At 38.6% G+C, this 250984-nt stretch overlaps 4 protein-coding genes across 23 annotated transcripts; 2 read left to right on the forward strand and 2 right to left on the reverse strand.

Annotated features, from left to right (window-relative positions):
* The first annotated feature begins 8188 nt into the window (after positions 1-8188).
* Positions 8189-62107, forward strand: SLC7A2 (solute carrier family 7 member 2). Of its 11 annotated transcripts, none has more exons than XM_038135505.1 (14): positions 8192-8585; positions 36118-36179; positions 40856-40923; positions 42137-42527; positions 43767-43922; positions 46871-47036; positions 47390-47526; positions 48179-48401; positions 50875-51014; positions 54752-54854; positions 56050-56249; positions 56538-56704; positions 57272-57380; positions 57947-62107. In XM_038135505.1, exons 4-14 carry the CDS (start codon positions 42152-42154, stop codon positions 58123-58125), a joined length of 1956 nt encoding a protein of 651 aa, XP_037991433.1. In that variant the 5' UTR covers positions 8192-8585; positions 36118-36179; positions 40856-40923; positions 42137-42151; the 3' UTR covers positions 58126-62107. The 11 variants fall into 11 exon arrangements, with proteins under 11 accessions (XP_037991443.1, XP_037991442.1, XP_037991440.1 ...); XM_038135507.1 differs by having other exon boundaries at positions 36121-36179; XM_038135506.1 differs by lacking the exon at positions 8192-8585 and adding an exon at positions 8603-9041.
* A 3172-nt stretch (positions 62108-65279) lies between these two features.
* Positions 65280-86409, forward strand: PDGFRL (platelet derived growth factor receptor like). 2 transcript variants are annotated; one of them, XM_038136108.1, is made up of 6 exons: positions 65280-65355; positions 73028-73322; positions 80550-80701; positions 81970-82263; positions 82554-82693; positions 85747-86409. In XM_038136108.1, exons 1-6 carry the CDS (start codon positions 65301-65303, stop codon positions 85933-85935), a joined length of 1125 nt encoding a protein of 374 aa, XP_037992036.1. In that variant the 5' UTR covers positions 65280-65300; the 3' UTR covers positions 85936-86409. The 2 variants fall into 2 exon arrangements, with proteins under 2 accessions (XP_037992036.1, XP_037992037.1); XM_038136109.1 differs by lacking the exon at positions 65280-65355 and adding an exon at positions 70253-70270.
* Positions 86410-86663: 254 nt separating this feature from the next.
* On the reverse strand, positions 86664-212580 carry MTUS1 (microtubule associated scaffold protein 1). Of its 9 annotated transcripts, none has more exons than XM_038136098.1 (16): positions 207776-212580; positions 172692-174864; positions 170281-170476; positions 158404-158586; positions 154540-154671; positions 152544-152633; positions 151243-151290; positions 119139-119356; positions 106529-106595; positions 98606-98820; positions 97982-98087; positions 96924-96997; positions 96724-96819; positions 94110-94226; positions 92815-92912; positions 91607-92013 (listed from the first exon to the last, which is right to left on the reverse strand). In XM_038136098.1, the coding sequence occupies exons 2-16, from the start codon at positions 174675-174677 to the stop codon at positions 91797-91799; spliced, it is 3843 nt and encodes a 1280-aa protein (XP_037992026.1). In that variant the 5' UTR covers positions 174678-174864; positions 207776-212580; the 3' UTR covers positions 91607-91796. The 9 variants fall into 9 exon arrangements, with proteins under 9 accessions (XP_037992027.1, XP_037992035.1, XP_037992026.1 ...); XM_038136097.1 differs by lacking the exon at positions 207776-212580 and adding an exon at positions 207471-207765; XM_038136096.1 differs by lacking the exon at positions 207776-212580 and adding an exon at positions 207439-207765.
* Positions 212581-222722: 10142 nt separating this feature from the next.
* On the reverse strand, positions 222723-243837 carry FGL1 (fibrinogen like 1). Its single transcript, XM_038136110.1, has 8 exons — positions 243689-243837; positions 239479-239552; positions 234123-234303; positions 231500-231659; positions 230677-230774; positions 229640-229728; positions 228888-229075; positions 222723-224708 (listed from the first exon to the last, which is right to left on the reverse strand). Exons 2-8 carry the CDS (start codon positions 239542-239544, stop codon positions 224549-224551), a joined length of 942 nt encoding a protein of 313 aa, XP_037992038.1. The 5' UTR covers positions 239545-239552; positions 243689-243837; the 3' UTR covers positions 222723-224548.
* Between the last annotated feature and the right edge of the window lie 7147 nt (positions 243838-250984).

A 250984-nucleotide genomic window follows, 5' to 3' on the forward strand; every position in this document is an offset into this window, starting at 1 on the left:
CAGTTTTCCTTACTAACATCTCAAGGCAGTGAATATGGCAATGGGGTTAATGGTAGGGGAGGGAGTGAGAAGAGAGAGAGAGAGAGAGAGAGAGAGAGAAGTTTCTGGAGGTTTTTGGCTGCTGCAAAGAGCAAGTGAGAGTGTCACCTAAACAACATGCTGCAATGTCAGCACAACATCTACTACACACCAGAGAATCTTGCAAAAGAGGGTGTGGGAGAAATCCAAGATCCCTCTTCTTGAATTTAGTAAATCAAGCAATATGCATTTTCTTTCTTTCTACTGCGGCTAGTTTCCCTTTCACTTGTGTGGTGCGAGAGTTAAAACTTAATGGCTTCGCTATGAAATCCTGTTTATTTTCACTTTCCTCTACTTGGGCTTTCTTACTAAATGCCTGAAGTTCTGTCATATTGAAGTTTCAGTACTAGCATTTGACTCTTCTTTGATTGTTTTAGCATGGCCTCACAATTTCTCCTTTTAAGCAATCTTGTCTGAATTATCCCCTTGTCTTAAGGTTCTCCTACTTAAATAAAAGACTTAATCACCTTCCATTTTTCATACTTCCATGAGCCAGATGTTTAAAATATATGAAAAATTTTTTACAAATCTGAAATTGCATGTAAAAAGAATAAATCAACTTCTTGAAGCTGTAGTTCAGACACAATAAAAGACAACACAATCCTGGTTTGAATGCTGTATAGAAATACAGGAAGTATTAGTATCCTGTAGCCAGTATAGAGGACCTGGTAAGCTCCTATATGAAAGAGTCTATGATTTTTTTCATCTATATTCAAGAAATAGGAGCTAACTTTGGGTGTAAGAAAAGGCAATTAGCTTGATCAGGGATATGAAGAATCTACTGCACAAAAGAAGACGAATCTACTGCACAAAAGAAGACAGAAATATTTTTGCTTATTGAGCCTGGCAAAATAAAATCAGAGAGAGAATAGGGGAACTTCCTCAAAACGTATCTGAGAAGAAGAGGGTGAGGGAAGGTTATTCCAACTAGAGGATAGTACTGACACTCAAAAAAAGAATAAAAATATAAATTGTTTATGGATTCATCTGAGGATGAAACAGGAATACCTCCTAACGTCAGAGCAGTGAGGCTCTGAAATTTCCTTCTAGAGAGATAACTTGGAGCTTTTGTACTTCAGTGACCAAAAAACTGCTTATATGATTCTGGTTATGATGAGTCATTCTGTTTCAGCATGTAGCCTGAAGCATCTATCTTGAACACAGATTCTCGGTTTTGTCAAATTTGCATAATTCAGGATTTCTTAGGAAAAGACCAAGTCATAAGTTACAGAGAGAGAGCTGCACCTTTTCTGACCTTTATATTCATAGACATTTACTATGTGAATCATAATAGCTGCAAGAGTACAGACTGCACCATAGCTGTTGCCATTAGCTTTAGCACTAGAAATCTGCTATTTTTAAGCAAAATGGATACCACAAAACTTGGGGCTGGAAGGTCTTCAATACCAGGATTAATAGGTCATGCTCTGTATTACTTCAGGCAGTGAGCAGTGATGAAAAAAATACCCTGCAGAGAACTGCTTTTAAACCAGTATAGTCTGTGTCCAACAGGCACTTGCAAGGTGTTAATTTCGATGTCTTATAAAGTATTTAGAGCCAGCCTGTTAATCCTCATAGTTACAGTGTTGTTGTAACAAGTTGAGTTCAGCTCTGTGCTGGATATCTTGCTTCTTTGGGTCATACTAGCGCAACTAACACACTATTATCCTGGACTCTATTTAATTGGGAAATAAATCAAAACTATGAGTGCTCATTCTTATAAAAACCATACATCAAAAATAAAAAAACAAGTTGTCTCTAAATCATTAGACCTAATCTTTCCTGGGCAATGTAACAAACACAGACAGTATTCTCCAAAACTACTTTATTAATTAAAATACATCCACCCTTTCAGAAAAACAAAGGACTGAAGGGGATCTTCTGGATATCATGAAGCTGTTCTGAACTATTCCCCTGTATGATCTTCTTCATAAATCAGACAGCTCCATTTTGAGACCAGTTACTTTATTTCTCTTCTCCACATATTTCACTACTACAAAAATTTAGATATTGACTCATATATCTCAGCCAAATATATTCATGGGCTTCTTGTGCCAACATCTTTTTTTGCCAACATCTTCTTTTGCCAACATCTTTTGCCAACCTAAACAATTCCTCTCTCTTCCCAAAACTTAGCCTTTTAAATATATGCTGCAACCCTATCTCCTACCAGTCTTATACTTGCCCCTTCTTTTTTGAAGGTTTGCACTGCAGATTTCAGTATAATATATATGCATCTTGAAGCAGGACTTGATGAAGGCAATTGTCTTCTGACAGCTGACAGTTCTTTGACAAAATTTTTCTCTGCAGTTTCCATGTATTTAGTAAGCTTACTCTATGGTGTCTTGTGCATCAGCATTTTGACAAATGTAAAGATTAGCCAAAGACTAAGAAATTATAATGCAAACTTAGATATATACAAATGTATTATGCAAGTACTCATTCACATTTAAAGTCATGATTCAGTGCTTTCTGCGTGGTAGATTGTTTACTCTTCCTGCATGAGTGGCTACAGGCAGGACTCAGGTACATATGTGGGTGGCTAGAGGGGATAAAATATAATTATTGACAACATGAGAAAAATAAAGTCATCTTTCACTGGTTGCTCAGTTAAGCTCAGCACATTTCAGGTATCAAAAGAAGAAAATAATAATATTGCATGACTCACACTTTTATTCAAGAAAACTAATAGCAGTGTACAGAAAGGGGGTGGGTACAAATCCGTCATATGAATAATATCCTAGATTTAATAGCCTAGAATCCTCTGGTGGGTTCAAAGAATTTGGCAGGATACATTTTCGATGATGATATCATCTCTTTCTGAGGAATAGTTACTGCAGGAGTGGAACAATACAACCATTTTGTGGGTGCCAGTGGCAGTTGTAGGAAGCTATCTATGTGATATTTTTCTTTGAAGAAAAAACTTGAAGAGCAAATGTTCTAAATCATGAAGAAAAATACTGTGCAATATCCAAAATTTTGCATTCTTCCTTACCACTTAAAAATTTAGCTTCATCTCATCAAAAAGCTGCAAACATGTCATTTTAATCAGCTTCAGAGTACATATATGCATAATGTATACTTAGTTATAAAGTATACACATCAGAACACTGATGAGCAAAGACATATGCAATGTACCTAGTCATAGAATCTGTGACATCTCTGTAGTCAATTACAAGCCCAAGTTATAAACATTATTTTCCTTGGGGAATATTTCAGTAATTAATGAATGCTGTTGTTATAAAGTGATGGAGCAGAGTGTACTGACATTATGGTTTCCCCAGTGGTATAACTAGGACTGAATGATTCAGGGAACTTCATTCCCACCATGCTAGGCAGAGCTGAACTTAAAAATGTGTCAGTATATATTTATACTCCTTCTTTTGCAAGGGCAGAAGGGCTGTTTGAGTCTTTCACATCTGGCTGCTCTCTCCCACCCTTTTCCTGTGGGAAGTTCTTCTCTTACATCTTCGGCCACAGAGAAGGGGAAGAATAGCTGTTTGAGGGACTGCACAGCAACCCAAAGGTCAGTGAAATCTTCCTGGGAAAGATGATTAAAAGTATACTTTATTCTCAAAAGTGATTTTTAAAAAAATTTGGTCAGTTTTCGGAGTGGCAGAGACATGCTGAACCACAGAAACTGATTTAGGAAAGCTGGAGGCTGTGATAAGAAGGAGCTCAAGGATACAGTGTAAAACTGCTGAACTGAAACTAAAATATATGGGGAACATCAAAGTAATAGACTGTTAATTCATTAAAGACCAGTTCCATTGATGTAAAATTGCCTTTGGCATTAAAATTAGCTGTCTGACTGAAATGTGTAGAGCAGCTCATGTTTCTCATCATGTGTCTACAGTACACCATTGGCATGGAGTGTTAAAGCGTCTCCAGACTCATGGAGAACCAAGTTCACATGTCAGGAAAAATATAATAGCAGAGACACAAAGCTCTATATAAATAGTTACCAGAATCCAGAATCAAAAACTTGTTAAAAGATAACCTTAGCATCCTTTGCACAGAAACATACAAACCTTTAGACAGAACAGTTTGTTCTCAAGTGTGAACTTTTTTTCAGGAATCCCAGAAGCCCAATGAGACAGCATTCATATCTGGTTATTCAAGCTTTCTTTATAACTCAGGCAAGGTACTTTCTTCCCTCTAAACTGAAAATTTGGACTCTTCAATACAGCTGAGTGTCTGAGGACATTAAGTCACACAGTCTATGGGTTCCTTTGATGCTGGGAAAGAAGAAAAGATTCTGGTTCAGAAGCTATTCTGAGCTAGCAGAACTGATGACAGTAACAGTACCCAACAGCACCACTTTTACAGGACCATGTTTAAGCTTTAGCATTTAAATTCTGCTGCAACACATTGTAGCTCTCTTTCTGCTGCTCCCCTTACCAGACAAGCCTGCATTGGCAGATTCTCATTTTGTGCAGAACTCCACTGAGTAATGCATATGATGCCTAAGTAGAGCATACAATTTCTGAATTTAACTAGCAGCTCCACACAGATCAGATTGAAAAACTTGCAGCTATTTCATGTCTTAGAAAAAAAGTAGAAAACCAAAATCAGTACCCCAACTTAATTTGATTACCTCCTTAACTTCTCTCTGACAAATTAAGGTGTCAATTCAATGCACAGGTCATGTGGAAAAGTAGAAGAGATGAAAAGAAGCCAACCCTCACAATCCCATAAGGTACATTTCTTTCCCTAAATGGGCCAAAACTCATGCTACTGGTTCAGCCTCAGCAGGTCACCTAATACTATCTTACTGAGGCCACTCATGTGATTCATTATGACTAACCAAACCCTAAGTACTTCAGTAAATTCTGATCCCAGAAGAGACTGTGTTGAGCCTGCGAACACAGACTGCTAGGCAGTGGTTAATACATCAGCAACCTGCTGAAAACTGAAACAAAAAGTATTTTTTCTTTGCTGACTAGTCCGGGCAAGTTTCTTGGCATGCTCCTTCTCCTTTTAAAAGTTTCATTGACATGGCCTCAGTTGCTCAATGCCTGAGACTTGCCATAGGTTGCTAGAGGTAGTTATTAGTTATCTCAGTGCTGTTCTCTGGAAAACAGGAGGTGATTGCAGCTCTCCTGCCACTCCCCCTTACACTCCCCTTGGTACACCCCCTTGAAGTCTCAAATGGCAAGCCTGCTTTAGGCAGCTGAAGATCAAGTCCTGCTAGAAATTTTTTTTTCCTACTGGGGAAAAGCAATAATTCATTTTTGACTCTACACAGACAAGTTCTCTAAAGAAAATCAATCCCCAACTGTTAAAAATTGTCATTCAGTATTCATGTAAATATTCTTTTAAATCTTCATGCTTCTTTTTTCCCTACAAATGGGTAATTAATTACTTACAGAGATACACTATTTTAACATTATTTATTTAAATGACCTTTTATTATTGTTCAGACTAATAAAATACAGTGCTTTTTATTTATTAACACATATTAAAAATACTTTTTACTTTATAAAGGCTTTTTTTTCTTTACAAACTTTTTTCCCTTCTGTGTTTATATTTTAAAAGTTTAAAGGACAGTCTATCCTGTATAATAAAAGTTCTTAGTTATCTAATGAGTAAATGTAGTCTAGGCAGCTAAAACATGAACCTTCTGCTGTGCTACATAATTATTTCACGGCCATATCAGCATTAAGCTGTTTGCAAGGAAGAATGCCTTCATTTTTACAGCATTTACATTCCTCAAAGGACCACTGTCTATGAGTAACTTTGCCATGAGCTAGGTGGTGAAGAGGGAGGAGACTAGAGCTTAGCCTACTCCCCCCAGCCAGCACAGCTCAAAAGTACATGTTTAAACTTCAAGAGATTAAGTTGACTATATGTTCATTAAGTATATTAGTGCTATCTCTTCAATAGTTCCTCCTGTCAATAGGACACACAGGAAAATAAATACTCACAACAGAAACAATTACCTACAAAACCACAGTGAAAACAGGAAAGTGAAACACATTAACAGAGGATAATACTAGAATTTTCAAAAGAACAAGTCTTAGGTTTCAATTGCTTCACTCAGGTAGATGCAGAGTGAGTGAAAGAAAGAGGATGAGTAGTTTTTTAATTTTGTTTTTCATTTCGTTTTTTGTTTTGTACACATGATAAAAATTTCCTTGCATTTATCAGCTAAAGAATGTGGTGGAGAATGATCATTTCATATTCATGCAATAAAAGCACATACAGTACAGCAAGAATATGCTGAGAAACTGGAAATTTCACAAAAATAATTTTGTGTCACAGATTTGGTGAGACTAATTTATTCTGTTGTGCTTAATTATTTTCACATCTGACTTCTCACATGCAGTGTAATATATAGAGCATTTAGTGAAACATTTGTGTTTACAAATCCAATTACTTGAAAATTACCCTTCAGTAGTATTCAGAAGAATTTACATATCACATACATAATTTCCTGACTATGATTGGAATATTTAGTCAGAACTGTCGTTCTGCACACATGGGAAGAGCAATGACAAATAACTTTCTGATTGCTAACATTTTGGTTAAATAGGCTGCCCCTTAGTCACATGATTTCTCCCAATAACTGATTTTATTCTTAAAAAAAATCTTCACTGTATTGGTTACCTTACTGATGTAGCTATTTCTCTGTAGGCTGATGACATTGTACCTGAAATGTTCAGAAATGAAAAATGAAAAATTCTAATGAGAATTTAAATGCAAAAGGAGTCCAACCACAAGGGAACACAACATGACTGTTTAACAGAATGGTCCATGATTATGTTTCTGCAAACAGGGAATAACTTATTTTATGGCCATAAATTCACTTATGAAGTGCTAAGTCACTAAACAATCACCCCCCTCAAATATGTTTTTGCTTTTCTTATCTTGTCAAACTGGCCCTCTATATGATCTCCTGAAAGAAGAAAGAGACTCATGGAATGAGAACTCAATCAGATGTATAGATGTCTGGCTTCTTTCAGATTTACAGTTCTGAAAGAGCTTCCCCTGTAGAAGGAGAAAGGCAAAACCTCGCCAGGTTAAAGATGGAATTTAAGCTACTTTTGAAAGACAGTTACTGAAAGTAGGGATGCATTTGTGGGGGTATATGCTTATATAATTTACATATTTACATATATACGTACACACACCCACCCCATATCTAGTGATAGAATATCATAAAAAAGAGACAAGCACATCCATAGACAAAAATTTATTGCCTCCAAGGATTTGATGTATGCATAGAATCACACAGAGTACTTCGAGTTGGAAGGGACCCACTAGGATCATTCTGCACAAGACAGCCCCAAGAGTCACACCATGTGCCTGAGAGCATTGTCCAAATGCATCTTGAGCTCAGACAGCTTGGTGCTGTGACCACTTCCCTGGGCAGCCTGTTCCAGTGCCCAACCACCGTCTGGGTGAAATTTTTTTCCAAATATCTAACCTAAACCTCTCTTGACACAACTTCAGGCCATTCCATCAGGTCCTGTTGGGTCACCAGAAAGAACAGGTCAGTACCTGCTCCTCTGCTATCCCTCATAAGGATGCTGAAGATTGCTATGACATCTCCTCTCAGTCTCCTCCAGGCTGAACAGACCAACTGACCTGAGCCTTTCCTCATACGCCTTCCCCTCTTGACCCTTCACCATCTTCGTAAGCCTCCTTTGAACACTCTCTAATAGCTTTATATTCTAATATTCTGGTGTCCAAGATTGCACACAATATTCTATGTGAGGCTGCAGCAGCACAGAGCAGAGTGGGCTACTCACCACCCTGAACCAGCTGGGCCATCCAGATCACAGTGTTAAAAGGAAAGAACTTTTGTAAGTAGAATATGTGCAAAGAGAAAAAGATGACGACTGTAAGATTCATTCTGGCTATTCTCAGCATTAATCTTAGCAGTAGCTATTCTTAGCCTAAGGCTATTCTTAGCCTTAAAATGAGTTTTTAAAGAGAGTGGCTGAGAGAAATTATTTTAATTATTTAGGCTGAAGAAGAGGGAGACACTAACACTCTCCGATCTGTGGATAGATAGAGCTGCCAAGTTCCAGGTATCTCAAACAAATATGACAAGGCTTGTAGGAAAAGGCAGTGCTTGACAACACTAGAATGAAAAGAAGCTGCATTGTACTTGTACCCATCCTGTGGCACTTTTTGCTGCTCTCAGACGAATGTTGCCTACGATGTCTCCCAAAACAAGCACAGAAAGTGTTATCTGCTAGGACAGGCAGGGCGGCGCTTCTACCTTCGTTCTCACCACTGCCTGGAGCTTCTCACCACACGCTTCTGCAAGGTGCCTCGGAAAACAGATCCAGCAAGCGGCAAAGGGCGTTCGGGAGGCGGCCGGCCCTGGAGCAGCCTCTCCTCCTGCCTCCAGCACAAAGCCAGGGCAGGCACACACCCACCCGCAGGCTCAGCCCTATGGTGCTGCGGGGAAAATTGTTTCTGAGGGCGTATCTTTCACGAACCCCCCGCCAGGGCTATTCGCGTGCGGAACATCAAACCACTCGGGGCGAAGCAAGGTTAGAGAAACCCGTGGTTGCTGGGATTGAGAAGTGGGAGAGCGTCGCGGGTGGGACTCCGATGGTCGCTCCCGCGGAGGTGCAGTGGGTCTCTGAGGGCGGGGGCAGCGGGGGTATCTGCACAGGCTCCCAGACCGCGGTGCCGCGGCTGGCCGGCCTCCCTTCCCGGGGGTGCACGGCGGGGAACGCGGTCCGACCCTTGAGGGAATTCTCCCTTCCCCGCTGCGGCCCCGCGCCGCGCAGCAGAGCGGACTGCCCGGGCCACCGAAGGGAGGAGAAGCAGGAAGGGCGGGCAGGGGGTCGGCAGGGTGGGGTTTGCCCGCACGTGTGGGAAGGCCGGGCACGGGGGCTCCCTGAGGGGAGGAGCGCCCTGGCTTTGGCCGCCGAGCGAGCCCCGGCGCTGCCCGCGCAGCTCCGCGCAGCCCGCCGCCGCCGCAGGGACCGTGCCCGCGCCGCGTAAGTGCCCCCCTCTCCGCCTCCCCTTCCTCGGCACCGGGTGGGCGAGGGGCTGGAGGAAACGCCGCTGTCCGGGCCTCTCGGCGGCTTGGACGCCGTGGGGAGGGATCCTAAGTCCCAGGTCCAGCCAGGCTTGTGCGGCCGGAGGGGCGCTGATCCCCGCCTCGCTGCCAGGAGTTATTCCTGGCTGGAATAACTTGATAACTTGAGCCGGGCGGCTTGCGCGGGGAGAGAGGCACAGGAGTTCCCTGCTGCCTTTTAAAGTCCGCGGTGGGAAGGAAGAACGGCGCTGGCGCTCCCTGCCAGCCCTGGTGGCCGTCGCTCCGGCGCTGGGCTGCTGCGGCCGGGCAGCGCGGGGCTGGATGCGGCGCAACGGGAAAGGCTCCTGAGGGCTCCTGGGCGGCACCAAGGTGTGGGACCTTGTTCGCTGGTCCTGGGGTGGTATTTGTTGGTACTGTAAAGGTTTGGAGGCGTCGGTGGGTGAAACGCCCCTCGTTGGGTTTCTGACAAGCTCGCTCGAGGCTTTACCTGGAGGTGTGGTCCGTGCAGGTGTTACTGACCCAAAGCACACAGTCGCAGTGCAACCCCAGCTCTTCAGTGCGTTTTGGGAAGTTGGGGATGTCACGCTTCAGTGGAGAGCCTGAAGTAGGTGCAGATCCCTAACTGCCGGAAAATAAGTTTAGGAAATGTTCCTTTCTGCCAACTTTGCATGTTTAAATCTAGAGATGTGTTTGAAGTATATATGACCCTACGTATAATGCTACTGACAGCTGGAGAAAACTAGTCCAGTAAAATAAGTTTAAAATTTAAGGTATCAGAAGCTGCAGAACATAATCCTTCCACTTGAAAATATTTGGTATCAGTTGAGATTTGTGATACCGTTTGGATGGTAGAGCATTATCAATCTGATGCAGGGTCTGGGTGAACTCCATTAATTTGGCTGAATTACATTAGTTTTGAGGAAGGGGAGGGGGGTCTCACACCGCTTCAGTTCTGACAGCACATGTTCTGCTGATTTTTCTGCTAGTGTTTAACACATCATTCCAGCAACTTACCTGTGAAAGGACCAGAAGTTTCCTGAAGTTTGGCCTAAGGTGTGAAAGGACTTTCTTCAAGCCTACCCTCTGCTTCAAGTATATTAATACCCAACATTATTTTGCAAGCTTTCAAACTTTTTTCTTTATATTCTTCCTATTAAAATCAAAACAAATCTATTGTGAGGCATCTGAATGTTTCAGAGATGGAGGAGGTAAGACAAGGGATCATGGCATATAGAACATGTATATATTGAAACAAGCTGATGGTAGTTTGTTTATGCTAGAAAGACAAAACACATTCTATAAAAGTTCCTGTAGACACTGAGCAGACTCAGTACACAGTGCGTCTTGGAACACTGTGAAAAATGTTTTGAGTTCTGGTTTGTGTTACCTGATGGCATTAAAACATCAACAGTAAAAATAGGCATCATGCCTAAACAAAAGCTAAGTTTGTTTTCATTGACATCTATGATGTACTACATGCCCAGACAGAAATGGTGCCTGCCTGCCCTGTTCCTGTAAGTAGATCTCCATGGCTGAAATTTATTTCATTTGACTCTGCCCCTGACCACACAATTCTTCTAAACCCCAATCTATTGGGTTCTGATACAAATTGTCGCAGAAATAAAACAGCCCCACAAAGACATAAGTAGCCATATTGGTATTTTATGAAAAGTGCAGTGATGTTTTGAATGAATGACATGCATTTTTACTCTTTTGCCAAATGTTGTGATAGAGATTATTCGTGCATGGAGTAATCTTCTAAGTGATGTTACTAAAATGCAATTTGATTCTTCAGATGTGGATGACACCTGGCACTTTGTCAAGTTTAAATGCAATGAAGTTTTGATCCTGAAGCTCAGTATGTTGGCTACTGTGTACATGCATAAATGGTCTGACCAAGGTTCCTGATCTCAGTAAAAGTGTACTTGCTAAGATAAATGACAAGGTAGCTGTTTCTAGTTTTGTACATACAGATTGAATCAAAATGAGTTTCAATTTTCTTAATAATCATAGAATCACAGAATATCCTGGGTTGGGAGGAACCCACAAGGATCGTTGAAGTCCAATACCTGGCCTGCACAGGACAGCCTAAAAAATCACACCATGTGCCTGAGAGCATTGTGTTAATAAATTAATGTATTTTACATATTTTAGTTAGGGATCTATTAATGCCATACAGCCAAAGGTGTAGAAAGCTAGCAATGCCATTTAAATGCATATTTGTGGCTTTAAAGCACAACTTCATGCATTCACATTAGCTTTTTCTACACTAAGATTTAAAAATAATTTTATATGTTGCTGAAGTTATTAAAAAGTGTACAGTGTAGTAAAAAGTACTTGGAGACATGTTTCTGTGTCTGTAAGTTTTCATGTGTCTGAAAGTGTCCATCTTCACAATACCTTTGCCATTTAGCACATGGCCCTTGATCCTTCAGTATCATGATACAATTCTGATCCTCAGGCTTCTCAATTCGTCATCCTTTTGTTCATTCTGCAGTTGGGGAGAACTTCATCCCACTGGTTTAGTAGCTGAGAAACTTAGTATTGGTAACTCAACTGACATGGTTCTTGGAAGCAAACACTTGAGCTTTCAGAAAAAGACAAATGTGTCCTCCTTTCTGCTGGGAAAAGCATTTGTATAAGTGATCTGCCACTACAACTCCAGTGAGAATTATAAAGGTTACTAGTAAAAGTGGCTTCTGGGACTCCTAAGCTTAGTCATTGCTGAAAATCATCCAAGATCACAGTATTATCTTGCCTGATCTCAAAATTCTTATTTATCCAAGAAGACATACTCCAAGGAAAAGATCATTTAGAAATGCACTGAATGTTGTCCTTGTCTTCACGAGTTCCTGCATCAGATTGCATGTGTGTGGAATAAGAGATTTCTGAATGGATGTACAACACTGATGGGAAATGTGACTGACCACAGGATGATTTCAGGACATCTTGTTCTGCACACAACTGGAGAAGAAATTACCTCAAATAAAGCATTCTGGTTGCAAGATGATTGTTGCAGGTCTCTCAATGACAATATATGATCCACAGCAGTTACATACATGAATATCCCTCTTTCTCACTTGACTATGAACTGAACCCCTGTAGAAATTAGTGTGGGCAGGTTGTGACGGTCTGAAAATTTGATTGTTTAATGGCTGGTGTTGAGCCTATGTTTATTGAGGGTGGAGAGGTGCTAGTGGCATGGCACACATAGACAATTGTCATATCTATCCTTTCTTTACTGTGCCTGCAAAGATTCTGTGCTAGACCACATGGACTCCAAGTACATGTGTAATGGTTGTGGATACATGTAAGCAGCCCCCCAACATCTGTTATGAAGAATTAAGTAACAAACTGGAGTAGAACATTTTATGTTTTGACTTAATAACAGAGGTCCTCACAAATAAAATATATCTCCATTCACATATTGTAAAGTTTATAGAATCTCTAAGACAGATGGAGCCTCTCAAAATTTTGCCTAGACAGCAATGAACTTTACAGTGGTATGGAATAGTAACACCAGAGCTCCAATGACAACGATCTGCTCTAGTTTGAGTTATGGCTTCCAGAAACACTATCTAAAGCTTATTTACATAAAAATTCAGGCTGTAGGTGACTTCCACAACACTTACTTTGGAAGAGTATAGTCTTTCATTGGTGTCTGAATGGTTGCATGTGTCTGACAAGTAGTAGTAAACCAGCCACACAGGAGGAAGCAGTCATACATAAACCATCACGTTACCATCATGATTGCTCACTGGATCTGGTCCTTCCCTTTCACTTTTGCAGTTACCTTTTCCTACCACATGCACCAGTTAATGAAGGCAACCCAAAAGAGCCCTGCAGTTGCTGGAGAGAGGTGGTTTTTGGTGCTCTCTGTTCCCTGTGCAGTGGAGTGTGCACAGCATCTGCTATTTCTGATAAGTAATCAAAACAGGCAGTCAGTGTTGGTGATTCAGTGTTATGCTGCAATTCCCTCTATTGCTAATAGCAGGGTAGTTTTGCCTCTTTGTGATGGTAACATCAGTTTTCTTGCATCGCTATTCTCACTAAATGACCTCATTTCTTCTTATGTTATGAAAGTTATGTTGTCAGATGTACTACTAGAAAGGGATGATTGCATTAATCCAGTTAACTGGTTACTAGAATTGTTGTGAATTTGTCTGTTGTAGCAAGGTAACAAAATATAGAAAGGTGTCAACTGGCAAAAAGCAAAATAATCTGCAGGGAGCTAGTTTAACTAGGGAACATTTGCCAGTTGGGACTGGACTGAAGGAAAAGACTAACTGTACCAAGTGAGTTTGCCAGATTTTTCTTCCATCATCTGTATTTAATATACAAATTTACTCCACCTGGGCTTTTTCTTCCCAGAATATTTTTCTTTGAGAAATGGATGCAATAAATTTATTATTGCTTTAAAGAACATTATGCTTTAGGTGACTTTTTTAGGGGGAGGGAGTTGGATTCAGTGCAATGTAATCTTCATTTCCTTTATTGTAGTAAGAGTGAATGATGTGGATAAGCTGTTCTATACCTGTGGGAATTCATGTAGCTGATCTCTGCTCCTTGCCCACTTTGTTGGAGGTTAGTTATTCTTTGCCTGGAGTTGTATTGCAAGCTGCTTGACAACATGGGAAAATAATTGTGCTTATTTTATTTTGTTTGCGCAGTACCATGCACATTGTGGTTATGGAATAAACAATGATTGAAACAGAATTTGAAAGGGATTTTAAAGTTATTTTTTCAGTTTCCTTAGACTGAGAAATATCTCCATATTATTTAAGGAAACTGAAACATTTGGATATTGTGCAGGTATCTGATTACTCCTGTGAGGGCCTAAATTAATTCCTCTGAATATTCAGTTTATGAATGATTTGGTCTGATATTGATTTTATTTTGTCCTCAAATTTTTTTGGACTATCATGCAGTTGAGAGAAAATGATGGGATGTGACTTGCCAGGAAATAACTTTCAGCACTGTGAATTAGATGAAAGTCTTGTGGATATATAGAATTAGCATGCATGTGTGATTCTTTTCAAAGGTACAGTGCTTCAGTGTGCTTTTCAGAGCCATTAGTTTAGATGAGTAGGCAGTATTTTTGATCCTTGTAATGACAGTCTAACTTTAAAGTAGTGGTAAGTCTTTGAGTACCATCCGTTTCAGAATTTAGTTGCCCTGTTCTTGCTGCAAGGATTTGAAGACAGGGAGAACTTTTTAGGGTAGTACTGAAGAAGTATCATGAAACAATAGGTTTGTTGTGTGCAATAATATGTACATAGTAATTTACATATTCTGTGGTTGTTGTTTTTCCTCGGCAATATATTTTTAGAATATCTTGATGCCCTATCTCTTATACACTGTTTACCAACCTGTGCCCACCCTCTTTCTTTATGAAGACTCGAGGAGGGACCCTGGGTACTTTTTGATAAAGAGGGGCTGTTCTACAGGCATAACAAGGTCTCGTCCTGAGTGAAGAGGGAAGTCCTGAGCTGGAGGCATCCTTCAGGCCTGTTTGTAGCAGGCGCCTTCTACATCTATGAATTTGGCTTTTTAGAAAAATATATTTTTCAAGAAGGCATGAGTATGTACTAGGTAAATTGCTATGCCAGCAAACTAGTAAGAGGAAAAAATGCACTTATCTCAAACTAGATCAGTAAAAAGATTCAATATTAAAAATTCAAATGTATGAATTACATGGTGAGAAGAAGTACATGGTGCTTGGTTAGAAACACTATGAAATTTGCAATTATAGTATTCACTGTCAGATAGAGAAGTCCAGAGCAATAGAAATCAGTGTTTCTTAAAACACCATCTATGGGGAGACTTCCTACTGTATTTAATAGACCTGCTTTGAGGTTTTCATTGTTTTAAGGTAGCCTGTGTACCTGTCCTTGCCATCCTTTGACAAGTATCTTATAATTTCTCTTACTTTTATTCAGTGCCTCAAACCCAAGTTGGCCAGAATAGTTACTATTAATATTAAAATATCTCCAAAGGAAGCCTCAAACGTGAGTTGCTGTTCCTCATATTCTCAGAGTGCTCTTTTTACTGTTTCCCAGCTCCTTTTTTTCAGTGCAGTAAAGATTCCTATACTTCATGTTTTCATCAGTAACTTCATCGTTACTCCTAAGTAACATGTAGTACTCCAAGTGCAGTAAAGACTCCTAACTTCATGGTTTTCTGCTGAGGGGAATACATGGTTGGTGCAACACAACATCTAGGAAAATAATGAGAGACCATTGTGTTTGAAAGACCTCTTGGAGTGTGTGGAGGTGGAGCAGTGGCAAACCTGTGTTATGCCAGTAACATGAGAAAAAAGAATACTGTGAAGTTCCCTGTGGTAGTTTGTAGCTGAAGATGAGATGCTGCATAGAGAATCAATGGTGATTCACGTGGTGTGTGCTCCTGAGAGTTTGAACAGGTTTGTTCAAGACCTATGGTAGATCCAGATCACCTGAGAGCTCAGGTTTTCAGTCACATTCTGCATAAATTCTTGTTCTGCATGGAATGTTATGAGCCATATCAGATCTCTGGAAAATGGCAGGAAAATTGAATGTATTGTAAGTAGAACATTCAGTGCTGGCTTGCTTACAGAGCACTAGGAGGAAGATCTTACTTTGTGGTGTTTGGTTTTACTCTTGCTGACCTGACAATAAAATAAATAGGTTAGAACAATCCCACAATGGACACCAAAATTATTTAACTGCGTACTTTGGACACCAAAAGTATTTAAATACATGCTTCTGCAGGAATGACATGTTCATAAGTACGTTTTGTATGGAAAGTGTTGAACTTCACAATTGACGCAGTCTCTGTTTCTTTCTTTATTAAGTGTATTTTATTATCTAAAAACAATACGGAGTTAAAAATTGCTCGCCTAATTAGCAACAATAACTATTTAATTTTGCTGAAGTGCGTGACAGTCACACCAGAACTTGAGTTCATGGATGCTTTAGGCCAAGATCATCATGCAGACAGTGATCTTCCGCTGCCCTCCCCAAACACACATACTCCCAAAAATCATACATTCGGATCTTACAGCTTATTTTTGTTGTAGGTTTGCCAATTACAATATGATATTAATATAAGACTTTCCTACCAGTCTTGCTTTTTGTTCGTTTCTCCACATTTCCTTAGTTTTTCCTGCTCTCTTTTGAATGCCCAACCTCTGAAACTGTATAATCTTTTTCTGGGGATTATGTCTACCATCTATTGCTGAGACACCTTTAGATTTTTGAGTCAATTACTATGGGTTTTCAGGAGTCAAAAAGTAGATGTTTATGTATCATTTGGAGAAATCCCATTTGTCCCATGAAAATGCAACTTTCACCATCATGGTAGAGCCTAATACTGAAAAATATCACGTGGTAGCAATTTATCATTTGCTATGAGGTGTTCTAGTAGAATGAATGTCTTAGAGCAATGAGGGATTCATTGTGTGGATTTTACATGGTAGAGAGAGAAGAAACTGAGAGGGAAAAATCATCCCTGTAATGTACTTTCTCTAAGTGAAGGAAGTCTGTTCTAATTGTCTCAACATTCATTCCTTAGTGGAAGAGTGCTTCTGAGTATCTGGTCCAGAATGTTTTGCAGTCTCCCATGCAATGTTCAGCTCTTAGAAATAATTTATTAGAGTGTTTTAATTTATTTTTTAATTTATGCGTGTGTCTTATTTTGAAGTAATTAGTTTCAACATCAGACTTAATAACCCCATTTTGTATTTCTAATTGTCTCAGTTACCAACATTTATAAACCTTTATTCAATTTTACAGTACTCTGCTGTAAAGTCTTCTGTGGAGTTTAATTGCCTATATACTCCACTTCATTAGCTGTCTAAGCAAATAATTTTAGAGTTGTATTAAACAAGAGGGGTTTTTTCCTATTTGACAGCATTTCTGTCCTATATGGTAACAGATGGGTTGCACTTAGTTCAATGAACCAGATGCAAAATGAGCAGAATTTGCAGATAAATACTGTTTATGTTGCATTTTTAGTCACACACAATAAATTAAGTCAGCTTCCTGATTATGTAAAGTGAATGTTTACACTCTTTCATCGAAATTAATTAAAATGTATCCACTATGCTCTGTGAAACAAGTAGTTTTGAGGCCCGGATGAGCTCATAGGTACAGTTTGTACATTTCTTACTGAAGCAGTGTCAGCATAAGGAACTCTTTTGTTGTGCTCCAGGCTGCTATCTCTTGTTCTTGCTCCTGTAACCATCCCTCTGTGCCTACACAGCTGCTTGTGGTTCTGTGCAATGAACTGGATTAGGAAACATTAATCTTTTTTCTTGGGATACTTTTGATTGAGGATCAGCTCTCTATTCCAGTTGGAATGGCCACACACATGGCTCTGCAGCCACACCTAAGGAAGAGACGCAGAGGAGAGAGTAGACTGCTTAGTGTGAGCTGCTTCAATTGTACAGCCATTGGAAGAAATGATTTAGCATGCTCCACATAACTGTAAAACATAACATAATTTCACTTACACCCTCTGATTTTTGTCTTCACTTCCTTTTAGACCAAAATTTTCATTAGTTGAAAAATTTTGACCATGACAGTGGTATCCCTCAAACTTTAGAAGTAAGTTTTGGTATTTAGAATCATTCTTTTCCTGCAGCAAAAGAAGTCCTGTAGAGTTCAGTTCCATAGTATTGTTCCTCTGGACTGCAACTAAAGAAACTAATAACTTTTCAAACAAGATGTCACTAACCAAGTGCATTTTTAGTGATACTCTTCTAGACTGGCTTGGTGAATGACTTGTATGAAATGGTTCTGTATGAAGAATATTGGATAGTTCTTACTTTTAATCTGTCACATCTAACTGTGGCTCCTGTATTGCATATTTGACGTGTTTCTGATCTCTGTTTGTCTGAAAATATAGAGAATATTTTCATAGGAACCAGTGAAATTACCAAAGTGGCAAATATCTTTCCTCTTCCCTCCCCATTCCAAACACTATCTCAACTCTCATTTTCATTTATTAGTAGACTATTGTAAGCTATCAGAATTTATTTTTAAAAAAATTTTCTTCAAAATTATTTTCTTGTGCTTTTTCATGAAAACAGGCATATTTGTCCAAACAGCTATGTGATGACTGGTATAAAGTACTCCTGTAGAGGATGGTGAGTTTGATAAGTATCTTCCTTTGATCTTCATAAAAGAGCAGTGAAATACACAGTATTTTAGCTTGGCTGAAACCTAGCTAATAGAAGTGTGGGTTTCAGTGTTCCATATACTTTCTAAGGATTTGATAACGGGCATTGCTGACAGCACACAGACAGTGAGTTGGCTTAATCACAGCTGTTTGCAAATAGCAGAAAGGCAGCAGAAGAATAGAATGATGTGAATGTTGCTCATAGTGTTCCCTGGAGGGGTGGCTGGAAAGAAACCTGGAACTGTAAGAGAAGAAGCTCTCCTGGTACTTTGATTCCTTCGATGTTGAGGGAAACAGGACTCTGGAAATGCACAGCAAGGCATGTGACATATGTGACTTTGGATTTCATCACCTCACTAGAGGAGACTACAAACTCTGGAAAACATCATCTGAGTTGAAAGGGAAAGTCAGAGCAGTTGGATACACACTTCCAAGTGCTATATGTAGAATCTTCTTTGATAGTAAACACCCCCCTTGAAAACACATCCAAAGGCTGAAGGAAGACCTGAAATGGTGGTATAAAGCAACTTTATTCACAATGCTACTTCTGTCATGTTCTCCTGAACAGCTAGCATGGCTGCTGGCTTGAGTGTGGAATACTTCTGCATTTCTCTTAGCCAGCTTAGAAAGCAGTGTTTCAGGAGCCACAACAAATAAGACTCCCCAAAACTAAACTGGGAAGTAAATCTGTGAATTGGATAGCCTATAGAAATTGTTTCCCTCAATATGAAACTTAGTCAGACAGGGAACTTGCATAAGGCTGAATATTTTACCATGGATTTCTACTCTGGAGGCCCAGGAAGGGAAAGTTTGGATTGCCCCATCAGAAATACTGCAGTCCTTGACATTAGTATTTTTCGTGACTGATACAGTTCTGCTGAAATGTTTTTGGCTTGGTTCAGTATTGCTGATAAATTGGGTAAATCACTGGGCAGAAGAGAAAGATAAGGTTCTGAGAACAGACTCTGAGGTAGGAGACATTACAAGAAATACAGATTTTGCCTGAAGAGGTGAAACTTGGTATTGTAATGGCCTTCAAGTAATGGAGAAGTGGGATATGCTTCAGACCAAGAAGAGAGAAACAATAGAGTTAAAATCCCACTCCCAAGGTTGCAAAATGTAAAACAGTACTGTTCAAACTGATGTTTCAGAATATGGTCCCACAGCAGGCTGCACTGGGAGAAGTGGTTGTTTGTGTGTGTCTTCAGGCTTGTACAGCGTACCAGCTTGCCTTTGGCTGGTGGGAAGAAGGTACTGCCCATATGCCTGCCACAGGCCTTTTGTTATACTGAGGCATACACTGTGTACTAAAAAAAGTATATACTAAGCCCTGTGAAGCAGGTGGACAGTTACCAGTAAGAAATTTATAACTGGAAGGAAGGGGAAGAAATCTGCCTTGTATGGATTTAGATATATGAGCAGTACTTCCTACTTTAATTCCAAGTTCATGTATTAAGACCATCTCAGAATGTGGTGGGGATGAGCTTTCATAATGGTCTTCTCCAGAACCTGTGGAAATAGAAGACTGAAATAAGAAAGTAAATAAACCCCTCATATACAAATGCAGTCTCTGTAGGTTGCTGTCCTTGCCTTTCTAAGCTGCTTTTTCCTACAGTTTGGACGGAAATAAGAGTACACACACTGAAAATAAGGCATGCTGAAATAGAACTTAGGCCGTGTTTTCTTTTAAATAAAGCAGAACTAATAATGTCTGTATTATTTCTGTAGTTAATATGCTTTTTGTATTTCAGATCAAGTAACTTGTAGTCAGAGTTTCATTTGGCCTTCCCATGAGTGAATGCCACATCAGGGTGCAGGGTGTGGTGTCAGCATTCAATTAATTTCACAGAACTTGGAATGGAATAAGACTTAAAGTAACTTTTGTAACTGTTACATTCTAAATATCTCTATTTCCTTAAGATATACCAGTAATGCTTTGTACTGACCAACTGAGTTTTCAAAGTTTGCTTAAAATGGATTTGTCTTTTGCACATGTTCCTACCAGCGATGGAGTCAGACTTTACACATTGTTCTGAGTCATTCATCATCAACACTGCTGCAGTGTTACATTCCATACTTTAATCTTGCCATTCAGATTGTTGTGGCCTTTCTTGAGAATAATCTTGTTTTTACTTGGAGTTAAGGTTGCACCAAAAAGAGTTGAAATATTTAAGTCTTGCCTACAGTAGTTAATCCTTCTCCTTGTGTACCCTGCAGTAGTGCCGCTACAAGAACTTGTGCAGCTCTGTAGTAAATTGTATCAGGAAACCAGTCTGGTTCAAAATTGACTTGGTACCTACCCAGTGTGTCTCTATTCCCCAGTTCAATTCACTTTTTGCACCACAGAAATGTTTATGGTGGTCCAAGGGAAGAATGCAGGAGCAAGCATTCAGTTAGGGTACACCACTTATTTTGGCTTGAGGTTTTAGTTCCAACTGTGCAATAGCTGCTGATGAAGCAATGGCAGCACAGAGCTTAACAGTCTGATAAGCACCTTTGTATTCAGGTGGGTTGCAGACCACCCTGCCAAGTTTTGCACCTGAGCATTCAATATTATCTGTGTGCAGTGGCAGCGTGTACTTCAGGAACTGGTGCAGCTCTACAGGAATGAAGCTGTAGAAGAAAACTTCTGATGCTGTGGATTCACTGACCACACCGCTTAGGTTTTGCTATGTGTGGGACAGTTGGGAGCATATCAGGTTAGTTTTTGTCTGGTGCCACAGGCTGAATTTCCATTACCGCTTGGAGTGTACTTGGTTGCTGTTCTGGAATACATATCCAAATTCCCTTTCATATGAAAGGATGCCTCAGGATTGTTCCATGGAGTGAACCAAGGCATAGTGAATTGTCTGGATGACAGGGAAAATATCTTTGAAAATATGCATCTGAGCAAAAAATGCCAGTGTAAACATACCAAGGGTAACTTGGCTCTGCCTGTAGATGCTGCAGTCAGACAGTTGCTCAGTGGTATCAGTGGGGTTTCTGTTGTAGTACATGACTCTCCCGGTTCTTTCTGATTCCAGTTCAAAACTTATTTTGCTGACAGTTCAGCAGTTGGTCCCACTTTGATCTCCAAGATCTGAGACTGATGCATTCATTCACTCTTTCTGGGTGGTAATGGCACTCTTTGTTGGTGGTAATGGTCAGAAAAAGAGATATTTTCCAGCATGTTTTATCACCCATCTCTATTTACCTTGGCAGTATTCTATGCAAATTGAGCTACGTGTGACAACATGAAATTTAAATAAAATAAAAGGTTTTTGGTTGGATTGTCCTTGGTGTGCACATGTGTTCTCATAAAATTTAGTGCCCAAAGAAGGGAATTTCTTATTCCAGACTGACTATGGATCTTCCACTGATGGAAACATAGAATCATAGAAAACCAGTTTGGAAGGGACATCAAGGATCATCTGGTCCAATCTTTCTCGACAAAAGCACGGTCTAGACAAGACGGCCCAGCACCCCATGCAGCTGAATCTTAAAAGTACCCAATACTTGGGAATCCACCGTTTCCCTGGGGAAGTTATTCAATGCCTGAATGTTCCTGTCAAAAATTTTCCTCCTGTGTCTAACAGAAATCACCCCAGGAACAAATTTTACTGCTTACCCTTGTCTTTGCCATGTGACTCCACGTAGAAAGGCAGTATGCACCTCCAGGAAGCTTTGCCAAAAAGAGGGAAGTGTAAAGACAGTGCTTGAACGTGTTGCATTTGCTGTGTAAAGGAAAATGTTGCATCTGAATAATCTAAAAAGCACCAACGAAAGAAACCTGCATGTGTGTTTGGCAGATGAACTGTACTGACTGTTTCCATTCTTATTCTTGTTTGGTCTTGTTTGACCAGCAGAAGCTACACTGGAACTTCTTGGTATAGAAGCTTATATATATGCTTTTGATATAAATATATGCCTATATAAGCATATATATATATATGCTTTTGATAGTCAAGCATATTAATTGTGCATCTGTAGGAAGACGGATGAACCTGCCAACACATGCACATTTCACCGTTTAACTCTACTTTTCTCATGTTACCCGTTTTTTTTACATTAAAGTTCTATGGCCTTGCCTCTGAGCTGAGTCTTACTGCAGTATGAATAAATGCAGAGATAATTTTTATCTTAGCACAGTTGAAAAGTTTTTTGTTTCACTAACTGGGGTTCAAAGTATATTTATAGAGAGAATTGTGCCATGTGGCTACAATCTGTAGTAAATTCAAGTGCTTTTATGACAAAGCCCTAATTTTGAAGGGATTTCAGTCTTTTTGGTTATGCATAAATTTGAATTTCTGGATCGAGCATAAAGGATTAACTATTTTCCTTTACTTTTTAAAAGAAATGAGCCCTGACTCTTCCTTTTTCCTCCTGTTCTGGAGCTTAAATATCTTGGCAGCAGTGTTTGAAAAAGTTCTAGTTAAACCACTTTTGGAAAATAGTTTGGCTGGCTACAGTGGAGTAAAGCCAAAGTATGTTAGAGGTAAGTTTTAAAACCTAATTGTAAGCTAAAATTACATCTATAGTGGGAGAGAGTGATGTGCAATTAAAAAAAAAAAAGTATTTGGTTCTTCCCTCACCTCCTTTTTTCTTCTTTCTTCAATTAGTCAAGCTGTGCTAGACTGCTAGAAACAGGACTCAAACATCTCATGGATCCTACATTTCTTCTGCCTGAGCCTCAATCAGTGTAGATGGGAAATAACATAGTCAAGTAGGTCTTTGAAAAGTAGCTTATTTTTCATATCATATAATATCATATCATATATCTTATCACATCACATCATATTATATTATCATTAGGTAAAATTTCACATGCCTTAAAAATTAGGTTGTATGGAGTCTATAGTACTGCAGATAACAGACCTTTGCTACATTGTTTCTTGCAAAATAGTTGAAGAAAAGGCCATTTCCATTTCCCTTGATAGTTTCCAGTGTTGCAAAAAGTTTCAAATGCTTTAGTTTATCTGCTGTTGACTTTAGAAGTACAATTTGTAATATGACAGGATGACTGCAGGATATTGCTTGTAAAGTTTGCATAAAATGGACTGTGCATCTTTTTTTCCCACAGTGAAAATGTCTAGACTCTTCAGAACCTTTGTAAAGCTGTTATCCAGACAAATTAGTTCCATGAATTTGAGTCACATCAACCTCAAGAATTATACAAATAAATGGGGTCACCAAGTCATTTTACTGTTAGTAATAATACAAAACCCTCAAAACTCTGCTTAAAATCTGTAAAGCTGACAGAAAATTGCTTATCAGATACAACCCAATCTTTCTTCTTCTTCCTGCTTCTTCCTTTCTTTTTTTTTCTTTTCTTTTTTCTTTTTCTTTTTTTTTTTTCATTTTTTAGAAGATTTTCTGTTAATCTAAGTGTTAAAAATATTTCCTATCAGGGTGGGCGTTCTGTTGCGTGTACTTTTGGCTGTCTCTGGGCATTGCTAAATTGTATTAAGCATAGATGTCATAGGGAATAATTTATGGCTAACATCTGATGGCCAGCCTAAGAGTAGAAGTCCATGTAATACCCAGTTATATTCTTAGAGACATGTTCAATTCATTTTGAGGAAGTAGCGATGTCATAATCTTTTTGGTCAGTATCTTCTTTTTGATCTTTTATACTGTTCCAAAATTCATACCAATGCCAAAAATTACCTCCCCCTAATCCATGACTTCTCACTTGGTTTTGATTGCACTTTTCAAATAGCCTCTGATCCAGCATGTGCTTCTTGCTTGTGCTTTCTTTGTGTGCCATATACTTAGTTTGATAACTTTTGAACAAAGAAATACTCTGAACACAACTTACATTCACTTAGAATCCATCTCCTTGCTTTTACACAAGCTCTAATGCATGTGCTTTGTTTTACTTCCAAGCAGATAAAACTGTTGATGTTATTTTGTTTGGTCTTTTGTCTTTTGTGGAAGGAAGGGGAGAAGAAAAGAAGCAATGTGAATAAATTGAGTTAAGCTAAGTTTAGGAAGAGCCAGACTCATAGTTCTAACAATTTCCCCAGCTGAATGGTGTTTTCATGATTTATGTGTTGTCTTTGAAGAGAACCTGTTAGCAGAACATAACTTTAATCATATGAAGTAGCTTTCTGAGAGGTTTGGTTTTTTCAGGGTTGGCATTATAGAATTAGGAACAAGTAGAATGAAAGGAAACATGAAATTACTTTAATTCTGAAGAAGTCATGGCATGCAATCTCATTGTTTATTCCAGTGTATTTTTATGCTGATAGGCATGAAATGGTGAAGTATCTGCTTTCTCAGATGCATTTTCTGCTCTTTTGGATGATTTATGTCTAGGTCATGACAAAATTTCTAATGTCACACGCTCATACAACTATCATCAGAGAGCAAAGTTATAAATAAAATCTTAAAAGAGTTTTTTTTTCTGAAGGAGTAGCTGTCTTTGTTCTGTTTGATCTCTGGGCTCAGTAGCTCTACTGCCTTTTTCTAGTTTTGTCGTGTTTTGGCCTAATAGCTATCACCAGTTTCATATGAATCATTGCAGTCCAGTGCAGAGTCCACCAATATCTTTCAAGACTAAACCTCTTTTTTTCTGCTCTGGACAGTTCATCCCTTTGCTGTTGGCCTGCCCTGAACACCCTTTCAGAAGTACTCCTGGCCATCACACAGTTGTCTACTATTTGTGGTGGGTTTTTTAATTACCATCAGGAAAAAAACCCAGTCTTTTAAGGCCTCTTTTGAAGATAATTGATCAGTTCTGATGATTTGGAGTTTGTTTTGGTGGGGTTTTTTTGGGGTTTTTTTTGTTGTTTTCTTTTTTTTTTTTTTTTCATTTCTCTTTGCTACTGTTGAGAATTGCAGAGTGAGAGAAATGTGCCCATCTGTACTCTTGTGAAGTCTTAGCTTCCTGCTCAGGACATTACCTAGCTAATAGGTAATTTTACATTTCACATGTAAAATGAGTTGCCTTGAAAATTTCAGAAGAAATATCTGTTTGTGATGCATGGCTAGAAGAACAGCATTTTTCTTTTTCAGACTTGTACTCTCAATTTTCAAAAATTTCTCTCTACGTCAACAAGAGACTGTAGAGTGTCATATCCAGTTAATCTTTAGGGATAACCAGAGTGAGGTCGGACGACTGCTTGTGCTACTGGAGAGTTACACACGAGGAGACAAAACATCTACCATTATTTAGAGGCAAAGTAATTGCAGATGTTTAGTACACAACAGACAGGCTGCTATGCCAGTTTCCTTAAGTATCTGCAGTGCTGAAGCAGAGCATCAGATTTCATTGATTTTTGTCTTCTTTTTTAAAATTTTGTGCATGCAGAGTTTGGAAATAGAGAGGAACTTAGACTACAGAAAATAAATTCCTGCCTAAATCAGAAGAAGATGACAGTTAATCCCAGGTGAGTCACCTGGATTATCTTCAACGTTGATTTTTTACCTTTTGTTCTAGCCAGAAATTCTGCTATGTACATAGTGATAGATTTCTAAAATCGTGTTTGGCTAGCATGAAAAAACATGTCCAATTTGTGCACCACTGAAACTTTGCCAGGAAGCACATAGTTGCTCTTAATCCACAAAATCGCAAGGAGCTTTTTGTCCTTCATATCCTTTTATCTAGACCCAGACTTCCTGCCTCGAATTTCCAAACTTCCATCCTATTTTGTTACTTCAATTAGAGCTTTTTATTTGTCTTTTAAGTATACCAGATTGATAGCATTTAACAAGGACATTTTTTTCAAAATGGTTTATTATCACAGACCAAATAACCTGAAAGAATCATGTTGTTACTAATGGATGATGCCCAGACTAGTAATTCCTGCATTTTTCTTCTTTTTTCCTCCTCTTTACCAAAAAATTGATAGATAATGTTTTAGGTAGTTCAATAACAGATGTTGAACTCTGGATGGTTTGTTTGAGAAAGCTACATAACGTTTGCCAAACTGGGGGTATTTTGGTCTTTTGACTTATTATTTTTAGATTTCAGTGGAAAAATGCTGAAGAGCAGCAGTAGTTTTCCTTCTGTTATCATCAAAGTATTTCTAAATTGTTTTTTTTTCTAAGCATTAGAATTATGTTAGGGGTTCTTTTTGAGCCAAAACAAACAATCCTTACTGTATAACTAGAAGCAATTTAAAACATTTTCAAGAATATTTTCATAGTGGAGCAATTACTGTATCTTAGTATTTTTCTGTCTGATGAATCATGATTGAAGTAGGCAGAAAATAATGAAAATTTGAACCTAGTATGTATGTGAAATGTGGAAAAAAGTCAAAAATACAGGGAAATGAAAGAAAGTAGCTGGAAGTTATGGGAGTCTGATCACAGGGAACATTTCTTAAGCCTCTTCAGCTGCTGGAAATTGAGATGCATGAGATATGCATGTGCATTGCTGGCTAAGTTTCTGGGGACAGAAATAAAGAGTAATAGTTGGACAAATGCATGCCAAAGTGGCATTTTCTGAAGGCCAATAAAGGAATGCATAGGTGAGAAAGGGTCTTAGCCAAGGTATTCTTTCTGATGCATTGATTATTATTGAAACTAGCTAAGAATTTTTTTTAGATAAGGCATGAAGGATTTGACATTGATTATAATAATTTTATGTAACAAAATTCATTTATGAGTATCTGTTGCTGGTGTAGAAAAATTAAAGATCCATGTTTTTATAGTGTTTCCATAAGGAATATGTATTTACTCTTCATGCCAATTTTTTTTTGCACTATGAAAACATGTATAATTTACAGGTGATACTAACCAGTGATCAGGTTCAATAAAAATCAGTAGGTTGCTGAAATATCCTATCTAGTACTAGTAAGGGAACTGGTGGCATTTTAAAATCAGAAGTAAATTCTATGACATCTTCCATTCAGTATTTTACCCCAAAGGGATTGTATTCTAACTTCTCTATGAAGCAAGATACCTGATGTCCAAAGCTTTTTGCAAGCAGCTGCTGAAATGAGGTGTCTGATCTTTCCTGCCTGTAATTTCCTAGACCATTGCATTTCAACTGCTTGTTCTCTGGGTTTGGCCCTTGAGACAGTGACTCTGTCCTGGCCTCCTTTTTCTCCTGGGGCAGGTAAGGAATGGGCTGTGGCCAGACCCCAGACCCCACCTCTGCTTGCACGGGTAGCTGGAAGTCAATTTGCTGTCGTTGCTTCCAGAGCTCATGAGAAGAAAGTGAGCGAGCAGAGCACATTTACTCCAAAATTGCGATCCAGCCAGAATAAAAGTATCCTTTTGTATAGTAGGAACTGGGAAATAATGTCATTTGCACTCATGGATACACACAAAGCCACATATATATATATATATATATATGGCATATATGGAAGGATATCTCCTTGGTGACAGCTACTTTACTTACTGCAGTGTCTGGATTTTTGAGGGCTTGACTTGTGCTTTGGAGTGGGTTTTTTTCAGCAAATATATTTGGCTGTATTAGGATCTAGCATTCTATGGGATTTTCCCATTTTATTCATAGGGTGGCTGAGGATGAGGTTAATTTTTGTATCAATTTAGAAAAAGTGATTGATTCAGGAATAAATAAGGGGAGAAATATCTTGTTTCACTTAAATAAGTGAAAGATAAGAAAAGAAGAGATATATGAACATAGAATTGAAGAGCAAATAGGAGACAAGTTGGTAAATAAATGGGCTTGATGTTCTGTATTGCTTATGTTCAGTACATCTTAGAAGAGGATGTTTGAGGGAATGATCTGTGTGATTTCCCCTGACCTTTTCAGTCTGATGTTGGTCATGCCATTCAGGATCATTGGATGTGGCGAGGGAAGAAAGTTACTGAGAGGAGGAGGTGGTACAGAATGTTAACTGGGATGCTTTGTGTTGGCTGAAGATAGAATAAAAAGTTATGCATTTATGGGACCATCTGTTGCCACAACCAAATAAAATTGGAAAATTGTATTTCACCCAGTCTTCATGTGGGAGAAGTAATGGCTGTCTCAACAACTTCCTGTTTGCTACGTGACACAAATTACCTTGAAAACATAATTGCTAGTATTTAACTGGTGCATCATCAGTTAGTACTGCAAGTATATTACTGCAGGCAACATTCATGTGGTTTGTTCCTCTGAGCTATTGGGTAGCCAACGAAGTAACTTCATAGGTAGAGTAAATGCAATTTAATGTTCAAACGACTTTTGATTTTTATAAGTAGAACTGCCTCATGATAAAACTGTGAAACTGCTAAACTGTTTGCTTTTTCAATACCTCCAGATGATTTATATTGAAGATAAAGTTGCAAGTCAAGAACTATTGTGCTGGCTGGCTGGGAGTACAGAAACACACATGAACACCTGAGTTGGATTTTCTCACAAATGTTTGTGTTACTCTGTATGTTATTTATTCTTTACAGAACACTCATTGATTTATGACCCAGCATTTGTGCATCTTCAATGCTCTGCTGAAATGATTCTCTTGTTATTGCTGAACCTGGATTTATTCCAAGAGGTCTGGTTTCCTCAGGCAGACTTGCCAATGTTTCGGTCTTCAAAGGTTACATAAAATCTGCATAGACCTGAAAGCACGTCTTCAAAACGATTATGCAAGTGTCATGCATAGCTGTGATTTATCAAAATACAATAGATACTTCTTTCTTAATGGAAGTTCACAGAGGGTTTTTGATGTACCCTCAGAAGATGTTGAGGGTATGCTCTGTTATGTTGCATCATGGAGCTCTGCAGCCTGTTCAGGCTTTCTGGAAAGCCTGGTTAGGGTCACTTGCTGTACTTATTGCTAGCCACCCTGGAAATCTGTCAGCAAGATCTCAGTGGGCAACTATGGAGGTCAGTACTGGCTTTTGCTGTGTTTTGAAGTCTTAGTCATGTTCTACTTGTGAGATATTACATGCAGTCAAGCTGTTTATTGAGTTGCTTAAAAAATACTGAGAAATTTGAAAGTCTTTCCAAAAAATTACCCAGTTGAAGGTTGTAATGTTCTTCAAACTCTGTTCCTGAAGCATTAAATGCAGTGGTGCTATTTAAAGCCAAGAATGAAAAGAGAATGCTCTGGCATTAGTTATCTCAGTTGTAAATCATGTTAGATGTTTGGATTTATATGATCTTGATGTGTACAGTACATATTGAGAATGTCTGTCTAGAGCAGCCACATTTAATGTCAAAGGGTGGTGCTCTGTAACAGGGTTGCTCTAGTGACTTTGCAGGGACTTATTGTTCTGGAGATTTCATATTTGAAATTTTGATTTTGCAGGGTGCAGAAAGTACCTGCAAGGAATCCAGGGGTGGTTTTAACTGCAGTAACTTCAGACCACAGAATGCTGTTTAATGCTTTTGGGATTAAGCATTGCATATGCAGCTTATTTATATCGTGTGAACTAACCCTTTCTGTTTATGTTGTTTTGTATTGTTCTGATGTATAAACCTAAAATAAATCACAGCAGTGCACTTAGCAGACATGCTATGTCTGGTGTGTGCAATGTGTGGCAGTGGTTCTGGGCAAATCACAGTTCCATTTTCACACAGAATGGAAGTAAACTCTGATTTAATATTTAAAGTCCAGTACAGATCCAGTGAAGAATCCTAATTTAAATACTTAAAATTTCATTCTTTCATAGTAGTATTTGGTTTCAAAGGAGATTTTTCAAAACTTTTATGCAAGGATCTCTTAAATTCTTACTGCCTTTGGATTAAGAGAAAAGAAATATGGAGTATAAACAATGTGCATCTAATTCTTGGATTTCTATAAGCAAAAGAAAGCAAACTTAAGTTTCAAAAACTCTTGTAATTGGCCGATAATTAAAACATGCTTCATTTTAGATGTTGCATTATGAGAAAGTTGTGATACCTTGATTAGACCTAGATTTTTATTGGGTTTTTGTAAACTGTTTGAGATGGCATCTTTTCCATATGCCTTAAAAACTCATATAGAAACAAATAAGATGCATAATAGGAATTCCCTTCCTTCCCCTGCTTCATGATATTTTTGTAAGTGAGGCTATTTCTGGGATCATCGGTGATTTCTTTTATTCTTAAATTATATATATTCAGCTTTTCTTTCTTCTCCACTAACTCTTGTTCCTTTCTTGGCCCCCACAGAAAATAGGGGGAAAGGCCACTTTTTAATACATATGAAATTGAGTTATTTTAAATGGTTTTCAGTGACTCAGCACAGAATATTAATTGCCCTGCTTTTTAAAACAAAAAGACCCACTGGAGCCCATTAGTGTATGAGGCACTGGTCAGATGGGCTGAGAGGGATGGGACTGGACAACCCCAGCAGAGTAGGAGCCCCTGGAGCTGGTGCTACCTAAGCCATCAAACCAGCCAGCCAAGGTTAGGAAGGGAGGAGAGAGAAATGAGGTGAATCATTAGTTCTTTGCTTGATTTCCACTCTTGTACCATGAAATTAGGCTATTTTTTGGGCTCTTCAACTCCCCTCTGGAAGTGCCCAGGAGCACACAGGAAAGCCACTTAAAAAATACAGACTTTATAGACAGTCTAGAAGTGACCTCAGGATTTTATGCAAGTGAAAGGAATCTCGCTATTTCTACTTTAAAACCAGTGTCTAAGTCTCTTTTAGAGAATCAACAGCTTTTGTGCAAATCAGTAAAATTTTCATCAGGGAAATGTTTGGGACTTAAATTTGATCCTGCAGTCATTTTGTATCTTTCCTAACATCACTGAAAAAAATATTCCAGGAATGTATTTGTAAATACATCTCTATTAATTTTTCAGAGCTTTATTTTTTGATTCTGTCAGGTTTTAAACAGAACAGAATAGAGGGAATTGATCTTATTTAACTTTCTGAGAGGCTTTTGCTTGTGTCTTACACAAGAGGCTGTTACTGAAAACTTAGTAACCGTGGGGTGAAAGGTAAAGCTCTGTTACTGATTAAAAAGGGTAAGTGAAAAAAGCAACCTTCATATCATTTTCCAGAAGGGAAAATGATTGTTAAGTAGGAATAGAGTTAATAGAAATCTTCTGGACAAAATTGTTTGTTATAGGAAAAAAATGTTCATTAAAGATAGTAACTGGAAAGATTTTCTTTTTTGATACAGGGAAAAAGATAATTTTTAACCTTCGCCGTTGAAAGTTTTTAAAGAAAAATAAAAACAATACCAGAAAAAAACACCAAACAAACAAAACAAATTTAAAAAACACTCACGAATATTCCAGCAATAAAAAATCCAAACTGAGAAAAGAGATTGATTGGCTGGGGTGAGCAACAGTAAGCCAGTGGAAGTCCTATATTACAGAAGGATTGGGAAATAAACTTTCAGTTGGTTAATTTGGGTAGTGAAGAAAGCAATAACTAGAACAGGGTGACTTAAAAAGCTATAAATGAAGCACATTCAGAATAACTAAAAAACTGTTATCTCTATACATAATATAAATTTTAATAATTAATAAGCCAGAGCCTTATTATTTGGGTAAAAAAGCTTGGTTTTTTGTCTTTTTTGACATTAAGTACTACTTTTAAATGTCAGTTGAATTTCCATGGGCTGGGATGATTTCTATGGAATGTGCCTAATTACCTACCTAAGTGGCCTTTAGATGTACAATCTCACATTTGGCTCAAACGTGGACTGTTGTCAGGAATTGAATCTTTTTTTTTTAACGTTTGCTTCAGTCCAATATGTTGTAATTTCAAACAAGCTTATAAAAAGAGCAGAGTAAGATGTTACCCAATAGCTTATACCGCAAAAAATCAACCATGCCTCAACAGTTTGTCTTCTGTTAGATCTTTGTCCTTGCTCTTATTGAAAGCCCGTTTGTAACTTCCTGTCTCTGATGTGTAAGTGTACTCATGCTTCAGCTGGCTGGTGGTGCCTTCTCCTGCTCCTTCCCAAGCTGCAGTGTGGAGCTGCATCTGACACACCTTTGCCAGGTGTCCAGGGAGATGCAAACAGAATCATTTCAGTTTTGACAAGACATAGCATCATAGTTTATTTTCAACTACAGTTCAAGTCTTAGTATTAAATTTGATTTTCTTGGTTTTTCTTTGTATGTGTTATAAACTTTTTAATCTAAATTTCCTATCTATATTTATCCTGTATTCAAGGCCAAAAAAGTATGTGTGGATTTTTTTTTTTTTTTAATAGAAAGTATGGCTTTAAATAGTTACTTTCCTTCTCAAAAATCTGATTTTAGACTTAGGGACAGCACTGTGAGTCAACACTACAAAAATTTCCTTTAGGCCCCTGGGAATATTTGGAATTCAGCAAATGGCAGCTAGTAGCTGTTTGGGACATGCTTAATATTAGGTTAAATTACTCATTCCTGGATTAAAAAACTAACTGGAATTTGTGCTAATGTAGCCCTTCTTCCTGCTACATATGAAATGATGCAGGATTTCAGGTTTATTCTTCCTGCCTGGATTAGTCTAGTAGTATGTGGGGTTTTTTATAAATTTCTTTTACAGAATTTCAGGGTTTGAGGTATTTTTCTAAGTACAAACTGAAAAAAATAATCATCAAAGAAAAGTTGAGGGACTAGGTAAGTGATAATTGTATTTTAATCTGTATAATATTTTGTAGGAACTAGTTTCAGTAATCTGCTTAAACCATGAGAAGCAATCTAAAATAAACATATTTTATTTTAATAAATAGGAAGTCCTTTAAAAAGTGTTGAATTGTAATTTATTCTCTTCAGAAATGATCCTGTCATAAGTTTATAGAGACGGCCTAAAGTACTGTTGAGCTTTATGAAGATTCTTTCTCTCTTGAATGTTTATGATCATCTTATGTAGATTAGCACACAGATTATACTGGATTTTTCTCATCAGAACCACGAGTAAAAACCACTAAAATGTAATTACTTTATCTTGAAAAGACTCTTGCTGGCTACTTGATGAATCCTCTTATGAATACCAGTACATCTTCTCATAACCCATCAGAGCTGCACAAAGTGTACAGAACACGTTGTGTTTCTTTTTCCTTGTGCATGACAAAAGTTGAGTTTGTTACAGTTGGTTGCAAAGTGGAGAGATTGCCATGGTTCACTAAGGCCTGGGCCTGCAAGCACTTTTGTTCATGTTTAACTTTGGTGAGTTACATGGGCAAGCACATGGGTATGCGTGTGCACAGTTAGCACTTCTAGTTATGTAAAACTCCACAGTCTGTAGCTGTGAGGCTGTGCCTGTGAGACAAGTCAGAGTCAACAACAGAGCAGCTTTTAATCACTTTGTCACTTGGGCTTCTGAGATCTCTGTTTCAGTTTGTGCAAGACTTTCAAAATTATTTGTTTGGGTTTTTTGTTTGTTTTTTTTTTTTTTGTTTGTTTGTTTTTTTTGTAAAATTAAAACCCTCTGAGCATGAATTTCTGAGTAACTATATAAAAATATGTTCATACTCTCGGGGAAAATCTTAAAAGGAGCCTTCCATAGGAAAATAAAATAAAATAATTTTGTCCTTCAGTTCACTCACTCTAATCTGGCCAACCACTTCCTGGCAAGAAGAGAATTCCTGATCAACTATTTAATGCAAAGAATGTGCTACAAAAGTCCTTGGGGTATGTATATGAAATGATGCAGGATTTCAGGTTTAGAAATGAGCTTGGATGAGGCTGTTTAGATCATCAAAGTGATGTAGTTTCTAAGGAGCCTCTAAAGTCAGAACTTAATGCTGTTGGTCCAAACACAGCTGGATTTATAACTGGAAGGATAACCGGGACCCACAAAGTGGATCTACCACAGCTCTTTCGTGGAGAGAAACAGCAATCTCCTCTGATAGAGAAGCTGGGTATACTATACCAGGAAGCTGCCTCCAGACAGCACTCTATCTGCTCAGTCTTGTCCAAAGAGCAGCATGTCTGATGAGCATCCTTCACTGATCCCCCACTAGACCCGGTGCTTTATCATCATCTCTCTCATGCTGCTTTGTCACACACCCTCAGCTACACAGATACACCTCTCAGCTGAATCTACAAAAATGACCTTTGCTGGGTGGCAACATGGTAGCTGCAATCATGTATTACTGAAAACACACCCAAAACTATGTCTGAGTGTCTGTCCATGGCAGACAAATACTTTGATCCAAACACTGTGTAATGGGGATGTACTGATCTACCCCACAGTGCACTAGGTCGAGGGGAGACAGATGTAAGCCACTTTATTTCACCAGCCAGCGTAGTCCCTGCCTCTTGACTGGGAGCCAGGAGGAATCTAGGTTTGACTTAGCAGTGTAGCTTCTGTGTGCTGCTGTTCTTAGGATTAAGTTTTAGAAAGTCAGATAAACCAAAGCAGCCCAGTCTGTCATTGTAATGATCCATAAGCGTACTGGTGCTACCTGGGATGAATTGTTATCACAGATGGGAGATAAGCAACGAGACAAGAGGCAAAGGGCAGAAAACGATGCGCAGGAAGTTCTAGCTAAATATGGGGAAGAAGTTCTTTACTGTGCAGGTGACCAGAGCACTGTCGGAGATTGCTCAGAGAGATTCAGAGTCTTCTTCACTGGAGACATTCAAGAACCATCTGAGTAATTCTTGAGTCACTCATGGACTTGTTAGAGAGTGCTAGTTTGATTAAAAAAATGCCTAGATATTTTCACAGGTCAGAGTGATGTTACTTGAAAGTGATTGTCATGCATTTCTGCACAAGGAACCTAACCTGTAGCATAACTTCTTGCTTCTATCTTCTGACTGTGTATTAACTGTGAAAGAGATAAAGTTCGTCTTCAACAAGGATGAGGTCAACATGAGGAGAAGCATTAGCATTGTCATCAGCAGACCTTCAGCAAAAAAGACCTTTTCTCTTAATATGTTTTTGCCTGTCAGAAGATAATTGGCTTGGGTAATGTAAGCTGGACTCCTGATCTTGAAACACAGCCCATCCTTATGAAGCATACTTTCTTGGATGCATTTCTTCTTGGATCTTGGAGAGCTGAGGAAAGCTTGTATTTTTCCCTTGTGTGTGGCTGCAGGAAGTAGGGCTATTCATGAAGCAAAAAGTGCTCTGCTCTGGAGCACTGGCAGACTTTACACGAAGGGAAAAGTAAAAGCTGAGAGAAAGTTGCAGTGGGCTGCTACACAATGTGTTTTTCTACATATTTTCCTAGGAAAGACCTTTTAATGATGAGAAGCATAGCACTTTTCTCTGCAAGGTTTATGTTATGTTAGCTGAGCAAAAATAAAGTGATTGAAACACGAGTGTTTAGAAGGAAACAATATGCTGTGAACAATACTGGCTGGAAATACTATTACATGTTTGGAGTGGGGTTGTCTGTCATTGGAAGTAATAAAAATAGAGCTGTAAATTATACATTGGGGTTTGGTTTATTCTGGAAGCTGATTTTTAAGAAATTCAGGTTTATTTATTGGTTGTGTCACAGGAATGTTTGGCTTGTTCTAAGTCCAGTCTTCAGCATTTTTCATTTCAAGCCATATAAAGGAGAAGATCATCTGTGGTACATCTACCCCAGTTCAGAATGGGCTCTAACCCATCTCTGTAAATAATCTGCCTTCTGTGTTGCTTCTAGCTACAGCAATACTTCCAAAATTATGTATATTCTTCTAAAATTTACTCAGGTCTCAAAACATCACAAAGCATCCTTCAATATGCTTGAAAACCAGTTTGCTTTTCACAAGGGCAATGGAAGGGTATCACAGTGGGATTTCCCCATGCATTTCCTTCAGGATGTGTGACTAGTTTCCCTGACATAGGCATTTTAAATCCGGGAAATGGCATTCTAGTTGGGGTTTGTGTCATGAAGACATGAAGAGTGGATAGGATTTATCTGAACACCAGTGAGATTGCCTCCTTCCCTCCCTGCCTCTTGGCTGGGCAAATAGCTAGCCAGCTAGCAGCCCTCCAATCACCTGGGCTGCCAAGCCTCCACCCCTCAACACTGAGGGCTCCCACACCATCTGCAGCTGGCTTTTAAAGCAAGTCTTTTAATAAAATCACTTTAAGTCATTACTCTTCTATTTATGACAGCAGGAGTTCGGGACTGCCTAAGAGAAGCAGAAATTTGCCCAGCAGAAGTTGCTCTGAATCAGGTTAGTAATGAAGTTTACTGCTGAAAGAAGTAACCTGAAAGCAGCCTAGGTTATCTTAGGGAACCTTGCCTTTAACATATGTGCTGTTTGAGTAGCAAGAGCTGTGGTATGCAGTTTATTTACATTACAGCATTATTCTGTCTTTGGTAAAGATTCTGTGTTAATATATAGAAGATGCAGTTATATTTTCCTTCCCAGTCTGCCTAGAAAGTGTTTCTGCCTTTTGAATGACAAAACTTGCTTTGCTTTTCCCATTTATGCATCTTATACTTCTGTTACAGGTGCTGCTTTCCAATTTTATGGTTTATTATTGAAGTATGATGCTTTAAATATTTCAAGTCTATAGGAGTTTTGTGAACGTTTTGGGCACCACATGAATTTTTAGGACACTTGCAGTAAAATAATGTATTGCCTGTGCATGTGTGTGCAAACACGCAATCCATGGATCCTAGTTTTGCTTCATCTCTGTATTCTTTTACTTGCATTATTTCACAAGACCTTACTTTCCCATATTATTGCACAAGATCTAATAAATGTAATACTGCAATTTTGAATAATGCTACATGTACTTAATGGGGAAAAATGCATAAACTTTTACAGGTTTTTCAGGAAAAATGAGGCTGAAAAAAATATGCTAAATTATTCTGTATTAACCAGTATTTATTTATATTTTCCCGTTTTCTATATGTTACAAACTTATTGGAGTATTTTATCCTTAATTGGTATGCTGTTTGACATGTTTAACTACTGCATCTAAAATTAATAGTATATTATATAATACTAGCTCAACGGAATAGTTTTGAGGAAAATATCTTTATTTTATTTTGGCTTCAAAAATCATTAAACATAAATCTCAACAGTACTAAAACCTTCAGAGGTTTCATATTGCTTTATAACATTTGCTTTCCATATGAGATTTTTATGGTTTTTTATTACAATTTTTAATTGAAAATTTTGTGGGAAAAGTTGAATGGCAACAGCAGAAAAACTTTGGATTTTCCCATGTGTAGCTTGGGTTTAATGTGTACTAACTTAAACCATGTATGAGACAATCAAATTAAAATTTTATTTTAATGGAAATAAAATTATTGGCACATAACATGTAAGTTACTTTTCTTTGCTCCAATATCCACATATTTTTTTTAATTTTGTGGGGGATAGGAGGTTAGATTAGATTATTTTTACATGAAAAATACTTTGCAGAAACGGTAGATTTTGTAGGACTTTGAAGGTAAATTTTTTGACACCAAACATTTCCTGACAGCAGAAGGCTAACAACAGATGATGATTAAATGTTCCTGATCATCCACCTGAACAAAGAGGTGGTATGAATTGTAAGGCTGAGCTCATCTTCTTGGACTGGCATTCAGATGTGTAGTGGACACGCTGTAAATGATCTGGTTTACAATTGGCCAGGAGTGGCTGAAATTAAGATGATTTTATCAGCAGATGCTATAGAGAAAAAAATTACCCAAGACTATAAAGAACAAAAAGGATTGGAGAAATAACTGCTTACTGCTTATTCAGGTACTCTGAAAAATACTATGAAAGTCCACCAGGCATAAGAAAGTTTTGTTTTGTTTTTTCCTCCCTCTGTTAGATAAATCTGTCAAGTTCCTTTCCTGTCTAAATTATGTCCTACTTTCCTCCTTGCCGTATCTTTGTTGAAGGTGGTTGAAAGGGTTAAACTAAACTGAAGTGTGGATAGCTTAGCAGTTCTCTCTAGGAATTCGCTCAAGGAAGGAGGAGGTTTCCATAAGGGCTGGTCATTGGTCCTCAAGTCTAAGACAGTTGAACTGAGCCTTGCCTTTTTTGAAGGACTGTTGGAGGTGCATGCGGTGTTTATAGCATAACCTGTAGCTAAATTAAAACTTCGTCCAAAGAACCTTCAGAAGTGCAGTGACCCAGCAGATGCGGAGCCAAAGAGCTGCCACCTTGGCTGTGTGCAGCAGAAGGAGCCTGCCAACGTTGGTAACAAACAGACTTCACAGCTGTTTGCTTGTGGCAAAGTGAAACTTGCTTTGCCTGTGATGCAGCGCTCTCTGTAAGGCAGACTTCAAAGAGGAGCGTAGCACAGCTTGGATTGCATGAGACACTAATCAGGTTGTCTCCACACAGTAATTAGAAATAACTGCATGCTATTGGTGAGTTCAAGGGCTTTTTCCTTTGTGGTTTCTTATTGCTCACTGCCTAATTTTAAGCTCTGTATAAGGTGAGGATTCGATATTTTTTCTGTTTAAACTGCATAACAATACAGCCCACCCTGACTGGTGGTCCTTGCAGGCTACATGCCTAACACTGCTGTTCAAAGGCAGGCAGGTATCCAACTCTGCTCCAAGAAATGTAGGACAGGTGCACCAGAGATGCCTCAAAAGTACTCACTTCCTTCTTGATTGATTACCCAGTGTAATTATCGAAAACGCCCCTTCCCAAGCTGTAAAATGTGCCTTCCCAGGAAGGTTCAGAGCAGAGCCAGTGCTCCTCAGCTGTGCAGCACATTCAGCAGGGGCCCAGGCCAGCGCTGGCAGAGCTCACAACAGTAGAGGCCAAGAGCAGAGCCCACACTCATGTGCTAGGATGAGGCACAGTGAGGCTGCAGCAGGGAAAGGAAGAAAAATAAAGGAGCGGTTAGGAAAATACTGAAACCTCCTAGTCAAAAAGTAGGAGAGATCATTTTTAATATGCTCATTTAGACTACTTCATTTTCCTCTCTGCCATAAAGATCAGCAGAAAAGAAAACTAATATTTGCCCAAACTTAGGAATAAGATCTGTAGGTCTGCAGGAATAAGATCCCTTATAAGAGTGTGTGGTGGCAGTCAGTATAAGCTTGTCTAGGACAATGCTGCCACCAAAAGGCACACCCAGCTGTTACCTTATTTGCTCCTGTAGGTTTGTATTCTAGCATGAGATGTGTTCTGATAAACTGCTTGTGAGTCAGCACAGGCCAGCAGTGAGCCATTGCTCAGGCTGTTCTCTCGCAGGGGTAATGCATTAAAGGATCTGCTTCACAAGGGACACCTCAGAAAAACATTACACTTGTCAGTTATTTCTGAGGACACTTGTCACCTCATACCTATGTCATTTGGTCCTGTTCGAAGCCAAATAACTTCGTAAGCTCATCAGTTCTTCCTGCTGCACTGTCTTATCAAGTATGACATCTTGGAATGTCTCAGCCAAATCTGAAAGGAGGCCATGCCTGAGGTACAGTACTTGGCATGCAGCAACAGAAGTTGTGAAGCAGGGTTCAGGCATTTTTTGCTATGAGTTTAGGCATACTTAGTGTAGGAAACTGTGAAAGATGTGCTGGATTCCAGTGGTTGTTGTAAAAGGGCATGTGTTTGTCAAGTCCATGTTAGGATGGATATAATTATGAAGAGAAGTTTGCCATGCATGTGAGATGTGGTTTTTTTCCTCTACTGACACAAAGTTTGTATACTGAACTTTGTCTTTGGTTGTGCTCCAGTTTCTAAAGGCTAAAGAAGAATGGCTGGGTTTCTGTTAGAAGAGGTGTCTTTTACTGGCTTGTGGCTAGCAAGTACTAAGCCTCCTTCCTCTCCCCAAGAAGCAGAAATCAGAAGCAGAGAAACTCCTCCTTTTTTGCCTTAGAGATTCCTTCTCAGCAGAGAAAACCATAATATGCAGAGATATTAGCATATAATAGCAGAGATAACCATAATATAATATCTTACCAGCCACTGCAGTAAATGACTGTACAATTTTCAGGGCTTCTGTCCCAAATGGCAGATCTGAAATGCCATTTGAATAACAAGAGTCTTGGAAATTCCTTAGTGGTCTGAGAACAAGATCTGCCAGAGTATTTTTTCATGTTAATGAATTATGAAATGAAATATTATCTGGGGGAGGGAGAAATAATTCCTTAAAAAATGCTATGTTTCTGCAACATTGAAGTTGCTAAGGTGAAGGGCATGGAGTCACAAGAGTGTTGCTGCCTGTCACATGGGCTGCAGACTAATAAGCATATTAATATAACATCCTAAGTAGTTGCTACATCTTCAGAACTGTCATTAGGGGAAGAAAAAAAAGTAGCTTCAGAATATTTGTCTAAGTACATCTCAGGAAAAATAAACCTGGCTGTGTGGGAGTGGAGTGCCTCAGCCTCAGGCCCAAAGAAAGGCTGCTCTTCCTGAAGAGCTCAGGAGGCACAGCAGGAAGTTTTGTCTGAACAGTTCAGTACTAATTCCCTTAGAAGATATGGATGTCTGCCGACACGAATGTCATCAGATTTCTGTAACTGGTGAAATCTTCATAGTGGGTGAGTCTGCATACCATGGGCAAATTCTTGTCTCTGGGAGCCTGGTGTGCTGGAAGGACTGCCTAATTGCAGCAGAGCTTCGGAAACTTTCCTGTCTGCCTCCTCCCACTGTACTGGGCCACCTATATTTTTTCTAAGGGGATGAAGCATCACTGTCCACAGCTATTCAATTCCTTTCACTACCCTTTGTCAAATTCCCTTTACTTAAAAGGGAATGGAGACCTTTTTTCTTAAGGGTGCTCTTTGAAGGCAGAATTGGCATGTTTGAGTGTACTTGGGGAGCTATGACAGGAATAGGGTGAAAATGGGTTTTCTGTTCTCTGGTGATTTTTTTCCCCCAAGCAATCTTGTATAGGGATGGCAGAGTTCCTGATACGCTCTGCTTCTGACTCTCTGTTTTAGGATCAAGCACTGTTAATTGAACTATCCATCTTCATACGAAGCCATCGCTGTTAGTGGATTGAAGTAATGTAAGTAGAAATGTCCTTTACTGTTCTAGGAAACTGATACAGACCAGGAAGAAATAAACCAGCAGAGTAACTTTGTCTAAATTAAATAGATTTTCAGTTCCCAGGAGGGTTCCACTTAACAAATCATGAGCAGAGTATAGATATTTATGGTATGAGTTGCGAAGACAAACATCGGTGTGGGAAGATGACAAATGGTATTGCTTGACTCTTACCAAACTCTTAGCCATCAACCATACAATTCAAACAAATACATGAAGACAGATTACAACAGAACTTGTTGCAATTAATATTGCTTCTTTAAATTATTAGTTTCTGTGGGATGCCTGTGTCATCCCTCCCAAGCAAATTCTTTGGACCCTCAGTGACCATTTGTTTTGGTTGGGAAGCTGTATCACTGCTGCTCCTAGCAGGCACCTATATCACTGGCCAGAGAAGCACTGCCCACCTGCTGGCCCCCAGGACCAGGTTAGTCACAGAATCTGAGCTTGTGTGCTAGAGCTGATTACATCCCACACTGCGACAGGCACTAAGAATACTGAAAAACTGCAGCTGGCATGGGATGAGTGGTTAGCCCATCAGGTTTTGTTAGATGATTGTTAGGCAGAGGTGTGAAAGATTTCTTGTAAGGATAATTAGATCTGGGAAACTTCACTGGTGTGTGAGAGAGTAGAAACACTATTTTAATCTGCTTTGAAGCAGTTCTCACTGAAGCAAATTCTGAAGGCAAAATCTATGTATTTAAAGACAAAAGGATATTGAATTGGTGCTCTCGGAGTAATGTATTTTAAACTTTTGCTGTTTATAGTCTTAGTTTTAGATCCCACATCCCCTTATTTATGCTGGTGTTGATCCTTATCTTAAAAGGCTCTATGATATATGAGATAAGAGGCTGTTTCTGTTTTAGAAGTGGCTAAGTGGCCATTAGCAGATAATTATAAACAATTTCTTCTTTTTTACAGCAATGTAATAAACTTAAGTATAATGGATCTCTTTCCCTGGGGACATAAGTGTTACATATAAAATCAGAAATAGTGTATCCCTAATTTGTTTCCTGGGGAAAAAGCACCGGCCATCTTATTGAATGTCACAGAACAGTGTGAATATATTGGTTAGTAGATATGATTAAAGTTCTTAATGCAAATACTTTTTCCCATTGTTTTTCACCAGATTCAACACTAACTTTTGCATTCTGGAATAATTTCCTTTATTTCAGAGCTCTACATCCACCATGTTGCCCTGTGGAACGGCTCTGTCCTTTGTTCGGTGTCTGGTGCGGAAGAAGAACATCGGCGGCGAAAGCCTCGAGGACACCAAGTTGTGCCGATGCTTATCAACACTGGACCTGATAGCCCTGGGAGTAGGGAGTACCCTTGGTGCTGGTGTTTATGTCCTTGCTGGAGAAGTAGCCAAATCTGATTCTGGACCTAGCATCATTGTTTCTTTCCTCATCGCTGCCATTGCATCTGTGATGGCAGGTCTCTGCTACGCCGAGTTTGGCGCTCGTGTCCCCAAGACTGGTTCTGCGTATTTGTACACTTATGTTACAGTAGGTGAACTGTGGGCTTTTATCACTGGCTGGAATCTCGTTTTATCCTATATTATAGGTAAGCTTAAGAACAAACACCGCTCCCAGAGGTTTCTGAGACAGCAGATAAAAGATACAAATTTAGGGCTCTTTGTCTTTTCTGTTTCTACATTGAGCTACTCTTTCTTTTTAGTCCTGCCGAGATGAAATAACCAAAATAATTTGATTAGGTTATTTTCTTCTGTACATCACCATTGCAAATAGTTTTTTTGCAAGATATTTTTGTAACAGTGTGACATATGAACCACATACCTTGTATGAAGATTGTGTCAGACAATTCTGTGATGATGCACAAGAATAAACAAGATTTATTTGCCATCTTTGGTCAGCAAAAATAATTTCAGTAAAACAAAAAAAACTTTTTTTATTTTTTTTTTAATATATACAACAAGGACATTTACAGGGACTCCACTATTGTATCTTAGAGGAAAGTCATGGTGTTTAAGTACTGACTTGCTACTATATCCTTGTGCCAATTAAGTGTTGTCCTATCAGGTAATCCCATAAAACACAAAGTTGACCAGATTTGAGTAAAATCAATACTTATGTGGCAGATAGTCAAACAGCTATTTCGGTGCTTCAGCAGAGATAATATTTTTGGATTTGAAAATTATTTCTCCTGGAGGAAAGTGTTCCAGACTGCCATTATATTATGTATGAACATGCCTAACTTTAGATGTGTACCTACAGGATGGTTACTCAAATCATTACAAAACTGATGTTCCCCAGTATTGTGTTAAAAGGTATTTCCTGAGAGGAGAGTCATGCAACTAAGATTGGCCAAAATTGTATTCGGTTGTGCACTCTTTGCTACAGAGAGTATTAAATATTAAATACAGACTACAGTAACGTATGTCTTGCTAGTAATTTTTTTTGCCCTACTTACAGGTGGGCAAACTTGCCTTTATGTTCTTTCTTAAAGTGCTTTCTTACATTACTTTTTATTGCTTAACATATGTCATAGAAATTAGAAATAGCTAGAAATAAGTTTCTTCCAGGATCAGGCATAAATGACACAGAAATAATTTCTGCCATCTTTTGGGAATAAACGAGGCAAAAAATTATATATGTTGGTTTTAGAAAAACTTGTTACCATTTAACAAGCAAAATTCTTAAACATTAAAATTCTTCTGCAAAACAAACATCACAGGCTCTGCTTTTTAAAATACAAGTAGCAACAGGCTTAGTTTTGTTTCCTTTTCAGTAGAAGTAGCTGTATCCCACTGTAAAACCCTAAATATGCATGTGTTTTATGAAGGTACATCAAGTGTAGCAAGAGCCTGGAGTGGCACCTTTGATGAACTTCTTGGAAAACGGATTGGTCATTTCTTCAGTGCCTACTTCAAAATGAATTACTCTGGGCTGGCAGAGTATCCTGACTTCTTTGCTGTACTCCTTATATTACTTTTATCAGGTAAGAACATGTATATTGCTTAATTTATGGTGTTTGTGGTGTTTTACAGTTAAAAGTGCTAAATTGTAAGGTTTTGCACCAGAAATACCCTAAGGAAGTTCAGAGCCGCATTTTGTACTGGCCCAGTGGCTCTGTGAATTAAATATATATGACTAAATTTTCACATACACCCTCTTCTCTTGAAACTGAGGCATGAACTAATCACTTGCCAGTACTTTTTTCTATAAAACCCATTATACAGATTGATGGTAACAGGAAAATTACACAGATCTCTGTGTTTTCATGACTCTGTCACCAGTAAATGCTTCTGGAGTGGCCTCGAGGTTAAGCTGTGTAGTTTGGTGATGTGGTCTCCTTAAATTATATATTGTGCATGTAGTGGGCATTTGTAAGGGGGTTTTTTCCACCTAAATTGTTCACTCATTTGGTATATAATAAAGTTCCCCTTTTAAAGTCTTCTGTTGTTTATCCTAGACTTTGTTTGACCTAACGGGCACCCCAAGGTACTTATATGGACCAACAGACCAGTTTGAAACCTGAGTAAACCTTTCCTGTCTACTCTTCCAAGTCCTATTTTTGTCTTTACTCATGTATCATGCTTTTAAATCACAAACACTGACACTAGCTACCTCCTATTTGAGGGATCAGAAAGCTCAAAAATACTGCAACTTATTTCCATGTTTGTGTTTAACAATTATTTACCATATAGAAATGTTCCTACTGGCACTGGGAGTGAAGGAAGCAGGAAGTGTATTCTAAAGTGTGCAGTTTGTTTTCAGGCAATACTAGAAGCATTTCAATATTCAGTAGAGGTCTTACCCACATCTCATATACTTGTCGTGTTCATTCTCTCTTTGGATTAAACCAAAGCAGAAGCTTTTCTTCTGTGGAAAGCGAAACTAAGTTGTATGCATATAACCTGTTATCTGGTTCTGAGTGTTTTGGGTTTTTTTTGACACAGGAAAACATTTCTGTTGTACCTATTGCTAGAATGAATGACCATGAATGACCATCTTCAGTGCATCTGAAGATTTATTAGGTCTCTGTACATGAAAGAATGGCTTCCTATACTTAGAAAGATCTGGGAGTTGACTAGGTTTAGTCCAGCATCCTGCCAAATTTGTGGCTCACTACTGCCTATAGGACCAGTTCAGACCCTTATGTCCTTAGGAGGGTTGGGAGTGAATGTGGAATATAACTGGAACAGACCTTTCAGTTTCACCTCTTGCAAATAAAGGAGACAAAAAATGACACTCTGAAAAGCAGAGCACTGAAACACCACAAACCAAACTATACAGTCCGAGTTTAGATGCTGATATCTTTTATGTTTTCTCCATTGCCATTGCTGCTTCAGAGCATAAGAATTAGAGGTTCTTGAAAAAAGGGGAAATGTTTCCCCTGTTGTTCATCACTGCTACTGAGTTTTCATTTGGGTCCTGTCATTTCATCCCTACCACCATTCTTTCTTCACTCCTTTCCCATTTGTGCTGCAAGTTGCCTCTCCAGGTGTCTGTGATCAGAAGCCAAACCCCCAGTGACTGAACTGGGTGGAATTCCCCACTGCTGAAAGGAGGGGCAGAGGGGATGGCTCAGGACTGTGTAGGCTGAGCATGATACAGTAATTGGATTGTGAGCTCTGTAAAGCTGAATCATAGGAGTAGCAGGTGATGGTTTACAGAAAATGTTATGTGCTAAGCACAAGGGAAAGTACACAGAAATCTGTGGGGTTTGGGTTTTTTGTTTTTTGGTTTTTTGTTTGTTTGTTTTGTTTGTGTTTTTGTGTGGTTTTTCAGGTTTTGTTTGTTTAATTTTGGGGGTTTTTGGGGTTTATTTTTGTGTGGGGTTTGGGTTTTTTTTGTTCTGTTTTGGTTTGGTTTTTTTGATAATGAAAGGACCTTAAAAATGGACAAACTATGATTCACACTACATTAGGCTGATTGAGACACTACCTTTTTGGGAAAAACTGAGCTGAAGAAAGCATACATCTATTTCAATAAAAATGTCATTGGTGAAGAAAACCTGAGCAGCTCATAAGATAATTTCTGTGTTCTGGTAAGATAGCAGATATCTCATTAGAGGAGTCAGAAACCTTTTAGACATTATTTTGAGAGGCTTAAAATTTTCAGACTTAATCTCTAAATAATGAGGGAAAGGTATGTATGTGACATTAGTGGAAATGCTTAGAGTGCAAAGGACCTGTGAAAACTTTCCAATTGTATTTAATTTTTCCTGATCTGCTCACTGTCTGTTCCATTAAACTGCTAACACTCTATCACTTAAAACTGTTTGAAATCTAATGATAAAGTAGAATCCTGATGGAATAACTTTCAGATTGTTTAAATGTTCTACTCAGATGTAATCTAAAGCCATGTGTGTTTTGTATCTGACTGTTTTCTAGGGTCTCTATGCATCAGTGTTACAAACATGAGGCCTGCATTTCTTTTAAAGCTGTTACTAATGAACTAGGGAGTGGGACTTACTCTGATGTGTGTGCCTTGAACAATGTGGGGGCAATCAGTCATATTGTTAATTTAGTAATTGTGCTTGTTTTCTTAATCTAACAGATAAATCTTCTGTAGGGAATATATTCTTCCAATCTGTTTTTGCAAAGCATAGAATTCTTGTAGCTCCATGGCATGAAACAGAGATATGGATTGGCATGTCAGAGAAGTAAAATAGCCATTGCTAAAAATACTTTTAAATATTTAAAGAAGAAGCTTTCTCTTTTGTGATTTCCAATATATTTGCCTATTTTCATGCTGTTAAAGAGTCTAGCAAGTTTGTGATAATGCTTTTTTTAAAAAATCTGGTGATGCTTTTTAAGTATTCTTCACAGTACTTGTGTCTATACGCACACACCCCCCTTCTTTTACATGTATCCCTTCTTTAAATGCCATTTTATTAGTATAATGGGCCATTCACATCTATAAAATATTTTTATTTTTCAGGTCTTTTGTCTTTTGGAGTAAAAGAGTCTGCATGGGTGAATAGAATTTTCACTGCTATTAACATCCTGGTCCTACTCTTCGTTATTATTTCTGGTTTTGTGAAAGGTGAAGTTGACAACTGGAAGAAAAGTGAAGAATATCTCAGAAACTTTACTGCAGTAACAGAGTAATTTTTAAAAATCTATTTACTTTCTCATATTCCAAGTAGTTTTCTCTTACACATGCTTTATTATAATAAACACCATTAGTATTTTAATATATTTTGTCAAAAAGTTCAAAGCAAGTAAGATGATAGTTACTTGACTCAGACATTCTTCCTTTTGTTGTTATTCTTCTCTTTCTTAGAAATTTGGACATAAAAATGTCATCTTGTGAAGTTTTGTAAAGCAGACCTCTGTCATGATGAAAACATTTAAACATTTTTTTCAGAGTTCTAGGGTAGGAGGGTGCATGTATTTATCCTACCAATAATGGGGGTGAAAAATTATCTCTCTGCTGTATTATTTTTGTTCTTTATAGGAACTGTTCATCCTATGAAAATGTGACAAGTATGTATGGGAGTGGTGGCTTTATGCCATATGGTTTCACAGGAACGTTGGCTGGTGCTGCAACCTGTTTTTATGCTTTTGTTGGATTTGACTGCATTGCAACAACTGGTATAGTATTTATATATGTGTGTATATGTTTACCATGGGGATTTTTTTGCAAAAAAACCCCAAAGAACCACAAACAATGTAATACTCTGTCTACTCTTCTTACTTTGCTTTCTTCCAAAGCTCTTTCAGTCAATGTAGAATGAGTCTAAGTTCACTCCTGAACATGGCTGTTTTTCTGGGAAGAAGGAGGAGGTTCTGTTTATTTAATTCCTGTTCTAAAGAAATGATTGCTGCTTTCTAAGTCTGGAAAGTGCTTAGCATACAATTTTTCTGCTCAAATAATGTTAATCATCTGCTCACTTTAACAGTTCTCTGAGATAAGGTGTCTTTCCCAATGGCTGATAGGCAATGATTATATTGAGTACATTGAACGTGTAGGTAAATAACTGAAAATTACAGGCTTGGAATACTCTGCATATAAAATGTATTTTATGACCTTTAATTTACCACTATTTTAACACTATTTGTGACAACAAAATACTGAGTTCTGTGTGTCTCAGTCTATTTTACTCAGGTTTTTAAAACTTCTATTACAGATGTGATTCCCCATGACTTAGATTAACAAGTGATTTGTGTTTGATGTTGTCTCTTAAAGCTGAAGGGGAAAAATAGTACAAATTTTTGGTGGGGCATTTTCTTTTCCTTTTTTCAGGAGAAGAGGTCAAGAATCCTCAGAAAGCCATACCCATAGGAATTGTGGTGTCCCTACTTGTCTGCTTCATGGCCTATTGCTTGGTTTCAGCTGCACTGACACTTATGATGCCATACTATCTGCTAGATGAGAAAAGTCCTCTGCCAGTAGCATTTGAATATGTTGGATGGGGTCCTGCTAAATACGTTGTAGCAGTGGGATCCCTCTGTGCTTTGTCTACAAGGTAAAGACACTGAAATACTAATTCTATTGGGAAAAGCTGATGAATAATATATTACAGTTGTATGTATGTTCGTGCGTTCATTTTGAAGGCTCAGTCCATGTAAAGGATTAACAATAAGTATTGTAAGTAAGTATTAAACTTAAGCAGGTCTAGTTGACAGTAGCTGTGTTAATTTAGGCTCCTCTTTTTTTTTTTTTAACTGTACTGTTATTGAACTCTACCTCTTTGGTAGAAGCTTATTACACCCATTTTCTTTACATATAAGTAAGTATTTTCAAACATATGACCTGCAAGTTATCTTTATTAACTGACAAAGTATACCTCCCCCATTTTTCTTTTTTTTTGCTGTCCATTCCCAGTGACTCAGTAGCTTTATGGGGTCTGTGTATTTGCAGGCAAAATTGAAGACATGATTAACTAGCTCCACTCCTCGTCTTCATTGCCTGTCTCTGTTTTCCTCCAGCAGCCAGTCTGTCTTCTGGCATCATCCCCTCCTGTGGTTTCTGTGTGGGTATTTGAGATGCAGACTATAGCTGTGAAAATACCATAATCGTAATTTATTCCCCTTTGTGAAACTGTGAATGTACCTTAACAGATTATTTTGATTAAAAAGATCACGAAGGGCACAATATATATTAGTACGTGTTCAAATATTTTACACCTCAATTGTAATATGATACAAACACTTTAACAAAATAGAAAATTGCTTGATACTTGAATTTAGGGATGGAAAAATGCTGATGCCGATCTTTTACCTGAGCTTATTTAGGTAAGGAGTCATTTCCTTGAGCTTCAGTGGTAAGAGCACTGGCTGCCTTTCCACAAAGGAAAACAAGTTGCCTGTGGAAGCACCAACACTATCAGCTCTCCGACAGAACCCTGCAGGCATTAGCCTGAATATGAGGCTTTGTTGACTGTGGGCAATGGTTTAAGGGAGAGGAACATTTAGATGCAGGAGGGGATAGAAACATGAACTAAAAGGAATGTAGGACTGACTGAAGAATGTCACAGTTACACAGTTCATCCTGGGATTATTTTTGTTATTTTCTGTATATTTGTCATGGTCCCCTAAGGTTTGAGGGTTTCATTGTTTGTTTTTTTTCTTTACATTGATAAATAGTAGAAGTTATATATAAGAAAATACATTAAAGAAATTAATACTAGAAAACAAAGTGAACTGAGATGGTAAGAAATTTAAGAAATTTTTAGAAATTTGAACTGTCGGTCTCTTTTTCCACTGTATTTTGAAGAATTATATGTACTCTGGTGGAGAGATTAATCTTTCAATCTGTTGACTGATGTTAGTTTAGAACAAAAAAAGAAGAAACTGTATTTCATGCTCCTCAGTTTAGAGGTACAATGAAGAAAAAACATTGGGATGAATTGCTTTTAGTTTCCTGTTACTGTGCTATGTCTTGAACTCGTTTTGCCAGGTAAAGATGTTTGTTAATACTGCCATTATATATGCAGTACATAAAGAAGGATAGGATAAGTGAACCTTACAAAGCTAAAATAATAAAAAACTTCTGGAATTTTTTGGAATGCACCTTCTTTGTGGAAGGTACACTTATACATCAAAATCAGTTAATTTGCAATAAAACTCTCCTGTCTACCCTTAATACTTGTGCCCCGCAGCATTACTGGATGTACCTAGCACCTGAGGCATGTAAGAGCTGTGCCTTCTTTAAGTGATATCATTGCTTCTCTAAAGTAGGAAAGGAAACCCTTCACCTGGTTAAAAACTTGTGTGCTTTCTGCAGAGGTTATACTGGCTATGATTTTGCCTTTTGTTTTCTTAATAAAAGTATTTCTCTTTGAGGGAAAGAAACCACCTAATTTAAGAAGTATGTTTAAGAGCTTCAAGTTATCAATAGTTTAAAAGCTTTATGTGTTCTAATAACATCTAAATTAATTAGCTGTACTTCTTCCAAAAAAAAAAAAGTCTTAATGCAGCTTGCCTAGAGGTGCTTTAATCGAAATAATTAATTTGCCCAAGTACACTTTTATGGTGCTTACTTTGAATTACTGTTAATCAGCAGGCTTACATGGAAATATAGAGTGTAAGGGATGCTGCTTATGCTTATTTATTTGCTGCTGCTGACTGACAGACTTTCACTAGGAATACTAAAGCTTAATTGCATAGTTAGTGGGATCTGGAACATATTCCTGGTCCATTAATGCCCAAGAACTATGGTGATGGGAAGAGAGTTGTCTTGCTAATCTGGATTCTGTATAATGAAGCAATTTTATTACCTAAATTAATATAATAATAATGATAAATCAACTTTGCAGTTAAAAAAACCTATTTGTGTCTGATCTGCAGTGCCTTGGGCTATGGGGCTTTCTGGTTTTGTCTTACAACCATACATTTTGTTTCTATACATGCCATTAATTAACATTTTTTATCTTGTCCATGAATACAACTCTGCATGAATTGTGTTTGCCATGTTGCATGTGTTTGCTTTTTACTCAGTCTTCTTGGATCCATTTTCCCAATACCACGTGTAATCTATGCTATGGCGAAGGATGGGTTGCTTTTCAAATGTCTAGCTCAAATCAATTCCAAAACGAAGACCCCACTAGTTGCTACTCTATCGTCTGGTGCAGTAGCAGGTGAGACTAAGAGTTGATCCTTGTAAAGAAAGGTGCACTGCTAAACACATTGAATATATGGAAATAAACCACTGTTGTGCAGCTTTGATTTGCTTTGGACTGAAATGATCAAATCTGCTTGTTGCTAGGTAAAGTAGTCTACCAGTAAAACTTTCCTCTACCTCAGATTTTTACTTGTTGGTTTATCTCAAGTGCTTTCAGAGCCTAGGGTCAAAATAAACAGTAACCCAAAACCAAGAACATCAGTCAACCAAACAAGATCCTAAGAGCAGCAACACAGAGCCTAAGCAAAACTATACCTAAACCCATTAACTCCTCCAAGCTTTCTTTTTGTGTAGTTGGGTTTACCAGTAAAGCTTTGTGCTTTTAATAACCTGTACTTGAACTATACATTTTTCTGTTCTAGTCTTCTCGGCTCTATGTTCCCTTTGCCCCGAATTCTGTTTGCCATGGCACGTGATGGTTTACTCTTTAGTTTTCTTGCCAAAGTGAATAAGAGGCAGGCACCAGTTTCTGCCACCTTGACAGCAGGGGTCATCTCTGGTAAGCTCTCAAAGCCCGTGTTACTTAAAACTGAGATTTAAACACTCTATGCACGTGCATGGTACTTTATATTTTTGAAATGGGCTGCTTGTTAACTTCCCTTGCATGAACAATGGGAATAAAATTACTGAGTAATCAATGGGTGTAAGAACTCCAGATCAAGCCAATCATGGTGGTGGTGATGGCCTTAATGCCACAGAATTCAGTTTTTAATTTTTTTTTAATATTAACCCCTGTATGGTGAATAAGCTTGTTACTTAATCTGAGTCCCTTAGGCTGATGCTCTACTGACAGGGCTTCCTTGTCTGATGTAGACCTAATATATTTATCCCATCTGTATTGGGGGAAAATGACTCACTTTTTTTTTTTTTTTTTAATGAGATACAAGAAAAAAAAAATACATTTGCAGCAAGATCAACTTTTCTGTCAACTACAAGGATGTTTTAAATTGTCTTTTAAATTTTAAAAGAAAATGATTATTGTATAGGCTTACCAAGTTGTGGTTAAGGGGCTGTGTGTGTGTTGGGGGCTTATGTATCTGCACATATATGTACACACATACATGCCTACATTTATTTTACCAAAACAGTATTTTGGGAGCCGTTGACAGCTCCTAAGGTAAATTCTTAACATTCAACTCTTTCACTTAGGTTCATACTTCTTGTCGAGGTACATATAGCTGTGCCCAAATTTCATCATCATTTTGGTGGGACGTCTAATCACCCAGGAAAACTGGAAGCTTTAGAAGTATTTAGCTCAAAGGAAAAGAAATGAGTTTGTCAAGTAATTCAAATATCAAATACATGCCTTAGAACTTTTACAACTTTGGCTAAAATTTATGTCAAATAAGAGGTTCAGGAATGAGATGAAAATATTTTTATTTGTAGTCAGGGTCATCCTCAGATGCCACAAGACTGGAACTGCTCAAACTGTGTCCTTGACAATAATGCAGAAAGGCACAGTCGTTGACGAGATAGTTCCCACATGACACATAATTATGAGTTCCCTTTTCTTTGGTCAGAGTACAAATAGATTGCATAGCATTACTTTTATTATTTCAACTGTTATTTTATTTGAATTTATCTTATTGATGTACTCTCCTATAAGAATTTGGAAGTGCACTTTTGTGGGATGAAATCAAGATCTTTATATGAAATCACAGTAATGATGAGAAGAAAGAATAGTGTATCACCCAGCTGGTAAAGTAATTGGTATAGTTACACAGGCCTGCCTGCAGGCAGCAGCTGACATTGGACTGCTTCTAGACAAGCTTTAGGAATTTGGTGCATCAACAGCTCACCAGAAAAACAGCTTCATCTTCTGCTGGAGCAGCATTTCTTCTTCTAATTTTTTTTAATCCATATTCGGTAATTTGTGGTCATAAATTGTTTTGACAGAATAGTTATGGATGTATGTGACTGCTTATATTATCTGACTTTTCTGTGCATTTGTAGCATGGATAGTTTTACAGCTGTAAGAAATGATAAGGAGATGAGGTGCCTAATTAAAGTTATCAAGTCAAGACTACAGCTGAGGCAACTGTCCCATATTATTATGTGACTGACCTTTTCACAGGGGGTAATCACCATGGCAGACCTCTGCACATGGCAAAATGTTTTGGTGTCAGTCCAGTTTCACCATTAATGGACCTACTGTTGTCTCTTGGAGTAGAACTAAGAGAGGTGGAAAAGAATTACTCTGCCTTTTTTTCTCTTAGTATAGAAGAATTACTATGAAGAAACTTGCAGGCATTTTTCACTTTGTTTCTAAAGTTAAAGAACATCCAGGCTAGAGAGTAGCCTTTCAAAGCTGGGATTAAAAATTAAATATAGCTACTGTTCATGAGGTTTTAGTAGTTTCTGTTCTTCCTCAACTTTGCTCTTTAGACCATGAAAAGCAGAAAATCTACACTGCAAATTGCTTTTTGGATTTAGGAACATCCACTCTCACTGAAGAAAACAGGATGGTCTTTCTTAATTGGAAAAAGAGACTCCCAGATTATATAAAAGTTCTGTAATTCAGCAGTCTTGTTTTCAGAAAACCACATTTTGCTTCCTCCTTTATGATCTAATACCAGGGGAGTATGTGTACACGTGTTTGTGCACTTATGCAGCTGTCTACAAATACATTAACAAATGTATACCATAAATATTAAATACAAATATTTTAAATATGGAATAATTTGGGTATGCATATGCACACAGTGTATAAAGACTATATCTAATAGTTTCTTTTGATGTTAAGATTACTGATGATTCAAAAAATCTGCATCTCAAATATTAATAAAATACAAATCCTTTAAGAGGCTCTTAAAGTACGCGTATGTATTTCAAATCAGTTGGAATTAGCCTTTCATTTACTGAAAGCTTCTTCTAACTCCTTTATAAAGAATGTGCTTCTGTGTGCAAACAGCATAGACAAAAAAAGATATTCCAGAATCTACAAATGAATATGGCATTAGCTATTATAAACACAAGATTTCTATAATTACTTCCACAGCCATGGAAGTTTCTGCCTCTGAGTTCAGTGATCATAAGAATATTAATTCTTGAGAGATGTTACTGGTCTTTCCTGAAGGGGAATTGAAAACTATTTTTAGCAAGATAACCATTTAAAAAACCACACAAAACTATTTTATTTGAGACAACTCCTGAAAGTCCTCTTCACACAGAGCTCTTTCCCAGCTCAGCAGAAATCTTACATCACAGTCTTTTCCTCAGTTTGGCAGTGGGATCCATCCTTTTAGCTTTGGTGAGATTCTGCTGCAGGACCTGAACTTCATTGTGTAAAAATGTTTTTTTAATGTGGCCCAAATTCAACAATATGTATGCAAATACTTATATCTGAATAAGTCCAATATAAGCATATTTGATTATGCAGCATGACTGTAGGACTCATCAGTGCCTATCTATATGAATGAGATTCCCAACTGTAGGGAATTAGGTTTGGAATGATACCAGTAGCTTAAAATACGTGGTTTTCAGGATTATCATGATCTCACTCATATTTCTGTCACTAAAACAATAAGTTACGGTGCAGACAGATTTTAAAATTTTAGCTTAATATATTTTTAATATTAAAATCTTGGCACTTATAGTTAGACTTGATGATCTTAAATTTCTTTCCCAGTGTGGATGATGCTACAATTCTATGTCAGTCTCCTGGAATTTTTTTCCATTTCTTTTCTTTTTTAGCTGTAATGGCATTTCTCTTTGACCTAAAGGCTTTAGTGGACATGATGTCTATTGGCACACTTCTTGCTTATTCACTTGTGGCAACCTGTGTCCTCATTCTTAGGTGAGCTCAAAACATCCTTTGTATTCTACTGTGGGTTTTGGGGTTTTTTTGGGTTGGTCAGTAAATAAACAGAAATCATATATTACAAGACATGTTTTTTGTTAGATAGCCAGTAGCTGTAAGCATATAAATGGTTTCTAATAAGCAGTGACTCTTCTAAGTAAACAATGGTATATTGTTACATAAGTATAGCAGTGAGTTAGGTTAAAGCTTCTGGTGAAATCGAGACAACTTATATTTTCCAGAAGTATTGGTCCAAGCATTAGTCCCAAAGGTACTAAGTATAAGCTTGAGTACAGAATTCAGCGAATGATACTTGTATATGAATACAATCTATGCTGTACATCAGACATATTGCATTTTGGGGACTCTGTGTGAAAGGGCTTGATGTTCCAGGTGGTTCACACGATGAACAAGTTCTAATAGTTGCTTTGTATTATCCTGTCAGAAATATAAGACCAGACAAGAGTTTTAAGATGTGGTGGCCCTAGAAGAGAGTGTAATTATGTGTGATTACAGTCTCAGTAATAACTGTTTTCAGTCATGTTTTTAAAGCTATGGAATTATATATTCCTAGCTACAGATCACTTCATTATGTATTGCTCTTCTGATTTTAAAAAGTCAGCCTTTATTACTTAAGGCTAAGTAATTAACTTTGAAAAGTATAACAGCTTAAATTCAGCTCAAATTCATTGTTACAATAATAATTTACAATTTACACTTTAAAAGAGAAGCCTATTCTATTTAAAAAGAACTCAGTTACCATAAGTATTTTTAAAAATACATTTAAAAGCTAACAAAGCAGATGTCAATTTTTGGTTAATGCCAGTTAGAAGCCTCTTAGAGTATGGGAAGCAAGTCAGAAACAAGATCCCTTACTCTTTCCTTGCTGTTGACTACCAGACCCTGTCCTTTCTTTCTGTACGGGACTGGTCATTTATCTGAGCTATTGATGAATTCAGGTGGCTTAAAGAACTGCCAAAAAAACCAATCTCCAAACAAACCAATCCAAAAAGTGAGTTGCCATAGTATTTTTATATATGACAATGACTAGTAATGCTGTTGCAATACAGTTATAACCTGGGAAATTCTAATGGTCTACTGAAAATAATTTAGTACTTCAGTACATTCCTAGATTCATATTGCTTCAAATCTAGATGAGTGCTTTATGGTTATTACTCTGTTTTATGCATAGGTACCAACCCACCTATGAGGAACCAAAATACTCTCCAGAAAAAGCAGCTTTGGCTGCAGCTGAAAGAGAATCTGCAGTAAGTGAGTCACAGATAAACATGATAGAAGAAAATCACTTCCGATTTCAGGCCTTGATTAATCCATCCAGTTCACCCACTGAGCAGACTGCAACTATAGTTAACTTCTTAGTGGGTCTCTTAGGTAAGTATTTGGCTGTCCAAACTCATGTATGCATTAAAAATTTATAGTGGTATTTTATTAAAAACAGAACTAAAAATCCACTGGTAACATGCCTTCTTTCAGTGATACGTGTGTCATTCTGTACTTTTATCCTTCATGAATCAATCTAATCTGTAGTCATTTTCATTTAATTAAACATATTCATAACAACAGTTCATGTTGAAGCTTGCTATCACTCTTCTTGAAAGTCACTTCCTCTTCAACGCAGAGATTAAGCGACCTGTTTCTGTAATTTTGTTTTTCATACAGCTTGCTTGATTTGTGGCTTCAGTGTCCTCATTACATATGGGATTCATTTCATTGCTAACTTGGAGCCCTGGAGTATTGGCCTTCTTGCTTTATTGGTGATATCCTTCATAGTTACCATTCTCCTCATCCAAAGGCAGCCTCAGAACCAGCAGAAAGTAGCCTTTATGGTGAATAACTTATTCTCTATGTTATTCTCTGATGACAGCTTTGGATGGGTTCTAATGAGTGGGAGAGAGAACTTAAAGCTGGAAAACAAGTCAGAAACTGATGAGTGTACAATCACTTGTCCATGTAATCTGCAATCCTTTGGAGTTAATACAGAGTATAAATCCTTTCATTTTGCACTTTCACTTATGTTCTAAGATCATTATTTAATGGAAATAATGAAGTATAGTGATGAAGGTCAGGGAATCTGGTGGAGGTGGGGGAGCATTTCAAAATAAGAAAGATAGATATTTTATTTTTCAGCTGGAAATACAGGAATTCATTAGTATATATCCCACACAAACTGGAAAGTTTTTTTATAGCCTTAGAGAATATGTATTAAACATAAGGTATTTAAAAGTTTAAGATCTATAGAAACTGTTGGTTAAACCCTATGAAAATTTTCCTACAACACCAAAAAACCTCAATTCTTTATTAGTGATTACACTTTAGTTTGTGTTACATACCTAAAGTGTAACATGCAAAAAAAAACTATGTTTAATAGAAACATATTAAATATTTCCTTTTAGGTTCCACTATTGCCATTTTTGCCATCATTCAGTATACTGGTAAATATTTACTTGATGGTACAATTAAGTGGAGAGACTTGGATGAGATTTAGCTTCTGGATGTTACTTGGTATGTATTTCTGTTCACTTCAGTCACTTCATACACTAGAACTCGTGATTCCCATCTTAGAACATTCTTTTCCTTCAAATATTTGAAAAAAAAAATCTCTGTGATTTAATAAAAATCAGCTAATATTTCTGATAAAAAGGAAGAGCATGCTTCAGAAGAAGTCAAATTACAAATATAGGTTTTAGGTAATAGGAAGAATTCCAATAAGCCATGATTTTTTTTTCCTAGTAAGTATAGCCAAAATTATGTAGAAACCTGCTTGTATCAGGTTTCTTCCCAGTATATCAGTCTGTCCTCTTTTAGATCTAGAAAATGGTATTAATTCCATCTAGACATGAATTAGAGATAATACTTTCCATAACTTATTAGAGCATTTAATTATGCAAAAATGATGCACTTGAATTTCCTGTAGAAACAGGGAACACCTGAAGCATGAGCTCTGATTCAGATGTCTGAAGAAGAAAGTTCTTTAGCAAAAATCTATTCAGCCAGAGAAAAATATCTACTTTTTAATGCACTACTTTCCTGAAAACCCTATGAACTGTTTTTTTTTTTCCTTTTGGAAGGCTTCCTCATTTACTTTGCTTATGGTATCAGACACAGTGTTGAAGGTCATCGTGGTGATGGAGATGATGATTCTTGTTCAGAAAATAGTGGGATGCAAGAAAAGAACCCAGTGGATGACCCTGAAAATGCAAATGAAAGGGATCAATTTCTTCCACATGAAAGGACAAGTGAATGTTAAACTCTGCAAACACACACATCTTTTAAACCTTCAATTGGCATTTTACTTGCAGACTGAAATTTCAGAAGCTTTCTGCCAACATGTTCCTCTTGAAAGTGTTTGCTGCAAGGCCTAACTGATATTTTGGACAAGCTGCTAATCCAACTTCATAATTTCAGAACTGACAGCATGGAGATTAATATTTAAATTTTTTTAAAAAGTACCTTTTGGCAAGCAAAAATTTGGAGACATTGTTTGAAGAGTCATCCAAAATCACTGGCAATCATCAGATATGAAGAGTTTAGAACTGTCTGCAAGAAGTTCTGAGTATTTGGCAGTCCACTGTGAACAGAAGTGCCTTTCATACCATTTCCTTATCTTTATTACATGTTTTGGTAACAATCTAAATCCTCTTCTTTCTGTTGAAGTAACTCATGGGAGATAAATTTCATTCATACAGGCTTGGAAAGTATTTGGAAAATTAATGGTAATTGAATGGATTAGATACTTTGTATAAATTAGAGGAGCATTTATTTATGTAAAAAAAAGTAATTGCTTATCTTTATTAATCCGTAGTCATGGAGAACTCAAGCAGTGAAGATATTCAAGAGGTTTTTAGTCCCTCTAAATAGCATTCAAGATTTCTACTTAAATGCATGCCTTTTCTTTGAAGGATGCTTCTCATGAGAGAAGCTCTTTTGTTTTCTGCAAGATCATCTGGGAAATAATCTATTGGTTACAGTATTGACTGTGGCAATCAGATGTGATTTAGCAAAATTTGTGCTTTTGACTTCAGAAGGGCCAGAATTTCATCTGACTAAATAATTTGGTACTTACCTCCAGCAGTCATCCAGTTTTCCTCCTTACTACTCATTTTCTCCCCCATATTTTTTCCTTTATGCATGTTACAGAATTGATCTTGCTGAGATTAGTGTTACACATTGTTTCTCCTACAAAAAAATTAATTAACAAAATCCCAGCTTTCTTTTCAGATGGTAGGGGAGGCTAAAAAAAGAGAGGTCTGGATTTTGAAAAAAAAAACAAAAACGTATCAAAACAGTATTTCATTGCTTCATTAAGTCTTAAAATGTATGTTAGCATACCACTTTTTTGTGAGCCAAGCCTACATCCACAAATTCATTCATGTGGGTATGATGTCTAAATGCTAATTTATGTAGAGAACCAAACTGGTATGGCAGTGCTGGGTAAACAATTGTTTTTAATGCTGGTAAAACCAGAAAATGTTCTTCTTTCAACATAAATCATGTTGTCTGTCAAAGGCACCCATATATTTTAAAACTTTTTCTTAGCAAGGAGTAGGTTCAGGTCCCATGAAGGATTCCACAATATGAAGTCATCTTGCAAGAATATATTTACAAAAAGCCTTTGCCTAGAGTAAGAACTGTCTTGGACTTTGTCATGGAGAATTGCAATTTGTTGCTGGTATTAACCGTTGGTATTAATCTCCATTGTTAGGTATAAGAACTTTGGATGCCATGAGAGTTATGTTGGTTGACAGTGAAGAGCACCTTTTTATAAGAGCTGGAATTTTATGAAAGAAAGAAAGAAACCAAACTAGTTAGGCTACTTCTGTCTCTCTCCTTTTTCAGAGCAATAAGTTGCTCTTTTTAATCTTAAAATTACTTCTTTCCCAGTAATCTTAAATCCTCAGCTTCAGAAAAAGCCAGTGCTGTGGGAGCAAGTCAGCCGCACCCATGTGAAAATTTTGCGTGATGTCTGTATGAGCCTACAGTGAAACACAACTCTTAAAATTCCTTCCACATCTCAGCATGTGGGAAGCACAGACTTACTTTTTGCTATGGTTGTTGATGCCAGAGCAGGCCAGCCAGGCTCCCGAGGCACAAACTGCTGCTGTTCTGTGCTGTGCGAGGAAGACTCCATTCTCTCCCAAGGCCATCCTAGAAAATGTATGTGTGCACACCTGTCCATGCATTTGCATGTCTGAAATTAGCCCACAGTGAATTTGATGTACTGGTTAAAATAATTTCTGTATTGCACTGGACTTTTCCTTTCAAGGGATACTGCCAATACAATTAGCTTCTGACTAAAGCAAGTGCTAGCTAAGGCCTCTGGAGAGAACTAAAGGAAGTAAATTTTCTAGCTTATTTACCTGATGGATGTGTCAGCACTTTTTGTATTGACAAATTCCCCTTTCATTTGAATGAATATTTCTCCCCACTTGTTAGCAATATTAATTATTTTTAAATAATAGGATGTGCCTGTACAAATGTTGCTAAGCCAGATGGGAGGAGCTGCAGCACCAGAGCTATCTACATAAACTAATGAGATATAAAATGAAATGAAAGGAAAGGCATTGGGTACTCTTAGTTGCTTCAGCTGCGCAAAGCTTATTTATATGTTTGTATAGTCATTATGAGTCGGTGGCTGAGTGAAAACAGATAAGCCAGAAATAAGATATTCATGGTAAATTTGATGTGCATTTGTATATGCAGTCTTAAAATTCCAGATGCTTTAGCAGGACTCTGCAGAATCAAAGGACATGCCATGGTAGTCCCTACACAGAAGCAATGGACGCAAGAAATCCTGATCCTTTTCTCACATTTGCTGTATCTCTGCACTTGCTGAAAGATCAGCTGAAAGCACAAGTCCATTGGAATCAAATAATTGTTATTTTTTAACACAGTTGTTGGTATTGTAAATTGTTCTGTGCAAGTAATAATGGTACATATTAATACAAAATATCTACTTTTGAAGGTAGCTTACTGGATTTTTATTTCCTTTGTAGAAAAAAAAGTTCTTCTAAGTTTTTCTTGGTTTTTTTTCTTGGTTTTTTTTTTTGGGTTTTTTTGGGTTTTTTTTTTTTTTTTTAGTTTTTTTTGGTACATTGAGGATATGCCATTAGATAAAATATTCTTCCCTAGCTGACTTTAAGAAACTAAGCCAAAGCATATTTAACAAAGAACAAATAAATCTTTTTGTTCTGATGTATAGGAGTTATAAAACATTTCTGAATAATTCATGTTAACTGAAGTGGTCTTCCTGTGGTGTTCCAGTCCTCATTCTGCAATGGGATTTTTATGAGGTCACTTAGATTTCATTGTCTCTTATCATGGATAAAACTATTCTGTTAATAATAGTATGCTTTTTCCTGCCGGTCAGATTCCTGAAATCTGTCATAATATGCTTATGTTGCCAAGTGTTAAAGCCATTTTTATTACCTGCTGTTGGAGAACTAGCAGCAATAAATGTTAATCGAAGTGATACAGAGTTACTTAAGCAGGAATTTACTTGTGTCATCCAGAAACTTTGAATGATACAATGAATTTAGAGGCAAAGCTTGGTAAAGCTTAAATATATATTCTGTATTTTATTACATGAGAAATTTACAAGTCTAGTCACCTTTCCCTTAAAATTTATGAAAAAAGAAGATATATTTAAGAAATATAAGGTACAGTGTTTTCATAGAATGTTTAATAAGTGTCAATATCAATGTGCCATAAGCGTCCTGAGGGGGTGACAGTGCAGAAAACCTGTGTGGGACTGTGCAATTGGATAGGAGGCCTTTGACACTGAGACACACTTTTTACAGTAGGAATTTAATTCACAAGAAGTCTGGTGTGTCTCAATTGAGTGCATAAAGAGAAAATGAAAGCACCTTTTAATGCTCTTAGGCCCTAATTCTTCCTGGAAGAAGACACGCTGGGAAGTCTGTATGAATAGCAGTCTGTTCCCTGAAGGCACTGAGGTTACTCAGTGTTAAGCAAATATAAATTTTACAGAAAGAGCAGGTGGTATTTCATATAGTATAGGATCTTTGTATTTGTTTTTAATTTCCTGTACCTTTAGTATTTCTTTCTGGTATGTTTTGAGGACCTCTGCATTTTTAATAGTTGGACCTTTTCAAAGCTAAATATGATGCCTTTACCCAGTGCTGATCTATTTTTCCGTTTGATCTTAGAAATCAAACTCTTTACATGAGCTGAGTTAAAGGATTTCTGTGCATAGACCTGCAGACATGCATTACAAAGAACTGTATGTGTATATATATATATATATATATATATTTTATTGTCAGTTGGACAAATTCTGTTGTTCTTCTATGTTTTCATGAGCCTGGTACGAGGTCAACTCCAGCTTCACCAAGTTTACTTGGAGACAGAATATGAGGATTTGAATATTTAGGAGACCTTTTTTCTTTTGCAGTACCAGAAAGTAAAGCATGAAATATGTGTTACATATCTTTAAAAACAATTATGTGTGAATAATTTTAAAAAACATTAGCATTCATGTCCATATTTTCTTTTTGTTTTTATGTACATTTTTGTCATTATTTCTGTATCGTATGCTGCTGAGCATTCAAAGTGTAGATAGGATGATTATGATGCAATTTTAACTACAAATCTGTATTTCTTTGAAGTGCTCTACCAGAATGAAAAGTCTTGAATTTTTATGAATGTAAAATTGCTTGTATTTAAGAATATGGTGCTTTTTCCCCCACTTTACAACAGAATTGTTACCAGTGACATTTTTAGTTACCTTAGTTCCAAATCTTAATGGAAATTACACTGCTCCTCATTTACTGTAAAACATGCTTTGTGAGATAACAATAGTGCATTTGTTCCATATTTTTAAATAAAGTTGAATATCACTTGTATGTCCTTCATACAGCAGCTGTAACTTTAACCACTACTATAGTTTTAGTTAACACTAAAATAATATAGTAACTTGACATCACGAGTATGCCAGATATCTAATGTCATTAGACAAATCATATGGCATTACACAAATCATAGTACATTTAAAATAACCACCATGATAACATTGTATGCACTGTATAGAGGGAAGAGAGAATAACAGCCTTTGATTGGGTCATTTTGTGTAGCACTGCCAAACCAGAGGTAGAGATGATGTTAGGTTTGGTTTCCAGAGGGGGTGAGTGGCCCTCAGCTTCATTTTCAACTTTCTAAAGCACCAAGCCTTGTCTTGTTATTCACCCAACCACAGAGTTGGATGAATAAACTCATTGTTGTTTCCTTGTTCCCTCTTTGTGAAAAAACCCCAAACCAAACCAACTAACCACAACACTAACAACAACCCCCCCATCCCACTCCTACAAAAAAAACCCCTCCAAAACCCAAAAAGACCCCAAACAAACCAACCCCAAAACCTTCCTCCATTTTAAATAGGACTGTGAGTATAGCAAGAGAATAAAATCATGTATCTAAGCAATGGATGACAATAGTCTGGGCACAGAACCCTACTGACAGAGCAAGATTATCATCTGGCACTGTTTTCAGAGACATTTGAGTAGTCCTCTTTGTTCACAGACTTAAAAGTAGTTATGACAGTATTTTTTTCAGAGGTATATTCTTTACAGGGACTTACATAATAGTATTCAAATTATTAATAATCACCTTACTGTACATACAGATGTACTAAGACTGGTCTTGAAAATCTTGGTCCCATGAAGCAGTGGAATAGGGCCACTGATTTAAATAAAGACAAGTCATTGGGCAAGCCTCTCATCACACTTAAAATATTACTTGAAAAGATGTATTTAATCTATCAGCTTACTCATGTGCAGGACTGGGGTCCTCACATGAAGGTTTACATTACTTTTTCTGATGGCTATAAATGAAAATTCATGCATACCCTTTGTAAAGTAAGACATGTAAAATCCATAATACAACTTTCTTCATTGTACACATTTTTATAGGAAAATGTGTCAGTTTAAATATGTTTTAAAATTAATCCAGTCAGAGTGTTATTTCCATGTGCTATTACCATATTTTCCACAATACACTAATACTTGAAGCTCAGACACCGTAAGATCATTGACCTACCCTGTGTGTGAAAGCAAAAGGGAAATTTCACCTAGGAAGGCACATGAGGATTACAACCAGTAGTTTTGCAGATGACAGGGGAAAAAAAGCCCACTCTTCTTGATAAGCAGGAGTTGTGAATATTTCCACTGCAAATTTGCAGTTTATACTACAGAACTGTTCTGAGTGCTCTCTGAGATTCATTTACCTTAAAACAAAGACTGATAACCTTTTCAGATATAATGCTTGGTATGCTAATTGTTTCAAGGGGGAAACACTGTAGCAACAAACATACTCTTTCATAATTTGTTGCAGGTAATGGATGACATGCTTATGATACACTGATAAGAGAATGAAAAAGAGATCATGAAATTTCATCATCCTACTCCACTCCTGGGCCCTACTGGCTTCTTTATGCTAACCAGGTGCCCCAGGGTGAAGTCTCAGAGCAGGATCAGGCAAGCAAGTCTCCAAACTGCATGTGCATGTTTATCAGGGTGGGGGAACATTATGCATGGACCTTCTAACTTTTTCTGTGTGGATGTAGATGAAGCCTAGGCTTCCTTTAAGTAATCTGTAAATACTCTGCTCTCACATCTGCTGTGGCCCAGGAGCTGTGGTCAGGGACACAATTTTTATTTATTTTTATACCCATTGGACTGTGGTTGTGTTTACTACGGCATCTGCCTTTGATATCTGACAACCATATTTTTTCTCCCCGTTCAAGTCCAGCCTTGCATCTACCTTTGCAGCCCCTCCAGTCATATTTTCCTCTCCCTTCTCCTACAAGGAAACCCTCAAATTTCAAGGAATGGCTTTTTACAGCTCATTGTGAGCAGAACCACACATGCGGCAAACATCAAGTTTTACCACTTCCATCTCTTTGCTAGCAGCAGAGAGAGATGTCTCAATGAGCTTCACCTGTGTCCAGAGAGAGACCGCCTCTCTTCTGCACAGGGAGGTAGGTAGCTTTCGGTGTGGCAGGCTGGAACGAGTGCAAGAGTTTGACGTAAAAAATCTGGTTTTGCTGTCTTAGGCCAGCACTGTTCAGTGCCCCACTGCAGCCCCGGGGTCACCGGCAATGCAGCCGAAAGCGCGGCTCTCGCTGCTCCGCTCTGCCCACCCGGCCGCGGGCCCCAGCGCAGCCCGCCAACAGCCGGACCTGTGCAGAGCCTCGTATGGCGAGCGGCAGCTGGCACCGAGGAGCTGCTTCAAGAACAGCCGTCCCCGAACGTCCTGTGGCTGCCGCCCCGCTCCTCACACCGGGTTTTCAGCGAGGAAGGGCGGGTGGCGGCGGGAGCGGCCCGGCCCCGGCCCCTCCCCGCTGAGGCGCCCCGGGGCCGCCCCGCGCCGCGCCCGCCCCGCCGCCGCCGCGCCCGGGCCGCTCCCGCCATGCGGCTCTGGGTGCTCCTCAGCCTGCTGCTGCTGCAGGAAGCGCTGCCACACGGTGAGCCGCCGGCCCACGGGTGCCCCCGCTTTGCGAGGCGCCGCCGGCTTCCCTTTGCCTGCCGTACCCGCCGGCCAGACCGTGCCCGGGACAGGAGCGGGAGCCATCGCGGGAGGGGGCGGCGGCGGGGCTCCCGTCCCGCTGGGCAGAGGCGGAGGGAAGGCGGGTTGCTCGCATCGTGTGCGGCCAGCAGGTCGCCGAAGCCTTCAGGCGAGATTGTGGGCTTGGGTTTTGGGGAGAGGCGTCCGCAGCAGCCCCGGCTGCTCCTGCCGCCCGCTCTCTTTGGGGTAGAACGTGTGAGTGCGCGTCCAGTCCCGTGTGGCGCCTGAGGAGCGGACAGGGCTGGGCGTGGGACGGCGTTGGACGTGGTGCTCGGATTTAAAAAACAACCAAAAAGAGTTTTGACTTTCTGCTTCGGTATTCGATCAAAAGCATCGAACTTTGCTCATAACTTGAGTATGATGAGAGAAGTACTCATAACTTTTTTCTCACAGCAGCTTCAGGCTGTGAGAAAGTCTTGGTGGGGAAGGGACACTCGTAACTAATTCTTGACTTACATAGACTTTAACTAGCAAAGGGGAGGCTCTTTCCCTCTTGCAAAATGTGAGTGCATGATACTTATCAATACTTACTCAGAAGAAACAACAAAAAATTCCATTGTTTTTCACCGTGGAAGGGCTTGGGGATCAAGGCCTACATAACCCATGGAAGGGTTTGTAGAGAAATAGGAGGCAGGCTCTTAGGTGAGTGGTGAAAGGCAGAAGCAGTTACCCCAAGTACTTTAGTAGGTCATAAGGAGAACATTCTTATAAGAACATTAGAAAATCCTCCACACTAAGAGCTGATAAACACAGAGAGAATTTGTCAGAGGAGGCTGTAGGGTCTCCAGCCTCTGGGAAAGTCAGAGCTCAACTGGACGTGGTTCAGAGCCGCTGAACAGAGATGGGAAGGGAATTCCAAAAGCCTTTTCCAGCCTAGTTTTTCTCACGACTACATGCAGAGGAATTGCACTGTGGATCAGATTGGTGTGGAAGAGGATTTCTGCTAAAGGATCTGATCTATGGGTATACCACATAATGAAAAGTGTTTTCTATTTGAGAAGTAGACAATAAAAACACAGAATAAGACATGAATTGTAACTTGGGCTACAGAAAGATATTCCAAGCCTATGTTTTTGTCAGTTTGTCATATTTATGCTGATGTGTGACTGAGTGCTTCCCACTCTGCCATCCAGAAGCTTGCAATGGGAGAAAGAAACCAGGCATATTTAATAAGAGTTTCTTTTCTAAAGCTAAATGTAGACATCCTAATGTAGGAATTGTGATTTCAAAATAGTCTTCCTAATTTATTTTATATTAATTTATGAACTACTGAAATATGCCACTCCAGATTGGATCTGTGTTTGGATGATTAACTTTTTGTTTGAAGTACCACAAATGATGAGATGCATCCAGCTTGTTCTGCTACATTACTTGTAATTGCAAAGACTCTTTCCTCATATAGTAATCCTGCTGGTTAATTTTACTTTATGGTAATCTCACAATTTATTTTTTATTTCTATTTTTAACTTTATTTTTTAAATTTATGGTAACCTCACACTTATTTTGTTTTCACCTCAAGGAAGAATTAATCAGTATAAATTGAGAGAGTTTTCAGTCTCTGATGGTGTCAAGATGTAGCATGGGGCCTGCCTAGTGGAATGGGTATGTCTGGTGGACAGTGACTCCTTTGTACTTGTGGGAGACCAGGCTCACACACTCCTTCTCAAGTCCTCTAGGGTGGCACTTGAAGTTCAGGGGCCTTCTTGAGTTATAACCTGTGCAGCTGTGAGACCAGTGGAGTGTGCATGTGGATACAGCAGATGTCTCAAAAAACAAATGCTTTTTAGAATTATATGACTAACACCCATTTTGATATCGGTGTGTGGGTGACATTTGTGAGAACAAGGGGCAGACATTAAAGAATAGGGTAAGACAAATACTGTCAACCAGGAGCAAAAGTGCTGTGTGATATATTTCTGTGGCATATGGATGCATAGTCTCCTACTTTGGCATGATGAGTTATTAGGGACCCCAAATGTACTGTTGCAGCTGAAATTACTACACCAACTTAGAACCAACTTTAGGAGCTGATCATTGGGGGAAATGAGGCATTTTCTCAATTAATATTTTTCTAAGTCTTAATTTTATTATCTTTTTATATATAATAAGGAATGCTGTTGCACTAAAGCAGTGCAACACTAGGCAATGCTATGTTATTAAAACAGTGAGGGCTCAGTGCATACCTCTAGTGAGACAGTGAAATATCCCAAACGTGGCATATTCATGTGCTTGCATAAATGGGCTGGTTGACTTTGTTCCCTTTCTTGGGAAAGTCTTGCAGATTGGATAAGGAAATGGAGGATTCTTGGTGATGGTTTCTGTGTTCCTGGAGGGATTTGATTGCGTGTCCTCTTTACCTTGGGTGGTACTGTAGCAGTTAATTTTGTTACCTGGCATAAAAAGATTTAATTCAGCTGAGACAGAAGACGGGATTGTGAGGTCCAGATGAGGTGCTAGAAGTGGTCAGTAGATATCTGGGCAGACTTACAGGGGAGTGTTGGGAAGGAGCATGGCCACAGCTTGCTTGGAAACTCGCCTGTTTGGGAGGTGCAACAGAGGCAGAACCAAGTTTTCTGTGTAGGAAGATAAAAGTTCATCTGATGTGTTTCCTGAAGTGGCCCTGCTGTCACCTGCAGGGAAATACAAGGTCAGGCAGACAGGGCTCTCATTGAGCAGCTGGGAGTGTGGTGTAGGAGGAAAGTGTTCAGACTCGCTGAACTGCAGAAATATGAAACAGAGGGAGCTTGTGTGGAGAGGAAAAACTTAATCTTGAGAAAATCAAAACCAGGCTTCTGGCACTTAAAATTGAAAACCTTTCATAGGGGAGTCTTTAACAGTTCCTTAAAGGCGGAGTCTCAGATGTGGCAGAGCACACAGTATGGGATGGAGCATTTCCTAGGAGTGAGGTTGCAGGGTCCATATGTCTTAGACATAATGTCAGGATTGAGGTTGGCAAGAAGTAGTGGAAATGTCAAAGAGTAGTTTGAACAAATTTCAGTAGGGTTTGATGGGGGGGAAAAAAAGAAAAGGGAAGGCTGAACCAAAGCTTGTGTGCTGCTACAGAGTAATCTGGAAAGTTGAACAAGGAACTGAAATGGCCAATATGAAATGGGAATGCTTCAAAAGGCTTATCAGGCCTGTCAGTGGAACCTCACAGTGCTAGGGCACCGTAGTGTGATGGAATTAAGGTGGAATACCTTACCCAAGGGAGAAGTGGCAGTATGTTTTGAAGAAAACTTGTGTGTTAAATCTGTTTCCTGATGGGTTTTGATTGTAAAAGTCATTTGGGCTGAAATAGCAGCCCTGTGGAGAAGAACCAACCTGGTAACTGACCACCCAATGTGTAGTGACTGCTCTGTAAAGGAAAATCAGAGGGGCAGCAGGGACTGCATAGAAAAGCAAAAGGAAGAATAACTTCCCCTTATATGGGCTGGGTCGCACACGTCAAGGTGTGGTGCACAATGCAATTGTTTAGATGGCCACAAATAATGACTTAGAGCTGCTATTCAGAGAGCCCCTCAGAAGAGCAGCAATTCTTGACTTGCTCTGGAGCAGTACTCAAGTAATTGGATTCAGATGTTGTTGTGGAACGGCCTGACTGTAGTTCTGATATTCTTTCAGGAATAATAAAAGACAAAGAAACCACTGATGTGTTTAATTTTGGAAGGGCGAATTACATAAGAGGAGGAGGCTCCTTAACTCACATGTGGGTTGAATATAAAAACCAGAATAAAGCAGACCAAAGAGCTTGAGAAACAGCTTACAAAAGGATAAAACCAGCCATAAATCCTTTTTCTTCTTCTGATGTACCATGATGGGGCAGGGAGACGTGGCTACAGAATTTTTATGACTGGTAGGAATGGGCATCTATATGGTAAGAAAGAGCATCTATAGAAAGTGAAATTTAAAAATTTATCCATGTACACCCGTGTTCACTATGGAGGTGCTTAGAGAGGTTTTAATGGCAAATGGTGACATGATAAGCACAGAAGAAACTTAGAGTGCAGTATCCTACGAAGCACTGTAAGAGCAGGTTCTGAAATAGAACTTTTCTCAATGGGGAGAATCATTAGAGGACGTCTCATTAACATGCCAAAAGAATCAGTGAGAGAGAAAATTAGTAACAGAAACCTTTCAAGTGCCAAGATGTTATGATATACACCTGAGGTGTAAATGAAATTTGAATGTGAAATTGGTGAAGCCTTGACCCAGATGCATAGCTTGTCATTAGTGTCATCTTTTTCCAGAGAAGGGCAATGAAGCTGGTGAAGGGTCTAGAGGGTAAGTTCTGTGAGGAGTGACTAAGGGAGCTGGGGTTGCTTAGCCTGGAGAAAAGGAGGCTCAGTGATGACTTTATCATTCTCTACAACTACCTGAAAGAAGGTGGTAGCAAGGTGGGGTTTGGCCCAGGCAGCAAGTGTCAGGACGAGCCTCAGGCTGGGCCAAGGGAGGTTTGGGTTGGACATTAGGAGGAATTTCTTCACAGTAGGTGTGGTTAGGCATTGGGATGAACTGCCAGTGGAGGTGATGGAATCACTGTCCCTGAAGATGTTTAAGGAAAGATTGAATGGCACTTAGTGCTGTGGCCTAATTGACATTGTGGGTTTTGGTCAGATGTTGGACTCGATCATCTCGGAGGTCTTTTCCAACTGAATTGATTGTGATACCACTGCATATCCCTATATCATGTCGTATAACTATACCTTTCCAGTGAAATGGAATAGCCCAGTAATTTACAATATTTGGAGGAGGTAGAGGTGCAAAGCCAGAAGTCTGTATTCTGTAAACCGAAACTGAGCTCATGAATTGCTGAGGTCAGTATGGCTTTGGCATGACTTTTTTTTTTTTTTTTCTTTTTTTTTTTTCTTTCTTTCTTTTCTTTCTTTAGAAATTTTGTTCTTTGGATCTGCTGAGGTTCTCTGAAGACTTTTTGGAAGAGTGTGGCCATGGATGAATTGGCTGATGTAGGCTTTTATTAAGCCTCTTGTAAAAAATTCCCTGGGAACCAGTGTGCTGTGAGACAAGGGAAGACCTCTCATGGAATGATAACTAATAGGAAATAAAGAGTAGGAATTAGTATTTTTGCCATATGGATAGAATTGCTTTTAACCAGCTGAATTTAACAGGGATCTTGTAAGGCACATGCTTTTCAGCATGTTTAAGTAGCTGTTAAAAGAAAAGAAAACTGTCAGTAAAGACTTGTAGAATGATCTCTCAATTTTGAAAGACTGGGCAGGGAAAATAGGACTTCAGATTTTATGTTGGTGGATACTAAATAGCACAAACTGTTCTAACTTCATGGGTTATGCCTTGATGGGTTTCTACTTAAGAATTTTTAACCAATAGTTCCTACTTAGGAAAGTGGTCTTGGAATTACACTTGATTATTTTAAAAAAAGTCAGCTCCTAATATTGCTATATTGAAAAGTGATGAGCTGTTTAGACAGGAAGGAAGACACCATTAATATGTACAACTAGATCTGAGCATACCTTGAACCTGGTGGATGGTCTGCTTTTGTGTTCTTGCCATCACCCAAATGTGGTGTGGCTGAACTGTTTAAGATGCATATTCTTTACAGGAACAATTGGAGTAGGACTTGTCAGTCTGGAAAGAAAATTAGTCAAAAACCCTCAAGTTTTGTAAAAGTATATGTGTTGGAGAGAATGTTGTTGGAGAAGCATGGATATTTATTTATTTAATACAAAAACTGGAAGGCATCTAGTATATATGTGTAATTTGTGTAATTTTCAAAAATGACCAGACAAATCAATGAAGGAAAACATCCAAGGACAATATAATTAAAAAAATACAAAAAAAAACCCCAAAACCAAAAACAGCCAAGCACAATAAAATGGTTACAACTGTGGGTCACAGACCCCCTTGAGCTAAAGGTTCTTGGAAGCTTAGGAGAGTAGTATCAAAGGAGCAGAGATGGTTGCCCTGTTCCCTGTTGGCATCTGACACTAGGTGGTGTCAGTGCAAATAATTTTGGCCTAACTCACTGTAGCCTTTCTAATGTAATGCGAAAAAAAAATGCTGCAAATTGCTGTTTTAAAAAATTGTGCTCACAAGGCACTGTGTTGTTTAAAAGAAATGTGTTGTACATCAGCCTGGACTTGGAGAAATCAAAGCTGCAGGTGCGAGGTGTCCAGCTGGGGTTTGAGGAGTGTCACAGGAGCCATCAGTGGCCGGAATCTGGCAGTCCTGCTGTTCATACTGGCAGACTGTGCTAGCTTTAATTATGCTGAGTATATGAGTATGCTGAGTTTTGCATTCCAGAGAGAGCCTGTTGATTGATTTGTACAATGAAATACCTCAGCGTTTCCGTGTGGAAAACAAGAATTAGCTGTCAGGCGCAGTTAGTGGCGTTTCTGGTGTCTGGCAAAAGTAGTTTTAGGCTTGTCTCACAGAAGGACTGTGCTTCCTGATGTCAGTTAAAGTTGGAATTTTTTTTTTGTTTTTTATTTTTAACTATTTGAGACACGTCGCTTTTTCTTTCTGTTTCCTTTGTTTGTTAAGGCAACTGGGCATCCTTGTTGTCTCAAAGAGGTAATGAAATCTCTTACTGTTTGTCTCTTTTGTTTAGCCTGGAGAAAAGGAGACTCAGAGGTGGCCTTATCACTCTTACAACTTCCTGAAAGGTGGTTGTAGTCAGCTGGGGGTTGGTGTCTTTCTCCAGGCAGCACCTGACAGAACCAGAGGACACAGTCTTAAGCTGCATCAAGGGAAATATTTGTTAGATATTAGAAAAATTTTTTTTACAGAAAGGGCGATAAAGTTCTGGAATGGTCTTCCTGGGGAGGTGTGGAGTCACCATCCCTGGATGTGTTTAAAAAAAGACTGGATGTGGCACTCGGTGCCATGGTTTGGTTGAAGTGTTAGGGCAGGGTTGGACTCGATGATCTTTAAGATCTCTTCCAACCTAGTCATTCTGTGATTCTGTGAATTCTGTAAATAAGATTCTGTCTTCGTCTGAACTGTCAAAACAAATGGCTGCTATGGAGAAGTGACAAGTAAATCACTTGCATGAAGTAATTACTGTAAACTAAGAAACCTGCATCACTATTAGTATTTCATCAATTGTTGTGACATTCTACACTTCTGAGCTCTTCATGTGTCCCGTATGGAAGTGTGGTGTGTGAAGAGGACATGCAGAAGTGATGGGCATGTGACATGAATGTGGAGAGCTTGTGCAGCATTGAGTGCTGCATGGCAACGCCAGGAGGTGGAAATGAAAAAAGTGGCTGCAGATAGAAGTGCTGTCTGTCTTTGCCTTACCATTTGTAAAGTTTTCATACCTTGCATATTTCTCTGCTTATGTAAGTATAGATTTTCCACATGTTCTTGAAAGCGCTCTTTTTTTTTTTCCTTTTTCCCCAGGAAAATGGGTCATGGCAGACTTCAAAAACTTAAGGAAATTATTACCTCTTACTAAGTTCTATGCATCTTTTCTAGGAAGAAAAAAACTTCAGTTATTCTCTGGGATAATAAAGAAGATTTTTTGTTTTTCCAAAAGACTATATAAACTTTTTCTAATCAGTAACATTGCCTTCTTTTCTTTATTTTACCAGTTATTGGACAGCCTGCAAAGAATAAGCGTCCCAAAGAACCAGGAGAAAACAAAATTAAGCCTGTTAACAAGAGAGTAAAACCCAAGAATCCCAAAATGAAGGAGAGAGAGTCTGTGGATTCCTCTTTGAAGTCCCAGTCCATACTGACACAGGTGATGGATAAAGGTCATTTCCAGAAACTAGCTGCCACCTTAAGCCTGGCTGCAGGACAAAGCATAGAGTTGCGATGTAAGGGGAGTAATGTTACTTGGAACTATCCTTCTTATTTAGACACCTTTAAAGACTCCAGACTCAGGTAACCTATTTTTCATTTTTTGCAGGAAAAATCCAGAACTTTTTTTGCCTTATTGTGTTCAGCACCACTGGTGTTTTTGTTTGTTTGTTTACATTTTTACAGTCATGATGTTCTATTTAATAGTTTTTAGTGTCCACAAAAAGGATGAGCTACTTCTAGTCATCACCAGTTACTGCCTTGTGATGTGCACTGTGGGATAGTCTTACAGCATGTGAACTCTGTTTCCTTCAGATGAAACTAAAATTATGATGACATTCACCATTGTGCTCCAGCCACAAACAGGGAACCACATTAGGGTTGGTCCAAAGTAGAACTCTCAAGATTTGTATGTGGATGTCAGATGCTCACTGCCAACTCTGTTGCTCTGCAGAGACCTGCTCGTGTTGGGCTGTACTGGTTTCTAATGTGGCTACCATGTGAGGTAGTAAGGTTAATTTCCTGAAGAAGCTCAAACCCACATCTGTTAACTAGCAAAAAATACACCAGCCTTCATGCTAAGGAGCAAGTGAGAGTAGTGGTTCAGTCAGAGTTGCCTTTGTGTGCAAAATGAAATTGCAGGGCTTGTGTTGCATCAGAGTTTAATGCTGAGGGTTGTCATTTTAAATTGAGGAAAGCTTTTTCTTTCATCTTGTGATATCTTAATGAAAACCACAGAAAGATTTGTTAGAGCAGGAAGAGGAACTGACTGCCCCACCATCTGAGTGTCCTGTTGCTCTGAACATCTTTTCTGACACTCTCCATACATTGCCCTCCTGGTTTTTCAGGGTAGTACACGTAGCTAAATGTAGATTAAATGTAGTAATTTAGTTCTGTATTAGAAAGAGGAGGGGCATATAAGGAGCTTAAGGATGTCTTTCACAAGTATTTTATTGCTCTGAGAAGTGTTTGTTTTCACTGGCTGTTTTATGGAGACTGTGAAGAACTGTGAGTGGTACCCAAAGAAAAAACTGTTAGCTTTTCTTGGATTATTAGGTGAGAGGGGCACAGAGGTATGAATCAAGATGTCAGCTGCTCTTGTCCTGTTGTTCCTAAATGAAGTACAAGTGAGTATGCTCTCTCTAAGTAACTCAGGTTATCTGAATCTCAGGTACTGTACTTATGTACAGGTATGATGTTACCTTAAAATCACTCCCAGTTAATTAGTTTTTCAGATATATTCTTCTTTCCACTTCTCTTTCCCAAGGGGAGTGTTGATGAATGGCAGTTACCCACTGTGATCTCTAGCACATCCTCCTGTAATTCATGAGCCAGTTCTTTGGGCCATTATTTCCTTGTCTCGTGTTGGCTGAGGTGCCCAAGGACTGCCCTGGCTGAGTGCAAAGCTTCTGCCACAATAAGTTACAGCAGCAAGCTGGGTCCTGCTGTGGGCTTATCACAGCAATATCTGTCAAAAGATCTAGTGGCTTCTCTAACCTGCTACTGCTTATTCTTTTACAAGGAATGCTGTTCTATCCAGGTTTCTTTCAGCAGGTGGCGTGTATTAGCTGCAGTACAGACCTGGCCTCCCAGCAAGCCAGAGCTGGATGAGCAAACCAGCAGGGAGTGTGCATGTATGTGGTGGTGGTTCTCAAGTCTGTCTTAATGTTTTGTGCATTTGCAAATAGGTTGCTGGCCTGGTTTGGTCCTGTAGACCTCCAGGCCATGTTATCTGAGTGTCAGAATCTGGCATTGAAGAAGGCAGCATTGAAATATTCAGGGTTTTTGGAGAGGAATCTGAATGCTTCCTAATTGGTTATTTGACTGTCTATTCCTCTCATGCAAAATTAAGTGTTCTTTGTTGATGCATGTGGGACAAAATACAAGAAATTGAGATATTTTGGGAAAACAGAAAAAAGATATTTATGTCATGATTGTGTAGTTTTCTGGTTTCCATTTTGAAGTAGCTTGGGATCCTGTTACTTCAGTAATTTATGTTTCTGTACTCAGTCAAGTTAACAGTGGTAATTTACCATACAGCAAAAGTTACTTATGCCACATAAAATAAGTGCTATAAAACATTTTGACTGGGTAGATGTAACTTGCAAAAGTATTTATTTTATTGTAGAAGTATGTAAGGCATATACTTTAAGATCTGTATTGAAATGCTCATTGCTTTTGAAATAAGTTGGTAAAGCAGTAAGGCTGTGTTTGACTAAATCATCAGTTTTGAATGCAAGCAGAAGATCCTAAAATTAACTAGAGAAATTGAAAACATAGATTAGAAGCAGATTTCAGCGTCACAGAGTAGTAATAATTTACGGAGACGTTGACCACAGAATCCTGTGCAGCTAAAGGATTTTCATCATGTTTTTAGCATGGCTTTGGTGATTATCTCAAGGTCTTTGCTGTAGTGCTAATAGGTGCCTGTGAAACAAAGTCCGCTCTATAGAATGTGAAATTTGAAATTTGTGCTCTGTGGTTTCAGAAAGGTTTGATGGATTTTGACTGGAAGTACCATAAAGGTACCATGTTACTTAGCTCAATTGGCAGCGTTCGTAAGTGAGCTGGCACTAGAAAAGGTCACCAAAGCTATGACCTTTCAAGAGGAGCTTAGATCTTCCTCATGGACTATGCACACCATGCACCAAGCATCAACTGCAACAGGCAATTTAAAAAATTTTATTAATACATTACCTTCATTATTTTAAAACAAAATGATTAATGTAGGGCGGGGGGGGGGGGGAGATTCAGAAAACTTATTAGCAAATAATTACCTACAGCAGAAATTGTTTAATCATCTAGGTAGAAACATGTCCAGTATCTTCTAACATTTTTTGGGTACTTAAAGACCAAGTGTAAGATAATCCCCTCATTACCAGTTAGTGAGGTGTGGGGCAAAACCCAGCTAATTAACTGGGCTGGGCCTTTTTTACCTTAGATTTCTATGTGGGTCCTGCTGGACTTGGGGCACCAGTGCAAACCAGAATTGATGGCAGCAACAGGGGGAAGTGATGGGGCCAAAAGGAGGTAATGGAAAATGAAGGAGTGGGTTGGTGGGCCAGAGGAAAAGTGAAAAGGAGGAGAGACACTGGTCATGAGATCCCTGCAGTTGCTGGAGACTAATGACTACAGTTCTTCTGTTCATAGCAACAGATGCTCAGGCATCCAGTTCTTACTTTTCCCTTAAATAATAGAAGGTATGTGCAAATTGAACTACTCTGGTATTTTGGCTTGCTACTAGTTAAATTTAGCATCAATGTCATGTATTTCCTATGGGTGGTTGCAAAAAGAAGTAGGGATAAAACCCAGATGTTTTGCCTCCATGCTATGCTTACCACATTTTTAACTCGCCCATATGGTACGGAGAATACAGCAATCTGGGGGACAATATGCCTTTTCTAAAGAGGAAGATTTTCATTAGAAAAACCATTTCTGTAGTATTAGTGGCTATGCTTTCATTGAATTTGTCCTTGTAGGCGTACTCTACAACCTGGTGAATAAAATATTTTACTTGCTGTGCTAGTGAGTCTCGGTTTTTAATGGGTCTGGAGCTGTTACATGTGCTATAATTATCATATCTGAGGGAGTGAGAGATGCTGAGTGAAAGGAGGAGGAGGAGGACTCTTTGGCTGCTTCTTGCTGAGAAGGAGCATAAATTCAGCCATTCCACTACTCTAACTGGAGTATACAACAGTACACACTGAAACAATTTACTTAGCTTTAAGAGACTGCAGTGAGCAGTCTCAACTGCTCTGAGAGAAAGCTTGAATCATGCAAACATGGTTCCCAGCTTAAGGACACACACGAGCTTGCTGCAGAACTTCAGAGCTAGCCTGTTATCTGTAATGCTCTCTTGCTTTGTGCAGCACTTAAAATACTTTTTGTGTCTGGAAATTTTGTGTGCTGGCTGAACTGGCCAAACGCATTGGCGGTGTTAACAGTCAGAGGTTGCTCTTGCACCCCCAGTAGGAAGGGCTGGAATGCTGTTTTGTAAGACTGTGAATAACAAATTAATGAGTGGAGGCTCACCCAGAAACTGGATCTACAACATATGAGAGGGATGAAAATAAAAATAAGGGCAGGCACATTTTCCCTTTGCTAAAGCTTTATAGCAGAAAGCTGCTCTGACTTCACACAGTCTCTGTGCTGCCTGGTTGGAGCATGGGTCTCTCCCCTGCTGAAGACCCGCTGCATTTGACTTTGCCTGTAAACTGATGTGAAATGGGGCTGCTCTGATGGAAGAAACTGGGGCAAACAGCTGGACATGCATCACATGTACATTTGTGTAAGAGGAGGGTGTCTGGACAGGAGCACTCCCACAGATATTGAGGAAACTGGGTGTGGTGGGGGCCAGAATTAGATTGAAATTAGACAGCTTTCACTGAATGCAGTGAATGCATCCCACAGGCTTAGTGGGATGTCAGTTGTGCTCATGTGTATAACTGAATTTGATTTTGCTGCTTGTGCTTTGAAGTTTAAAAGCTAAGGATTTTTTTCTTGTGTAAAACAGCAAGATGTTATGTTCCTGTCCCAGTGAGTGTGTATTTGAGATAAGCTCTCTTTTGTCAGTATGGATGCAGGTACTTGAGAGTAGTTGGGTAGATGCTCTTTGAGTGATGCTATGTACACTGTCTATATAGATATTTTTAATATAAATATATATTAGCTTATAAATGTGGCATAGTTTTCTGACAAAAAATCTTCTGAACTTTAAATAAAGTTTAATAAGATGAATGTATGGAATAAGATTTTGGGCTATGTTTCTAGTTTCTTTAAACAGTCTGGTAATGTTTGTATATACAACATTTTTACCTTGTGACATCTACAATACAGCAAAGTTTTGGCTTCTGGGTCAGATTTCCCACCATCTGAAATACTAATGAAATGATACGTTACCCTGGAAATTGGTTAGCTGCAGGATTTAGCATTTATACTTTATGGCCTGTTTTGTCTGCTTAATATGGTCATGTCTCAAGTTTCAACACCTGCACTCTCAGATGCCAGGTTTTGTTACTGCATGTTTGTGGATGACTACCTTGCTGGGTTATTACTGAGTAGCTTGTTCACAGTTAAGAAGAACACACTGTACAATAATTAATTAACTCTGACCTTATTTTGCTATCTGTTGGGATTTCAAGCTATAGCTCAGTGTCTGCATTAATGATTGAAGGCAAAAGAGTTCTGGCATAATGGTTTCTCTGTATTGTAGACATTTATTTCTTGATCCTTGGAAAACATTTTATTCTGAGGTTGTCATATAGCCTGTGAAATGTGAACTGTGAAATTAAATAGTAATAATGCAGACTAGGACATGTTTTGGGTTTATCTTTTCTTCATTTTGGGTGTGATACACAGCGTGTTCTCTTGCACAGGTAGGAATCTCTCAAAAGTTATCCAAAAACTGAAGATAGTTTATAATGTCAGGTAGTGTGTATATTAAAAATGGAAAGGCTACTGCACCATTATTACATGATTCTAAAAAATGGAACCAGACAAGGTTGTGTAGGACCAGTGCATTAGTGGATAGGAATTGTGATTTGCCTGTTTATTGAGGAAGGCCTCAAAACTGCCCTGTGGTGGATCCACGTGTGTCTGTGTTGGTGTGGATCTAATGGTGTCGGAGGGCTTAGTGGAAAAGGCAGTTCTCAGTTATCTCTGTTTGAGGTGTGTATTTGTGTGCTTTTGGTCTCTAAGCTGCTGGCCTGGCGGAAGGCTGAGTATTGGCTTATGTGGACTGCTGCTTGTGATTGCTGGTACCTGGGGAGCCAGAACTTCTGGGAAGCACATGCAGCTGAAGTGGTGGCCTCTGTTTTTAAACAGTTATTCTGTCTGCAATGGAGAGTTAAGCAAAACTCTTAAAAAAGGATAAAAATTTCTTCAAAAATGCTGATCCCAGAAAGAAATTATTCTGGGTATCTGCTTTACAGAATAACTGCCACATTAGCAAGAATTAGGAGGGTAGTAAATATTCAAAAACCCACAGTTGAGTGAGGATGAGAGCTGTTCATACTTCATGCAAGCTGTGTATTTGTCCAAATCCCTTTTAAAACAGTAAAAAGAAGTTCATTATCAAATACCTAACTTGGAAAAATCATTCCTGACTTGGTTAGAAAGAAATTACCTTGTAACTCAATGTCTTGCAAAGGAAAGAGGGAGCCCTTCATGACCTAGATCCTCTACCATGAAAGGCAGCTGGTTGAAAAGACTATTTTTAAGGGTTGGAGCAGCATCAGTACTGCCATGTGGCTGTGCTGACAGGATTCCCTGAGAACTGGTACTTTTGGGCCATTGCTTTTGCAATCCGTCAAAAGTCAACCCAGTAGACTGCCAACCACACCACCATCTGTCTGCCAGAAAGAGCCAGGAAGGTAAACTTTAAAATAGATAAAAAAAGAACAAAGTGAGACTGTAGCTGCTGTATTTCAAAAGATAGGACCTTTGCCTTTTAGAATAATTGTCAGTATCTATGTATATGCCTACATATGTATAAATGTTTGCACATTTACAGAGGTCAATCTGCTGAGAGATGTGCCTGGGAAATTCAGGAGAAGGAAAAAAAAGGCAAATCAAGTCTGAAATAATCACACAGGCTGAATTTTGTGTAGTTACATGATGGCACTGCCAGTACACCTCCAGCAGTTCTCAGGGTCATGCTCTAAAATAGCCAAGGGATGTGGAGGAAACTGCAGTGAGGTGACTTAGACCACAGGAGTAGGTGATGCAAAATGACTTAATTTGCAGGACAAATCCAAGCTGAGGTAGCAGCTCTTTGCAAGTGGAAACTTGGGCTGGTATGTTAAAAACTGGTAAAGCATTTACACTGAAAGCAGGCAGAAATTATTAAACAAACTCTCAGTAGAATACCTGCTACTAACTACTTGACAATTATGCTTGTCAAGATTTTGTTGAAGCAGTGTTACAGTGTTGAAAAAGGACTGAGATGCATGTGGGTTGATGTGTAGAATGAAGGAAAGGGCTGTACATGGACAAACTAGGCCAAAACATAGATGAACACATGGCCTAGAACAGTCACAGTCCAGTTTCAAAATGGAGACTTGAAGGAATCCAAAAATGAACTGTACAAGACTTTTGTCTTGCAAGCTCTTGTATGTAGTTAAAATCAATAAAACTGCTCATGTAAACAGTCTCTGCTGGAGCAAAAGGGGAAGTTGCAACAGAGCTCTGAAAGTGAAAAGTGGTCAGTTGCAGAGAAGGAATAAAAAAATCAAAAGTGGAAATGAGCTGACAGAAATATACAAGGAAACACATCCGTGCTTGTCTTTGCCTTTTGTTTTTATTTTTCCACAGCATAAAGCAGCTTGACAGGTACAGTCAGCTGATCCTTGCAAACTCCACTGCAGCAGACACAGGTGAATACAGCTGCTGGCTTCAGCTGTGCCATGGTAACAAATGCAGGAAGGATGAGACTAAAACAGGGTCAACATACATCTTTTTCACAGGTAATTAACTCACTGGGGGATTATTAATGGAAATATATTTGCTGGTAAGACAGGAATAATGCTACATCAGTGATTTCATTGTCAAGATTTTACTGCTACAGTTTTCATCTATTTTTAGTGGATGTTAATGAAGACTGCTTGTGAGCAGAAAGTTACTTGCTTAGTGTGATTTTTTGGAGTCCATTTTCCCTCAGATTATGCAAAATACCCAAAGTAATGGATAATGCAATGAAAAGCACATACCTTACAACACACTTTCTGAGGATTTCCTACAAAAATAATTGAAAAAAGTTTTAATTCTTGAAAATGTGTCTTGATAAAGAAAATAAATCTGTGCAGAAGATTAATTTTGTCATGGCATTTAGATGACCCCATGGACTCTTCCCCCCCTGCCACTTCATTCCAGTTACTTGCACTGCCTTAAAAAACTCAATGAGGCCACAATTTCTCTGAGGAGTCATTTTAGCATGTTGAGAGGCAAAACACTCTTCAGGTGCATGTGATGTCCCCCAGAGCCTGTGCACAGTTTATTGCTGCTTGGTACAACAGAGCTGAAATCACGTGGTTCATTTTTTATTCTGGAAACTGTTCTGAATAGTAAAACAACCTTTGATGCCTCATTAGAGCTTAAGTATTTGTGGCTAGAAAATGTTTTAGTACAAAATGTTAAGATAGGATTGTTTGCAATACATTTTGGAGTTAAATTGGACCATGAGAAAGAAGAGCTTAATGTTTTTAGGATACATTCCTTAGGAAGGCTGGAATAAACTTTTCAGTCAAATTATTCTATAAATGCTTGTGCTAGAAAGAGGAATTTCAGATTTAGGTTTCCAAGAAGCATGCCAATTATGGAAATACTCCTTAACTGTGATTCTGAGGGCACTAAATATTTCTTCTACTTAGGACAGTAAATCAAACATTTTGACTAAAAGCATAGGTATAAAAAGTCTGTAGCTTCAAAAAGTATATTTTTCTAGTAGTCCCTATCTTACCAGTGGTGATGGGATCCAGATAAGTATTTGGAAGCTCACTAAAGGACATTCCAAAGATTTTCTTAAGATTAAAAAAATACTTCGTTTTTATTTCCAATTTAATGTCTTTTAATGCAAGCAATGTTCTTTTTTCTTCTGTGCGTGTGCATATTAAAATTAAGCCAAAGCTTTTTGTTTTAAATGTTGCTCACAGCTATTTTCTCTTGTCAAATGTACTTTCTTTCTGTTAAACCAAGATGTAATTATTTCTGTAATTATGTCAACTCTTCTGCACAGACAAAGAGGAACTTTTTGTACCTACTCCCAGTTATTTTGAGATTGTCTACCTGAACCCAGATAAACCTGCAGTCGTCCCGTGCCGTGTTACTACTCCTTCAGCAAAAGTGACTCTTCACAGGGAATTTCCAGCAGAAGAAATTGAAACAGATGGAACTGATATTATTTATGATGCAAAGAAGGGTTTTGTCTTCCAGCACCCTACTTCTGATCATAAAGGTATTGTCTACTGCAAAGCAGAGTCACAGGGAGCACCTCAGATTTCCATCAAATATCACCTACTCTATGTGGAAGGTAAAGTGCAGTTTTCTCTGTGCTTAAATTGACTCTTCTGCTGACACTAGGAAAATAATTTTTAGAAAGTGAAATAAGTAGTGTAACGAGAGTTTTAAAACCTTGATCAAAAGTACATGTGATAAAACATTTATCAGGTTTAAATTCCAGCAAATTTCCCAGTTTAGAGGGGAAAGTTGCAGGTGTAAAACACCTGTTGCATTAAGCAGACTGAGTCAAAAACTGAGTCTCAATTTTATCAGTGTATTTAACTTTAGCAGCTAATTTTTCGTTTCTGAACACTGTCTCAGTTCCCAAGGGCCCACCCTCAACCACAATTGCTGTGTCATCCAGTAGAGCCGGACTCAGTGACAGAGTTCATGTCGTCTGCACAGTCCTTGGGGAGCCAGATGTGGATGTGAACTTCAGGTGGCAGTATCCAGGGCGAGAGGTAAGAGGTGAATGCCCTGCCTGAAACGGTTTGTTCTTCACAAAGGCAGTGTTTTGAATGCTCTTGCCAGTTCAGGCATGCTGGCAGGAGGAGGCAGCATGTCCCCTTTCAACTTCAGCCTGTCTTTCCCTGAGAATTTCCCTGACAAGTCACACAGGGATGAAGCTGGAGAGCCCTGTTAGTAAAAATCAAATTCAGCAAAGCTCACTCCTCCATCAGATTTCCATTCCAGAGATCCTTGGCCTCTGGCAGCATTTCCAAAGAAAGCCTCAGACAGGGTCAAAGCCAACCAGCGTCAGGAGACTGTCCTAGGGCAAGCCACAAGGCCCCAGTAATGCCTCTGCATTTGATATCCCTTCTTTCTCCATGGCTTGGGTGCATGAATTATCCCAGCACAGAGTTTTTAAGCTTGCCCATATCCTGAAGCAGAATCTGCTTCTGCCCAGCCTTATCTGAAAGAATCCACAGGAAACACAATGTGAATCTGTGGTCGCTTGCACAAAATAAGATGTATCTGAGTAGCACCACTGAAGGTCTCTTCTCTTTTCCCTCTAACCACCCTCACCTGTTACAGCAGGAGCTCATTTTTTAATCATTCTAGACCCAGCTTGGCCTTCCAAAACTCTTCATCTTGTTAGTATCCACCCTAGTTTTGCATCTTTCCCAGGCTGCCCCCAGCCTGGTTTGCTGGCTGTTATTGGCCCAGCTGCTCCCAGTGGTTTTACTGCACCTGATGCATGCTGGCATGTGCATGTTTACACCTCTCTAGCACTGATTGAATATAACCAGCTAAAGCATGCAGGTTATCTCCCTTGTTTGCTGTGGATACTAGAGCTGCAGTGCAGGGCACATGGGCTGTCAACAGAGGACCACACCCTCTCACTGCACCCACCTGCGGGGGTGAGAGAGGCTTTGGCCTGTGGCCTGCCTGTGTGCTTATCCACTAGGGTAAACTATCTCAGCTCCAGCTGTGCCTGGGGATAGAGAGGGGAGAGTTGTGTTTGGGTTTCTGCCCCCCCAACAAAAGGATCAAGTAAATGTCAGAGTAGAAGCACTGCATGCTTGTTGGAGAACTTAACATTTATTGAGAGCATTCACATACTGCAAAGAAAAAAGGTGGGATGGAAGGAGAAGAGACAGGACCATCAGTGGTGCTGGTCGTACAGACCTTTTATGCAAGAAAAAGGACTGAAGTTGTTCTAAGATTCACTGGATGTTTCCAAATTCATGCTGCTTTCAGTGCTGGGAGCTCAGGGATGGTTTTGTCCCAGCCCATAGCTGGGCTCTCACCTACTGCCTGATTCCTGAGCAGAAGCAGCACATCAATCTCTGCTTGTCAGTAGGTATGGTGCATTGTAGAGACCCTCATTTTGTCTCAGCAGTCATTAGCCTCTCCTTCTGCTTTTTATCCACTCAGTTGATTTTTTTTCCTTTTTCCCCTTGCCACTCCCTGACAATTGCATTTGCTCATTCACCTGCTGTGAATGCATACAGATCCACCCTTAATCTGATTCCATGCAACAGGCTTCAAAGCAGGCAGTTAGTTTCAGGGAAAATGGACTAGCAAGAGCCTAACCAGGTAAACAGGGTCCACCTTGCACAGCCTTTACCTTCACTTTCAGTAGGGTCAAGGATGTTCCACTTGCTATATTTAAGAAGTAACATATACTTGAATGAAGTGTGCAATATTGCTTGATTGTAGGTAGCACTTAATTTTCAGGCTTGGAACAGGAGGTAGTGCTTTGCTAAGTGGCTTAATTGCTTTTAAACATTTAAGAATTTCTATTAAATTTATAACTGCCAAGAACCTTTATGGGTTTTTTTTTTCTATAGCTGGTAATGCCTGCCACTTCCTAGGCATTCCCTGTTACTGCACTGTGACTCATCCCTAAGTTTCAGGAAGACTGAGAGCTGCCTTTGTACTGGTCATTTTGCAAGTGTGAGATTGTAGCTTTGACTCTGCATAAGTGTCTAACTTATCCTATTGCTACATCTAGCTTAAGGCTTGTAGCATTCATATTGGTACGTGGTTAATCCATCTATGTCATGAGGCAAGGGAAGATGGTTTCCACACAGAAACCTTTCTCTTGCATTTTTATATCTTTATCCCAGTTGTTGGTATAGCAGAAGCCAGTGTGCTGACTAGCAGCTGCTGGATTTTGGAAGAAGAGACTGCCTTAGTCTATCATTGGGCCAATTTCTCTTACTCAGTATTTTGTGACCTCCTGAGGTGCCAGACAGACAGTGTGACCTCATAACCAGTCCATTAGAGAACTGCCTAATAGAATTTTGAAAAAAGCACTTTTTATTTAATAACAAAAAAACTCCGAACCAAAACAAAACAAAAAAAACCAAACAAAAACCCCAAACAAAAACCAAACCAACAACAACAACAAAAACTACGAAAAAGCATTTTTTATATAAACATGGGGGACTTGTATTTTTGGCTTTGAAGTTACATACACATTTTGGAAAGCAAAATGTGAAGATTAACTCAGAAGTATTTGAGTATTGTTACTGTTTGTTTCTACGTTATCTGATGTAGTGTTTTCTAAAACTAGAGGAGGAATTAGCTTTCAACATGTGACTTACAGCTATTGACTATGCTAAAAGAGAATGAAAGCTCTGTCAGCTACCTCATGCCACTGCTGCCTTCTTTTTGAGACATGCTTGAAGTCTGAAAATGAGCTCACACATCTATCTTGACACCTCCCCCAGGCCTCCTCACCTATTTGATCAGTAGGTGGCCTAAAACTGAGCTCACGCACAGGCTCCAAGGCAGAGCTTTGGCAAGCCCAGTACCCGTGCTTGGAGTGGAAGAGCCACTGCATGATCCTTATTTGGCATAGCTTATTGGTACATCAATATTTAATGCAGGAATGTTGCTGCCACTGCCAGACACCTTCAGTTCCCTTACTTAGGGCTGACTTTTGGATACAGGCTCGTCCTCTCCAACCTCTTCCTTCAAGGTGGTGGGGTGGTGTCACTAAATACACTTTGTGGAATCACCTATTTTATGTGGGTGGGTTGTTTTTGTTTTGTTTTGTTAACAGTCCGGAAGGCCTGTGATTATTCAAAACTTCTGGAGATTGATAAACAGAGGAATTGGCCATACTACAAGAATCTCAAAGAGTGTTCTTCTTGTGGAGGATTTTGAAGACACAGATGTGGGAAACTATGTTTGTATAGCTCAGAACCTACAAGGAGAAACAACAGTCGCTACCAAAGTTGAACTGAAGTGATAGAAAAGACTTCTGGTTGTGGACTGACCTGTATGTTATTTGACATTATAGCCATTAATTTTCCTTATTAATGTTTAAACGTAGCTTTTCTCCCACTGTTTCTTTTATATGTCAATGCATTTCATGTCGACTAGCCTGACAGGCCACAACAGAGTTCTCTCTGTCCAGCAGTAGTGGGTTGTGAGTTAATGAAACTACAATGAAGCATTAAAGTGTAAGTCTGAACATGCCTAGGGTGTGTGCATATTTAGAAACAGGTGCTCTTTGGGCTTTCCTTTGCATATGGTCTTTCCCTCAGACTCTTGCATGAGGTCAGCCCGCTGTGTGGAACGTGCAGTTTTAACATTAAGAGTACTGTACACGTTTAAAACAACAACAACAAAAAAGCAAACTAAAAAAGCCTTGTAACAAAGTTAGCCAATAGCAGTTGTTTATTTTGCAAGAATAATTAAATTTCCGAACATTATGAAAACATAAATGTGTGTGTGCTCACTTTCATATGTGTGGTAAAGACAATCACAAAATTTTCTCTCCTGGTGAAGATGAATACCCTCTAGGACCTTAACATATATTTAATATCTCCAGAGACTTGTAAGTAGTTGGGTATGCTCGATTTTCCTTATGTTGTTGCATTCTTACACCCTTACAATATGTAGCTTACTTAATAGTTCACTCCTCTTTAGATGTCTGGTGTTATGTTTAGTAAATTATGTAGAAAATTATGGTTGTTAAAGGTAAAACCTGCGTTTATTTATATATTACCATTTACAGAACAAAAAAAAGGCAAAAAAGCAAACATTAGAATCATGTTCAGTTTTACAGCAGAATTTCTTCTTAGGTTATAACAGGTTCAACTTCATTGCATTAATTTACTTAGGAGAAAAGGAAAGAAAGATATTTTTGTTTACACAGAACTATACCTGGATAAATAAGCCACTGTTTTTCTCACCCTGGGTTCAGTTACCAGTACAAAGAAAGAATTTGCCAGAGGAGAAGATAAGAACTTGATAACAACATTGTTGGACATTTTGGCAATGTTTGGTTTTTTTTTCTTAGTCTCAAGCACCAACTTTATGTGGGCTGGAACTTAAAATACAAATCTACTCCTTAGTAGTGAAATGACAAAAAAACATTCAATACAAGCCATGTTACTTACAAGGCAAGTGAAAACCAGCTATTGTGAACACACAAGGAAGCAAAGCAGGAACTGGCCCCTTGGTCGCACACTTCCCTCTGTTTCAGCCTGCGTTTGACTGGAATTCCTAAAACTTTCTTCTGCTGAAGGCCTGAAGTAGCCCTGTGCTCCAGCTCACTCAGACCCTTGAGCAGATGTGTACAGCACTGTTTGGAATAGTGACAGCTCTAAGTGCTAATGTAAAAATGGCAGCTTCCCAATAAAGTCAATGATCTGATTAGTAGTGTAGCTAATGAAAACATTAAACAAGCTTGCTGAATTACAGCTTTTTCTTCGGCATGCAGGTACCTAAACCAATTTAACTGATAAGAGAAATACCCATGGTAAAGACTGAAATGGTTCCATGCAGGTCTCATGTAATAGGCTACATGGAGAACATTTCCCAGGAAATTTTTTTATCTCTGGCCTCGGAACATAAGATATCTTAAAGAAAAATTAAAACAGTATGCAGTAGAACTAACTTTGAAGGTGTAAGAGGCAAGGTTAATCTGTTAAAATGTATCATCAAGAACATTACACTGTAATCCAAAGGACTAAGTAGGTTATACGATTTCATAGTAATACCTAAATGGGGTTTTTGTACTATTTTTTTAGAGAAAAAATGTCTGTGTATCATGTGGGTGGTTTTTTTTTTAATTCTGACCAAATTAACAATCTTTGACCTTCTAGATGAGGCTGTGCAATGTGTTAATTCCTTTTTAGCATTTTCATTCCTCAGAACAGTGTCTTTCCCTTTGAACTAAAGGAGTTGTGCCAGCTTTTTGAATTTCAAAGTGCATTTGAGCCTGTAATTCAACAATTGATTTCCTTCTCAAAGTATCTGGGAAGTGGGAGATCATGTCACCTGCCCACCCTTGTTCAACAGCACAGTGGAGGCATCACTTCCTTGATGACAGTTTGGCAGGAGGATGTAAATCCATTGCTTGAGTATTCCCCGGGGTGTAATGGTTATGCCTAACCATCACGTGCAGCTCTCAAGACTGATACAGAAGCAGTGCCTCTGAGGAAGAGTTTTGGTGGGTGTCACATCCTGTCCCTCCTTTCTGTCCTTGTCTTCCCACCAAGAATGAAAATAATTCTTGTAATTGAAAACAATGAAAATTCTTTTACTATGTATTTTACACAGTTTTTATTTTACCAAAAGCCTCTTGGGCAGAGCTGATGTAACCTTGATGCAGTTAATTGCACATTTCCATCTAAATGAACAGTGACAGGGGAAGAGAATGAAGCCTGGGAAATAAAATTTAAGTGACTTGTCAAAGTTACATGCCTAAAGCTGCCAGTGCATTTCCATACCTGTGTCACTGCTCTTCTAAGGCAGCAGCAATGGTCAGAAGGTATTTTTTTCTTCAGGGTTCAGTGGTTATCCCAACTTTATGATGACCTTTTAGCTGCAGCTCAGCCCTAAATGATTTCCTGGCTGTCAGACAAGATCAGTGGTTGGTTACTGTCTAGAAGGAATTTCATACATGAATTGCATGACACCAGTTTACATGGAAGTGTCTTTGCTGTTAGCAATGAGAAACATCAAGTCTTTAGTTAGCTCAAGGAAATGATTCACCTGAAATTTTATAAAAAATACAGTGCAACTCATGCAATGACCTTTAGAGAAAAGCATTGAAGGTGAACCATACTAGGAATAGTTTGAATGGCAACAAACCATGTGGTACAGCTGTTAAATTCACCATAGCTTCCTCTGAAACCTGTCATTAGAGTTGGAACTGAGTGAAGTTGGGTGTTTGAAGAAAACTGCTTGACCTTTGGCTTATGATGACGAGCAGGTATCTAGCTTTTCCTGAAAGAAACCTTAGTCTAAAGAAAAAAACCCCAAATATGTAGAAGTTACTGGATTGAACAAAGTATTTACTAACACGTGGCACCTAAGTTAAAGCTTGAAATACTAATACTCAAAGAGAGAAAAACATTGAAACAGTATTTACAGATTAGCAGAATTATTTAATTGGTTGAGACTAACAGGACAAACACTAAACAGGTATTTCTGTAATCTGATTTCTACATACAAGCAGTCTTCATTTCTTCATAAAAGCATGAAAGAGTCTACTTGCAAGCAGTTTAGACATGAAGAGTCACTTGTACTGTGGAGGTAAATTATCAACAAATTAACAGTCTTTATATTATCTGCTATGCCATACTTACTTTTCTGTAGCGTAGCCTGGAAAAGCTTTCCCTGCTCTTGCTACAGGAAAGGCTATGCCATATTCAACCTTCAAACATTTGTGTGCACTCTGCTTGTATGTTTTACTCGAGGCATAACACTGCAACTGAAGTAATAAAGTTCTTAGGGGTGGCTAGGTAAGTGTCCTTGGGACAGGACCTGTTACACTGCTAACCTCTAACTGGGGCTTTTCTTACACGCAGAATGTTCTGAAGAATCACAAGCAAGGTCCATCTATCTCCTGCCTACCCATAGGTAGGGAGGTACCTACCCTATCCATATATCTTCTACCCACATATCTAATTGGAGGAACAAGCGGAAATTTTCTAAGGAGTAGCTGAACACTAATAATTTGTGCCATGAAGCTTCACCATTGCTGTTTTGCTGTGCTGAGCAGATACCAAGAGTTTTTAGTAAATGGAAAAATGTTCCTCAGTTTAAAGATCCTTTGACTAACATAAGCAGGAGAAAAATCCTTCAGTCGGTACAAAATATTTATTGTAAAGCATTCAGCTCAAATACATGCAATCAAATCTGTTTGACCACAGAAAGTAAGAATGTTCTGAGACATACTTAAAGCCAAATTGTAGCCAACATAGGATTTTCATAGTTAAATTTGAATCTCCTAGTAAACATTTTGAGTACTGACACCACTAATAAGTGGTATGTACAGTGCCCTAAAAAGGATTAAAAGAAAGCATAATGTTCCATAGAAATGGCACCCTTGACTTGTACATTATGAGAGGTTTAAGTAAATTTAATGATGAAACAGTCAATCACAAGTTTAAATATATCACAAATTTTCTTACTGTATGAGCACTGTTAACAGCATTGTTTCTATGTCTGTGTTCCTCATTATTAGCCAAGATTTTGCAAGTCGTAGGTAAAATACTTTGAAGTGGTTCTCCAGCTGAGTTCCCTAAATGCTTTCCCATGCCCTTGATTCCTGTCCCCAAGCTACTGAAAAAGACAGGGAAACTCAGCCAGCTACCAGCATTAGCTAACCAGCAGTGTAACAATGTCATGGCCCTACTGTGAAGCCCAAGCTACTGTAAGCATCAGTAGTATTTTCTAAGACTAATCTGAAGCTGAACCTGTTTTAGTAGGTACAGAGCAGTCATCTTAAACTGGTCTGATCAAGGGTGGAGCAAGGCTATCCAATTACCCTGTTGAAGCCGAAACTCAGCATGTGATATTTCCAGAAATGCTGACACTCTCATCCTCCAGTTCCAGCAGCCAGGACAAATTTTTCCCCTACTCTACAGAATCTCCGGAACAGGATTTTTCACCTGATAAACTGTCAAAACACCAATATCCTGCAGTCTGAGAGAAAAAGTATGGCAGAATTAGCAAGATAAAATACACAGATACCACCTCATCCTCAGGTGAATTTAGCCAGCCCTGAGGAAAGTTAATACAAATGCTAATGCTTAAAAAGGCAAGGTGTGTCACCAGCTACACTGGAATTCACAAATTACTTAATCTTCTTGAGAACTGAATTAAGAATGCACCTAGTTACAATTATTGCATTTCTCTTTGGCTTTCAAATCTACATCTTGTTTGTTCTCAGGAACAGACATGCTATTTTGGGGAAATCAGTGCTTCCTTTTCAGCAGGTAAGATGCTAGGTCTAGGCTTCTAAACTTGCAACTCAGCTAAGAACTTCTGACCTTGAGGGCTACTGTGGTTCTGACTACAACCATGTTGACTTGAAATCCAAAATCCATTGCACCCTGAAAAAAAAGTTCTCCTCATAAAAGACAGAGTTGTGCATGGACATGAAACCAAGAACCCATGCAAAATATGGCTGCAATTCAATTTGGTTTCAAAATTAATTCAAAGTTGCATACTCAGGTTGGCCAAGACACTAATGAGTCAGTTGACAGAGGTCTTCATGGCATTATTTACCAGCCAGAATGATGAAGGAAATTACCTTAGAGTACCAGTGGCAGTTTCTCCTCATTCCCAGGCAAGGGTACTCTGTTAAGCATGCATACTGAGAGCAGTATAAGGAAGTACATGTCAATGTATAGTCTTCAGCTTTTATCCTTTATTACGTACACAGCAAAGAAGGCAGCATTAGACACACGCACAGTGTGTTACACCCACTCCATCCACGGCACACGCACACGCACACACACAGCCTTAAAAAAGTGTCGGTGATAAGGAACATATTATAAAGGTTGTGATCTTTATCTCCAAGCCCCTGAGCTTCTTCTTATGGTTAGGTGAAAAGGCAACAAACAAGTCTTTTCTTGCTCTGTAAGTGCTTTGTGCAACGATGTCCATAGAGGTCATAAGTCTTTTTGGGAGGAGTGAATGTCTTACTCCCATATTCACAGTCTCCTATCGCTGTTTTTGCAACACATGGTTTCCAGTTATGTTTAGTTGTCATAGGCGGCTAATATAGCTCTTGCTCCTGTGATTAAAGTTAGGAAAGGTTCTGCAGATCAGAAATGAAATGCAGGCCCCTCTTTCTCTCAAGAGATGTCATCTTGGTGACACTGCAGGACTAGAGAAGTTACCAGAATTTCGTGGGGACTGAAGAGGCACAGATGAAGAACTGGGAGACAGTTTTCTAGGGCTGCATAGGTCACCATTGTGCAACTTCCACAAAAGTTCTTCATTTTCCATTGACAGGCGTTTGTTTACTTTTGATTCTTTCTCCAGTGACTCCTGTAAAACAGCTTGCTCTGTAGAAAGTTGCCTGCAAATGGAAGATGTACATCAGAACACATAACCCAACTTGGAGGCTACAGTATTAAAACTTAAAGAAAGGTGTGAAAGTGCATAGGCCTTTGCTTGGCTCACAACTGAATTCCAGTTTTAATAGGAGGACTGAGCATGTTCTCATCCTAGCTATAGTTAAACTGGTAGCTTGCAGAAAGCAGGAGAAAGTCCCAGTAGGAAACATCCCTAAGGACCAGAAAAAGCATCTGAAAAGTGAGGCTTAAAACACCAGGTGCTTTTAAATGGCTGTGCTGGAGCCTTTGGGTCTTGTTGTAGGCTCAGCTCAACATAGAAGCTACAGCTTCCTTCACACTGGAAGAGTCTTGCCATCCATTTAAGCAGCTGCTAGGAGGAGCTCAGACCTGTTTTACTGATGTTAAATATTACTGTTATTGCTAAATAAACCACACTAATCTAAACTGGGGAGAAATAACTCGCTGAAGTGGTTATAAGTACGACCTAAGTCTAGCTTACAAGCCAGTAGTACTTAAAAAGGTCAGTCTTTGTATGATGGTATTTCTGAGTTCCTTTTTCTTCCCTAAAATATTGGAGTGCTGAAGAACATACTAAACCTTTATCACCCTTCAAACTGTTCCTGCTTGTTACCTGTACAAAGGAATGCACATTTGTAGAGATACAAGAGGGGAAGAAATGGATGTGTTCTTTCACAGAGTACTAAAAATTGCATTCACCAATACTTCAAGAGAATTTTTGTTCTTGTCACAGGAACCCCTTCCCCCTGATTAAAGGCGTCTAAATGTCCACAGATATTTTTCACCTTGAAAGCTCCATGTGTTTGTCCATCCGAGCTTTTAATTCTTCATTTTCTTGCTGAACTTTCTTTAATTTATCCATTAAGATTGTGTTGTTCTCCACCTTGGAAAGAAGGTCACAATTTGAAATAAAACCCATATGTGCACTCATCAAGATTCTGACTGAGCTGTCAGAGATGTTGGCAATCTGGAGTTTGCAGAGTTTGTTACAGTACACACAAAAACATCCTACAAAAACATCCTACTTAACTTATCCTTGCATAACACTGGCACTTGGCCACTTGTGCTTATTAGATGCCAACAAGGAGGACTGGGTAAGGGATCTACTGTTAACCAGCACACTCCAGTCATTTCTGCCAGCGATGGGCAGTTTTAGACCCTGTAGCGCCTTTCTAGACAGAAGACAGTCTAGAAATAACACGACAAATTCAAGAGTTTCCCTGAGTAAACAGCTTTCCCTATTGCTCTTCTGATTCCTCATCACTGCTGGAGGAAATTAAAAAAATTAAAGGAAAAACTGATTAAGTGGTTGCACGGTGCAATATCTGTTGGAAAAGATAAAGGTTTGCTAGCAATTTGCAAGTAATTGCAGACTAGGGTAACATACACTGCTGCACAATACTGAACAACTGACATCAATGTGTTCCTTTGTATCCAAACCTCTTTCTATACTTCCTCATTAAAGTCTTGATTAAGCAAGTGTTACAACAGTGTTCAAAGGCCCCACCCAGCAGAAGGACCCTGTCCTGTCACAAGAGCATGCTAACAGATTATGAGTCCTGCCTCCAAAATTGACTTTTCATGTGGAATTACACAAAGGTCAGGAAGTCACGCAGCTAAACAAGTAGCTTAACAGCTAAAATGATTGGCCTAAGCTAATCAAGACTTATTCCATTTCATATTTGATCCCTTCTTGTTAAATTGGGATCATTTCCCTCCTAATGTTTTTCTGACACTGCAATCTATCTTCCGTACCACTTGAGCAATGTAGCAGGTAAGGATTTTGCTCTTTAGGGGAAGAGGTTACCAGATAATCTGTACTAACATAGCAATAGGTTATGCAAACCAGTAGTTGTCTTAAGATGTTAAAAGGTCATTTATAGCATCGGGTCATTCTTCTCACCTAATGACATATATCCCAAACTGTACCTGCAACGTGAGCATGTCCTGTCGTGAATTCCTGTTTCCTTTTAAACGAAAAATATTAATTCTTGCATGTAAGTCTGTTCAGCCCAAGTTCGTTATAGGAACACAAGTCAGAGACACAGCCCCAGCCTGCCAGACCCCAAAGAATGCTCACCAGCTTTTCCATCTTCATTAGCTTTATATCCTGCTGATGGAGTTTCTCATTCTTGATCTCCAGCACTGCTTTCAAACTTTCCAGTTCCTGTTCCAGGTACATAATCTGTGGGTTTTTCTGAAAGATTGCCAGAGAGTTTGCTTAGTGCCCTGAATTTCAGGAATAATTTAAATGTTTCTTGGCTATTCAGAAAAAACAAGGAAATAATTACAGTAACGAGTTACTTGTTCTAAGCAAAATCAAGTCAAACACTAGAATATGTAACAAGGTCTGATATCACTTTCTCCTTAGTTTTTGTTTGTCCTTCAGGGTAGGTGGACAGTTGTAGTTGCTTCATCAGAAGTTGTTCAGAAAACATTTAATGCACAGACATGAAAAACCCTTGTGAATCAAAGGAAGGAATGAATGCTGTCACAGCAAAACTTGTTTTGCAGGAGTGCCCAAAGGCCTTAAGGCTAGGAGTTCCAAAATTTATTTCATATTACTCATAACCCATCCCAAGAGATAATTAGAGTAAACATTTGAAGAGTTTTCAGGCACTGGAATAGTTCAAAAAAGCACCAGAAGTTTTAAGTTCTGAACTTGACTGTAGCTTATCTTCCCTGGTTTGAGTCTAATGGTAGCTGGCTCAAAAGCAGAAAATTTTCAGCTTTACGTTCTTCTAAAGCCTGAAAATGCAATTATACATATAAATCTTGCACTGGTGCACATCCATAACTTATCTACAATATAGCAAGTTAGGACTTTATTTTTCCTTTTTGTATTGTTTTCTGGGAGGTGGAAGGGAGAGCAGGTGGAGACCAGAGCAGGGTAAGATGTGGTTGCCTCAAGGACTTGTTTTCCAAAGTAAGAAACCATTCAAACACTGCAGAGTAAAACACCTTCTCTGCATTTCAAGGCAGTCACAGCCAAAAAAAGGGAAAATAAAGCAAGTCCTAGTCCATTTCCAGGTAGTGAGAATGGAACATGAGTTGAACTCAATCAATGATTAAGCATGTTGTGTAACTAAGTTTATCTTCAAAATCAAACAAAACTTGTTTTCGTGCATTTGGGTAAGAACACAGGTGCACCGCACTGAGTAACAGCTTCACTGCCACACCAGAAACCTCGGACAGGACAGGAGGGCAAGGCCTGCAGTCTTGCGGGGTGTGGTCCCAGAAGCACAGGGCCAGGGCATGTCAAGTCCTGGGGCTCCATCACCTACACAGTTCATTCTCCTGCTTGTTTTTAAGGCCTGTTGCAGTAGTGGTTCTTGTTTAACTTCTTTTGAGAAGTCTGTGTGAGGGTGAAGCATGCTGTGCTGCCTCAGTGAAGGCAGCGGACAATTTGTTCTTGTTTTGTGACTTTAACATGGAATCTAGGAGCTAACAGGAAAAGCAATCCTGAAAAGTTTAAATGTGTTACAGTATGTTCAATATTCCATTTATATTCTTTCCCTCCTCAAGTCCAATGGTCTTAAAATGTGTTTTTAAAGTTAAGTCTGAGCCCCCACATTAGCTAGTCAGAGGAGAACACACAGCCAAATAAAAAGACTGAAAGGCAAACATAAGTTTTTAGCAAAAAAACTGGGAATATCAAGTGACACTGTCTAAATTATACCAGAGAGGTGGAAATACATCTCTCTCTTCAAAGGGCTGTTGGGAATTCTGCTACTGCAGAATTTGTGTTTAGTACAGAAGAGTATGCTGAGTCAAACCGGTGCTTTTCCAAAGAGAAGTCTCAAGCTTATCATGCATCTTATGCTGCCAGGAAAGCACAAAGCACATTTGCAGGTATGTAAAGGCACTTGACCATTGCTCCTTTAATTTAAGCAACATCTGAGGGTGCCTGTGGAATTACAGCTCAAACTCCCGCTGCCACAGCAACATACTGTGGTTGCAGATTCTTCTTGTGGCCGCTCTGTCCTGCCACTAGAATATGCAATAAGAGAAAACAATACAAAACGAATTCCAGTGAAAACTAGGTCAACTTCCACTAGAGGCATCCTAAGTGAGTCTTTAAGCATGGAATTTCTCTTTGTGGAATAAACAATACTACTGGTATTCCATTTACTTCTGGGTAACAAGAAAGATAAGCATGTTTGTGTCTAACTCCCCACCCAGTGCATAAAAAAACCCTCTCTCAGAACACATTTCTATCACATGAGCATCAGAGGCAACAGCAGCCTTGGGAAGAAAGGCAGGACAAAAAAAAAGTTTCTTTGAAGGATAAATCAGCAAAAAGTAAGAATCAACGTTTGAATAAATGCATTAGAAATGGGCTCTGCAGTAGTGATGCAAGCCCACACTGATCATAGCACTGGTACAATGGTTACTGATAGTCCAGAAAAATGCTATGGTACAACTCCTGTGCACATACGGGTCTTCAATTTAGCTTAGCTATTATTTACACCCCTGACTTAGATACTCAACAGCTTTATAGAATTATAATGGTAAAGTTAATACACAGCATCACAGTGCTTGCGAAAAACTTCTGGCAGATGAGCCATTTACAAAAATGTATTACTAAGTATGGGACCCCTATCAGGCTTCATTGCAAATTTTTTGCATTATGCAACAAAATAAACCCAGGCAAGATCTGTTCATCCACATTACTTTGGAAGATCAAGACTTACAAGATTGGCTTTTTCTTTGGCTATTTGTTTTTGTTCTTCTAATTTCAGCTTCTCACTCAGAGAGTTGTTTTCACTTCTTAGTTCATCGATTTTTTTCTGAAATGTAAATATATTGTATCATTAGGCCAAGACTTCAGTGCACATCTCCAAACTGCTTTTCAAGTTTTAAACTGTTGCAATGAATCCAGCCCTTAACAAACCTCCAGCAACTCCTGCTTCTCTTTAAAGGAATCTTCAAGCGTCTTCCTTTCAGATTCATGGGTACTCTTGAGCTCTAAAACAAATTACATTTGCAGATTTTTAATACCACATAAGACATGAAAATTCTTTTGGAAAAAAATAGCATGAAGAGCCAGCCTACAAATATATGCAGAGATACAGTTGATGGCAACACAGAACATTTATCATTAACTGATGCAAAGCATTTATGAAGTATCAGATTTATTCTCGCTTCAGATTTGCTGACTGTCCCCTCACATATCCATTTCATTAGCGGACAGCCGGTCAGTTTTGAAAGTATTCATCCAGATACAACAAATGGACTTATTAAGCACAGGTCACGTCTGACAAAAGTTGAGTTTATGGAAATAAACACAGCAAAAATTGGAATTGTGTCTTCCACAAACTTCTAAAAAAATTATTTTCCTGCTTTGGATGCCATGTAGAGGAGTTTGCTCTTTGTAAGCAATAGAAGCATGACCAGTCTTCAAGACAAAAAAGTATCACTGAAAACATAGCTATCAAGTGGAGTTGGAAGGAGGATGAAAATCATCATCCCTTAAATCATTAAGATGCAATGTCCTTTAAACCTGAGCATGTCACCACCCCCTCCCTGAAAAACACCTCTGCCACAGTGTACAGTACACAGTGTATAATATTTCTTAATACATCCATGTTGTTATGGAAAGCACATAACCCCACTCCTCCTCATTTTCACTTTTGAGGTGCTCCTTACAGAACTAGGGGGTGGGAGGAATTATTCAGTCACTTGAGATTTTGAGGGCAATTCAGCTGTCTTCAAGAAAAAGTCACTTTTACTCAAACTGTTTATAAAGATTCATTCAACTACAATGAGATCATGGTTTTTGCTGTATGTAAAATAAGACTTGTCAGTTCCAACGGAAGGAATTCAGCCAGTGTTTTTAAAAAGAGCTTGCCACAAAGAACAGTGAAGTGGACATAACGATCAAAACACCTGCATACTTTTGTTTGTGACTAGCAGTACTATAGCATATGTACTTAAATACAAAATACTTGCCTGAAAAAGAGGATTCATACTCCTTTTTCAGCTCCTCTACTTTTTCTGAGTGTCTGTTTTCAAGTTCCAGCTTAAAGCTTTCATGTGTGGTATTTAAATTGTCCACCTGCAATATGACAACACGATTTTTGTCCCCTTACATATATCAACTTAACCCTTGTTTAAAGCATTGTTTCAATGGCTTCATGCACTATGTCAAGGACATTTAAAATGGTCTAGCAGGATTCAAAAGTAGAAGCTAAGACATGTGCAAGACTTAATAAATGAAAATGATGCCTTACAGTTTACCACTACCAACAGGAAAATGTGTGCATCTCTCACACATGGAGTCGCAAAGCAAGGTCAGAGGGCAGGTGTGTTTCTAGAAATCTTAAAACTCAAGCTGACTCAAATATCCCATGGAGCCCTAGAAATAACTTCAGCTGGCAGAACACAACCAATCTCCACCACCTTTAAACATAAGCTTAAGATCTGTACAGCTTAATGTGGTAGTATTTTTATTGCTGCAATGAAGTGGAATTTCACTTTAAATAACTGTAATTAGCAAACCCCAGGATTCTCTGAAGGCTCATTTGTAGCAGAAAGCAGTTGCTAAAGAACTTTTCTACTTTGAGTGTTACAAACCTGCTCCTGGAGTTGGGCTTTGTACTTTTCAGCTTCCTCAATGCAGACACTTCGGAGTTTCTCACACTCTGCAGTGTAAAACTGTTTAAGCTTCTCCTCCACCTCAGCTAAGTCATCATTATGTTTCTGGTTTAACTTCTGCAAATACCCTTCATAAGCAACTTGCAGTTCATTCCTGTCTCTTTCCAATTTCTCACAAGCTGCAGAAGTGGTTACTGAAGATGTCAAAAGAAAAAAGAAAAGAAAAAGAAAGGAACTGGATCAAGTTCAATACAAAAGTCACATCTTCATTTATAGGTATTAAAAACAGTGAACACATTACACAGCAACATGATTATATACAAAGACAAATATGATTTATCTATAAAATGGGTGCCTCCAAGGACACATAAAAAGATCTTCACAAAAATATCAAATTCCATGTTTCTTAGGCTGACAATTAATTGAATCCAGCTAAGCCAGGAGCCCACATAAAAAGCACAAGTGTGACAGATTGACATGACATGGAAGGAGGAATGTCTCATGAGAGACACTGAAGAGCTCCAATAAAAAAATTAATTGCATTTGCTACTTTACCTTATTTGATCCCATTCAGTAGAATATTTGTCAGAGTCCTTCCCTTTTTGACATATAAACCACTTAGCTAAATTTGAAAGTCCTAATTTCCTGAAAACTGTATGTTTAATAATACCATACTCAGATATACAGCAAAGAAGTAATTCTAGCCTGACATGGATCTGATACAGATCTGCCAATCTGAAAGGTTCTCTCATGTGTTTATGCCTGAGATATTTAAATATGCCAGACAGAGAATGATTTTAGGCAAAAAGTGCAGAGTATTAAGAAAACAGAAATGCTGTGCAATTCTCTTCAAATCTGCATTAACACAGGTCTGCTAAGAAGGCTGCCTCAGTTTGTCTCCCCATATTTGCAGCTGCTTGAAAGGCAAAACAGAAGTTAGCAACTTGCATTTTTGAGTTCGAAATTTAGCGTTCCCAAGTCCAGCCAGCCAGGCGTGAATAGGAGGAGTCATCCTCCTACTGTTAATATGACTGCAGCAAATGTCTTATGCGGTTCCAGCTGCACCCAAAGCCTGGAAGCAAGGTGAAACAGCATCTCTAACCCAAGTGTGTGGTCACTGCAAAACCGGTTCCATACAGACTCTAGTGCTATGGTTTAAAATAAATTAGTCAGATGAGTGGCTGTTTAAGAGAAAAATCAACTAAAATGTTAACTTGATCCTCAAAGGCAGGAGAAGTCATGCATGCATGCAGTTTACAGCAGACTGGCACACTGCCTGAACAGTGTAAATATAAACTCTATGTAAAAGCATGGGAAGAGGCAAGGATTTTTGTGCAGGCAGTACGGGAAATTCTCATCACAACAGTGTTTGAACCTTAAGATAAATAAATTACAGTATCCTCAGGGACTGACTCCCAAAGTAGTAATGGGTCAGCTGAAGGGAAAGCAGCCTGCCCCAGCAGAGTGCTTCAAGTTACACGTTTCACTCTTCTTTGCTATAACTCATTAAAAGCATGTGAGTAACTTGATGGATGATACCTGCACTCTCTTGAGGGCAACTGTAAAGAGTCTTGGCCCTGCTACCATCACTTGGAACCTTCAGTGAAACTAGAAAGTGTTAAGAGAGTGAGCGGTACTGCACAGAAATCAATCTACATGTGTGTCTACCTGAATTAGGCTTAACAACAAGCTTAGCTATGCTGGGTCTGTGCAAAAGATTTGCTGATCTGGACAGATTTAGGCCAAGCTCTTCATTCTCTGACTGGCAACGATGCAATAGAGGCTCAACTGAAACCTACCACAACACTCTGCAATTCAAGCAGATTTCACAGTTTTTGCTACTTTCTGCAGCAGCACCAAAAGAAGTTTTTGCTCCCCTATCTCAATTAGTTTCAGAAACTTCTCTAACAACTGCTCCCTTGGGGAAAGGAAAAAAAATAAATTAGCTTTCACACTACTACCACACTGGAGTGGCACAAAGTTATTGAATATATCTGTACTCTGCATTGCCACACTTTTGGAGAAGAGGTAACACCATTGTTAGGTGATATTATATTACAATGCCAAGAACCAGGCAGCAAGCCAAATGGAGGTATTACACAGCCAATCACATGCAGATGGAGCTGACCTTCTACAGCAGTGTAAGGGCATAGCTGAGAGGCAGGCAACTTGCATGGCTCAGTTGAGGTAACTGCAGCAAAATGCTTCAAATGATTCACTTTGTTTATAACCAACAGAGGAAGAGGCATGAAATTCATTATTTGCAAGGCCAGAGCTATTCATTTGCCTCCAGTTAGCCAGAAGAATTTGCTGCCTATCATTGCCTTATCTTTAAATGTCAGCACGCAGAACTTCAGATGATGCAAAGCACTTCAGAAAAAAAGCAAATAGCAAACCACGCCTTTGTTAAAGAAAACAGACGCATCAGTTCCCCTTCAGGCAGTTTGCAACTCAGATTTATGAGAGGACTAATGTTACAAAGGCAAACAAAAAACTTTTGAAACTTGGACTAGCAGTTAAAAGTTGTTACCGTAAAGGTAACTCTGGCCTCCACAAACCTGGAGGCTGCAACGCTTCCTTGCAGATCACAAGCCTGACTTATGTCCCTGCCATCGAAACAAGAAGCAGAACTCCTACACAACCAGTGAGCTCCCAGTATCATGGTGGTGCAGGAAACTGACCATGGTTTTTCCTGACTTCAGGAAAAACACCAACTATAGAATTGTTAATTTGAAATTATGAGATGTCCCACAAACCAAAGCTTGTCTAAATACTTGAGATTGAAATGTGTGCAGCAAGTATTTTGCTTAGTCCTATCCCTCTGCAGAATGAATCATGTATTTTACAACTGCTCTGCTTTTTTAAAAGAAAGTTGCCTTTTTCATGATTTGTCCCAAATTCCTTAATTTGGCCATTTAACCACTGACTAACCAAACTTGATTGCTGCTCAACTGAAGAGTATTCTCACTGAACTCATGCTAAACTTTGAAGAAAAATTTGTAACTGGAACATGTGCTCTTCCAGTAGCAAACACATAAATCTATTTCAACTTCTCATCCACTTCAGAGATACCTGAAGTGCATACTTCAGAGCTTTTGTACACTACTACTGTGTTTCCTTTCCCTTCTTGAATTACTTTTCTCCACAATTCCACATCTTTAGACCACAAACCTTGAGCAAAAAAAAACCCAACAGGAAACAAATTGTCCAACAGCATTTCAGGGAAAAATCAAGCTAGAGAGATGAAAAGATGCACTATTTGTTTGTCTGTGAAGTTTGCTCAATTCTACCTGTGACACTAAACAGTTTTCAGGATAATGCATATGGAATGCTATACTTGGCAGCCAGAAGCAATCTTTTTACTTCTGTATTCATATAGCATAGCCATTAATTTATTTTTTATAGCCTCTCTTCCCAACTGTCTCTCCCGGTATCCGTACAGCACAGAGCAAGATTAATCTGTGTTTTTAGGCTTCTAAACACCTCAAATTATAAATGAAGAGCCGGGTTCTTTTGGGCCCAACCATGACCTTCAGAAATCATGGAAAGTTTCTGACATTTGGTAACAGCAAATCTTCAGAGCAGAAATGCTGGTTTTGACATGTAAAATTTCTCTTTATTTGTAGCAGTTACCATCATCCACTTGCATCTTGCGTATTTCACTATGAAGCTTTTTAAGTGCCAAAATCATAAAACAAATGCTTGCAAGAGCAGCATGGAGAACCAGGCAAACAGCAACTCCCTGCACGGCGCAAACAGCAGCACATCCAAACCACAGCAACAGTGGCTGCAGCTGAAGGAGAGGACTACAAAAGTTGCTTTTGTATCTCCAAAAAAGCTATTTTGTATTTTCACTAAAAGTAGCCAAGAGATAAGACCTTACAATTGTGCAGCATCTCCTTTCACTTTTTTTCTTGTTCTAATTATTAAACCATTATCCAATACAGCCCTTATGGCTAAACTGCTTAGACTAAACATTTTTCAACTTATATTTCCCTAAAAGCTACCATAACCATAGCTCTAAGATAAAATACAATGGATTTTTTGAACCCTGAATTAAATGGTTTGCAAACAGTAGTTATCTTCATAAAATTGTCCAAGTCACTCACTGACCCAGTTATGATTTACGAAAAGGCGTTAGACTGTCTGAAATTCTAAATCAGAGTTCACTAGGACAGTAAATTGTCAGCATTTTAATAGGCGTGGGGGATGTGAAATGGGGATAATTACCACAAAAAAAGCCCAAGTATTTAGTACTACGTGATATTACAATGCGCTAACATTTAATTGCTCAAACCTTGTATTTCACACTGCAAGCTGTATGTTCACTTAACCAGTAAGTCTGCTACAGACAGGCTCACTTCGTTCCCTGTACAATATATATTTTTATATCTATATAGTAATTAATTCATGGTATTGGCAGATTCTCAATATTGAAAATTCTTCTACCCAAACATGCTTTCAAGTTTATGACCAGGTTTCTCATGGTGTTACTTCCATAATGAGACTAATTATACAGGACATTAAACCACATTGCATATTTTTCTTCTTGGGGAAGTTAGACAAGGCAGGTAGCCAAAAAAGCCTGCTTTAAGCAACATTTAAGCAGACATGATTGAATAAATAATGTGAAACCCTCAATTCTCTGCTGGGAAGTAAATTCACATCCCCTATGCTGCAAACACTACAAGTGACAGTGTTCAAGCAGGCAAATAGGCAAGTCTATGAAGACTGGCAAGTCAGGCCCTGTCTCAAATAAGTGAAAGAAGCATCTACCTATAATTAAGTATTGTTACGGATCACCTTAACCTGAAAACCAAATCACATTCACTGTAGAACACAACAGTCTCTTCTATCTGAACTTCCAAAGCATCTTGAAGATAATTTAGTAATAAAAAAGAACATGAAGGTATTCTGAAGGAAATACAGTTTATCGATTGCCATGCAGCAGCTGGAGGTGAGAGAGAGGGGTTTGGCATTTGGCTGCCTGTCCAGGGTACAACACAGGCCTCTCCAGGTCATGGAGAAAGCCTCAGGAATGGAAATGCGCAACGGGCCAAGGTTGGGCCGGCTGAGTCAACTTTGCACCTGCTATTTTGTAGCAGTACTCAGCTGGATCACATCCAGCATGGTTGCAAGGAGGCCCTGAAACAATTTGGAGTGCAATTGATTTAGAGGAATAGTTTCATAGTTCTTAAGAAATATGCAGCCCTTGCAATTTCTACTTACATAATTAAACAGGTAACTAGAAGTTTACGCACTAGCTTGCATCTTAAGAAGAGAAACAGTTGACAAGCAAGACATGCTTAGCTGATTCAGGCTCCCGGAACTACAGGGCTTTCATTTAAACCAGTATCAGTAAACCAGTAGCTGGAGATTTTAAGGAATTCCAAGTTCAGAACCCAACTGTTACTGAATTTGATCCCCCTTTGGAAAAGCCCAGCCCCAAACACCTATCACTGCTAATCCTTGCACGTGTTTCCAGCTACTGAGAGCAGAAAGCATTGTCTGGTAACCATCACCCCCTGGCTGGCACAGTCACATTCTAGACAGGAACGCATATTTAAACCATTAAACAAAAAGGCATTTTGGTAGAAATGGTCAGACACAATAATCCAGCAAAACAGACTATCTGACAGCAAGTCAATTCGGTCTTGCAAGGTAAATCAAGGAGGTTGGAAACGTGCACAGTTAAACTTCAAAGTAAGAAACTGAGAAGTCTAAACTGCACAAGCTTCAGGAAACTCAAACTCAGCAGCATGCAGGGAACAGTCTCCACTGGGCTGTGCACACCTGGTTCCTCTTTTCAGACTGCCTGTCCCCAAACTGCAAACCAACAGTCATTAAAAACATGGCAGCTGGGACTCCACAAAACATCTACATGACCAAAATAAGACTCAAACTGCTTTTAACTTTCCCAGCAAACGTATGCTTAGATCATACTGTGAATGAAAATCCACAGTACTTACGTCAAAACAGTCTATGGAAAACTTAAGTTCAGCTGTATCCATTTAACAGAGTCAACAGAAAGCTGATTAGCAGGTTTGTATTTAAGCAGATTATTTTCCGCTAAAGCTACAGTTTTAAGAATGCCTCACACCTTGTCAACAAATTATTAATTTAACTTCAAAAAAAAACCAACCCAAACCAAGTTCTTTTTAAAGCTAGATAGAATTGAAGACCTGGATAGTTTTTCATTTCTGTAATTAAATCCACTCCCTTTACATGCTGAGGAGAGCAGTACAGACAGGCTAGACATGTGACGTGGTTAAGACAAAGGAGCTGCATAAAGATAAATAAATGCTTCATGAAACCATGGTCTGGAAACCTTACAAAGGAAGCGAGCCTCAGGCTGCCATTCAGATGCTCCTGCAGAACTGACCCAGGAAGGTCAGCTCCGTGAGGGGAGCAGATGATGATGTCATCCAGCAGCACATCAGCCAGCATCCCTGTCTGAGAGCTCTGGGCACTCGGGTGTCACAGATCCATCAGGCACAGTTGCATCTGAAGTTTTTTCTAGTTATCAACCTACTGAATGGCACATGCCAGCAATGGGAGTCTCATTTATGAGCTCAGCAGGCTGCTGATCAAAGCAGGAAGATAACAAGTTTATGGAAAGCTCATTTAAGCATGAGGCATCCTTACAAAGAGCTAAGCATTCAAAACCTGAACTCCACCAAAACCCTCAAATGTAGTAATGGCAAAAGTGTTGGCCAGCTTTTGGTCAACCCATCTAAGCAGAACTTTCCCTTTTTAAGTAAGTGATAAACATAGTATCTAGGCTGATAAGGAAAAATAATATTGAAGATACAAGCCTAGAGAAGGAGACTTTTTTGCTCTGATAGTAATCCTTCTGAAGTAGTTTTCTTGGGGTAAACAAATGGGGTTGCTCAGAGAATCACATTAAGTACATAAATAAAAAGAAATCTGGTTTATAAAGTTTATAACACAACTTTTTAATGATGCAAGAAGACCTTTTCCACATTAAAACTCTAGTCCTGTTGTCACTTTAGGGTAATAGAACATCAGTTGCAGCTGATGAGGGATGCGACCTTGCACCCTGCTACTCCCTCCCTTTGCTCTGCTCTGGTCCCAGGATTCCTTCAGTCACATACTGAAGTCAGGGCAGGCAGCTTCGGCAAAACAGCACTACCAGGCAATAGTCTCAGCTGGCTTAGGTCCCCAGGCAGCTCACTGCATCAGTGGGGGCATGGCTGCCCCTGCAGCAATGCTGGCACAAGGAGGACAGAGGGATGCAAAGGCAGGGAAAGGCCAGGCTCTTTCAAAGCCAGCCCCTACTGAGACCTGCCTGGAACATCTGCTAAGTTCAAATACATTACATGGAGCTACCACTAAATGCAGTTAAATCAAGCTTCAAAGTTGGCAAAACCAGCCCCTGCACATAATAGCTCAATTTCATGTTATAGCCATCCATTAGGATGAGTTCAAAGATTTAATCTCATCAGCCTGAAAGCATTTCCTTCTTTTAATTTTACACTCATTCACCTACAGGTCACCAAGGCAAAAATGCAGATTTTGCATAGTATGTTTTACAGGTCTATTAATTTTTTGCCAGCGAATCTCTAGAAGACAGCACACAAATGATTTAGGGATCAAACAAAAAGTATGTATGCTGTCAGCCATCCTCCCATTTTTCAGAAGTGAGTGCTCTGGTCATCAGAGACGTTTTGTAAGGAGGCCCCGCAAGGCGCAGTCAGATCAGTGCCAGGAATTCCGTGAACCTGGGGTCACGCTGTCAGGGCTCCGCAGCACTTAAAGCATCTGAGCGGAATTCAGTCAGGGAATTAAATGACTGCCATTACAGTACCAGGGCATCTGCCTTCTGCAGATCTGCTTTGCTGCATTTCTGTTCTCATGATGAATGCAAAAATAAATTCTTACCTAGTTCTCCTCGAAGGTTAACTAGTTCTTGAGATAACTCTTTCCGCTGCTTCAGTGCTTCCTCCCTCTGCAGAAAAAAGAACAAAAAACCCCAAACGTTTGGTTACTAGTGGTCTGAGCAGGGCACCTTCCAATAATTAACTTCCATGTGTTCTGTAGGAAAAACAAGAGCAAGAAGCCAAGATATGACTCATTTAGGATAACAGTTCAGCTATTACAATATACACAGATGTTCTTCTGTTGTTAAGGAAGTTATATTTTAAAACAAAGAACAGCTTTTTCCAGGACAGCTCTGCAATTGAAATCCTACTTTGCAGCAATTAATTATATATTTTATGGTGGGTGTAGCAACATAAGCCTCCAGAACAAATCAAGCAGTAGATGTCAAGGGCACAGAAGTATAGTGTATATGTGAAAGAGGCATGCATTAAATATTTATCTTAAGCTTACTCAAACAGAAAACCATCAACTTTGCTAAATGCTTAGTCTTCCATGAAGAAAAGGCGCAGCCCTGTTCAAAGTTGAATACAACCCACCCTGCCGCTCTCAGCTCCTAATGTTAAGATAGATGGTGTTTCTTATACGGAGAAATTCACAAGGCAGGTGCGAACAGATCAAACAAAGCAGAAGCACCCATCTCCCTGCTTCGCCCAGGAGCAGTGCCCCGGGCAGGAGGCGCGGCCGGCCAGGCCGCTGTGGCCCAGGGGCGCAGCGCGGGCACAGCGCTCCGCGGCCCGGCGCTCCCCGCCTCACGCCACGCGCGGAGGTGACAAGGTCCACGCGCCCGCCTGGCACGGCGCTTCACCGCTCCCGGCCGGCTCCCTGCGAAACAAGCACTCATTACCCTTGCTGCAGCACACTGAGAATAGAGGCACAGCTTGCTGCTAGAGCAGCCCATCTTCCAGCGCCGGCAGCCCCCCGCTCGGCCCCCCGGCCCTCATCGGCGACGCGCGGGCGGCGGCGGCACCACCGAGCCGGGCAGGTCTGGCCGGGGCCGAGCGTCAAGGCTGGACCTTGCCTCCGCAGGTTATCCTGCGTCCGCGCCCGGCGCTCCCGACAGCGGCAGATACTGCAGCTCCCGCAATTGGCACAAGCAGCCAGCGATTACTTAAAGCCACAGCCCTTCTTTTATGCAAGGCGAGCCCAGACATTAGATCGATCGATCTCCACTTGCTCCGACGGCAGCCGGGATCACCGAGGGAACGCTGCCCTTCTCTGCAGATAACCGAGCTTATTTTTAGCTGTTTCGAGCTTGCTGTACGCCTCTTTCACACTTTGTTGATGCAAAAATAAGCCACAGGAGGCCTAAACTGAATGGGAGAGCCACAGATACAGCAGCTTTTTGCTGTCAATGCCCAGGCTTATGTTCAACAGCCCCAGTGCATGCAAACAGCTTGAAACTCACTTTGCATGCTTTTCCTTTAGCGAGGATACATGAGGGAAAAGAAAAAAAAAAACAAAAAACAAAAACCAGTGGCCAATCCACGCACTTGTCCGCAACTAAGCACAGTAAATGAATTTGCAGACTGGTCAAGCCACATCTACAGCTGGTTCTCCCCAGGGAAAACCTCACCTTTACACCAAACTCCCCCTTTGCCCTTGCTCACTCTCACTGCAGCCTGACCAAAGGCTTGCATCTTAAGAGCAGCCCATCCTGGAGGCAGGGAATACTCACTGCATGCCTGCAGAACAAATAAACCAGTAAAATACACCATTCTTAAGAAAAACTAGAAAGAGTAAGCACCCAAAACCCAGTCATGTATTAAGGTCTGACACAAGATTAATCAAAATGAGTAATTTTTATGCTACGTGCTCATTTCAAGTTTCAGGAAATTGCTGAATTCAAGCTCATTGCAAGTTTCAGGAAATTATTATGCAGCTGTAAAGGCTGGTTAGAAGAAAATGCCAGCCCTTTAGTAGAAATATTTGTATTTTTGACATTGTATGAGAAAGATTCCCCTTTAATCACTCAATTTAAGCAGTCTTAACAATTCTTTGGACACTTTGCACTTCGGTAGGGCTATTAAGCAGCTGTATTGCCGTTTTATATTAAGCACTTAGAGGCTTTTTACAGTGTCAGTGGGCTAAGATTGAACACCACGCCTCACCTCCACAGTAAATTCTCAGGAGAGCAGAGAGCTCAGTTATTAAAAGGACTTGCCCTGCTCTTCCCTGCCTCTCTCAGAAGGGAGAGATGAGTCATCTCACTCCAGTTCAATGCCAGTGCTCCCACTATGGACACAGCATCTGATGATGAAAATGGGAATGCTACAGTGAGTTATTTGAGCTGCATCTTTACACACTGGGACACAACCTGCTTTTTTCCAGCGCACTTTGTCAGTAAAGGATCTCAAATCCTCCCTAGTGGCTGTACCATGCTGCAGAACTTTTGGACATGCTAACCTTTTAATTTAGGGCTTCCAAACAGGCTTCTTTGTGGTCCACACATTTTGTATTTGCTTTCAGTTAAAGAAATTTGATGCAACAAGGGCACGCAAGATCAGCACATACTAAGGACTAACGAGAGGCTAAGACTAAAAATCCAAAATGAAATCGAGTAACACTGCCTTTGTAATCTTCTTCATGTTTCTCGCTGCTCCTAAGCCCTGTTGTTTTTTACTGGTGTTGTTTAAACTGTTGCCTCAGTTCAGCTTGCCCATTCATAGTTTAACAAATCCGAGCAATCCAGATGGATTTGTATCATCACCTCCTGCTCACAAATACCTTCAGAAACAAACTGCCAGGCTAAAATAAGAAGACCAAGTTGTTCATATGATTAAACAGCCACCTAAAGTAGTCAGACTGACTAGCAGTTAACTTAGTACACTTTTATCTAAGTTCTGAAAGAACTGAAGCTGCAGGTATGGGGGTTTCCCCAAGAAAACTTTATAGTTTCCAAAACCTGAAATCTAAATGCAGTAAAATTACAAAAGCACTTGAATAATCTAGTAAGGGCCTATCTTTAGTATTTAATTTAAAGACAGGTATGCATAAGCTTTGGGCTAGAATATCCAGCAACCTTCTGTTTTATGCTTAACAAGATTCTAGTTGAAAAATCAGTACCAGAAATTGGAAGAGCAGAACCAAGTTGGAGCATACAGGATTGAGCAATTTTGGCATTGTTATCCAGATAAATCCAGCAATAAAGATCATCCTCATTTAGTTGTCAGAGGCTCATGAAGGATCTTCGTACCCCTTTACAATTTCTTCTGGTACAATTTATCAATTTATGTAAAGATCAGGTAGATTATTTGGTACCTATTTTTTTCTTTTTTACAAAGAATCTATTATAGGTTGCACTTTAACCAAAACTCCCCACTACCATAAATATGGAAGCTACAGGAAAGAACAAGAACAGAGTTTAGGGATAAAAGATTTGCTACAGGCAATATAAGAGTGGTGAGCCTTTGCCATTGAGTGCTACAAAAAAGTTCTCAGCATAATGAGGGAGACCTGGACATTTCTTGTTCTGAGGAAAATCAGCCAGTTAAAAAACCCTTCACATTTTGAAAATTTGACAAGTTTAGGCAGACATATGCCCCACACCAAAGACACTTGAGAAGGTGAGGCCCAAGGTAGAAGGTTAAAGAACACCACAGCTTCAAGATTACAAAAACTACCAAGTCAGGAATGGAATAAATTACGAAGTTTGTCATTCATGTTTGTTTTGTTGGCAGTTATGCAGCCCAATTACAGGCTTAAGAGTATTTTTCCTGGCAACTAGCTGTTTTTGCTACAGCTTGAGATTCAAACAGACCAGCCTAGGGTCATTTTAGATACAAACAAGGGTGAGGACATATCACTGTCTGAACAGTTTCCATTGCTCTGCTTTTAAAGCAGGAAGCTCTACAAAAGTTCACATTCCAGAATGAGCAAGAGGGATATTTGTACCAAGCACACAAACAAACAGCCTTCCTGGCTACATACCTGTACCAAATCTTCACGTAAGACAGAACCAAGTTACCTCCAAGACATCAGGTTCTGAGCAGTTCTCAAGCTAGAATAGGTGGGCATTCCTTGAGTATGCCACAGCAACTTTGCAGACCACAAATACAAGAGCATGAAGTTTTACAGCAAACTAGCAACTTTGTATTTCCTTGTGAGGATGTGCAACTATGCCAGGTTTCCCAGCACGCTCCTGCTCCTGGCCAGGTGTGGTGATGCTGGTGTGGGAACCCCATGCTCTACCTGCAAATCAGGGCTTTCAGAGCCACAGGCTGTGCCTGGTCAAAAAGTTCTAATCACTTTTTTTAAGTTTTTAATCCATGATAAGAGCTGCAAGTCCTTCAACAGTTACTCAATATAAAAAAGCAAATCATGGCAGAAAACAGGTTTCGAGTATGTGTCCCCAAATAAGCTAACATTGCCCAATCTGGTAGTAATTATCCAAACATCACAGTTCACATTTTAAACAAGCAAATTCCTTTGGGAAACAAATATGTACTCTTCTGGAGCTGTACTAAAGAAAGAAAAATTCACAAGAACCAATAATGAAAAGTTCACATTTGCACACCAAAATACAGTAATTGTTGCTTTTTAAATTTCAAGCAGCTATATCAGACTGACATCTATGTGATAAGCCACCTGCCACAATTGCCTAGTGTACCCCAGTAACAGATTCAGAAGAAGCATTAAAGATTGCTGCAACCAAAAACCGCAAAGCACTGGTGCATTGTGAAGAAAGAGACACAACTCACTGTGAGGCCACTGATTCACCCCAGGGAATCAGGCTGTGTTGTGGCAATTTTCCCATGACACAAATGGAGCAGCCATTCTGGAATGTTAATCTCAGTGCTAGGATGCAACGTGGTTCCTGCCCAGGGAAGGTGAAGGGCTCTGACAGTGCCAGTACCAAGCCCTCTGCAGTGTGCAGACAGGACGGGCAGCTCCGGGTCTCAGGCAAAGCGCAGCGACTGAACCTCTCACTGGTGTAACTGGCAGGTGGGAACATCTCTGGGAAGGCTCTAATCAGCCTTCTAGTTTCCATCAGCAATACACTTCACAAACAACTACTTTCAAGACTCACAACTTAAAGGAGCAGAAAATTAAGTGTTAAATATAAAAGCATCACAGTGCTCTTTTCAAAAAGCATTTTATTATAACAGAGTAGATAAAATTTGTTCAGAGTGCATGAAACTAATTCATCGATGCAACGAACGGAAGCACTTAAATGTGTTTTACTATCATACACAGGGCCAAATTAATTCTATTCTTGGAAAGAAGAGTCTGGTTTTTATAAGCCATTTACTGTCAAAACAAACCACAAGCACTTACTCCTAAAATTAAACTTAGAGAGAAATGCTGAGCATGTAAAAAACTTAGTAAATTAGTAAATTTGCAAGCAGTTCTGGAACATGTATGGTTACACCCTACTGAAGATGTGCTGAGGTTATATGGAAAAAACCATCATAATTTAAATATTTTTAAATACTGGTACAGTCTCAGTTGTCAACAGGATGTCTTTCTCATCCAAGGAGATATTCCTCTTGGGTACAAAGCATTAGATATTTATGTCTACTCCATCCTTGTGCTGCTCCAGTCATAAAAACATGATCACCATCATTGGCTGTAGTGTAGAAATTGAGTCACATCTTTGCATAAACTCCAGTCACTCCTGTGTCACCAGCTATAGCCTTGAGGTAATTAGGAAGGGACAACAAAAGGGCCATTCATATCCGCTTTGTAGTTTGACATTTGACTTGAGGATTTTGGTCCTTATACCACAGTATTTCTACCTGTCCCTGTCCCTTCTTTCCTAGCAAAATCCAGTCCTCTAGGTAAGTCGTCTCATTAGATATTAGCAATTTTAGAAATTGATTTCTTATAAACTCACCTACTCCATACCTCATTTAACACCCCCTTGCAGTGTCAGTTCCTCTGCACCACCCAATGCAAAAGCAAGCTAAAGACATGAGCCAAGGAAGCAGCACAACAAACAGGATTTACACTCCACTCCATGCATATTTTTGAAAGGAGCAGCAGACTATTACTGTGATAAAATAAAAATGTCATTAACCCTCTCAAATCAATAAATATATAGTAAAATGAATACTTCTCATTTACTCTTGGCCTTATTTGTGTTATGCACTGCCTTCTTACCACATGAAATAAGCCATCAGTTTTCACCTTGACATACATCAAGCAGAATTAAGAATCAGAATGCAGCATTTACATGATTAGCTGATAGAGATTTACTGCAATTTTTAATATTTTACTTCTTTTATCTACTAGGTAAGTCTATGGAGAATCAGATGGTTTTTTCCCTGATGTTTAGTGTATGAAACACTAAGGCAGAAAACACTACAGCAGAGAACCAGCCAAACAGGATTCCTATGAGTCACTATGTATTTAACACGTTTACTTGCGGGCTCTTTATGCTTTTGCAAGCTTTACATAGGATCTTAGGCTCGCTTGCAGGGATCTTTTTTTCCAGTTTAGAAGTCATGCCCACCTTCATGCAATAGCCCTGCAAAGATAGGTCCAGATGTAATAATATGGGCTATTTAATTATACTTCTCTGTAACAGCCTGTTTGCTACTTTACAACTACTTTAAGCTTCTTTGTAGTTTCTGAATGCTGACATTAGTTCTTACTTCTCACACAGAATGACTCCTTCCTTCCCTGTAGAAACTCCAATCTCATAAAAACTAAGTTTACCTCATCTGATTACTTATTTCTCACCATTTTGTTAAAGCTTTCTGTCTCAGTTGAACTCATCTGAATGACACAGTAGCCACCAGATACCTTGTAACTTTGACAAGTTATACTGTCACTGTTTTTCTCACATCTATAAAACAGTTATTACCAATATAAAGTTATTCAAAATGTTTTAATAAGAGCCTATCCTTGAGCATTATATGCACTATTAATTTCATTTTTAAGACTGTTTGGAATTTCACTTGAAAAGGTAGTACAAATCAAGAAGGAAACAAGATTGAAACATGCTGCTCTCTTTCTTCTACTAACTGCTCCCTTAAATTTTGCAATAGATACCTCTATTTTGCTCCTGTCATTAATTCTTCAGCTTCTTGAAAAAAAAAAAAAAATTACAAGAAATAACGAGGTAGTCATGAAAATCAGGATCTTTGTGGAAAGCAGCACTGGTTGCCTGAAACATCAAGTTTGTTTCATCAAAGGCGTCTTTTTCCAAAACACCTTTTGCTAGGAGTAGCTATAGGACAGGACTCCCAATTCTCTTCAGCTGTAACCCATTCTGAACACGCAGGTGTACCATTTAAATTGCGTAACTGACACATCTTCTAAAAGATTATTTCCATCAGAGCCTAGTTTCAGAGTAATTAATGGATTAAAATGTTCTTCTGGATGTTAGAGCTCACAAATTTTCAATCTGTTGCCAAAACATTCTTGTTCATTCATACCATGGTTTATAGAGACATTGAGAATCATCTGAAACTTCCTTGCTTTCCAACTGCCACCCATGAGACACAGGCTTCCAGAGCCTAGGTCTTCTCTACAAAGGGAAACTACTGTGGTATTACTCAAATACTCTCTGTTACAAAACAGAAAACATTTGCATTCCTCAAAATCAGGATATTACATATCGACCTCTGATTTTTCTTTTTTTTTCCTTTTTTTTTTTTTTAAATAAGCACAAAAATTATCTCAATTACATATCCTTATTCTCTCTCATAAAAAGTTATGTCCATATTTTGGGAAGCCAGATACACTGGTATGAAAATTCTAAAGAAAACTGGACAAGTTTGATGTTAAGTTCTAGAAAATCAAAACTAAAAGTTTTCCTCAAAGACAGCTGCTCTAAACAACAGGACATATAGGTCAAAAGATGACTATTCCAAAACTCTTGGAGTCTAGTGATGCAATGTGTACTTCTACCCCTTAACCTAGATATGCACTTCTCATTTGATAAACAAACATTTTCTGCTGAACTTCCACAAAGGCCAGGTCAAACATTTCTGATAGATGTGTTCATGTATTCTGAAATGGAAAAAAAAATTTTAAACTGCTAAATTCCCAAGGAAACTAGCATCTTGACTCTTACAGTCATGCACATGTCAGGAAATGCCAGTTACAAGAGATCATATACTAATGGTTAATTTCCATTTCCACCTAGAAATGCTGAAGCCTGCTCAGTCACACCATTTCTAGCATATTCCTCATGTTGTTTCCTGTGTCACATCCACAATTAGTGTTACCCACACATTACTGTCACGGCTCTATACCCTCTCAAATGGCCTTTTCCCCTACTAAGGAAACTTCTTAAAGATGGCACCACAACATTCCCAAGTAAAGTCTGATCAGTAAATAGCAGCATTCCCATGACCATGCCAAGAAAAGCACAACAGTGAAACTGAGTTTCTTTTCATCTCTGTAGTACCCTGTTTCACAGATACATATTTGAAGCCCAATTCTATATCAGAATCTGCAGAGAATTACCAAGATACTTAATTTGGATTAATTTATTAAACAAGAAAAATAAAAATGGATATTCAAAAAAATATGGTAATGTAAACATTTTACCATCTAAAGTTTTTCAAACAGCTTAGTAGTAGTAGTTCTGAATGTAGCAGTTTATGCACTGAAATGAGAAGATGAAATATCAATTCATACTTTGAACAGTTACAAAGCCATTCTAATTACACACTACCCTTTCCTTTGACAGCAAAATCTGCCTTAGACAAATTTGAAACTAGATTTAAAACTAAGCCAGTACCACACCGCTAAAACAATCACCCTCCACTCCCAAAGATGTAAGAGTTTATACTCAGCAGTGAGCTGGAGATTAGAACAGCCCAGTTGCAGGGCTCACACAGCCTCGGGGGCAGCCCTGAGGCAGGGGAAGGGGCTGAACACCTCTCAGGAGGCAGGAAGCAGAGGCTCAGGCAGGAGCTGCCATAGCCTCAGCCTCATCAGCTGGTGATGTACTGGGGTTTTTTGCTTCCCAAGAGAGCAGCTGGCTCCTAGCCACAGCTGCAGACCTCTCAGGCACACATTCCCACGCCACCCCAGCACTGGCAGTTCTTCACTTCCACTCCTTCCCACTGTGAACCACTGCACGGGGACATACCCAAAACACTTTCAACACGGATAGGCCTGTAAAACTAGACCCACAGCAATTTTTTATACTGGCTTCTTAAAGAAACCCAAGCATACACAACGGCTACGGACAAGAGGGGAGAGCTGCAAGAGTGGCATCCCCAACCTGACTTATCACAGACATGCCAACCACATATTTAAAGCATTGGTGAAAATATCTCTTACTGAAGGGACAATGCATTCAAAATTAATACTAGTGGAAGTTAAAAGATGAACTCAAATGCAGTAGTGCAAATTTCAGAGCTCAATGTAGTTGAAGGTTAATGGAATACTGCTTTCCTTGGCACTCGGCTTATTGTAAATGGCCAATTTCACCATTTCCTCTGTACTGCCACTTTTTGTTTCTTGTTTGAACTTACAAAACAGGAAAGTAGTAATGAAGTAACAGGAATTACCAGGGGATCAGGGGAAGCACAGCACTCTAGAAAGACTCAACTTGCTTTTGTGATTAGTGTGCAGTTTAACATGTGTTCCTATCTGTGTGCCAGCACACACACACAGCTGTCCAACAATGGAAAAACTCCGTGTTCTCATCAGCAACACTGTTCATTGCCATCAAATATTCTGGATGCCAAGAGGTTCCATCTAGCATTAACCCAGTGCAACAATAGCTCCTGGGAGGTAGAAATCTGACTTTTAGGATTTTTTAACTCAGAAGAGTCTTGGTAAAGGTAGCTAAGCAGAGACACCCTCCCCACCCTCCCTAAAGACACACCAACAGATCAAGTGGGAAGGTTTTATCAGAAGCAGCTGTTACTATTGACAGCTCCAAGGTAACTCTTGCAACAAACAGGTTTGAGCTCAGGGTTTTTTGATAGATTCCTGCTCAGCTAGAAACATCAGAGCTGCATTGCTCAATCCCATTTAACCCTTTCACAGCAGCCTCTCAACCTCACTCCAATGTGCTAGCTGCAGTTTTGACAGAAGGCATTGCCAGCAAGTCCTGATTTTGTTTGCAGCTATATTCCACTTCAAATGAGCTCATAAGAAATAACTTTAATCTTTTGTGCAGAAATATATTGGGAACTCTTGGGGGAAAAAAAAACCAAAACCACATGACAGTAAAACCAAACAAATGTAACAGCAAATCATATCCCAGTCACCTCAGCTTTGGAGATAAAGCAGGAGAGGCTGCAGCAGATTTTGCCAAGAGGCTCAGGCTGGGCTGCCCAGCCTTGAAGTGACCCAAGTGCTCACTCCAGTACTTTACTCTATTTGGCCAGGCAGCCTGTCCTTCACCCCATCTCACCCTCACACTGGCTCTGACCAAATATTAGGACAATACACGTCACCACCTGGCAAAGAAACGCTCCTTGGCTGGTTTAGCTTTCTGGTAGTGGAGGGCTGAATTGGCTTTCTGCAGGGACAGAGCAGCACCAAAGGAGTCCACAGAAGGTCCTCCCTCTGGTTCCATCAAGCTGTTTCTTAGGCTGTATCATGTCACTTCACACTTGGTCCAGTGGGAAGAACGAAAGCACAGCTTTGTTCCTAGTGTAATCAGCTAAGCATGGTTTTTAATTTTTTTTTTTTGAAGACAGAGAAGCTGAGGCTACTTTCAGTTGGCTACACAGTAGTTAACCTATGAAAACCTACCTCATGAGTCAAAGCCATACTTAAGTTTTTCCCTGAGTTTATCCAGAGTTTGAAAACTACATTAAAGAGTTCCCCATGTGATACTTCAGACAAGTAATCCTATGGGTAGCTAAGATTGTTAGCTAAACCAGACTCCATCCCTTACCATAAAGGGAAAAACTCAAACAAATGAACAAAATTAAAACTACTCTTCACAGTGTTCCTTTGAACAGTGAAATCCTTCAGGATATTTCCCACAGCTAACTAACAAGTAGTGCTTAAGTATTCCTTACAGCACCATGGCAGAAGAGTCCTCATCCCCGTGATACTTCCACAAGAGTAAGGCTATGAGTCTTCAGCAAGTATTTGTCTTACCCCAGGAAAGGAGAGAGCAATCTCAAAATCAATAATTGGCATGAAAATACATCAGTGTGTCATATCTAGCTCAATTTCATGTGCTCAAACTTAACTGTCCAAGATTACTAATTTTATATAATTTGACAGAGATATTTTTTCTTTCCATCTGAAAAAGACTAACAAAGAAGAATAAGGAGCAAAATCACTAGTTTCTTCCATGCAGTTCTCTCTTCCCTCCTTCAAAATCACCTTTTCCTTAACTAAACCCCTGAATATTCTTTCAAAAAACCACACATTTAGGCTAGAGCAACCAGTAAAATAGCCTAGAAAAAGCAAATTAGTATGATGGGCTGCTTCTTACTAAACACGACATTTATAAAGTATTTGCGAGTTTTAAAATGTTGCAATAAAAAATATTGGAGAGAAAAAACTAGGCCAAGACATTTAATTGTAAGAGTTACTGAAAAAAATCATTGTGCTTATTCTACCATAATTAGAAGATTGCGCAGAAGTTTAGTGGTGAGAATTTCACTTAAAATTTCACAATATCATGTTAGATGACAGGCATCCAAAATCCTGTATCAAATTGCTTTGAAGATCTCAAACTAGTTCCTTAGGCAGAGAAAGGTGTTTCAATCAAGAGTTTAAAAAACCCAACCAAACCAATCCCAGAAAACTGGCTAAGAGCCACTGCTCTTAGAGTTGAACCACACTAGGAGATAAATGCAGTATTTTTAGATTAAATGAAAGCAAGCAGATATTATCCCATGAGAATGTTACATTTCTGCCAGAATACTAAGACAGTTTAGTGCTTTTTTGTATACAGACTGTAAAATCACCATGTAGCAGAAAAGTTGAAAGGAAATTGATACCAATCTTACAACATTAGTAATAAATGCAAGAGAAATGGCAATTAAAGCCTGCATCAGTTGTGCAGTATAAACGCATAATTGTTATAATTTCCTTGACTTCACATTTTCCATTTCTCAAAAGTTTTCAAAGCAGATCAACAGTTTCTAGTGTAGTATCAAACAGATTAAGTCATTACATATTTCAAACAGATTCGAAAAATTAAGATTAAGCCACATTCGAGTCATTCCACTCTATAATTCCATATGCATTTCTGTATTTTTATTTGTAATTTTAAGATGCCATCAACAATGCAGGATTCAATAAATTAAACTGTAACAACTCAGACTTTATTCTGAGTAGCTCAAAAACATATCCACCCCTAAATGCTCTTCCATCCAATGTCAGATAACAAAGCAAGGCCATATAGATTATCAGTTGAAACTACTCTTTCCTACAAGGGCAGAACCTGAAGTACATACTTGAAAGCTACTCAGCCCCGACGGACCCTCTGACTACAAACATTTAAAAACTCTTTTAAAGAGCATGTGAAGCATGCAGAGGCCACAAAGTCCGGTGTCATGGGTTTGATTCTTTTTCTAGCCAACTAATGCTAGAAATATAACCTTCACAGGAAAACAGAAACCACTGGAACAGAAACACAAAATTTAGTATCAGTATATTAATATTTTCTGAAGCCCTTGCTGAGAAGAGTTCAAACAATTAAAGCCAAAATTGATGAGCTGTGAGTTTTTACCTCAGACTGCAGGTGCTGGATGACAACTGTTAATGCTTCAAACTTCTGGTTACTGGATGTCAGGAATTTTTTCAGCTGCAGGATGATTCCACTTTGGGTCTCACATTTTGTTTTGTACTGTGTCAACTCGGCTGCTTTTGTGCCAGGTGAACGTGCATCTGTGGAAGCTTGAGTCCGTATGCATGAGCTCTTGGCACTTCGCTGCTTGCCCTTGTCAACTAAGAAAACAACAACAACAAATCAACATGCATTTCATGCTGAAATCTCACCAAAATGTAAAGACAGGTGCAAAAGAAAGTAGTTATAAATTTCTACAAACACTTGCTGAAATACTAACTAGGAGAAAGGGTTATTTTAGCATTACAGAGCAAGTACTATAAATTTCCTAACACCAGAAACTTGGATACCATGTTCTGTACTTCATCCTCACCTTCATGTGTTCTGTGGCATACTTTTCAGCATACTCTTCACACTGGGCTTTGAAAAAATACTTTTATAAAAGGCAAGATATCTGTCCTATCTATTCAGTAATTTATTTCTAACATAAGAGTTGTCCTCTTTAGTGTGCAACATAGAATTCGTACTTCCTGCACTCTAAAGTACTGCTGAATACAAAACCATTTTCTCTACATTTCCTTTGTTATTCCTCTTCCTTTTAAAATTTTAATTGTAAATACTCCCCTCTCTGCAGCTGAGGCCTGAGCTTTATTCACTAGAGGTCTTGCAGCATTTCTTAGTGCTAGCGGTTAGAGGATAAGGATATTTTAAGATAAAGGATAAGACTTTAAGAAAGCTCTAAAATGTAATATATTTCAATATATATTCACAGTCCTGAAATTACATTATTGATTTAATATTCTTAGTTTTGTGGCAACCTCAATGTTTTTATAGTACACAATCATCTCACGTCAGAGGAAATCAGATTACATAAATCAGCACTTGACTCATAAACACTGTCTTTTCAGGTTTCTCTGCTGCCTTCAGACTGGAAAGGGAGTACAGTACTGCTGTGCAGATAGGGCCAGTCTTCCCCCCTTGATCACAAAGGGAATGAGCAAACAATTTTGCAATAAAAGGCTGATGCAATAGATAAACATCCCTTGGCAATTTAATGAAGACATCTAAGCAGATTACTTTGTACAGTTTCAACTTAACAAGATTTCTTCATGATAGAGTGAAAAAACCTGAGAGGTGAGATCTGGATAAAAGAAAGATAGGAACATGCAAAAAAAAAAAAACCAAACCAAAACAAAACAAAACAAAAAAACCAGGGGACAAACTAAGCAATAAACTCAATCTATTCTGAATCCCAAGCACCTGGTTTGAAGATTGTCAAATTACCCTAAAATCATCCCAGCAGTGCAAGGTTCAATCTCATAATTGGAGAAAGTATTAGGAACAAAAGCTTTAATTCTCAGTTAATGTTAGTCTGACTGACATATCAGCTATTGTATTAATACATCAGTCTTCCACAGCCTGCATTTGTTTTTAAAGTCTTTGAAAATAATTTTCCATTTCAAAATACTAACATAGTCTATGCCTTCCTGAGCCTGGTATAAAGTGCCTCCCGAGCCTATTAATTTTCCAGATAAATCTGCTCCGGGCAAGATTTCCTGCTAGTTAGAGAACTGTCAGCATACCATGCTTTATAATGTTCAAATGCCCTTGTATTCTTGGAGACTTCCCTACACTTCTGCTCAGAGACGCAGAGTGTTAAAGACTGTTAAAATTAGAAACATACCATTGTGCAGTTTAATATTAGAGCTATTAAAAGGTGTATCAACCCAAATCAAAATACAAATTTGTAGGACAAAAGCATCGAGCTTGGCTACCAGTTCTAGTTATTTTTTACCACTATTTAACTAACATGACCACTTATTTTCTCACTGTGTAACAACGTCTTTTAAGTACACTTTTACACAAATACCAGTTCACATCTGAGAGCAACCGTGTCAAATTTCCACCAATCTTATGGACAATACTGTGTAGGAAACTACTGGTTACCTTCTGAAGCTCCTTCAAAAATCACAACAAATAATAATCAAGAAGAGAGGGGGGGAAAAAAAGAGCAGGGATTAGAAAATAAACATGTAGAGTCAGTTCTTCCCTTCCCTACTGCCTTACATACTCCTACTCTCTCATGTATTCCACCTCCCTTCCTGAATGCTCCACTTATGACAAATAGAGAACTAGAGCATTATCCTTGATGTAAGAGTATTGGGTAGATTCACTGATACAGGTGCTAGTGTCATAATTTAATTGAATATTTGAAATTAGTTTTACAACCACCTCTAGGATGCTGACAGTGCTGTGTTAAACCTGAACAACTGCAGACAATTTTTACGCTGGGGAAAAATTACATCACACAGTTAGTTGCCTAATGAAGAAGTTTCATTTAAATACAGTGGTACAACAGCTAACCACAACTGACAAAAGGCTCCAAATATCCTTTGTTTCCAGAGGTCAGCCAGCCGTTATCACTTTGTCAGTTTCATACCACTGATTTTATCCTGCTGCCCAGACCACCAAGTATTTTCCAAGAAGCTCATTCAAGCATCCAACCAAGCCAGCCCTTGATACTACACTAAAAAAAGCTGAACGAAAAACATGCATGAAGTGAAACTCAGGGACATTCCTGCTGGCAATTTTATCATAGACATGTGCTATACACAGCCACTTCAAATGCTGAAAAGCATGAGCCCTCTGTAGCATGAACTGCCTCTACAGATTAACACCACTGACACTATGATATTTATTTATGGCCTATGTACCTCTGGGCAATGACAGATCGTTTCCAGATTTGTATAGAAGGCATGCTGTGGTGTCAAAACAAAAGCCATGCTTTCATTAAGACAAAAGCATCATGAGTTTGATTACTGATTCCACCACATCAATGACAGAGTCTAATTTAAAGACGCTATTGGTTAACAGCCCAAGCCCTTCTCACTTGGGCTGGTTCACCTGCCAGCTCTGTACAGTCAGACTTGTAACGCAGAACAATTTCCACCTTTAAATCAGGTTCTGGACTCCTCTCCAGCAGGCTCAAAAACCCCTTTACCCAATGGAAAGCTTGGTAAGTTAGAAAGTTTGATAGTTGGAAAGCTTGGTTTTGGAAGACAGAAAATCAGATTTTCAAGTACTGCATGTAGTACAGTAACTGGACAGAATCACCATCTAAAGTTCTACCCTTCACACCAGTAAAGAAAAAAATAACAGTGATTTTTCAAAGACTAAGCCTTTTGATAATTGAATCATTCACAGAAGATTTTATTTGGATCTTGGAAAAGGTCTACAAATCCTCTCAATCCCCCAACAACCATTATATGGATGGCACAGTCTTCAGTTCACTGGGGAGAACATGAGACCCACTCCAAGCTTCTCTGTGAAGCAAACTGTTTCTCATGCATAGCTTCTCTAGTTAATAGCCATTCAGAGGCAAGAAATACACAACTGCCAGTACACAGGGTGTGTTCCATAAAGTTACATTTAGGCTCTGGGGTTCTGCCCAATACTTGACACAGTGTTTGTCTGGCTGGCTGCCTCAGAGCTTGCATTGTGCTACTGGTTTCCTGAGCCTCCCTATCTTGTGCATTGTTGCTGGATTACCAGAAAAATCTCTAACACATGTTTTTTTGATTGCAGAACCAAATCAAAGCCTTCCTTTGCATATCATGTACTAGAAAGGTATGTGTAGTAGTATCTACACTAACTACAAATTAAGCAAGACATTCAATTTCTAAAACCAATTAAATTTCTTAAAAACATTCAAAATAGACTAAACAAATTTCTTGACAAGCACAAATAGAAACAATCTCACTTCTCTCCCCACACTTACAGTCACAATTGTCTTACCCCCAAGCACCTTCTTTTCACATTCATCATCCAAACTGTTAGCTTCCACAGGTCTTTCAAAACCCATGTGCATCTGGTGTAAGCATTTTTCAAAGAAAAATCCTTGCTCAACATTTTCTCTTGTAGGAAGATGCAGGCTGGTAAAAACTTTTTGCCTCTCCTCCATTTTCTGGAAAGCTTTGTCTACACATGTTAAATTGGTGCTCACTTCTTTGATTAGTAACACCAGATCAGCCTGAGTATTTAATCGAGCTTCCATTTCTTCTCTTACTCGCTGGATTTCCTCAAGCACAGTTCTTATATCCAAGTGACTAGACTTCACCTCTGCTTTGAGATCTTCCTTCACCTGTTGCTGGCTCCTCTGCAATGCTAACACCGTTCTGATTTCCTTCTGAGATGTTTCCACATCATGCTTTAGTGCCTTCTGTCCAGCCTGCATTGCCTCCTGGCTAGCTTTCACTTCTGCCAACAGAGCAGCGATGCACTCCATCTTGATCCCACGGGAGTTTCAGGACCTCTTCCACTGTCACAGCTTCTACACGGTCAGGTCAGGGACATCTGTGAGCAAGTATCAGATTTCCCCTGATGGCAAGCGAGCTAGCACCCAGCCCTTGGGGTGCTATCCTACAATTTACAGCACCCTGCAGTGAAGGCACTTGCTAAAAGTCTCGTACAAGGTGAGCCAAAGGCACTACATGAAAGACTTCAACAAGCAGGGCTGCAGTCAGAGCTCCTTCTCAGGACTCAGCCAGAGCACTAATCAGTTTAATTGGCAGATTATGCCACACCTGAATTTTTTAAAATCTTTTGCTGACATCATTGTACGTGGGACGTCACCCCAAAAGCCACTCCCAACAGTCATTTGATCTGTGCATCAATCAAAGTATGCCTGGGCATCAGTAACCAGGTTTGTTGCAACGCAGCCAAACAGTCTGCGAGAAAGCACTGGCCCTTCCTTTACGACACAAAGGCTCAAAGGAAGCCTGAATCGCCTGCAGGAGCTGAAAGCCAAACAGTTCAACAGCATGTAGTAATTTCAACTGTGTATTCAACAAGGTGATTATGCACCTGTCCTGCTAATGTGAGGTTCAGGTGTACATCTGTGGACACGTCTGATAATGCCCCACACTCACTGAGTGCTCTCCTTATTCACACAGCAAACAACACCCTTCTGGCAATCTCTGGAAGAACACAGTTCCTGATGAAACCCTCTAATCCACAAACAATAAAGGCTTATCACAGCAATATAGGGAAAATTACTAATGAGATATTTTTGCCATGTTAAGGAGGCCAAGCCTTTTAGCTACCAGGTCTGAGTGTAAACTTTTCTATGGAAAAATGCAGGCTTCCTATTTTTACTTTTAAAACTCTTAATAGGTCTAAGCTCCATGTGAAAACAGATAGATTAATGGCACCAGGCTGTTAGCTGTTGTGTTATACAGCAGTTTAATTCCGCAGTCACTGGATTCAATTTGGAAAAAATGACCAATACCGTGTAGATCTTGGTCTACAGAAGGTGTCAGTCTCTGCTTTTACAGAGGTAAGCAAGTAAGTACTGAGCACAACACCCAGCAGACCAAGGACTCAGACCACACAACCTGGAACTCAGGAGAACTTATACACCACACATTTGACCCTGTCATGACTCCAGGATACTTTAAGAGGCAGTAATGATCCCAGAGCAGAAACCCCTGCTATCTGTCAATAACTGCAATAACTCCCCTCAGCATTGTTTTGGGCTGGGAAACATCACTAGGAATGCCAATAGCCCGTGCATGAAAGATTCAGGATTTCCAAATCACCATAGTGCTGCTGGCCAAAAGGCCAATCTAGGGACTCTTGCCTTCAGTGAAAGTTTACTGCTAGTTTGCCAGTTCTCCTCCAACACTAGTCCAGACACACTAACAGGACCAGGAAGGTATCAGAGATGCATCTTCCGCATAGAGTACCTCGTGGCTTGCAGGTATTCCCCAAATCTTTTGCTATCACAGCCCCTGGTAAACACAAAGTCAGTGCTGGATGTTTTTCCCAAGTCTCTGTATCACCTGCCAGAAGGCCAGACATGGACTTTCTGATAGCATATCCCAGCACAGCTACAGGCCACAGGTATCATTTCCTCCCCTTTTGGCTCCTTGCATCATTCCTAGCTGAATAGCTATCCCAAGAGCTCATAAGCATTATTATTCACACAGTCACCACTAAAGACTAGCACATGGGTTGCAGAAGCTCAAACTGAAGTCTGAATCCAGGTAACATGTTTGACAAAAGATTTAGGTAGGTGAAGAGAGCCAGGTAAGAGCAGTAGCAGTACTTCTGCATCCCCTGACCATGAGCTGCACTAATTCAGCTGAGCAGTGTAAGTTTTCATTCCACTCTTCACCCTACCTTAGTGGTTCCTAAAAATCTCACTTGGTGAACCATTTGCGAAGACCATGTCAGACAGCAAAATCCATATGAAATTACTTCCACTCTGTTCTGTTGGTTCTTCCACTCTGTTCTATGATAAAGCTGGAAAACAGGTGAAAGGGAGGGTAGTCCCAGACTCATGGATGTAACCTCCAAGATCTAAATCTTCCTAGAAAGTTTAGACAGTTAACATGAATTCTGTGTTTATACTAAGATAAATAGCTAAAGTGCCATCCTGCATAATTTCACTTTCTGATGATTATAAACGTATAGCTACACAAAGAGTGATTCCATGGAGCAGTGATTTCAGCATGCACACCCACCCCTAACTGCCAAGGGTTCTCTGCTATAATGTAATATATTGAAGAAAACCTGTCCTTGGAAGCTGGACTCTTGCTCTGTATGAATATATTAATTCTATCCAGAATGCAGTCAATGTGTTTGGGATCTTCCTCACTTAACTAAGATGAGCTAAATGATCATAAGGAATCTTTGTCAATTTGTAAAGATCACCCTCTTGACATAGATTTCAGACAGATTTCCTTTACTTTTCTCCACTCTGGAAGACACTCTTTAAAGTCTTATCTAAAATTAAATTTATAGGTTAATATTACAAAGCAAATGTGAAGTCCACAGAAGTTGCTGCTACTCTGAATTTTACAACCTGTCTCTCAACAGGAATACCTGATAGCCAACAACAGAGGGAGAACATTTTATCAATGCACAGGATTCAGAACCTAGAATTCACTGTCTCACAATTACCCATTTCACCTGCTGCACATCAGCTTCTGCTCCAGCTAAGATGTCTCTATCCTTGATGCATCTCAACTGTGTTAACAGTTTTTCTTGTTTAGGAAAAAAACTCCTGATTTCATAGACTAACATGGATCAACCACTGTTAAGGATTTCCTCTAAATTGTACATTAAGAATTAGGGCAGAACAAAAAAGGACTTATTTTACTTAAATAAAATCTGGTCTATTTTGTGTGAGATTTGTTTGAGGGTTTTTTGGGGGTGTCTTTTGTTTTGCTTTTAAGGTATTTCTTTTGCATTACAGAGACACAAAAATCTTTTAGACAGTTGCCAACCAGCAAACACAACGCACCCCTATTTCTACAGCTCTAATTATGTCTTCCCCCATTACAATGTGTAGAAGTTATTTGAGCAATGCAACAGGAAGACTGATTTGCCGTTTAATCTCATGGCTGTAATTTTAAAGTTTGCCTTGTGACAAGCTATGCTCATTAGGAGAGGACAACTTAAGAACACCCATGCAAATAAGGAAGCTGCTGGGTTTAATCTCCAGCAGTACATTAGGTTTGAGAGGACCTGGAAATTCAGCTAGCTGTAAATTACCACCTTAAATTCTTCCAAAACTCCTGCTCTGGGCTATAATATATGCCGGGTTGGACAAATACACAGGGACAGCGATCACAAAACTAAATTAATGGTGTCTGCAGACAGCCTGGCAAGGAGCCCCCCAGGCCCTCCACAGCTTGGTCAACTGTAATTTTTGCCTGCATCCATCTTGGCAAGTGGTGAACATGCACCTTCCTCCTGTGCCTCTCACAGTCGAGGCTGGTGATTGTACAAACACAGACTCCTGAAGAAGTGATGTTTTGTTTCTAAGCTCTGCCTCAGGCCTGTCTGTATAAGCTGATGCAGACAGTCCCAACTTGCTCTGTTCACACTTCAAGCATGCCAGTCAGGAGCCAGTTCTAGTTTGCAGCAGAGACTTCATTCTTCAGAGTTGTACCTGCATCATCTGCTCAACTGAAATGCTTCAGATGCTGTACCTCAGAAGTTTCTTTATCTGTGGTCTTGCCTCCAAGCAAATGGGTGACGAGAAACAGCACTTTTCATCTTGCATCTCCCCCTGCATCAACTTGATGTGAAGCCTAAGAAGACAACTAAATGCTTCCTAAAGCAGCACAGCAGCCCTCCCTTTCCTCTACTCTTGCTGTAACTTCTTGAGTTTCCCTTCTTTAATGTCAAGTACTAGCCCATGCCCAGGAACACCAGCTTATTTCAGATGTCATCAAGTCCATTTCAAGTTGTTCTGAAGAAACCAATCAACCATCACAGAGGCTTTTAAGTCAGATGCAAGAACTGAACAAAATTTAACTGCAGGTAGGGAAACCTGACCTAGATGCTTAAACTGACTCAGCAGGACTAAAACATACAGCAAAAAATCTCTCTGCCTTTTTTTTTTTTCAGGGGTACACAAGTTCTTCAGCATTTCTAAATGCTGTACAGCCTGGAGGGTGAGTGCACAGTCATCACATATTATTCCAGGCATTCAGTTTGAAGTACTGTTCCTGAAGTCTCTGTCTATCCTCACCCACTGACTTTATTACAGCACTGACTTGTAGCTTCAGTGCAACATTTTAAATCGACCCCTTTTCATTCCCCATTTCCAGCCAGAACTGGATATTATCTTTATACACACAGTAATGAAAAGGAAAGGGAAATCTGAAAAGCATTTATGTTCTTCTAAAATCTCCCTATGGCTCCCGTAACATCTTTTACTTTATGTACCACAGGAGTGTTTTACAGAAACACTGGTTGGGCTTTGAACACCCACTATAAAAAGTGATTTTGCCTCCGCATTCACAGTGTATTTTGTCAAGTTAACAGGAACTATAATATGCAGAACTGAATTAAATCTTCATAGCTCAGTTGGTTAGAGCATGGTTCTAATGATAATGTTGTGGGTTCAATCCCTCTATGGCCATTCACTTGGGAGCTGCAATCAATGACCCTTATGGGTCCTTTCCACCTCAGAATATTCCGCATGATTGTGTGTGATCTAGCTAGTAAAGAACAAGCAGGAATATGAGTCACATGTCTGCTACAAAGATAAAGATATTAATAAGCTCACCATACATTCAGAGATGACCACAAACAAAACAAACTAATTTGGAATGCAATGCAATTCACAGAAAACAACTATAACATTCACCAGATAGGCTACCAGTGCATCAGGGTTGTACTGGTCATTTTCCAAACAACCAAGGATGACATTGATACTTGGGTTTTTTTTTTAGCTTGTTCTGAACGGACAAAGCCTAACACATGTTAGTTACCCATACAGTGCTACATACCACTGTCTGGGGGGAAAAAAAAAAGGAAGATGGCAGAACTAGCTTATTGTACTAGAAAGCCTAGAGCATGGGTATTTTGATATGAGAGGGATTGACCATATCTACATTAATGAAATACTTCATCTACCTTAAAAAACCCCCACTGTTGTCAATTTTTAATTAAAAATATGACAAGAAGATGGAAAGTAATTGCATGAGCATATTACAGTGTGCTGATACTTTGGCCAATGAGGACTGAATTAAAGACTAAACTACATCTCAATGTATTATCCTCAGTTTAGGTATCTGAACTCTGCTACAGCAGTTCATCAGATACATTACAGGCAACCTTAAATCTTTGAATTTACTGACTTTAAAATATACAATATACTGGAAGCTATACTTATTTTACATAAGAGGTTTACGTTTCAGTAAGTTTCTAGTTCAGGTTTTTCTCTGATTAAGCAAAAAAACATGTCAAGCAGTTCTCCTTTTTCTTATAGTTGCAGCTGTGCTTTGTCATCCATGAAGTACACAACTTCCCAAAAAACCAAGCCCAAGCATGGAGTGATGTTGAAGACTGGTGTCTCTCCCTTCTGCTCCTACTTCCTCCGAGTCTGTTCTCTCCCTAACTCCTGTACAAAAAGTTGCTCCTTACTGTCTGGTGCCCTCTACTGCTTCATTGCAAGTACAGGATTTGCCACATTTTTGCCCTTCGTTCTGCAGCCTCTGTCCACAAAATCAGGACCCAGGGTCATTGGGGACAGGGGTCTCACCATGATTAGCTCATACTGTTCACAAACTACTCCAGATCCAATGAACTGTCCCCCCAGTACAAATCCTGATCACTTTGTTTCTCCATATCCTCCTTGGATACACTCAGAGTGTGTGTGTGTTACAGACACGTGTAGAAAACCTTCACACAAGACCCAAGAGCAGAACGATGCCAATAGAGGCCTCTTCCTGTTTGAGCCTTTGTGAGGATCCTAGCCCTCACATGTTACCATGGGTGAAATGGTTGAAACACAGCCAGAAAGGAGGAAGCTGTTTAAGCTGCAACACTTGAAAGTATTCCTTCTTCAATACCACAGTCCACCTTACCTTGCTCAACATCAAGAATACAGGCCTGGAAAAAGCCTCCTGAAACTATTTACATCACTCCTTGTTGAAGCAAGGTAAACACTACCTAGACACAACAGGCATTTCACCAGACTGCTCAAATATTTTACCTCAAAATTATTTTTACTGCTCAAAAGTTTTACCTCAAGTGTTATCACAAAGAAGGTGAAACTTGCTGCATTTTTTTAATTGTATGTTTTCTTCCACATGAAACCCAACCTGATTTCACATAGATGAAATTACTGACTTGAGTTTTTCTTTTCTTCATGCCACATTTCACATAGATACTAAAAGGCTATCTGAGTTTTCTCTTCTGCTCTCACGCACACAGAGCAGTCTCCTATGTTCTGGAAAGTCAGATGTGAGAACAGCTTAATTGTTTTTTAACTACTTTTTAACATGCTTCCTTCCAAAAGAGCTGACAAGCATTTTAAGTTATGCTAGGGATAAACATAAAGTAACTGGGAGAGACACTGTTACTTACAAATCCAAGTAAGAGAAGTTCACAGACTTATTTTTTTGCATCATAAATTAAATCTATATCTACATACAAAACTTGGCTTTCAACAACCCAAGGAAGGACTAGAAACAACTCCAAACACGACCCTAATAGCATATGCAATTAATATTTTAAATCTGCAAACTGCTTTTGGCTGATGTACTACAGAAGTCTACTTTGTTGCAATAAAGACAAAGAAAACCAACAAAACAATTAACCCAGAACGAATCTGGAATTTTGACTGAATCACTGAACTTCACTTTGTCAACTGTGCCTGCTTCTTATTCAATATGGTAATTCTTTCTTCACAACCAACATATTAGCCAACAGTGAGAACATATATTAGCTCAGACTAATGTTAGATTCAAGAACTTGATTTTTTTTTTCCTCAGCTACTCAAAGTCCTTCAAAGAAGAGCATATGTAAGGCTTAGTAATTTGCAAAGAACCATATTCTTCCCTTGAAAACAAATGTACAAAGAAGAGACTTGAAAAATACATTTTTGACCACAAGACTAGTACATTAATATGCGACATTTTTCCTTGTGCAGTATCTGCAGCTATCTTGGATAGAGAGGACAGAATGGCTTTTAGTTTGAACTCAGAAGCTATTTATCTAATCACACTAGTGTGAGCTGATGTTATATGACTCTAACAAATGTCACTGACTTAACTATGGCACTGAAATCCTGCCTAAAGGATATTATGGAAGAAAAAGTAGGGCAGACAGTGGGAATTTAGAGAGCCTCCAAAGCCTTGCCTGCATTATTGCCTTTGTACTGAAAGTGTTTCTGAAGCTGAAACACATTTATTTTCCTGTGTTCATGAAACTCTACAGCCATTTAAAAGCAAATTCAGATTAAAAATAAAATTCACTGATAATGTTCTTTAAAAAGCAAGGTGACAGCACTTCTAAGCATGTAAGGAAGCACTATAATCAGGGCTAAGTTATCCAATATATTTTATCTACCAAAAGATCACTAAAAAATTAAATTCTAACATTTTCCTTAAAAATTGATGGCCACAGTTTGCAATATCAAGTTACAAAACTAACAGTTAGCATCCAAATTCTCTTTTTTGCTACCTATAGATTCGCTTTGTAAGAGAAGTCATAAATTTCTGAGTATAAAATAGAGTACAACCCAATTTAGAGACAAAGCTAGTACATGAATTTTTTCCCAAGGTTTAAAACAAATAATAATTCAGTGATGATATAAGCATGATTAAGCTTATAGGCTGGAAATGAAGTCAGAAAAGTAAAGTTTACAGTAACTGATCAAATTGCCAAATCTGTTCAAGAATCAGTCCTAGCACTCTTAGGGGCTATGCAGAAAACACTGATGCAGTGGTTTCATCATTGTTGACTATGGCATTACTCAGTGACTTTGCTCCAATCATTATGTTGATTGGTTTTAATCATAGCCCAAAATGGTAACCCAGCAGGCTGCTCCTCCCCAGCTGCACTGACTTCATTTGACAAGTTCAGGATCAGTCCCAGATTTAGTGTTTTCCCGTGACTAAAAAATAACCAAGTAATTACTTTACAAGAATCGTAATTTGTACTGTCATTTCCACACAACAGGGCAGAGACATACCATTACCCTCTTGGCAGATGACTACCTTGGCATGACAAGATCACAAAAGGGAAGTTGCAATAAACTTTTCTGTGTCTACCTAAAGGATTACCTATTTCTACATTGTTTCACAGCTCAGTTAAGACTCTGGGTTACTCTCTACTAGATCACTACTGATTTTCTAAAACACTAAAAATGTTTCTTGCACATGATCACCCCCACTGGGCTGGTTCACACAAGTGAAAGTCGTTTTTCTAATCTGAAGTTTAAGCACTTGTGCTTTTCACTCTTTTTGATTACACATACCAGCACAATTACCTTTAAGTCCCTGAAGAATAAAAGAAAATGTTATCTATCAAAATTAAACTCAGAACTTTAGGAAATTGTATTTAAGGAGACAGCAGCATAGCATGTTTTAAGGAATACCAATGTAGATGAACATGTGTCTTAAACTAAACTTGAAATCTACCCTAGCAGTGAAAAACCAATTGCTGGTCAAGAGAATAGAACAGCATCTTAATAGAAGCACTTCAGTTGCTGCTGGTTAAAATCATTCATGTGAACTCAATCTTCCATGCTTCACTGCAAGTTCAAGACAGAAAATATCACATCTCAAGTGCCTCATACCAGCTCTAAGTACTGCTGAAAATCCACATTTTCAAAAGACACACAAAATGTGCTTATATAGATCTTGGCAGTCACCACATCAAGGACCTATTTGTGTCTTTCCTGTCATGTTAAGCAGTTTTCCTGCTATTAAACAGTAAAGATATCTCCCCAGGGAGGTGTCTGGGACATTGCACACCATTGTTTCAGAACGGCCTAAGTGCAACATTTCGGAGCCTATTTGAAAACATCTTGCCAAGCTGAAAACAAAACAGAGAACAGGGCAGCACTTTCATCAGCTAAAAATACGTCTCCACCCTTTGAGAGGCACAAAGTTCTTCTGCTGCTTGCTGAGCAGCTAAGGGACCTCTCCTTCCAGCCACTTCCAATCAAGCTGCACAACTGAAGACCATTTTGGCAAACATTGCCTGACAGCTACCAGTACTTCCATCAAGGAGGGACTGCTTATCATGCTTGCTGTGGGGACCAAGCAGTTCCTGTGGAGAAGGTTTAAAACATTCAACATATCACTCCTTGTACTTTATGTTCGCCTGAGTCTCTCCTGCTCAAGCTAGCAAACTACAAAGATGGCACACAGATTTTTGCTTAACTGGGTGGTGGGCAGGGAGGGAGGAAGAGAAAGAAGACAACAGAAATCTTCCTGAGGAGCTGACACCTCAGGTAAGTGTGGTGTTCACTGGGGCATGCCCATAAGTTATCACAAGGACCAAAATCCATATGTGAGATTAATCCTCAAGAAAAATCTCCCAGTATGAGTACCTTTACTTGTGCCACTAACAAAGGCAGCAAGAAAAATATTCACTGCACATTACAAACACATCTTGCTTTCCTTTACCTTAAACCCTGAGATCCCTCTTGAAATACAGAAATACAGGTTAAATAGGGTTATGCTACTCATTTCAAATCAGGACCTTTTATCTTTTTAATTGGCAAAATGTTTTAACTTGATAAGAGAGTTAAGCAGGTGGTAGATTGTACAATAATATTTGTGGAAATAAGCAAGACTTATTATATTTCTTACACAACATAGCCATGTTTAAGGCTAAGAAAAGCAAATTTTTTCTAGTCTTCTGTTTTATTTGGAGTAGAATAATTGCAACTGGCTTTCTAAGAAAGTTCACTTATCCTTTTGCAGAAAACATTTCCAATAATCCTGTTTTATGATTTAAAATAGCTGACAAGGCTTAGCACAAAGTCTATTCATATAATAAATACAAACATAACATTTTTAATAATTTAGATGCTTCTGATACAAGCAGTATCTGAAAGTGTAAAATTATTATTACAGAAGTTAAGCAATAAATGAGTACCATTTGTAATACTGTGACTTTTCTACTGAAGGCCTGCTAGTTCTCTTTGAGAAAAGGATGAGCTTTCATTAAAAGAATTTCACCACAGATGTTCCCAGCTGTTCTATTTCCTGCCTAACTAGAAGTATTTCCATAACATCACATACAAACTGTTTACACAAGGATCCTGAGAAAGATATTTTACTTGCTTTAAGCATACAAGCAGCACACTATCATGACAAGAAGTAGCAAATATATATTTAACCAGGAGTTGAACAGAGGACCCCAGGTTATTTAATGCCCTAGCTACAATTACTAGACATCAGTAAAGATGATACCAATGAAAGGTTTGTAAATAGCAACTGTAAAGCAACATCATGTGCAGATACAACACAGGTTATTTAAGGTGAGTTATTTCCACATTTGAGTATCTGGACAGCTAAGTTAAATGGGATGTTGTTTTTGGGGGGTTATTTACACTATTTTAAGATGTAAGTAACACTGCCAATACATTCATTTTTCAGCAGATCAAATGCTATTTTGTTGTCCCTGTAGGAGACAGAACAGATACAATATTCTGTGACCTGCTGGTGGACGTGGTTAGAAAGGTGCTGGTGATAGGGCAAACATTTTTAGTTGTTAACAGTGAAAACTTTTAACCTGTTATTGTTGAACTGTAACAACACTATTCCAGCTAGACTGCTTGACCAGTGCAGCCTTCACAGTTTTGGGTTTTTTTTTCTAAAAGACAAGCCAGGAGAGATAGGGTCTGCTTGCAAATAATTTTCCAAATAAGTTAGGTTTTGGGATGATATTGGGTGAAACAGTCAAGAGCTGTTTCGAATACCACAACTTCCCCAAAGACATCAAATCCATCACCTTTGGACCCAGGTTATTCCTATGCATTGCAATACTGAGACATTAAAATTTTTTAAGATAATAAAAACACTAGCAATGCTGTTTCACTACATGATACTAAATTAATAGCAAATCTCTATAAACAGAAATCGCCATTTCCTGCCATTCATGGCAGTGAGAGTGGTAACTGTGGTCCCAATCTACACATTACTTAACAGAAAATGAAATTAACTAGAAATGGAAGAAACTCTACTCTCCTTCACACATCAGTTTTCAGTGCCAGCAAAGAAAGAAGGGTAACACAAGACAGTGAGACACTTGGCTAACACTCAAAATGTTGCATTCCACCACTGAAATGCCATGGTATGTTCCTCAAAAGAAATCTATTGCTGTATTTTTTAGGAAGTTCAGATCAGAAGGGCTGAATAAGTAGTACTACTTCATTTGTCTGAATGCTGCAAGCCATTTCTACTATGGTAAGAGATTAATCCGCACAAACTGCAAAACTGGAAGAGGCAGATTTAGCAGTATAAGCCTTGTTTCACCACACTGGAAACCCCCTGAAGTAATTTAAAAGCTATTCAAGTACGTGTAAGTGTAGCTGCCTGTCATTTTCAAACCCTAACCTACTTCACAGCAATAGAACTTGCAGCCAGAGCCTTTTCACCTATTAGATATGTCAAGTGGGAAAACATGCACACTTAGAATATGCAGTGGTACTAGTAGAGATTATTTGCAATGTCTTTTATATTTACTCCCCAATTTACTCCAACAATTTACTCTCCAATTTTCTTTTATGAGGTTGAGCTTGAAGCAACAATTCTATTTATTTCATATTGGCAAATACTTGGGGTATCCTTCACATATAATTAATCTATTTAAGTGAAGGAATAACAAAATCCAACATCACTGCTACAGTGGAGTAGAATGCAAGTTGCTATGCATCTGTTTTTCAGTAGCATACCAGTTGTTCTCTCTCATTTTGGGGCAAAGCTCCCCATTTCAATTCTTCTTCATACTTTATTAAATATATGCACAGGTTAAATGTTAACATCACATATAAGTTACTCTGTTTTGACTCTGGCATGTTTTTTGTTGGGTTGGAGAGCTTCTTTTGTTGTTTGGGGGGGCGGGGTTTTGGATGAGCTTAGCAGATCTTTTCTGCTACTGAGGCTACCTTTGAAATCACTACTGCTATCTTTATTTTATAGGTATTGTAAACACATCCATTGGATGAGACTTGCATAGAGTACAAATTGTACTTACAAACCCTGAAACACAGAGCTGTAACACCTGAAAATAACAATCTCCATTCAGTTGTCATGCACATACCTCCTGAAGCTATGACCTACTAAGACTGAAATCAGGCACATCAGGCAGGTCATTTAGTACCCAGTCTTGAACAGATTAAGTCAGGAGCAGAATGTCATTGACTTAAACAGGAACATGATTAAATTCAAAATCCCCCTATGATGAATGGTTTCCAGCTATTCAACTTCTCTTGCTCAGAACAGATAAGCTGGCTTTACTTCTGAACTATTTTTTTCCTTGGTGGGTGGCACAAATATTTAAGATACTTGTCTTGTATAAAATTTCTCCAGCAGACTTCTGGATTTAGAATACTTGGTAGGATTCAGTGTGTTGGGTATCTTTCTATGGTGCTGCATTAAACTGTAGTGTCAGACATTTAACCAGTACTTCACTTATTCTTCAGGGGGATGGAAAAAAAGTGATATGAACAGTTAAGCAACTCATGGCATCTCAGGCTTTCAGAATCCTTTTTTAAGAGCCCTGCTTTGCAACACACAGAAGTAATTTTATAGCTCCCAAGGTGATCAAAGAACAACTTTGGGAAGAAGTCATTGAAAAAGGATGTCAGCTGCCTAAGTAAACACATTTATGATGTTTGCTTGTTATTAGCCAGGGAGCTTTTAAAACTGGTATTGCTGAAAAGACATGTTTAGTAAGCAATGGAAATCACCAGCAAGACAAGAGCACCAAGTACAGTTTGCTTAAGGGAAGGAAAGAAAGAGGAAAAGCAGCAAGAGGGGGTGGATGAAAACATTTTGAGACAAAACAACATAGAAACATTGACAAATTTTCAACAAAAAGCACAAGAGCTTTGACCTCCATTTGCAAAGCTACTTTCTTGTCTGGACTTTTATCTTTATACCAGAGAAAACATAAGCAATTCAAAACTACTATTTTGAATCATTCATAAGAGAATGTCTTTCTCTCACAGTTTATACAGAACTGATGATCTACACAGAGATGATGATTTACTCTGTCACACTACTGAAGCATGAAGAACATAAGAGCACTTTAGTCACTCTGGTAACAATCCTAAATGGTTCAATAAAGGAAGCAAATATAATATTTCATCACTGAATAACAGTGGTTCCCACTCTCCTCTGCCATGTTTATGCAGTTCTGAAGTGTTTAGATTTTTGCAGTTACTTGCTACAAGTTTTATAAGTCACAGGATGGGAAAACAAATTATTTCCTTAAGGTATCAGGATTCTATTTTGCTGCAGAGGGCACTCATTATATACAGCTAACAATGCAGGTGTAATATACTTCCAGTTGGTGAGAAAAATGATACTTTGATGTCTGCCTGCATTTAAGGAGAGAAAAGAAACTTCTGGATATCTTGACCTTGAAGCAGTGCAGAGCATAGTCAAGGAACTTAGACACACGGCAACAAGCTGAAACGCCTTAAAAACGTTTTAAATATTACATTAAATTTCACCTGGATTTAGTCCCTTCCTATGGGAAAAACATCTGATTTTATTAGGCTTCCCCTGAACAGACTGCATGGTTATGCTGCAACATATCTGAATTACTCTAGGTACTTTGACACCTCCACATGAATGACAATACAAGTAGGGCAAAGATATCCAGCCCAAGGATCCATTTAATGCTGAAGTGCAGTGACTAACCTAGAATAACCTAACCCCCGTGTAAACAACTCTGTGTCTGTCCCTCCATGCTCCACATGAAGAAACTTCATCAGGCTGCTGCGAACTACCTTCGAGTCACACTGAAAACCCAAGAACAAGTTCCATCCTCTTCCTCCCAATAGTGCCTACATTCTAACCTCACCAAGCTACTGCACTGCAATTGTCAAGCACAATATGACAACAGAAGAATCCAACCTGACTAGATTACTTTAAAATTCCACATTTCCACAACTGCTGTAAGTATCTCAAGGGTGGTCTATAGTAATAAAGGCAGTCGATCTATGCTATGATCAAAGGGAGCAAAGAATGAAATTCACGATAATGCTTCTTAGAACTGCAATCTACATCAAAACTGGAACTCAGTGTTGTTTACATAACACTCATACATATTCATGTTCCTAGATGGACCCTGAAATTCCTTCTGGCAGTTACCCCTTCCCTTATTTACTGACACACTCTCTACTGCTTATTGTGCCTACTGCTCGTGTGACCTTGGAAAGAAGCCACACATCATTTTAATCAAATTAAACCACTACAAGACAGTCATATTGGTGCTGCAAAACTAAATATGGCTCCTCCTGGAATTTTAACAACAACAGAAAATAACCTTTTATGCTTGTGATATACAGAGTCATTGCCTCGTGTACTGTTTCTGAGTTTTATGAACCTGAAATAATCACTAACAAGCTTTGATGCATTCTGCTGTTTCAAAAACTGCAGCATTATCTATACATGCATTCTCCACTACAGACTATGACCTGGTTTTCATATGCCCTACTTTTTTGGTATACTCAGCTCTAGCTAACCACTGGTCATCTTTCTGCTAACAATACTAACTTCCTACAAGACACAAGGACAGCAAAGCAGAAGGGGGAAAGCAGGCAAAAACCTCTGAAGCTTCCGCGCTGTGCTATTAGTCTGTACATACTGTACATAGAGAAAACACACAGAAGGTCTATTCAGCACTTCTTATTTAATGTAGTGCTGCTCAACTAGAACACAGGGCTTGCAATCTATTTTACATGTTGTATTTCACAGACACCTTCAGGCAGGTTTTGCTTTCACATCCACTCAAAATAAATGAAACCAAAAGCTGATTCTTATAATTGTAAAATTCTCTTGATAGAGGCACTGACATTTATTTTTCCAAAATTACACAAATTTCAGTAGCACTTAATGAACATTTGGAAGACTGAACATTATTTCCCCTTATCTTCTCCTTTAGGACTTTTGGTCCTGGAGTACGTGTTATGTAGAAATTTCACATTATTGATATAGTTATCCGCACAAAGACACCCTTTACATAAGAGTTTTTGGCATCAAGGTATTTAAATCCTAGTTTAAAGCCAACACAAGCAACCTGCAAACAGAAGCCCATATTGTACACTTGGCCTGTATTGTGTTCATAAATGCATTTATCGTCCCAGAAGAATTTTGAAGCTAGATTTACTTTGGCAAGGATAAGAAATGACAAGGCAAATGCTTTAAGCTGCAGTGTGAAAAGATAGGACAGTAAGGAAAGCTGACTGGTAGCACTCAACTCCAAGAAAATAAAAGCAGAAAGGGTGGCATTCAAGTGAGAGAGGAAATTCTTGAGTGAAGAACTTCTGCAAAACTAGCTTATGTAGCTGCTTGCTCCCTCTGAGTAAAATTAAAGAAAATTGTAAACAGTACAGTGGAGAAAAATACTTATGTAAGATGCTCTCGGGTATCTCTAGATGTCACATAGCTCAGCTCAAACAAAAAAAAGCAACTTCCATCCCTCACCCCCAAAATGACACAAATGTATGTAGTGGAATAAAGCTCACCTTCCACAAACTTGCTTTATTTGCTTTGCCTGTCACTGAAAATAAAAATCAGGTCAGATGCAGCTGAAAATTTTGTAACTTTTTTTGGTTTTTGTGTTCTCTGTGTCTGTGTGTTTGTATGAATTAAACACACACACACACACTTGCCTCCAGTGTCTCAAAGCGTTGTACCTTTTAGGTTTGTCTCGAAAGAAGAGGCACAAAAGTTTATTTGTTCCACTTGCAAGTAAGATGTGTTTAGCACAACTGTGATAACAGATATCTACAGGTAAGTATTCAAATATTTCCCACAGACAGAAAGCCACACCATGACAGCCTGTATTCATTCCACTTCCCTCCCTGCTTCCCCCCTTGCACCCAATCAAGATACAGAAAAGGCAGTGCTCCCAGCAGATAACCATTAAAATGATTAGATAAATATTTAATAGTACAGACTTCCTGATGCTATTTTTGGATTTGTGCAAGGAAAGAGCAAATCCCAATTTGCATTTCATAAATAGAATAACTATCTTCCAAACAAGCAGCTCAGCACACATGCAGGGACTTAGAATATGAAACCACTTTGCTTGAAAGTCAGACTTCTGTCTGAAATTAAAAAACTTTCATGCCCAGTACAGTTCTTACATGCTAAAAATGAGATGCTATTGAAGTAAACAAGATACTCACCCAATGCACGCTCTAATTATCATATTAAAAATACACAAACCTGTGTGAAATATAACAGTGCTTTTCTTGTAGCCAGAAGGCAGACGAATGTTTCGAAGCAATCCCTTTGCTGTCAGCCTTATGCGCATGTTGGATAAGGAAAATTTCGGGGACCATAACATGTCTTCAGTGCAATTGGAAGACAAACAAGCAAGAAATAGCCTCCATGAACAGTCACATACTCTGTTTTAAAATCACTACTGGCAGAAGTGAGCAATTCTTGCTAAAGAAAACAGGCTTGAAGAAATAATCAGGTCTCCATTCCTCTGCTGTTACTTCTTATGCACAGACAAGCAAAAAATCAGTAGAAGCAGATATCCACAATGTAAATGCTGCTGGCAGCTTCTCCTCACCAGATGTTCTGAAAACAAAGCTTGTCCTCAGAATAAAACCGACTTAGTGATTTCGAAAACCAACAGCCTCTGAATTGCATCACAGTACCGATGCTCAATCTGCTATGGGACTCCGTGGGCTGGGAACTGGAAAAGGAGAAATGGGAGGAGGAGGATGAGGAGGGAGGAGGAGGAAGTGGGTGGTCTCACCAGCTGAATATATCATCTGGCAATGTCACAGTCCATGTAGTTTTTCTTTGGAAACTGTAAGGAACATTATTTGAATATTCCTGGAGGCATAGTTCAGCTTCGCCCTCCAAAAATCTTTTCAGGGTGCACTTTTTAAAACTGTTTATTTCAATCAAATATTATGTCCACATTTAAAGTACTAACAAATCCAAAGACACATCTATTCTCTAAGAACAATTCAGTATTTGAGAGCTGCTTAAAAGAAATTCTGCTTAGCTTGGCAGCTCAACACTGCAGATGCTTCCATTTATCATCAGAGGAGAAGGACTCGGGCATTAATTCACATTAAAACAGTTCTCTGCCAGCTGGGTTTTGAAGGCACCCAAACACTGAGGCAAATAAGCAGTGTTGGAGGAATTCTTACAAAATAGATGTTCTTCTCATATTTGATTAGTCCTCATATAAAAAGTGTTCTCTGACTATTTAACGAGCTGCAAAGTTTAGCATGTACTTTGTTGAAGTCCACTGACATTAGCAAAAATTAAATTAAAAATAAATTTAGAAAATAAAAGAGTAACTGTTTTACAGATTAGAAAATGTCACGTTTTTTACCTGTGACCATGACTAGACATACATGCACTGGCCACCTTCCTGCACAAAAAGAAACATTTCACTACTTTTCCTGAGGTCAGCAGCTGCCTCACCAGGCAGCCACTGCAGCAGGGACCACCCAAGTACTCTCAGCCAGTGCTGGAGACAAGACAGTGGCAGTTCATACTTCTTTGGCATTGTTTGAAGAGCTGGCCTGCAGAGACTTTGTTACTCTTCAGAGACAACAAAATTAGGTACTTTTCTGTACTACTAACATTTCAGCAAACCCCAGCCAATCCGTAGCTTTAAACAGTTTTTCCACTTCCAGAAACAATTAACTCAATTTACCCTGCAGCAGGTATAAGCCAAATCAAATATCACAGTGACAGGTCTCATTTCAGCAGTGCCTTACCTGTCCTCTCATTATCTCCACAAATCTAACTTTCATATTTTAATAGCATGTCTTACTTGCTCAAGATGGACTTTAAGTTCATAGAGCTTATTTTCCACATCAGCTAGAACTAAAAATAGCATGTTGTTGCTGTATCTGGATATCTCTGAGATCACGCAGAGCCCAGTACAGTGATAGTGAAGCAGATGCTCACTGTATGTAGAGCAGAAAAGCTGCAGCACAGCACCGAGACAGACCCATCAAGGCAACCTCCACAGCAGACTGTGTGAGAATACACCAGCATGTTTTCAAAGCAGGTACCAAAATATTTATTTCCCAGCACACTGATGAAGCATCAACTCTGAAGTACTATAATACATCTTCAGTCCACACAAAACCATTCAAAATAAGTACAAAGACAGTAAATTAGGTTTTTTTGTTTGGTTCCCAGGGCAGCCTCTACACACAGCAGGGCATGCATGTCATTACTGCTATAAAACCTCATCTATTCCTTCTAGTCTGAAGAGCTTTGGCACAAGCAATGTGTGTTCATCTATCTTTCCAACAGCCTGCAGTTCCAGACTCTTTCCTAATCCAATACTATTATCAAAGACATTTCCCTTTTCTGAGCTGCATTATTATGATGCTTGAAAACCACACTGAGCAGTAAACCAGAAGGCTTGTTACAGCACAGTTCAGTAGACTTGTGTATTCACACATGCACAGTTTCATTAGCACATCTCATCATATATTAGATCATTATTGTCAAATCCTTTCTTAATTAAGGCATTTTGAGATTTTTACTGGGCATAAAGCCAGTTTTCAAACATCATTTAGCACTCAGCCACACCAAGTTTTACCCTTTTGCCAGGGCACCCCCAGAAGAACTCCCCTTTATTTCCCTCCTGTTCCCACATTCCTCCAAGGGAGAAGCTGCCCTATGTAGTAAATATTTTCTCACCTTCCCAATCTGATGCTCTCAAAAAGGTGGAAACAATCCAATCAGGCTAAAAAAAAAAACCCAACAAAAAAACCAAAACCACTGCAAACCAACAAAACACATCCAAAAAACAACCCACCACTTCTCCCCATCCTTGCATCAGTGCTTAGGAGAAAGGTAAAGAACTCCTCATTGGCTGTAAAACCAGAGAAGAAGGAACACCCTGCTGAAACCTCCTAGGAATAGAAGCTAGAACAAAGAATCTCTATAGGAAAAACATGATGTAATGAACCAGTTTGGAAACTGCAGAAAGAATGAATCACCATACAAAATACGAGCAGACCAAACCTCTATATGAACATCAAAATCGTTTTAGGAAAGACCAAAACTACTTTTACCAAGGTACACAAATAATACTTTTACTGCCTCTTCTTTCCTGCTCTTTGTTTGGATGAAAATAGGCCACGAAGAAACAGATACATCATATTATTTGTAAAAAACCTTCTAATTTGACAAAAATGCCTTTCCAGCCTCTAGAGTTTTAATTCTATTAAACCCCAGAAACCTGAAACAAGTCTGTGTTATTCAGAAGCAGACGTGACAGCACGAATAAAGAGCAATGGATGCATGTCTCATCTAGTGCCATCTAGTACCCAGCGCTCAGAGCACTCTGACAGCAGCCAGCAAGGGGACTGCCCATGCCAGTCTGAACAGCTCCCAGGCAAGACTCAACTTGCAGAGAGGTTCCTCCAGTAATCTTTCCAGAGCTCAGTGTCACACCACAGTACAGCCCCACTGCGGTGGCCATGCATGTGCTAGCATGGTTTCCTTGGCTCAGGAAAACAGCACCTTCCACTCCTGTCTGCACTCCCACGATAGTCATCTGGGGCCTCGTGCTGCCAGACTACAAAGCCTGGGCGTAATCCATCGGATCTTAACAGAGCACGCCAGGAGCATGCACTGTCTACATTTCATGCATAACATGAGGATCACAGACAGGTCTCTTTCTTGACATTAGAGAAGGGTGACAGAAAACAGCACCAGAAAAGAGCAGAATAAAATAGGAAGCAATATACAAAGGACAAAAGGACAAGACAGATTTTATTTACTAGCATCTTACTGCTGGCTTCCCTCTGACTCCAAGGGCAGAACTTGCAATTAACATGGACAAAGAGGCTCTATCCTGTTATGACCGTGTAATTCAGTCTGGGTTGCTAAATGCATCAGCACCTGATGACACCATCAGATTGATGGAGGGACCAGACCTATTTTAACCCCAGTAGATTTAGCATATCTGCCACTCCTGGGAACATTAGCAATATGAAAAAAAAAAGGAGCAAAGTGCACTGGCATGTATAGGCTCTCAGTTCAGCTTCATGAGGCCAAATCCAGAGTGTCTGCATTTTTGCTGTCCCTTTCCCCCTCTCCTCAACCAACAATCTCTAAAAATGCCATTGGAACACAGTTAAGTGTCTCACTGTATAAAGGCCTAAATCAGGAGCTAGATATTTAGATCCAAGAAGTCCATGTAAAGGACACTTGGCTCCATGTCACAAGACAGCAAGAGCAGTGCAGAGCAGATGGATTTTACTGGCATGCTTTATTTCAGGAAGAACTGAAGGGTAATTGCTTATGCAAAGAGAGATGCAAAACGCAGGAACCTACTAAGAGCCAAAGGGTCATCTGTGTCCTCATTTTTATTTCTGGAAAATGACTGCTCCCTCTCCACTTTCCTGTGATCTCCTTGCTCTAGCCAGTGCTCCACTTAAAACACTTTGAAAAGCTAATCGTCCTGTAGGCAACAGTACCTGCTGCCACAATGAATGCAAACTGCAGCTTCAGGACTAATTTTAAGCTCAAATCCTCTCCTGAAGAAAAAAGGAAACATCTTCTTTCCTCAGAGCAGGAACTAAAATCCTAAATAATTTATGTTTCTTCTTTCTGTACACAGAAGCTTTTAATCATTATAAATTCAGCAGCCTGTCAAACTGAAGGTGATGCTGCAGTGGATTCCCAGGCAAACTAATACAGGAATCAGGCTGATCTGTGTCTCCCACATGTGGTATTTACATTACCTTCACTCTTTTATAATTGAGAATAGCCACCAAACACTGCAAGAATAATTTCATTTTTAACTTCTGATTTAAGGGAAGTGCATTTGCAGGATGTCCCTTTCAAAACGTCATTTTGGTTAGACTTTCTCAGTCAAAATCCTTCAGAACTACTGCACTACAACACTGTAAAATATCACTAATGTTAGAGTAAAATGCCCTAAAATTTGAAGCTTCTGTGATCTGGCCAGATGTGAAAAAGACTCACAACCACCTCTTTGCTGCCATTCAGAAACAGGGTAGGTGTATGCTCAAGTTCTTGTGAGCTCAAACCTCAAGCAGGAGAGGAAAAATAAATGCTTCAACCAGACCCATAGCCTACAGATCTATTATTTATTTACACAATGCTGATTTATATTCCCCATGCACATGTATTACATCCATGGCCGCACAACAATACCCAGAGAGCCTCTAAGAAAGAGCAGTATCGTAAATGAAGTCAATTCAGCAAGTAGATGCCCTAAGACATGATAATGGTTTATCTGGAAAGCATAAAGCACACTCAAGATAACTCACTGTCTTTTGCCTACTTGTGTGGGCTTTGTACACTCTCCCTTAGCCCAGACATGCAAAAAAAAAAAAAAAAGGCAGATGTACAAGTTGTTTAACCATCTTTGACACAAGGCCATGAGTTTCACATTTCTGCGACAGCTCAATGATTTTTCAAGTATCATGTCCACCTAAGCCCCTAACAGCATCCAAGGAACTCCAGCTCCCAACATGGGAATTTTCTCTATCACCTGGACTGAGCTGATGCAGTCTGTAGATATCCCTTTCAGCTGCCCTCTCTACTCACACAGAGGCTGGCCTATCCAATATTTAGACAAGTGTGAGAAAACCAAAGCTCTGTGCTGCTCTCCTGTGCGGCTTGTTTTTGTGAAACATCAAAATAAATACCGGGGGAGAGAATCACAGACATTCCTCCCCACAACAGAATAAATACTACAGAAATAAACTACAAACATTCCTGCTGTAGAAAGCCTGCATACTTCTGCATCACTACTTCTATGGAGTATGGATGTGTGAAGCTGGAGAGCAAGGTTCTCACAAAAGTTTGGAACTAAATAATAACAAAGAACTCTGAAATATCTAACCTGTAATCCAGAAAACAGGTCCTTACTTAAAAGCATTAACAGAAGAAACAGATCTTGTAGTGTGAAAATCATTTTGGTTGGGCTACAAAATGAATGATCATCTGTCACGACAGCAAAACTGATAAAACCCCTACCAAGTTCTCCTTCCTGAAATTTTAAATATAATCCAAACATTTTCAGTCCATCAATCTGACAAACTGCCTACACAATACTACTACCATTTGAATTAGATGGCTCATATGTTACTCCATAGCAAGCCTTGAGGTTTTGGAATTCCATGTTTTTTGTAAAAATATCTGTTGAAGGCACAGGGAAATACCACAGGGAATAGTGCTGATTGTTAGCACAGAACAACAGACAACCTTCCCAAATGGTTAACTTTCGGAAGATCAAGTTTTAGAAGAACACAAGGAACATAAATGCAAATACACTGATAGACTTAGCTGAAGGGACTAAATCTGGAATATGTTAAGATGGTGCTGTCATGTACCTCTGGTTTTTTTGCATCCTATTGCCTATTCTAACAAACATACTACATCAGGAAAACACCAGTTGTTTAAGTACAAACAATCAAACCAAAAAAACCCACTCAAAACAGATTACTTCAGAGTTTAGAGTGGCGTTCCCTGAATATCAACACCAGCCATTCCACTTTGAAGACTTCCGGAGCATTCTAGTTCTCACCCAAGAAATTAAATCCTTAGATCCAGCTGTTGTACTATACTTTATTTAGTAACAGTGTAAAAATCTCACCAAGAAGGCAACAGCTATTGTGTTTCAAAGATTAGTTCAGGTTTGTAGACATTCCCTTAACTCTTCAAAACAAATGCCATTATATGGCCCAAATGAATACAATTATTAACAAATTCCAATTCATACATTTAGATTATATGCATTTATTTATGTAGAAATAGCAAAACAAATGCCAGCTTTCATAACTAGTTCACATGCAGTAACTACTCTACTTAGCTTTGCTGTCTGTTTGTAAGAGCATTAGCCTGAAGGTATTCTAAGGTTAGATCACAAGACAATTGAGTCATTCAGATAGTCCTCATAGTTCACATAATGAAAAAAAAATCTAAAAAAGACTATAGCCAGCTTTTTATTGCAGCTAGAAAGGCAACAAAATTGTCCAGCTATGGTAAAATATCTGCAAAAAATGTTTAAGCCTGGTATCTGTTGCTTTTCAAGGGATAAAGTGAAAATATTAATTCACATTGTTCAACTGCTAGCATTTCCAGTGTGTAAAACATTAACTGTATTAAATGAATACAGACTCTAATCTTGCACTAATCTGGTTGCCCCAGAACATGCAAAACTGTCCCAAGTTCTTCTGCAGGATTTCCTGGCTTTTCTTGTGGAGATAGGGATAGAGACAGAAAAACTGATGAACCCAACTTATTTACAAATGCTGAAGCTCTTAACACCAGAGACTGAGAATCCAGTCTATCCAATTAATCTATATTGAAATTCCCAGTTAGAGCTAGTCAGAAGTTTCACTTCTGCAATGTCGAAGACCTGCACCTCTTGGCTGCCAGGGCATGCATGTTCACATATATATCAAGGCCTTTTCAAGTCTCTAAGCAACACCACTGCCTGCACAGTGTCTTCTACACTTGCAAAAACTCTTACAAGCAAATACACACCACTCCCCAATCAATAATGAACCCCTGAAGATCCTCTAATCAGATATAAAAGGAGAAACAGTGCCCTAATGAGCTACTTGAGCAGATACTCCTCATCAGTTGGGATAATTCGCCATACATTGCTCAATGCCACAGACAACTGAAGACCTAGGTATTTGGCACTCATAACAATGTGCATCACATCTCAGAATAGTCTTCCCAATTTTTAAGAAAAATAGATTTTTTGATACAGTATAACATATAATTTTAAAACATTAAGTCTTGTTTGTTGTTGTCAAAGCAAAATCAGAGTGTGATAAACATTAATCCTTGTTTTTCAGACATGGAAAGTACAAGTATTTTGAGAGTAACCTATTCTATCAAACAATCTACAACATAAGAACTGTTTCCTCTCAAGTTTCAACAGGGATGACTAGGAGAATAGAAGAAAGGGGTGTAAACTGAACCTTAAAGTATGCCCTCAACTTTTGTCTGAACCAGAGTATTTTGTTAGCAAAAGCATCTTATCCCAGTATTAGGGTTTGAGCGAAGAGCCAGACCCCACAACTTTAACAACCTGTTCCAAGGGACAGCTTCTTAGACTGTTATATTTATACATTATTCTTCCATTTGAGCTTGGTCAGCACTATTACTCACTTTTGCAATAAGCCCCCTGACTTAATTTCTTCCCTTTCTCAGTGTTATATTTTCTCACAAACGGTTGAACTAGAACAAACATCCTTTCTTTAAGAGAGTAAGAAAACAGAACACCGTGGTGGAGCATGCACCATTTTTTGATAAAGCTGCTTTGGTTTTTGTGGCTTCTACAGCCTTTAGTAACAAATTCTATGCTGCATACTCCATCACAGTGCTAAAAGATACAACATAAATCACACTGTTCATACTGAATAATACTTTACAGGTGTATCCATCAGTTGTCCGTGCTGTTGTCCTGACAATGGTCTTATGCTGCACATGTAAGTCTATCTTATTACCTGTAATACACCACCTTTCAGGGTCATGGAAAAACAGGATAAGCCAAATATTCACATGCTTTATTCCCCAAGTGACTGCTTTACCTTTGGAACTGCCAAACAGGATATTTGCTTTTGCTTGGCTTACGTGGGTTCAGAGATTACTGTGCTGTAACTCAATGTTTGGCCAGTTAGAGAGACCTGAGATGTGAATACCCAGTGCATCCACACACACTGCACTGTAATATACTACAGAGGGATTAGACACAGACGGCTTTTTTTACAGGGAAGTTGAAGTAAAAAGGAAATAGCAGTTTTTTAGAGGCAGTTTTGCATATAGTTCAAAATTCCATCTCATAAGAGGCAACATTTTTATTCATATTTACATCAAGACATTACAGTAAGTGCATATAAACATCTTTACCTGAAGTTAGCAAGTTAAGAAGTATAATTAAACATTCCCAAGAACTTAATTCTGCCTTAGCTTTAAAGCCAGTGCTGAAGAAATACACCACAGAACTTGTAGAATTTATCTGATGCACTAAACATCACCCATGAAAAATACAGAATTCAGAAAAAGAAACCCTGTGAATGTTTTACCACAAACGAGAAACAAACAGCTGCAAATAGGCAAGTCTGCCCAGTTTTACAGGCACACTAACAGTATGTTGTGGCTTGCTCCATCAAGCAGATTCTGGCTGTGCATCATTGCTGTAAATGAATGGAAAATGGAGAAACAGCACCAACATTAAGGGAACAGAAGTTTTTTCATCCTTGAAGAAATGTGAAAGGCAGCATGAACAACTGAGCTAGACACTTAGTTAATATCTTAATATCAGAGTTCTGATATTACGAGTTAATATTTTAACTCTTAATTAAGAGTTAATCAGAGTTCTGCGGTAACAAATTAGTCCTGGGCACATGAGCAGGAAATAGAAGTGAGGTTGGAACTTCTGACTGGATAAGGCTAAAAACTGTAGACTTAACTGAAATGAATGGCACTGAAATAAAAGAACAAAAGCTTTATACTAGCTGCAGTCATTAGAACAAAGCTTCACTATAATATCAAAGCCAAAAGAAAAAAAAAAAAAAAAAAAAGAAGATAGTGGGCCTCAGTCTACATGGTACTGGCTGGCATTATTTCAGTTCATTTCAAAAAAGATCATTTGTCTTTTCTTAAAATGTAAGACATTGTACTGCAGAATATCCAAGCAGTCACACAGTATTTTTATTCTGTAAGAACTATCTGCAACTGTAAGGATGGAAAAAGACTTCTTAAAAGTGCAAAATACTCCACCAGACAGCTCTGCATTCATAAATGTGATATTATACTAATTCTCTGTACAAATTAGAAAGGTATTAAGTTGAATGTCTAACATCTCCAGTTTTGGAAGCTGACTCAGTATAGTACGGAGTTCAGGTCTGTTAAAACAAACACTGAAATACAGCCTTTTTATTGGCAAAAGTATGAGTAAAGAGCATTTATTAAAATATTGCTAAATATTACAGTCAACTTGGAGTTTATGGCTGTGTTTTTCAAATCCAACACTTCAAAGTTAGGTAGCTAAACTCTTTTTTAGGTCAGAAAAGATGAACCATAAACAAAAGTCTAAAAAACCAGTAAAAAGGGGAGAGAACACTACTTTTCTCAAAAGTAGAGAGAATGTGCACACTGAATTTTGGGGGAAATAAAGTTATATTTTGAGACTACTGTAAGCAAGCGTAAGAGAAATTTACTTTTCTAGTTTCTAGTCCAGACATGGATTTTATTGCTTATTAGGAGTTTCCTCAATTGAGCTGATCAAGACATTATGTTGCTGGCTGAATCATGCCCTACATGATTATACAATAGACCAAGTTTGAGCTTTTGAAATTCAGTGTCAGGTTTTACCTAAACTAACATTAGCTCAGCCAAATATCATTAAAAGCAGCAAACAGAATGAACTTTGGGCAAAGTCTGACAGAAACCCTGACTCTTAACAGAAGATATCGAAGTACTCAGCCACAATTAATATGAATATATTTGACACCCAAGAGATTAAAAGACAAAAGCATTAAATGCACGTTATGACTACAGGAAATGTAAAAAATACTGCCACAGTACCAGAGTTATAGGTCAGAACTGATTTGGCCAGTAATTTCAGGCTCAAATTTACAACATCTGCTTGGCTACAGCACCTCTTCCAGAAAGACATCTGCTATTCACTCAGGGGACACAGGGCCTTCCAGTGATCTTCAGTATCTTTCAAAAAGGGCTTTTCAATGAGCAATTAATTACAAGTAGCTTTTAATTCAACAAATACACACTGATTCTCGGGAAACTAATTTAGACTGCCAACCCTCTTGAAAAGACCTGGAAACTGCTGCAAGTAGAAGCATCATCTGAAGACTTTTCAGTCTCTTGGCAGATAGAAATTGGCACCAGGTGTCCTGACTGGCGCAAACACCAAAAACAAACCCAATAAGAAGTCCTTAAAACTCTGCCAGATTTTGAAACGCCATCTGCCACTTAATCAGCTGCGATTCCTCCCTCTGCCACATGAGCAGACACACACATCAACATGCTCTGATAACTTCAACTTCTTACACAAATGTAACCTACAGTGACACACAAAGACAGTTCACACCAACAGGTGATCTACAATGAACATCCCAGAAAAGGAAGGTTATGTGGGATTCTTCTACTTGCTTGGTTTTGGTTTTTTTAATGCTGCAACACAAAAGTTCATTCAGTACCTACTTTGGCTAAAAACTAAAAATTACACCCAAATTTCATATCTTTTTCTTTTTTATTTTTTTTTTTTTTTGCATACTGTTTAAACCTCCTTAGGTTTCACTGGAAACAGAAGAAAAGAACAGACTGTATAGCCTAAGCTGGGTAGCCAGAAGACAGGAAGTAGACAAAACCCAGGAAAATAGTCTTTTTTCCATATTCCGTGAAACTAGAGTCAGTGATAGTTTACAGAATTATCCATTGTGCATCTCTTCTTCCCACAAAAGAACCAGCATACTAATGTAATGTATAAACTTAATTTGAGTTGTACCACAAAAAATATAAAATGCACTCAGGAAACTCACCAGGACCCAAACAAGACAGGCTTTGGTGTACATTTCTTCCAGGACTACCTTCAGAAAGGGAAGAAACAAGCAAACAAAAATTATACTTCAAGCCAGTAAGGGGCAGTAGGGCTGCTTTTTTAAGATTCAAGATTCTTCCCAAATAAGCTCCTCAGACTTTGCAATTTCAGCTTCTTTCTTCTGATGGCTGATGGCATGATCTACAGCAAGATTCAGCATTATAAGAAACTGTTTGGAAAATGGAGGATGCATTCCCAATTACAATTATCCCATTCCGGTTATTATATTTCATTTAAGTCAGGTAGTACTGTTTCACTCTACTCATTCAAAGAGGACCACAGACAATGAAAAAACTACCATCTATACTGCTATTACAGCATTTTTTTCCTTCTGTATGCTACTGTTATTTTATTTACATAGAGCAGCAATAAATTAACATTCTCAAATGTGCTAACAATCAAGTTAGATATAAATGACAGCACTGAGACTGAGAAAGTTAACCCACCCTTACTGTATTACTTAAAAGTTATGTGAAAATTAACCTACAAACTTAATTATTTTGAAGGATATTAAATGAAAGCAATCTTTTGGACTGCTGAGTGTAAGTGCAAAAGTCATGTGCAGAAGTTCCTAAAAGGTCTTCTCACAACACCCTTCTGCAGGCTTTAGGAATAGTGTAGATCCTATGGCACAGGTTTCCTCAGGAAACAAGCTGCTTTGTACCACCACTGTACTTGTTTCCTCCCACCTCAGCCTTGCAAGTAGAGCTTTGCTCCAAAGTGAAAATTTGGTTTTACAAACCTTGCCCTAAGGTTTGTATCTGGTCTTTTGATTCACTCTGGCAGAAAGGACTAATTTTAATTCAAAAGTAAAACTAAAGCAAACATCTGATACAGAAACAAAGTGAAGTAAATATCCTCAACAGCCAGAGCTGATCAGCATGCTCTCACAAAAATCTTGCTTAAATTAAACAAAAACTTGGCAAAATCTAGTCTACACTGTGTCTTGCAAGCATGCAACCTTATAAGCAGGTGACAGAACACCATTTAACAGACAGATTAATTATCCTTTATTTTTAGTCCTTATAGGATGCAAGTTTCAAGCAGACAGTAGACAATGAATGTCCCTAAAGCAAATACGTAAGGAACAGAACCTTGCAGAGCCAGTGTCCAATTTGGCGAACTGCAAAGAAAATGAGTCAACTATCCCAATTTTTCTGAAATCATAAAGCACAGCTGCTCCTTCTCAAGCCAGAGAGATCCAAGAAAAAGTGAAAAATTGACTACCCAACAGCTGATTACCTCTAGTCTCAGCAACTTTCCTTGCTAAGTGTAGAGGCCCAGATGATTTTGGTGTGCACTGGTTCAGAGAAGCAGTCCTGGTCTTGGGTCCTAAAAGTAAAAGCTTAGATGAACTTTTAAGTAGAACTATTTAAAGTTTTAAAGCAATTAAAGACATATCTTACATATTGACATTAAGTACAAGATGCACAAATCTATTCAAACACAAAAAGAGAAACCTAGAATGTTTAAGCTGTATTTAAACTTAAGTCTGCTTTGCCAGAACTCACCTTGGAAGAAATAAAAAGATAATTTAAAAAGCCTTCTAAGCAGGAGAAAACATTAGTAAAGATTTAATTTTAGCACTAAGATCAAGTTACTGAAGTCTCAAAACAGCAGCAAATACAATGCAGCTAAGGAAACACTGGCTGAAAGAGACCTCCAGAGGGCAGATATCATCACTCCCATTCAGAGCAGGGTCACCATTAAGACGAGATCAGCTGACCACACTTTTGTCTAGATGGGCCTTGCAAGCCTCCAGGAAGGGTGGTTCACCACTGGGTAAGGATGCATCTCCCACTCTACAAGTTACAAGCATTTCTGATTGCTACATGATCTGGTGCTACTGAGAAGAGTTTGGCAGCATGACCTTTATAGCTGTCCTTTTCAAGTTATTGACTGCACAGGCTCAACTCCCTCAACCTCTTCTCACGGGAGAGACCCCACCTATCTTCTTAAGTCTCCACTGGATCATTCCAGTTTCAAAACAACCCTCTTGGTCTGGGAAGGACTCAAAACACAACACCATAGTCCAGATAACACTGATCTGAAGGGGAATACCAGGTTCCTTTGGCCACACTGCTCCTGCAGGTGCTCAAGGCACACTACCAGGTCACTGAAGACGGTGAGTTATGCATGGTTGTGTTGTATGTGCTGGACCCCGACAGAAAGCATCAGCTTGTCAGAAAGCCATATGATTCATGTTCCTTTCAAAGTGAGTTATAATTTGTGGCAAATTCTGTTTCTTTTCACTGTTTACTCCTTTAAAGCATGTCATTACAGCAAGACATTTGGCAGGCATCTCTTATTTATTTTCCATTATGTCAGATACCAGCTTAAAATTTAAGTCTAATGCAGGAGTACAACATTTAATTAGGTTTATCCAATTACAATAACCAGTTCACCACAAAGATGGTCAGAAGCAAGCTGATTAAAGCTAGGACTTAGGAAAGAGACACAGCAAGCTTATTTATCTGCTCCCATTATGTCTTTAATTTTGGTCAGAGAATGACTTGTCAACTGCTGTTTGTGGCCTGAGTGGAAGTTGCACTGTTGGCCAATCAAGAGTTCCTTGCTTAAACCAAAAGAGGAACCTGAACAATACTTAAAACAAAGCCAAGAAGTAGATTTAATGTTTCTTTTAGCACAAGGTTATAAAACACAATTAATTGTCTTGTCTCCATTAAAGCTTCTAATTCAGTCCAAGAAGAATATCGAGAAAAAGCAACATGAAAAGCTAAGTTTCTGTGACTCTTCCCTTTGAAAGATGGGACAACTCATTGATCTACAGAAGAAGATACATTCTAACAAAATCTTATGCAAAAATATATCCCCATCCCCCAAGACTGTTTTGGTCCTGAAAAGGGAGAAGATAATACAAAGTCTGCATAAAGAGAAGAACAACCATACAATCAGGATAAATTCAGGTACGTCTGTTATGTGTCTACTGCACATTTCCAGCAGTAACAGAGTCTGCGCCCTGAATTTTCCAAAGGAAAAGAACTCTTTAAACAACACAAACCCCATGCAATGACACCTGCCATATAGCAAGGTGCATTTAGTCCATGTACCATGCAAACCTGACCTGTACCATGGCACAGAGTTCTTCATTTCCCTAAAATACCTCCATCAATTATGGCAATACAAAGAATATTTGAGCCTTCCTATGAAGTCTTACAACACTTGAAGCAGCACTGATGTGATTTTACCTCCTCTATTTACAAACAGACTCATATACCTTTTGGAGTTGACCTCAACGAGTGCAATCTAGGTCTTGGTAGTGCTTTCAAAGGACCAGACCCCGAAGTGCCATTCTGGCAGGCTGGTTTTGAAGGCCATTCTCCATTCCTGATGACTGTGGCACTTGCAGCTGCAAAAGAGAATCACAAAGGAATTTGCTCTAGGCATATATAGTTTAGAGAAAATTAAATCATAGGACAAGTCAGTTTTACCAGAGACTAAACAACCTTGAAAGAGGTTTGAGTTTATGGTCACAACAGAAATTCTTCCTCAAAAAAAAAAAAACCCTGAAATTTTGGGAAACATTGTTTCTGTTGTCCAGAAAATACATGAAAATATTTCTAAAGTAAGTACAGATTGAGTAGACTTTGTTTTAGGCCCTAAAAAATGATGTATACTAACACGTTAAAGAATAAGAATTCATGTGGCATTAACCAGAGACAAGAAAAAATTAAGTCATTGTGGAATTGTTTGTCACAGCACTGCTTTTCTCTCTAGTCATTGAAAAAAACAGGGTGGGGGAGGGGGAGGTTTTGTCATATATTACCAGGTGTGCCTCAGATAAGCATTTTAATGAGACTGGTTTTCTTTAAAGGTAGTATGAACTACATGTCTAATATTGTTCATGAAAAGATTTTATTGTCTTTAAATAGACTAGCATAAACCATGTAAGTTAACTACTTCAAAAAGATGCTTTTGGCCACTAAATATTTTCTATCACAGAAAGAGGATTTCCCTTTAACAAACACATGCAACTGAAGCCATAATCTTTTTTTTTTTAAAAAGGAAGTTAGTTGGAGCCTCTCTGAAAACACAAAAGCTAAATATTTGCCAAAAAAATTTGCATAACACATCAGCAACAGTTATTGTGTGGGAATCTGACCCTGATCAACATTATATAATTAAAACCTATTTGTTTTAGTAAAGCACAAGGCATGAAGCAGTCCTTAACTTTTCTTGTAAATCACTAAATTAAGGATGTTTGCTCAGAGTTCACTGCAAGCAGCTAACAATTGCCTGCAAACTAGTGTGCTACTTCCTCTTCTAAATCAGCAGCACACCATGGTAGCAAGCAGCCTTCTGGTGCAGGACTAGCTAGGGAACTGTTCTGTCCTATTAAAAACTCCGGAGTCAGCTAACCAGGCAGTGTGCAGGAATCAAAAAAAAAAAACCAAAATGACCCCACGAAAACCTCCCACGTTTACAGAGTTTGATCACTTTTGGATTCAAATTCGGAGCAGCTACTGCAATTTTGAATAAAGATGGACAGGTATGAAGTGATCTCAACCCAGATCTCAACCCCGTAAAGATCTGAAAACTCAACTCATTAGAAGAATTTTAATGAAGTATTGTCTGTACAAAAATGCAGATGCAGGTCAACTGCTAGGATCAGCTTTTTTACTTTTGAAACACTATTTACTATATATACAATTATTCTAATGCAATTAAACTCTGGAATCTTTTTTCTTAACCTCAGAGTTAAACATTTCTGTATGCTCAAAAGATAGCATTTTCACCTCAGCACTAAAACTGAGATTACTGTTAAAAAATGGTTTTCAATGCTCAAACTGACTGCATAGAAAATATGCTTTTAGTAACAACAGCATTTCAAACTTTGTGATTTTTTGAGTTTCTCAAATAAGAAGTCATTTTAGAGAAAAGAATCATAAAGTTCAAGTGCTCATTATACAAAAAACAAAAAAAAAAACCAAAAAAAACAAGCCCTAATGCTGCCACATGGAATTACCAATCCAAGGACATCCCATAACAAAGGGCTGAGCTGACAAAGCAGCAGAAATGCTCTATTGCCATTTTTTTTCTCTGCTAACAGAAGACAAACTCCAAACAAGCCAAGCACTTTTTTGATTTAATATTGTTGACAGGATCACAGTAGTTTTTCATACATTTCATGACACACAGAGCACAAGCCTCCCATTCTGATCTTTGTGTGTCCCACTAATCTAATAAAAACACTTTAGCTTCAAATTCTTTTTCTGAAATTATTACATAGTAGACTAAAAGCAGGAATAAAAAACAAGAACAGCACTGTACTTAGCATTAGAACACAAATAAAATTCCTTTGTTCTTTCCAATTTAATTCATAGTCATAAAAATTTCATTAACATAAGAATTACATGTAATCTTAAGTCATTACACTCACAAAATCTTACTTTTAGATATAAATAATTCTCATCAAGTGCAAAAATTTCCTAAAGAAAAATAATATCAGAGAAAATCAGCAGATCAAAACATTGCATATATTTATCAACCTCCACAAAACAAAATACATGCTTTAGAATAGAAATAAAAGGAATACAACCTACTTCTCTTCCCAGTAAACGTGGCTAACAAAGGAACAATACAAAAGCTGTAAGACCCCACTACCAGCAATGTCAGTAAGGTAATATCATAGTGGCTTCCTGAGTCAGTCGGTGGTGTTAGTGTAGAATTGAAGAAAATAACAGGAGAAAAATTAGTTTCTGTGCAACTGCGGAGTCCTCCTGGTACAGTCATTTAAAAAAGATCTAAGCAAGCTTAAAGTCTATGAGACTGCAGCCATGTTCAACCTCTCATATTGCTCTTGCTTGGTCTTCGTGAATCGGAGTGGAAAAAATTGTAAGCTTGAAGGCAGTGGACAAAACAGATTACAGCAGCTAGCAAATCAGGCTAAATAAGGAGTCATCTGTTTGGATACTTAATCTGAATACACTCCTTTGTTATGAAGCGCTGACCCCTTCCTTTGTTACATGAGGGAGCAAAACGAAAAGAGAACAAAGCTGCTTAGCAACTCCAGACAGTGTCCTGAACCTGAACAGCAAAAGTCAACATGGCTGTCACAGTATCAGAACCGATCCCATTACAGAGCAAGATGCACATGCATATTTTATGACATATACTCTTATTCATTTGAGAAATGTTAGGTTTAGTTTAATGAAGGCAGTATGAGGCAGAGGAGAAGAATATGAGAAAATGTTGTTATGCGTGCATGCATATGCGCATATATAAACCACAGACGGGTGTTAAATCACAGCCCTCTTTTTCAGTCCATTGAAGACAGATTTAAGTGACATCTGGCACAAATAAAAGGCCTTTGCCCAGTCTTCAATATATAACAGGTGATACAATAGTAGCAGAATATTTGAATGTACTCATTTAAATATGCATAGCTGGGATTACTAATATGTCTGATAGTCAGCTGTATGTTATTTTCTTAACATTTTTTCCCCTCAGAAGTCCTAAGAACTGCTGTAGAACTTCAAAACAAATCAAGTCCTGGAATTATTCTCACTAATTTTAATCAATATTGATTTGGTTAGGTCATATATCAATGTTTACAGCTACCTTACAAATTACAAAAGTCTACCCATACAAAGATTCACCTTTTAAAACAAGTTTCACTTATGTGCCTGTGATTTGATCTACATATTTTGTCCTAAAATGCCAAAAGCAGTTGTAAACCAGTTCAAAAAAACATTTAGCATCAGAAAACCTGTAATGCACTGTTCCAAATATTATGACAAGTAAACCATTCTGTTCAGACATATTACACTACATGTAAACACTAGGAGCTTAAGAGGACATACTGATTATGTCATGTTTCAGGATGGAAGAAAAGTTGTACCAAAATCTCTACTCATCAACCCAAAATCCAGGGCTCAAAGCTCTTTCAGACAGTATGTCTCAGAAAGGAAAGTTCTAAGTAAAGAGGCAAAAAGAGTAAGACCTAGAACTAATAAGTAGTACAATCAGAATTAACACAGGTACGTGTCAGACAGGACTCCCTTCCAAGAGGATTTTTACCAACAAGCAGTTGATGTTGGCTATCAATCAGTTAAAACCCATAACCCTCACAGATACTTACAATTAGTGCTGAAAAGACTTTGCTCACTCTGAGCACTGCTGGCTGATGAGAGGCTAGGTGTTCTCTCAAGCACTGATCTTTTGACAGGCACTTTGGATTTGGCAAGGGATTTACCAAAGCTAGTCCATGAGGCTGGAGAATTTTTCACTGAGGAATGCCTCTCTCCTGGCAAAGATCCTACACCTGTCATTTAGGGGGGAAAGAGGAGGGAGAAATAAGAACAAAAGGAGTAGGAAAGAAACTTAAATGATTGCTTCTTTTACATGTATGCCTACAAATAAAAATATTTACATAGTAAGAATCCACAAACGGCTTAATCTACTTCCTATTGACACAGTAAAAAATGCTGTAAATGCAGAAAAACAGTTCCAAGGACTTAAAGCCTTAGAAACAACTCAAGAGCTTAAAAGATTTGCCTTCAGTGCAGACATCTGCATATATTTAAAAAGTCTTTTTTTTTTTTTTGTATTTTCCTACCTCACTTTATGGTTTGCTATACAGGCTATCACACAAAAATATAACCTCCATTTCAAAGACAATCTAAGAAAGGATTCTTCTGTTTGTTCCTCCCCAAAACAGATTCACAACCCCATTCCCCTTTGACAGAACACTCTAAAAGATTATATCCTTTCAAGGAATAAGACAGCATGACAGTATCAAATTTCTTTGTACTCATATAATAAATATCCTGAAAACTGAGTAGCTCTGAGTAGTTAACAACACTTCCAAAACCAAGTTCTTAATGCCAGCTGGTGCAGAAACATTTTTGCATTAAGTCCAGTTTTCATTTGAGCTTGTTGAATACAAACACCCAACAGCTAAGTTAACCAAACAGGAAAAGCACCTGCACAAAAGATAGGTGTAGGAGGAGCTCACTCTTGCATCACTAACAAAGCAAATACACTTTCCACAAGAAAATCTGAGTTTAGACAAATTAAGCTCCTAGTTTATTTCCTGAAAAGTGTGCATCCAGATTAAAATTTCAATGGCCCAGAGAAGTTATACACACACAGACTTCTCTTGCCAGCTCTGAGTTTAATCCTGCCAGCCCCAGTATCAAGATCTCAGTATCAGCTTTCTGAATATGGATAAGAGGTTTTCATTTTTGTGCAAAAACAGAGAAGACAGACTTATATTTTTTAGAAAATATTTTGTTATTTATTATGAGAAAAACTATCTAAAATATGTTGATATCTTACGTCACTGCCATTTTCAAGTCCGACAGTTTGTCTTAATGGAAAAAGAAGCAACTACAGTGTCTCAGACTTGACATAGAACAATTAAATTTCTATTTAAAGGGAATACCCTTCCCTTTATTCTTGTCATTATAAACAACATTTAAACTTTGCTTAAGCTAGAATACTGCTGAAATATGACAAAATTAGCTAGTAAGTTCATCTTAAGCAACACTAGTTTTACTACACGATTTCTACTCCTAAATACTAACAACCAAGAAACCTGCAATTTGCACCAAACCCAGGAAATCATGACATTAAGGGGAATGCATTAGATTTTAGACATGAAAAACATGCCCAATGTCTGCTTTTCAACAGTAGGTGGTGTGACAGGATTAGATAACTTGTTTCAAAACATCCTGTATCAAGTAGACAAAATCAGGAACAGGATTGATAAATGAAGGTATGTCCAAGCTATTTCCCTCAGTTCAGATCAATTCAGAAACAAAAGAGAAACCTCATAATACATACTAAACCTGCAATAGCATATTACATATTACTGGGTCACAGAATATAACACACAAGCTTCAATGAGCATTTAAACAAGCTTTGCATCACATGTCTCTTCATAGGTGCACTTTTACTACCTGTCATTATTATGCAAAACTCTGATTCTGTACATAGCTTTACTGTAGCCTGGTATTAAACCTCTGAGACAAAATTATCAGCCATATTTTAGAATTTTTTGAAAGTTACTGAAAGGGACAATTGAACATATGGAACATGCTAAAGAGCATACAAGCTTTGTTGTGCTATGAGAACACCACAAATTCACACTTTTTAAAAATACCTCTGAAACAACACTCCAGACAACGCAACAGAAATAAATATATGTGTTTGACCAAAAAAGTTTCTGGCCCATTTGCATGTCATAGAACAAACCTGACAGCTTTATAAAACTTCCCACAATGTTTTCTAATTTCTTTTTTCATTAATGGGTCAACATACCAGGAAAATAACGAATCCAAACCAGTTAGAATTCCTTTTGTAAATAGTCTCCCAGCACAACAAGGTACGAACCCAAACAACTCCCCCAAAAAACAAACAGAAAAAAGCGTCACTGTACAAACACTGTGTGTTAAGTTTGTATGACTTAGTGAGTTAAAGTTCTACATTACAAAAGGGAGCTAGAGGAACAAATGCATTTTATCAGCTGCATTTGATTACTTAAAGGTGAAGGTAATATGTTTGCTTGCTATTGTGCTGGACTCATTCATCCAGTCCAAAATATACAGGAACAAAATCCTGTTTTCTTCACAGTGATTTTCACTCAAGAGTGGTTAAAGGAAGCAGGTTAAAATCTGAGTCTTGTCCAGTACAGCATGTTCTCTATACATGATCTGCAGCAATCCCAACTTCTCTGCAGAGGCTGGAGTGTGACAGTGCTCTGAACTCAAACCCATCCAGTGAGCACAGCAATCTCTAGGATGTCCAGTTTCAAAAGCATGTCAAACCTTTTCTAAGCAGATGACCTTTTCTCTTAGATTTTCTGCTGCTTGGTACTTTCCTATAATGCTTCTATTAAAGTAACTACTCAAGCACTCAAATACACTTTTCAAAAGCCCCACTAGTAACTACTCAAGCACTCAAATACACTTTTCAAAAGCCCCACTAGAGGGAGAATTAAAGTCATGACAAAACATGATTAAGCAACTACTCTAGGTATTACTTCAACTAATGGTTTTGAAGGTTTTTTCATAAGTACCATTCCCTAAGAAAGGAGTTACACAGAATTAAATGCAAAGGTTTTGAAGACAGAAGCAGGAAGATATGGAATACCAACAAAAGTACTGGAAATGAGCACAAAAGCAGGATATTTAGTCAACCATTATTATAAACACAACAAGCAGTAACATCAAAGTAACAGGCTTTCATCAGTTATTTAATCTAGTCACTGAAGTGGGATACCAGAAATACTGCATTCCTCTACAGTGAACGAACGAGTTGGCAATTCTTTAGAAAAAAAGTCTCCATGCACCAACCACATTACTTAAACTATGTTAAAGTCTCTCTTGTATTGGGATGGAAATAAGCAAAGAACAAAGCTCATTCTTCAAGAAGCTCTGAAGTCAGCTTTCATATCCTTACTCAAATAATCACCCTTTCATATCAATCCATCATAGATGGTTATTGTCAAGGAAATTTAAGGCTTCCTTTAAACAGCACTGGAGCCTAAAAAAATCACACAATGACAGAATTTTGACATGAGGCAGACTGTCAAGCCAAATACATATTCACAAATTCTGAAATTTCATGTCCACCATTTCAAAACACATCAACACATTTTACATCTAGAGCTGAACACTGAGCAACTGGCATTCACTGAGCTACACGACACCTGGAAATGAGTGGTTGGAAGCCTTTTCCAAACACAAATTTTGGGCAAACTAAGTGCAAAAGGAGTTTTTTAAAGGATACTGTTTGCTGTGGCTGCTTTTGTTTAAATCTAAAGCTAACACTAATAGTTGTTTCAGCCCTTTAATACCTAGCTTCTTGAAAATGTTGAATTTTGGATTTTTGCTTAATGCATTTCTGATTTTCCCCATGAGTTTAAAAATCCAAAAGAGCTCTGTTTTAAAAATGCTAAACTTCTTAACTGGTGAAAAAGTCCTGTTTAAGCCTACAGTACAAGGTCTTGATAAAGCACCTTGGGAGTAAACCTCCAAGAAAACATGCTTTTTTGGCATCTATTGATAAGTGCAAGTAAATAACAGAAAAAAAAACTGGACTTTGGTATTGTTTCCAGCAGACTGATCTTGACATACATGTAAGAGTGCCTATGGCTGCCATTTTAAACAGTGTGAAGCAGTAGCAATACTAACAGTTTTCTGACAGCTGCAAGCTGCCCAGTTTGCCTGATTAGCCACTCAGCATTATTAACTATACTATCTATTATGCTATACATGTATCACTGTTCCTTCAAGGAAGGAATACTGGTTACAGTGTGTTTTGTAACTCTAAGGTAATGTCTTCCTAAATATGTCTCCCTTTTAAAGTCACAAATTACTAAATTACCAAAAAGGCAGGACACAGTTACATTATGTTGCTATGAATGCTCAAATGTTCAACATAAACATGGACAAAACCAGGGAATTTCAAGTTATTCCTGGGTCTTGAAATATTTATAGGAGAGAAATTTACTTCTTTAGCAGGTAACAGCTGGTCAGAGAACAGTTGATATACTAAGGCAAAATTCAATTCTCCATTGATACAGACTTGGTCAGCATTCTTCCCATTCCCCTACAATCCTCAGACAGGTAGCAAGGAACCAGCATTAAGCTAGTGCCAAAAATCTAACTAGGGTGTCAGCAGCCATGCAGGTAGGTGTTCACATGTTCTTCCCCTCTCAGCTAAACATTCTTGGACTAAAACTGGAGAATGGATCATCACTACTACAGAGCATTTATAAGCAGTTACCAACAACCAAAACAACCCTTTTTCTTCCCTCAAATGATCCTACCATCAGAAGAGTGATTTGGGGTGTTTTCAGTTAAGAGTAAGAGAGAGAAAGAGTAGTATCTCATGTATGCCAACTGTTCAATTTCACTTTTGCCCCTCCCTGGGTCCAGTTTTGAAATGTGGCAGATTTCCTCCCAGTTAAACCCTTCCACAATCAGAAACTTCTCCCTTCCTCATCTTCCTTTCAAGCCCTTGCATTATGAACTCTCCAGCACCTAGAAATAGCCCTTCTCTACCCTGGCCTCAAGACTGAGCTCACACCCGCTCTCTCACCTCCTGTCTGCTCATAATGGTGCCTGCTGGATTTAGTCCATCTTATGTTTTTCCTTTTGAAGACTGAACTAGGGCAGCCCTGCAAGCAAAGCCTGTCTCTGGACAGCAGATAGTTTTACACCAGCTTCGCAGGCACAGTAGTGGCAAAGCTTCCCCACTCCAGTTTTGCCAGGAGACTCTTGTAGGCTGCATGCTAACTTAAACAATCCAATCCCAACCACTAGCTTTCATACAGCTATGGCAAAGCTCAGTCTGTTTAGGAGTACTGGGCACAAGAAGTCAAATCAATGTACTGCAAGGTAAACTGAGGAAAAGAAAACCACCGGGTTGGTAGATGGGGTTCATCCAATCATGCTTTTCATTACTGCCCAGCTCTCCATACCACACACCCTTCATGTTAGGCACTGAATTTTATTTGACTTAGACTGCAGCTTTAAAACTCACGTTTCCTACAAATCTTAAGTTTTCTGTTGTAGGACTTAATGTGTTTCTTGAATGAAAGAGGAAGCTCGCTGCAGCAAAACAAACACAAATTTCTTCTGGAAGACAATTATGCATACTTCCCTCCTCCTTTACACCTACCCTGAGAGAATTCAGAACCAAGCAGTACAGGTAAAGAGTTACTTGAAGACACACCAGCATGTCCTTGCAAGTAAATGACTAGGCACCAAGAAATTCCCCTGCAGGGAAGTAGTGCACACCTCTCTCCTAAAGGAGAATATTCTTATAGATATATTCACATTTCTGACAGCGTCAATATGCTGACTGCTAGAATCAGTCTCTGCAAGTACGATCACGCTTCTTGGTACAGGTACAACATACTAAAACTTCAATGGGGCTAGTCACAAAATTGCCTGTAAAAAGTCTGGGAACATATGTGAAAAATTTATTTCCATAACTATGGTCACTGATGGCACCTTAAGCAAAGCTGACATCATGAAATGCCCCCTTTTGAAAGCTGTATTATCTGAATTACACATTAACTCAAATATTTCCAACTCCCCCTGCCTCTCCTCCCCTATTCCCTCAAAACTCAGAGAACCACATCCAAATTATACAGAGATAAATAAACCAGCTTGCCTTGAAATCATTCACAGCAACAGATCCCATACAACCTCAAAAACAAAAACTCTTTCACTTTTACTTGTTTCTCATGGTCAACTTGACTTCCAAAGCTAAATAGGAAGTATTTTATTCCAAAATACATTTCTCTGATGAGCCCTATGAAAGGCTTGCAAAAACACAAGCTGAACCTATCCCACAGGAAGAGTTCTTTGTTAATGAGAAGTAACAAAAGAAAATAGATGTCTAAGTTATGGTACGCTTTTCTGATAGTGTATGTAGTCAAGGCTAAAAGCAAATTGACAAAGCTACATTAAGATTACATCATTTTATGGCTCCTTTCTGGCTTCAAATTGTGAATTAACCATTTTGTAGCTGAATGATCAACACGTGGGGCAGGAATTTAACAGTCAGTACTCGGCACAAGTAAATATATTGCTCCAGGCAGCTTCCAGCAAACCATTCCTGTTGAGGATGTCCAGGAAGTAAGGGCGAAGTAGACTGGAAACATTACCAGGCAAGTCCAACTCAACTGACTGGAGAAACAGAAAACAGCAAGGCCCTCAGGCCCTCACAATTAACACCGTTTTCTGAACTCTCACAAACTCATCAACTGGACAAAAGTTCTTTTGGATACACCGTGTAAGTTTTTCCCCAGTTTAGAGAACTGGTTACGAGATACAGAATCACTATGCAGAGGAGATGTCTGGATTATGATGACTGAAGGAGGAGTATGACACAAGCTTTGTGTCATACTATGGAATACAGGTCTTATTTTCTGTGGAGACCCATGTATTAATTTCCTCCTTCCTATACCTCTGAAGGGAAACATGCAAGTTTTAAGTTCACTTTTAACACAGGCTTTAATTAGTACAGATATATTAATAAAAACAAGACTGAAACTCGCTAATCTGGACTAAGAAGGACAAATAATCATTTTGGGTAAGCTAGTTTATGAAGAACCTGCTTTTAGGATCCATAAAAGAAGCTGGCTGCTCTGTAAAAGAAAAGCATAAAGAGACTGGCTGAAATGAAATTTTAATCTTTATTTGTAGACCCTGCTGCATTCCAGACCTGTTTATGAGAAAATGTATAAACACATTTACAAGTGACTGTCTATTCTAGGATTTTGAGTAAAGTCATGACTGTTTCAATCCAGAGAACCTGGAAGTTATGTTTGTCTTTTAAAATATTTTGTTTCCTCTTGGCAGTATGCCAATCCAGCTTTAAAGAGTCACATGGTAGATAACAGGAGTGATACAAGCTGAAAAATTGTTTTCAGTAACTATATTTGGGTTGTCTCCTAGTTCAGTGTCAGAATAAAGACTCAAGGACTGTGAGAATGCTTAGTGGAACTAAATTGTTTTGGTCCTGCTTCACTAGTATTGTGAAAGGCTGCACCAAGGAGTCCTGAATTATCAAGTTTATATATGTCTCCAGCTGTATGAAAACTGACTGAAACCATTTGGTTTGAATTTTCCATCTGAGAAGCCTTTCTTTTGCAATAAACAGCAATAATACTCAATTACGAACTGAGTCTTAATCTGTAACTGCTTGTTCTGTTTCACTATGGAAGCTTCTCTCAATCACACATTTAATGTAAGATCAAGCCAAAATTCAGCTGCAGGAATTTAGCAATTATGAACTACAAAGAAAATCAGTATTTCAAAGTATCACTAAACCTGCATACACATTTTCTATACCATTTGGGAAATTATTTTTCCCATGCTTCTGGTAGTCACAGAACACAGGAAAAGTCCTTCAGTATGATCAACTTGTCATAAGGGAAAGGTCTCACTTGTTCAAAAATATCTTTAAGGAAACACAGAATTCATAATTTAAAACTTCTCTGTATCCAGGCTTTCAGTAGTCTTGTTAAATGCTATGAAAATACCCTTAAGAGAAAAAGGGAGTGACCACTGGACTAGATTAATGGAAATTAGAAGTAAAGCACAGGGTTGCTACACTGCTGAAGGAATATGAGTGACTTAAATCAGAGGCAAAAGGGTACCTGAAATGTCAAAAAAAAACCCCCACCAGATAGCAAGAGACATTTTTTGTTACACAGATGATTTACATGGTGTCCCTTTATTTCTGCAAATCTTTTAACAGTAAGCAGAGGAATAGTATTACTGATACTTTCAGATTCCCAAAGAGTTTCAATTACATAGAAAGCATCTTGACAGAGCTAAGACATCCAAATGTGAAGTTTCTTACAATGAGAAATAACTCAAAGTAATGGTGTAATTTTAAGGCAGAACTGGAGATGAAGTTATAGCATATCAGAAGTCGCAGGTAAAGCTTCTCTCCTTTACATAATTTCAGGTAGCTTGTACTCCACAAAAGATGGTAAAAAAGGCATTGGTGGGCATATACATTTTCAGATTTACTGCAAATAATTTAGTTTCCTATTTGATGCTGTTTAAATAATTTCCTGTGGCTCAAACTGTCACAGTGCTTTTGTTCAACTGCACAGGTGGTAATATACAGTTGCTGGGGCAGGTATGATAGCAGAAAATCATGTAGTGATGTTGCACAGGAACACCAAAGCTCCTGGGCTTCTCCAATCCCTTTCAACTCCTCCCTTCAAGTGAGGCAAAGACATGACTCTTCACAAACCATAACACCTCAACTGTTATCAGGCTATTACTCCTCCACACTGGCTATGACACATCCAAATCAGAAGGCTCTGTGCATTTCATGGGAACAGAAACAACAGTTGCTTTGATTTTGAAACTAGTTCTAAGTCCTCTAACGAGGGCTCCAAAATTATATATCCCTTCCAGTAAAAATGGGTAAGTCAAACATGTTATTCTGTTTCTTGAATTCTAATTATTGTTTTCATTGACAGAAAACAAACATAGCAAAAGACATACAGCCTGATATTCAGTACTACAGAAACCTACACACACCATCATGGAAAAGTTACCTGTAGAGAATTCAGATTTTTGTCTTAGAGTGAGTGTGTCATCCCTTCTTATGAAGAAAGAGATAAACAGTTACAGAAATAATTTTGAGGCATCTAGCTTGCAGAAAATCTGGAAATCTGGTCACAGTTGCAGAAATGGGGCTTCATCATTTCCCAAATCACTTTGGTACACTGGATCAAGGTGGGCTTGTCTTTTAGAGAACCTATTGTTAATTCAGCAAAAACTTCCAAGTTCCAGCTAAAATACACCAATACTGGTGAACAATACTCAGCAACTATTTTGAAATAAATAAACCCAGTAATTTTTAGCCTAATATGCTCTGCAAATAACCTCACAAAAATACAGTGTTTGGGATATGAGTTCTGCTCTCCTTCTGCTGTCTTCTGTTCAGGTGAGAATCAGGAAATTTCCTGAGAAGAAATTCTTTCTTTTGGGTTAGCATGTTATCATTGAGTACTTAAGTTTTACAAGTGATTAAAAAAAAAAGTTACCAAAATCTTCACTTCTGACAAGTTCCAAGGATCTTGTAACTGGTGTGTCATACATGGCATTTTTTTCTTTTATTTCTTGAACAGCCATTATATGAACATAACCCTTACAAGCTCGTGATTATTCTAGGAATAATACAGACACTAGGACATTTTGGACAGATGCACCACTTCTGTCCCTCACCATACACATGTGAGAGCTGACACAGAGCTATACTATCATTTGTCTTGTTCAGAGTATTTAATGGATTCAACTACACAAACTTCTCTTGTTGCCCAATGATCCAAATACTATTAGTAAGTGGATAAGAAATAGCTGCACACATGTTATTACCTCAGGAAGAAACAAGTTCATTAGGATTTGGACATTTTTAAAACTCAACTTGACAAATGACTGAACAACCTAGTCTGAATTCAGTGATGACCCAGTTACAGGCAGCAGGGGCTGAACTAGGCGACCTTCAGAAGTCCTTTCCTTTCTGGATTTAGCTAGCCTGCCTGTAGTCTGAAAAAATCCTGACAGCAAACAACTGTACAGCTACTGAATGATTTATCTAGGGGCTGACGTTTAATACCAAAGTGTTCAAATTACTCCACTGGAAAGAAAAGTTATTCTGTCCAGGAATGCTTTAGCTAAAGAGGTAACTGGGTTTGGTTTACAAACTGCCACTTTGTCACAAAAAGCGTATGTACAGTTTTACTTCAAAAATGTTAAAAACAGAAGGGGTAAGCAGCAGTAAGTATGGTTTTACCTGAAAGGTGTGGTCACATAATACTGTGGGGGTTTAGCAGCAGTCCCAAATAACTCCTACTTTGCCCCATATCCCACCCCATAATCCTATCCTATGATTTGTATCAGTACAAGGTCTGCCAAAGAGCAAGGACACATGTTTGAAAACTCCCTTTGTAAGGGATGGGGAAGTTGATCTGGTACAGCTGAATGCATCAAACCCTACTTTGCAGCACCAAGACACTGCATAAGCAAGATGAAGGGTACTATGTGCTAGGACCAGTAAACACGGAAATGGGGAAAGGGCATGGAGAAAACAAATTTCTTCTCATGTGCAGCATTAAAGTTCCATTCTTACCAGATCGCACGACAAGTCTGAAATGCCGAAGTGCTACTTTTTGCTTTAGTTTAAGCAGCCTTTTTCAAGTAGGAAAAATTTGGAAAATATTCTACTGACTACCATCATTTCAACGTACATCAATTGGCTAAGGAGTGACAGGTTTATTTAAAAAAACAAATCTGGGGAGTAAATGTTTTTATTTTTAACAGCAAATTACTTCTGTTTCTTCTGATTTTTTTATTTTTTTTTTGAAGGGAAGAAGTTAGTCCTATAACTCAACTGTGCTTACATTTATTTCTAGTGACAGTATCATAAATCCTATCTGGATTAATAACCTAAAATAAACTCTATATCTATATCCATCTCTCTTCTTCTAAAGGCCATAATTACAGACAGGAAAGGTTTGGGCTGGTATTTAGAGGGGTGATAAGTTCTCCAAGAAACTGGCAGCCTGCAAGTTGGTGCCTGGTTCACTGAGCAAATGCCTCACATGAGCAAGCCTCAAGTGGGAGAAGAGCCTATACCCACTTTCTTTGAGGGACTCATCCCATAAAGGCATACATACACAGATTTTATCACACTTCACCACCTGTATATAATCAAGAGGACTTTTTTACTGTTCTATAATCTTAGATTGAGTGGGTTAAAAAAGAAAAAAAAAGGAACAGGTTTTACTGGGTATAGCTGGGTGTGTACTTTCCAAATTACAGTGCATTGTAGTGTAGTCATTCATAGACAGGCTACCTTTACAACTAGTTAGATTGCCACACTTGGTTAAAAAAACCCCAGCACATAACCTACCAGAGCACTTCTGAACCCCTATAATACAGTTACAGAGTGTAGTTTCTAGTCATGAGATTTGAGCAGCAGCCTACAGACTAGATCAGAGATTCAACCCTGCCCTTGCTATCAATCAGTCTGAGTTAATTAGCAGCTCAAGCAGTAGTCTCACCTTCAATTATGTTCTCCCCTTTCTAGAAAGTACAGAGCTGTACTAAAATTAGGTTGAACAAAATATGTTATGTCCTGAAATAAGGACTCATTCCCATTGGGGTAGCAGGCAGTTGCTTATCACAAGAGCATTGTACCTAAGCACTCTATTTTTTTCCTCTTTCAAGTAATTTTAGTTGTTATTTCACAAAATACTATAATAGAACCAAATATAAATAATATTTAATATTGATTTTTCTAACAGCACCACACCCTGTATTAGCAATTTACAATTTAGAAAGTATTGTATTTAACACTGACATATAGCTCCATACCACCCTAAAAGTTGTGTCAGAAAGTACATTAAGTATGATATCTTAATTTTAAGAAACTAGCTAAGTGGTAATATTACAGTGAAAAATTCTCTTACCAGAGCTTGATGACATAAGAGCTTCTTTGTGAGAAGGTGTTTTAATAGAGCTGATAGTTTTATTTTCACATCCTCTCTTCAAGGTCGACACAGATGGCACCATTTTAACCTTGGGAGTTAATACACTTTGTAGTGTGATTTGGTCTTTCTTTGGTATGCTTTTCCCTTGTGTTGTCCCATCTTTCACAGAAGGCATCTGTTTTAAGAAAAAAACAGAAACCAAAAAGCCAACAACAATTCAACCCACACACCACCAGTGTGAGAAAATAAAGATCTCCCTCTGCAGCGTCTGTAATGAAATACTGACCACCCAAGTAGGAAACATGCTTAGTCTTTATCCCATCATCCACATCTGCAGTTCAGAACCTCAAGAACAATCTCCTGAATGGCCTTCAGCAATGCAAACCTATTAGTTTGAAGCTAATCACTAGTAATGACCAACACACTAAAAAGAGGTTACAGAGGTCATCAGAATTTCTTCCTCTTCCTCCCCAAACTCTAATTAAACCACTCAATTACATGACTACACCTACTCTCAAGATCTTAACCAACAAACTACACATGTTAAGGCCCTGAAAACTTAGTTGTCCTGTACTACCTGAAATGTCACGGTCCTTGTAATTAGTTTCCTGATCTAGGTCTTATGTCACAACAGCTTAAAATCCTTCACAGTGAGGTGCTACAGATAAAACCTAAGTGCAGGAGTAGATCCAGGACAGGTATAAAATAACTGGTTTGTATGTGTGAAACTGGTTTATATGTGTTTCACACAGAATTCTTGCTCCAGTTTATACAGCCTTTAGTTCACAGCCACTCCTGTCAAGCCTATAAAGACACACTTGACAGTTCAGCTCTTCATGTGCTGTTCTGTGACTCAAGCTGAATGCAGCAATTCAGAGTACCGAACTTTCCATTTTTGACTACAATCCTCATCTTTATTTTCAGATGAATTTAATTTGTACTTTTCCACTTAAGAAGACCACTTATTAAATTTAATCCAGCTGATTTGTCTATGGTGCATTTTATAGAAATTTCTCTATTGCTTCTCCAGGTACAAGCAGAATAATTAAAATCACAAAGTTGTCCTTTTTGGCAATGGAATGAATTAAAAGCATTCTCTCCAACTCTTCATATCAAAAGTAAGGACTGATAAAGAATGCAAACTCTTGAAGACTGTAGAATTAAAATAGACCATCCTTGCTTTCATGCTTACTTAGGTTTTCAAGTTAAATTATTGGTCAAATAATAGTACTTATTATTTTTTGTGCAATGTTTCAAAAATGTTCTAAATAGCTTCCTCCATATACTGAGATTCACTGGAATTTTTCTAGCAAATTAATATGGCCTGTAAAAATTCAGACAACAGTTTTACCAGTAACAGCTGCTGCCTCAATTTCATCATTTTAATGTAAGTTATTGAATCCACAGGAGAGACTCCAAAAAGCACCAAGTCTCCAATTCTGTGTCCCTACTACACCTCCTGCAATCCTGGTCAACCCAACCCCAACACTCTTCCCTTCTCCTTTTCTTTTAACCTTCTTTCAGTGCATTTGAAAGCAGCATGTTTCTCCTGACAGGCAGCTGACTCATCCAAAAATATTTCCCAACCAACCAGCACATGCATACCTCCCGGCCAGGAAGTTTGCACCTTCCAGCTGGCTGACTGCCTAAAACCAGGTATATGCCCTCTGCATGAGAAATATTTCCTGACTACTCCCAACTATTCTAATGAGTCCCAGCTATACTTAAAAAAAAATAAACTCCCAAATTATACAAAAGAGACAATGAAATTAAGATGTTAAAAATAAAATGTTTCACCAGTTTATTGGTCTCTGGGTTTTGTGTGACTTAATTGTACTGTTCATATATGCACAACATACTTACTGTTCATATATGCACAGCATTTACACAACTAATTTTAAAAAGTCTACTTTAGTTCTAAAGCACGTTTTGAAAGAAAAGAAAATTCTAAAACCAGCAATTTAATGTCTATTTGAAGTTACAGCACCGCTAGAATAACCTTGAATAAATTTACATTAAAAGCTGTATTTAGAAAACCTCACCAAGTTATGCTAGGCAATTTTACAAGGCTGACTAAATTAAGACTTGTTTGCTTTCATTAGACATCTTACAAACTCTATCGTCCTAAAAAAGGACTTTAAAAGAATTGTGTTATGGAACAAGATGAAGGTGGAGACACTAAATTGCAGCTGAAGCCAACTGCAACTGATCTGTAAAACAATACTTCTTCACTGTCTTTACAAGGGAGAGACTCCATGTAGAAATCAATACTACAGTTAAATTTGTAGACACCAAACCCATTCCAAAATTTTCACACTGTGCAATACTGAATTTCCTTTTTTGCAAATGTACAAAACATACAAGTAAGCATCAAAGCAAAAAAAACTTACCATAGGAACAGAGTGCACTTCAAATGTTTCATTTGCCGCATCATCTACCAATGTTGCTTCCAGAAGCACTCCCATGTTGCTGCTTTGCTCTTCTTCACCTTTGGTCAGGTCGATGTTTTGAGAACAAGGGGTCATTAAGGAGTTTGAACTTTCCATTTTATCGTTTAACATCTCTTTTGAGCTCTCTCCAGGTGCTGGAAGTACAGCAGAAGCCAAGGAAGACACCAAATGGGTAGCACTTGCTTTGTCAATGTCTTGTCTTAACTTTAACGCAGGTGTTTTTGAAACCTTATGGGAAGCATTTCTGGGATGTGTTGTGGCATGACCGACTTGGCTAGTGAAAAGGTGTTTGTTAACATGTAGCTTATGGGGCTTATTTACAGGCAATTCCACCTTAGTATCTTTAGCTGGATCTCCTGGTTTTTTCAGCACTTTTATAGAGGAGGACAATTGCTTTGGGGAACCAACTCTTGAAAGTGAGGAGACAGATGATAGTTGACGGGACTGGGGAGACTGTTTTAATGCTGCACTGTCTCTCGGCTGTGGCACAGGTCTAGACACAACCTTTGGCTTAACATTTTTAAAATTAGGTTTGGGAAAACTAACTATCTCTGATTTCTTTGCTTTGGTTGTTGTTGATGCAATAGGAGACCTGCCCATTGGTTTTCTTGCAGTTTGATCTGAGCTAGCTTTAAGCCCAGACCTGTTATGCCCTCCTAGAAATGCTTCACTTTGTCTTAGTCTAGAAGACTTGTCTCCAAGTTCTTCCAAAGCTGAAACAGAAAAAGTCCTATTTTTTGATCGTTCTTTAGGAGTTGAAGTACATAGAGATGAACTGCTTTCATCAGCTGTTGGACTGAAGACCAAAAAAGTTGCTTCACATTTCAGTTCAGGCATAACCGTCTTCTTTAATTTTGGAACACTGCAAGATACAGAAGGAATGTTGTGCATATTCTGAAGAGCAGCATTTCCAGAGATACTTTGTTCTTTGGTTAAAGGTTTACTGGTTTTGTTTGATACTTGTTCTCCATCCATTTGATCTACTGGGAGAAGGTGCACACTATTTACAACACTATCCATGCATGTTTCAGCATTGGAATTCCCAGTTTCATCATGGAAAAGAGTAATCTGCAGGGATTTCATTTGGTCATCATCCTCATTAATATTAATGCATGGTGATAATGCATCTAGCTTATAAGGATCTATACATCCAGCAGGTAGTTCTACAGCCTGGGCTTCTGTTTCCTGTGATTCATTATCATTCTTGATAGTGTTTTTTTGATAGTGTTCAACACCTGCAGAGGTGAAATCAGGTGTTCTTTCTGAGCTGGTTCTATCAAATTTCTCTGAGATACATACATCAGAAGAGAACAATGTTTCTCCCAGATGCATGTCATCACTTTGATCAGTTCTCAGATTTTCACCTGTAACATTACTAACATCAAATGTGCTCAGCTGGCAGCATGCCCTGTCATTTTTCAGGGACTGCATGTTCTGCTCCGAAGCAGGAAGAGTTAGTACAGACTTAGAGTCAGTCTGACTGTAAGGCACTGAGTGTTTCATACTCTGATTTTGCATTTTTGCCATAGCAAAATCACCTTTCACTAAACTTGTCGTTGCTTCCAAGCCACAGTTCAAAGGACACATACAAGTCTGCTTGGTCACAGAAGACTTGCATGCAGCATCTGTATCTCCCAATGGAGCTCCTGTGCAGATGCATTTACCAGGTGTCTTCTGCAGATCAAGTACTTCAATACACTGCTGTTTTAAAAGACTTCTGAAGTCACCCTTATTTTCAAAAATGGTATCACCTTCATGCTCAGCCACTATATTTTGGGCAGTTGAATTACCATGTATCTTGGCGGCACAATCTTCTGAGGAAGGTGTACCTCTGTCACATGCATAGCTATTTCCATTTTCATCCCTTATAAGTAAGGAAGACTTCAACCCATTCTTTGCTTTGTCATCGGACTTCCCAACATTCATTTTGAAAGCTAAATTTTAAACTGTTTTCATTTTATAATTCTTTAAAATTTCAGAGAATGCAGATTCTTCTGAACTTTTTCAGAAAAAAAAACCAACAACTTCTTTTCCCTGGAATGTGTCAATTGTCCTGAAAGATATTTAAAAAGCAGTTCTTTGTTTTCATGTTTCCCAAGAAGATTCAAATGTTCTGGAATTAAAAAGAAATTTTAAAAAGTTAGCCAAACCAGGATTTTAAGACAGTAAGCATTCCCAAGTTCCTAGTCTTCAGACATCAGAGTAGCAACACAGAAGCAATACTCAGAACCCTAGTGAAGAAAAACTCCAGTCCTCAACCCTTGATTCAGAGCACCTAGCGACGGCTGTTTCTCTGCACTGAAGGCCTTTTTCTTGCCCTTTGAGGCAGGAGTTGCATAGCAGAGGCAGCTGAAGATTTTGAAAGGGTTATTTAAGACATCTGAGTTGAAATAGAGAGGAGAAGGAGGTTTATGATCAGCTCTAGGGCTACAGCATGACTCTGCCCCCATGCTGGTGGGGCAGCCAACTGTAGATGCACATGGGACCCCTTCAGAGTCACTGGAAAGCAATTCCATATCAGTTAACTGCCTCCATGTTCTATAAAGATGACATGAGATTAGCCAAATGACAAAACAATTCCAATGTCCTCTCCAGCAGGGCCATATGCACTCCCCCAAAACCCAATGGAAAGGTAAAGGGGTGGGATTGACATGGACAGACAATGGAGGACAGCTGACCACACATGGAGGGGAGATTCACAAACAAAAAACAGCACAGAGCCCTTGCTCTGTGCAAGTGACAAGCTCCTAACAAGCACTATGACTGCACCCAAGTATCAAAACCACAACAGTGTGAATGAGAGAGAAGATCAAACTGTCCAAAGCAGCTGGATGACCTCTGTAGCACTCCATATGAAAGACTCCTAGTACCAGAAATGAGACCAGAGGCAGGAAGAACTTCAGATTTACAATATAGGGTTGCAGTGGGTGGGGAATCTCCCAGAAGGAGGCTTTCAGAGCAATTAAAACCTGAATGGGTGAGAAGTTCGCTGGATCTGACAAGGCAATCTGGCTGAAGATGCATTCATGGCCAAAGGTCAGCTTCCCAACTGAAGCAAATGAACACCTTGAACACCTTCACCTGTCTGAAATGATAGATTATACTCTCCAATCAAAGAGCAGGAAGGAGGACACTTGTCATCAAAAACAATGAGCAAACAGGTCTCTGGTGTTTAAATAAAAATGCAGACCGATATCAGAGTGTGGTGTCCTCAAACAATATAATGTCACTGATACAATGACATATTTGAAATTGGATGCAGCAGGACATGTACATCAAGATTAAGTATGGATGTATGGATGGTGGGCAGAATAACTCCTAACTCACATAAGAATTATATTAAAGTCCAAAATTATTTCACTGTGTCAACTATGGTGACAATACTGGGTGCAATACAAGACAGTTGCAACAAGATCAGAAAAGATTATAATAATACTAATATTAGATTTCTGGTATAGCAATGTTGATTAGGAACATTGAAGAATAATTTTGTAACCATATTTTTGTAGAGGAATCAAAGACTTCTTTGGGAAACAAGTTTGTTCTGAGAAGGAACTCTTGATTTGTTCTTTAACAAGTAAGTTTAAATCCTCACCATATAAGCTGTTCTGGAAACCACAGCAAGGGAAAGAAAACATTCTCATGCACAAATACTTCAGAAAGTGTAAAATGAAGCCAGCAAACTAAGTAGGGAAAGGTAAGTTACTTCTTGCATTATTCAAAATGCACTTTTTTCCTTAAACTTTACTTTCTTCAGCTGGAAACACAGATTGATTGACTACATTCAAAATAAAGCCTTTATCATACTAATGAAAAGTATAAAACCGCAGGGCCCATAAATAGTTTTGAGTACAAAACAGCAACATCCAAAGTAAGACTACTATAGAACTTCGAGAATTTGTCTGCTCACTATGAACCAAACACAGAGTGGATTCTGGCCCATAACCTTGTCTTCACACAGTACTTTGAACATCTGACTCAGATTGAAGGTAAAAAGACCATGAAACAAGGAAAAAAAACCTACTGAGATCTGACAGCACACCTTCCTCTGCCCCCCCTCCCATCCCCAAGATGAAATTACTTGTCTAGCTAAAACATCTCCTGCTTCTTCAAGGCTGATCTAGATCTTTTGCTTACTGACTATTATTCAATCCCTAAAGAAACATAAACAACTGTAGTACCCTCACTTTCACCTTTAATTAGAAAACTTAAGACAGATTGAAGAGTTCTTAAAAAAAAGTCTTCCCTGCAGGCAGGGCAAGAATCTGTTATGAATAATTTTCCATTAGTTTAAGTCAATCACAGAATCAACTGCTGAAAAATATTTGCAAACTTTGCTCTCACTGTTGTTTTGACACATTGAAACTTGTTTCTGCTTGTCTGGATACTAGCCCTTAACACAGCTTACTCACCTAGTCATGCAACAAAAGTTAAGATTCCATTTTGATTCAGCAGTAGCTCAGATCAAACCAGAAGTCTTACCACTTTCAAGAGTTTTCATTCTGCAGAAAATAGGCAACTTCAAGAAAAAAAAGCAGATTTGATACTGAGTAGAGAAATGAGGAAGCACATTAAAGCTGCACATTCCAAGCTGGACATATACATAATAAGCCTGTTACTCAGCGCTCTGGACTTTCACATAGCCAGAGCACCTGTAGAAATAAATTACTAATTCAACTATTTTTAAAGCAAGCCTTCACTATATTAATCAATACTTTCATGAACAAGTAGACCAGCTTCACATCCACATTTAGAATTCTGAACGCATCCTGCATAAAAAGAGAGGTATTCCTAAGGACCAGTTATGGTATTTAAAAATCTGTAACCTAGATGAACATTATTCCTTAAAGAGCTGACATTCTGTAACTTTCCATATAACAAAGAAATTCATTAGTTTTAGATTTGCCATATAAAGCTGAATGAAAAATTAACCTCAGCCCAGCATCTCCTCCATGGGGGGGTGGGTCAGTAGCAGAAACACAGACATAACAGTTGCCCTCGCCGAGAACACACTGTTCCTGGCAACTAGCGACTGGAGGAATTCTCTAAACTAAATACTAATAAATTTGCTTTGACTTGGTCTTACATCAAGCATTATGAATGCCTGGCCTCCACAACACACTACAGTGCAGTGCAAAACAGTTCAGCTGGTTTTGCCTTCAGTAAAGCTCAGCTTACCAAACTTCAGCTGTGTACCTCCAGTGCTTACAAACAGCAGAAAAAGTCTTCAGTACTTGAGCTCTAAATTTGCTCCTTCCTCAACTGAAATACGAGCTTGGGGTAACAACAGTACCACTTGGAAAACAAGAAACAAAAAAACAAAACAAAACAAACAAACACAAACAACAACAACAACAGAAAACCACAACAAAAGAATCTTGGCAAGTAGACCCTCCTAAAAAGAGGAGCGATTGGCTGCCAACAGCCCCAGATCCAGGAGAAATACACTAAATACACAACAACATACAGACCTGGGCTCAGAGCAAGATCTTGTCACTTCTACTAACCAACAAGAGGTGCCCAGGGGTGTGCTGTTAAAGGGCAGGGGGACAGTCACTTGTTCAGTGTGAGGTAAACAGGAATCAACCAGATAATTACAATACATAATTCAACTCACAGGTTGACAAATTACTACAAGAATTCAAGTTAGTTTGTGTTAGCGTCACAATGCAGACATTAATAATTTTTCACTTTTCCTGGTACTCCATCTGGAACTTGATTATTTCATGCAAATAATCACAGAGCATTTACTCAAACCCATCAGCTGTTTGTGAAGCCTGTATGAAGGGAGGACATGGGGTGGGGAATAAATCTGAAAGGAGAGGGCATGCCCAGACATGCAGGGATGCAGTCTGAAGTGCTCTAATTAAGTGAACATGCTTTGATACCAGGCAAAATGCAGCATCAGCATTCCCACAGAAAATCGTATTACAGGGTCACGATTACCTGCAATTAAAAACCATACAAAGCATTTCATATGTTAATGCGTTACACTACAACCAGTTTACTTGTCCATGTCCTGGAACACAACACAATCACAGAAATATGATTTTTCCAGCACGTACACCTGAAGGCAGAGATGGCATTACCCACAGCAACCAGGCATCCCTCCCAACATGCTGTTCAGTGTTGCTTGAATATGCCCCATAAGAAAGCACTAGGAAAACACAAAATGGTTCAGGTAATGTTGCATTTACACAGAATTGCAAATTTCAGAGCTCTCTCTGCTGCCTCAGTAATGTCACATTCTAATGTAAACTAGCCTATTGCTAAGCTAATTCAAACTATTCTAGAGAGGATTAAGTTAAACTCCTGTAACAACTTCACACAAACAATTTATAGCATTACAAGTACAATCTACTCCTAAAAGTGGATTACATTAAGTTCTCATATGCTCATGGCATTGCTTGCTTCAGAATACACAGTATCACCAGTGAGTTTACTGTGAAGATGTTTATAAAACAAAAAAAAAACCCACAACAAACTACCAAACCAAAAACAAACCCACCCCACAGGGCAGCTAAGCAATATCTGTACACTTCAGTCAAAGACATTTTAGAAGTCAGAAACCATGTTAGACTGTTGATACAGTAAGCATAAATAATGAGCCAGTTATGTTTGCAAGCAATCATGCAGGCATTTTTGATTGAAGGAGTACTACTACTTCCAAAGGCATAAACCATCAGCCTTCTACTGGGCTACTTGCTAGCCTGTTTCAAGACTGAAGCAGCAGCATAATACAGTATGTTAGTATAGTATAGTTACAGTAATCAAGGAGCATTAATTTTAATCAGTTACGTCTTGGCGCTAAGATATGGAAGAAGTACAGTAGAACAGCAGTTCCACTTTGCTAAGATTAAAAGTCCTTATCTATTTAATTACTTATAAACTCTGGCCATCCTTGTTATCCTGTCTTTTGGGGTATTGTGCTGTTCTCTCCGTCTTCAATTTCAGACTATTTGTAAGCACACAACACACAGAGGTACTTCAACAGATTTATACAGTGTCTTGACAATACAGTTTTTCCTTTAATAACTGACCATTTTTGAATTTTATTGTTAGGTAAGTTTTAGGAGAACTCTGTGTTCACTAGTGGAACACTAGTCCAGTAATTTTTTTTTTTAAAAATAAAGCCCATCTTTTACTTAGATAACCAAGATACTTAATAACACTGTCTAGAAATGTCATCCAGTATTCTAGGGATTTGGAGCTACATGCAACCTCCCAGACCAGAGTGTTCTGCAAATGCGTATGTCTTTTCCCCCACTCTGTTTTACAGCAACTGCCAGGATGAAACTCACATAAGTAAGAGCTAAGCAAACACCAGCTACTAACACACTGCAAGTAAGGAAGGGTACTTTATTGTCTGAGATTAAGTGCATGATCAAGCAAAACCAAAGCTACCTATCTCAATGTGCAAATGAGAACAGCAACAACCTCACTTGAATAGTCCAGCACACTCTCGTAACTTAATCGGACTCTCAACTGGAGCTTCATTAAGACAGCATTCATTGCTAAAAGTGTCAGATTACTCACAAGGTTTTCAACATGGTCAGTTACATACTTAGTTATAATTTGTTTATCCATTGCCATCATGAACAAAGCCTGTGCATGGTTTTCCATGAGCTCAGTACTCAGTCTGTTCCTCTTTAGGGACTTCCAAGAATGCCATTAAATTCATTCTTAATGGTAAATTAGACATTACCTTTTCAGAAAGAGACTTAGAGGATTTTTTTTTTTTTTTGCTATTTTATCACAACTAAAATATTTAGCAAGAGCATATGTTATTATAGAAGGAAGGATAAACTTTCAGGTCAAAATGAAAGTAAGGAGCTGGAACTTGGAAAAACAAACAGTACATTTATTATGGCACTTCCTTGCAAGATCAAGGTTCAGGTACTTCTTTTTGAAAGACTTGATTGAATAGGTAAACACAAACAAGCCTGAGACTGTCAGAGCTCAGTGTTCAACAATCCTCATCGGTGTCCAAGTTATTTGACTAGATAGAGATTACAAATCAGATTACCTTCTCTGTTTCCTGGAATTCTGCTAAACTGGTTTTGTGCACTGCTACAATTTAAAGGGTACATTCATACATTTTGGTATCTTGAAGCTACGAAACAGTGGGCCAGAATTATTCACAGAAATTTCCCCTCTGACTGAAATATTAATCCAAACTGATGGAAATACTATCAGTATAGGAAGAAAGGCAGTAATGTATTATGCAGAACAAAAATACTTTGTCAACTCCTGCTAGATCTGTCTATCTGCTCACATATATACCAAATAAGCTTTGCACTCTTCAAGAGTGTCCTCAAGTTTCAAGCTAGTCTTCAGATATCCAGCAATTTTCCTGACATCTCTCATCATACATTCTTGATCATAATTTCTCATTCTCTGACAAAATTCCATCCATCAGCACTCTTGCTGCCAATTTTCCTTTAAATCAACTTCAAACAGAAGCTGTTCCAAACTAACAGGTCATTCCTTCCACCAACCTTTCTTTGTTTGCATGTGATTTTTAAAATTTGGGTTTTAAATATCCTGATTATTTAATAATATTTAAGTAAAGACTGCTTGCTGTTAATCTCCTCTTGTCTGACAAGTACAAAGGTTTCACAAAAGCAGAAATACTCTGCAGAAGCAGCATAACATTGCAAGAGTAGTGGCTAAAATGCCAGTTGTAACCTTTGGAGGAAAAAAAAAAGGCAGCTGTTTCCTAAAAATGAGCCACAACTTGGCAGGTGAGAGTAGAAATGGCTTTAACCATTACCACAATGTGCCAGGCAGCAAACACTGAGAGTTCTTAAGTTTATGTGCTAACTTGAAGCTTTTCTTGTCCCTGAACTTGTGTGAAGTACATGAACTTCACATCAGTGCCCACAGCCCTAGTGTGAGTACTACACAACTTGGAGCTGACATTAGCAGTACCCTCTGCATGGACTGTATCAATGAAATCACACCATTAGAGACACAGAAAGATTCAGCTGCTCCCATGCATTGCATGTCCCTCAGATCTTCACCTACAACTGAGAAGCCTTTCAGCATTTGGCTATATTTAACACAGACATACGATATGAACTAGTTACAGAGTATTTGGAGTACTCTCAACCTGTAGTGAAGACACTCTAAGTACAGAAGTATTATTTCATTCTGGTGGAGTATTCTGTGCAATGCATCTATAACTTGACTAATTTCTATGAAAAAGCAGACCAAAATAGTAACTAATGACTGAAAGAGCAGCCCCTTTGCCATGATTTTGCTTTGCAGCAGAAATTGAAGAATTAATCAATATGCTTAGGATTTCTCACATTAACCAAGTCAGAAATTTAACCAGCTCGCAGTTTTTGCAGACTCAAAAGTTGTTTGCTGTGCAGAAGTGGTCATTTACTCAGTAAAGACTACAGCCAGCCAAGAACAGTTTCCACAGACACATCAAGAAGTTCTACCACTGAGTTAGGACTGCACTTTTGCTCAGCAACATCATCACAGCAGAATTTAATTCTGAAGATGTTGCATTTGCCAATTAAAAAACAGTGCTTTTAGACTTAAAAACTACTTTGGCTATTGATTCTATATAGTGGGGAAAAAAAATCTAACAAAACTGCAATAAACTTGTTACACGAAATAATATTTTGGTACCCAAATAGGAAGCAGCACCAACCCAATGATTAGAAGTCCTAAAGGCGAAATGGTTGTTGAGGATTTTCAGCAAGTATTGCTGGAGAGTAGCTTAAATCCCAACAGTTTTGCCAGTATTTTACCTGCAGTGTTGCACAACTGGGATCTGGAGCAAGGGGGCAATTCACAACCCTTGTTTCAAATGTTGTAGTCTCAGGCATAAAAAAAAACCAACACAAAAAACCCCAAATAAAGCACATTTGGTTTAAATTCAAAATAAAATCTTGTTATTTTTCCTACAAAGGCAGCTGTTTCTCACAGTGAGATCAGTCCTGATACAAGAGTTGTATACCTTCCACATTTTCTGGTTGTTTCTCTTTGGACTCAGGAGACAAAACTCCTCAAACCCAAGAGGGACCAGCTCTGCAAAGCTACACACAGCACTGCACCTCTGAAACAGACAAATGGCAAGAAATATGTTGTGGCAATTTTGCAGAGCTAGTTAAAAAAAAAGAAAAAAAAGGCAACAGCTTGATTTATGCAATGCTATTGGGTAGCAGGCTGCAGTCGATGCTCTCTGGAAAGCACGAGCTCACTGTGCCGCTTGACACAGCTGACGACAGGCTGCTCGCAGCTCCACAAGGGCTGAAATTCCACCAGGACCTTGAGGGTGAAGGACTGGAGAAGGGCAAGCTGGGCACATGCTGCTTGAAAGGCTGCCAGGGCAAGGTTACCCAAGGGACCCCCCTGAGAGGGATCCAGACATGGCTTGCTGATTGTGCCCTGCAGTTTCTCCTTGGCTGCTGGGATAGGGCTCCATTTGAGCCCTGAGCAGCAGCACTCCCAGAAAGGGAGCGCATCTGCAGGGCAACAGCAGGACTCAGAGCTTCTGTACAGAAATCATCCTGTGAGATCATTTGAGATCCCACAAGAATACTGTAGTCTAGCAAAGAATTATAAATTTCTTCCTTGAAACTCAAGTGGTACAAATTAGTTTTAAAAATATTTTTCCTTTAATCAATTTGCCTGAAGTCAAGCATAAAATCCAAATGGTGCTTGTTATAGACTACATATTGTTTTACAGTATAGTCAAAGCCTCTTCCAAAACTTTCTTCAGAGAGGTGGATGTTACAACTTCAAATGTAAACTCCTCAAAAAATTCTTCCCATTCAACCAATAGCTGACTTGACAACTTCCCACAAGAGTATATACATCATCACATCATTGCAGACACCCTGGAGCTACAGTTATATGTTACAGGTGAACATCAGCTTTGATTTCAACTCCAAACTGACTAAAATAAATGCCACAGGCAGTGACAGAAGTGTTACACACCCAGTGCCACATCCATACTTGATGCTCCCCAGTGAATTTCAGCTTCTCTACAGACTTCCATTAGATGAGAGATATGCACAGCTCAAGGACTTTGCACGCTCTGGCACTGTCTCTGTACTAACAAGTGAAAAAGCAACCCTCTGATTTTACAATAAATTAGATCATAAACCTTGAATAACTGACAACCTAATTGAGTCTCATGATTAACAGGCAAAAACTTCCTCTCTCTTGCTCTGGCTGTTTTTTCAGAGTCAGCTTTGTCTTTTTTTGCAAGGACTGATCACACATTAACTTATGCCATATAGTACCCTCAGTCAGGCAATTCACTTATATACATGAATTGGTCATCTGCAGCCTTTAGGACTCGCTCACCCCACATTTAACCCTTTCGGCTTTCACTTCACTGGCTTTATAAACCTGATGGAGTGAAATTGCATAGAGGCAGCGACAGCAGCATGATGACTTAAAAGTCATCACTCTGATCTGGTACACTTTCAAGCAATCATTCTATAACCAGACATTCAGTCTTCTTGGCAGCAACCTACACAATATCATTTATTGGGTTAAAACACATTTAAGATATACAAATCTGCAGCAGTAAATAACTGGAAGAATGCAGAGAAAAGAGCTTCTCACCAGTAGTACTATCTACAAAATTTCTTAGGAGGAAAAAATTACTGCAACTTCTATAGATTCTGCACAGGGACAGGCAAAAATTCTATTTAAATGATACCTTTATATTCTTACACTCAAAACTCAAAGCTTCCCCAGCTCAAAACTGTAGAGAGCACCAGGGTTTAAAGCATCACTGTGCGCAAGCTGTGCTTTGCAGGCTGTTCATCCAAGGACATCATACATATCCATCATTAACTGAGACAGAATATTACTTATTGGATTTATGTGGGTCGCAGGTCTTCATTATTTAGTTCTGCTACATACCAGCACCAAATGGCAGCTTCTGGGTCAAACAGTCACTTAACAGTACAGAAATCTAAGGAACTACAAACCGTATCAAAGGCAAGTCAGAAACACTGATAAGGCAAGTATTTCACCACTCTGCAGTGCAGGTGGAAAGCTCCTACACAGGGCTAACACGAAGCATATTTCATTTATTTCATACAGCTGACATTAGTTTGAAACACAGATAAGGAACTCCTGCATTTCAGCTTAAAGAAGCAAGAAAACAATTCTCACACATAGCCATGTATTTGGGCTGCACATTGCATTGGGAGGGGGGAGCATTAGGGAATGAGGAAGAAACACTATTGGAAAAAAAATAAATAAAAAACCAATGCTCAGGTACCTAGTAAAAGTTAATTAACCTTGCACAACCAAATACTGTCCTGTGAAGGGTAACCAACTTCCTTTTGAAAGCAATCTCAGTTCGTTTAAGTTTGCATGATAGAATTACTTCCTCTACCAGCAGCAAGTTCAACAAAGCTTGTCACCAATTCAGCAGTTTCTAAATTTTCATCTAGAAATCTACCAATTCACAGGGCACAAACAAGGATCCTGGTGTCCTGCTCAATCAGGACTCTGCATGCACAGCTTGTTGATATAACTCTGTTGAATGAAATCCCAGAATGCTGGAGCAGGCTGAATATAGAAGGGTTGCCTATGTAGGCATAGGAGAAAAAAAAAACCCAAACCACAACACACAGCCAGTGCTGAGTAATCTTAGAAAATAAATAGGGGGAAAAGTCATTAAGCTTGTCCTGGTGGAAAATACATAACCCTAACTGCCAAAAGCTGAGAAAAAAAAAGTTGAGCTGAGCAGAACATCCAGGAGCATCCACAAGATCCACTGGATCGCTTATTTATGTTTCTCTAATTTTAGAGACTATTTAAGAGTGCTTTCTCCCTCCTTCATCAGATATTGCAGGATATTCCTAGAAGAGGTGGCTGTTTCTACCTTGATGTTTTTCCTTCAAATCCACCACTGGAGTTCTGCTCTCTCTGTGCCAAATTAAACACACCAGAAGTGTTTTCACAAGCCATTTGGGCAGTATACTGCTCACAAATGTCAACTGCAAGCCATTAATGCTGCATTAGGAACTTTCTTCAGAGGAAATTGCCTCACAAGAACCAGGGGTGGAAAGGATTGGCACCTGGAAACCACTTGCTTCCATCCTCTGAAAAGTCCAGCTACAGAAAAGTCTTCAGGATTGCAAAGCAGTATTTGGTGGTTAGACTTCAAACTGTTCAGAAGTTTGCTTAAAGAAGTAACAAGGAACAGTAGTCTGCAAAATAGTTCTAGGAACAGGATGGTGACAATAAAGCTCCTTGGGCTGAATTTCTTCCATCTACAAGGAAGTTCCTAATCAAAACGAGGTATGCCAGAAGTCAGAGAAAGAACAGCACCCAGGAACTGAAACAATTATTATGCAGGAGGCCAAGGTTCAATTTGTGGGCAAGTACTAAGTGCTCAAGTTAGTCCTGCTCTTCTGACCTTGCAGATGACAGCCTGACTGGTGCACTGAGTACTTCATTTCTGACCACTGATAAGGGCTTTTAAAAAAATAAGATTTATTTTTTCTTAAATTAAAAAGGAGAAAAATGTGAAAATGAAAATTCTTAAATGATCCCATCACAGGTAAGCAACCTCTACTGAGGCATACATATTGGTCTCAAAATCAAGCTGTCAAGCAAGCCTTCCATGGCAGAAGTTGACAGACTCAGTCCTTTGACTGTTTTCTTCACAAATCATTGCAATACAGAGAATGGCTGGCATGAAAGGTAGCAAAAGCAACTGTTATCATAATAGTGAACTGTATTAAAGTCTTCTGAACTGTTTCACAAAATCTTCCTCTCCCCATCCAAGGCACAAGCAAGATAACTGCCTCCTTAAACTTCCAGTTTCTGAAAGCTTTTAGTCCTACCAGTTTACCACCGGCCTCTGTCTTAGTAGTCACATCAAAACTGGTGTTTCTCCCTATTGTGTCCTTGAATTACAAGTTTGCATAACAAGATTGACAAATTTGGGTTTTCAATTATTCTCATGAACATTTCAAATTAAAAGTTGGCTACTAACAAATTTCCGTGCTGTGGGAAAGCTACATTCATTCCTAAAAATTATTTAGGTATTCCAACTTGCAATTCCATGTACAATAAAGAAACTGCAATTTCACATAGTAGGTGGTAATACAAACTAAATTCATGCCAATCACATGCTATAGCAGAGAGGCTGGAAACTCTATGAGAATGCTTTTTATATCCAATATACTTGAGGGATTCCCACAGACTCCACTGAAAGAGCAAAGAGCGTTACACATAGAGAATAAACTGGCATTCACATACCAACAAGCCAGAGAACATGTTTTGGTTTAAGCAGAGTAATCTTTACAAACACAAGAACACTGCTGCCATCAGTGCCTTCTCTTGTTCAGTTCTGTGCTCCAGCCTAGCAGCCAATTTTTACATCTTCATCCTACCACATGGTTCAGTTATTCTGCATAGAATGGACAAAACACAAGAAACACCACTATTACACTGTACTTACTTTAAAAGCTTGCTCAGCATTAGATTCCACATGCAGAAATGAAATGAAATAAACCTCAGTATTCCAGTTTATTTGTATGTCAGTACCTGTATGTTTCTTTATATGACCACACAATGGAAAAATACATTTTATAAGCTATTTGGCAAAACAATCACAAGTCTTATCGCAACCACAGGTTCAGTGCAATAATACACTGGAGCTTGCAGTTAGGTGAACTTGGTGAATCAGATGCCTATCTCTACCTTACTCTTTGATACAAAGAGTAACTCATTTATAGTGTACAAGGATAAAATACAATTCTAGGATTTAACTACAAAATGCTTACTCTTTAAACAACACAAAATATATTTACTAAGATTTCTGTTACGTTTTCAACATCAAATATATATGTAAATCAACAGTAAGATCAGCAAATAATTTGGATTCCAAACCAACCACAGGGGAATTGATTCTATTCAGAACCAAATTATGTAAAAACGAAGCCAAAGTCAGGCTCTGCTAACTGAAATTACTGCCCCAGAACCATGAGCAGAAGCTGGTATTTGCACAGACTCACCCCATGACCTGGGCAGATCCACCCTGCACGTACCTAGAAGGTCACTATATTCAAAACGTTAACTATGGAAGGAAAAACCAAGTATCAACTTAGAGAACATTCCTGTGGTCTCACCACCAGACTTCTTTCAAATTGAGGCTGCCAAATTTCATGTCTCTCGTATTACATGAACTACACAAGTCTGACAGCTCTGGCATGACATCCCACCTCTTTGCCAAGATGTACAGAGCCAGCTGAGGTCCAGGAAAGCCGACAGCTTCTCCAATACAAGCGGAACCACCGAGGCATATTAAACAACCAAGCAGATGCAGCTGCAGCTATCACAACTGTACTCTCACTTCAAGAGTAACAACTACAAAGAGTATCATCAGGACAATGGGACACCCCAATACCAGACTCTCCCGAGTGTAGGCTGCTGCATCTTCCCCACAATCAGAATAAACCCCAACAAGTTCACACACTCCAGATGCTTGGGAAAAAACCCAAAAGTTCTAGTCAAAGTAGGAAGAAAAGTAAAGGCCCCTTTTGGAAAAGAGTGTCTGAATAAAAGTCTCCACTCAGACCAGAATGGCAAAGCTGGCTTTCAGACTACTGGCTTGGGGGTGGATGGGGGGGAAGAGTTAGAGGTGAGTCAGAGTCACAAGAACCCATTTTGCTTAATAACCTACCATATTCAGAAAGAAACAACATGCCAGTACTGTCACGCTTACTTAGAAAGAATATATACAGAGAAATACCAGTCACTAGCTGCTTCTGACAGAAGGTACTTGGTACTTGCAGACTTTCAGGTATTGGCTAAGTGCTTCAATGGCAACAGTGTATTTCTTACACAGAACAAATTCAGCTACTAAACTTACACAAATACAAATCACCTGCTTTCACTAACTAAAGCCTCATAGGTAAATCAGAGTCAAGCTGAAAGTGGGAAGTCAAGAGGCCTCACTTACAAGACAGGTGGGCACATCTGCTTTACAAGCACATGAATGAGTTGTCACAGACAGCCTCATCTACAGCTGAGTGACTGGGAACAGGACAAGACGTACAAGAATCATACAATTCTGGCCAGTAATTGGTACTGTGCAATAACCTCAGATCCCATGCTCCCTCAGATCATAGTAAGGGAAACAAAGTTCATGGACTCCACCACTGTCTCCACAGCCTGCACTCCCCTTCACTCCATCTGCTGAGGAAATTATCAGTTTTGGAGGGAAATTGAAAGCAGCATGTTAGTGAACGGAGACAATGGTTTCCCTTTCTCAGTTTGAAAAATATATCTGACCTGTACCCCCTTCTGTATGCAGAATGGTCAGAGTCCACAGCGGTTTTGTTAAACATTTAAGCAGATTCAACTCAATGCACTTTTCCAGACCTTTTGGCTGGAGATGTTAGCCCACTGTGCTACAGGAAAAATCTGCCTGGCTGCGAAGGAGGCCTTGATACCAAGCACTAGCTTCCACTTTAGGTGTTTAAGACACTATTCCTCACATGCACACACTCTTTTGCATGCACTCTTCACCTTTCAGCATCAAAATAAAGACATTTTATGAAGAAAAATCTTAAGCTTTTCAGAAAAAAACATTGCTACCAGTCCTACTTGATGACAACAGAAAGCCATAAATGAAGATGTGATGTATAGAAATGCAGGCACAAAACTAATTCCTCCCCTACCATTTCAAGGTTAGAATGTTAGAATGGGAGAATGCTGAAAATGGACAATATTCTTAAAAGGTTGTTAAATAACCTAAAAAAGAAAATGATAAATTTAAGAAATTGTCATTGCAGTACAATCCTTCAAAAGCCACTTCCAGGATTTCTTTAGAAATAATTACTACTTTTATCTAACAGAGACCCATATGCAGACTGCTGCATTTCCTCCTGCAGAGTTTGGGGTATTTCACCTTTCTTCCTGAAACAATCACAGTAGAGCTAAAAGTTAAGGCGAAGCTGTAGCTACTTGCTTGTTTGGAAAAAACCCTGGAATCACGAAAAGACTGAGGCAGCAAGAGGCAGCCAGCCCACTATCACTCAAATTATTAATTTTTACACAGTCACTGATTTGCTTCTCCTGGTGTTGAAGTCTGTGCTTGAGCACAGGGTTGTGCTTGTACATCAAGCTAGTCCTGCCTACAAGCAGAGTATTCATTACAATTCAATAATACATTCAAGTCAGTAACTGTGTTGGCCTGAATACATTTTGCAATAATAATTTCCTCTCTTTTTTTTCCCATTCTAGTTTTAGGTCTATCCCCCTTCCATTAAGAGAAACAAATTACATTTCCTTTATCACCTTTAAAGGTTTGATTTATATTTCCTCTTAATTTTGTAATCAAATACTGGCAGATCCTGTTTCAGTATGTTAGCTTAGCTAAAGATAGCAGGATCAGAAAAGATGAGACACAGAAAAGCAATACCTTAGCATGCAAAGATCAATGATCAAAGACCTCTTCAAATATTGAGAATAGCAAAAAAAACCAAACCACTAAGTAGAGTCCCTTTATCATCTCCAACCCTCCATTTTAATAACTGGAACTTGACAGTGCTTTCTAAACTTCTAATAGAAAATGGCATATTATCCTAGTTTTGCCAACACATCAACCAGCCTTCCAGGAAATAGTGTGTCAGCGACATTCGGAAACTATGTGAACAGGGTTTTTTGGGATTCGTCTCTCAACCTAGTATGTCTATAGCCTTAACTGTGGTAGTCTCTACCACTTCTTTTTTAGCTGTAAAATTTAAAACACAGGGAACATGAAATCAATGGCAGTACACATTTAACATTCAGTACAAGCCGCCAAACTTCACTCACAAGTACTACCACCTTCTGTGTAATTTTTACAACAAAAATATTTACTTTGAACCACTTTTAAGCAAACAGCTTGAGAAAATCCTAATCATCTTTTCAACCTCTACACAGTAAAGAATAAACTGTAAGCATCACATATAAAAGCATGTTTCTATGTTTATGGAACAGACAACTTTAAGTAATAAATCTGGGAAGTTATTTGGTGTATAACAGCAGCTTACACTAGGGCACAGTAGAAAGAAACATACCCCACAAACTACTTACTTAGTCAAAGCACAAGCCTTTCAAACAGAGATTAGTCGAGGCTGAGTTAGATTAGTCATCAAAAGCTCTCCCCAGTGGCATACAGTAGAGTACAAGAAATCAGTGAGAGTAAGGTAAGAAGAACTAAAACAAAACCATAGAAGCCAGATTAGAGAGAATCCTCTCATGAGATTTCAACTTTCAAAGATCAGCCACGCAGCAATAAAAGACTCAGGCTGAGGAATTTTCCTTAGACGCTCTGCCAGCACAGCATCAAAAACTCCCTGCATGCTACCAACACATTTTGCAGGTTTGACAAGGACTTCACAAGTTTCACAAATGCTATTTGTAGAGAGGTCTTTTCTGTAACACTTCGGATCATGTTCACACTGAGGGACAAAATCTGTAGCTAACAAAATAAGCACACTTTTGCCGGGCCAGGTCTGAAGTAAGAGGAGGACGGACTCGCTCAACTTACTTTTTCTGCGACTGAGGAATTCAGAAGACTTTAAAACCACAAACTACTGTTTTTGTAAAGCTGCGGGCTACCACAACTCAAATACCGTCAGGCTACAAAGTTACTTAAGAGCAATTGCTGTGCCCAGGAGTTCCTGCAGCCCAGCACCATTAGTGCTGTCTGCACAAGGCTGTACAAGGAACTGGGTGCTGAAAGCATACAGGTGGGGCCATGGCAAACACTGACCCTGTGCTCCAGGGCACAGAGAAACACACTCACACAAGCAGGTGTTGCCCCCACTGTCACTGTCCTTCTCCTGTGCATGACAAATTACAACATACAGTTCCCTGGAAGAGAATTTTATACTGAAAAGTCTGCAGAGCAGCTTGGATAAATGTAATCTTAGCCTACCTTCAGACAGCCTGAGAAAAGAACAGTTGTTTGGAAAAGTCATATTGCAACACATCAAACAATTATTCACTTTTGCATTATGGAACTAACTGTTCTCCCTCACCTTTTTAAAGTGACATAAACTGCAGTCTCTTAACTCCAGTCTGCTTTACAGGTAAGTAAAGGTGAAAATGGTGCTTCCAAAAAACTGAAGACTTCCTTTTACTAAATTAATTTAACCACATCATAGAATTAATCTGGAAGTGTATGACTTGCTGCTAAACCTATTTACTCTAGGCTTCTAAATTAATTAAGCATTGCAGGAAAAGTGGGAAGAGAAAAAAAAAAGAAAACTAGAATACATTACTTATGTGAAACAATCTTAAAGTTACTTCCACTCTCGGAAAATACTTCTTTCCTCGGGGTATAAAAGAGTTGTAATAAAAACAAGTACATTTTAACAAAGTCAATTTAAATTTGGAATTATCATAGTTATATTAAACTTCACTGTAACATATTCATCATTTAAATTACACCATTTGAGTGGTATGTGCTCACTGACACTTTTAAACACAGACAAAACACTACTTTTGGGTACACAGATTTAGAGTTGAAGAGTTAAACACTTGAGAGTAACTTCTCTTTTTCAATGAGAACTTTCTCTGCATTCATTTAATTTATTCAGTTCAATGTCTGGGTTTTCAAGATATAAGGAATAAAGCCAATGGAAATCTCTTAAAATACCACGAAATTAAACACCCTTTTTTAAAGCAACAACCTCCAATATTTCAGAAACGAAGTTATGAATCTTAGGTATCCAGTGAATAATGTGCATCCACTTGGTTATACAGAAGTATTACAAGAAATGATGCAGTTATCTTTAATTATAAGTGAGAACTGATAATGCATCAGTATGAAGAAGGCATAGAGCATCAATTCACTCTTTTACTTTTAGAGAAATAGGTGACAACTGTTACATTACTAAGACATCCTTTCAGCATTAGAGGCTAAATGCATAAAATGATTGCTTTTTGAAGAGGAAACAACTCTTTCAGCTATCCCATGTTATTGGATGACAACCTCTCTATAACAATGAGCTTTTCAGCATTTAAGCTCTTCAATGTGTCAAACTAATTTGGCAAATCCAAATTTCTTTCTGCCTTGCAAAATTTAAGTGGATGGCAATAGGCTTCAAACTCCATCTAACACAGAGCATACTACAGCGCCATAGAGTTACCAACGGAAGAATATGATACTGCAAGAGCCAAGAGTTTGGCACTACACAGCTTGTCATTGAGATTCCTTCTCACAGCCTCAAATACTGACCACCAGTTCATTGCACTTACCATCAGAAAACACTATGTCAGAAATTTAATAGAAAAGTAGAGAGTTGACCACCTGCAGAATAGGAATAGCTGTCTGCAGGCTATACTCATCAAGGCTGAGAGAACTGGGATTATTCAGCCTGAAAAAAGATACTTCAGGGTGACCTAATTGCAGCCTTCCATTACCTGAGGGGAGCCTACCAGAAATATGGAAACTATTTACAAGAGCATGTAGAGACAGGCCAAGGGGGAATGGTTACAAACTGAAAGACAGTAGGTTTAGATTAAACATTGGAAGAAATTATTGACTGTGAGGGTGGTGATGCACAGGAAAAGTTTGAACAGAGATGTTGTGGATGCCTCATCCCTGGAAGTGTTTAAGGCCCGGCTGAGGTGAGGCTTTGAGCAACCTGATCTAATCAAACATATTCCTACTCATGCCAGGGGAGTTAGAACTGGATGACCTTTAAGGCCCCTCACAAGCCAGGCTATTCCATGATTCTGTGATCTCTGAGAGAAAAACAAAACCAACACACAAAGGTGCAGAAATGAGAAGGAACTAAAGCAATAAGTATATAGCTATTGACTGGGAGGATACTCAGGCTGAAGAACCTCACCCTCAGCACCACAAGCATTCTGCATTCAGAATCACTGGGTGGTGAATCCTGCTGCTGCTCAGCTGGCACAAAGGACAAGGCAGGGTATGTTAACCATAGCCATCTAACAGTCACATGCTAACGCCACCCCCAAAATAACACCAACACCAGCGGAAGCTTGCACATACGGGCCCTTCCTCCCCTGCTGTGTCAAGCCTGCCTCATCTCATCATTATCTGACTTTCCTTGTTCCCTAGTTGAACTTGTTACAGCTTGATTATGACTTAAAGGATTTCTTAAAAGCTGCTCTTTAAGGTTAGTCAATAGTGAGCTCTGGACTTATGTTTCTACTTCATTACTCCCCATTTTGCCCATAACAGTCTCTCTCATGGAGATTAAAATACTTTCACTCTATTTAAATACAGTGCAAATATCTCCCTATAAAAAAAGTGATCACCAACCATCTGCCCTCCTTCAGAACAGATCCAAATTTATCTTCTCTTTGACCCGTCCACTCATACTTTGTAAACTGATTAAATCAGCAATCTGCATGCTTTCCTGAACAGGTTTTTCTAATTTCTTGCCTAGCACTTTTGACTGCTAGATTCTTTTCCCTAATGTAAAGTTTTCCTAGACTAAGGATGCTAAAGAGTGCTGTGGAAACAAGCTGACTACACATGGCAGCACCAGGGACACACATCACTGTAATCTTTTAAGAGTTAAGCTGACAGTTTGAATGTATTGTTCTCCCTCATCTATTTTAACACACAAGGGGTAAAAAAGAGCATTTTTCTTCAAAAGTAAGATTTGAAAATTTCATATTAAAAGCTCCTACTGCAAGTTTTCTAGCTGAGGTATTTAATGTGTTATTTCTTGAATGAAACACAGACTGTCCTTTTTATACCCATCTATAAAGCAATCAAAAGTAAACTTTTCTTTGTCCTGATCTTCCCTTTACCTCTGAACCACCAGCAGGAAGAGGCTGGTCTATGAAAAGCAGTCTGTCTGTCCTCCCTTCCTGAAACGGCTCATGAAACAGTTATGTAAGTAGAAATTTCTTTTTCATTTATAAGGAAATGACCAAATATATTAAACTGTGATAAAATTGTCTCCAACTACTGACATAGATGATGTAGAAGAGTAAGTAGTTCACACCAGTTTTAGAGTTGTAGCACTCATGTGGAGTACGCTTTTTGGTACTGTACAGACTTCCTAACCATTTATGAGGGGACCCCCCTTTGGTTCACATAAATCACACCACAGTAAGTGATGTACAAATTCTGTGCTGAACATTTGCAGTATCATTCCTCTCTCTAGATGCAAACATGAGCTCAAGCAAATACCTAACACTGGCCCAGACAATTTCACTTCTGTGCTGTAGTACAAATACCACACAATCAGAGTTAAGCAAAATACTATTTTTTCTGAGAAGTTGTTGCAAACTCAAATACTTTTTTCATACACTTGGAGTTATGGGATTTCTAATTATTTTCATTAAGAGTTCTAAAGTGTGAGGTTTCACATCTATACATGAAAAATTCACATACTTGTTTAACTTGAACATGAGATTTGTATAAGAAAGCATGATGAGGAAAGAAAATTGTCTCCTCTGTCCAGTCCAGCTTACCTTAGCATGCCTTGAACCCTGCTTCATTCTCTCAACTACAGACAGCATGCAGTCGCCAGTGTAGAATGTGAAGAAAATGAGAAAATCCTTGGGATACTTGGCAGAAAACCTGGGTTTGCATCATTTGGCATGAGAGGCAAGAAATGCTCCCCTGAGTGGGATGCTTTTAGCTAAGTTCTTGCTAAACTTAAGGTCAGAATCTGACTGGATTAGAGATGTAGTCTCAAGGCCAAAGCTCCCACCTCTCTTCCAGGCACTGGTAACCAAGTTCTCTGGATTAAGGTAGAGAGCCCTAGAGATGTGAAGAATGCCAGGTGCACTTGCTCTTGCCTTTCTTCTTTAACTTCTTCCATTTCAAGTTGTAAGTATCAAGACTCCCAAACTAAGCTTTACATGCATCAAACCTTTGTTTAACCCTTACATTCCAACCCAAAGAAAAAGAACTAAAAATAAAACCATCCGAATTTAGCAAGTTACCCAGCTTTCAACAAGTTTAAAATTATTTCATGCAGATCAGTACCCTACACTAGAACTTGTTCATACTGGACTTTGATCTACAGAGGAGTGCTAACACTTAGCCTAAGAACTTCTGTAAAAAAGTTTTGATAACATCCGTAAAAATTGCCTTCAACTAAACAGAAAAAAATAAGACAGATATTCCTCCTTTGGGGTAACCCTGTTCAGGATTAGGGTTAAACTATAATCTTTCAATTTACCAGATCACTGCACTATTGAGTAATTTATTTATTTTTTTGGCTACCGAGGGAACTGTTTGAGTTTCAGGTTAAGCACATTCTGTTCCACTTAAATGGCAACATGCCAAATCCATTTAAATATTTAAACATTAACCTCAAAGTCACTGGTTTGCAGAAAGGCAGCCGTAAGTCCAGAGGGATTAAATTTTTCTCTAGGCAGTATCACTGAGTACGAAGGCCATTTGCCTCTTTCTGAAAGCAATTTCTGGAAGAGCTGAAGAGCATGGAAAAGATACTACAACACTCACAATCACTTCAATGACAGACTTCTTCACAAGAGTGGACAGACACACATTATTTGACATTTTCCCTTTCCAACACTACAGATTCATCTTCTGTGTTTAAAAATGCTACTCTTTCGCTGAATGAAAAAATACAGGGTTGCTACAGTTACTCTTAATAGTTTTATATTGTACAGTTACCCAGTTATTCAATGTTACTTTAAGGCACAAAGTAAGATGAATTTGCCATCTAAGACTTCTCTACAACAAAAACAGAAAACAAAACATATACACTGAAAGACTATTAACAGTTAAGAGATTCAAGGACCAGCCTGTTTGTACACTGTTCCAAGTGTTCACTCATAAGTAAATAGAGATGGGATGGACATGCAGTTTTAAATGTTTTTGGGTTTAGGGGGTTTTTTGTGGGATTTTTTGTTGGTTTTTTGTGGGGTTTTTTTTGTTTTGTTTTTTGGGGTTTTTTTGGTTGGTTTTTTTTTTTTTTTGTGGGGGGTGGGGTTGGGGGGGGCAGGGGGGAAGACAATTGCAGGAAGTTCAGGGAAGGAGCCAGCCCACCACTTTGCAATTGTGTTGTAAGCCACCTTCTGCTACCTGCAGACCATGATTAGTCCTGGAGATTGAGAAACTTAATTCTCTACAGCATCTAACTGTATGCACATTTGACAACCACAAACATACTTTTACATGAAGCCACTGGTTGGCAAAACAAAACCACCACCAACCAGCCATCAAGAACACACTGCAACTGATTTTTTTTTTCCTAGAAACCTCTTCCCCCACATTTTTTTAAGAACAAAATGCTAGGCTGCCCCTCTACGGGAAGCTGGTGTTCTCTGTGTTTATAAATAAGTAAGCAGTTTGTAACAGCAGCTTTATTCTGACACCAATCAGATAAAAACATGCACTAAATATAACTTACGTAGATACTATGGAATGACCTCTACAGAACCAGACATCTTTTACCAATAATATACACCCCATTACAGATTAGAAAACAGAAATACTGATCTCAAGGTTTGCCACACAGTTTCTACATGGCCTTCAATAAGAAAGCTAAACGGGAAACATCTGAAAGCTTGTGATGGAGTGACCTTGTAGAACACAAAGCTCTCCTGCTTATTTTACACTGAAAATAGCCCATTGCAGGGGGAAAAAACACCCTCACCACACAGGCTTACTATATTTAGGTGACACCTTACCAACAGGGTAACCCCTAGGAGAGTAAAGGCTGGAGGCATGCCCACATGCCAAGCTACACCACTGAAGTGTCAAATGTTCTGCTGGGAGAGCTGTTCTAACCACTGCAGTTTCTTACCTTCACTCTTCTCAGTTTTGAGTACATTACAGTCGTTTCTTTCAAGGCTCCACAGTGCTTATTTTGCCTTAAAAGTGCATTTTTTACAAATGTGTGTTTGTGACTACATGTTGTTGTAGAGTAAGGCTTACACACCAGCACAACAGTGCTGTGACCTGTGTGAGGCCAGCAGTTCAGCTTACTGCAATAAAGATAGCTGGGCACTATCTCCTAAGGGGGAGAATTACAGTCCTGATTGCCACTAGGCTGGGACGGGTTGAAAAATCCGAACACTGAAAAACATCCAGAGACCCCAACTAACACAGCATGCACCACCACCTCGTGCTTGAAGTACTTGGCCAACAGTCATCTGGGCAAGCAGGAAAGCTACTGGTCCAATACAACAATAACAAAAAACACACTCAGTACTTTTCTTGTTGAAGTAATAGCTAAAGCTGCAATACATCTTTCAGTAGAGGCAGCTTTTAGCAAGACTTCAGAAGGTCTAATGATACAACCTCTGCACATAGGAAACTGAAGATAACCCCTATTCAATTATCACCTTGCAATTAAGGTATTAAATGAACTACCAGCTCAAGCTAGCTGAAATTTGGAGCCAGATTTATTAACTTCTTCAGTGTTGAGATGCAGCTTGATTAAAACAGAGAAGCATGAGTAAATACTAGTTATACCAAATAAAACTATTATGAAACCTATGAGAAATCTATAGCACAGAAGGCTGACTTTATGGTATTTGACTTTGGAGACCATTTGCTGAGCAGTTGGACACTTTATTACACAAAATCTATGGCACACAAACCCAAACACAAAAACAAGTTCAAGGCAAGGAAAGAAAGGTAAAGATGAGTCCTAACCACATACAGAAACTGCTCAAATATCTTGATCTGTGTGCTTCTGCAATAAAGTAGAAGCAAGCTTTTACCACGAGCAGTATACATAATGAAGTGGATGTTCAAAAGCATGTCCAATCTCTTAGAAAACTACCAAGCTCTCAAGGTCTGTATTATCTACTATTAGAATATCAAGGATCTACATAGCACAAAGAATCCTTAGGTGAAGCAGAGGTCTGCACAACTCCAAATCAGAAGCTATTCATTACACGAGAGCAGAGCAAGAACATTCATTCTCTTATTACAGATTCAAGCACACAAAGTAGGTGACCTTCCCAGCTGCTCGGCAAGCCTCGGCCGTCCTTCCAGGCAGATACTGAGAGTGCAAACACCTAAAGGCATCCAACTGCCCAAGGCCACCAACCTATGCTGACTGCAGAACCAGCCTTTATTATCTCCTGGCATCAAGGCTCTGGCTGATTATAATAATGTGTCAGGAGACAACACCCAGACAGTTCAGTTTCATAACACTCAACTATAACAATTCCTCAACAGGTCCTATGAATTGTTTATGACAATGAAACAAAGCAGAGGAAACACAGATGCACTACAGGGAACATCCGCAGTTCTGAGATGCTTCTATACTGAGACACAAGTAAGGATGCAAACAGAGCAAAATATCCAAGGAATTCTTTTCATTTAGGGAAAGCTTGCAAAGGAACAACTCCAGCAATCCACCTGCAGATATAAAAATTTCATTACATGAAACTCAGCAACAAATAATATTACTCATAGAAAATCAAAAGAAGCATTAAAAAAAGTACACAGTAAGTAATCTACTATGTGATACAAAAATAATTCTCAGCCAATTCTGACAACAAATTCATCAAATCAAGTCACATGTTATATCATACCAACAGATTTTATTCCAGCACCTTCAGGCTGCTGATGGCAGCTGCTGCTAACAGAGACCTGAAAAGGATGAAATTTCACAGACAATAAAAACAGTTCATGTTCCTTCCACACTTCTTGAAAGGCAAAGGAGTAAGAATAAAGTTCCATAACTTTGGCTTGTAACACTAAATGTGGAGCAAATAAAGCATACAAAATAACATTCTCTTTGGTGGATGTCTGCAGCAGACTTCAGCTCCTGTAAACTTACACCTGAAGTATTACTGAGATGATACAGCACCATACAGGCTGCCCACTTTAAAGTATTTGGTAGAGAGCACCCCTGAAACAGGGAGTTGTTCAGATAGTACTAATATAAAGAAACACCAAATTTCTGCCAATTTTTGTAGACACCTTCTAGATATCTACAATGTAATAAAATGGTCAAGTCAGCACCGAGGGCGTCTTGCAGAGGTGAAACTGGCAGACAAGCCCTACAATTAGGTTAAGATTGCAACAGTGGAACACCAATCAATAGGCTTCCCAAGATTAGATAGCAGTCAGCCACAGAGTAATGGTTTTAAGATCCTCGACGACTGATGGGAGAAAAGCAATAACCAGTGCACACATCAGATGAGAGCACACTGTAAGAGACAGAGCCTGCTTGCACTGCCAAGAACTGCTAGGCCAGTACATCCAGAAATGGTCTGCATCACACAGCCATCAACCAGCAGCACCAAAGGTGAGCTGTCCTGCAACTCAACACAGACACAGTGGAGGCAGCATCAGGGCTTCAAATGCTGAGACAGCATCAACAAAGAAGCCACATGACCATTAAGAGCTTCAGCCAGGAGTCAGAAATAATCACATACATGGCAGAATTGAAAGATTAATGTCCAAAAGGTAGAAAGGAACAGTTCAATACAAGCATTCCTTTTCTTCTTTTTGTTCTTTTTTTTTCTCCTCAAAGGAATAACCAGAAAGAAATGGGGAGTCAAAAAGAGTCATACAATAATTCAGTAATGGTTTGAACACCAGCACATTTGCAAAACTAAAAGATGTCAATCCTCTTAGAGGAAATCACAATGCCCACATGCAATGATGGACAAAGCGTCATCTAGTTTCAACCAATACTTTTCCAGAAAAAAAACTCAAACCAAAACAACAAAAAAGCAGGACAGGATCACCTGCAGCAAACTGCACTGAGCCTTACATGGAGAACCTGTACACACCATCTAAGACAACAGAGGACGCTTTCTCAAGCACACTAATTGCAGTTGTCCAATCTCCACAGAAAATATTCTAATGAACCAGGCTAGAAGTCTGTGTTGAAAAACAGTATGAGAAGACAGTTTCAGTGTTAATTTCAGAGAGGAGCTAAACAAGCTACTCTTTCAGTCCAAAATGTTGAGCATAATGTATACTCCCAGGAATTAAGATAGATGATCACTAATAGAAGTTAGTTTTTACATTCCACGAAGTGACAACTCTAATACTGCATACACCTTGCTGCAAGAATTAGTTCTTCAAATAACCCATCTTTTCACTCTAGTGGGTTTTGGTTTTATTTAAGCTTTAAGGTGTTTAATTGTGAGCTCCTTCACCAACAATGTCAGCTTTCAGACACATGTGGGCAGCAAATCAAGGTGCAACAGTTCACTTTTTACTACATTTAGTTCTCCAGTTTCTTGGAAAGTTATACACTGATTTAATGATGGGGCTGTATTTTCTGAAAACTGTGATGTTTAAGTTTGCTAACCTCAAAGAGCACAATTTAAGTATGAACAAAACCAATGCAAATCTGCAGAAGGTTTAACAAATGTTTACATAAAGCCTAGTAATGAAGATGTTAGGGAAGCTCATGCTTTGTAACAGGTAAAACTCTATCAATAGAATACCAGAAGAGTTTAATTTCCAAGTGATATCATTGCAGATGACATGACAGTCCAAAAAGCACTGCCTGTGGCAGAGAAGAGTGTTAAAAGCCTTTCAAACCAAATTTCAAGCTATTCTTCAGGGTTTTTTTTCCCAAAAGAACATCACAAAGATTCAGGAGGACAGCATCCTGACACTATTAAATTTTTATGTTGCTTTGTAAGTTAAATGGTGAATTAATATTGATATAAATAATCCTAATATTGGGATGCATGCTGCATATTTGTTTTCTGTGTTAACCAGTATCTCCCAAAATGAACACCTACCCAGGTTATTTCCAGATGTTCATGGTGAATGACTTTGGCATAAGCTGTCTTTTTAACTGAGCAACTTAAAGGCCAAGATAGACAGAGGAAAACTACCCACATGAAATATGGCCACTAGAGAGAAGCGGCATGAAATAACACAGAATTCAAGACATCAAAAGTAATAAAATAAGCAAGAGAAGAAAATCAACAAAGCAACTCAGACTGAAAAATAGATTCAATTTTGACAATTTCCAATCAAACAAACCTTTATACATCTCTAAAACTGGACACCCAGTTTAAGAGTAGCAACAGCTGTGTATTGTTTCTTTTGCTCCACAGAGCGGAAGTTGTACTGACCACTGCAGAGTACAGGTTACCAGAACTCCAAAACTTTTAAATAAAGCTTGCAAAGGTAGACTTCCAGTTTTACACACTGTATATATGCCACCTTTTCTAGAGAATAATTTTTATTGAGCTATTACTTCTATCCACTAAGCAGTCTTCCAATTATTCACCATTTACCAATATACCACTAAAAATCATCAAATTTCATGCTAATTTCACCCAGAAAGCTTGGAGATTTTTTTCCATCCCTCAAACTAAAAGCAACGCTAAGGACACATCAAAACTTCATACAACTGGATGAAATGACACGCTCACAGGAGAGCATATGAGAATTTTACAGCAAGAGGCAGCGTTCAGAAAACTGCAGAACTATAATCTTCTTGCAACTCAGAGCTGCAATAAAGAGCTATGGTCCTGCTCAGGGACAGAATGAATCACCTGATCAGCATTATTTCAGAAGCAAGGGCCACCAAGAGCTCACTTCAGATCAATTTCCTTGAAGGTCTCAGTTTTTCATCTGAAAGAACGCAGTACCAAAAGCAGGTACAATTGCTAACTAACTCCTCTAATAATACTTGCCTATAATCCTGTAAATGGCTCACCAACCATCCTAGTTCATTATTTCTTTCATTAAATGAAGTTATTGTTAGATTACAAAAACAGGTTACAGAACCTCCAGCTACACATTTGCGAGATTCAGCTGCATCCTGCCATTTCTGACCTGATCTAGCACAGGCTGTAATCCTACTTCAGTATGGAGGCTGGAAAAAGGTACTTCCCAGGCAAACTGTAATTCTGTAAATTAGAACACTTTTTAAAGAAAAATACAAAAAGTATTATGAAAGTACTTCCTGACTTCCCTTTTTAAGTCAAATCACTGGTATTTCAAATACCTCTAATAATCATTAAGAAAAAATTGCTATCACTAAAATATTTGAATGAGATATTAAGAGCAAGCAACTCAGACTCTGTCCAAGAACTGATGATTCTTGTAGACTATGCATTAACAGGATGTGTGCTATGCATAAGCTAGCACAGCAGCATCTTCCATTTATACCTCCAATTTAAAAATGGTCTCACACCATGGTTTTGAAACAGTCCAACAATCTTACCCTTAGCATCCTCAGGTAAGAGTAATCATATTTGACTCACTAGAAGCGTACAGGTAAAGCACCAAGTAAAATAAGAAAGGTAGATCCACGTTAATTGTGAGCATGGGCACACAAACCATAGCTAATGGACAAGTAATAGTCTTTCTTGTTTAACAGCAGTTTATTCATCAGCCCATAGCCTTCACCACAATGCTCTGACTGCCCAATGGCATACAGATCCTCAGTTTGGGAACTTCCTGAAATGATGGTGCAGCAAAATCCTCCTATTTTTTAAATTCTTCAGTCAAGATTATTCAGTCTGCTGCAATTTGACACTAGAGACATGACAAGGCAGCAGCCTCAGCTACAACTCCAACAGGGGATGAATGGAGGCCAAACAGTCTCTAAACTTGCAGCACCAACTACTCTCACTCGTCCAAGAGTACAATCACACTCTTTCAGGAGCCCAGTGATGTTAACAATTTCTTTTTTGGCCAGCTGCATAGGTTCACAGCTGATCTCAGAAAGAAAAAACAAGCACCATTTCACAGATCACTCCATCCAGACCTCACTGGTGTCAGCTAATGCTATCAAACTGAACTAATAAGCCCAGAACACACTATATGGACCTCATACATTGACAAGAGATCAGGGAAAAAAACATATAATGTATCTACAACCATATTTTTTATAGTAATGCCAATTCCTCCTTCAATACGCTGGTTTTGCTTGAAGAAGGCTTGTCCATTTCTTCACTGACATTAATGAAGCAAACACAGCAGGGAAACTGACTCCAGAAGAAAGCTTGTCGTGTCTCTTCCTGTTAGACACAGTATAGAGAGTACAGAGTAAAAGATATTAGTGACACTAGGAATACTAGCCACTAGAATGAAGTGCTACACCACACACATTCCAACTGTTTTACCCCACTTCAGGGATTCTGCCATACAGCTGATGACCACTGTCACTCCGAGCACACAGACAATCTCTGTATGCACTCTCACAGGGGTCTGCGCTAGAATAGTTCATCAAAACCCAGTGTGGGTTAAAAGATCTCAACTCCCAGTGCCTTGAGTGCACTATTTCATTTCCGTGCATAATTACCATATTGCAATCTTTAATCCACATTTATATTAAATGCAAAAATAAGCTAGTTTTAATTTTTAAAGATAGTTATCTAAGATTGCAAAAGAAAAAAACTGTGAAATGTGTAAGTATTTGAAGATTGCTGAGAGCACACTGGCAACTCAGCCAAGTTGGAAGGGCTCAAATAAATTCTATGGTAAAGCCAAACAAAATGACAGACATTAAGGGAACCATCTAAAGGGGAATGACAACAGACACTGGGGACTCAAAACAAGTGGGGAAATCACAGATCACATCAAAGTCATCCACTAAGAGCAGCTTCAGTCCTTCCTGATACAAAAGCTAAACAGAGTAGTAACTAAAGCAGTTTAAATTAACTTAGTGTAAAAGGATTAATACAATTCATTCAAGGGAAGGAGAAGTCCATGAAATAAAACTGAAGTTAATCTAGGCGCTAGGGATGGCAAAAAGGAAATTTCCCACTGACAGAACTTTTTGGCACTGAAAAACCCCACTCATGTAGAAAACGACGACTCATAATTTATTTTTTTTTTACTTGGAGGACACAAAATTATCAAGTAGCACTGACTTTTTTTGTCAGATAATAAAGCATACCTATGCATAGCATACTCTGTGAAATCATCTCCGCAACAACAGAGAAAAAAATATAGGAAAGCAGAAAACAATTCTTCCCATGCCTCCATCAGAGCAAGTACTGAGTCTAAAAACATCTTCGTACGTAAATCAGGAAAAGCAAAAAACTCCACAGTGCAAGCACTCCCTTAGAAAGAAGTAGGCTGTTATCATTCTCACTTTAATGTTTGCATAGAGCAAACTGTACAACAGCCAGTTCCACAGCACAAACACTGAAGAAGCACTAATTCTTGCTATCAAGTAAAGCAGAAAAAAGAGCATTAACTTCTTCAGCATTAACTCCAAACTACTCCATAGAATGAGCATTTCACAAACTCACCAGGTAATCCTCTAAATTAAAGGGATAAAGGCAACTAAAAATGCTTGATTTTCCCAATTAAACGGTAAATCAGGATACTTCATGAAACTGAATCTGAATGAATAGAACAAAATGACTTAAACAGAAATAGGGACTTAGGGCAGGCAATCACTTCAGCAGCTTCTGTTGAATCATACATACCACACGTGGCACTTCTGACCACATAATCTGATCTCATCATCAAACAATCAAACTACAGCAGTGGTGCACTTTCACTATACAAATAAGTAATATGCCATATTTCTATACAAAACATATACATTTATACATGTACATGGCACATATATATGTATAAAAACATAGGTGCATCTTTATTTCTGTAGATTAAAAAAATCAGTCCCACTCTATCAGATGGCTAAACTGCATTCCACAGTTCCTATTACAAATCTTAGCAATTATTTTGCTAGATTGTTGAGACCATTAGCTACCCGACATGTTAAATCTCAGCTCAATAGTAAATCCTATGAGATTAAAAAAAAAAAAAAAAGGCCTCCTTAGAGTTGACATTTTTGTGCAAGAATCTTGGCTCTGCCTAAAAAAGAAACCCACTTCTAGTATATGTAGTTGCAGACAGAAGTTTGAAACCACAAAATGCAAGATTTAGAAACAGAAGCGCCAAATGCATTTAGAGTGTCATTACTCTGCAGTTAGCCAGTTCTCAGATATTGATTTCAGCCATAAGTAAAACACATATAAATAAGGAACAATTATGCATCCGGCAGGAAGGCTTCCTATTTACTGAACCACAACTGCTCAAAAGCCAATTAAGGGGTTAGCTACTAAAAATTTAACATTTGTTCAAATATTTTCAACTTATAGAATCTTGACATACAGAATCATGCTTACTCTGAATGGAAAATCAGATTAGATAAACTTTTAGCATCAGGTTTACCAGGTCATGATCACTGTTTCAGCCACAGTTCCGAAGCAGACTGATCTCAGCCAGAAGTCAAAGCTTTGCAATATTTTAAAAGTGACTATATGAATTTTTAGCAGAGCCTTGTTACCACACATACAATTACTCCATAAAAACAGAGTCAAATGCAATCCATTGCTCACTCACGATAATTAGCACTAGGAGAACTAAGTTAACCCCTGTGGCTGGTGTGCAGTCACGCGAGCCAGCTGCTGCAATGCTGCTCTGCAGTTCCACCAGAGCACGGTGCATGTCACGAGGAATAAACCATTTTTAACGCAAATCTTATTTAGCAATCCAGAGAGGGAGATCCATCATATTAGTTATCACCATCCACTCTGAAAATATTAAGTGATATAAGCAATGAAGGTTAAAGCTTTTCTATTCCCAAAATTAAGTTTCACCATATGAAAAGCTTCTATCTCTCCTAACTTTAGAGGGAGGCGTTACTGTGTACCAAATTAATTCAGAAAAAGAAGAAAGAAATTGATTACCCATTAATATATATTCAACAGTGTAGGTATCATCCAATTTGTCAGACTTAGTATTAACAATATTTTACATTATAGCTACTCTAAGACCTTACAGTGCATAGGCAGTGACCGGTAATGATTTCTTTTACCTAAGTGGAAGTCATACATCTGCTAGTGTGAGACTTCATCTTTCAGGTAATCCCCCAGTGTGGGGTTTAACCAGCTGGACTGTCCATCACATCACAAGCATAATGCAAACAAGTAATAAAACCAAAGTACAGGAGGCTTAGACCCCATGGCAGAACATCACCTACATACCCTAACCAGAAAGGGATGCTCAGTTCTCTGCTTGGATCATGCAGTAGAAAAACAGAGAGGTAGGGTGTTTTCACGGGGTTGTTTTCTGGACATTTCTTTGTTTTGTTTTACTTTAAATATCTGCACTCTCTTGCCTTGGAACAATGGTATCAAGTTAAAGCTCAATGTCCTTTTCAAACTCTAGCTCTCCTCTCCTTGCCAACCTTGCATGGTATAAATAGCAGCAAGCAGAGGAATAAGCATTAAAAATACTCCTTTAAAAACCTCAGGAGTGTTCGTGCTCGTAGGGTAGAACCAAAGCACTCCGGGTGCACGAGAGCAGGCTGTAGCAAATTTTACACATATCAAACACGGTGTCAGTGTTCATCTACATAGAAAGAAAAAAAAAAACCAAGCTGCGACAGCAATATACCATTTCCATATCTCTTGATATCGAGAACTCCAAACACACAACTTGGGCCCGCCGAAGCTGTGACCCCTCAGTCCAGGGGAAAGGCCCCTGGGAGCGGGCCCCGCTGCAGCCGCACCTGCGCTGCGCCCCGAGGCCGCGGCTCAGCCTCACCTCGCCGGGGCCGCGGAACCGCGGCGGGCGGCAATCGCCAAAGAGCACAGAAGGAAAGTAAGCTGGAGCACGACGGAGCGGCGGCAATAAGCTGCTTCCCCGGGGCAGCCGCAGCAGCGCTCCGCTCCTGCTCCCCGTTATCCGACCATCCCGGGAAGCCCTCGCTGAAAGAGCGAGGAGAGAAAGAAAAGGAAGAGAAGAAAGAGGAGCACTCACACTTCTGTAAAAGACTGTAAGTCGGCACTTACGGCGACACGCACGCACACACTACCCCTCACTTGTAGATCGGCGCCGCTGCAGAAAACTGCGCCGCGGCCGCTACCGCGGCCGCTCTCGCCTCCGGCACCGCCTCCCCTCCGCCCCCGCGGAGGCCCCGGCAGCGCCGCGCCCGCACCAGCCCGCCCGCTCCTCGCCAGCGCCGCCGGCTCGGCGTTCGCGTCTGTCCCGCCCCGGGCTGCGCCCCTTCAGCAGCCCCGCGCCCTCTCCGGGCCGTCCTGTGCGAGGCGCCGCCGCCGTGTTCCGGGCATACCTGCCCCGCAGCAGCCCCCCTCACCTGGCGCTGGCCGGGCGGCGGGGCCGGGCCGGCCCTGGGCGGTGCGTTTGTCGGCGGGGGCGCCCGGCCGGGCGGTGAGAGAGGCGCAGGTAGCCGAGCCGGGGGAACTGGGTCAGCGGCTAAAAATACCGCACGGGATGGAGGAGGATCCGGCCGCGGCAACCGGGGGGGCGACCGCTCCACCTGAGGGCAGTCGGCGGGACCGGGGTGGCGCGGGTTTCGGCGGATGGTGGGCCCTGGCCGAGCCGGGGCAGGCAGTGACCTTGCTTCAGCCGGGCAAAGAGCGCTGGTTCAAACTCACAACCGACGGCGACAAAACCTGCCTGGTCTCGTTTCAGTTCCTAAACCGCGTGTGGCTTCACGGCCGGCGCGCGGAGCGAGAAGCCGTGGGATGCCCTGGTGCTGGAGAGCCGGGCTAAATCACCCGCCCGGGGCAGCGCCTGGGCCGGCCGGGCCGCATTCCCCCGGCAGGGCCCTGCCCCCGCCGTGCCGCGCTGCCATCCCTGCCGCCGCGGGCTGCTGCGGGAGGCTCGCTCGCGTGCCCACTGCTGCCGTCCCGAATGAGGCAGCGTGGAAAAGAAGTTTGTTCCTGCGAAGTTCCTGCAGGCTGTTGCGATGCCCAGGGAGGTGGTGGAGTCGTCGATCCTGGAGATGCTTAAGAGGCGTCTGGATCCAGTGCCTGGTGATCGGGTTTACTGGTTACAATGGCAGCGCTGGGTTGACAGTTGGACTTGGTGAACTTAAAGGTCTCTTCCAACCTCGAGGATTCTGTGAAGTCAGCTGAGAGCTACCTTAGCGAAACAGTGTGTAGCAACACTAAGGCAATGTCTGGGTTACAACAAGAAGTCTCAGGAGGTTCAGGCCTAAGCTTCGCAATGACAGTCTTGGGCTAAGTTTGTGTTTATGCAGAGTGGTTTATAAACAAAAAACAGATAGCAAGTGTGTGAGTGACTGGCCACAACTTCAGACTCTGCTCTAACTCTTTTTAGCATTCTGTCCACAGTATTATTCGCTACCACTTCCTAGGGCTCAACATCCTGGATTTCAGTGGTAGTAGAGCCAGCACTTCCCTCCAGGATCTGTCCTCTTGGATTTCAGTGGAAAGGTTCCTATTGTGGTAGTCTCCCTGATCCAGTGGAGTAGCTGCTGGGGCTTCAGCACTAAAGTTGTATCTTCACAGTGGTGGCATTACCCGCAACATAAGGCAGAGATGAAAAATCTTTTACTCATCATTGCAAAGCCCTAAGAAGTAAATTATGCCTATGTGATTTCTGGGGAAGAGAAGCTTCCAAGTGCCAGCAAGGTTGGAAATGCTTACCTGGCATGTCTGGTGCATGAGGGCACAGCTGCCTTCAGGCTCCCTATGTGCCAACATAGGAGTCTGTATCCAGGACAGATTTGGTGACTCCACAGGAAATGCTTTCTTGACATCAAGCTAGTTCCCTGACCTTCCTCTCTGCCCTCCTCTACTATATACAGTTGCTGGCTATTTATATATGTGATGAATATGATTCAGAATTAAACATGCCAGGAAGACACTGCTTCTTTCAACCTAATAATTAGAAAAGGAATACAGCATGATTGCTTTGTTTCATCACCACATGAAAGGGAACTATTTATTGTGGTTGGCTTAGTAGTAACAAACAAAATATTTTATTCCCATCCATGAAAAGCAATCTTGTGTGTCTTTATGGGCTTCATCCAAAGCGTGCTGGAGTCAGTACTATTATGTATGGGTTTTCAGTTAGCACGTGACTGCAAATCTAGTAAGCTGGATCAGAGCAAGAGTGCTTTTGGGCTATAATGCTGAGCATTGTACAAAACTTGAGCACCCCAGGATAGTCAATATGGTGCTCCATACCTTGGGAGGCACACCCTTGAGTAACACAGCTGAAGCACCCTGGCATGAGTCTGCTGCTGTGGCTGAACGTGTGGAGCAAGGGACATAGTGAGATTTTTGTGGTGTCATTAGGTTACTGCTCATGTGAAACTGAGTGATTGATAGTTTACATAGCCAGCCTTTTAGTAGAGTTCACAGGCATGGCTCCAACTGCATGTATCAAGGCTAATCTCAATTACAACTTAAAAATGCCTCTGTCTTTGTCACCGTGGGGATGGTCTGGAAAGTATCGACTGATCGCTACAGCTGAAAGCATGTGGTGTTGATCTTTATCCTGCCAAAGATCACAGTTCATTCAGCGTTTGCTGCAACCATCCCACTCTGATGGCTCTTTAATTTTTCTTGGTTTTGTTGTTTGCCTAGGCCTTTCATACAGCAGTAATCAAGGAGAAAAAATTAAATTGAAAACCAGATACTTAGATTTTTTTTTTTTTTAAAGAGATAATGAGATAATGACTTTTACTTCTCTGCCTTTTTTTTTTTCTTCCTCACCTCTTCTGGTCCATGCATTTTTGAGTTTTATAAACTCAAAAGGAGGAATACTGCAGGATCATGTCACTGAATGTTTAAATTGAAGGGAAGGCAATGAGAAAAAAAAGGAAGACAAAATCACTTAAATAAGGAAGATAAATGAAAGACAAAGGATGATGAGGTTGAAAGTAGCCTGGAGCCTGAAGTAGAATAAAGCATGGGAAAGAATTTGAGACACCAAAGCAAGAGGTGAATATCACAATAGATGGGAAAGGGAATAAATGAAGAAACACATCTTTTTATATTATTTCCCTGCTTTCTTGTCAGTAGGAGTAGTCAAGAGCAGGCTCCACAAATGGCTCTGAAAGATACTTTGAGATGCATTCATACTCCAAGATGAATGTATGTCTGTCTTTAATAATAGATATGATTGCAGCACATATAAATAATTTGAAATAGTACCAGGTAACGTGAGTATCAATAACAGTAAAAATGCAGCAGCACAGGATGGCCCAGTCTGTGTCCTGCTGGTATCCTGGGTAATGGATGGTTTTGAATAGGTTATTAGGGAACTCAGTTTCTGTTCCTGACTCTTAATGGTTGCTTGTGTACTTTAATATTATATGGTAATTGCCTAGAAAAGCAGTGTTGTAATAGGGATTGAAATTTAAGTTTCTCTACTCCCAGCTAGGGACCTTAATTGTTGCACTGCAAAGTGATGCCTTGCTTCCCTGGTCCAATGAATGTGGATTAGTTTGTTCAGAATAACAGACTTTCAGCAGGCACAATGAAAGACATTCCTCCCAGCTAGCCTCTGGCCTGGTGATGAAGGGAATTTCCTGGGAATTATCAGATAGGACTTCTGACTTTGTCAGATAGGACTGTTGTCCTCATGACCCTCCAGGTCTTACATCTGCCTGTTTAGCTGCTGAGAGAACCTCTCATTCCTCCTGTCGTGTTATTGAAAAATGCCAAAATCTAGGTGCAGACCCTACTGAAACCTAACTCAGGAATTAAATGCTTTAGATGCCAAGAAAGCTGTAGTTGGAATGTCAGTAATTGACAACTCGAATACTTCTCACACTACTTACTGGAGATTCTGGTCCAAGGTACTGCTGCTTCTGCTGTGGTGGGGAATGGGGGACACATGGCCCAGGGCTGTGGTTCCTGGGTAGCAAACTGGTGCCAGAACTTGGGGGCTGCAGCTCTGAACACTCAAAACATCTTGGTTGTGGTGGATTTATAGTCTGTGATAAGTCTTATTCTGGCTTTGGGAAAACACCATGTTGCGGATTTGTTTATGTTACACAGCAGTGTGTTCATGGGTGATTCTGTGGCATCAGGAGGCTGACTTCTGTCAGATGAAAATCCTGCAGGCTAGAGGTTAAAGCACTCTGTTGTGATGGTTGGTTTAGTTTGGGTTTTTTGTTGGGATTTTTTAGGGGTTTTTAATGGGGTTTTTGGTTTTGTTTTTGTTTTTTGAGGTGGAGAGAGGGCCAGTAATGACTGTTGATAACTGCATTCAAATTCTTTAGCAAGTGATGAGTACTGTTCCCTTTTGCTTATGCAGACTACTTAAATAGTACTATTTAAAATACTGCATTAATACAAAACAAACCTTTTTGCTGGTCAGTGCCAATTTTGGTTTAAGAAAAGTATATCACCATAGTTGAAAGTCTTCATTATCTTCTGAGGCTCAATTACTAATGACTATTCTTTACATTTTTTTTACCACAAACTTCACATTCATATGACTTATTTGAATTAAACTGTATACTTACTGCCTTGACAACACATTGGTGAGGTATGCCAGAGAAAATCATTGAGTGGTGCTGTTGAAAATGCTGAAAATGTCTTTGGATAGTAATTTGAGTTTGATCATATAATTTTGCTGATGATTTTCACAGTAATAGCTAAAAGTAACATAACTCCAAGGATCCTGGGTATTTTTCCTCCCCAGTTTAGACAATCAGACAGACTGTGTATATCCTCACAAAAAGTACTGGTGAACAGATCACAGATCTCTTGGCTAAATTAGTTACATATGTCATTTTTCTTCCATGTGCTTTCCAGTAAAGCAAGGTTCAGAACTACTTACAGGCAGCTCTGGTGAAGAAGTAGAAAATGCTCTGAATGCTTTAACAATTAGACTAATTGTAGTTTACTTGATTCCCTAATGTAATAAACTCTTTCCTTCACAGGCCATTATTTGTGGGATAAACCTCTACATTGTACGCATTATTCATTATTTATTCCTTCCATTATTCTTAAAGGGACATTTAAGAATGGGTTCATGGTTTTTAGCACAATTCATAAGAACAAACCTATTCAATAATTTTAGGAAGCATTTTCTTATGGCAAGTAATATAATTTTCTTCTTCTGTGGAGTTAAAATACCTCTTTACTGCTTTATTCCTATTAATATGTCAAGAAATCAATATGGGGTTTTTATTTCTGATATTAGTGAATGAAAATATGGTATTCTTCTAGAGGATTTAATTGCTTTTTTTGTAGTTAGATAAAAAATGGGCTAATTCCCCCCACCTTCTTTAGTGTCATTTCAATGAGTTTACATAGCCATATGCAGAATGACACCTGTACTGTTCTGTGCCAATTGTTACACCTTGGCATTCTCCACATACACTGTCTCCTAAGCAAACACACTTTCACAGAAGCAGACTTGTTTTTAAAAAAAAATCCCAAATATGGCTATTTGTTATTCTGAGCAGAAAAGGGGGGAAGGTTGCATAGTGAACATGATGAACCAGCAGAGTTATCTGTAACACAGTAGCTTCAGTCGAGAATTTAATTGCCTGTCAAGTCCACGGGGAAGGGAAATTACAGCAAGGAAGATGGGTAAACCTTGCGGAAGTATACTGGCAGGGAGAATGGCTGCTAGGAAAGGTTTAATCACAGATCATGGGAAGATGTTTGAGAGAGTCATATATTGCCACAATGTCAATATTTCCAGTCAAACCTGCCCACTTCCTAAGAGAGTAGTGGTGTTCTTTGTAGATGTCAAGAAATGACTGACCAGAAAGAACATTTAGAATCCTGGTTTTCAGTCATGCTGAACTGGAGCTGATACTTAAATAACCAAAAGAACACTAATGTGATGAGTGATTTGGTCAAAGGAGAGAGAGGAAGAGACCTGTAAAAAAAGTGCCAAGAGACGCTAGCTGATGGGGTTATTTGATGTGATAAAGAGACAATAGTTGACAATAAATTTCTGTGGCACCTGATAACAAATAGGAGGTGACAGTAGAGGGCTTCTTCAAGCAAGATGCTGGCAGATGAGTCAGAAAGCTGGAGAAGTGGGAGATAATCTAGCTGTTAGAGACAGCACAACACATTCTTACCTTTTTTTTTTTTTTGTTTACAGGTTTGGGTGGATTTTTTGGGGTTGTTTTTTTTGGTTGTTTTGTTTTGGGTTTTTTTGTTTATTTAGAGGAAACTTTTTTTTCCTAAAAGTCCCCCTTGAGATCTTTCTGTTAAAGGAACCATTTGTGGCCGAGAAATGAAGGTGAAGATATAATTCCAAGTAACTATTTGTACAGACCTATCTGAAAGTGTCTTGCTGGAAAACAAGTGGTTCAGAGCCTTTAGGAGCTGTGTCTACAACAGCTCCAAGCCTTCAGCTAGGTAACAGTGGTTAACTGGGGGCTGCAGAACAATGATTAGCACTAAGATTTATTTAAGGGAAATTAATAGAAGGAAAAGATCATACAGGCAGTTCCTTTTTCCTATTTTTCAGTGCTTTCATCACTAGCTCACTGTAGACCTAATGTCTTAAAAAAATAAAATTTTGCTGAAGTCAAAGCAATTTCATTCTTATCTGTAGCAGGTCAGCTGCTTAAATGGTGCTGAATATTACTTGCTTTTGTCACTTTTCTATGATTACAGAACATATAAATAGTATTGCTATTGCAGCATCTTCCCAGTGTGAAGCTTGGATGTGAGATTAAGTTAGCAGGATTTAGCTAGTATCGTTTGCACGATACTAGCAATGTGGACATGGGGATGAATAGGCTCTTAGCCAGCAGCAAATACGTGGTGATGTGACTCCTTCTGACAGGAGAGGAGGCTGAGCAAACTTGCACAGGGTTTTCCAACAGCAGATGCAAAGTAATACATGCTGACAATTTCTGCAGACCAGCTGATGCACAGTAGGTTGTTAATAGCTGCTAACTTGATGGTGCTCCTGAACCCACAAGACGATGTAATGTTGTGTACCACACTACTTTTGCTTAGATCCTGTTCTATCAGTAATGGCTTCTATGGGAATCACATCTCTATGTATGTGAATGTGTCTTTCATTAGACACACAGTACCTTAATATGGCAAGTTATGCCATGGTTCACACTGGCTGAAGTAATTAGAACTAACTATGGTAAATGTAAGAGGACAGAAACAACAGAAAAATTGGAGTAATTGTTATACAGGTGTACTAAACAGAAGTTTGCACCAAAAAAAATGGAGAGGAAAAGCTTGAAACCAGTTCTCTGTGGCAACAAGATGTCCCCTCCTGAGCCTTACTGAAAAAGGACAGAACAAAATGCTGTGGGGAAGCTGTGCTGCAGCAGCCTATGACAGGAGTTAGCACTGATTGCTCTAAGTCAGCTAACTGGGAAATCAAACCCCTTCCTTTTCTCTTTCCCATCCCCTCTAACACAAAAAGATGAATTCCAACATTAATGCAAGGATAGCATGTGCTTTTGATTTGGTGATTCAAATTGAATTATGTTCTCTATGCATGAAAGGTTATGAATGGACAGTAAGATGTCAGGGAAAAACAAGAAAACACAAGTCTTTTCTGGCTGCCATTTTAAAGGAATGTTATTAATCTACTGGGAGCTAGAAAATGAAAATGGATGTCGTATTTTTTTCCCTTCTGGGTGGTAAATCGTGCCACAGGGAAGAAGGTAAGGAAATACAGATGGAATTCAGAGTGAAAATAATCCCATGGGAGGGGAAAAAAGTTTCTTATTTGCACCTGATGTGTTTTAGCCCATGTTTTCTATAGCAGTCATTTAGACATCTTAACATGGACTCATTTCTGAGCCAGTCCTTATTTTCCTTAAAACTGGCCTGATGTATTCATTTTCTTTCCCCCAATACTTGTAACTTATCAAGGAAGATTTGCTAGGGAAAAAATCCTGTCTGTTGTTCTTGGCATAGTATTAATGGTTGGACAGACCTTACACAGGAAAATTTATCCCTGTCTAGGGTTCAAGCCAGTTACCTTTACAAACTGGACAAGATTACTGTTGAATCTGGTGTATCTGAAATAAGAACAGCATTATTTTATTGGAAAATTGCAGGTGGATGAGACAGATCAGGCATGTATTATGTGTCAACAGCGCTCTTCACCTGGGATTCAGTATTATTTATCTGTGAAATTATGTGGTGTTGGTATTTCATACTGTAATGCCAATGTAAATATAGTTATTAATAAAAGAGATAAATGTTGAATTAATATTTTAGATGTCTTATTTTGGTTGTTGTGCAGTCTTAAGTGTTAATTTGAAGTATAATGAATTTTAAGAAAAAAGGAAAAGCCAGGCATACAAAGTTGCAAAATTATTAGCATTAGCAGTGTCTGGGCAATCTATTTCTTTTGTTGATTTAACTTCAGTTCCTTTTTCGAATAGGTCAGTAGTCCTGGACAGTAAGAAGAAAAGTTAAATTGGTAGAGAAACAAACATATTGTTTTTTTGTGACTAGCTCCTTGCTTTCTTATAGCTGAAATTAAGACTAGCACACAGATAAGCCACCAAAATGCAATGTTGGAGTGTTTTGAAGGCAGATGTCAGTTAATTTGCACAAGAAATTATAAAAAAACATGTTTTCTGTTGTGATGAGCTTCTGAGTCAGAGCTGGAACACACAACGGAAGAATACTCATCTGTGCTGTCCCACATGGCGCCCTCCTTAACCACAATTTCTTGCTGAACCTCCTATTCATGGGCATTTTTCAGTTTTTATAATTTTCCATGGTCTGAAATGGAAACTGTAGTAACAGATAGCATTTTCTAAGCCTAGAATGGCTAGAATTCCCCAAGGAATCCCTGTATGCTTGGGGTTTTTTTTCCCTACTTTGTGTGTATCGTAGAAAATTGACTGAAATATCACACTATGCACACTAACTTGAACTTCTGGGTTTCATTTGCCATTTCCTATGAGCAGCTTGCAATGTTTAAAGTGGGTATAACAGGCATCCTGTCTCTGTGCATGTTGGTATAATGGATGGTGGTGCCAACTAGAGCTGATTACTTCTTCCTCCTCAGTGCTGCTCTCTCCGTGGAAGTCAAAACTGCAGAATTCCTTAATTAATGCTACCAGCCCAGAAAGTGAAGATAATAAAGGCTAAGTATAGTGGAGCCTTTTGGTACAGTCAGCACTTCTTTCTTTTACATACACAGCTTGGATGCAAGCTAGCAAAGATAATCTTTCAGGGAGAATGGTGGGCATTTTAAATGTACCCTGGAACACTTTTGAAGTACCTCCCTCCCAGAGACTGAATTAATAATTGTGTAAAATACTTCTGAAAAGGAACTGTTCTCCTAATGGAAACCTGTATGCAAAGGGCACCCAAAAGCCTTAACCTCTCTTCTTATCTTGGGTATATTTTAGGAACTGATGTTAATAAGGTTTTATTCTAGTGAAAAATCTGAAGATTTTTGCTTATAGATGAGGATCAGACAGAACTCTCAGCCTAGGCTAGTAATAGAATAAAATATAATTCTTTAATTGCATATTTCAGTATGCTCTGTAAAATGTTTAAATTATATTTCCCATACATGAGGGTAGTATGAAAAAATTCAATTACTTCTACATGATTCAGAGAATATAAGAAGTAATGGGGAAAAATCTTAATGTTACTTTTACATCTTCAAATTCTAGGTTTCACTTCTTAAGTTGAAAAAATATATATTTGGGGCTTATTCTTTATATTTAAAAAAGGAGATCCATGAGTCAGAAGGTTCCATATTTTCCTTGCTTTCAAAATCTCTGTGTCCCAAAGAAGGAATATTCATTTTGGTCACTTGTTTTCTTAACACAATGATTGGATGGAAATAAACACTACTGCAGTACTTTTTTCTTTCAGAGAAGAATCCAGGCTTTGCTTAAAATAATGTAAGAAACACATTTGTATCTGAGGATGTGTATCACAGCATTTCCACCAAGCAATCTGCTGAAACTTACTTGTTTTTAATGAGTAAGTATAAGTACACCTCAGTTAAGGCTTTCTCTGATATCACATCAGACTTGCTGCATTTAAATTATTGGGTCAGCAAGAAAGGACAGTGGAACCTTTTATTAGCAGCTGACTTCTCCCATGTCTCATTTTACGTTTTAGGTTCCAATGCTATTCAACTGAAAGGAGATCCTGTTAAAAAAACAGAGGTGAATAACAGAGACAACAGAGACAAGGCAGCTGCCAGACATCAGCTTCTACTATGTACTTCAAAAATTTCAGTATCCTCACTGATATTATACAGAACCATAATGTGGCATCTGTCCTTGTGAAACAGGTAGTCTTTTGTATTTTCTGGTAAGAGCTTTACATAAGAGAAGTCTAGGATACAGAGTTGAGTATTTTCTCTAAAGCTGTCTTATGTGAAGAAGCTACCCATTAAGTAAGAATCAAAAGTAAATACTCATTTAAATTATATTTCACCTGCTGAAATCATTATGGTGGTGCCGTTTTCTAAGGAAGCCTGTACTATTTCCCTACAGTCACTGTCTGATGTACCAGAATCTCAACAGTGAATTTCATAACACTTTCTTATTTCTGTCAGGAATTTTTCCTATATTGGACAGCCTCATCTCTCGTCTTTTCTTATGGTGTTCTTTGAAAAGCTGCAGGATGTCTTCATTTCACTTGAATTTTGGGGTTGAGGTGTACAAATGACAAAGACACTGTGTGACTTCTCTAGAGAATATATAGCCTTTTATCACATGCATCAGCAAGTACATCTGAGATGATTTGGGTCATTTCTCCCATGTCTTCTTGGCTGGAGCTCTTCCTAGCTCTTGCTGGACATACACAGATATTTTTGTTGTTCCAGTAACGTGAGAGAAAGTGGTTGATCATTAGTATATGATGAATTACAGAGCACATACAGACTAACAGGGCTACACTCACTCTAGAATACTAAATAATGAATGTGGTTGATATCTTTTTAATGAGAAAGTAGAACAACAGAAAAGATCTGTTGTTAAAGCTGTGTTTTCTTTGAGATACAATATAAATGAGCTGCTTGAGAAGCAGATGACATGTAATTAATCCCCAGTGTAACTTTACTGGATTATATTGATTTGCATGAGATTAATTTTCTGAATTCTTTTCCGGAGAGAAAAAAACACAGCAGAAAAGGTGTCCAGTTATTTTCTTATGTATGAAACTTTTATGTCAGATTTAGTAGCTCAATTGCTTTGGGAAGCTGGGAATGTTAAAGGGAAATAGAAAGTAGAATTTAATTTATTGTTATGGATTGCAAATATTTAATGACTATTTTTTCCAAGTTGTATTATTAACGACTTGTTTTATTCAGGTTGTATATACATAAGAAGGAAGCCCTTCCCTTCCTTCAGTATCTGAGAGCTTTTTGCTTAGGAATTTTAGATTGAGAGGCTTGTGTTCTTCCAGATGGGTATGATTTTTCTGTTTTCTTTTTCTCCTATATTGAGTCAGAGGGTTAGTGAAACCAATTCATAAGGTATTTAACCCCTTGTAAGGAAAAGTTAGTTAGAGAAATAGATGAGAACTGTGCTTAGATTTTCATTAGGCATGCTGTGTAACAGCAGTAGGATTCAGTGACAGAGAACTGGAACAATTTGAAATAGCTTTATTTCAAAAATTTCAATGAGATATTTAGAATTAAATATTCAGAGTTATTAGAAATTTTTTTAAAAAGAGATACATTGCAATCATTAAAAACCCTTTTATCACAAGGCAAAGTGACTGCATATTTTGCAAGCATTAACAATTCAAACTTAAATACCACCCTACAGAGTAGGACTTGCAAGACATCTAGCAGTGACATGCAGCATGAATTTTATATTTGCTGAGTACCACATGAATAACCCACTGATTTCTCTCAGGAAGCTTTTCCCAGATGGGTCTGTGGCATTTTGGCAGGAGATGGATTCCTGTTCTCCCTGCAGTGAATTCATTATGGCCCAAGCACTTACTTCATCATGCTTGTGCCACAAGTATTCACATAATCTCAGTTTCTTGATCACAAGAAACATTCAAATGCTGTGTTATTTGTGTTATGATATAAAGATGGGCTTCACTACAGTGAAGTTGCCTTGAATTTCCTAGTAGTTGAGATGTGAAAAATAGAAGATATCCCAACAGGGAAGAGCAGTAGAGGAATCACAGCAGGAATGCAGTAGTACAGATAAGTTAGTTCAAGTAGTGTTTGGAAATTGCAGTTTTGTTTCTGCTTCATCAGAAGACACAAACTACTGTTGTAATCTGAGAGTTAAAAAAAACCACAATTTAACTGCATAAAGGAGCTGTACCTCAAGTGAATTAGAAGCTGTGAATTTCTACCATTTAGGTAACCTCAGGTACTCGTGTATTATTTTAAAAAATTAGTTAAGGACAAAGCTCACCTAAATATTTTTCCATTATTTTTATCAGTTAATAATTAGCTTAATCAGGAGAAATATTGTACTAGTTTACAAATGTAGTATTGCCTAATAAAACTCACATACAGAGCACCATCTAGTGCAGGATATCACTAACATAAAAGCATTTTGGCTCATATGCCACTTGCCTGTGTTCAACTAATGTTCTAAATTCATTTAATATGAACTATCATGTTGCATAAAGTGCCAGACCAGAGGCTCCCATGGCAATATAATTTTGCAATTACATGACAGACAGTGGATTAAAAACTGGGACTTTTGCAAGGACAACAAAACTGCATGCACTGAAATTCAGGTAATCATTTGTGAGAACCATTTACCTGCAAGAGGAATCTGTTTATCTTCCTGCCAGTAGCGTTGGGTGACATATTCATTAAATAATTCAGTCCAGTCTGTTCTCACAACTGCCATTACAGGTGCCTTAAGAATATCATTTACCTGCTTGGAGCCTTTGCTCAGGTTCTGCAGAACCTAAGAGGTTCCTTAAAGAACCAGGTTCCTTAAGACAGGCAGTCAAAGGTATGCAGAGCACAACTAACAGGTCTTTAATCTGACTGTCATTAGGACAGGAATAAAAAAACCCAGCTTAATTCTGTACAAGAGAAAGGTAAAAAGTACTTATACACAGCTGTTTATGGCTTGCTGAGGAAGGACAGAAAAGTGAGCTACAAGATGGTTTGCTTGTGGTTTTTATGCAAAGGCCATATTTTGCTTCTTCTGCAAGCAAACAAACATGAATTTGGCCCCAAGGTTGTTTATTCAGTGTTTGTGTATCAGCATTATGTTTTGGATGCAGTCTATTTACCATTAGGGTGGTATTAAGAGGAACTGTCTTAGTTAACTGAAGATGTAGCAATGATAAGCTGAATTTCATCATGCACTAAACAAAGATTAAGAGGGCCCTCAAGTACTTGGAAAAGAAAAAAAAAAAGATGAACACTGTGTATTCAACAAAAAAACTTAATTAAGCATCAAAAAAAACACTATCACTGTAAAGATTTATACCCTCTTTGAAGAAGCACTTCAACAAAAATTTGAACCTTCTTCTGAGCATATGGATTTTGGCTAAATGTTTGAAGCCTTACCAAACTCCCAATTCTCAGACCTGCTCTGAGGAAATAGAAAGCATACTCACACTCATTTCAAAGTACTTCCTGGTTTTGAAAAGCTCCATTTTTGCTTTCCAAGTTTCCACTTCATAAATAATTAAAAAAACAAAACAAACACACCCCCCCCAAAAAAAAAAAACAAAAAACCCCAAAAAACCCACCAAAAAAACCCACAGAAAACAAACAAAAAAAAACCCAACCTAACAAAAAAAAAAAAAATCCCAACCCCACAACCCAGAAATAAGTGCAAATGTTTCCAATTTTTCAAAATTTCAATACAGAATACTTCCCTGGATACTTCTGCTCTTTCTACCTGTTACAACTGCCAAAGAGAACTTACTGCTGAAAGAAAATGAGCAAAAATTAGCTTGTTCTTTTGAGATAATGAGAAGTGAACTAAAGGAACATGATAGGAATGTTCACAGACCGGGCAACCTGTGGTTCAAATCCCATTTCTGGGTGTACCATTTCAAGAGCAAGAAGAAGTAGCTCTGACAGAACAAAAAGTTATACTTTTAAAAGGCCTTCAGATATTGGTGTGAGGAGTAACAGTTTTGGGAATGGTGAGGAGAGGTAGATTGTAGCAAGACAGTAGAGCTGAAGAGAAGAATCTCCAATGGAAAGCCATAGGCCAGACTGCAGTACCTCAGCTCTATCAATGCATTCTACATATTCTAGGGAAAACAAATGCTGTAACATAAAAGGCTCTGTTACTTCTCATTTAAGTTATCTGGAATCGTGGTTTCCATTCTTTTACTCTCCAATATGTTGAGCAAATGCAAGAACACAGACATAAAAATAAAATACAAGAGTGTTTCCCTTGAACAGATATTACAAAAATATATAGTTTTGATTCCACAGTGCTGGTAGATATCATGATTTTCTTTATTAACATGACTAACAAAATATTTACATTGTTATTTCCTCAATTCTTATTCTTCTTCTTTTGGGTTATATGATTTCTATGAAATAGTGTGTATTCATTTTCAGCTGTTTGGGAACTATGTTCTGTCAAACACCAGAACAAATAAACTGGCCTGTGTTCTGCTATCTGGTAATAATAAAGACTATTTAGAACATGTTTGTACCTGTTGAGAAAATAAATTCATGTGAACAGGCAAGCCTGGCAAAGGAAAGAATTCTCTTCCAACCTTGTGTCTTGCCTGGTAGCTATTAAAACTTCCCTTTTGAAAATGAATGGTTTGTTTATTTAAGAACAATTATATGACCATTTTGAATTACAACACTTTCACATGCTTTTCATGTGGTCAGAAAGATTTATTGCACAAAGAAAGGTCATGGAAAAGTGGTGGAAATTAAAAATACAATATTTGTATATTGCTGACAGTATGTTAGATGCTTCCTTGTTCAGAAGAGCATTCAGTCCAAATAAACATCTAAGTGCATTTGAAGATGTACAAAGGCAGATTTGAGTCTTCTTCATTTTATGATTTACAGTATAGAAAAGGAGTCCAATTATATATCAGAATATGTCAAAAGCACCCTAACTCAGCCAAAAAAATTCATTAGGGTTCTTATAAATAAAGAGGATGGATTTATGTTGCAGTATATTAAAAATCATCATAGATTTTATGCGCACAATCTGTAAATTTTGAAAGTCTTTTTTTTGTGTGTACTAAAAATCCAACTTTCCTATGCATGAATCCTCCTTGTCTTTTATTTTGATGGAATATGATCTGCCTTGATATTCTCCAAATTCATGAGTTAGTCTTTCTATTTTCCTGTGAAAAACTAATGTTTTTACAATTCCTACATAATGGCATTCTGGTTTTTTGTTGTTTTGGTTTTTTTTCCAAATAATTAAAGCTTTCTGCTCTTGTGGTGAAAAAATAATTTGAAAATCATTATGGGAAATACTGTACTTAAAACATTTTTTCAACTGCTCCAAAACTTCTATCACATTATTAATAACCCATACCTACAGACATTTGCATAGTTACATAGGAACCCAATTTAAGTTATATGTAATATAATTGAATTAAAATACTTTATCATATTTTTTGTTTTAATGTTGACTTTCTCTTACTATCTCTCTCTCTCTCTTTACTTCCCTCTCTCCCCCTTACTCCCCTTACACACACACATGATGTGCCTTCCTCCCAGATTCTGAATATAATTTGGTGAAACTAATTAAACAAAGTTCAGAATAATCAGTTGAATAACTGTTCATTGGTCCTCTCATGCATGGGTACAGATATATGCTAAAGACTAGAAATCTCTAGCACAGTATCAGTTGATACATCAAGAAAAAGATTTGATTATCTAGAATATCTGCTATTACCACAAAAAAAAGAGACCTTAAAACCTCTATACTGCAGATTCTCATTGGCACAATTTTTACATTATAACATGATTTTAGCTGATTTTAGCCTGAGCCCTGTTTTTTCTTCACATTTTTGTTTGTTTGTTTGTTTTTGTTTAGGTGTAGCATGATTTATTTTATTGAGTAAGATTGTTCCATAAGAACTCTCTTTCTTCCCCCCAGTTGTTACAAACATCCTCCCTCCCTTATTCCATGCAGTTCTCTCAAGGATTCTTTGCAAACTTGTGCTTCAGGAGGATGAAAATGGAAGGAAAAATTGCCATGCAGAGAGTTACAATTCAGCTGTCCTGTATTCATAGCAATGTAGTTATAAACTAAACTTTACCAAAACTTAGTTTCAATTATTTTAAGCATGACTGAAAGTGGCTGCCATGTTCAAAACTGTATTTGGACAGAAGGAGAGAGAGCGGCAGTTCAAACACAAAAGCAAAATTATTTTAGGAAAGCAAGCTTAGGTCCATATTTTCTTTAAAGTCTTCGTTTGCATCTGCCCAGCAGAAATGGACTACATTTCATTGGATAGCTTTCTAGAGAGTATTCCTATCTTCTCCATGGCAGCAAGCACTAATCAGCAACTCTTGTTATTACTGGCTATTAGAGTCTATTGTACTGCTAGGCACAAAAGCCAAGGGTAAGCAAAGTCTCTCTTACCATTATTCTTGTACAAGAAAAATATGGATATGCAACTTGAGATGGAGAAAAGCCCAGAGAGCTTAGACAAGTATTATATAGGGAAAGGAGAGGAAGTGACTGGACAGGACATTCAAAATTAGAGAGCTGTACACCTAACAAAAAACCAAAACAAACAAACAAAAAAACCCAAAAAAACAACCAAAAAAAAAAAAAAAAAAAAAAAAAAGAAAAAGCATTATGGTTACCAAGAAGGAGAAAAGCATAATTACCGACCACTTAAAAATGTTTTGAATCATTTGAAAATGATTGAAATGTTGTGACCAGCCCTAGAAATGCCTCAGCAAACAACAGACTCTTCTCTATGCTGGATTCAATTGATTGTGCCCTGGCAGCACCCCTTCTCTTTCTTCAGTTCCCTGCCTCATTCTTTAAACCTTTTATGTATACTATGTACACAACACATGCAACCTTTACATCTGAGGGATTTGGTTCGTAGGCTAGCTTGTCTTTTCACTTACATCTCATAAAACTACTAGTTGCAGAGGAATTATTCCAAATTTATATATGCATAGATTGAGAAGTAAAAATCGGCCCATTTTAATTTGGAGTGAATTTCCTAAAAGATTAATCGGGTGAATCATCTTAATAGAATACTTAAACAATATTACATTCAAAGTCTGCAGGTCTGACCTTCATGACAACAGATTTCAGAGAATACCACCACCCATGCCAGGTGTACCAAACAATCCCGTTGTCTGTCTTGGCAGTGTAGGGACCTCTGTAGTACAAACCATTCAGGTTGGCAGAGTGACACCTGGTGGGAAAGTAATGGGAAACAGCAATAAGGCCTCCTGCTGAAAAGTTCCACGCATTTGTTATTTATTTCTCTGCGAGTCAAAAAATTCTGCCATGTTGATGCCAGCCTAGTTTGACAGCTGCATAAATTTGCATTTGGGGATTCTGTGTGCATAAATAACAGTGTTTTAATTAGGGAAGAACTGCAAATGGTTTTTGCTTCTTTTAACCAAAAGTGCTGCTTTTTCTTTCCATGTTTTCTGACATTACTGGCTCTTAGAGTTTTTCCTGCTAATTTGTTTCAGTGGAAAATTTTTCCAGAGTTGTTCAGGACGGAAGACAGCAGGGCATACACCACACTCTGGGAAAGAAATACTGTTGTGTTTTTCTGTTGTTCCAGAGTAGTCCCCTGTGGATGCCATGGGACAGAGAGAGAGAAACGGCAAGCATTTCTCACAGTGGCTTGTCAGAATTTTTAGGGAGCTGTAAGGACATGATAATTTAAGTATAAATAATTCACAGGTGGTATTTTTCTACTTCTTATTTTTCTCCTTCTCAAGGAAGTGTGTGAGGAAGATGTTTTTGTTAGTTAGCCAATCCAATAGAATTTATCGTAACACTCTATAAAAACTGCACGGTTCTTTCGAATAAAGGCTTCTTGTTCTTTTCTACAAGATTGCCTCCTGTCTGTTCCTGTGTTCCTCTCGGCGCAAGACCAACAGTCCCCCTTTAAATTTTCCAGTTACACCACATGGTATTTTGTATGACAAAACCTGAAAACCACCATCAGTTTGCCTGCCCACCTGTGGACTTCTATTTACAAAGATGAATTCTGACAGCTAATACACATGTGTACCAATTCACTGGATCACCAGAGCTGGCATTTTATTTCACTACACAAAGTTGAGGGGGTTTTGTCTGTTTTTTAACAGACTCAGGCAGAAATGCAGTTATAGCGTATTAAATACAGTGGTTGAAACAAACAAGAAACCCTAGAAAAACCCAAAAGGTTTGAAAAGGAAACAGCACAACCTTGATACTTGCCTGGTTTCTACGAGAAACAAGCTTAGATCTTTATGAGGAGAGCAAACTGGCTGTTCCTTTTGCAGCACATTGTGATGAATCAGCTTGGTTTATCTGCCAATTCAGTATTTCATTATAAATGCTGTTAATATCTAGCTGTTGAACACCGTGATGGATTCCAAAAGCAGACTTCAGAAAGTATGCACACAGAAAACATTCCAAATAAACCTTATGAGTTTTATTATTGGCAAATCTTAGTTTTTTTGGCTTTGCTTGCATTTCATTAACAAAGTTTTTGAGAACTGAGATAAAAACTATGAGAAAAACTCCATAGGAAAATTCTCATCTATATATCCTTATTTATTGCTTACAATTTTTGAAGTCAGTTTTTATAATGTGTTCATTGAAAGCTTATAAATTGTGGATATAAAAAGTGAATTTGTTTTTGAGAATGACAAACTTGTGTCAGAGCTGACATAATCTTTCTAATCATACAAATTCTGAAACGAGCAGGCACTCTGCCTACTTTGAATCAAAACACAGATTTCGTTAAAAGAATCATAAGAAGGCAGACCATAATTTTGCCAACAGCAATATGAGCCAGTAAAAAGTCTTAATTAGTGCTGGGAAGCATGAATCGTGAAAATTAGAGTATTCAGTATCCAACTAGATGCTGTCCGAAGTAACTGTACATACTAAGTTAAAAACTGGCATGTGATATGATATTGTGAAAAAATATTCATTATTCACAACTCAATAAATACCTTAAAGTTAGCCTGTGTTCTTCCTATCTTTTCAATAGGCTAATATAAAGTTTAAAACTACACTGCAGTAGTTTCAAAAGTACAGCCAACTCTCAACTGTCCATGGATATTTTATCTGAATTAGGTATTAACTGTGTGACAGTTATGGAGAGATGGCAGTTGGTTCCCTGAAGACCCCTTTGAATTCTGTCTGGATTTCCTGACTCCACTGACCCCACATGAATGTAGTTATGCAGTCTCTGGGATGGTTGGTAAGGCAGGAAGCTTGAGTTAGTGATATCTGATTGCCTAACAGATCCCTCTTACCATCCATACATGATATAACTAAAAATGGGAGTGCTGGGAGAGAATAAGCTGATGTCCAACTGGAATTGTGTACTCTCACTACTTATGAACCTTTATGAACTTTTATCTCACTCTTATGAACTACTTATGAGCTTTGTAATGCCCTGGGTGCTGGAAAGCTTATGACCTGCAGGTAGTACCAGAGTGAACCCAGCTCTGCAGACTTGCATTCAAGATAAAAATCTCTGCTAGAGCTCTGCTTACAAAAGGGGCCATTTTTCTCCAGAAGTCCAGGACAATAAATGCTGAGCTGGAGTGAGACTGGTGGCTTTAAACTAGCTCTGAGCTACTTCCATGTGGCCTCACTTGTGTCACATCCCTTGGTTTTCATATTATCTGGGCTTTTCTGTATTTCATTAGTCCTGATAGCATAGAGCTGGCTATAAACAAGCTGGCTATTCCTTCATAGCTGGGAGCTCTTATGCAAACCAGCCAAGAGCACTAACTCCTTCTATATTTGCTAATCTGTGCATGACAAATATGTGTTTCTGAGTGCTTTCCTTTCTCTGCCAGTACTGTCCTTTTGAGTAGGACTTAATGATACTGACATTTTCTAGTATTTTGCAATGTTCAGTTTTATGTTAGGCTTAACATTAAAAATTCAATAACAAAGCAGTGAAATAACACTATTAGTAACTAATTTTCATTATCAAGCTAGACTGTTGCTCTAAGAGCATGAGCTACACAACCATAATAAGAACTAGCCTAGTAGGAGTCAGCTATCTTTAGAAGTTATGTAGCACCAACTACGAGGTATAAATAACTGTCAAGTTCCGCTGTGCAGCTACTTTTGCAAAGTGGTCATTCTTTTGTCCAGATCAAACCAATATTAAAAAAAAATAAGTTTTTAAAAGGCAAAAGATGTATTCAGTGGTCTAAAAGTGATTGGTTATTTAGTCTTAATGAAATCCATGACATGATATCAGTTTTATGTGATTTGAGGTCCAGATACTCCTTTAAATTTACAAAAGCTCTGATTTCATGGGAAAGAAAGCTCCAACATAGTTGCCTGTCCCTTTTATATCTTAGCTTTCCTGACAAATGCAAAAAACCATTGTCTACATGTGAATCTTTCCAAGTCTCAAACATTCTGCTGACTGACTATCCATGCAAATATATTAAAATGTATTAAAATAGTTAATTGTGAAACACTGAGTTAATAGCTAATCATATAAGTTAAGGTCGTCACAGACTGCTTATAAAAACAATTTGGCAAATGAGGAGTTAAAAAGAGAAACAAAGGATGATACAACAGAAACAATGGAGTTGATCCAGCCTGGCACCTCTTGCCAAGTGAACTGAGATCACAGTGACAGAGTACTATGCCTCCCTGAGCTGTATTTTAAACCTCTCTATTACACAGCTAGATTGCAGAGTTTCTCTTCATGGCTATATTTATTTAATTAATTACAGGAAAGAACACAGCTGATCTGTACAGGCAAAGGCTACCGTTTTTTATCCTTTCTTTTTGATTGGGTATGTTGCATGTTAGTAGAATTTTTAAATTCTCTTATTCTACCCTATTTAAAAAAATCTTTCACTCAGTCTGGATATGCACACTGACAGACACTGAGTGGACACATTACCATCTTCATTTGGAAAGCATAACAAGAGTGAGATACTGTGAAGTGAGGTGAAAAAAATGAGTCTTGATAACCTGGCACTAGTTTAGCTTGTCAGATATTTGCAGTGCTGCCACATCTGGTCTAGTGCAACACAAGAGAAATGCAAGAGTGAAGTACAGCAGGGATGTATCTGCAAACTCTACATGACCTACTTGTGTAAAAACTAGTTACCTCAGAGAGGCAGAATTATCTCCTCTTCACTGCCTGATAACAAAGATGACCTGTGGCAAATGCCATTATCACAGACCAGCCTGAGCTGCACAGTAGGTGCTGTCCCTCCTAAGGTGAGCCTGAGTCTTACCAGCACTGAGATCTCTGCTAGGGGACAAGGGCACATTGCAAATAAAAGAACAATCCCAATCTATCTTCTACTATATGTTATTATTTTATGAATACCCATGGAGCAGAATAGTTGATGGTACCCATATGAAATCAAAATACCTGTTAAACCACCAGCCAGCCTTTTCCTCTTCAGCACAATTCCCTTCATAGTTGTCATTATCCCTGTCTCTAGTACTGAATTTCATTCCTCGATGATCAGCCCACCATTTTACTTCAGGATGAAATCCACCAGTAAGGGAATCACCAGCTGTACCAGAGTATTCACCACAACTCATCTCATAAGAATGCTAATAAAAATGTGAAGAAAGAAAAAAAAATTAAATTCCTGTTTGTCTGCAGCCCTTAGCATGTTGGAGAGTGAAACCACGAAGAAGAACCTAGCCTATTCCATTTGTTGCTATTTTTATGCTAAGAAATGTCCTGCCACTTAAACACGATGTCCTTAATACTGTAAGGCTGTAGAGATGCTTAACAGGGATAAAATTTGTCATTTACCTTAAGTATCAATGACTTAATAAAAACAACATTAGGGGTAGTTTGCAGTATACATTAGCAAATCAGAACATCTTCTACCATTATTGTTGGTTATATCAACAAACATAGAAAAACTGCTTTTATCCATTTATTAAACCAAATTATTCATATCCCTTACAGAAGGTATGAAATTAATGTATCAGAGTAAACCACTTTTATTAGCTATTTGAAAGTTATAAGCATGTGTAAGAAAGAAAATATGGTTTAGAACCTTAAATTAAGGTTCTACATAAATCTTTATAGAACATGTGTGTTTATTGTTTGTCTACAGAATCCACATTTTCATTAAAACCTTTAGTCATTTAATATTTTATTACCTCTTCTCCTGCAACTCTGAAGCTTGCATACTGTGCAAAACGCCGTTCTCCTTCAAAATCAGTTAGATCAATTCTTAGAGTATAATTCCCTTAAAAAAATACAAATTATTTCAGTTAAACTAGCCTATCTCACTACTTTTCAGAACTGGGCATTACAGCAGAAGATTAAAAGAAAATGTTTTTATCATGAATCTCTATCACCTCAGCATATTTTATGGGGTTTTCTCTTCTTTCTTTATGCATAATAAAGCATATATTGCTATTCTTTGTCTTTATTCACCTGAGTGAGTTCTATCAGCTTAGAAAATTTTAGAATTATTTCAATACAAATTTTCAAATGTAGGAAAAAATTGTAAAAAACGATGGCCTTACAGGCTTTACATTTTAGTACAATATTTGAGGTGGTAGTGAAAGCATAGTGAAAATTCATCAATAAATTTTCACCTATGAAAATTATATTTTTATACTCTGAAAATAAAAAAAAAGTTATACTAGGATCACATCCTGGTGGCACTGATTTCCATATGATTTAGCTGGCTAGGCCAGTGGGTAAGTTTTGTATCTGCAGCATTCTACAACAAAGCAGAAGATAGCTTACGTTGACTGACTATTAGAAAGATGGAAATAACTTTCTACTGCTGGCCTCCTCAACAGGACTGGACTAGAATTACTTCCATGTAATAGCCCACACAGCTAAAAAGCCCTGAATAAGTGTCTTGGTACAGCATATACCTGTCTCTGGACTGTTAGTGATGCTGATGGAAAATGGATAGAGACAATTCTTTTAAGGCACACTCCTGTCTCCTGTTCCCTGTTTCATAGGGGCTCTCGGTGTGCCAGTGGCCTAAGGACAGTTTTGAACCTTTTGTCAGAAAACATATATTCAAATGTGTTTTTTTTCTGAAACTTGGAGAAGTCCATGCAGACTAACAACAGAACTCAGGATTTATGATAACAAAAAGGGGAAACAAAAAAAATGGCCTGGAAAGAGCAAAGAAACAGAAACAATAAGACTATTGTTACAATACAAATCTTACCTTGATTAGTCAAATAATGAAGATTTTTGTTTCCAAGCCAAAATTCACCATTTTTCAAAACAAAATTTCCAAAGCCTTCTTCATAGTCAGCCCAGAGTCTGAAATGGGTATAAATTACTAATTTCTCAAAAAAAAACCAAGTTTATTTAGATGTTTTTTAATACAATTTTAGATCACAGAATAACTCAAATTGGAGGGAACCTCAGGAGGCAAGCTAGTCCAGTGTCAGTCTCAAGCCAGAATCAGCCATGAGATCAGACCAGGTTGTTTAGGGCTTGTCTGTTCAGATCTTGAAAACTTCCAAGGATGGAGACTGCACATTCTCTTTGGGGAACCTGCTGACTCTTTTCATGGTGAAAAAGTTTCTCCTTATACCCAGTCTGAACCTCTCTTGTTTCAACTTAGGTAGTTCGTTTCTCATCCTCCCACTAGACATGTTTGTGAACATTTTTATTCAAAGAGCCAACAGATTGCTTGCTTTTTCTTTTTATTTTTTTTTTATTTTTACTAATTGCAGAAGACAACCTTTCCTCATCATTAAGAGTCTTTGCCCCAACAGTTGTTAAGGTATTTGACATTGAAGTGTCCTTGTGTCAAATGCACGAGTTGTCAGAAAAAGATTAGAACGGATGTCTCACAGAAGACAGCCAGAACCAGAAGTGGTTTTCCATCTGGAGGCTGTCCCACAGAATAACCATTCCTCCCTTTTATCTGGGATAACAACTTGCTCATACACTTCTAAAGTTCAGATTTAACTTAGCACCATCTGGTTTGATGTTTCTTCCCTTTGTTCCCAGTTTTATTTACCAAATCTAGTACCTACCTATCAAAATTCTGGCTGCCATCAGAACGTCTCTGAAACACAGTCCAGCCACCTCCTTCAGACATGTCACAGAACGCAAAGAATTCTCTAGGACTCTGGATTGGTTTTATTTTATAAAATCCATTTTGCTTATGGCCTTCATTGTAGATTTCTGCACAATCTGTTCACACAACATTAATTGGACACAACGTTTTTAGTCCTGTACTCACTGGCAAAATCAGAAATCAAGTCAGTAACAGTAATCAAGTCATGTTATGTAGAAGTCGCATATGAACCACACTAATAAAATGAAATGTCTCTGCAAACACATTTCTTTGACTTTGGGGTATTTTTTTGTACTTGTGTTGCTTTAAAGCTTTGCTGGGCTGTAATTATTTTGATACATCTTTCTTTGATAATATCATCTCGTAAAATATTACCATTTTTGTTTCTACTTGATTAGCAAAATAATTTCTCTGTTTTAAGTGGTGTCACTTTTAATTTACAGTGGTATCATCCACAGTAGAATCCTGTTACAACCTGAAAATTACATGTAACATACAGTTACCTTTAAAAAGAAACATGTACTTCTATGTCTAGAAAGTTCACAGAAGTGCCAGAAACAAAAGTGTGGAATCTCCAGTGTTAAAACCAGAAACAATTGCAAGGCCTGATTCTCCTGTCCTTTCTACCAAATAGGTGCAAAAATATGCAGAAAACTACTCCCAAAAAATGCAGTGTATGTGTAAAATGATACCACTTTGGCTTGCTACCATTCACAGTCTGGTCTGTATTGCTGTTGATGAATATCATTTACAACAATAACAAAATTCAGAGCTCATGGAAATGTTACAGCAATGTAATTGTATAATCTTATAGTCTTTCCTCTAGGAATTAAAAAATGAAATGAGTTCTTTGTTTATATGTAATCTACCATCAGGCAGTCATACAGAAAAGACATATAATTTTCAGCATTTCTGTTTTTCCTGGCTAAGGTAGAGATGATTAACTTTAAGGAATTCTCTGAATTGGCTGAACTTCCAGGCCTGCTTGGAACTTTATGAACTATTATATTTCTCTTCAGTCAAAGTGTCAGTGAAGATTAGACATAGAAAATAAACAGTTTATACTGAAAACAAATGACTATGCCAGAATTTGAATAAACTCTAATAGAAAACATTATTTAAATAACAGCTAAGTTGACTTTATAGAGAATGCATGGTTGGCTTAGAGAAAATTAATTTCTTAGTAGGTCAGCAAAACACAAGCATATCTTAATTTTTAGCAGGTGTATAGAAAGTGGAATTTCCCCCACACTATCTAACTTAAATTATCTATCTCTGTTGATATGAAAATACTACAGCACTTTGAGAAAATAATGCAATAGGAACAGGAAAGGCATTTTCCAAGCTGTAAAGAAAGTGAAAAAATAATGGGGGGAAAAATCCAAAACAGGAACAAGTTAGATGTGTTTTTTAGAACAACATTGTAAAAGAATAAATTGAGGCTTATGCGAAGAAAGGACAAATACCTGTCAGAGAAATGTGGCTTTAATAATCTTTTCCAGTAACAAGTGAGTCAGCTCTAATAATAAAAATAAAGTGTTCCAGAATGCTGAGTACATAAATACAGAGCTAAAATTTTAATGTCAGATTTACAACTGCTTTTAATTTCATTTTAATGGTGTTTTATTATATTCGATGCCTTGGGATCAAATGTTATATATATTGGTATTTCTTCCAGCAGCATAAGCACTACAAGCATATTCAAACAAGGCTATTAAAAATAATAGTAGTTAAGACTTTCTAGCACTTGACAGCTGGAAACAAACACCACCTAGAAGTCAGTCTCCTAAATTGTATTTTCAATTCAACTATTTTTTTGGATGGTGTTTTATTATATCAAGAGTTTGGATGATGTTTTATTATATAAAATATAACATATTATATATTGTATTATTATACACTTCCACTGTATTTATTATAAGCCTTCCACTGTAGAAGGAGTGCACCACCAGAGTGCTGGTGAAATTAGAAAAACAACTTTAAACCAGGATTTAAAAGCTGTGATGTCATGAGCTGAATCCAACTCAGTGAAAATGTTATTAAAGTGAGATGCAGATGCCATTATGCCAGGCTTAGGTGTGTAAACATGGAGGTCTCAGGGACTTTACAGATTGGAATAAAGTCAGTTGCTTGTAACCCAGGCAACCATTTGAATGTATGAATGTGAACTAACCCTGTTAGTTATTTTTGAGATTGTTAGAACTTCTGACATTAGTCAAAGAATGGTGTTTAGAAATCTGTAACACCTGATTAACATTTTGTAAATGTCTGTAATTGTCTTTTATCTGTTGTATTGCTGATATTTATGCTAGTTTTCAAGTTATGATTGTTAACTGATTGTTTTTAAGTTATGCACTATTAATAAATCAATAAACTTCTTAAATCCTGATTTGATTTCTACAATCTGACATTAGCAATTTTTCCCTGCACAGCAGGTCCAGGTAAAAGCTGAGCACAGTGTTTTAAACAAACAGTCTACAATGAGTTTTTAAAACAATAACTCAATAGGCCCAATTGTGTTAAAGCTTCTGGATATCATTACAATGAATGGAAATGAAAAGAATAGGTCTGTTTCTAACCTGAATACTGTCTTTTTCCTCCCAAGTCAATGACACTGTTTTCATCTTCTCTGTCACTGTACTGAATCGCTTTCTTCTCTAAGAGCTGTATAATTTTTAACTGTTGCTGTTTCACACGATGTTCCAGAAGCCTCACCTGGCCCTGAAGTCGTATCTGCTCTTGAAAACATTTCTGTAAATCCTAGAGAGGAAAACATATCTTATTGTAAAATCAACAAATTTTATGTGATATTTAACATGTGACACAAAAAGCCAACCAACCAAACCATAAAAAAAATTACACTTGAATAAAATATTTTTACATTCACAATTGGGTCACAATTTCCCACAGACACTATGTTGACTTCCATCTCTGTTGCTACTTTGTTTTAAATTATTTCATTCGTTACTGCATGTAATATATAAAACATACATATTATGAACTCTTTGCAAAGAGACCTTCTCTTTAGTGCTACCAGCTCTAACTGCAAACATGCAGAGGGGACTTTGGGGAAAACCACTATAATGCAGGCCCTATCATAAGGAGGCCCCATCTCTATCATCTTCTATGCACAGAGATCTTCTATCCAGAGAAGCCTGCTACTAACATTGTGAAGGTTCTAAAGAGTTTCAAATAAATGCAATCCACATGGCATGGATATGTTTTCAACTTCACAGTGCATTTTTGGAATGCTTTTAAGTTACACACTTCTTATGATAAGAATCCTAACATTGCCAACATAAATATTGTTAAGTTTTAAGCTCATTTTTGGCATGCTAAAACAGTCTCTAAGAAGCCCTGAATATACATGAAAATGAAAAGTTAAAACACAAGTTGAAGTCAATGTTGCGCTGCAACTCACGAACTTAATTTTGCCATGCAGAGTGGGTGAGAAATGTGGTAATTCTGATACAGTGTTACCTAGCACTCACTTGACCCTCAAGAGCTGGAACAGCTGTTCCAAATTCTGACATGCTGAATGCATGCTGAGCAACAAATAATTGGTTTTAGATTAAAGACTATGGTAAAATAGCCAAAGTGAACAGAACCTGGTCTGGAGAACTTAAAACCATCTATATGGTTTAACATACATATTAAATAAATTTTATTTCAATGTGAGAGAGAAAAGCCTTTGGAAACATGACACGGGTTTTGCATCAGTAACACTGAAATTTTATATGAGCAGAGTTTAGTAGCTTGTAAAAGAGCACAATTAGCACTGTAAAGGCAAAATCAAAGGGTGACTTTCTGGAAATCCGACATGTAAGATCAAATTTGCAGTAGTTCTAAATTGGTGCTACCTTATTCACAAGGAACACTATTCACATGCAGACCTGCAATATTTGCTATTCATATGGAAGAACTGATATCTCAGAACATTGCCCTATCACACCAAACTATAGAAATGTCTGCATTAGCATACTGCTCTGCATAGTGAGGTGCACCTAAGTGGTGTCTGCATACTTTCATTTACATCAAGCTCAGGTTTCACCCATTGTCCTTGAACACTTCCAACAAATTGTTCCATTTATCTGCAATATTTAGTTACAGTGAAAAATTTGATCCTAAGACTGTGCAGAACAATCCTGAAGACAGACTTCTGCCTTAAGTATTACTGAAGCCTATCAGAGACTTGCTTTAATTCATACTTAACTGCAGTCTAAAGTACACGGTGAAATAAAAGAATGGGGGGAAAAATATACATATGTGATTTGTGGCCTAACTAGGCAGTTGGCCAGCGACCTGTTCGAGAGGGAAAGGGTTCAGCAGGCTGTGTTTGGGCTGCCCACGCCGGGCAGCTCGGGCCACTGTGTGCCCAGCGCTGAGCCCTGTGCTGGCCCAGGAGCTGCCGGGGTACCGTGGCGATGCTTGCCCACAAGGGCACGCTGCAGGGCCAGAGGCACATTTCCCCAACACCCTTTTCAGAGGGACAGAGCGGCCAACGACCCAGTAATATCCCAAAAGTTCTATCTTATTTAAGATCCTTTGCTTGAAAATCTTTTTTCCAGTTGTGGATAGCTATACAAAATGCTTAGCATATCATCCTTTTCTAGCAGGAAACAAAAGAAAATAGTTAAATATATGGGCATACAAAGTTGCTATGGTGGCTTACAGGGATGTTACTTGACTGTATGCACTGGTTAATGTGGGACATGTTGCATATTACAAAGAAAAGATGCACTTTTTATTATGCAGCCTTTCCAGGGTGGTTGTCTCAATTGTATCTGCAGCTTCATACAAACCCTTCACAAAAGCTGAATTTTCTACTCAGTAGGAATGAATTCAATGAGAGATTCAGAAGAGGCTTCCTTGACAGGTGTTTGCAAAATGTCAGTCTGGTCCTGTGTGAATACAGAAAATTACAGAGGACTGCAGAGCTTTAGAGAGAGAGAAAGAGATGCACAGGTGGATTGAGAAAGAGTGAATAAATTTTAGAAGTATTGAAAAAATACTTCCAGGCTCACTCTGATGAGCTAATGCTAGCTATAAAAGAAAAGCTATCCAAAAAATCCCATGTTCCCAGTCAGAACAAATATTTATTTGAATCATACTAAGTTAAGAGTGATAAAGAAGCCACTATACCACAGTTACCAGTTTTACTGAGAAGGCTAGCCTGTATCAGTCTTAACTCAGTCCTCACAAGCTTGAAGAACATGGTAACATGCAATAGGAGAGCCCTAGAAATGGTGGCCCCATTGCCAGGCCCTTGCAATTTCATAGACAAGCCTTCAGGTGGGCAACCTCTGTGACAGTGGCAAGATCTGAGCCACAAAGAGCTACCTTCCATTCTGGAAAGAGCAAGGGACAGGGCATTTGAGGAGAGGCAGCTACAGACAGCCACATGTATTACTTTCAGGTGAAAGAAATGCCTCTATCAGTTCCCCTTTCATACTGTTAAAAGCCATTCTGCTGTTGTGATTAAATTATATAGTACAAGTATGGAATTCTGAAGAAATATTACCTTACCTTAGAAAAACTTGGTATCTAAATTCAGTATGACACTACTTCATATACCATAATACAAGGTCCTCTCCTTTGAACCAAATTAAACACAAGTCTGCAACAGGCTGTGTCTCTAAATATTATTTTTAAACTTGCATTTAAAATCCACCTTTTGTTATTGTTTACTTAAAAATATGAATTAATTCATAAAAATGAATAACTATGAGCTGATTCTTGTCAGCTATGCAGACAATACACTCATGATGGGGTGAACAGTGATATATCTACACTACACATAGCAATTTCCTTATTTAAAAGGTTTTAAGCTTTTAATGCTTAGGAAGTGACAGTAAATTAGAAGTGATAATCAAGACATGACTAGCCATACTGAATAATTACAGCATAACAAAAAAAAAAAAAGCTTGAACACAAATAGTTTTGAAAGTAACCTACATATTAAAAGTACTGGTATCCGATACTTTATTTTCTCTCCCTGACTTCAGCCTTCTCATTGTTGTCTCTCTCTGCCAACTCCAGACAAATCCCATTAGACTTTTGCTGCTGAACAGCACAACCACAGTTCTCATATTTGGAATTCCACATCTATTTTTTCATGAGACAATCACAAGGTAACTGTAACTTCAATTGGATCAATGTCGCTTTTAGATCTTCTGTTTGCCAGACTGTTCTTTCAATGTGCTGCTACACTTTTTTCACAGGATAATCCTTTAAAAACCACTGAAGTTAAACCAGTGCACAGCTGGAGTAATAAAAAAGCAAAATGCAAATTACAGTTCTCACATATTGCTATTCCATTTGTTAGATATGGACCAAAGTTAAACCATCACAATATTGAAATACTCAACAAAATGTGGGTTTTACTGTGGCTATCTCCAGTGGACAGTGATGCCCATTGACTGAAACCAGACTGAACACAACCTGTTCTGTCTGTTTCAGTGAAGCAACTGTTTGCACTACACATTGAGAAGCAATTATCTAACAACTGCTGACAGCTCTGCTCTTGGGCACACAATCCGACATTTAACCAGCTGCTGCAATCAATGTGCATTCACTTTCATTATTGTGTGAATTATTTAGCAGCCAGTGACCTTCCATTAAAATTATTGCTACAAATTAGACTCAGAATACTTCATGAAAACCATAAAAACACAAGGTTTTACCTGTGGTGCTATTTCCTATACTTTTTTGAATATAAATTAGCTCCAAAATAACTCTATATTGAAATTAGTGTTTTAATTAGATTAAAAGGTGAAAACTTTGAGATGAAGTTCTGAATATTCCTAGTTTTTACTCAGGGGGTCAGCTAAGTCCAAAATATTCTAAATTAAAAATAACAATTAAAAAATAGGAAATGCATTTCACTGTGGTGCTTCTTTTTTAGTAGGCCTCTGCAGAAATTTGTTATATTTTTCTCCACTGAGCTGAAGTGATTAGAGAGTCAGGTGCTTCTCATTCTGCCTCTATAAAGCTACTTATCTGAACGAAAGTTTTCCACAAGGTAATGTAAGCCACAAACAATAGTTGTAAATTCAGCAACTACTTCCACCTAGGCAATTATGAATCAAGAATTCAATCCCTTTAGGTCTCTGCTGCTTAGGACCTGGATATAAAATTAGTAAGGACAGCCATGACATGCAGTGCAGGGTTGGTGAGGCTAGAAGCATTTTAAACTATGGAGTAAGTGTGATTTTATTAGGAGAAACAGAATGTATAGAAAAGGGTTTTTGTTGGAGAAACAGAATGTACAGGAGAGGGCTTTGGGAGTGTGAAGTGAAGGAGCTTTGATCATTGTTTCTGAGTGTGAACTACAATGTAGTTACATGGAAACAAGTAAGAATATGAATTTATTGATCTTGTTTGAGAAAAAAGTTGTAGGGCAAGTAGACTAGGTGGAAAAGGATGGAAACATTCTGCATACCAGGTGTCAGTGCCCAGAAATAGCACTGCTACAGCCACTGCTTTAGGAGTTACAGTGCTTTGCTTTTCTGCAAGTATGCTGCTCAAAACTACAGATGTTATTCTGAGTTAGCATTACACCTGAATGGTAATTGTGTGACTTCTGTACAATGTGCCTCCATGCACCATATGATACCTGTTTTAGGAAAGGTTTATTGTCTCCTTTTTCATATCAGATCCAGTCATAAACTGACTGGATTTCTTTCTTCGGTGCCATTACCTAGTGATGGATCTTCCATTGTAAATTTATGCATTTGTTTCTTCTTTCCTTCTTGGAAACTTGTCCCCACTACACACCATTTGAAGATAGTTCCTCATTCTTTCATTTTTTTATGAATTCTAATATTTTCCATCAAAGGTTCTGCCATCGTGTGTAGAGCTTGTAAGCACTATGGAGAATAAAGTAGGCAGTATTTTGAAGAAACTCTATAGAAATATTTAATTACTAGAACTTACAGAGCTGCCAATGACATCCATCAAGCTAGCCACAAGGACAAAATCAATCATTATCAAAATCTTCATTTTGGAACCTGTGAAATAGAGGAACAAAGGAAACACTAGTTAACTTAAACATTAAAATTAAAAGTTACACTTGACATCCTAAATCTTATTAAAAATAGTCTATTTAACATATAATTATTTTCTTGCAAATTGTAAATATAGTGTGCATGCAGGATTCATTACATATGTCTAAAATAGTCTGATGAAATACAACTCCAAAAGCCAGTAAAATGAGAATTTATCCTTTTAGGCCACTTTGTATTAGAGCTCTCCACGTATTTTAGGACAGCTATTCAAGATTCAAAAGCACACATTTTATTTTCAAGACAAAAGCAGAAATATTTTAAGCAAGCTGAAAAACAGGGAAATATTTCTTGTGGGCCCCTTAAATTTGTGAGAAAGATCCCTGTCGCACACAAGTAATTAAAATCTGAATTGGGCTAGTTGTCCTTGATCTAAAGATTTGTGCAAATTTTGTGTACCAGGAGAGGATCAAGATAATTTTACTGTCATAGAGTAATTTGGGGGAAAAAATAAAAAATAGTTATCACCTTTTATTCTAATGGTGACAAGAACGACATATTTAAACTGATAGCTATGGATACTTTGCACTGTATGACCCATAGCATCTTAAACCCCATTTTTTTCATATGAAAATTATTTTATAGGCCAAACCAATCACCACTGTATCTCACTGCCTTGCAAACGTTATCTGATAGAACTTCAAAATCATTTTGTAAGACAGACGTGCTTTTCCTAGAGGAGATACCAAGGCCTCCAATCAATAAAATATTTACAAAGATTATACATAAACTGTTCTGAATTAATTACTTAAACTTCTCCAAGCTATCAACTGAGGATTTTTTTTTCTTTTGTAATTATGAATATTTTCATTTATCATTGCTAATACCTAATTAAACCAGAATATATGTTTACTCTGCTTTTCCTACCATAGAGTTATTAAGGAAAAGATCTCCATGATCATCGAGTTGAACCATTAACCTAATATTGACAGGTCCACCACTAAAGCCTGTCCCTAACCACCACATATACATTTTTGGAATGCTTCCAGGGATGGTGATGCGTCAAATTTCTAATAGAGATTAATGATTCAATACCAGCATGTGTTTATTGAAACACCAACTTTATGAAAATTTCCAGTCATGTTTCTACAGGAATTAATACAAAATATGAGTGGAATTTTGGCAGACTGTGTTTTTTACAGTACAAAGATAAGCAAGGTGCTTATGAGAAGTATGTTTTTAAGTTCGTGCAAAATTGAACAAGTTCAGCTGTATTTTCACCAGTATCTGAAAACTTCATCCAAGACCAGAAATTACAGCCCAGACAAATCTCAGATTTCAATGCTTACCTATAAAATACTTATGATGCTTTTTAAAATTACAGCTAGTAAAATGGTAGTTATAGCTATTACAGTCACTTCTGTTGTGAAAGCAGCTGTTGCCATCTGTTGGGATGACACTGGCTGTGACAGGAGTGACCAAAGAGTACATCAACTATCTGGACAGCCTGCAAATGATCTGTCTCTGCTAACTGCTGTCCTGAATCCTTGCATACTTTAAATATGTTTTCTAAGAGAGAAGGGACTCTATTTTCTTCACTGGGAGATTCGTATTTCATATACTCTTCTTCATCCCTGTTATTTTAATTATGAAACCACAGTCTCTTCCCTCACATTAATCCTAGTATTTGAACTGTTCTATCATGATTTCACTGACTGTGAATGCCTGAATACCACAATCAATCTTAAAAAAGCCCCAATCTTAAATGGATTGCATGACTTTTTACAGCATGTATGAGCTGCTATGAGCAAGCTGCACAAAAAGAATGAATAGCTGAGGAGTGGAGTGTGTTCAGTTTGTTTCGTTTGTTATCTTCAGATGAAGTCACCTTTCTATTTAAGGATGCCTCTTTCTATAGAATGTTCCTCTTGTAGGAAACTTCATAAGGGCTGCACTTGGGAGACAACTTAGCATGTCAGCTTTAGTGCTGAACTAAAACATGCTCAAAAGACATAGCAAAATATAATAATAGTCTCGTAAATTTCTAAATTTGACAATTTAAATAAATTGCTGAAGATATTTTAATCCTGGAGTTTCCTTTTTAAGAAAGCAAGCTGGATAGTAACCTCAAGATGGAGTATTGATCCTATAGCCACCCACAATATAATCTCACTATGAATGTATGACAAGAGGCTTATAAAGAGGGAGAAACTGAGGCTTCCATTTGGCAGATCTACCAGTCAGAAACAGGGAAGACTGAAACAGAGAGGACACAGGGTAAAAAAACCCACAGAGGGACCTCTAGTAGGGTAGGGGAAACCAAAATCTTTATGCTGCTGTGCTCCATAGAAAGGGAGAAGGTAAAAAAGACTAGGAAGAGACCTGAAAACTCAAGCTCTGAAAGGAAATGGGTGACTTAAAAGCATTTCTTTGCTTCTGTCACTGCCCAGCAGGTAGACCCAGACAAGTCAGAGGACAATCAGCAGTACTGGTCCTGCACCTCACACCTTTAAGCCAGTTTCTCAGCAGGCATAAACTCCTGTAGTTTATCTATCTCACAGTTGCAGTGACATGAGATTCGCTGAGTGGTCAACTTTACAGTGACAAGAAAAGTGGTAAATAGACTCAAGCCCCTTCACATTCAAAGCACTTTGACACACTAAATCATCAAGTTTAGATGTGTAATAATATGGGTAACTTTTTACTTAGTTATCCACATTTCTAAAAAAAAATTTTCAGTAGGGGTTGTGTTAGAAACAATTCTCTGAAGGTGCACATCCACGATATTCAGTAACAGGGAAACCTAAAGTTCTGTTCAAGGGAAGCTTAACATTTTGCTCTAGGAAGACTAGACTCCTTTGAAAGTCAGTTTCTTAAACAAATTTCTTCAGTCCTTTAAATATTTACCTTTGTTATATAGCTATATGCTGACAGTACGCAATTGAATACAATCTTTAACTCAAAAAAACCTGCAAAAAATTACAAATTTTAATCAGTCACAGATGAACCCAAAGAGTTAAAACTCCTGAGAGACTTCCAAGACTTGTTTTATAATACCTGTGTTGATTTAACAAAAAGGAAAAAAAAAAAAAAAACCACAAATTTGTACAGGGGATATCCCTTCCCAGGAAAATCTTAATCTCAGACAGTAGACATGAGGATTAATTATCACGCATCATATGCTAGAGTGAGAAAAACTTGGTATTATATTTTCAAGTTGAAACACAAGCCTTAATGGTTAGCTGAAAAAAAATCACTTTCTGTTTTAAACAAATTAAGTGCAACTCTTGTGAAACCTTGAAATTTTATCCCTGGGGTTACTCATTTACTATTCCAAGATTACACCTGGAATATGCATTGTACAGTTAGGCAGATTTTTTTACCAAAGCTATGGAATCAAAATTCTAGAAAGACATCTTTCTTTCTCCTCTGTGCCTAGGCTTTCTTTAAATGATACCCACACATTCAATCCTATATTCAAATCTCCCCTGAATCTGATGTTTTTTCTAGGTCTTTAAATAACAAATTACTAAATAGATTTGATGACATTAAAGAAGTTCTGTACTATGAAAATTTTGGACCATTAGAATGTTCTTATGTTTTTTGAATTTCAGAGACAGCAAACTAGATGGAATACAGATGCCTGTTTCTTTCTGTTGGCACAGTGTCAGTAAGACTTGCATTGCTAATAAATACAATAATAGTAAGAGAAAATCTGCTGAAAGGATAGAAAAATAACTGGAAGTTTTTTTCTTGTTTTCTTAAAATTCAAATTATTAAACTCATGCACAGATTTTGCTTTGTTTAGATTTGGTGGTGTTACAAAAATTTTTTCCTGTTTTCCTCGCCCTGTTTTCCTCAGCTGAAAAATAATTCATTATTTGATTTACTTTTAGGTTCTAAAAGCAGCCTTTTTATATAGCCCATAGTAATACAAATTTAGAAACTGCAGATTCAAATAGTGCTTTTATTAACTACCTAGAAATGCAGGAAAATACCTAGATCCTGGTAAAACTTTTGTACATCATTATCAATACAGCACCAGTTATATGGCCTTCAAAAATCAAATTACTTTTAAACCATAACTATAGAAATTAGCCAAATGTCTTCCTTCCTCCCTCATAGGTACCCTAAATGTTTACCTTTAAATTCTGGACAGGACTCAAAGTTGTTAAATCTTCTTAAGCTGATGCAAATAATTCCAGAGCCCTTCCCAAGCTGCGATTGTTTTTGCTATTAAATTCTGCAGAGTGGAGGCTTTGCTATGAGTCACCGGGCTGGAATGCTGCTGAGAAGTTGCAGTTATCAAGACTAAATTGCAACATAGGAAGGAGATGATGGTAATTCTGTGCCTAACACAACACTTCTGTAACAAAAATAAACCAAAAATAACAAAGGATCATCTATTCCCTTTCATTGTTGTGGTCCAAGAAATTGCTCTCTGTATCATAGTCAGCTTTATACTCCAGTCCTTTCCATAGTCACAGAACAAAACTCTTAGGCTTCAGAGGTACATACAGAATGTAACAGACTCAATGGATTTAAGAAAAAAACCAATAATCACTCAGACTAGAAGTTACATGTCAGAAGTGTAACAAAAAAAGAAATATGCTAAATAAAGCCTAACCCAAAGTAACAAACATAGTACAGATAAAGCTGAAGGGAACAAGAAAAAAGTACCCAAAAAATCTTGTCTGATGTATTTTTTAGTCAAGGCACTGAGAAGCACAGTGTCTCAGTGACTTCATCAGACAAAATCATTTTCTGGACAAGCTTTTTAGAGCCAGATGAATACATCAAAGAATGTTTTAAAATACAATCTGAGTATTTGCCCTTCTTCTATGCTGGCTCTTCCCAAGAAGTTCAATACATTAGTATGCTTCGAGGAATGTGCTGGGGAAAAAAAAAAAAAAAAAGAAGTCTTAAGGAAATACTGAATAGCAATAAAATGAACTTCACATTCCACAATCTAATCACAGAATGCCCTGGGTTGGAAGGGACCTTAAAGGTTTCCTACTTCCAAACCCCCTGCTGTGGGCAGGGACACCCTCCACCAAACCAGGTTGCTCAAAGCCCCATTCAGCCTGGCTTCAAACACTCCCATGGATGGGGCATCTAAAATTCCTCTGTTCTACCACCCTCACAGTACAGAATTTCTTTTTAATATCTAATCTAAACCTACTCTCCCTCAGTTTAAAGTCCTTCTCCCTCATTTTATCACTACATGTCCTTGTAGGTGGTCTCACTCCATCTTTTTTCAGAATCACAGAATGTTCTAGGTTGAAAGGAAGGGACCCACAAGGATCATCAAGTCCAGCTCTTAAGTGGATGGCTCATATGGGGATCAAACCTGCAACCATGGCTTTATTAGCACCTGCACTCAGTCCAGCTGAGCTAATCTCAGGATCTCGTATTGCCCTTCATGTACCTCCTATTGAAGACTAATACTTGTTGCAAACTTCCTCAGAATAATTTCTGGTGCACTATTTGGAATCTAATTGCCTGGCAGTATTTCTCTTTACTCTTACATTACATCCACTGATTAAATTCATATTTTGAATTTCAAATCTTTATTAATTAGTCCTGAGGAAACTACAATGGATCATTCAAAAATTCAAAATCATTCAGCAAATAATTTTTACTAAGAATCTTACTATGACTAATGACTGTTTCAAAGAGGGACATACCTGTTCATAGTCTGACTCCTAACCAATAGGTACTCAGTGGGTGGGCTCTGGATTTAGAAAGTGGAAAAAACGCATGGCATTTCACAGTTGAATTTTTAAACAATAAATTAAATTAAATTAAATTTTTAAAAATGAAACATTTTATTGAGGGTTATAAGTAGATTGCCCATCACTTGAGGACTTTAAACAAAGACTAGATGGCTAAAATACATGACTTTGGTTCAGTTAAACAAGAATTATATACAGTATCAAGTCAGAGATTTGTGTTATTCAAGAAGTCTATATGCTACCCATCATCAGAATGGTTTTGTAAAAATAAACATACTAAATTCAAGACTTTCAAAGAATACACAAATGGATGTCATAGAAGCACGAAAGGAAGAGAGAAATGTCTTTTTAGACCTGTTGAATACATTCAATACTGAAAACTGGCAAATGTTTGTAAGAGACTGGAGGAGATGGCTTGAAACATTTCAGGCTCCTGCGTGGGGAAAGGGGCAGATCAAGTCTTGCCCTGGCAAGGCAACACTCCGCTCCACACACCACATCCATGGGGCCTGTATCCCAGCCCCCACAGGGACTGCCAATCCCTGGCACACCGGAGGCCATGCTCCACACCCTGCCCCTGGAGCCCCCAAACCAGCTCCTGAGTGGCTGCTAGACCAGAAGTCCCACCTGGGGGAAGGGCCCAGGAAAGCCAGAATGTACCTAAGCCAGAGCACAAGGCATGCCTATTGTCTTGACCCTACCTCCCTTGGGTTTTGATCAACTGAAACACTGCTGGAACCAGGAGTAGTAGCTATTATATTTGTATCTCTTCTCCCTTTTGCTTTCTTCTTTCCCTAATTCCCTCTTCTAAAAATTTGAGTAACTTAAAATCGGGTGAGTTGGCATTTGCTTGGTTGAATGGGGTTACAGTTTGCTAAGTTATTGCTTTGTGAAATGCTTTATGTTGGTTGAATGTTGTTTTCATCTTTTTGCCAAAGTTCCCTGATTTTCTGAAGTTGGACAGTAAAGTTTCTGTTGTTTTGACCTCTTGAAGAATACCTTGCGGATATTTTCTGGCATGCATCTGACTCACGGTGTGCAAAAGAATCTTTGGCCCTTTTAAGAAATTCACTGAGTGAGATCTGAGGCTCTATAATGTCAGAAACCTTAATGTGGCCATTAAATACTGGATGTTCACACAGATATTCAGATTTGCTGTTCTTTGAAGAGTTTGCACAGAAGTGAAGGAAAACATTGGATCATTACTGACAGGATCATTAATAACCCTTCTATCATTTTGTCATAGAGTATATATAAAGGATAAAATGCTGGTTTTCACTTCCTCCAAGAAAAGTAAACCCATTCAGATATATTATATCCACTGTATACCTTTTTTGATGTTTAAAAGAAAAAGCTAGCACAATAAATCAGTGGTCTTTTTTTCCCATTATATTAGCACTTGCAGCTGAGTACCTCTCCAGGTATTTTAATCTGACAGAAGTTTAACAATTTAGGGCAATCCCAGACATGGATACCAGCTGGTGATGGGTGGATTGAGAGAAGATCTTAAGAGATAGACTTAGTGGATGAAAAACTAAATATGAGCCAGCAACATGTGCTTGCAGCCCAGAATACAAATTGAATCCCAAGTTGCATCAAGAGACACACAGCTGGAAGGTCAAGGGAGGCGATTCTGCCCCTCTACTCCACTCTCATAATAACACCCCATCTGGTGTTACACCCAGCTCATAGGCACCCAGGAGAGGAAAGACATGGCTCTGTTGGAGCAAGCCCAAAGGAGGCCAAAGATGATCAGAGGGCTGGAGTGTCTCTTCTACAAAGACAGGATGGGAGAGATGAGATCATTCAGCTTGGAGAAAAGGAGGATCCAGGGGGATTTCATTACAGCCTTCCAGTACCTAAAGGGAGCTTACAAGAAGGTTGGAGAGAATCTTTTCTCAAAGGCTTGCACTAATAGGGCAAGAGGTAAGGACTATAAGTTGAATAAAGAACGGGTTTAGATTAGATATTAGAACGAAACTCTTTACTGTGAGGGTGGTCAGACATAATCACTGCAACAGGCTGCCCAGATAAGTTGTGGATGCTTCATCCCTAGAAGTGTTCAAGACCAGGTTGGATGTGGCTTTGAGCAACCTGGTCTGGTGGAAGGTGTACCTGCCTATGGGAGAAAGCTGGAAGTAGATGATCTTTAAAGTCCCTTCCAAGCCAAATCATTTTATGATTCCATGATTGTAAAATCAGCACATGCAAGATAATGTATTCATAATATGATTCTTTATCACTCAGACTCAAAAGGAATTGCAAGCATAAAATAAGCTTTAATAATACAAGGAACCGTAGATTCTTCCCTTCTGAATTGTTACACAGGTGTTAAAAATGAGAAAAAAGTATACCTTTATATATAATGTGTATGATTTTTATTCAGGAAGTTGTGCTTGACAAAATGTACTTCTACCTGTTATAAATTAACTTGTTTATGCTCTTCTCTGCATTGTTTTCATTTGTGTAATGCTAAGGGGAAAATAGAGAATATGTAATGTATTTCATTCTAGGATTGGCCGAGATTATGTATTTGAAAATTTGCATCCAACACTGTACATCCACCATAATGAAATGGTCTTTCACATATGCTAAACTATTACAATAATAAATAGAAAATTTGAAATGGAATACGATACTTAGTTTCATAGCTTAGATGCTAGGCTTATTTTTCTTTTTCTGCAGGGTAAAAGCAAGTAAACAAACAAACAAAACAACCCCAAAACCTATCCTGACCAGCTCTATCAAAATCATGATGTCTGAGTAAACTTAACTTTAGGGGTTTTGGTCTGCAAAACCAGTACATTATGAAATAGTAATGATATGGGTACTCCCATAACAATATTTTGTTTCCGAAGCAGAACAAAGCTGAAATAAAAGATAAGCCAAACTCAGCTTTGTGACTAAAAAACTCTGCAGGTTAATGTTTTTAAAGGCAGCTTTCTTTCCAAAAGTGCGTCATTTTTATTAGAAAAAAAAAAAACAACTTCACAATATTTTAAACTTCTTTGTTTTTTTAGCATGCTGTCTTCAAAATGCTTGACACAATCCTAATAAAAAGCAGTGGTAGAAATAAGTTGCACCAAAAATACAGCACTCTATCTATAAACTTATGAAAAATTTGCCATATTTATATATTCACCAAACATATTGCACATAGTGACTAGGGCCTGTTACTGCAACCTGTGTATGAAGTACGTGATCTCTAAAAGTTACATAATCACATGATCAGTTTGAAATGTTACATCAATAAATACAATTCCCTAATGAGACCAAGAGATAAGCAGAAAAGACCTTCTTACCTATTCTGAAGAAACAGAATGAAGGCATCTTACTTTTTGACGTATGGATAAAATGTGCAAACATAAATTCCAGTTTTTAAATAATTTACCTCATTTTTGTGCAGTGCTCTTAGAAATAAGTGCATAATTCAGTGATTTCATAATCTGTCATTTCACATATATAATACGTAAATCAGCAACATATCATTATCATTAACAATAACACCAGGAAATTCAACATATTTAGACATTATTATATCACACACCAAATATGGGAAAAAATCCCCAATTATTATTAGAAATATAAAATAAGCAGCTCCTCCCATCTTTTTCAACAGGCAGTAGCAAAGGCAGTGTAACTAGCATAGATACATAGGAACACATCACAGAGTTGAAGACCTAACAAACATCTAGGTCTGTACACATCTTTGCAGAATATAGAAAAAACAGTGGACTCAGAGAAGGCCCAGAATAAATCTAAAAAAAAAAAAAATTATCACAGTAATTTCCATTGCTGGTGTTTGTCTTCTATTCATCACCCTCACAATATTAACAAATATTAATTAAACTATGTTGTGAGGAAATGTATCTGGCAAAGTGACCTGCTCAAGATCTTAGTGTGAGTGCCAAGAAAAGAACATGGCCCATAATCTTCTGCCTTATTTAGAAGAACAGCTGACATATCCTGCCTTCTCCTGCCGTCTTTACCCTGCTGGCCTCAGTTTTCCTTTTGCCCTCTTCAAAGACATCCTTCTCCTATATTCTACTTTTTGAAAAGTATGGAATGTCTTTGGAAAGGTGCACCAACTAATCCCTCTTCCTTGGTATTGATCAATTTAGTTCTGTTGTCCATCTGTACCAGCCCTAATCAACAGTACAACTGGAATCACATAGCACCAAATCTCTACAACCAGAAAAAGAAAGGAACCAGGAAAGTAATTAAATTACTAATATGACAAAAAGATTTAGATTAGCAAGTTATTTAAAACCTTTCAAAATTACTCTATTTTAAACCCTTGCATATACATATGCATGTGTGTATATAGTCATTGGACATGCAAGGCCATCTTACTTGGTTACTTCTATACTTGCAAAACCAGTATCACAAAAGCAAGTATCTATTTCAAAAGCATTATTGCCATGGGATAAAATGCAGAACATCATAAAATTAATCAACTCTGTGTAGCTACAGCAGAATTCCTTATAAAAACTTTTTTTTTTTATTAGAAGTCAGCACAATTGATCATGAACAAAAGGCCATATAATTATTTGGAATTTTTTCTTTTTGTGGATTGGATGTTCGCTAGCAAACTTAGTGGCTGTAAAATGACCCACAACTTCAGTAGATTTCTTCCCATTTAAAGAAATATAAACACATAAGAAAAAAATATAAAGTGGCTTTGAAGAATTCACTGTAGCATTATTATGCTAACTATTTAAATGCTGGTAAGTCTTCAATATAACTGAAGCCATACACTGTAGACAAAGCACTTAGTTATGAATATACAGGAGTGACTGATATCAGATGTGTTGCAGATTGTCAGCTACAAAGCAAAAAAATAGGATGAATCAACAACCTTTTCCTCTTAGAATTTTAATTTGCAAATGAGAATTCTTGGTTCTGATTATTTCTCTGTGTGTGGTGGAGTTGCTTATTTCTTCCATATTCTTGTTCTTTGAATCAATTCAGAGATAAAAAATTATGAGGTATTCTTAAGCTGTATCATAATTTTATCTTTTTCCTACTCACTTTTGAATTTACTTATTTGTTCAATGTAGCACATGTCTATGTTATGAGTTCAGAAATCTAAATAATGTGGAAGTGGCTAGGCAATATTGTTGTGTAAAACAACCCCTCAAGATATTGTGAATTAAAGGTTGCTCCTACTCACTTTTCTGGAGAATCTGCAGATATACTTGGTTAAGTCAAATATGTAATTTCAGAGCAACTGAAGTATTTTGTTTCTTCTTGGATTATCTTTGTTGGCCAAGGAATAAACTGAAGATGCAAATGGACTACAAATAGGGAAAAAAATATTAGACTGTGTAATTAAGAGTACAATGTATCAAATATAATGTTGAATCAAACAACATAAACAGACATACAGATTAGACCCCATATTGGTATGGTGCTTGTAAAATTTTATCTAATTTCTAAAGAGTGAAATAATACTCATAACCTTGCCAACTTTTGTGCTATATGGATGGACCTCTTTTAAAATAGTTTTTAAAATCGCTTTCAATGGAGTCTGACTTCAAAGAGGACAATGAGAAAAACATAGTCTTAGGGATTCTAGGCAGTGCAGCATTGGTGATCCTGATGTGTGCTGGTTGTATGAAATAAGTGTGTTTAATAAAACAAAAGTGGTTATGTCTTGTGGGTCCATCCATCACTTTATCTATTGGTCTGACTCAAATCACT

The sequence above is a fragment of the Motacilla alba genome, chromosome 4 (assembly GCF_015832195.1).
Source record: "Motacilla alba alba isolate MOTALB_02 chromosome 4, Motacilla_alba_V1.0_pri, whole genome shotgun sequence".
NCBI lineage: Eukaryota > Metazoa > Chordata > Aves > Passeriformes > Motacillidae > Motacilla > Motacilla alba.

Bases quoted from the DNA above. Each gene is read 5' to 3' on its own strand.
- SLC7A2 (XM_038135504.1), top strand. From the start codon at position 36,111: ATGACAGCAGGAGTTCGGGACTGCCTAAGAGAAGCAGAAATTTGCCCA. The intron at 47,527-48,178 runs GTATAGTATTTA...TCCTTTTTTCAG, and splicing joins TGACTGCATTGCAACAACTG to GAGAAGAGGTCAAGAATCCT. The intron at 56,705-57,271 runs GTGAATAACTTA...ATTTCCTTTTAG, and splicing joins AGCAGAAAGTAGCCTTTATG to GTTCCACTATTGCCATTTTT.
- PDGFRL (XM_038136108.1), top strand. From the start codon at position 65,301: ATGCGGCTCTGGGTGCTCCTCAGCCTGCTGCTGCTGCAGGAAGCGCTG. The intron at 73,323-80,549 runs GTAACCTATTTT...ATTTTTCCACAG, and splicing joins TTTAAAGACTCCAGACTCAG to CATAAAGCAGCTTGACAGGT. The intron at 82,694-85,746 runs GTAAGAGGTGAA...TTTTGTTAACAG, and splicing joins GGCAGTATCCAGGGCGAGAG to TCCGGAAGGCCTGTGATTAT.
- MTUS1 (XM_038136099.1), bottom strand. From the start codon at position 174,677: ATGAATGTTGGGAAGTCCGATGACAAAGCAAAGAATGGGTTGAAGTCT. The intron at 158,587-170,280 runs GTAAGAGAATTT...CCTAAATGACAG, and splicing joins TCTTATGTCATCAAGCTCTG to GTGTAGGATCTTTGCCAGGA. The intron at 151,291-152,543 runs GTAATCAGCTGT...CCCTTTCTGAAG, and splicing joins GAAAGTTGCTGAGACTAGAG to GTAGTCCTGGAAGAAATGTA.
- FGL1 (XM_038136110.1), bottom strand. From the start codon at position 239,544: ATGAAGATTTTGATAATGATTGATTTTGTCCTTGTGGCTAGCTTGATG. The intron at 230,775-231,499 runs GTAGGTACTAGA...TACCCATTTCAG, and splicing joins GGCAGCCAGAATTTTGATAG to ACTCTGGGCTGACTATGAAG. The intron at 229,729-230,676 runs GTAAGATTTGTA...TATTTTTTTAAG, and splicing joins TCATTATTTGACTAATCAAG to GGAATTATACTCTAAGAATT.